This window comes from Equus caballus, chromosome X (genome assembly GCF_041296265.1).
Source record: "Equus caballus isolate H_3958 breed thoroughbred chromosome X, TB-T2T, whole genome shotgun sequence".
NCBI lineage: Eukaryota > Metazoa > Chordata > Mammalia > Perissodactyla > Equidae > Equus > Equus caballus.
In genome coordinates, this window is record NC_091715.1 from 70,237,577 (window position 1) to 70,525,934 (window position 288,358).

Here is a 288,358-nt window from a genome sequence, read left to right on the forward strand (position 1 = left end):
AGAAAAAGCATTTGACAAAATCCAGCACATATTCATGATAAAAACTCTCAGAAAAATAGGAAGAAAAGGGGAACTTCCTCAACATGATAAAGAACATCTACAAAAAACCTACAGTTAACATTCTATTTAACAGTGAAAGACAGAATACTCTTCTCTGAAGATCAGGAAAAAGGCAATGATGTCAGCTCTCATCATTCTTGTTCATATAGTGAGGGAAATTCAAGTTAGTGCAATAAGGTAAAATGGGAAATGGAAATGAAAGGCATATAGATTGGAGAGGAAGAAATAAAACTGCTCCTATTTGCCGGTGACATGATTGTCTACATAGAAAATCCCAAGTAGGGGCCCACCTGGTAGCATAGCAGTTAACTTCGTGTGCTTGCTTCAGTGGCCTGGGGTTCACCAGTTTGGATCCCAGGTGTGACCTACACACTGCTCATCAAGCCATGCTGTGGTGACATCCCACATAGAAGAACTAGAAGGACCTACAACCAGGATATACAACTATGTACTGGGGCTTTGGGGAGAAAAAATAAAGAAAGAAAGATTTAAGTCTGAAAATCCCAAATAATCACCAAAAAACCTCCTAGAACTAGGAAGTGATTTCAACAAGGTTGCAGGACACAAGAGAAACACACAGAAATCTATTGTATTTCCATATTCTAGCAATGAATACATTAACACTGAAGTTAAAAATGCAATACCAGTTATAATCACTCAAAAAAAAGAAATACCTACCTATAAATTTAGTGAAACGTGTACAGCAATTGTATGCCGAAAGGTACAAAATGCTGATGAAAGAAATCAAAGATCTAAATACATGGAGAGACATCATGTACATAGATTAGAATACTGAACATAGAAGTGATGTCAATTATTCCCAAATTGATACGTAAGTTTAACGCAATTCCCATCAAAATCTCAGCAAGATATTTTTGTATATATAGATTATTCGACAATCTATAGGCAAAGACAAAGGAAGTAGAATAGCTAAAGCAATTTTGAAAAACAAGAATAAAGTGGGAGGAATCAGTCTATCCAATTTCAAGACATTAATTAGCCATAGTAATCAAGACTGAGTGGTATAGGCAGAGATATAGACATGTAGATTAATGTAAAGAATAGAGAACACAGAAGTAAAGTCAGAGAAAATGCCCAACTTAATTGTGATAAAGATGTGAAATCAATTCAATAGAGGTAAGAAAGGTTTTTTGACAAATGATACTGGAGCAATTGGACTTCAATAAGCAAAACAAAAATGAACCTCAATCTAAGTCTCACATCTTACAAAAAAATTAACTCAAAATCAATCACATACTTAATTATAAGATGTAAATTATAAAACTTTTAGGAAAAAAATTGGAGAAAACCTTTGGGATCCATGGGCAGGTAGTGAGTTCTTAGATATGACAACAAAAACATGATCCACAAAAGGAAAAATTGATAAATTGGACCTCATCAAATTTCAAAACTTTTGCTCTGAAATACCCAAATAATAGGATGAAGAGACAAGATGCAGAATGGGAGAAAATATGTATAAACCACACATCCAGCGAGGGCTAGTATCTAGAATATATTTTAAAAAAACTTTCAAAACTCAATGGTTACAAATTCAAACAACTCAATGAGAAAATGGGCAAAGCACACAAAAAGACATTTCACTGAAGAAGATATACAGCTGTCAAACGAACAAAAAGCAAGATGTTCAACAGCAGTACCCACCAGGGAAATGCAAATTAAAATACAGTAAGATATCAGACACACATCAGAATTGCTAAAATAAAAAATAATGATAACACCAAACTTGGTAAGAAGGCAGAGAAATTGGATTATTTGTACATTGCTGGTAAGAACATAAAATGGTACAGCCACTCTTGAAAACAGTTTGGCAGTTTCATTAAAAAGTAAACACGCAACCACTATACAACCCAGAAATTGCACTCTTGGGTGTGTACTCAGAATAATGAATACTTATATTCACACAAAAGGTTTTAAACAAATTTTTATAGCAGCTTTATTTGCCAAAAACTGGAAACAATGCAGGCGTCCTTTAATGGGTGAATGGTTTGACTGTGGTAATATCCATACAATGGAATATTACTCAACAATAAAAATAATGAATTATCAATTCATACAAAAATGAAGGTGAATCTCCAGAGAATTATGTTGAGTGAAAAATGCCAATCCCCAAAGGTCACATACTGTATGATGCCATTTATACAACATTCTTGAAATAATAAAATTACAGAAATGGAGAACAGATTAGTGATCATCAGGGGTGAAAGAGTGAGTGAGAGTGACAGGGAAGTGAGTCTGGCTATAGAAGACTAACATGAGGGATGCTAATGGTGATGGAAATGTCTGCGTCTTGACTATATCAATGTCACTTTCTTGGTTGTGGTATTGTACTATTGTATTACAAGATGTTACCATTGGGGAAAACTGGCACATGTGATGTTTATGTATTACTTCTTACAATTGTATGTAAAGCTATGATTGTCTCAAAATAAAAAATTTCATTAAAAAAATAGGGCTTTACAGTGGAGAAACCTGACAAACATTGCCTAAGACAGGTGATCAAGGTCAACATCAATAGTCACAAATAATGTGATAATGTAGGGGAGGAAGACAATTCCTCTACCCTCTAGGTCCTTCTGGCTAGTCTAAGAATTAAATTGACATGAGACAGAATAACAGGAGAAAATCAAACAAAGCTCTAGAACATGTATACATAGGAGAAACCCAGGAAAGTTGAGTAACTCGCAGAATGACCAAGGCCACCACTATCATACAATTTTCAGCTAAAGGCAAAGGAGGATGTTGGGGGTAGTGGTTTGGGACTTCAAGGGGGAAGAAGGAAATTTACACGGAGATGGAAATGCAAGTGGACCAACTATAGACAATGTGATCTGAGAGACACATTGTATATTACATTACAGTTATGGTATTAACTCCTTCTTGGAATAAGCCCTTCTATTTTAAATTCTTTTAGGCAGTTATGGAGAAAGTCAAAGTTTCCTTCAGAGTCTTTTGTTCTTAAAAATAATCAAGACAAAGAGACACATTTTGGAGTGGCCAGTTCTGATCCGCTAACAATAGCATGTACTCTTGATACAATGGGATTAAAATGACACTTTACCTTTGATTATTCTCCCCCAAATCTGTAACCCTAGTCTAATGATGAGAAAAACACTAGACAAATTCTGTGAGAGAAGAATCCTACAAGATACCTGACCAGTACTCCCAAAACTGTCAAGGTCATAAAAAATAAGGGAAGTATCAAAACTGTCACCACCAAGAGCAGCCTAAGGAGACATGACAACTAAATGTAATATACCATTCTGGATGAAATCCTAGAACAGAAAAAAGACACTAGTTTAAACCTAGGAAATCTGAGGGAACTATGGACATTTGTTAATAATTATGTATCAATATTGGTTCATTAAGTTAACAAATGTACCATAGTGATGTAAACTGTTAATAATAGGGGAAACTGGGTGCAAGTATATGGTAACTCCCCATACTATCTTATCAATTTTTCTGTAAATCTAAAACTGTCCTAAGAAATAAAGTGTAACAAAAATTAGGGCTATTGGGTGAAAGGATTCTGGGAAGATGGTGGAGTAGGAGGCATCAGGAATCTGTCTCCCCACCTAAGACAATTGCACTGGCAGAAACTGTCTTAAGCATTTTGGAACTCTGGAGTGTATTAAAGATTGAAACTTTCAGGGGAAGGCTTGGAAGGTAAATTGTAGTTAATTTTGGTCAATTTCATCTCTTAGCACAGTAGCAACTACCCATCCCCCATCCCCCATCCCCAGCCACGTGGCAGGCAGCTGTACATGTGTTCCTGGAGCAGCTTACATACAGCTGCAGGAGCCAGAGAGGGCAAAAAGAATCCTATCCTCCAAGTATCAGGGATTTGTCTTCTGATCACTGATTACTGCTTTTGATCAAAGAGGTGCAGGCAAAGAGGCAGTGGTCATTGTTGTTGTACCTCCTCACATTGTTGCAAACTTCCCCCACTTCAGCTAAAGTGACTTCCAGGGGATTTAAAGGGCTGATGCCCTTTATCTCCCTCACCGCCCCCCCCCCCCCCCCCCGATTTCCCTCTTTTTCCCCTTTTGAGAGCCAGACACTAGAGATTAGGACATTCAAAAACAACTGCATAGATGGGGAAAATTAGAAAGTGACTACACATGCCCAGAGAAAGTCTCAGAGAAGACCTGAAAAGATCTTAAGTATATACCAAAGGCTGATTCTCAGCATAGAGACAGCCTACAGCAATCAAGAAAACAAAAAACAGCCAACCCTGAGGAAGGAGGAAAATATGATGTCCAGAGTTACCAGATTATTAGATTCAAATGTCCAATTCTCAAAAAAAATCACAAGGTACACAAAGAAACAGGAGTTATGGCCTATTCAAAGGAAAAATAAATAAATCAATATATACAGTCCCTGAAAAAGAATTAATGGCAGACCTACTAGACAAATATTTAAACAACTGTTTTAAAGATGTTCAATTAACTACAGGAATATGTGGAGACATTCAAGAAAACAATGTATGGACAAAATGGAAATATCAATAAAGAGATAGAAAATCTAAAAAGAATCCAAGAAGAAATTCTGGAGCTGAAATTAAATAACTAAAATGAAAACTTCACTAGAAAGGTTCAAAAGAAGATTTAAGCAGGCATAAGAAAGAGTAAGTGAGAGACAGTGTCAAAATAGCAGTGTAGGTGGACTCTGAACTCACCTCCTCCCACAGACACAACAAATTTACAACTACTCTTGGAACAATTACTCCTGAGAGAGAACTGAAAACTGGATAAAAACAACCCCCACAACAAGGGACAGTGCTGATTGAAGTGGAAGAGGCAGAAAAGAGAAAAAAAGCCACCTCGTAGCTGTGGTGCTTCACGGCTGGCCTGGAACTATCCTAAGGTATGCAGTCTTCCCTGGAGGAGTGGGGGATCTGACTGGGGTAGTGTTACCACTGTAAGCAGCTTTTGGACTCAGCACAACTGAGACAAGTGTCATAATATTTGGCTTTGCTGGCTATTAATGACAATGCGAAATACCCTCAGAAAATCTATCAGACATGAGGGAAAGAAAAGCCTGCTCTTAAAGGGCCCACACACAAATTCACCCATTTTGGAAAGGAACCTAAAATCACCATAAAGACAGGTGCACAGTCCTTTGGTGAAAAGAGACTCACTTGATAGGCTCTGGGTGCATCTCAGTGAGAGGTGAGACACCCCCCAGCGGACCACCTCCCCAGGGACTGAGACATTGGCAGCAGCCATTATTGTGACCTAGTTCAGGCATGCTAACACAGATGCTGGCAGACGCCATCAGAGTTCTTCTCCTAGCCTGTTAGCACAGGGGTCTGCCCCACCCACTAAAGCACCAATTTAATCCACTCAGCCACAGCAAGCAGCCTGCCCTGGGGACTGGCTCAACCCAACAGCAAGCCCTTGGGGAACTTGTGGGCCTGCATAGGTGGGGTACCTGGAACCTCTGCAGCTGGGCAAGAAGGTCCACCTCTATGGGGCAGGGCTTGCATGAGGGGTGGGCCTGCATTGGTGTAGTGTGTGGGGCTTCTGCAGTGGGGCAACTGAGTCAGCTTCAGGGGGTTGGGGAATGCACACTGGGCAGGACTATGTTGGTGGGGTGTGTGGCAATGTAGGTGGTGGGGCTAGTCAACTGCAGCAGATGTATGCCTCTCAAACAGTCACATAGGAGATCAGCCCCATCTTCCAAAGACTGACAAAATGGGGTGCTCCCATCCCTGGGGCCAGTCCCACTCAGCTATAATCCTGACATAGCTGATGACAGCCTTGCAGGCCAGAGGCCTACAGCAATTTTAAACCCCTGAGCCTAGCAGCCAGCCATGCTGGGGACCTACTCAACAGAAAAACTGTAACAAGAATGTGCTATTAGACCTTGCAGCCATCTGTGTTGGGGCTCCACAAACCTGATAAAGTGACTGAAGGGACATGGCAACCACATGAAGCTGAACGTTACAACCAGCTAGCCAGGTGGACAGTCTAGCCTCCCCAGGCACCTACAGCAAAAGCAACCATCCCACAACAGAAGGACACATGTAGCCCAAACAAGGGACACTACTGGAACATTTGGAACTGGTGACAAGAGGAAGCACACTGCGGGGTGTTGTAAGGCATCTCTTACATAAGGCCACCTCTCAAGATCAGGAGACATAGCTGACTTACATAACACACAGATATAAGCACAGAGACAGAGGCAAAATGGGGAGACAAGCAATATGTTCCAAGTAAGGGAACAGGACAAAATCTCAGAAAAAGAACTAAATGAAACAGAAATAAACAGTTACCTGACAAAGAGTACAAATTGAGAGTCATAAGGGGGCTGGCCCTGTGGCTGAGTGATTAAGTTTGCACATTCCACTTTGGCGACCCAGGGTTTCACTGGTTTGGATCCTGGGCATGGACATGGCACCACTCATCAGGCCATGCTGAGGTGGTGTCCCACATAGCACAACCAGAGGCACTCACAACTAGAATATGCAACTATGTACTGGGGGGCTTTGGGGAGAAGAAGAAGAAGAAGAAAAAGAAGATTGGCAACAGGTGTTAGCTCAGGTGCCAATCTTTAAAAAAACAGTCATAAGGATGCTCACTCATCTTGGGAGAAGAGTGGATGAAGTCAGTGAGAATGTCAGTAAAGAATTGGAAAATATAAAAAACAACCAAGCAGAAAAGAAGAATACAATACTGGAAATGAAAAATTCACTAGAGGGACTCAGCAGAGTAGTTGATACAGAAGAAGGGATCAGCAAGCTGGACGAAAGACTAGAGGAAATCACCCAAGCTGAACAGATAAAAGAAAAAAGAACTAAAAAGAACCAGAATAGTCTAAGGGATAGCTGGGACAACATCAAGTGCACCAGCATTTGTATTATAGGTGTCCCAGAAGGAGAAGAGGGAGACAAAGCAGCAGAGAATCTATTTGAAGAAATAATAGCTGAAAACTTTCCTAACCCAAGGAAGGAAACAGACATCCAAGTATAGGAAGCACAGAGAGTACCAACCAAGATAAACCCAAAGAGGCCCACACCAAGACACGTTATAATTAAAATGCCAAGAATTAAAGAGAAAGAGAGAATCCTAAAAGTTGCAAGAGAAAGGCAACAAGTTAAATATGAAGGAAACTCCATAAGGCTGCTACCTGACTTCTCAGCAGAAACCTTACAGGCTAGAAGGGAGTGGTACAATATATTAAAACTGCTGAAAGGAAAAAACCTACAGCCAAGAATACTCTACCAGGCAAGGTTATTATTCAGAATGGAAGGAGAGATAAAGAGTTTCCCAGACAAGCAAAAACTAAAGGAGTTGATCACCAAGAACCCAGTCTTACAAAAATGCTAAACAAACTTATTTAAGTGGAAGAGAGAAGACTACAAATAGGAATAAGAAAATTATCCAAAAAAAACCCCCCAAACAATAAAATCACTGGTAAAGGCAAATATACAGTAAAGGTAGTAGATCAACCAGCTATGAAGCTAACATGAAGGTCAAAAGACAAAAGGACTGGGGCTGGCCTGGTGGAATAGTGCTTAAGATCACATGCCCTGCTTCAGTGGCCTGGGGGTTTGCTGGTTCGGATCCTGAGTGTGAACCTACACACCACTCATCAAGCCATGTTGTGGCAGCATCCCATATACAAAATAGAGGAAGATTGCCGCAGATGTTAGCTCAGTGACAATCTTCCTCAAGCCAAAAGAGGAAGATTGGCAACAGATGTTAGCTCAGAGCCAATCTTCCTCACCAACAAAAAAAAGGCAAATGTACTAAAATGATCTAGTTCCATGAGAAGAGGGTAATGGATACACATACACAAAAAAAGAGGTCAGATATGATATCAAAAACATAAAATGTGGGAGGAGAGGAGTAAAAGAGTAGAGCTTTTAGCAAGGGGTCAAACTTAAGAGACCATCAACTTAATATAGATTGCTATATAAGCAGGTTATTATCTATGAACCTCATGGTAATCACAAACCAGAAACCTATAATGAATACACAAATAATTAAGAGAAAGGAACCCAAACATAATACTAATGAAAACCATCAAACCACAAGGGAAGAGAGCAAGAGAAGAAGAAAGGAACAGAGAAAAAGTACTAAAACACCTAGAAAAGGTAACAAAATGGTAATAAGTAAATTTTAATCAATAGCTACTTTAAATGTCAATGGGCTAAATGCTACAATTAAAGGGCATAAGATGGCCAATTGGATAAAAAAAAAAGACCTGTATATATGCTGCATACAAGAGACACACTTCAGACCTAAAGACACTCACAAACTGAAAGTGAAGGGATAGAAAAGGATACTCCATGCAAATGGCCAAGAAAAGAAAGCTGAGTTAGCAACACCTATATTGGACAAAACAGACTTTAAAACAAAAACTGTAACAAGAGACAAAGAAGCGCACTACATAATGATAAAGGGTACAATCCAACAAGAGTATATAACACTTGAAAATATCTATGTACCCAACATAGGAACACCTAAATGTACAAAGCAATTATTAACAAGCATAAAAGGAGAAATAGTAACACAATAATAGTAGGGGATTTTGACCCTCCTATTACATCAATGGATAGATCATCCAAACAGAAGATCAATAAACATTGGCCTTAAACGAAACATTAGGCCAGAGTGACTTAGTAGATATATAGAGAAATTCCATTCAAAAACTGCAGAATATACATTCTTTTCAAATGCATATGGAGCATTCTCCAGGAGAGATCACATGTTAGGCCACAAAACAAGTCTCAATAAATTTAAGAAGATTGAAATAATACCAAGCATCTTTTCTGACCACATGGTATGAAACTAGAAATCAACTACAGGAAGAAAATTGGAAAAGCCACAAATATGTGGAGACTACAAAAAATGCTGAACAATGACTGAGTCGATGAAAAAATCAAAGGAGATATCAAAAAATACCTGGAGACAATTGAAAATGAAAATATGACATGACAAAATTAATGGGATAAGCAAAAGCAGTTCTAAGAGGGAAGTTTATAGCAATGCAGGCCTAGCTCAACAAACAAGAAAAATCTCAAATAAACAATCTAACAGTGCACCTAAAGGAACTGGAAAAAGAAGAACAAACACAGCCCCAAACCAGTAGAAGGAAAGAAATAATAAAAATCACAGCAGAAATAAGTGAAATAGAGACTAAAACAAAAATAGAAAAAAAATTGAAACTAAGACCTGGTTCTTTGAAAACATGAACAAATTAGACAAACCTTTAGCTAGACTCACCAAGAAAAAAGAGAGAAGGCTCAAATCAATAAAATAAGAAATGAAAGAGGAGAAATTACAAAGGACTGCTCAGAAATACAAAAGAATATAGGAGAATACTACAAAAAGCTATATGCAAACAAATTGGATAATCTAGAAGAAATGGATAAATTCTTAGAATCATAAAACCTTCCAAAACTGTGTCAAGAAGAAATAGAGAATTTGAATAGACAAACCACCAGCAAGGAGATCAAAAAAGTAATCAAAAATCTCCCCCAAAATAAAAGTCCAGGACCAGATGGCTTCCCTGGTGAATTCTACCAAATATTCAAAAAAGACCTAATACCTATCCTTGTCAAACTCTTCCAAAAATTGAAGAGTAAGGGAAGCTTCCTAACTCATTCGGAAGCCAACATTACCCTGACACCAAAACCAGACAAGGACAACACAAAAAAAGAAAATTACGGGCTAATATCTCTGATGAACATCAATGCAAAAATCCTCAAAAAAATACTAGCAAATCGAATACAACAATACATTAAAAAGCTCATATATCATGATCAAGTGGGATTTATTCCAGGTATGCAGGAATGGTTCAACATCTGCAATTCAATCAGTGTGATACACCACATTAACAACATGAAGAATAATAATCACATGATCATCTCTATAGATGCAGAGAAAGCATTGGACAAGATACAGTATTCATTTTTGACAAAAACTCTGAATCAAATGAGTATAGAAGGAAAGTACCTCAACATAATAAATGCCATATATGACAAACCCACAGCTAATAGCATACTCAACGGAGAAAAACTGAAAGCTATCCTGCTAAGAACAGGAATCAGACAAGGATGTCCACTTTCGCCACTCTTATTTAACATAGTAGTGGAAGTTCTAGCAAGAGAAGTCAGGCAAGAAAAAGAAATAAAAGGAATCCAAACTGGAAAGGAAGAAGTGAAACTGTCATTATTTATAGATGACATGATTTTATATATAGAAAACCATAAAGAATGCACCAAATGACTTTTATAAATAACAAATGAATACAGTCAAATTGCAGGATACAAAATCAACATAGAAAAACCAGTTGCATTTCTATACACTAACAACAAAGGAGCAGAAAGAGAAATTAAAGAATACAATCTCATTTTCAATTGCAAAAAAAGAATGAAATACCTAGGAATAAACTTAATCCAAGAAGTAAAAGACTTGTACACTGAAAACTATAAAACATGGTTTAAAGAAATTGAAGAAGACACAAAGAAATGGAAATATATTCCATGCTATTGGACTGGAAGAATTACCATTGTTAAAATGTCTATACTTCCTAAAGCAATCTACAGATTGAGTGCAATACCTATGAAAGTTTCAACGATATTTTTCACAGAAATAGAACAAAGAATCCTAAAATTTATATGTAACAAAAGACCCTGAATAGCCAAAGCAATCCTGAGAAAAAAGAACAAAGCTGGAGGTATTACACTCCCTGATTTCAAAATATACTACAAAGCTATAGTAATTGAAACAGCATGCTATTGGCACAAAAACAGACACACAGATCAATGGAACAGAATTGAAAGCCCAGAAATAAAACTACCCATCTTTGGACAGGTAATCTTCAATAAGTGAGCCAAGAACATACAATGGAAAAAGGAAAGTTTCTTCAGTAACCGGTGTTGGGAAAATTGGGCAGCCACATGCAAGAATGAAAGTAGACCATTATCTTACATCATACACAAAAATTAACTCAAAATGGATTAAAGACTTGAGTATAGGACCTGAAAATGTGAAACTTCTAGATGAAAACATAGGCAGTACGCTCCTCAACATCAGTCTTAGCAGCATATTTTCAAGCACCATGTGTGACAAGGTAAGAGAAACAAAAGAGAAAATAAAGAAATGGGACTGCATCACTCTAAAAATTCTGCACAGCAAAGGAAACCATCAACAAAATGAAAAGACAACCTAACAATTGGGAGAAGATATTTGCAAACCATATATCTGATAAGGGGTTAATATCCAAAATATACAAAGTACTTATACATCTCAACAACAAGAAAACTAACAACCCAATTAAAAAATGGGCAAAAGATCTGAATGGACATTTCTCCAAAGAAGATATACACATGTCCAACAGGCACATGAAAAGATATTCAACATAACTAATTATCAGGAAAACGCAAATCAAAACTACAATGAGATATCACCTCACGCCCATCAGAATGGCTATAATTAACAAGATAAGAAATAAATGTTGGAGAGGATGTGGAGAAAAAAGAACTCTCATACACTACTGGTGGGAATGCAAACTGGTGCAGCCACTATGGAAAACAGTATGGAGATTCCTCAAAAAATTAAGAATAGAACTACCAAATGATCCAGCTATTCCACTGCTGGGCATTTATCCAAAGAACATGGAAACATGAGTGCATAAAGATACATGCACCCCCATGTTCATTGTGGCATTATTCATGATAGCCAAGATCTGTAAGCAACCTAGGTACCCACCCAGGGACTAATGGATAAAGAAGATGTGGTATATATACACAATGGAATACTACTCAGCCATAAGAAATGATAAAATCTGGCCATTTGTGATAACATGGATGGACCTTAAGGGTATTATGCTAAGCAGAATAAGTCAGAGTGAGAATGCCAAATACTGTATGATCTTGCTCATAAATAGAAGATAAAAACAACAACAAACAATCACATAGAAGGAGAGATTGGATTGGTGGTTACCAGAGGGGATGGGTGGACAGAAGAAGGCAAAAGGGGTGATTATGCACGTGTGTAGTGATATATTGTAATTAGTCTTTGGGTGGTGAGCATGATGTAATCTACACACAAATCAAAATATAATAATATACACCTGAAATTTATATAATTTTATAAACCAATGTTCCTGCAATAAAAAACATATAAACTATAAAATGTGTTGTGTTGCAAAAAAAAGAATCAGTGAACATTATGATATGACTATGGAAGTTACTGAGTCTGAGGAACAGAAAGAAAAATGATTGACGAAAAGTGAACAAAGCCTAAGGGACCTGTGGGACACCATCAAGAGGACAAACACACAGAATGTGGGAGTCCCAGATGTAGAAGATAGAGGAAAAGGGAAGAGAGAATATTTGAAGAAGTAATGGCTGAAAACGTCCCAAATTTGATGAAACACATGAATATAAAGATGCAAGAAGCTCAATGAACTCCAAAAAAGATGAACTCAAAGGGACTTACAGTGAGACACATAATCAAACTTTCAAATGCCAAAGAAAAGGGAATCTTGAAAGCAGCAAGAGAGAAGCAGCTCATCACATACGAGGGATCCTCAATAAGATTGTTAGTACATTTCTCATCAGAAACTTTGGAGGTCAGAGGCAGTGGGCTGATATATTGAAAGTGCTAAAAAAAAAAACCCCGTCAACCAATAATCCTGTGTCCAGCAAAACTGTCCTTCAAAAGTGAGGGAGAAATTAAGACATTCCCAGAAAAACAAAAGCTGAGGCAGTTCTTACCACTAGATGCCCTGTAAGAGATGCTCAAGGGTCCTCTAGACACTAGATAGTAACTTGAGGCCATATGGAGAAATAAAGATCTGAATAAAAGTAAATAGGCATCTATAAAAGTTTGTATTATTGTAATAACTGTTTGTAACTCTACTTTGTTTTCTACATGATTCAAGAGACTAATAGATTTTTTTAAAAAAAATAATTATTAGTCTAAAAGCTAGTATTATTGTAACTTTGGTTGTAGCCCCAAATTTTGTTTTCTACATAATTTAAGAGACTCATACATTTAAGAGAATTATTAGTTTACGTTTTGGAACACACAATGTGCAAAGATGTAATTTTGTGATACCGACAACAGAAAGGGGTGGAGACAGAGTTGTAAAGGAGCAGAGTTTTTAATTGAAGTTAAACTGCTATAAATTGAAATTAGAGTGTTATAACTTTAGGATGTTAAATGTAATCCCCATGTGCTGCCCGCAGCTGCAAAGGGCAAGGAATGACAGGTACCAGGTTGCTTGATTGCTTGGTTATTTAAGCAATCAAAGTTTATTGATAAAGGGAAAAAGAGTGAGGAGCAGGGATAAAGGGGAAAAACAAATCGGTACTTACAACACCCACACCACAATCAGCCGGGGAAGTCCCAAAAGTTTGTATGGCGGGTGGAAGTGCCGATTGTCTGGGTCTGAGGCAAAGCATCCTTACCTCAGCAAGACTCCCTTTTATCCTAAGATTTCTCCGGGTTCTCACTCAGGTTTTCAGACATTTGGATACTTTGAGTTATTTCTTCTTGTTCCCATGGATGGGGTGCTTCTGTCTTTCTTGTTCCCACAGATGGGATGTTTCTAAAGTCCAGTCAGGTGCCCATCAGCGTGGCCAGCCCAGATGAGAAACATGATGCAGGACATATTCTTTGTAACTTGTGCCTTAGAGTCGGGCTGAAGTGGCCATCTTTGACCCCAAGCCCAGACACATTCCTTCGTGTAGGGCCCAGGCCCAGTGTCCTTGGGAGGCGGGGAGGTCAATGAACTCTGTACACCATGGTAACCACAGAGAAAATAGCTAGAGAGCATACATAAAAAGAAATGGGGAAAGACTTTAAACATCTCACTACAAAAAATCAACTCAACACAAAAGAAGACAGTAATGCAGGAAATGAGGGACAAAAAAGGTATAAGGCATATAGAAAACAGATTGCAAAAGGACAGAAGGTCCCTCCTTACCAGTAATTATTTTAAACGTAAATGTATTAAACTCTCCAATCAAAAGACAGAGATTGAAAGAATTGCTAAAAACACATGATTCAACTTTATACTCTCTACAAGAGACTTAATTTAGATCAAAAGACACAAATACATTGAAGGTGAAAGGATGAAAAAAGATAGTCCATGCAAATTATAACCAAAAGAGAGCAGGATATCTATACTAATATCAGCCAAAATAGACTTTAAATCAAAAAAGTTTACAAGAGACAAAGATGAACATTATATGTTAACAAAGGTTCAATATAATTATATCTTATTGGTCAGGGTATAGAGAAATGAGAACTCACATACACTGCCACTGGAAGTAGAAATTGGTATAACATTTCTGGAAGGTAATTTGGTGTTATAGATCAAAGACCTTTAAAAAGTGCTTATCCTTTGAAACAGTAATTATACTTCCAGAAATTTATCCTACGAAAATGATCATGAACATATACTCAAAACATATGTTTAAAATAATGATCATCCCAGCATTATTTATTACAGTGATAAATAAAAAAATTTATTGCCAGATGGTAGGAAATTTAAAATATGACTCATGTGTAAGATGAAATACATTGCTGGCACTAAAAATCATGGTATAGCAGAATGTCTACTGACATAAAGAAGTGGTCATACTACAAAATGAAGTGATCATGCTACAAAATGCAGTATTACATGCAGTATAGCATACCGTGATAGATAATTCTTCCTATCATAAAAGCTCTGGGCACATTGTAGCTTCTTAAACAAGAGCAGAAGCCAAAAATAAATAAGTAAACATTTTAAAACTATTTTAAAATTTATAAATCGCTTACTAAATAGCTGTAGTTTGAAAAAGATAATTATAATTAAAATTGCCAAGAACTTAGAAGATGAAAACAAAACTTGTGGACTCTGGTCAAAAATAGTATTTAGTAGCCAAATGTTTTGTTACATTATAATTCAGGAAGATTTAAAAAGAACTAGAAAACAAAGCTGCAGAAATTAGAAAAATGAAAAAAGATCGAAACAAAAAATATGAGCCGGCCCGGTGGTGCAGAGGTTAAGTTTGCACTTTCCGCTGATTGGCGGCCCGGGCTTCGCCGGTTCAGATCCCAGGTGTGGACATGACACCGCTTGGCAGAAGCCATGCTGTGGTAGGCATCCCACATATAAAGTAGAGGAAGATGGGCACGGATGTTAGCTCAGGGCCAGTCTTCCTCAGCAAAGAGGAGGATTGGCAGCATATGTTAGCTCAGGGCTAATCTTCCTCAAAAAAAATAAAATTAAATTAAAAAACAAGTGAATTAGACAAAAACAGAATTGATAAACACAAATCAAATGACTTCTTTGAACAAAATAAATATATTTAAAATAGAAAAACCTCAGATAGGTGCATTTTTTTAAAGGAAAGGAATGCATTAATATACAAATTAGGAATGTGAAAGGGTATCTGAAAAAAAAGCCAGAGCCAGAGAAGTAGTTTATCATAATTATAAAACAGTGTAGACTTTGGAATCATACAGACCTGAATTTAAATCCTTGCTCTACTGTGTGACCTTAGGCACGTCTCAATCCCTGTGAGACTATTTTCTTAACTGTAAAATAAATAATAACACCCCAAAGCATCATTATTAGAATTACTTGAGATAATATATGTCAATTGCTTGGCAAAATATCTGGTACATGATAAAAACTCAACACAGAGGAGCTGCTATTATATATACGGCAGACTGCTTTTAAAATTATAAGAGAGCCGTGATTACAATTTTACACGTAATGCACTTTTTAAAATATTAATGAAAATATACATTACCAAAAATGGCACAATTATGCAAATAGTGTGAATGTTTTGTTGCTAATGTCATTGAGTTGATTCCAACTCCTAGCAACCCTCTGCACAGCAAAGTGGAACCCTGCCTAGTCTTTTTTTTTCTGCCATCCTCTTGTCTTCCTGCACTTTATCAGACAATGCTCCACTGCCAATAATAGGATTTTCCTGGCCATTTTTTTCAGAAGTGGGTGGCCAAGTCCTTCTTCCTAGTCTGTCTTAGTCTGGAAACCTTGTTGAAACCTGTCCACCATGGATGACCCTGCTGCTATTTGAAATATCTGTGGCATAGCTTTCAGCATCACAGCAACATGTTGCTGCCATGGTATGACAACAGACAGACAGGTACTGTGGTTCCCTGACCGGAAAACAAACTGGGCCATGGCGGTGGAGAGTGACAAATCTTAGCCACTAGACCGTTAGGGCTGGCATGAATATTACCACTAAGTTGATTATTGCCACTATTAAAATGGTATAACCCAGATGGTTTTAGGGTTATTTCAAAACAACAAATAATTCTCATATTTTTTGACTATTCCAGAGCATAAGGAAAGAGAGCACCTTAATTTTCTATATAGCCAGCATATCACTGATAGAAAATTTTACAAAATGCTATCAGAAAAATAAAAAAACTATAAACCAATCTCATCTATGAATACTAGTACAAAAATCCTAAATAAAACTGCTAGAGTATAAATTAGAAATTTCTTAGTTGCAAGTGGCAGACACCTCAACAAAACCTGGCTTCAGCAAAAAAGGGATCCAGGGTTGCATGCAATGAACGTAGGGGTAGGTGAGATTTCAGGCAGGACTGAAAACAAGTGTTCAGTGTCCTCAGGATCAGTTTTTCTCTTTCTCCATCTCTCAGTTCTACCTCTGCATACAGTAAAGGCAGAATAGGTAATTCAGACCAAGCTAGCCATTAAGGACAACTTAAAAAGCTGGTCAAAATATAAAGCACAATCTCTGTAAAAGTATCACAGAGCTAACAAGATAGTGAGGAATTGCTGGAATGAGATTCTGGAAAAAGACAGTAATCCTGAGAAGTGGAGGTGGCCCTGTCAATCAAGTTTACCTCTGTTCTGCTTACATTTGCCAAAGCAAAGAGGTACCCCAGAGGCTGGACTGTGCCTTTTGAGGTTAGAGGGACCAATGTTGCAGTTCAGGGCATGCTGAGGGTGAGAACTCTGGTAAACTATGGCCCATTTGTGTTGGACCTAACCAGGAAGGCAGAAACCACTTCATATATTTACGACCGGAGAAATGTATTGCAGGGAACTGGTCACATAGGTGATGGAGGACCTGAAATTCAAATGAGATGCCACAGATTAATAAAAGCGAGATGCCACAGTCACTCTTGGGTTGGAGAGACAAACATAAGAGATAATGTCAATGGAGCTTAGGGGTCACCCAGTGGAAGCTAGAAGTGTAGCAGTCCTGTGCAGCTGGAACCACAGAGAAAATGGAGCCACTTCCAGAGAGGCTGCCCGAAGTAAAGAGGAATGCCCTGGCGTCTTTCTTCCTTCTAACTATGGAGGCTTTTCCCCAAGAGGCTAGGAAGAAGGGAAAGTAAAAATACAGTTTTGGGGGTAAACACGGCCAGGAGCAGCACAGATCCCCAAAAAGCTGCATTCCAAGGATGAGAGCAAACCAGAAGTAAAACATCCCCTTCCGTTATAGCTTATTAGACCACTGCTGCATTTTAAATGCAGATGACTCAAGGCATCAGGCCACTATATTTATAGCAGAGCACAGATTAGACCATCTGGAACTATGAGAGAAGACCTAACTTTGCGACTGATAAGATGACTAGCCCAGTATCATATTTCTTTCACCACTCTTTCTCCTTACCGTATATCTGTAGAGCCATGTATTTGCTATATTGCACCTTAGATATCCACAGAAAAAAACTTCCCAGAGTTTTTAAAAATTGTGAGAAAAAACACATAACGTAGAATTTACCATCTTAATCATTTTTACGTGTATAATTCAGTAGTGTTAAGTATATTCACATTGTTGTGCAATTGATATCCAGGACTTCATCTTACAAAACTGAAATTCCATATCCATTAAATAAGAACTCTTCATTTCCCCCTTCCCCTCAGTCCCTGGTAACTACCATTTTACTTTCTGTTTCTATTAATTCCCCAGGGATTTTATGTGTACATACAAACACACACACACACTTGAATGAAGATATTAGACCACAAATGACAAGATGTTAACATTTTTTGAATCCACGTGGTGTGTATATAGAGTACATTGTATTAATCTTTCAACTTTTCCATGTTTGAAATTTTTTATAATGAAATGATGAATAAAAAGTAATTACATGATTGGGCAAGACGGAAATAGAAATAAGGTAAAACAGGACATTTTCAGGCAAACAAAAACTGAAAGATTTTACCACCAGAATACTGGACATTCTAATTCTAAAGAATGTTCTTCAAGAAGAGGGAAAATAATACCAGATGCTAGATCAGATATGCAGAAAGTAATGAAGAGCAGTGAAAATGATGTGTGCTGTTGCGAAAATAATAATGTCATCGACACTAGAGATGAGAATGATGTATTATTTGAGGGTGGCGATGACTCAATTTTTAATTCAGTGAATGCCTAAAATTAAGAAAGTTCTCTACATATACTGGTGATGAAAAATCTTCCTGCTTTAAAGGTAGTGATTTTCTGGGCTTTGAGAATAAAGATGAAAACTTTTCAATGCTAAAAATAAAAGTATAGTATGGCAGTTCTTCAAAAAATTAAAAATAATATTACTATATGATCCAATAATTCCACTTTTGGGTGTATTTCCAAAAAAATATGAAAGTAGGGTCCTGAAGAGATATTCGTACATAGCGTATATAATTCATAGCAAAATTATTCACTTTAGCTAAAAGGTGGAAGCAATCAAAGTGTCTATTGACAGATGAATGGATAAACAAAACGTGGTATATACATACTATGGAATATTATTCAGCTTAAGGCTTAAAGGAAGGAAATTGAAATTCTGACGTATACTATAACATGGATGAACCTTCAAGACATTATGCTAAGTGAAATAAGTTAGACACATAAGAACAAATATTGTATGATTCCACAAAATGAAAAGGCAACCTACAGAATGGGAGAGAATATTTGCAAACTGTCTATCTGATAAGGGGTTAATATCCAAAATATATGGGAAATTTATATAGGGACCAGCCCAGTGGCACAGTGGTTAAGTTTACATGTTCCACTTTGGCAGCCTGGGGTTTGCTGGTTTGGATCCCAGGTGCGGACCCACGTACTGATTGTCAAGCCATGCTGTGGCAGGCATCCCACATATAAAGTAGAGGAAGATGAGCATGGATGTTATCTCAGGGCCAGTCTTCCTCAGCAAAAAAGAGGAGGATTGGTGGCAGATGTTAGCTCAGGGCTAATCTTCCTCAAAATAAATAAATAATAAAAAAATTTAAAAGAAACATACAATTAATTCAATAGAAGAAGAAAATAATGATTAAAAAATGGATGAAGGACCTGAATAGACATTTTTCCAAAGAAGAAATACAAATGGCTAATAGGTATATGAAAAAGTGCTCAACATCACTAATCCGCAGAGAAATGCAAATCAAAATCACAATGAGATATCACCTCACATCTGTTAGAATGGGTAATATAAAAAGACAAAATGTAGCAAGCGTTGATGGGGATGTGGAGAAAGTAGAACCTTTGTACACTGGTGGAAATGTAAATTGGTGTAGCCATTATGGATAAGGGTATGGAGTTTCCTTAAAAAAAGAATTACCATATGACCCAGCAATCCTACTTCTGGGTAAATATACAAGGGAAATGCAAACAAGATCTCAAAGAGATATCTGCACCCCCATGTTCATTGCAGCATTATTTACAATACCCAAGACATGGAAACAATCTAAGTGTAGCATGGATAAGGAAAATGTGGTGTGTGTGTGTGTGTGTGTGTGTGTGTGTATGTATGTATATATATGTGTATATATATGTATTTATATATATATAATGGAATATTACTCATGAAAAGAAGGAAATCCTGCTATTTGTGACAACATGGATAAATCCGGAGGGCATTATGTTAAGTGAAAAAAGCCAAATACAGAAAGACAAACACTGTATAGTATCACCTATATGTGGAACCTCAAAAAAAAAAAGTTGAACTCATAGAAATGGAGAGTAGAACAGCTGAGAGATGGGGGATATGGGGAGATATTGGTCGAAGGGTACAAACATTCAGTTATAAGATGCATAAGTTCTGAGGATCCAACATACAGCATGGTGAATATAGTTAATAATATTGTATCATATACTTAAAATTTGCTGAGAGTAAGCAATTCCAAAAGTCCCATGCACCCCTATGTTCATCGCAGCATTATTTACAACAGCCGAGACGTGGAAGCAACCTAAGTGCCCATCAACTGATGACTGGATAAAGAAGATATGGTATATATATACAATGGAATACTACTCAGCCATAAAAAGGATAAAATCGTCCCATTCACAACAACATGGATGGATCTTGAGGGTATTATGTTAAGTGAAATAAGCCAGATAGGGAAAGACGAACTCTGTATGACTCCACTCATTGGTGGAAGTTAACATTTAGACAAAGAGAACTGATTGGTGGTTACCAGGGGAAAGGGGGGGTGGGGAGAGGGCACAAAGGGTGTAGGCGGGTACCTAAATCATGACTAACAATCATGTACAACTGAAATTTCACAAGGTTGTAAACTGTCATAATCTTAATAAAAAATATATTTAAAAAAAATTTGCTGAGAGTAAATCTGAAACATTCTCACCAAAAAAGAAAAGGTGACTGTGAGATGATGTGTTAATTAACTTGATTGTGGTAATCATTTTACAAATATACATATATCAAATTGTCAAATTGTACATTTTAAATATATGTAATCTTATTCATCTGTTATACCCCAATAAGGCTGGGAAAAATGGTTAAGATGGTCAATATTATGTTATATGCATTTTACCACAAATAAAAATAAATAAATAATAATAACAAAAGCAATACTTCTAGTTGTACCTCTAGTAGTGAGTAAATGAGTGATAATTTGTTATTGTTTAAACTGTACATGTTAAAAATACGTTCTATGCATGATATATTTCATGGTAATTTTCTTTTCTTTTTCTTTTCTTTTTTTTTTTTTAAAGATTGGCACCTGGGCTAACAACCGTTGCCAATCTTTTTTTTTTTTTTCCTGCTTTATCTCCCCAACCCCTCCCTGTACATAGTTGTATATCTTAGTTGCAGGTCCTTCTAATTGTGGGCTGTGGGATGCCACCTCAACGTGGCCTGACGAGTGGTGCCATGTCCGTGCCCAGGATCCGAACCCTGGGCTGCGGCAGCGGAGCGCATGAACTTAACCACTCCACCACGGAGCCGGCCCCTGGTAATTTTCAGAAAACAAATAATTTATAAAGATGCCAATTTCCCCTAATTTAGAAATTCAACAGGATCCCAACAAACATACCTACATAGTTTCTTTATTTGATTGTTTTTTGAACTAGACAACCTGATTCCTTAGTTCATGTGGAAAATTATACATATAACAAGATGCAGAAAATCTCTGAAAAAGAAAAGCAAGTGAGAGGAACTCATTTGATAGTTCTTTTTTTTTTTGGAATCTAAACCTATGTTCTTTTTTTTTTTCTGATCGGTTCTTTTAATGTGAAAGGGTGTTGGACTTTGTCAAATGTTTTTTCTGCATCAATTCAGATAATCATGGGATTTTTTTCCCCTTAATTCTCTTAATATAGATTATATTAATTTATTTTTGCATGTTGAACAATCCTTGCATTTCTGGGATGTTTATCACTTAGTCATAAGTATAATCATTTTAATATGCTACTGGATTAGCTTGCTGTTATTTCACTGAGGATTTCTGCATCTATATTCATAAGGGATATCAACCGGTTGTTTCTTGCAATGTCTGTTCTGTCTTTGGTGTTGGGGTAATGCTAGCCTCATAGAACATTCCCTCTTGTTTTTTGGAAGGGTTTGAAAAGGATTGGTGTTAATTCTGTCTTAAATGTTTGATAGAATTCACTAGGGAAGCCATCTGGTCCTGTACTTTTCTTTGTCAGCAGGTTTTTATTACAAATTCTATGTATTGTTATAGGTCTGTTCAGATATTTTAGTCTTTTAAAGTCAGTATCAGTAGTTTGTGTATTTATCTATTTCATCTATGTTATCTATTTTGTTGGCATACCATTATTGATAGTATTCCCCTATAATCCTTTTTATTTCTGAAATGTCAGTAGTAATGTCCCCATTTTCATTTCTGATTTTAGGATGTCAGCATCATGGTGGAGTAAGCTCTCCCTGTAAACTCTCCCCTCTAAGATACAATGAAAAGAGCATTCATTTTCCAACAGAGGACATCCACACAACACAAAAGATGTCTGAGAGGCCCATGCAGCCATATTTTGGAAGGTGGAGGTACTGGAGACCCTCTCCCTGAGGAAGTGTAATGAGGTAAGAGAAAGCTTCTCTTCCTCCCTGAAGGGAAGCCACCCAGGGATTGCACATGGCTTCTGAGAGGAAAGGGGGGAGGGAGTGGCAGCCCTCCATGAGAACACCATAGATCTCCAAGGTCCCTCACAGCCCAGGGGAAAGCTCCACACAGAGGTAACTAGCTGTGTGGGAATGTCTTCATGAAGCCAACACCCCAGGAAAGCAGATAGCGAAGGCAGAGCAAGAAGCCCCCTAGATCATGCAGGAGAAAGAAAGCGCCCCTCCCCACTGACACTTCAGCCCAGCACCTGGGAGCTGTCCCATTGATCCTCGTGGGCTCATAATAAGCAGCTCTTGACTCCCACACAGTGGTGACAGGTGGAAGTGGTGATCAAATCCTACCACAATGCAGAAGCACAAATCCATGCCATCTAGCAGTATGAAAAAATATTAAATCTCCAGACCAGAAGGGAAATGACAATTACCCAGAAATCAGTCCTGAAGATGCAGAAATCTATAACCTAAAGACAGAGAATTCAAAATAGCTATCACTAAAAAAATTAGTTAAAAGAGAATGCAAATAGACAGTTCAATGAATTCAGGAACTACTTCACAAAAGAGATTCAAACTGTAAAGAAGAACCAATCAGAAATATTGGAGATGAAGAACACAATGGATGAGATAAAGCAGAATATGGATTCCCTGAACAATAGAGCTGATATCATAGAGGAATGAATCAGCAATATTGAGGACAGAAATATAGAAATGCTTCAGATGGAGGAGAAGAGAAAATTAAGACTAAAAAGAAATGAAGAAAGTCTCCAAAAAATACCCTACTCAATTGGGAAATGCAACATAAGAATTATAGGTATTCAAGAGGGAGAAGAGAAGGAGAATGGAGCAGAAAGTTTGTTCAAGAAATAATAGTGGAGAACTTCCCAAACCTTGGGAATGAGATGGAAATCCATGTGAAAGAGGCAAATAGATCTCCTATGTCAATATAAAAAGACCTACTGCAAGGCATATAGTAGTGAAGCTGGAAAAAGTCAGTGACAAAGTAAAAATACTAAGGGCAGCAAGGCAGAAGAAAATAATTTACAAAGGAACCCATATCAGGCTTTCAGTGGATTTCTCTGCAGAAACCTAACAAGCTAGGAGAGAGGGGAATGACATATTCAAATCTTTGAAAGACAAAAACTTTCAGCCACAAATACTCTATCCAGTGAAAATATCCTTCAGATATGCTGGTGAAACAAAAATTTTCCCAGATAAACAAAAGCCAAGGGAGTTCATTGCCACAAGATGCCTCCCCAAAAGAAATCCTCAAGAAGGCCCTCATACTTGAAAAAAAGAAGAAGAAAGAAGTTACAAAGCCCTGAGTAAGGAGATAAATAGGCAGACAAAATCACAAAATTGTAGCTACATATCAGAAAAGGTTAGCAAATACTCAGGTAAAACATTAAAGATAAAGAGAATGAAAACATCAAAAATAAAGATAATCTTGTCATTTTAACCACAAACTCACAACACAAGATAGAATAAGATGTGATGAAAACAGCTTAGGAGGGGAAGAGGAAAGGGACTGAATCAGGCCTAGTCTAAGAAAATAAGAGGTCCTCAGAAAATGGACTATCTTGTCTACGAGATTCTGCATACAAACCTCATGGTAATCACTAAACAAAAAAGCAGAAGAGAGACACAAATAATAAATAAGGAGAAAACTAAGAAAACTAGCATAAAAAACTACCTAACAGAATTGGTAGTCTGAAACACCTGGGAGGAGAAACAAAGGAAATGCAGGAGAACTGGAAAATGAGCAATAAAATGGCAGCATTAAGTCCTCATATATCAATAATCACTCTAAATGTAAATGGATCGAATTCTCCAATAAGACACAGAGTGGTGAGATGGATTAGAGAACAAGACCTAGCAATATGCTGCCTCCAGGAAACAAATCTCAGCTCCAACAACAAATGCGGGCTCAGAGTGAAGGGATGGAAGATGATATTCTAAGCTAACGGCAAACAAAAGAAAGCAGGTATTGCCCTACTTACATCAGACATAGTGGTCTTCAAGATAAGACAGGTAAAGAGAGACAAAGAGGGACAGTATATAATGATCAAAGGGACACTCCACCAAGAAGTCATTTCTGATTTTAGTAATTTGAGTATGCTTTCATTTTTCATAGTCAGTTTACCTAAAGTTTTGTCAATTTTACTGATTCTTTTCAAAGAACACACTTTGTCTGTTGATTTTCTCTTTTTTTCTATTCTCTCTTTCATTTATCTATACTCTAATCTTTATTATTTCCTTCCTTCTGCTATTTTTACATTTAGTTTTCTCTTCTTTTTCTACTTCTCTAAAATTGTTATACATTTGAGATCTTCCTTCTTTTTTAATGTAGGCATTTACAGCTATAAATTTCCCCCTGAGCACTACTTTCACTGCATCTCATAAGTTTTGCTATGTTATTTTCATTCATCAAAGTATTTTCCAATTTCTTCTTTGACCTCTTGGTTGTTTCAGTGCTATGTTAATTTCCAAATATTTGTGAATTTCCAGTTTTACTTCTGTTACGGATTTCTAGCTTCATACTATCATGCTTAGAGAAGATATTTTGTATGATTTCAATCTTTATAAATTTATGACTTGTTTTGTAGCCTAACATGTCTATCCTGGAGAATGTTCCATGTACAGTTGGGAAGAATGTGTATTCTGGTGTTGTTTGGAGGGATGTTCTTTATGTCTTTTAGGTCTAGTTGGTCATAGTGTTGTTAAAGCCCTCTACCTCCTTCTTGATATTTTATCAGTTGTTCTATCCATTATTGAGAATAAATTAGTGAATTCTCCAACTATTTTTGTAGAACTGTTTATTTCTCCTTTCAGTTTTGTCAGTTTTTGCTTCATATTTTGGGGGCTCTATTATTTGGTGTATACAACTGGCCCTCTCTATCCACGGGTTCCACATCCATGAAATCAATTAACCACTAATCAAAAGGCCTCTGATGGTTGAGTCTATACTGAACATGTACAGACGTTTTTTCTTGTCATCATTCCCTAAACAATATAGCATAACAACTATAGCATAGTTTTTACATTGCATTTACATTGTATTAGGTATTATAAGTAATCTAGAGATGATTTAAAGTATACGGGAGGATGTGCATAGGTTATGTGCAAATACTATGCTATTTCATATAAGGGACTTGAGCATCCATAGATTTTGGGATTCATGCGGGGTCCTGGAACCAATCCTCTGCTGATACTGAGGGACAATTGCATGCATTTATCATGGTTATATCTTCTCAATACATTGATTATTTTATCAGTATATAATGACCTTTTTTGACTTTCGTAAGGATTCTTTCTTAAAGTTTACTTTGTTTTATCTTCCTAAACTGAAACTCTGTCCCTATTAAATAATAACTCCCTAGTGTCTCTTTCATCAGCTCCTGGTAACAACTATTCTACTTTCTGTCTCTATGAATTTGATTATTCTAGGTACCTTGTATAAATGAAATAATACACTATTTTTCCTTTTTTGTCTGGTTTATTTTGCTTAGCATAATATAGTCAAAGTTTACCTATTATGCAGTATGTATCAGAATTTAATTCCTTTTTAGGGCTGAATAATATTTCTCCATATGTGTATACCACATTTTGTTTATTCATCGTTCGATGGAAATTTGAGCTGTTTCCACCTTTTGGCTATTGTGAATAATGCTACTATGAACATTGGTATACAAATATCTGAATCTCTGCTTTCAATACTTTCAGATATATACCTAGAAGTGGAATTGCTAGATCATATGATCATTCTATGATTTTTTTCAGGAATTTCCATACTGTTTTCTACAGTGGCTGCACTTGTTTACATTCCCACAAGCAATGCACAAGGGTGCCAATATCTCCACATCCTCACTAACACTTGTCATTTTCAGATTTTATTTATTTATTTGTTTATTTGTTTATTTTTCAGTAAGATTAGCCATGAGCTAACATCTGCAACCAATCCTCTTCTTTTTGCTGAGGAAGACTGGCCCTGAATGAACATCCATGCCCATCTTCCTCTACTTTATATGTGGGATGCCTGCCACAGCATGGCCTAAGAAGCAGTGCATAGGTCCGTGCCCAGTATCCAAACCGTTGAACCTCGAGCTGCTGAAGTGGAATGTGCAAACTTAACCACTGCACCACCCGGCCGGCTCCTTATTATTTTTCAATAATACCTATACTAGTTGGTATGAAGTGGTATCTCATCATGTTTTGATTTGCATTTCTCTAATGATTAGTGATGTTGAGCATCTCACCCAGTTGTGACCTACGTCATTGTTTTGTTCAACATCTAATGATGTTGAGTTCATGTGTTTATTGGCCATTAGTATATATTCTTTGGAGAAATGTCTAATCAAATTATTTGCTCTACACATTTATTTTTTAGATGATATAGAAAAAAATGATAAGACCCAAACAAAAAATACAATTAATACTGACTTTCATATTTACCTATATAGTACCTTTACAGGATTCTTCACCTCTTTGCATTGTCTCAGGATACTATCTTATGTTGTTTTATTTCAGACTGCATGACTCCCCTTAGCATTTCTTGTAGTGCAAGTGTGCAAGTGACAACTCTCTTAGCTTTGGTTTATCTAGGAATGTTTTATTTTCTCCTTTGTTTTTGAAGGATAGATTTGTTGGATATAGAATTCTTGGTGGGCAGTTTTTTCCATTCCGCACTTTAAATATGTCATCCCACTGCCTTTTGGAGACCATGATTTCTGATGAGAAATGAGAGGTTAATCTTAGTGAGGATACATTGTACCTGATGAGTCTCTTCTCTCTTGCTGTTTTCAGTATTCTCTTTGTCTTTCAACAGTTTGATTATAATGTGTCTCAGTGTGGGTCTCTTTGAGTTTGTCTTACTTGGATATCTTTGAGGTTCTTGGGTGTGTAAATCCACGTCTTTCATCAAATTTGCAAGTTTATAACCATTATTTCTTCAAATATTCTTTCTTCCCTTTCACTTTCTCCTTTCCTTCTGTTAATCTTGTAATTCACATTTTAGTGTGTTTGATGATGTCCCACTGATCTCTTAGACTCTATTCATTTTTGCTCATTTTTTCTTTCTGTTCTTCACACTATATCATTTCAATTGTCCTACCTTCAAGTTTGCTGATGTTTCTCCCACCTGCTCAAACCTGCTTTGAAACTTTCTAGTGAATTTTTCATTTTAGGTATTGCACTTTTCAGCTCCAGATTTCTATTTGGTTAATTTCTAAAAATTTCTCTCTTTCTATTGATATTCTCTATTTGATGAGACATTATTCTCTTGAGTTTCTCTACTTCTTTGTCCACGGTTTCCTTTAGCTAGTTGAGCATAAATAAAACAGTTAATTTAGAATCTTTGACTAGTAAGTCCAAAGTATGTGCTTCCTCAGTGACAGTTTCTGTTAATTTCTTTTTTCCCCCTATGAATGTGACCTTCTTCGTTGTTTCTTTCCATATTTTGTAATTTTTTGTTGAATACTGGATATTTTGAATATTATAATGTGGTAGCTCTGGAAATCAGAATATTTCCCTTCTCAGGATTGGTTTTTGCTGCTTTCTGTATATTCCTTGTTGAGTGTGGTCTCTGAAATCTCTCTCCTGTTACCTTGTGGTCAGCTAGTGAGTTGACAGAGAGTTCCTCAAACTCCTGAAGTCAAAAAAAGAAATAAATAAAGAGTGATTGGAGGTGGAGCAAAATGGCAGGGTGAGCTGACCCGGGACTCTCTCCCCTCCAAAGTACAACAAAGGACTGAAAAAAACCCCTGAATTTCAGCTAATGAACCTAATGCCAGGACTCAGAGACCTACAGTATCAAAAGACAGAGGACGGAGCCCCTGCTGCCTGCCTTGGAGGAGCTGGAACCAGGTAGGAGAGAACATCGCTCCATCGTGTAGAAACTGGGATCGCTGCATGGGTCTGGGAAGGAGCGGGGGAGGGACTATGCGACCAGGGGATCATCTAGGACTCCCGCCGCCGGTACAGTGGAAACCCGCTGATGGGAGAAAGCTTCTGTGTGCAGGGACCCCATAAACCCAGGGCCCCAGGAGACCAGAGAACAGAACTGATCGAATCCAGATCAGTGCGCAAGAGAAACCGCCTACGCCCCTGCCCCGGCAAAGCACACTGGGCACCGCCATCTTGCCCGAAGGCAGAGAGTTCAGAACGTGTAGCACTTGACCCCCATCTAGTGGCAACAGGCTGTAACTGCAACCGAATTCTACCACCTTGCGAAAAAACTGTTCCTGTACCATCCAGCAATTTATAAACGCCCCAGACCAGAAGGAAAACAATAAAAACACAGAATTAAGTCCTGAGGACTTGGAATTAGGTAAACTAAATGAAAATGAGTTCAGAGCAGCTATAATAAAAAAACTCAATGAGATAGAGAGAAAGATAGAGAAACAAGCCAAGTTCTGGAGTTACTTCACAAAAGAGATTGAAATTATAAAGAAGAATCAAACCAAATTACTAGAGATGAAAAACACAATGGACAGATAAAACAGAATACAGATTACCTGAATGCCCAGGTAGACTCCATAGAAGAGCAAATTAGCATAATCGAAGATAGACAGGCTGAATGGTTCCAGACAGAGGAAGAAACAGAACTAAGGATTAAAAGGAATAAGGAAAGTATTAGAGAGATAGCGGATTCAACGAGGAGAAAGAATTTAAGGATCATAGGAATTCCCGAGAACGTGGAAAAGGAAAATGGAGCAGAAAGTGTGCTTAATGAAATTATAGAAGAGAACTTCCCAAATCTAGGGATTCAGGGAGAAATGTGTGTAGAGGAAGCTTTCAGATCTCCTAGATTTGTCAATGTAAAAAGACCTACTGCAAGGCATATAGTAGTACAAATGGCAAAAATGAATGACAAAGAGAATACTCAGGGCTGCAAGACAAAAGTGAATTACCTACAAAGGAGCTCCTATCAGACTTTCAGCGGATTTCTCTGCAGAAACCTTACAAGCTAGGAGAGAATGGAGTGACATATTCAAAGCTTTAAAAGATAAAAATCTTCAGCCAAGAATACTCTCTCCAGCAAGAATATCCTTCAGATATGAGGGAGAAATTAAATCTTTTCCAGACAAACAAAAGTTAAGGGAATTTGTAACCAAAAGTCCTCCACTACAAGAAATCCTCAAGAAGGCTCTCATACCTGAAAAAAGAAAAAAGGGAGAAAGGGGTCACAAACCACAGAGTAGGGAGACAGAAAAATAGAACCAGAATAGGATAGCAAATATTCAACTATAGTATTAGGATAAAGGTAAGGAAACTACCAAAGCAAAGACGATCTTATCACTCTAACTACAAACTCATAACACAAGTTGGAACAAGAAGTGAAAATAATAATTTAGGAGGGGAAGAGCAAAGGGACTAAATTAGTCTAGGCCAAGTAAGTAAGAGACCACCAGAGAGTAGACTATATTATACACGAGATTCTAAATACAAACTTCAGGGTAGCCACTAAACTAAAAAACAGAACAGAGACACAAAACATAAATAAGCAAAAATCTAAGAAACCCAGCATAAGAAATTGCAGTATCAAATGGATAGGATAAAGCACACAGGAAGAGAAAAGCAGGAAAGCCAGATAATGAGCAACAGATTGACAGCTTTAAGTCCACATGCATCAATAATCACTCTCAATGTAAACGGATTAAATTCTCCAATAAAAAGACTCAGAGTGGCAAAATGGATTAAAGAACAAGATCCAACAATTTGTTGCCTCCAGGAAACACACCTCGGCCCCAAGGACAAACACAGGCTCAGAGTGAAGGGGTGGAGGACAATACTTCAAGCTAATAACAAGGAAAAAAAAGCAGGTGTTGCAATTCTTATATCAGACAAAATGGATGTCAAAATAAGACAGGCAAAGAGAGACACAGAGGGACAATATATAATGATCAAAGGGACACTTCATCAAGAAGAAATAACTCTTATAAATATCTATGCACCCAACATAGGAGACCAAGGTTCATAAAGCAACTATTAACAGACCTAAAGGAAGATGTTAAAAACAACACAATAATAGTAGGGGACCTCAACACCCCACTCACATCAATGGACAGATCATCCAGACAGAAAATCAACAAAGAAATAGTGGAGCTAAATGAAAAGCTAAAACAATTGGACATAATAGACATATATAGATCACTTCATCCTAGAAAAGCAGAATACACGTTCTTCTCAAGTGAACATGGAGCATTCTCAAGGATAGACCATATGTTGGGAAACAAGGCAAACCTCTACAAATTTAAAAAAATTGAAATAATAACAAGCATCTTCTCTGATCATAATGCTATAAGGCTAGAAATTAATTACAAGAAAAAAGCTGAGAAAGACACAAAGATGTGGAGACTAAACAATACACTACTGAACAAGCAATGGATCATGGAAGAAATTAAAGAAGAAATAAAAAATACCTGGAAACCAATGAAAATGATAACATGCCATACCAACTCATATGGGATACAGCAAAAGCTGTATTAAGAGGAAAATTCATCGCAATACAGGCACATCTTAACAAACAAGAAAAATCCCAAATAAGCAATCTTAAACTACACCTAACTGAACTAGAGAAAGAAGAACAAATAAAGCCCAAAGTCAGCAGAAGGAGAGAAATAATAAAAATCAGAGCAGAAATAAATACTATTGAAACAATATAGGTGGTAGAAAGGATCAATGAAACAAACAGCTGGTTCTTTGAGAAGATAAATAAAATTGACAAACCCCTAGCCAGACTTACAGAGGAAAAAAGGGAGAAAGCTCAAACAAAATCAGAAATGAAAGAGGAGAAATAACAACAGACTCTGCAGAAATACAACGGATTATAAGAGAATACTATGAAAAACTCTATGCTAACAGAATGGATAACCTAGGGGAAATGGATAAATTCTTGGACTCCTACAATCTTCCAAAGCTCACTCAAGAAGAAGCAGACAATTTGAACAGACCAATCACAAGGAAAGAGATTGAAACAGCAATCAAAAACATCCCAAAGAATAAAACCCCAGGACCAGATGGCTTCCCTGGGGAATTCTACCAAACTTTCAGAGAGGATTTAATACCTGTCTTTTTCAAGCTATTGCAAAAAATTAGGGACGATGGAACACTTCCTAACACATTCTATGAGGCCAACATCATGCTGATACCAAAGCCTGACAAGGACACCATGAAAAAAGAGAACTACAGGCCAATATCACTGATGAACATAGATGCAAAAATTCTAAACAAAATTTTTGCGACCAGAATTCAGCAATTCATCAAAAGGATCATACATCATGATCAAGTGGGATTCATACCAGGGACACAGGGATGGTTCAACATCTGCAAATCACTCAACGTGATACACCACATCAACAAACTGGGGAATAAAAACCACATGATTATCTCAATAGATGCAGAGAAAGCATTTGACAAGATCCAACAGCCATTTATGATAAAAACTCTGAACAAAATGGGCATAGAAGGAAACTACCTCAACATAATAAAGGCCATCTATGACAAGCCCACAACCAACATCATACTCAATGGGCAAAAACTGAGTGCCATCCCCCTGAAAACAGGAATGAGACAAGGATGCCCTCTATCACCACTCTTATTTAACATAGTACTGGAGGTCCTGGCCAGAGCAATCAGGCAAGAAAAAGGAATAAAAGGAATCCAAATAGGGAGGGAAGGAGTGAAACTCTCACTGTTTGCAGACGACATGATCTTATATATAGAAAACCCCAAAGAATCCATTGGAAAACTCATAGAAGTAATCAACAACTACAGCAAAGTTGCAGGGTATAAAATCAATTTGCATAAATCAGTAGCATTTCTATATTCTAATAATGAACTAACAGACAAAGAGCTCAAGAACACAATACCATTCACAATTGCAACAAAAAGAATAAAATACCTTGGGGTAAATTTAACTAAGGAAGTGAAGGACCTATATAATGAAAATTACAAGGCCTTTCTGAGAGAATTGGATGACGACATAAGGAGATGGAAAGACATTCCATGTACATGGATTGGAAGAATAAACATAGTTAAAATGTCCGTTCTACCTAAAGCAATCTACAGATTCAATGCCATCCCAGTCAGAATCCCAATGACATTCTTTACAGAATTAGAACAAAGAATCCTAAAATTCATATGAGGCAACAAAAGACCCTGAATTGCTAAAGCAATCCTGAGAAAAAAGAACAAAACGGGAGGCATCACAATCCCTGACTTCAAAACTTACTACAAAGCTACAGTAATCAAAACAACATGGTACTGGTACAAAAACAGGTGCACAGATCAATGGAACAGAATTGAAAGCCCAGAAATAAAAACCACACATCTATGGACAGCCTATCTTCGACAAAGGAGCTGAGTGCATACAATGGAGAAAAGAAAGTCTTTTGAACAAATGGTGCTGGGAAAACTGGAAAGCCATATGTAAAAGAATGAAAATTGACCATTCTTTTTCACCATTCACCAAAATAAACTCAAAATGGATCAAAGACCTAAAGGTGAGACCTGAAACCATAAGGTTTCTAGAAGAAAACGTAGGCAGCACACTCTTTGACATCAGTATTAAAAGGACCTTTTCGGACACTAAGTCTTCTCAGAGAAGGGAAACAATAGAAAGAATAAACAAATGGGACTTCATCAGACTAAACAGCTTCTTCAAGGCAAATGAAAACAGGATTGAAACAAAAAACAACCCACTAACTGGGAAAAAATATTTTCAAGTCATATATCTGACAAAGGCTTAATATCCATAATATATAAAGAACTCTCAAACTCAACAACAAAAAAATCAAACAACCCGATCAAAAAATGGGCAGGAGACATGAACAGACATTTCTCCAAAGAAGATATATGGATGGCCAATAGGCACATGAAAAGATGCTCATCATCGCTGATCATCAGGGAAATGCAAATCAAAACTACACTCAGATATCACCTTACACCCATTAGAATGACAAAAATATCTAAATCTAATAGTAACAAATGTTGGAGAGGTTGTGGAGAGAATGGAACCCTCATACACTGCTGGTGGGAATGCAAACTAGTGCAGCCACTATGGAAAACAGTATGGAGATTCCTCAAAAAATTAAAAATAGAACTACCATATGATCCAGCCATTCCACTACTGGGTATGTATCCAAAGAGCTTGAAGTCAGCAATCCCAAAAGTCCTATGCACCCCAATGTTTATTGCAGCATTATTTACAATAGCCAAGACATGGAAGCAACCCAAGTGCCCATCAACAGATGAATGGGTAAAGAAGTTGTGGTACATATATACAATGGAATACTACTCAGCTGCAAAACAGAATAAATTCATCCCATTTGCAACAACATGGATGGACCTTGAGGGAATTATGTTAAGTGAAATAAGCCAGTTAGAGAAGGATAATCTCTGTATGACTCCACTCATATGAGGAATTTAAAAATGTGGACAAAGAGAACAGATTAGTGGCTACCAGGGGAAAGGTGGGGTGGGGGGTGGGCACAAAGGGTGAAATGGTGCACCTACAACACGAATGACAAACATTAATGTACAACTGAAATCACACAAAATTGTAACCTATCATTAACTCAATAAAAAAAAAAAAGAAAGAAAGAAAGAGGGAAAAAATCTATCTTGATTTTTGCAGACGGGTTCTGTGTTGGGGCACTCCTTCAATGCTTAGCCAGTCCGTGTACAACTTTGACTTAGTCTTTCTTCCTGCTTGCGCTAAGCCTAAATTTCAGCAGGAAGTAAAAGCTCAGGGCTTTCTCAGGTCTTTATTGAGCATGCAACCAGCCCTGGGCATGTACATGTCTCTCTATATTCCCTGTTACAGTGGGTGCTTTTTAAAGCCCTTATTTCCCAAAGTAATTCTCTCCTCAGCTTTTCCTCACATGCTTTTAGCATGCCTACTGTTTGCTGAAACTGTAATCTTTTGCCACAGACAGTAGTAACTTGTTCATTTGCCTTCAATGTTTTCCAGAAATGCCCTCCCTTTAGCCACTTTTCCAATCTGAAAGTGTTCTGAGTTAGGTGAAATAAAGGCAAGTGTGATGCATTAGTCCTTCAGAGTGCCTTCAACAGATCAAAAGAGAGAAACACAATTCCTTGAGAACAAGGTCTGCTCTGTTCCTTCTTGAACCAGATACCCATAACAAGAACACAGGTTGCCATCTTTCAGGCTGACACTGCACTGGGGAGGGTTTTGAGGCAAGGCTAAGTTAAAACTCCACAAAGTTCTCCTACCATGTTAGTGTGGACTTTTTCTTGATTCATCTCTCACTTGGTTACTGTAAACTTTTGATTATTTTCCAGAGTTCTGACAAATTTGATTCAAACAGCTTTTTTTCTCAGTTTTTGTTTGGTGTTTCTGAGAAGTAATGGGCCCTTGGAGCTTCCTACTCTTCCGTTTTCACTAACATCTGAAACTTTTAATGATTTTTGAACAATGAGTCTCCTATCTTCACTTTGCACTGGGCCATGAATATTATGTAGCCAGCCCTGCCTCTAAAAATTTTTAACCATCTCTGTAATTTTTCTGCCTCTGATACTTGTCACTCTTGAGCATTCCTATAAGTAAGCCCATGCAGGCCTCTTTCTCTGGTTCGGGGATGGCACTGAACTAAAAATCATCACAACTCTGAGAATGCATGCCCTCAGTAATGGTGTGGATAATATAAACAATATTCTCATGTCCAAGATCAATTTTTTGCAATTTCTGAGGTAGCTTTTGAAACTAAGGAATAACCCACAACTAAATTTGCTAAATCCAACTAGGATCCTGGCCATTGCCTCAAAGAATGTGGGTTTTCAGTTCACTGTTGTTGTATTAGAAATGAGCTTATAGATCAGTTTACATGGGCCTCCCTCCTTAGCAACTTCCCAGGGAACTCTTATGTAGTTAATGATCCTGGACACCTCAAATAAAATAAAGTCTCACTCTCGTTATTGTTCATGAAACCCCACACCATACATTTCTTCCTCCTCTTCCTAAAAATATGCAAAGGCTCTAATTCTTCCTAGGGTGGCTCCAGGCTTTTCCTAGTCTTAATTGTAGCCAGTAAGTACTACCACCACCGAGAACAAATTATAGTATAAGATGGGTTAATTTCTACTCCACTTTGTATCAGTTAAGATGCTTTCAACTGCAAATAGCAGAAGACAAACACAAATGGCTTAAATTATGAGGAAATTTATTATCTCACATATCAAGAACTTCTGAGATAGGATGGTTTCAAGTATTGTTAATTAAGTGATTCATAGCACCATCAAAGACCCCAAATTCTTTCCATGTTTCTACTATGTTATCTTTACTGTGTTGATTTGTCTTCTAAAACCAACTTTCATCATGATACCATAATAGTTGCTACCATAGGCATAGCATGTAGATGGCAATATTCCAAAGTAGAAAAAGGTCTTTCTCCTCAATCTTTGTAAAGATAGAGCAATTATACTCAGAAGGCACTTTTGTAAACCAATAACTGACTAAGGAAATGGAGTTGCCATGACTAGTTTAGACTAAGCAAGACTATCCCTCCCTACCACTACATCCATAGCTGAGAAGGGACCCAACCTCTCCTGAGGCATATAGCCACTGATAACATGTACAAAATAGGGGTTATGTTACCAAAGAAGAAGGTGTGTTGGAGAAGGAATGCCTTTGAGTAACTATTCTAGTGATTTAGCAGCCACCTGAAGTAATATGAAGGGAAATAGTAGACAAAGGCTTGAATCTTATCTAAGGGTACTAATATGACTATTATACAAATGGGTTGTACCAAGATTCACAAATTACTGTATGCTAGATAACCCCTGAAATGTAACTTTACATTTTAGGATGCAAATAGCATCAGCCAAGTGGTGTCCCACAGTATAAAACTTGTAAGTTTTCCGAGAGTGATGTCAGCATCATGGCAGGGTGAGTTCTCCTGGTGATCTCTCCACTCCAGCATACAATGAAAAAGACAATGATACTCCAACAGAGGACATCCACACATTGGAGGGTGGAGAGGATGGAGCCCCACCTTGGAGGAGGTGGAATGGGGTAAGCAAAAACTTCACTCCCTCCCCAAAAGACTGTGATCTGGGACTGCATGCAGCATCCAAGAGGGAAGGATGATGGGAGGGGACTCACGTTTGTGGGAACATCAAAGATCCCTTGCAGCCTAGGGGAAAGACTCTACTGAGGTGAAAGCTAATGCAGGGGTGACCTCATCAAGCCAACACCCCAGGAGAGCAGATAGTGAGAGCAGAGTGAGTAAGCCCACAAGGGCATGCAGAAAAAAGCACCCCTCCTCCCCACCCACCCAGCACTGGCTCCAGTGCCTGGGATCCCAGCAGAATGCAGAGGGCTCAGAATACATGGCTCTTGACCCCCACCCAGTGAGAATAATTGGTAACTGCAACCAAACAATACCAGGATGCGGCAGAACAAAACCACTCCCTCTAGCAGTATCAAAAATTATATTATATCTCCAGACCAGAAAGAAAAAGACAAGTACCCAGAAATCAGTCCTGAAGACAGAGAAATATGTAATCTAAATGACAGAGAATTCAAAATAGCTATCATCAAAAAACTCAAGTTAAAAGAGAATATAGAGAAAAAATTAAAGGAGTTCAGGAGCTACTTCACAAAAGAGATTGAAACTATAAAGAAGAATCAATCAGAAATATTGGAGATGAAAGACATAATTAATTAGATAAAACAAAAGCATTCCCTGAATGCTTGAGCAGACATCATAGAGGAGTGAATCAGCATAATCAAGGATAGACATATTGAAATACTCCAGATAGAGGAGGAGAGAGAACTAAGACTAAAAAGAACTGAAGAAAGTCTCTGAGAAATATCCAACTCAATTAGGAAATGCAGCATAAGAATTATACGTATTCCAGAGGGAGAAGAGGAGAATGGAGCAGAAAGCTTGTTCAAAGAAATAATAGTGGAGAACTTCCCAAACCTAGGGAAATAGATGGAAATCCATGCGGAAAACGCTACCAGACTTCCTAAATATGTCAATGTAAAAAGGCCTACTGCAAGGCATATAGCAGTGAAACTGTCAAAAGTGAATGACAAAGAAAGAATACTGAGGGCAGCAAGACAGAAGAAAATAACTTACAAAGGAATCCCTACCAGGCTTTCAGTGGATTTCTCTGCATAAACCTTACAGGCCAGGAGAGACTGGAATGACATATTCAAATCTTTGAAGGACAAAAACTTTCACCTGAGAATACTCTATCAAGAGAAAATATCCTTCAAATATGATGGAGAAATAAAAACATTCCTAGGTAACAAAATCTAAGGGAGTTCATAGCCACAAGACCCCTCCTACAAGAAATCCTCAAGAAGGCTCTCGTACCTGAAATAAAAAGGGATAAAGGGGTTACAAAGCATGGAAAAAAGAGGTAAAAAAGTAGACAAAATCACAAAATTGTAGCTATATATTAGAACAGGTTAGCAAATACTCAAGTATAACATTAAAGATAAAGGGAAGAAAAACACCAAACACAAAGAGAACCTTGTCATTTTAACCACAAACTCACAATACAAGATAGAATAAGATGTAATGAAAACAACTTAGGAGGGGAAGAGGAAAGGCACTGAATCAGTTTAGTCTAAGGAAATAAGAGGTCATCAGAAAATGGACTGTCTTATCTACGAGATTTCTGCATACAAACTTAATGGTAACCACTAAACAAAGAAGCAAAACAGAGACAAATAATAAATAAGGAGAAAACAAAGAAACACGACATAAAAAACTACATAACTTAATTGGTAGACCAAAACACCTCGGATAAGAAACAAAGGAAATGCAAGAGAACCAGAAAATGAGTGATAAAATGGAAGCATTAAGCCCTCATATATCTTTTTTTTTATTGAGTTAATGATAGGTTACAATCTTGTGAAATTTCAGTTGTACATTAATGTTTGTCGTTCGTGTTGTAGGTGCACCACCTCACCCCCCTGTGCCCACCCCCCACCCCACCTTTCCCCTGGTATCCACTAAACTGTTCTTAGTCCATAATTTTAAATTCCTCATATGAGTGGAGTCATACACAGATTATCCTTCTCTCGCTGGCTTATTTCACTTAGCATAATTCTCTCAAGGTCCATCCATGTTATTGTAAATGGAATGATTTTGTTCCGTTTTGCAGCTGAGTAGTATTCCATTGTATATATGTACCACATCTTCTTTATCCATTCGTCTGTTACTGGACACTTAGGTTGCTTCCACGTCTTGGCTATTGTAAACAGTGCTGCAATAAACATTGGGGTGCACAGGACTTTTGGGATTGCTGACTTCAAGCTCTTTGGATAAATACCCAGTACTGGGATGGCTGGATCGTATGGTAGTTCTATTTTTAGTTTTTTGAGGAATCTCCATACTGTTTTCCATAGTGGCTGCACCAGTTTGCATTCCCACCAGCAGTGTATGAGGGTTCCTTTTTCTCCACAACCTCTCCAACATTTGTTACTATTGGTTTTAGATATTTTTGTCATTCTAACGGGTGTAAGGTGACATCTTAGTGTAGTTTTGATTTGCATTTCCCTGATGATCAGCGATGATGAGCATCTTTTCATGTGCCTATTAAGCCCTCGTATATCTTTAATCACTCTAAATGTAAATGGATTGAATTCTTCAATAAAAAGACACAGAGTGGCAAGATGGATTAAAGAACAAGACCCAACAATATGCTACCCCCAGGAAACACATCTCAGCTCCAATGACAAACACAGGCTCAGAGTGAAGGGGTAAAAGATGACACTCCAAAGGAATGGCAAACAAAGGAAAACAGGTGTTGCCATACTTATATCAGACAAAGTGCCCTTCAAGATAAGACAGGTTAAGAGAGAGAAAGAGGGGCAGTATATAATGATCAAAGGGACACTCCACCAAGAAGACATAACACTTATAAATATCTAGGCACCCAACACAGGAGTACCAAAGTACATAAAGTGACCATTAACAAACCTAAAAGGAGATATTAATAACACAACAATAATAGTAGGGGACCTCAACACTCCACTCACATCAATGGATAGATCATCCAGACAGAAAATCAAGAAGGAAACAAGGGCATTAAATGAAAAGCTAGACCAGTTGGACTTAATAGACATGGATAGAACACTCCATCCAAAAACAGCAGAATACACATTCTTGTTAAGTGCACATGCAACATTCTCAAGGATAGACCATACGTTGGGAAACAAGGCAGGCCTCAATAAAATTAAGAAGATTAAAATAATAACAAGCATCTTTTCTGATCACAATGCTATGAAGCTAGAAATTAATTACAAGAATAAAGCTGAGAAAGAGACAAAGATGTGGATACTAAACAACACGCTACTTAACAACCATTGGATCAATGAAGAAATTAAAGGAGAAATAAAAAAATATCTGGAGACAAATGAAAATGAAAACATACCATACCAACTCATACAGGATGCAGCAAAAGTGGTACTAAGAGGGAAATCCATTGTGATACAGGCTTACCTTAACAAACAAGAAAAATCCCAAATAAGCAATCTCAAACTACACCTCCCTGAATTAGAAAAAGAAGAACAAACAAAGCCTAAAGTCAGCAGAAGGAGAGAAATAAAACTGAGAGCAGAAATAAATGCACTTGAAACAAAAATGGCAGTAGAAAGTATCAATGGAACAAAGAGCTGGTTCTTTGAGAAGGTAAACAAAATTGACAAACCCCCTAGCCAGACTTACAAAGAAAAAAAGAGAGAAAGCTCAGATAAATAAAATTAGAAATGAAAGAGGAGAAATAACAACAGATACCACAGAAATACAAAGGATTATAAGAGAATACCATGAAAAGCTATATGCCAATAAAGTAGACAATCTAGAAGAAATGTATCAATCCTTATACTCTTACAACCTCTGAAAGCTGAATCAATAAGAAATACATAATCGGAATAGACCAATCTCAAGTAAAGAGATTGAAAGAGTAATCAAAAGAACCCAAAAAAATAAAAGCCCAGGACAAGACAGCTTCCTTGGAGAATTCTACCAAACATTCAGAGAGGGTTTAATACCTATCCTTCTCAAGCTATTCCAAAAAACCAGGGAAGATGGAATGCTTCCTAACACATTCCACGAGGCCAAAATCACTCTGATCCCAAAGCCTGACAAGGACAACCCCAAAAAAGGAAAACTACAGGCCAATATTGCTGATGAACATAGATGCAAAATTCCTCAACAAAATATTGGCAACTCGAAAACAGCAATACATCAAAAAGATCACACATCATGATCCAACGGGATTTATACCAGGGACACAGGGATCTTTCAACATCCACTAATCAATCAATGTGATATACCACATTAACAAAATGAGGAATAAAAACCACATGACCATCTCATAGACGTAGACAAAGCATTTGACAAGATCCAACAGCCATTTATGATAAAAACTCTTAACAAAATGGGGAGAGAAGGAAATCACAACATAGTAAAGGACATATATGACAAACTCACAGCCAACATCATACTCAATGGGGAAAAACTGAGCGCCCTCCCTTTGACAACAGGAACAAGATAAGGATACCCACTATCATCACTCTTATTCAACATAGTACTGGAGGTTTTGGCCAGAGCAATTAGGCAAGAGAAAGGTGTAAAAGGAATCCAAAGATGGAGGGAAGAAGTTAAACTCTCGCTGTTTGCAGACAATATAATCTTACATATAGAAAACCATAAAGAATCCATCAGAAAACTATTAGAAATAATTAACAACTACAATAAAGTTGCAGGGTACAAAATCAACTTACAAAAGTCAGTTGCATTTCTGTACTCTAATAAGGAGCTTACAGAAAGAGAACTCAAAAATACAATTCCATTTACAATTGCAACAGAAAGAATAAAATATCTAGGAATAAATTTAACCAAGGAGGTGAAGGACTTATGCAATGAAAACTATAAGACATTATTGAAAGAAATAGATGATGACATAATGAGATGGAAAGAGATTCCATGCACAAGGATTGGAAGAATAAACATGGTTAAAAGGTCCATACTATCCAAAGCAATCTACAGACTCAATGCCATCCCAATTAGAATCCCAATGACATTGTTCACTGAAATAGACCAAAGAACAGCCAAAGCAATCCTGAGAAAAAAGAACAAAGCTGGAGGCATGACAATCCCTGACTTCAAAATATACTATAAAGATGTAGTAATCAAAACAGCATAGTACTGGCACAAAAATAGACACACAGATCAATGGAGCAGAACTGAAAGCCCAGAAATAAAACCACACACCTATGGACAGCTAATCTTTGACAAAGGTGCCAAGAACATACAATGGAGGAAAGATAGTCTCTTCAACAAATGGTGTTGGGAAAACTGGACAATCACTTGCAAAAGGATGAAAGTAGACAATTATCTAATGCCATACACAAAAATAATCTCAAAATGGATCAAAGACTTGAAGATAAGTCTTGAAACCATAAAACTCCTGGGAAATAATATAGGTAGTACACTCTTTGACATCGAACTTGAAAGGATCATTTTGAATACCATGTCTTCTCAGACAAGGGAAACAAAAGAAAAAATAAACAAGTGGGACTTCATCTGACTAAAGAGCTTCTGCAAGGCAAAAGAAACTAGGATCAAAACAAAAAGACAATCCACCAATTGGGAGGAAATATTTGCAAATCATATATCCGACAAGGGGTTAATCTCCATAATGTATAAGGAACTCACACAACTCGACAACAAAAAACAAACAGCCCAATCAAATAATGGGCATAGGATATGAATAGACATTTTTCCAAAGAAGATATATATATGGCCAATAAATACTTGAAAAGATGTTCAACATCACTAATCATCAGGGAAATGCAAATCAAAACTACACTGAAATACTATGTGACACCTGTTAAAATGGCTATAATCACTAAGACTAAAAATAACAAATGTTGGAGAGGGTGTGGAGAAAATGGATCCCTCATGCACTGCTGGTGGGAATGCAAACTGGTGCAGCCACTATGGAAAACAGTATGGAGATTCCTTAAAAAACTAAAAATAGAAATACTATGTGACCCAGCTATCCCACTACTGGGTATCTACCCAAACAACTTGAAATCAACAATCCAAAGTAACATATGCACCCCTGTGTTCATTGCGACACTATTCCCAATAGCCAAGACATGGAAACAATTCAAGTGCCCATCGACTGATGATTGGATAAAGAAGATGAGGTATATATACACAATGGAATACTACTCAGCCATAAAAAGGACAAAATCATCCCATTTGCAACAACATGGATGGACCTGGAGGGTATTATGCTAAGCGAAATAAGCCAGACTGAGAAAGACAAACACCATATGATTTCACTCATATGTGGAATATAAACAAACACATGGACAAAGAAAACAGTTCAGTGGTTACCAGAGGAAGGGGGGTGGGAGATGGGCAAAGGGGGAGAAGAGGAGCACTTATTTGGTGACAGACAAGAAATAATGTACAACTGAAATTTCACAATGATGTAAATTATTATGAACTCAATAAAAAAATCTTGTAAGTTTTCTGTGTGTATTATGAGTGATTGTGCTAGGCATTATTACCATTTATTAAATGTTTCCTGTTCTCTACTTCCCAGACACAGGCAAGATCAAACTTCCCTACCCCACCCCTTGGAGGTAAGACATAGCCACATGACTTGCTTTAGCCAATGAAAAATAGGCAAAAGTGACATGTATATCACATCTAACAGGAAACTTCAAGAGCTAGTGTATAATTTTCCCCTTCCTTTCATATTTCCATGGTGATCATAGAAACACGTGTAGTGATGAAACTTCCATCATCCTGGTTCCCTGAGTGTCTACAATGAACAAAATCTCTCGGTGAACATTTCCTTCAGTAGAGCATGAGCAAGAAATAAACTTTTGCTATACTAAGATACTGAGATTTGGGGCTTATATATTTATTACTATAGAATAATCTCACCTGTCCTGAGTAGTAACAAGGGGATGTGAGCCAACCATCTCTATCTGTTGTTAGAAGATTGACTGGATCCCAGAGATGCACTGAGGCGTTCTCTCAAATTGGAAAAAAATTCTATTGGAGAGAATAATGTCCTCTTATTTTCCTTTGCTATGCATGATGTCCACTCCTTAGTTCTAAAACTGAAAACTTCTGGCTTTCTTCCAGACAATCTACTACTTACTGAACACAAATTATGGTATGTTGATCAATCTTAGGCTTTTTGTTCAGTAGCGTACAATATTCCACTCATAGCCCACTTTCCCCAAGATTGCTATGGATTGTGGTTAAATCAGGGATGCATAGAGACTTGAAGACTTGAATATAATGTCCTAAATAAGAACTTTTAAAATATGGTCCCTTAAATGACTAATTCTTCTTGAATCTTCCTGAAAAGGTCAGGATCATATAACGCTATTTGATACTGTTCTAAATTCTATTCGTGGACGGAGCAAACCTTGCTTCTGGCTCATAGCTTACCTTTTAAAATCACTCCAATTATTGTTGATTTTCAGGTGTATGTGTGATGATAGTATTGTGGTTATGCTTTAAAAAAGGAATCTTTGAGGGTATTATGTTAAGCGAAATAAGCCAGACAGAGAAAGACGAACTCTATATGACTCCACTCATAGGTGGAAGTTAACATTTGGACAAGGAGAACTGATTGGTGGTTACCAGGGAAAAGGGGGGTTGGGGGGAGGGCACAAAGGGTGAAGTGGTGTACCCACAACATGACTAACAATAATGTACAACTGAAATCTCACAAGGTTGTAATCTATCATAATCTTAATAAAAAAAAAAAGGAATCTTTGCTTTTTAGAGATACATACCAAAATATTTATGGATGGAATTATAAAATGTATGGAATTTGCTTTAAAATAATCCAAAGGTTGAGGTAGGGTAGAGGGGTTGAGGAGGATGAGTAGAGATATAGAAGAAACAAGATTGGCCATGACTTAATAATTACTAAAGCTAGGTGATGGGGTTCATTTTGACATTCTCTCTGTTTACATATGTTTGATGGGTAGTCACCGACGTCAAAGTTTTCTAAACTCAATTCCCTGTCAGGCTTTCCCCACTTCCTCCTCCAAGACCCTCCTGGCTGGCCACATTAGAAATTGCCTCATGCCTGGCATGGTATGCACTAATTGGTTCATGGAGTACATATAAAGAATGCAACTAAATCTAGCTCTGAAGGTACTGGTGTTAATAACGAATCAAAACCCTAAAGAGCTTGAAAATGTCCCCAGTGAATGCAGCACATTCTGTTCAACCTGTGGAGACTGATCCTCCCACTAGCAAAACATCCACAGCTGTTCTCCCCTCCATAATCCCTTCTATACTTTAACCCCAAGTTATCTGCACTTATGCCACAAACTCCCAATCCTAGTAGATCTTGGAAGGGGACAGATGCCATTCATAGAATGATTGAAAAATGATAGTACTGATACTGGCTCAACAGAAGGTTGATATAAGGGAAGCTATATTGTAGAAATGAAGCCATATTGTAACTTTGAATGACCTCTAACTAGCTAACCCAGCTGGATATGCACCCTCCAGGAGATCTACTTGCTCTGTAGATTTTATGACCCCTGCTTGTGTATGTACCTCCCAGCTGCAATACAACAATAACTTTATTCTTTTGAGTTACTTAAGAATGTGATGACCCCTGCACAGAGTCTATACTGATAGCCATCATCAATGACAACTGAAAGATCTGGTGTGGCATGTCCCAGTCTGTAACACAAGAGGGTCAACATTCCCCCCTCCATAACCCACTGGCCTATATAACTGCTTTGAGATTTTGTGGCCCCCTTAAGATGGTTCTTTAGGACGCTAGTCCACCATCTTCTGATATGCTAGCTTATCGCTCAATAAAGTGTCCTTTCTCTGCCACCATCTTGCCTCTTGATGGATTTGCTTTTGTCTCACGGTGAGTAGATTGTGCCCTTTGCGTGGTAACAGTATCTGGGGATTTCAGTTAAAGATGTTGGACCGAATATTCCAGAAAACTCACAAAAATGACAGCAACGGGATATTATGAAGGTATAAATCTACTAGGATCTAGAGCAAGGGAGACAAATAACAGCAACCTAATTTGAGAAGAAGGGAACAATAAAATTGACTTTTCACACCTGAGAAATCTGAATCCCAAGCAATGGAGAAAACTGAAGAGTAATCCAATTCACCCTGAGAAATCCCCAAAGGGGTCAGGAATTGGCAGCACTTTTGAAAGTGGGAATGAAGATGGTGATAAAAACTGGAGGGCTGATTGTCTAAATCTTATCTAAAATCACTTAGATCCCTGGATCCCCACCCCACTGAGCACAGCCAGTCAACTGCTTTTCCTCCATCTTGGCTAAAGATTGGAGATTCATTCTCTGGAGAGGGCAAAACAATTTCTGGACCAGGGCACCCTGGCACAGTTGAAGTGAGGAGCACTATACTTAAAACAGTATAATTCATTTGTATGAAAGTTTACATACTCAATGTTTTGTTCCTGTTGTTTTGCTGAGGAAGATTCGCCCTGAGCTAACATCTGTTGCCAATCTTCCCCTATTTTGTATATGAGCTGCTGTCACAGCATGGCCACTGATAGACGAGTGGTGTAGGTCCGGATCCAGGAACCAAACCTGGGCTGCTGAAGCAGAGTGCACCAAACTTAACCACTAGGCCACTGGGGCTGGCCCTACCTACTCAGTATTGACACCCACCTCACCCCAGTCTCTGAGATTACTGATGGACTTACTACAGGGGAAAGATTGGAAGACTCTTTTGAGGGGAACCTGATCACTTCAACAGAAAAGACAAAAAGATAACGATGTGGGGAGTTCCTCAAAGAAATGGAGCAATCAAAATACCCTAGTGAGTAAATGAGTCTTTAAGTTCCACTCACAAGCACAGAGCTTCCAATCAGCTTTCTAGTATTCCAGCCTTAAATACAAGTAGACAACCAGGGATCAACATGCATTTGTGGAAATATGAATGTGAATAATATGAAAGAGAGAGGCCAAAATCAACAAACAGAGGAAGTGCTTTGGAGGAAACAGGCCATTCATGGAAAGGGAAACTTAAAGAAATCTAAAAACTCCATTTCTCTAACATTTCCTTAGCATATTTATTCCATAGTTGAGTCTTCCTCCTCTGGGACACACTTTATCACTTTAGCAAAATCCTGAGCCATCTCCAGATCTGGTGTGTGCTGGGGTATTCTTACCTCTACTAAACTGCTCCTATATAAGCCTTACCTTTCTAGAAGCAATTGAACTTTCTGTAAAAAATTTGCATCACAATTAAATATTTAGGAATAAAGGGCGATGACAACTATAATTTACTCTTAAATGGTTTAGTAGTAATAACAATAATGATAATAATACCATAAGGTATATGGGAATTCCCTGTACTATTATTGCAACTTTTCTATAGAAAACTTAGAAATTTTGTGTTTACTTTACATTTACAAAAAAACTCACAAACTTTACATTTTTTAAAAACAATAGGTAAAAAACATTGTGTTAGACAACGCTTGCGTACACATAGCCCTATGCAAACCCCCTTCCTTTGGGATTTCTCACAGGAAATCTTATTTACAAACTGCTCAACAAGCACAGTTTCCAGTTTTCCATTTGAAATACTACCTCTGCACCCAGTGACTCTAAAGGAAAGAATTCAACCCTCTCTCATCCCTTTCTTCCTGAGACAATGTTTCAAACACCATTACTGTTCATGCTGAGTTTATTTCAATTTCTTCGCATGATTTTTCTAACAATCTGGATGACAGAAATGGACATTTCTTGGCTCAGATCTATGGCATGTTTAGATTTAGGTGGAGTTGAGCACGACTCCATAGTTCCTTTACGGAAAAGTCCCCAAAAGGTAACCTTTATGAATACTGGACCCACGTGGCCCAATTGTTTCAGGGAGTTGTATTAAAAAGAGCTGAAGTAATTTAAAAATGTTTTCCATTTTTATCTTATGTTCCTTTCAAAATATGAAATAGAATCCAATTTACACATACCAGCAATACTTTTTATATCTTCTCTTATTTTTCGATTTTCTTACACCTCCCACCCTAACATCTCTGGGGCCTCACATTTGCAAGAATGTCTTCAAATGCTCTGTTTTTTTCTCTCCTTCTCCCCCAAATCTTTTGGTTCTTTATTATGTAAATTAGTTTAACTTCTCTCTCTTCACATAATTCCCCTTCTTTGACCACCTTTGAGATATTGGCTTCCCCAGCTCATTTTCAATTTCTGCATCACAAAAGGTTCAAGAACTTACCTGGTAGGGAATTGGTCTCGTGGTTGGAGTTGCTAAACTGGAAAGACTGCATCTCTTTACTTCCTTGGGGGAGAGAGAAGAAATTGAGAATTTCGACACTTTAATTTTTTGCCCCTTCATTTAGGCAAAAGGAGAAAAAGCATCCAGGGACTAGCCCCAAGGGCAATCCAAATAATTCCACCTGGCAGTCTTTTTCGCCTTTTTAACAGACCAAACTGGCATAAAACTTCGCCCCATATCACTTTAAGAGATGATTTATTAGGTTTTGAAATACAGAAAAATATAAAGAAGAAATAAAAGACCTATAATTGAATGCCCAGATAAACTCCCAATGGCAGTATTTTTAATAATAAAATAAATACACGCATATGGCTGGAAAATTCAAACAAAATAGAAGGGCATAAAAATAAATGTTTCCCTTCACCATCCTGCTCCTCAGTTTTCCTCCTCAAAGTTAAAGGAATTAAACAAAATTAAACAATAATCTCTTGTGTATTCTTCCAGAAACATGTTTATATATATGCTAGCATCTGTTTACTCCATAATATCGATACGGGCTCGGCAAGCCAGAGTCAAAAGAAAGATTTCTTGGACTCTCAAGGTCTGGTAGTAGTGCTCCTTTATTCAGAGAATAGTATAGGGACAGGACCCATGGGCAGTGAAGAGCTGCAATGTGTTGAGGGTTAGGGCTAAATTTATAAGACATGGGTACGTGACTTATTTTTACTAGACAAAGGAAAGATGATGTGAAAAGTCATTAAATGGTATCAGTGCACATGGGGTCTGGTTATCGTGTGGTCTATAACTTTAGATATGAATCGGGTCATATAGATGGGCATGTAGGCCAGGACGCCTTGAGCTTCTCTCCCTAGGGCAGCCTTGATCCACATCAGTATCACCTCAAAAGCTCTAGACAACAATGCAGTCTGACAATTCTTTTCCTAAATCAAGATGATAGGAGAAAACTAATGATAATGTTTAACTCTATCTGAGCCTTGTGCTCTTAGAGAGCAGAGATAGTTGAGAAACCCTCTCATCCTTTTGTGTTTTGAGAAATGGCTAACCACAAAGGGCCACACTGCCCTCATATATTCCACTCCACTCTTCCTCATAACTCAGATGAAATTTGCTGTCCACCCTTCCTCATGGCTCCCTTGTTTATCTGCCTCTATAAAACCCAGGCCCCCTTTTTTTCTTTGAGACATTCTTCCACAGAAACGAACATTCTCCCTATTGCAATAGGCTGAACAAAAGCATCTCCTTAATTGTCCAGTGCATTTTGTCTTTCACATTAACGTCAAAGAAAAATTATCTTGACACTTGTTAAGGAACAGTAAAGAAGACTTTATTCAAGGGACTACTGCAATGGGGCTTTGCGGTAGGAGGGAGAGATTGGGTTCATCCCAAAATAAAGCAAGGACAAGTGGGGATTTATAGCCAAGCAGCAGGGTGGGGGTCAGTGGGTAGAAAATTACTAAGAGGAAGCATCACGGGTAAGGGAGGATTCTGATTTGACAGGATTCTTGCTGAAGGCAGGCCAGGGTGATCAGATACCAAAGGTGAGGAATGAAGAATTCAATTGGTAAAGGGTGATCATATATTGAGTGTGGGGGATACTTGCTAAACAGATTTGGCAAGATTTTTGCTAAAATTGGGGACTGCAAAGACAGACACACAAGTCCAAAAGTTGAAGCCTAGTTGGGAAGAGGGTTCAGAGGAGCCTGACTAAAGTTTAGTCAGGGATGAAGTCTTTGTCACTAACAACTGAGGAATTCTGCTTTCTTTCTATAAGCAAAGAATACACCCTAACCCCAACATTAGGCCAAAATCTGTGTGTAACTTTTACTCTTGGCTCCTCCCAATTTCCAGCATTAAACTGCAAGAAGTGAGGTGCCAAGGAATCCTTTGGGTTTCTGACCAGGACTTCCAAATCACTAAAGATGCATCTTCAGATCTTTTAACACTGTCATTTATCCATAATAACTCTCTAAAAATGGTTACTGACCAGCAAGTCCAATATCTCTCAGCAAAGAGTAATAAAAATTATCACTATTTTTACAGGTTTTTCCTGCAATTTATTTCCCTCTATTTTTTAATATTATTCCTACAACCCCAGATCCAGTCCTTCAATATTCCCTTGTGCCATCATTTTTTCTCTCTTTATTGGCAATGACAATAAAAGTCTATGTAGCATGATAGAAAGAGTACAGGGCTTGGAGCCTAGACCAAATTCTAGTACTTCCTTAGATGCCAACATAAATGAAGAAGGAAGAATTATCCAGAAATGGAAGTTGCCAAGGTTATCTCTGATGGTAGGGGAACAACAACAAGGGGTCTCATGGCAATAGCACTCTGGTCTCATTGCTTCTATCTTTGCCTACAAACAGTCTGTTCTTGTCAGAATTACCACAGTGATCCAGCTAATGACTAGATGATGTAATTTTGCTCCTCTCCTGAAATTGCAATGACTTCCCATCTCACTGTGAATAAAACCCAAGGTCCTCGTCATCACCTGCAAGGCTGTGTGTAATCTCTCACTCCGATTCTCTGCCATCATCTCCTAGCATTCTAACTACCTCACACTCATTACAGGCACACTGGTCTTCTTGTTGTTCTTAAAACCTGTCTCAGGGATTTATATTTGTTGTTCCTCCTACCTGAACATTTTCCCCCAGATAATCACACGGCTCATTCTCTCACTTTCTTCAAATTCTTTCTCAAATGTCGCTTCCTCAAAAAGGGCTTCCTTGATGGCCCTGATGGGGTTCAGGGCAGGCCCCCCCAAGATGCGCCAGTCTGGTATGTGGATTATTTCGAGCTGAAGACAATAAAAGCTCAGACTCAGCAAGAACATTTGACCTTTCCTCCCCTAACTGACTAAAAGAAATTTAAAATAAAGACCTGTCCCCAGGGCAGGCCATCACCATAGATAACTCTGGGTTCCAGTAGACTGGGAGGATCCTTGCTAAGCTCACTCTTATCAAAGTTCTATTTACCAAACATTTGCTTTTCCATTTCCATGTGGGTTGCCTTTGTGGGGGACCGGCATTGGCCACCCCAAGATATGTCTCTTTGGCATGGGGATTATTTGGGGCTGGTTACTTTTAACAAACTGCAGACAGGAAAGGAACTCTGAGAAGCAGAGTCTACTTGCCCTTTGTTAAGAGACATTTACATTGTAAAGGAAATCTCCATCTGTAAAGGTGTCTCCCTCTGTACCAGGAAGAAGGGGGATGACCTTATCTCTAGAAACTCTTATCAATACAGAATGCAAGGACTTAAATCTGCTTTATAATCTTATTCCTATTTATTGTGCTTGTCTGGTAACCTCCTGTAACTGACTTCCCCCACCGCCAACATCCTCCTTTGTCTTTAGCTGAAGATGATATTTAGGGTGGGGGCTTCAACCATTTTGGCGAGTTGCTCAGGTTGCCTGAGCCTCTCCCATGTATACATGTTATAAAGCTTTGTTTAATTTTCTCCTGTTATTCTGTCTCATGTGAATTTAATTCATTCTCCAGCCAGAAGAACCCAGAGAGGGTAGAGGAAATGCCTTCCTCCCCTATACTTTCTTCCCCTTTGAAGCCGGAAATTACTACTCCAAACTTCCTCCTTGTCTGTAGCTGAAGATACTTAAACAGGCAGCCTCAGTCAGTTGGCTGAATTATTCAGATTCCCCTTAGTTTCTCCCATGTATACATGCTATTAAAGTTTGTTTGATTTTCTCCTGCTAACCTGCCTTTTTAATTATTTGATGAGCCATAAGAACCTTAAGGAAAGGGGGGGAATTCTCCCACTTCCCCAACAGTCCTATATAAGAGATAAATGCCCATACTATGTATCCTGCAATATATTTTATATTCTCACTGATTTATTTAGTGTTTATTTCTTCCATTGGAATGCAAGATCCATGTGGGCAGAAGATTTTATTTATTTTCGTTCTTGTTGTACTGTAGCACCTGGAACCGCAACTGGCACGTGGCAAGCAATCAATAAAAATATGTTGAGTGAGTAAATGGAATGAAGGATTAGCATTACATTGTCTCTTCTCTAAATGTACAAACTTACCTTTAAAATTCATTAGCAGTTGTCTTGTGTTTCCTGGAACAAGGGCAAGAACCCTGTGTTCTCTGGGTCCCAGTTCCCAGCTCTGAGAAAGAAGAGGCTGGATGCACCACACCTGTGCTTTTTCTTTCATCCAAAGTCCAACAGGGGTGGGGCTCACCAGGGGGAAGAGAAGGGAGCTGGAACCCTGAGTCCCAAAAGACCGGGGGCCCACTGCGATCACTGTTTTCCATGGGCACAGACCCCACACCAGGGCCAGTGGCAAAAAGAGAGCACCCACATGGGGATAGAGAGTCTGGGGGAGGGGGTGCCGAGGGACCAGAGGGTCCTTCCCTTTCTGTTTCAAGAAAACATGCAACTCCTGAGTAGCTCAGTACTTATGAAACAGCCTAGAAACAAGAAGACTCAGAAACCAAACAATGGAAATGACCAGGCAGCTAAAACAAAGCATTTCCTTATTTTTTTTCCCCTGAGTTTCTCTTAAACATCTCTGCGTGTCACTGAGCTCAGTAAATGTAGAATCCACAGGACATTTTCCCATGCTTTTCTCCCCTTCCTTCCTGTGTCACTTCCCCTCGCATACATAGGAGAAAGAGCAGCAGGGATGGACAAAAGGGGCAGCCTTGCTCAGTGCCCTTTATGTTGATTGCCAAGGTCAATGGAAACTAAACCACAAACACAGGTTTGAAGAAGGACACAACTTGGCCCTCTGCATGAGTAGGAGAAGAAAGAAAAAGCTTTTCAGAACAATTGAACTTTTGCCATTTTTTGAGACCCCAAGACCCACACCGCATCACCACAACCAGCTAGAGAAACGGGGCCAAGTTCACATGCAACTTCTGATCAGAACAACCACTAAAGCTTCAACAGTGAGTTCTGGGGTCCCAGCCCACTACTTTGAGAACCCCTGGACTCAGGAAGGGGAGCCTCACCTCTCCTTGAAGCCCTAGAAGTTGCCCAATTCTCACTGAGATGACAAGATGTGATGACTCCTGGGGGTCATCCACATCCTTGACCATGCCTGCCTGACCTGAAGAGGGGGCACCAATTGCTTCCCCAGGCTAACTTCCCAACCAGCCAGACCTGATGCCTCCAGAAATGCCCGCAGGATAGTGCCTGCAGCATAGGACTATCCCTGGGTCCCTGAGACGGGCTCTGCTGGGTTTCCACAGCCCCTGGCTTCCTTTAGCCTGGGAATAACTCCGTGGGTCCGAATCTTCTTGAGCACTTGCCTGCCTAGCTAGGCTGTGAGCTCTTAGAGGGCAGGGGCCACGCCCCGCTTGTTTACTGTCTGGTTCCCAGTAACTCGGTCACTATTTGTTGAATTACTGGTGTAGCCGGGAGAATCAGTGGTTCCTGGTGAGGTGGTCAAGTTAGAGCCCCAGCTCAAGCACTTGGTAGTCAGACATGCTTGTGATCTCTTCTCCTGTGGCGTGAGTGCGTGCGTGCGTGAGAGTGTGGTGTGTGTGTGTGTGCATGTGTGTGTGTGTGTCCTATGTTCCCCCAGGAGAACCCAGAAGCTCCCTGAGGGTGGGTTTCACAAACTGGTTTTAGTTCATGCCACAACTCTGCTCCTTAGGGGTCTGGCTCTCCTCTTCATCGTCCCTACTCCTGCCCAGGAAAGATCCCTTCTGAGAAGGTCCCCCGCTCTTCCCTGCCTCAAGCTCCTCCAATCCCAGCTCTATGTGACCTTGGACAAGTCCCTGCTTCCTTGTCTGGAAAGTGGAGAGGTTGGGCTACATGGAGGGCAGGAGCCAATCAGTGCCACAGTTGCTCATCTCCACGATGTCTCAACACTGTTGCCTCCTGAACACCTTGGGGATGGGGAGCAGGGACCTGAGAGCTACAGACCCCACTCTCCCAACACTGTGACTTGAGTTGTGGTGATGAAGATGTCTGTTGCCCATCCAGATACCTCTGGGACAAACAGCATGCTCAGCCAGACCCAAGCCTGCACCAGAAGAAACAAGGCTCAGAGACAGTAGGAAACAGATATCTGACTGTAAAGATAGTTAAGACCAGCAACCACTTACCAAGGAATGTTGTGGGTCTCCCTTTCCTGGAAATCATGGGAACATGGAAGCTGATAGGCCGCTGAGATTATCTGGTCCAGCCCCTTCATTGTATAGATAAGGAAACTGAGACCCACAGGGACGAAGTTGCCTGCCCAGGGTCACAAAGCAGCATGACAAAAGAACAGAGACCCAGACCTGCTGCCAGGGCTCTCTGGCCGGAGTAGATTCCATTTCTCCAAGCTGAGAGGCCTCCTTCAACGACAAGACAGCCCAGCTGATTCTCTGGAGTGTTTCTCTGCACAGCTGAGGACTCCCTGAGGCCCTCAGAAGGTAAATGGCTTATGAAAGGGAAGGGTGAGGCCAGAGGCCCCCGTCCTCAGGATGCCCGAGCCCAGGCTGCTCCCTGGACACTGCCTTGCCTCCTCTGAGGACAAGAAAGACCGCTATCACTCTGGAGTGTCTGACGGGTGCTCCTGCCTGGGGTCCAGGATCTCGCCTCAAAGACTCGCCTGTACTTCCAGCCCATCTACCTTCCAGAAGGCCCCTCACTCAGGTAGTCAGTCAGTCGGTCGCCCTGTGAGGAACACCTTCCAAATGGCTCTGGGTGAGGCTCAGCTGGGTTGGGTCACAGATATCCAGAGCCAAGGACCCCGCACTCAGGGAACTTCCAAGTGAAGGGGACCCTGAGGCACACGCACCCAAGAGCAGACACTTGGGAGGAGAGAAATGGACCCAGGAGGCCAGAGGAGGTGGGATTGCATGGATCTTTGACTGATGCTGGGTAGGACCTGGACTAGGAGATGGGGAGTGGGTGGAGGCTGGAGGCCTTCCCTGCCTCCTTCCGAAAGCTTTCCTTCACCTTTCTGGAGGCAGGACAGGTAGAGGTGGCAGAGTGTGGTTGTCGGGGCACACAAAATTAAGAGTCTGAAGTCCTGACGTGAGTTACCAGCCTGGCCCAGTGCCTCAGTAGCTGGGTGACCTTGAGCTCTTCATTTCACTGCTTTGAATCTCACTCTCCTCATCTCAAAATTTGGGAACTAATAATGCCTCACATAGCTCAAGGCAGAGCTCACAGGAGGTCTCAGGAAGAGCCCAGGGGTCAATGATTTCCAAGAAAATTTCCACTCCTTGTTATTTCTGCATATTGTGGGGACCCACTCGGAACCCCAGAGTTGGTATAAAGATTATCTTAAGCTGAAGACATTTGGGATTCAATAGATAACAGGGGGGAAAAATCTTCTTGCTGCTTCCCTTATCTGACTAAAAGCAGCGACTTCTGGGAAATGAGGCTGCCACGAATTCCTTCTCAGAGCAGATCCACTCCCAGAAGGCAGACCGTGAGTAAAATCTACCCCAAATCCCTTCTCTAGGGGAGTTTTGTGCCCCTGAAGGAGACAGAAAGACCACTCACAGCTGTAGAGAAAAACATCATCACAAACTTTCCTATCATCTGTTTGTTCTCCTGAAAGCCCTTTTATCGCTCCAAAAAGTCATTTGTTTTCCAGCAAGAGACTGTCTCTCCATGCCTCACCTATTGAGATGGTGTAGAAGCCCCGGATTCTGACCACCCCTTTGAGCGGTTGTCACTGAGTTCTCCCGCGTGCACATGTACATAAACTCTGCTTGGTTTTCTCCTGTAGTCTGTCTTTTATCAGTTTAATTCACAGGCTCCAGCCATGGAACTTAAGAGATGGAAGAAAAGTTATTCCCCCCTGCAATATTCAGAAAGGGGAACCCAAAGTTTAATGTGTGGACTTTATTTAGATCCTGACTCAAATAAACTGTACAAAACAAACAAACAAATGAGCAACCCTTCATGACATTGATGAGGCATTGACATTGATGAGTTTGAACACTGCCCTGGTATTTGATGATATTACGGAATTCTTGTTAATCACGTTAGGTGTTATAATGACGCTGTAGTTGTGTTAAAAAGAGAATTCTTATGTTTCACTGCTACATAGTGAAATACAGATACAACGATGTGATATCTGTTGATAAGTACATTAGGAGTTGATAATTATTGATGCCGGGTGATGTGCACAGGAGGGCTCACTATGCTATTCTACTTGTGTATAGGCTTGAAATTTTCCATAACAAAAAGTTTTCAATATGAAATAGAAAAGGGTGGATCAAGGAGGTATTTACTCCAATGTGGCTTATCTGTCCAACTTTGGAAGATTTTTCATTATAGAGAAAAACAATCACAAATTTAAGAAAATGTGTGATTTGTGAGCACCAGCAGCATGGTTGGCAGTGGCTTATGACTGGAGATAGCGATTTCGCCCCCTCGTTTCAGCCCCCTCATTAGGCAGCATCTGTGCTGCTCCTCTCAGCCTGTGGCAGCCCGTTTGGTTGCTAGGCAACGGAATCCAGAAGCCAGAAGTCCTTTTCTTAGGAGGGAAAAAGGGGGAAAGAGGGAGAGAAGCAAGGTTGGGGGAGGTAGAAAGTAGTTGCCAGGGGAAGGCTTGTCCCCGCCTGGGGGCCTGGCCCAGGGGGAGAGATGGGGCTTGGGGGTCCCTTGTTGGATTTCGGTTTCCTACAGCCCCCTCTTTCCGTGGTTTATTCCTGGGGGGCAGTTGTACTGTCAGAGCTTGAGGCCCCACAGAAGGGGTGGGGGAATGCGCGCATGTGCACCTCCTGTGAGGACCAGCGGGCCCTGTGATTAAGTAAGTTACCAGTTAGCACCCATTCACACAGTCAGCATTCTGGACAGGCCTCTCCTAGGGGACACTCCTGAACACTTATTAAGTTAAAAAATTCTAGGAGAGCAGCTCATCAAATGGAAAACCTGCACTGGTGACCACCCTGAGCTGGGGCCATCCAGGAAGGCAGGAGGGCAGGAGGCTTCTTCTTTGGGGTGGAGAAACCTGTTCCTGCTGTCCTTTGGGGAGGGGAAGCAGAAGCTGCTGGTGCTGCACAGTGGGCTGGCAGTCTCATGGACGCTGACTGTGTTGAGGAGCCCTGTGTTCTGGCATTGGTTCAGACTCAGCTGTCACTGAAAGGCTGTGTGGCCCTGAGCCTGTCTCTGACTCTCAGTTTCCAGATCTCTAGAAGCGAGGAGTTTTCTTGTATGGTCCCTTGCCTCCCTTCAGGCTCAGCTGGGCTGGGATTACAATGCACCCCCACACCGGGCAGGAATTGCTCTCACCCAGGGTGAAAGGAGCCTGGCCCACCCCACTCCCACCCACCAGGCCAGACTGGAAAAACCTACACAGCCGGTGACCTCTGTCACTGGTCATTGGACAGTAAGGCACGTTCTACAGTCACCCTGCTGTGATCATGAGCTGTGTCCTGCTGGCCTGGGAGGCTGCATTCAGAGGGACTCCCAGCAGGCAGGATCGGGGTAAGGTCAGGTAGCTGCCCCAGAGATCAGCCTTTCAAGACCTGGCATCTGAAAGAGGAAGGATATCTTTCCTCAATGAGAAAAACGTCAGGCACGCTAGCAGTCAGGAGCTGAGAGAGAGCAGGGCCCAGACAGCCTTCTTTTTCTGCAGCATCTTTGCGGCTCCTGGTTGCTAGGAGCAGGCTCTTCTGTTGCTAAGCAACTGGAGCCTGGTGGATTAAAACCAATTTCCTGAGCTCACTGGAAGGGGGAGGGAGAGAAAGTGTAATGCAGATGCCCTCGGGAAGCTCATCCCTGCCTCCAAGCTTTGTTGGGGGATGTGGGTGGAGGCTGAAGGGAAGGTGAGGTGCAGCTGGGAGCTCATCCCTAGGGAGAAGGGGGTGTAGGGGGAGGGCCATGCACCAGGTACTCATTATAAAGACCAAAAGACTAAGAGTGAGACCGGCAATTAAGACGCCACTTAGAGCACTAATGAACGCTAATGCTGCTCCTTTTTGAAACCCCAGGAAAGGCCTGCAGTCCCAGGGGTGTTTCTGTGCCACCTAACCAAGCCAGATAGGACTGGGCAGGGTTTGTCCTCCAAAGATGGGAGGATCACTGCATTTTAGGGTCTGTGGGTCCCTAAGGGTCCCGGGGTCCAACCTCTTGTTGAATGACAAGGCCCTCGACACGTGGCCCGCTGCTCTCTGCTTAGATAATAACCCCAGGATGACAGGGAACTCACTTCCTCCTGCGACAGCCCTTTCTGTATCTTACCCTTGCAGAGCGCTTTGTCCAGTTAGCCCAAGTCAGTGTCCCTGCGGCTCTTTCACTCGAGGGCCGAGGGAGCTAGTCTAATCTGCCTTGCTGTAGGACCTGTGGCCTCTCTCTTTTGTGAGCCCCATGCCCCACCTCTTGCCACTTCTCAGGGGACAGACTGGGTGGCGGCCTCACCAGGAGTTAGTGCCCTCTGATCCCCACCCCCTGCCTGGTCTTGAGCCTTCTTAGGGGGATAGCCCATAAGGATGCACAAATTTACAAAGAGTGTCCAGGACCCAGTTCCTGCCCCAGAGCCCTTTTTCTCTCACCACCCTGCTCTGGTGGGGACCTCCGGGCCCAAGGCAGGGTTTTGAGTCAGATGGAAAAAAGAAATCTATGTGGGGGGTGTTTAAAAACTTAGAGAGGCTTCCAGTTCTGGAATGGGGATGTGATGAGCCCTGTAGACCCATTTTCTAGTAAAACAACCATAACTGGTGAAATTTATTACATTTATTGAAAATTGTCTTAATGTCATCCAGCAAATGGAGCAACATTTATTCAGGAAATTCTAATAAGACTTGGCAAGAGCATCAAGAGTCTGTGGCGTTTGAACCATGATTTGTTCCCAGTCCTGCCCACCCTCAGCCTGGTCTTCAGCTTTCTTAAGGGGCAAACCACTTGGATGGGTAAGTTTACAAAGTGTGTCCAGGACCCAATCCTGCTCCAGAGTCAGGTCTTGTCCCATTGCCATATTCAGGCAGAGACCTCCTGGCCCAGGACCCTTTCAGTGCGCAGGTTTTTCTCCCTCTGGTGGGGTTTCTGTTTTAGGAAGAGCTGGTTGACATCAGAGTTGGAAGGCAATGGGCCTTCTCCCTGCTGAGCATCTGTGCCCTGATCCTGAATGTCTTCAGGCCTCAACTCCTGCTTCCTGATCAGGACTGCTCCCTGCACTTGGGCCTGTGTGAGCGTTGTCTAGCTCTGCCCGGCTGACAGACCACCTTCCCCATGCAGATACCCCTCAGTGATCAAGGGCACGTTCAGTTGGACTGAATAGACATTTTCCTTTTCTTTATAACACTCTCCATCATGCAACATGTTTTCCACATTATTTTGTTTTTCTGTTTCTCCCCACTATAAGTTCCATGAGGGTTGAGATTTTTTTCTTGTTTTGCTTATTGCCATATCTCAGTGTGTAGAATAGGCCTGACACTTAGTAGGTATTCAATAAATGCATCCTGAATAATGAATATTATCTTACATATATAGATAAGCTCTTTATACACTCATATGGCATGATAGCCAAGCTAAATTGCTGACTGAAAAGAAGCAAGGTACAGATGTATGTATCATATAGTACCTTTTGTGTGGGAGGACAAAAGGGAAATATATGAAAAAGAAACTTATTTTTGTAAATGCCCAGAATGTCATTGGGAAGATAAACCAGTAACCATGGTTGACTCAGGGCAGGAGAGTTGGGTGGCCAAAAGGACAGGCATAAGATACATACTTTTCATGGTGTACCTTTTTTTTAATTGAGTTTATGATAATTTACAATCTTGTGAAATTTCAGTTGTACATTATTGTTTGTCAGTCGTGTTGTAGGTGCACCCCTTCACCCCTTTTGTGCCTTTTTAATTTTGTACTATTAGCATGTATTACTTAAATGTTTTTGTTAAAAATTTAAAGCTTAGAAAGACTCTTAAAACCTCAAAAATAAAAGCCAACTCATTGAATCATCTTCAAGAACTTCAAGCACTAATATTTGTCTGTCAGCTTTCCAGACTCTAGTCATATGGGCCTATGTCATAGGATCCTCTAACTGCCACTCTTTTAGGCAGTCTATATGTAATTATCATTGATAACTGATAACTTGCCCGTGTCAAGTTGTTATGTTCAAACAGACAAATTCATATTATGTGCCAAACATTTTCGGCTGCATTAGTTGCAATCAGCAGGACCTCATTCTCTCATTCTCTTCTATCAAAAGCTTGCCAATCTTTTCCCTTTCTGCAACATGAGATAAGCTCTCTCATTCATTGCTCTTGGGAGCATAAATTAGTATGGTTTTTCCCAAAGGTGGTGTATCAATATGTACTATAGCTTAAAAGCATTCATCCTCATGAGCATCCACTTCTAGACAGCTTAAAGAAAATATTACAAATATGGATCATATTTTATGTATAAGGATATTTGTCATCGTGTTGTTTATAATGGGAAAATATTTGAAATCATATAAATGTCCAATAAGAGGAAAATGATATTAAAATAAATTATGGCATGGCCATGTGATAGAACATCATGCAGCCATTAAAAATATCATGTTTTGTGGGAAACTGGATTTAATCTAACCTTACTGAAAAATGTTGAAGGATGTGATTAATTATATGTACTAGATACAGTGTCAGTGGCAACAGTAGGAATTATGAAAAACAAAACATCAGAATAAGCCTGATAAAGAATTATGAAAGAACAGATGCCAGAGTAAGTGCAAAGAAGAATTATGAAAAATAGGTCTTCAGAATAAAGTCAATGTAATAACTGATGTAAATTGAATATTGGCTGAGTGTTTACCAAAAGTAGGATGATGTATAACAGCTATGGCTTTAATTCCACATAAATATAGCTGAAAATCCACTAAATTTTGCAGTCATTTGCTGGCTACCTGCATGCATTCAAGCTAGTTACTTTGTTCAATGATAAAATCTGTTAATTCTATATTTATAAACTGGTGCATTTCTTTGGGTCTTACTTTCTTTTTTACCCCTTAATAATTTAGCAATGAGGATAGGATTCCTTGCATGAGGTCTTCTTCTAGATGAATTTGTCAGAGGATTTGTGGCCACTTTTGATAGGGTGAGACTCTGACTGTTTGCTGAAAAGTTTCCTTTTAATTATTTTGCCTCAGTGGGATTGGGTTCCTGGGGAGAATTCCAAGCTCTCACAGCAAAATTTGAGTTACTATTGAGCAAAATAGGTAATACGGGTTCTTAGATCTCATCTGGTTCACCATTAGCTTCAACGGTAGAAAAATATGGGAAGCCTGGATTGTTGCCAGCAGGTCTCTCTCTTAAAAGGCTGATTTCAGTTTGCCATGTTTGGGATGGGGATACTTATGAAAACCCTGTATTTCAATGGCCAGAGAAAGGCTCTTTCAAAGTAGACAAATTGGTGTACTTACAGGGATTTCTAGAAAAACTCCATCCAACCAAATGGATTATTGGTATTTCTGAGATGAATATCTCTCAGGAAATAAATGCAAAAATGAATTGGATATCCATAAACGATGAATTAATGTACTGGAGGAAGTGATTAAGAAACTGAAAGCTCTTGCTCTTTCTCCAGGTTTGCAATCCTTCTCTACTCTTGCTCCTTCTGCTCCCTCTGTTTCCTTTTACCATTTCTTGCTTCAATCTAGGACCTCGGAGAAGGGGAGTTATGAACTCCTGGATGGATGGTTTTCAATGGCTATGGGACCCAGAGATGACTTCCTTTCGGAAGGGAGCAAATTGCCAGCCTTATTCAAATGTCCTGATGTGGGCTGCCCAAGTCTCAATTTCACCTCTGAGACTCAGAAAACCAAACATACAAAGCATCGTTAGGAAAGTGGAAATGATTAAAAGGAAACCACAAGGAGTCATTAAGAATTTCTATAAGAGACTGTGCCTTAGAATGAAGGCACTGGATTGGCAAGTGGCTGCCCTGGTAATTGCAAGAAAAAGAATAATAATAAAAAAAACGCAGTCAGGCTACTAAGTGGCAACATGGGAATGGAAATTACAATGCCTCGCAAACCTCCTTATTTTTCATCTCAACGTGAAGTAAATCAATCCTACCCCTTTGGAGCTCCAAAGAATCAAATGCCTTTTAGAAGTTATTCAGGACTACTGGGAAGACCACAAATGGTAACAGTCCCACATGTCCTTTTACCAGCTGATATTACAATCTTAAGAGCTCCTTTCCAGTGCTCCAGGAAGATCTGTAAAATTTTGCCGAGGTGCCTATGGAGTGTTTTCAATCTACAGCCTTATGCATGGGGATGTACACTGGTTGCTGTATAAACTGTTGCTTCTGGCTGACTTTGCTTGACTAATGGAATAAGCACAATGTGACTGTATTAGTTTCGTAGGGATGCTATAACAAAGTACCACAAACTGCATGGCTTAAAACAACAGAAATTTATTTTCTCATAGCTCTGGAGCATAGAAGTCTGAAATAAAGCTGTCGGCAGAGTCATGCTCTCTTTGAGACTCTGAGTAGAATTCTTCCTTGCTTCTTCCTAGCTTCTGGTGGTGGCTGTCAATCCTTGGCACCCTTAGCTTACAACTGCATCATTCCAATTTCTGCCTCTGTCCCCACATGACATTCTCTCTGTGTGTCTCTGTTTTCACAGGGTGCTGTCCTCTTCATAAAAGGACATCAGTCATATTGAATTAGAGCTCACCCTTCACTTGATAACATCTGCAAAAACCTTAATTCCAAATAAGGTCACGTTCACAGGTACCAGGGGTTAGGAGTTCTAGATACTTTTTTTGGGGACACAATTAAACCCATAATAGGGACAAAATAATAACTCTCATCATCAGGGAGTACCGTGGCTTCAGGAAGCCTACTGTTTGCCTCCTCCAACAACTCAGACTTCTTTTTGTGCCTTGGAAACTCAACACAAGGGATGATGATGGCAATCCTTGAAGTCTTTCTGCAGAAGGTGAGCTGGAAGAAACTATGATGCTGTACTCAGAAGCTGGATGAATCCCCACTGACTTTCACAGTAGTTTACTGAGGTGTTATCTAAATTACAAGAATGGACCCGAGGCAGATTAGAAAAACCCTTGGTCCTTTCCGCTTTTGTGGCAGCCTTTTTGTCTCGAACTCAAGGACAAGTTAGGGAAAAAGTAGTTGGATGGCAAGGACAGTTTCTCAGGTATTGACAGCAGCAGCAACTCAGTTTGGGGAAAATATGGAGAAAGATAAAGAAGACAAAAAGAAACTTAAGACCTCAGTGTTAGCTTCTCAGTTAGAATCATTCATAAAGGGAATCCTCCTCTGGAGCCATCAACACGTAAGAGGGAGTCCCCTAATGTAAAGTCAATATGTTACTATTATAAGAAGACAGAGCACTGGAAAAATGAATGCCAGAAGAGATTGAGGAAAATGCAGGGATGGAAACTAACTCTGAAGCTTTACAACCGCCTCAAAGAGATTATCCCACAGGAAATAACCGGCAAATGGTGCAAACTAATAAGCAAAATTAGCATAATGGGGGAACCTTGGAGCTGAGAATGGGAGAAATTTATATGTCTGTTTCTTTTCCCTGCTTTAATCTTTCCCTGACTGTTCTTGTGGATACTGGAGGCACACAGTCTGCGCTTTCTAATGACTTTTCTTGTTTTTCCTCAACCCATAAAAATATACAAGTTGTGGGTATCTATGGACAACCTTCTACCTGTTCTTTCTCCTCTGAATTTTCTGTGCAAATAAGTCATCTGTTTGAGGAATCTGCCTTTCTCTTGTCTCCTTTTGTGCCTGTTAATCTGATGGGAAGGGATCTTGTGTGTAAGCTAAGGGTTACCATATTCTGTACTCTGGGTGACGTTTTTTGGGGTGCTCAGGGTACAAAGCACTTGAGTTGGTAAATACGTTCTTCTGAAACAAAAGAGGGGACAGGAGAGAGTGACAGCATTGAAACTGGCAAACAACCATTGATGATTAAGTATCTAGGTACTAAAGTTTTTTCCTTTTTGCAATTACTGATTATAGCTTTTAGCTGTTTAACCCACCCATTATTTACTGTGCTGCTTAGGCAACATGCTATGACTCCCACCAGGCTCCTATAGATAACATCTCCCTGGAGCCTGGGTCACCATGGTAATGGGTGTGTGAGCTGTTTTTCAGGAATTAGAACTCCTTGTCCACTTCAGGCCGGTTGAGACCACCAACTCATCAACCAGGCCCATGCAGATGTCCGATAGGTGACCTTTTGACATCAAGAAGCTAAAAACTCCACCCTCAGATCATGCTAACGCCACCATTTTGTGAACATGGGTCCTGTGAAGAAGCATGAAGTCTGACTACGCTTGCGCAGATCATCAGTTACCTCACCTCTCCTCACCTATAATCACCTCTCTCCACATTTCAGACCACCTTGCCCCCCATCCCGTAAATATCCCTGAGTCCCTATTTTCGAGGAAGTGAATTTGAGGCTCATGATCTCGCTTCCTCACATGACTGCCTTGTGGTTAACCCCTCTCTCTACTGCAATCTCATCATCTCGGTGTTTGGTTTTCTGAGTGGCAGGCAAAAATAAATCTGGTTTGGTAACACTATCACCTGATGCTAGAAAAGCACTCTAAATTGTAGGAAATAGATTCATCTTTAGGAATTATGATTTAGGAATCCTAGGAACAAATGATACCTTTAATAGAAGGAGCCAATACCAGTGGTATAACTTACAACAAAAAACCATGGCCATGATCACAGTATCATCTCTCTCTAGCTCAAATACAAGAAATAGAACCTGTAAATAGAGAACAAGAATGACAGGACATAATAAAAAAGGAGCATTTGTCTTGTACATATGAAAAAGGAAGGAAAATTTGACATGAAAATTCAACTTATTATAGATTCATACATGATCTGAGAGAAATAAAGGAGTTAGTTATTCCTCTGACACCTGTTATATCCATCCATGCTACTATCTTAACCTCTATACCTATATCAATTAAATATTTTTCTGTAATAGACTTATTTTCAGCTTTCTTATCTCATCTTTAGCTGAGGAATCAAAGTTCCTCTTTCTGTTTATCTATGGAAGCTTTCAATATTTGTGGCAACCGATCTCTCAAAGATTTGCCTATTATATTCTCTAGACATTTATAAAAGAACTTGAATTTTCTCCACCTTGGAGGTCCATGCTGGTTCAATATGTGGATGATTTATTGATAACTGCTAAGACTTCACACACCTGCAAAGAAGATACTTTGGCTTTCTTAATATCTTTAGCTGCTGAAAATATAAAACTTCCCTAGATAAATTGCAGTATTGTCAAATTGAAGTCAAAAATTTGGGACACTTGATATTGGTCAACAGACAGAAGAAAGTTCCATCCCAAAGTCAGCCTATTGACAAATGAAGCAATCTATCAAGAAAAAAAATAACTCCACCAACTTTAGGAGTTGATGAGGTTTTGCAGGCAACACATCTCTGCCTTTTCGGAAAAGACTAACCATCTCACTGAAATGTCATATGATGTATCACCAGAACTTTACTGTGGTCCAAAGAAGCTAGAGAAGCCCTTTAAACCCTTAAAGTAGCTGTGGTTTCCCAACCAGTATTAGGAGTGCCCAACTTTGACAAACCATTCCACCTTTTCTCTCATGAGACTAAGGGAGCTGTTAGTGGTGCACTTTCTTAAAAATTAGGCTCTGATTATAGGTTTATTGATTACTTTTCTGTGTTATTGGATTCTTTTGTTCTAGAGGTACCAAGATGTTTACAAGCCTTAGCAGCAGCTGGTCTTTTAGTTGAAAAGCCTCAGGCTTTGAGTCTGGAACATTTAACTTACTTACATGCACCTCATGCTGTTACTGCTATTTTATAAGTTCATAAGACACAACAGTTGTTATTGTGCCACCAGACTAGCTGTGAACAAGCCTTATCGTCTAATTCTAATGTTATTATAGTAAAGTGTAACCTTTTGAACCCAGCTACCCTGTTGCCAGATCCTGACCAAATAGGTGAACATGATTCTCTCATAGGTATAGAAGAAAATACTCAACCCTAGTCTAATTTATCTGATATTCCTATTCCGAATCCTGACTTAACATTGTTCACTAATAGAACTTGTGTGAGAGACACACGGGAAATAGAACAGCATCATATACAGTAGGCAGTCCTCATGAGATTTTAGAGGCTTATCCTCTCCCAAACATAAAATCAACCTAAGACATAGAACTCAACTCTTACACAAACTTTTAAATTACCCACTGATCTTAAAGTGAATATCTATACTGATAGTAAATATGCATTGGGTGTCTGTCAGGCTGTGGGGAAAATGTGGAATAACAGAGGGAATTTTCTAACACCAGTGGGAACTAAAATGTCACATGAGAAATGTAATTGCTGACTTATTAGAGTCATCTCAACTTCTCCAACAGATTTCTGAAATTCATTGCAGAGGTCATACCAGACAACAGGGGGAAATACCTAAAGGAAATGGATTTGCACACCAAGCCACAGAAAGAGCTATCAAGGTTTGATTGGGGAAATTGAAACCCCATTACTTCTATCCAGGAACTCCTATTCACAATTTCAGAAATATGCAGCTCCACAAGATTTAGAAAATTGGAAACCAAGGGAGCTAAGAATACCACAAGAATATAGGAATTACACAATACGAGCATTCCTGTAGTTCAGTTGTTATATGCTTGGATGGCTTTTTCATGCCACCAACAAACTAATTCAAACAAAAGGAATATACCAAAACTCTAGGAATCTTACCACACTTGGAATAAGGATCAAACAATTCAGGAAATAACATAAAGGTGTGCTGCTTGTCAGAAAAATTATTTACAGAAAACACCTAAGGTAAGTCAAGGAAGCCTGCTGAGGACAATGTCACCTGGGATCTGGTAGCAAATGGACTTTATAGGCTGTCCTAGTCCTTTTGGGCTGCTATAACAGGATACCATCAACTGAGTGGCTTATGAACAACAGAAACTTATTTCTCACAGTTGTGGAGGCTGGAAAGTCCGAGATCAAGGCGCTGGTAGAGCAGTGTCAGGTAAGGGTCTACTTCCTGTTTCATAAACGGTTGTCTTCTTGCTGTGTCCTCTCATGGCAGAAGGGGCAAGAGAGCTTTCTTGGGTCTCTTTTATAATGTCACTAATTTCATTCATGAGGGCTCCACACTCATGAACTAATCACCTCCCAAAGGCCCTACTTCTAAATGCCATCACATCGGTGATTAGGTTTCAACATATGAATTTAGGGGGAACACATTCAGTCTATAGCATAGAGCTTCCACCTTCAGAAGGTAAGAGAAATTGATTAGTAATGTTATGTATGATGTCTAGATTGCCAGAAGTGTTTCTAGCTGCGAAAGCAGATGCTCAGTGTTTCAAGGACTTACTGAATTATAACATCTCAACCTTTGGAATTCCTCAATATCTGGTATCTAATAGAGAAAGTCATTTCATTTCTGCAGTAACTTAGGTGCTCTGTAAAAATCTAAAAGTACCAATAATTTACTATACTCCTTATCATCCTCAGTCTTCTGGACAAGGAGAACAAATGAACCATACTTTAAAGAATTCTTTGGCTGAATAATATCAAGCCACTGGCTTACAATGGCCCAGAGCTTCATCATTGGTTTTATTAAAAATAAGGTCAACTTCCTCTAGCAAGCATGGTATTTGTCCTTTGAGTTATTGTTCGGAAGATTTATGAATTTAGAGTTAAAGTCTAACTCCTTATCTGACAAAATGGAAAAAACTCGTGATCAAATCCAATACTTAAAGGGTTTGTTGTTTCTCTGGCCTAATTACACTGTTGTATGGCCAGATGCTAGAAAATTCCCCTGAGGAGGTATGCCATTGATATCAACCAGGAAATAGAATCTATATCAAAGTGTTCCCACCACAAACTGGACTGTCATCGCTGTTATATAAATAAGCCAAAGATGGCCCTTATGTTTACTTCTTCACAGCAGGCTTGGACCATCAGCTCAAAAGCCTACCAGTGCTAAACTCAAATTTTTACACATTCAATTTTTTAAAAATACAGAGCAACTAAGCAGACTTTCAGCCATTTAGAGCCTGCCTGTTTTACATACCTCATGAAACTGTACCCGGCATCTGCTAGACATAGATAAAACAAAACCTGTAGCTATAAAACAACTCAAGCTGATGCTGCCTATTGAAACTCTCTGACCCAGAGGCTCCCCATCTTGCTGCTGAGTGACATCACTTAGACAAATAAGCCCCCTCTCCAATTCTTCTCTCCCCTGGGAGTTCTCTTGCCTTCTTCCCCTCTTGTGGTGGCCTGGTGTGGCTCTCTCTGGAAGGTCTCCTGCTGTGAGGGACTTCCCCTCTCATGTAACCTATCCAACTGCCACCCAAATTAAGCTCGTTGTGTGCTACTGTCACCTCATGGTCATATCTAAAAATCCTGAGCTCACAACAAGTGGTGATGACGACAGGATTCCTATGACGATCAAGGAATTGACCTGGGGTCTACTCCATCAGGAGAACAATCAATGGCAAACTGATCATGCAAAGTGATCAGGACTCAAAATTTTGTCATGCCTCTAAGTCTGTTTGACATGGCATTGCTCTTTGCTGTACTTCACTCTATGTTTTTTCTGGTCTCCCCTTGTAGCTCATTAGCCTGACCAAGGGGTAGTGCCAATATTTGGGTGAACCCATGACATTAGAATTGACTTTTGTGGTCAGAGTTTCTGAGCTGCCAGAGGAAGATAAGCCCACCCACCTGGGTCCCTCACTAGACAGGTGCTAGAAGTTGTAAGACCTGTGGGTCTGAATAGGAATAGAAGAGGAATGCATGCTTCTGGACTAAAGGAGGGCTTCCCCTGCCCCCATATCAAGCTATAGTAGGAAGAGGTTCCCTTAGCCAGGCTGGTGATTTGGGGTACTCTGACATAAGAGGATGTCCTTGTCATGGGGGCTGTTATGAGAAGCAAAGGAGCCCGTAAGGCAAACATTAGGCTGAGGCTGGTCTCCCAAATGCAGTTAGGGGAGAGCTCTTGCAAGCAGCTAGTATGCCTCTGCTCTTGTGATACTCATTTATGCTGTTGCAGATATTGTCATTCTAACTCTTCCCCAGAGGGATATGAAGATCTCAAGCCTTGGGTTGAGCTAGCTAAAGCATTTCCTAAAGTGACTAAAGGCAAGGAAATTTATGCCCCTGCCCCTTCCAGGACTCCAAAGGAGGTCATTGTCCTGTTGAACAGGTGCCTGAAATCACAAGACTCATGCTAGGCAGCTTCTTCCCAGCATGCCACCCAGAAAGAAGGTAGGAGCCCAAACTTCCTGGGGAGACAAGATGGAGGTGAAGACCCTGGGGAAGAGGACTGGGGCTTCCTAGAAGAAAAGGCAGCATAGTGTCACCACAACAGTGACTGGGATAATTTACCCTTTGCTTTACTGGTGACAACTCACAAAGTAATAAAGACAGAAAAAACAAAAGAGAAGGGCCAAGAAGCAGGAGCTAGTTTTCACTTTGTTGGGGAGACACATCCCTTCTTTCACCCTGAGGCATAGTTCCTTCTCAATGACCTAGCCCAGGAACCAGATAAAAAAGGGGCTGTCTGGGTGTATAGAATATACTTGGTGAGGAGCAAGCTCCACCTAATGAGGGCTGAAACTAAATAACTGGATGCCATAGTATGAGATGGAAAAATGGCATCCCTACTAAAGGATCCTGCACAATTTATATGGAAGGTTGTAATGAATCCCAGAGGAGGCCTTGGCCTTTGGTCCAAATTTATACCTTGTTGATAGGGATTTTTACAGCTTGAAAGGCTGCCCACTCTACATTAGGCCTTATAATGGCCCAGGCCAACTATCAGTGGAAAATGTTAGTCAAGGCCAACCATCTCCTCCACCAGTTGGTGATGTTGGAGTGGGCTTATCAAGCAATACAGGGTGTGTGGCATGATGACTTGGCAAGTCCACAGGAGGCTGAGTCCACTCAGTTGTTTCTCAGGAGAGCTCCTGACAAATATTAAGTCCTCTTTACTGGCAATGATGGCTAATGTTAAGGCATTAAAGAGGACATTTATGCCCTGGATTTAATAGAAACTCATGAAAGACAAACTCAGAGTCAAGTGTTGCCTGTTAATTTTGCAAACAATACCCAACTGTACCTTAATCAAAACTACTGTCAACAGCAAGGTCGCCTTCCTCCTAAGCCAAAAAACCCCCCATTTGAGCATGAACCCTGAGAAAAACAAGAGAGGTTATACTGCATCCAAAGGGACAAGAAAGTCCCAAATTGGACGATCTCTGCTAAATCGGTGCAACAATTACAATACTTACTAGAGTTAGATTGCAACCCATTGTAGGCTTCCCCTTTGGAGGTTGCTTTAACTTCCACACCTGTTGCTTGTCTCTGCCGAGGACCTGCTCCTAAATAAGGATCTAGTGGTCATGTAAGTGCCCCCTTCTGGCAGAAAATCATCTTTTTACCACATTAACTATGGTTTAGGCTCCAAAAAATAAACAACTCTGGCTGACTCTCTGAGGGTCAACAATACTCTTTTTCCCACTTGCCTATGGGGTATTTAAATAGTCTTGCAATTGAACACCATCTTTGCAGACAGGACCTAAATGCCTGACCCATACTTGCAATAGAAACTCAGCTTTGGCATTGTATCAGTGACATCCTTCTCATTGGACTTCATCAAGACTCTGTCTCACACGTCATTACAACCATAAACGAACATTTCACTGAGAAGAAATGGGCAATTGCCCCCCGTAAGATACAAGGCCCCTCTCCTCAGTCTGTTAAAATTTGAGGCTGTATTTGGAACTTAGAAGAGGAACTATTCCAAAACCAGTAAAAGATGAGAACTCTAACCTCCCACATTGGTGAGAGGTCCAACATTTGGTAAGAATGTTTGGATTTTGGTTTTGTAGGGGAGGAAGACATTTCCTCTACTGCTGGGAGCCACCCACCAGTCAGCTAAGCCTCTACCCAAGGACAACGGTCCGGGAGAGAGATGAGGGAACGCACGGTGGACCCTCAGAAGATGGCGGTCGGCTGCTCCTGTTCCTACTCATGCTACTAATCTTAACAATATTGCTCTTGATGTTCTTTTTCTGTACGTGGGGATATCTTGGGGAAAATCTCTCCAAGCAGGGAAAAGAAGATGATGTAACCTGGCCTTCTAGGGAAGGTTCAGGGAACAACAGCCTAAAGGGAAAAAACGTTCTGACCCCCTCCTGGAAAGGCGGAAAAGGGAATTCGGACAGCCCTCAAGGAGGAAGCCTTCTAGTAATCAGCCTCAAAAGAGAACATTCCCTCCTCAGGTCCTTCTAGGAGGTAGATATTATCCTAGGCCTGTTAAGACAGGAGGTAAATGGTGACACCCACCCAGGAGCAAAGGCATGCAAAAACTACCCCTTCCTAAGACAACTCATGATCCTGATAAAGTTGCAGAAAAATATCACAATATATTGACACTGAGGAAGTGGGATTATGATGAGGGTTGGGAACCCTATAAAACAGTTAATGGTGAAAGAAAAACCCCAAGCACTGTGCCTGTGTGGCTTTCGATCAGACAGAGCGGGGGGCCTGTGTATACTTGGTCCCCTTATACTTTACAATACTTCTGCTTTTGTTATTACAGGAATAAAAATAAAATAGAGGCTTAGGGCCATTCAACCCATGGGGAACTGAATCTAGATGTTACACCCCATTTTACAATCAGTCTTAGACATCTAGACGTCTAGTAGACATATAAAAAAGGTCAATATCTATAATTAACAAAGGTTGCTTACTTCTCATAGACATACTGTGCTAATATTATAACAAGATATGCTTACGTACCCATTTTGTTTGCCAAAATTATGTACTGAGACAATTCCATGAAATCATAGATGCGTGACCTGGACCCTATATAAGTGCTTAAATGCTTCGAATAAATCAGACTTAGAAACCTCACTTCCAGTCTCACCTTGCCTTTCTTCGCCAATGCTGTCCATCCCTCAAAAAACCTGGACTCGACTGGAGCAGGACTCCGACACTCTACCTACTGTGGGTTCTTCTGGCTGGAGAACGAATTAAATTCATATGAGACAGAATAACAGGAGAAAATTAAACACAGCTTTATAACATGTATACATGCGAGAGGCTCAGGCAACCTGAGCAACTCGCCAAAATGGCTGAAGCCACCACCTTAAATATCATCCTCAGCTAAAGACAAAGTAGGATGTTGGGGGTGGAGGGGGAGTTGATCATGGGAGATTACCACACAAGTACAGTAAACAAATGCAGATTTAAGTCCTTGCCTTCGGCATTGATTAAGAGTTTCTAGAGATAAGGTCATCTGCCCCAATTCTTCCTGGTGCAGAGGGAGAAACCTTTACAGATGGAGATTTCCTTTACAATGTAAATGTCTCTTAACAAAGGGTAAGTAAATTCTACTCCTCAGAGCCTCCTTTCCCATCTGCAGTTTATTAAAAGTAACCAGCCTAAAATAATCCTCAAGCCAAAGAGACATATCTTGGGGTGGCCAATTCCAGTCCCCCACAGTGCCAACACATTCCTCACCTCCAATGCTGGTCCTTGTTTATCGAGAAATCTATAAGACTTTCACTTTTCAGTGGAGACCTGAGCAACAATAGGCACTAGATAAACTAAAGGAGGCTATTACTTTGGCAGTCCCACTAGTGCCTCAAGGACAGGACTTACAATTAGAAGTTCCAGCCACCCTCAAATTTGCTTCCTAGAGCTTCTGGACCAAAGGAACCTGTAAATGGTTGTTCATAGGCTTTTGCTGTAAGTGGCTCTCAGACTCAACACAAAGGTATTCACCAGTAGAGAGGCAACTCTTAGCGATGTACTGGGCACTTATTGAAACTGAAGCCCTTACTGGGGCAGAGCCAATTACCCCATGAATTGCAATTACTATTATGCTCCAAGTAATAGAAAAATCTCCCTGTAAAATTTAATGAGGCCTCCTCATTAAAATGGAAGTGGTATCAAAGGAATCGAGGTAAACCTGGCCCTACTGGAGTGTCACAACTGTATGAGGAAACAGTCATATACCCTGCCAGTGAGATTAATTTGTCAAAGCCCCCATAAATGCCTTCACCTCTTGCCCAACAGGGACTGTAGGGAGGACGGTCAACACTCTCAAAAAGAGACAAGCAATGGTCTGTCTTTACCAATGAAGTGAGCATGGGGTACAAGGTTGCCAGACAATGGATAGCCACAGCCTGTCACTTGTATTCAAACATTCCAATTTCCATAAGGGGGATAGATAAAGTGCCCAATGGGCCAAGCTGCATGCACTACTCATAGCAATAAAGCATGCCCTTGACAAACATTTTCGTAATGTTCTATTTTTACCAACTCCTGGTTGGTGGCTAATGGGTTAACTACTTGATCAGGACTTTGGCAAAATCATGGCTGGAAAATACAAGGTCAAGACATTTGGTGTAAAGAGATATGGGGGAAAATTGCCACATTGGCTCCCATTTTGCCCATCTTGGTGTACCATACCTCAGCTCATACCAAACAAGACACAGAGGAGGCATGATACAACACCAAAACTGATGAAATAACAAGACCAGTAAAACAGGTAAGCCTCGTAAAAGAAGGAGAGTCCCCAGAACTTTGGAACTAGCCACCCTACACCTTCTCTTGGTGTGCACACAAGAAATCAGAGCATTTGGGTATCATGGGGTTATAAAAACGGATTGTTAATAAAGGAGTTGACTCAGTAGACAGACATTTACACAAAGCCATTGGGGACTATACCAGATGCCAGAAATCTAGACACTAGAGAAATTTATGGAGGAGAAAGGTCACATCAGAACTGGAAAATCTACTTCATTGGGCAGCTTCCTGCAGCAGCAGGAGTCAATAAATATGCCTTAACAATGCTAGATACCCAGACAGACCTTCTATTGGCTTACCCATGTAAGGCTTTTCCTAATGTTATTGAGAACATTTCCTATGTTATTGTTTCCTATGTTTTACAGGAACAGCTTTTACAGTCTTTGGGAGTGCTACAAGTTACACAGTCAGATCAAGGCTCCCACTTCACTGCAAAGCAAATGCAACAATGGTCATTACAAAATAACATTGCTTGGGTTTTTCACCTACCCTTTTGTCCTACAGCAGCAGATATCATAGAAAGACATAATAGGGTTTTAAGACAAGGACTATTGAGAGAACTTGGAGGACAACAGTTCCCCGAGTGGTCAAAATACTGTTCATAGTCCTGATTACATTAAATCCAGCCCCCCTCCATGGCATAACTATGCCATATTTAAATTCACAACAAATAAGGAGCCCACCAACAGAGATGCTGCAGTCTCTGGTATTGTATATACCAGCACTGTCTACAATACAATTACCAATTTTCATGGACGTGGTAGTCCTGACATTATTGTCCACAGCAACGGAACATCCACCTGATACTTTAACCTTTCCTTTCTCCCTCATAGAAAATCCAGAACCTAGCTGTCTCCCCCTCAATCCTAATGAGGACCTGATATGGACTGCTGACTCTGGAACCCTCCTCAGCCTGCATCTACTCATCATCCAGCAATAAGTGGAGTAAACCACTCACTACTATCTGAAGAGAGAGGCATCCTCATCTGCCACCCACATACTTTGCTCCACTAAAGACACTGTAGAACAAATCTGGATCTGCTTCTGACACCCAGGAGGTGGAAATAATTGCCCCTGGGCAATACACATGGGACAATCAGATCCACCACTGCTGGCTGCAGATGATCTCTGACTTTAACCTCTACTCTGTTTTTGTGCCCCTTCCCTACTTGAGAAGTTCCTGCCCTCACCAGTGTGGACTACACCTGCTTTGGTGGATCACCTGAGCATGCCACATGCATACTATAGGGAGACACACAACTCTGGTCAGATTGGGAACAATGGAAATCACTTTGTTGGTTATTCAGATTGGTCAGTCCTACTAACATGATCACAGACATCAACACTGAGACTAGTACTCTACCTCCTAGCTCTACTACTGCTAGCAACACCCCTCCTGGCTAAGTCAGACACTATAATACTGCTGGTGACTCATAAGTGCCTTCTAAGCCTTTTGCGCCAATTTTTATTTCAAATCAAATGAAATCCACTGTTATTAACTGGCACCATTAAGCGAATAGAGCAATAAGCCACATTCTACCAAGTTTCAGTTAAGGAATGCCCAGAGACAGCATGTATCCAATATTACAACTAGGATGCTCATGATTGTGCAATTAACTTTAAAATGTTGTAATTCAGAAGCAATACCAACAAACTGGATGGGATTATAGAGATGAAATTATAGCTTTCACTGATCCCTGGGATGGTGACAAATGTAAACTCTGCTAACAATATACACCCTTTAAACTATTGGCCTCTTTTCCTATTAATTATAACGCTCTCTCTCCTCCTTCAATACAAACCCCACTTACCGAGGTGGAAAGAAATTGGCACCTTACTGTGAACCTCCTTTGTGGTGGTTAATTTTATTTGTCAACTCAGCTGGGCCACAGTGCCCAGATATTTGCTCAAACATTATTTTGGATTTTTCTGTGAAGGTGTATTTTTGGGATGAGATTGACATTTAAATCAGTGGACTTTGAGTAAGGCAGATTACCCTCCATAATGTGGATGGGCCACATCCAATCAGTTGAAGGCCCTAGTATGACAAAGACTGACCTCCTCTGAGCAAGAAAGAATTCTACCAGCAGACTGTCTTTGGGCTCGAACTGCAACTCTTCCCTGAGTCTCCAGCCTTCCATCCTACTCTATTAGATATTGGATTTGTGAAACCTCCACAATCAAGTGAGCCAATTCCTTAAAACAAATATCTCTTTACACACACATATGCACACCCTGTTGCTTCTGTTTCTTTGGAGAACCATGACTACTAATACACCTTCCCTGGATGCTAATCAATGTACGTAAGGAAGGCAATGCATGCCGCATAGTATTATCTGTGCCAAGACGTGTAGAAAATCAAGGACTACAATCAGCTTGGGAATTCTGCCATAAGCTAACCTCTCACAATACCGACTGCATGTTTTACACACCATTCAATGGAAGGGACTCTACAACAATTGCAATGCTGGCTGCTCACAGTAAACAATTACAGCTCTTGAGTGTTAAAGCAAAGACAATTTGTATAAAAAGTATATTTGATCTCATGGAGAAATCTCACCTCTCTTCGCATGGGGATTTCTCCACTCAAATAGACAACTACTTGCTTATAGCTGTTAGAAAATTTGCCGGACTCACCAAGAACACCATTAATAAGGACTTGGGAAATATCTGAGGGAAATTGCCACCCAATGTTACTCCTCCAAAGGCTCACTTAAAAACATAAACACCTCCTCTTATGGCAGATATAGATAATAGTGAGAAGCCTGGGAGCAAAGCTAATCTGGAAGGTTATCAAGGAAAAATACTCATAACTATCATAGCCCTTATTTCTGTAACTGGTCCCATGGTCATAGCTGGTATTTATAACTACCTTCTTATACTACCCATTCCATATTCCCTTTTCCTTCTGTTGATTGTAATTCTTTGCTTGGTGAGGTGTCCCAAACATTCATTCCTTAAGGGTCTGGTTCATTAGTAGTCCTGCCTGAATTGGGTGCCGTAGTTTTCCATCAACTTTAATCACAGGACATAGTAGTACAAAAAGGGCCATCCTATCCACTTGATGACTAAAATATTCATCTGCTGGGGTCACCCTTTTGGGATCATTACATGGGACACAGATATCTTCACATTGTTTGCTCATTCAGGACTATCCATATAACATTTCCTCAGACCTTCTTGTCACCAATTTTCCAATCATGTTTCTTCCAAATCCTTGACTATCTAGCTAACCCCTTGGCCACAGCCCATTAATATATAGATTTGTGGCATTTGGACCACTTCCTCATGTAACTTACTTGTTCTTTCAGGGCATGCTTGAGCCCAATCTTGTGTATACCACTTCCTTTTGATAATGGAGTGCTACTGAACATGGCCAAATTTATGGCTTGGTGGGATAGATAGCACCCAGTTCATGATGGGAAGCTCAGGTTGCATGGCAACTTGGTGGTCCATGATTAAGTATTAAGTCTCTACTAAGGCCTAGTGGAAAGCCAAAAGCTGTTTCTCAAAAGGAAAGTAGTTATTCACAGAGGATGGCAGAGTACTGCTCCAAAATCCTAAGGGCCTGCACTGTGATTCACCTTTAGGGGCCTGCCAGACTTTCCAAACAGCATCTCTTCCTATCACTAACACATCAAGCACCATCAGATTAGCTCGATCATGTGGCCCAAGTAACAAAGCCTGCATGGCAGCCTGAATCTGTTGTAGAGTCTTCTCTTGTTCTAGACACCACTCAAAACTAGTAGCTTTTCAGGTTACTTAGTGTGATAATTAATAAAGGAAACCTCAACTGAAATTTAAGTCAGGAAGGCCTCTACAAAGAGGGACCTCTCATGCCCTACCACTCATCATCAATTACCCCAAACAGGAAGAGACGGTACCTTGCATCTCCAACAGGAAGTTGCTTATTACTTTACTACTCCAACAGGAGGAAGGAAGATTTTCTTCTTGCAAAACAATAAGCCCAGCCAATGGAAAATGTTGCAGCTCAGACAATGAGGAGTTGTCACCACCCTAAACTCTTACTCTCCTCCAATGAACTTCCATCGAGAGCAGCCCATTCCAACTCCTCCTTTTTCTCTATAAAGGCAAGCTCCCCTCCTTGGTTTTCTGGAGTTGCCTGTGGTTTGCCATAGTTTGCATGTCCTGAGTTGCAATTCTTTCGCTATTCTTTAATAAACTCATTTTGCTGGTAAAATAACTGGCTATTTTATTTTAAAGTTGACATTAGTAAGTGGGTCAGAGTAGCACAGTCAAATGAAGAATATCTTGCTTTCGAATTCTAAGGAGGCTCATTAGGCATTGCTCCTCTTTTGCGGATGTGATAGGGGCCAACAACTTATCCTTTCCCTTGGAAGTGACATCTCAACACGCTCCATACCACTAGACACGTAAAAATTTCATTGAGGTAAAAATTCCCTGAATTTTTGTCAGATTCATTTCCCACTCTCTGACATATCTTACGTATACGTCTAGAGTAGTTTCTACTTCTTGCTTACCAGGTCCAAGCAGTATAATATCATCAATGTAATGAACCAGTGTGACGTCTAGTGGAAGGGAAAGGTGATCAAAGTCCCTATAGACTAAATTATGACATAGGGCTGGAGAATTAATATGCTCCTGACATAGGACAGTGAAGATGTACTGCTGGCTGTGTCAGCTGATTGTCTTTGCTAATAGATATCAAGAAAAAAGCATTTGCCAGATCAATGGCTGCATACCAGGTACCAGGGGATGTGTTAATTATTCAAGCAAAAAAACCACATCTGGAACAGTAGCTACAGTAGGAGTCACCACATGGTTAAGTTCACAATAATACACTGTCATGTTCTAAGATCCGTCTGTTTTCTGCACAGCCAAATAGGTAAGCTGAATGGGGAGGCGGTGGGAATCACCATACCTGCATCTTTCAAGTCCTTGATAGTGGCACTAATCTTTGCCATCTCTCCAGGAATGTGGTATTGCTTTCGGTTTACTATTTTCTTTGGTGGAGGCAGTTCTACTGGCTTCCAGTTGGCCTTTCCTACTGTAATAGCCTTCAATCTATAATCACGGAATCAATATGTGGATTTTGCCAGTTGCTGATTATGTCTATTCCAATTATGCATTTTGAAACTGGAGAAATAACCACAGGATGGGTTTGGTGACCCACTGGACGCACTGTGAGATGGACCTGAGCTAAAACTCCACTTATCACCTGGCATTCATAAGCCTCTACTCTGACTGGTGGACCAGAATGACATTTAGGGTCTCCCTAAGTTAGTGCAGTTCAGAGCCACTGTCCAGTAATCTCCCAAATGTTTAAATCTTTTTTCCCAATGCGTAATCACCTGGTAAATGGCCACAGATTCCTTTGAGGAAGGCTGGAAGAAAGATTAACAGTATAAATTTTGGGCAGTATAGCAGGGTTCTTCCTTAAAGGAACATGCCTCCTCTTCATTCAAAGCGTTCTGGGCCCATCAACTGGCACAAATCTGGGAATTGATCAGCAGACTGTGAGTCTCTGTTTTCATGATTCAAGATAGACGTTGTTCACTCCAACTAGAACTCTCCTGCTTATACAGATCAAGTAAGAATTCAGCAGATTGCATATCTGTTTCTCTTCTAGAGACATGATGATTGGGCAATACCAAAGGTCTCTGCAAGTTAGACTATTCTGATTACTGCTTTGGCTTCACAGTGCATTATGGCAACCAACCCCACCTTGTCTTTGGTGACTAAATTTTACCATTTGGCCCCTGAAACCCGAGGATCCAATTATTTTCATTGCATTTAAAGATCCCAGCTCAGTGGCAACAGTTCCCATTGTAATTTCTGACCTGCAGAGAAGAGCAACCACAGAGGTCTTCAAGGTTGCTGGGAGTCCCCTCACAAATTTGTGTCTCATAGTCATGGTGAAAGGCATGTTCTCCAGGGTGAGTGAGCAGATCTTAAATGATAAATCTACTCTAACATTCCAAACTCCCTAAACCTTTGGATCCTTTCCCTTGTAGTATACCAAAGCAGTTCTGGCATTTCAAATTCATTTAGTATAGGTCACTTTTTGGAACTTTTTCAGCCAACCAAACAAACAAAATGTTAGAGCCCTTTCTAACACCTTGAGCTAAAACTCTGAATCCATAATCTCTGCTTAGTGGGTGCATATCAATAAATTTGGCCTGATTAAACTTCACACTCCTTCCACCACCATTGTACTCCCTTAATATCCATTCCCACACATATTCCCCAGATTTGTGTCTGTATAAATTGGAAAAACTATGCACATGTTTTGGTGTGCAACATACTTCCTAGTGGGTCACCCTTCAAGGCCTGCTGGATCTTGACTCTAGGTATATGTCTAGAAGCAAAGAGGGGTTGTGGGGTAGGTCCCAAGGAGAGTCAGCAGTGCTTTGCAAGAAAACTACCTTAAGGGAGGCCATTACAAATTTTTCAGGCAAAGCACAGTTAACTTTCTCAGGCAGGGGTGGACAGCCTGGCAAAGAAGACAGTGGAATTTAGGAGCATGACATCCTCAACTTCATTGGAATCCTCCCATAGGTCCTCATTCCAATTTTTAGGATCTTATTCCTTCCCAATCAATGCCCTCATTCGAACAGAGCTTCTTTATCTTATTCCCCATTCCTCATCCCACACATTTTTCACCCAAGCCTTTTTCCTGGGTTCTCATTTGAAAATGTGTTACCCTATTCATGATTTTCCCATAAACTTTTGCTCTACTGGCAGAATGGAATCTTGGGTTGTAAGGTGGGACGGGAGGATATAATGTCCATCTCCCATCCCAGTCTCCAAGCACCAACTGGGGAATTTCACTACCATTGGCCAAGTGCTCAGAGGATTTGTGTCCATGACCAAGCCTTTTCCTGTCCTCTCTATGATACACTTCTGTTTTAGTAGCTCATCCAAAACACGCCCCCAGTGATCTGGTAGGGAACAAAAGCCATTTTTCTCTACCAGTAGACTATAGGTGGTCCAGTGAAATTGCATTTTACACAGAGGTCAGATTCTAAAGGGGATTAAACATTTAAGGGAAAATTACATGTAGTTAAAATCATCCTTGAAAGGCATTTGTGAAAGCTCCATATGAAAGACCTATATAATGTCTATCAATAAGGCCAGTGTTGAAAGAGATCCCTGTTTTTTCAAATGAGCACCAGATTAGGTAGCTGGCTTGTGTTTAGGGTCCTTGTTGCATGAAAAATACATATATTTAAACACTAGAAACACACTCAAGGTGGTGACATACACTATGAAAAGTACACAGGAACTGAGATCACCTAAGTGAAGAGCAGATTCAAATCTCCCCACCCTCACTCACCCTGAGACATAGAGTTACTGATTGGAATGGTAGGTGGATTTGCACCTATTATTTATATTCTTATTTCCCATGTGTGTGTGATGTGACTCCACAATCCAGAGAAGGTCACTCACTCCCAAAAGGGCACATTTAGAGACAAAATCATAAAATGCTTCTCAAACTGAACTGATTAAGAATCAACAATAAGAAGAGATTAGGAAAAAATAGCCAACCTGGAGAGACAATATTGCGACGTGAGTGTTTCCCACATTTCCATAAAGTGTACTACACGTCTTCCAAACATGATAAAAGGTACCAGGAGCCTTCCAAGTTCAATCAGGCTGATTCTGAAGTAGAAATGACTGAAATGGAACTCACTGGGGAGGGGCAGTTGTCTTGGGTTCAGCTGTAACAAGGATGAGGTAATTGTTGTGATGTCATAACACGAAGGAAGTTTGCACAGAATCTCGAAAAAGTAGGGGCCAAATCCAAGAATTCATCAGTGTTGATTAGCTCTGTGCAAGGAGGAGAATGTTGTATGTGGCAGACCTAAGCCTTGGTTCCTGTGGAGGTATATTCCACTACAGGGTGGGAACGTTTCCCAGGTTCCTTTGTGTTCTGCAGGAACTATCTGCAAAGATTAGCCAATCCCTCAGAGTCCACTTGCACCCAGCGTCATCTGATTGCCATAATAATAGCTAACATTTTTTGAGTGTTTACTGTGCGACAGGGCTAGTCACATTTTGGTTTGACTCACACACAAGAGGCTACTCCACTTTCACTACTTTAACTTCCTCTTGTGTTTAAATCTCTGTCTTCTTCATTCTTAGGGGACTGAAAGCTGAGAGTAGTTATTAAAGAAGAGCCTTTTGGGGCTTGTTCTCAGATGTATGCCCTCTGGTTCTGAAATAAAACTTCTTGGCCACTGTGGTGAATCCCTTTCGGAGTGTCTGTGCACTTCACATGACTCCTTAAATTGTCCCCCATTTTCTACTCCCCTTCTTATGGAAGTGAGATCCTGGCAGTGAATGTGGTTTATAACTGTTGTCCCAATCCTAGGCCTAAATTAATAGGCCTAAGGATGAGCACTTGACTATTTAGAAGCTCTTCCTGGCAATTTGAAATTTCAGGGCAGAAAGAGAGTGAGAAAGAAAGGGAGAAAGAGAGGGGGTGGGGAACTGATGTTTTCCTCCTGTGGCTGACCCTTAGAAAGTAAACAATAGTGCCATGGCCCTGTGTGGAAGCTATGTTTCCCCATGCCTTCTGAGGAGCAGAGGAATCTGCTCATCAGAGAGAGTGAAGCAAAAAGAAATATTATAAAGAGAAGGATGAATGATATTGTCTATTGTCTGAATTTCTGAAGAGTTTGCAGTTGCCTATTCTAATCCATTCCTGGGATCCAGTAACATTCTTGACCTTGGGTTTTGCGAGACACCTCTAACTCCTTGTAATAAATTTCCCTATTTTGCCTGAAGTAGCTTACATTGGTTTTTGTTACTTGTAACTGAAGAAACTTAGCATAGACACCTTAGTTAGGTTGATTATCATGGCTACACCCCTGGACCAATTTCCTTTAATTTGTCCTTTAGCACCATGTGCAGAACGAGGTCCAGGAATGCACTTTACCCTCCCTGCTTCAGTTCATTCTCCAGGCCCTTTCTTTCCACTGGCTGACATGCTGTAGTTCAGTTAGTCACTCTTGTCAGTACCCAAGGGGTTGAGCCAGAGCCAAGTCACAAGTTGGTGCCAGCAAAGTAGTTGCATTTATTTCCAGTCTGTAGCAGTAAATAATTTATATACGCATTTAAAGTGGGTTGGGAGGTTGTTGTGGAGAAAGTAGAAGGATGGGGAGTTCCAGAGTGAACACAGACATCAAATCAGTAGAGGAATGAAACAAATTTATTAGACAATCTGTAGGATCTCAGCCAGGGATCTTAAAGAGGATAGAGCAGAGAACTCTAGGTCAATTCTCCAAAATCAAGTTGCCATGATAGTAAAACTGCTTTCTGGTGCATAGGTTTGCTTCTGAAGCAGAGAGGGCAGATATAACAAAGGGCTAAAGAGTAAGCAACCAGACAAGACAGGAAGTCCAAGGCAGGGAAATGGGGGTGGGGGGAGAAGGTGAAGGGACAAGGTGACAGGATGGAGGAAAAATGAGGTAGAAGCACTAGAAGCAAACTGGAGCATGCTAAAAAGCACAAAGTCAGGAACCAGTTGACTCATCTGGAGGTCAGCCAAACCAGATAGGGTAGCCCCATGTTGCGTTGATATAGCTAGCAGAGCCAAGAGCTTTAAAGGCAGTGATTTGGGCTTTCCTGATTATTTCTGCAAGACCACACTGCCACCCCCATACTTATATCACCATGATTTGGATGAGCTCCTTTCTAATTGCCACTGTAGCCCTTCGACCTACATCAAATGATCCTGCATTCCATCAGAGGTCTCCATTTCTCTCCATCCCTGTTTCCAGGCAGAATATTGATAAAGACAACACAGTTGTGCTTGCAATTAATATCCATCATTACCTGGTGCAAGTTTTAGTGTAAAGAAAATGCATCTTTATTTTTGGTCATTTTATCCAGGGTAAAATGTTCCATTATAATCCATGGGAAATTCAGGAAAGAAGAGGGGGTCTATTCAGGCTCAATTTGTTGCAAGAAACTCACTAAAGTTAACTCACATAAAGTGAAGTTTATTCTAAGGCAATGAATAGAGTAACAGAGGGAAGGAGTAATACAGAACTCCAAGAACAAACACTAACAGGAATGGACCTCACCAAGATTAGAGTGCAGGATAGTTTTGGCTTCAAGGTAGCCCTAGAGAATTTTGGTAAGAGTTTAGAGTCTTCATTCTAGTAACTAAGCGACTGCTTCTTTTCATCCCACTACCATTTGATTGCCTCTAATTAGTCATTATTACTTATAAATCTCCCTGTAAATGGCCTATCATGACTTCTCCAGCCCCAACTGTACTCATGACCTTTTAGCTGTAATAATTCACTCTGTGGTTTTTGTTATTGCTGTTTTCTGTTTCATATTTGGATGTAAGAAAGGAAGCATTTGATTAGCTCAGCTAATTTTTTCAACCCAGCCCATACAGGCCAGCTTATGCCCTTGGAAAAGGTTTCTCTCGCTCCCCACCACAAAAATTTAGCTGTGGCATGGGGAGAGAGGACAAGTGGAGTCATAAGGTAGAAAATGTGGGTACTTAGCCAGCACCAGCTGTGGGCAGGGCCATTTCACTTAGAATGGGGTGTGGATAAATCTTGCGACTTAACTAACATATCCATGAAAAAAAAATTAGAGCGGTCCACAAGAGCACAAGACAGTCAAACATGACATAGGTGGCAGGAAGGAAAATGGCCGAGGCACTGGTGCCTACCACAAAGAAAACTAACATAGGGAGTCAATCTAAGACTGAGAAAAGGCCTTAGACTCAAACAGTAGAAAGGCTGTTACGGGGCTCCCGTACAGGGACATTTATTGTCCATCTACTTTGGACCAACCAGTTTATATTCATTCACTCATTTTTCTGGTCTCATATTATCCCTGAAGAATAATTATTATTAACTGAATAGTACAGATGAAGAAACTGAAGCCCAAAGAGTAACTATCTAAACTTAGGAATAAATAAATGACAGAGAAAGGATATAAGGCTAGGAAGCCCAAGATCTATTCCATAAGTTCTTATTAGGGAACAGGAAGCCCCCATTGGTGCGTATAGATAGTGGCCTTCTTTGTGGAGATAAGCCTCTAAGTAGAAAGTCATGCAAACGTCCTGGGGAGTTGGGCTAGCCTGCTGAGGCCATCAGAGATGGCATGGTTTCAAAATTGGGAAAGTCATGTAAGTCCTAGGATTAAGCCAGTTGTGTAAGGATCAGTTAGTTAGTTGTATGGGGAAACGCATGCTACTACGGAGAGGGTATGTAACAACAACTACTTTTAAAATAAGGTTCTGACCTTACCTCCATTAACTAGGCCACACAAAGGGTCCTTTGGGTGTCTATGGACGTTTAAGCAAGGCTCTGGAAATTAGCCTTTGGTGATGGTAATTTTATTGAATAATAAGAGTAGGACTGAGGGAGTAAGGCACAGGAGAGCTCATTTTGGAGTTTTACCTCCATTTTGATGAGAGAGAAACCCAGAAGACAATGCTGTGTACTCCCAGGGAAAGGCATTTCAGACACTCCTAATTCCTCTTCCACATCCCCCTCCCCGGCCCTCTCCCTCCATAGGAGAGGCTGGGGTGGGTGGGTGCGCAGTGCACAAGGACTCTGGCTCAGCTTCTGCTGCCTTCCATGCCTCCGTCCTGTGGCTGTGGTGCCACTCACTGCCCAGAGCCTTCGTTGGGGGGCAGAGTGGGCCTGGGGGCAGCAGGTGCCAACTCCAGGAGCAGCAAGCAGGCTTTCTGAGAAGTCAAGGGAAAAGAGAGGTTTGCTTACTTCCCTATTTTCTGTGAAGTGAGTGGAAAGAGCTTTGGAGATAAGGTTTGAAAGCTGGCATTCAGCTTCCCTCTGGGCCTCACTTTCCCCATCTGTAAAACAGGTATAAGAGCAGCTGCCTTCCAGGGGTGGGGGAAGAGTCGAGCACGATGAGGGCTGTGGGAACATCTGTGAGCCGTGAGTTGCCCACCTGCAGGTGAGGGTGCCCTGTTATCATTGAATGGGGCCTCTGTGTCCAGATATGCTGGAGGGATGCTCTCGTGTTCATGGAGCTGAAGGATGGAGTGTGTCTGTGCACGTGGATGGCGGGGTGGGGCGGGGGAGGGATGGGTGGGAGGACGCTCATGAGGAGGCTGGTAGCCGGAAGATCTCGGACTGACAGGAGGAAACTCTGGCCCTTGCAAGGCTGTAAGGCAGAAGGATCTGCAAGACTGGCCCCCACCCAGAAGACTCCGCCTGTGGGGGAGGAAGAGTGTATGTGGGTGTGTGTGGGAGAGGAGTGGAGGTGGTTACCCTGGCCCCTCCTTCACCTCCACTTAGGCAAGTGGCTGAAAGAAGGGGATTGGTGGAGAGTAGGGTGGAGGAATGTTGGGCCGGGAGCAAGTTGAGGAGGGCAGGTCTTAGAGTCAGTCTGGTCCATTCCTGAGGCTCCGTCTAGGTTTGGAGGAGGATTCTCAAGCTTAGGAAATCCGCTAGTTTACCTGTGTGAACTAGGGCAGCTGGTGGGGGCTGCCCTTCACCCTGTGTGGCCGGGGAGCAGGTCTGAGCGGAGAGCTTCCACCAGGGCAGTTGCCTCCGCGGAGTTCTGGGACAGCTTTTATGGGGACTGGGGCAGCGCGCGGTTGAGGGATGGGTCAGTTCTTTGGCAGAAGCAGCCTCATTGTGCTGGCCTGCGTGGAGGAGGCGGCCCCACAAGCCCAGCCCAGGGTTGGAGGTTGGAGAGGCGGGCAGAGGAGGATGGCTGCTCTAGACCGGAGCGTTTCCTGGAGGCTGATCCCGCCCCCAGCCCTCTCATCCTGGCGGGCCTCGTGCCTGGAATCACTTAGGTCCTTCGCTAACTGCGGCCCGAGCCCGCCCTTGGGGCCTTGGGGCCAGGTCTGGTAGGGAGAAGAAAGGAGGGGGCCGCCGGTGGGAAGGGGTTGTCGGCCGGCGCATCCCTCATCACCTCCAGGGCTCTGGACCCAGCGCTCGGTGGGGGCGGCGACGCTGCAGTCCCTGGTGGCGGTGGCGCAGGCAGGGCAGTGGGGGCGGGGCATTGAGGAGGAGCCGAGCCCGGGACTCACTGGCAGCTGCTGTCTATCCGCCTGGCTCCCAGGATAGTTGGCAGGGCCCTGGGCTGGGTCCTCCCGCCTTCCTTCCCGCCCGCTTCCCCTGGGCGGGAAGGGTGGTTGTCCTGGGCGGGCCTGACTTCTGTCTGAGTAGCAGGGGCAGATGGCTCTCCGTGGCGCGTCTCCCGGGTTCTCACCCCTCCCAGGCCGGGAAATGGATAGAGGGCCATGGAGGGGCAGGAACCGTCCCCTCCTCGCCCAAGGTGACCAGAGGCCAGCGGCAGGACCAGGAGCAGCAGCCAGGGCCCCGGGGCCCCTAGCCCCGTCTGCATCCTCAGACATCCCCCGAGTGTGGGGTGGGCGTGGGGACCTGGTGGAAAATGGTACCGGTTAGCACCCCATCTCTGGATCCCAGGGCCCAGTTTTGCGAGGGCAGTGTAGGGTGTGTGTGCGGTGGGAAAGGAGGGTAGCGGTCGCCCCGCCAGTCCCTAGGCCCCCATCCCCGCGGCGGGGCCACAGTCTATGGCAGGAGCGGGGGAGCGAGGAGGCGCTGGGTGGGGGCCACCGGACAGGTGCTGTCAATCCACGAGTCAGGCTGGCCCGGGCGGGAGCGTCGCCAGGCTCAGCTCTGCCCTCCTCTCCCCCCAGCTGGACGCGGGCTCTGACACTTGTTAGCTGTGAGGATACTTGTTAGCTGTAAGCCATGGGCTAATTTTATCCGGCTCGGGATCAGCAGGAAATCGACGCTGAGGAGCGCGTAGTTCTTCTGGGCGGGCTCTGGCCCAGGGGAGGCCGGGCGGTGGGGAGGGGGAAATGCTGCGGCCTCCATCCCAAAGAGGGCTCCGTGGCCCCTGTCCTGCCTCAGAGAGGACCGAATTTTGGTGTCGAGGTCTGTATGCTCCAGGTCGCCGTGGCAGGAATGGAATCTAGAACCTGTCTTTGAGGCCTTGGACCTCGTGCTGGGACACTGAGGAAGAAACGGTGTCTTGGAAATAGGTCCAGTGGAGGGCCGAGGTATAAGAATCCCCCCTCTCTAAAAGGAAGGGACGTTCTCATCTGAATCTGTCAGGCACCTCCGGAGCTAGAGAAAATCCGGATTTGAAAGGATGGAGATCAGTAATCCAAAGAGGGGAGTCCAGACAGATCACCTGTCCTGAGAGGATAGAAGCAGAGAGTGGAGACTGGAACATAAGACCGGGGAAATGATCCAGGGGAGTAAGAGGGAAGGTCCTGGACAGTTACAGAAAATGAGCTTGATGTAATGCTTGCTTCCTTCCTTCAGGGGGGCTAGCTGTTTTTAAAGGACTAGTAGATAGCAGCACCACCTCCCTTCTAGGCCTCCCTCATTCTGAGCTCCGCCAAACATCCCTGGGTTTGACCAATGGAAGGCCTAGATCCTTTCTGAGGGGATTCTTGGCTTGGGAGGTAAGCATTGCTGACAGTATTTCAGGTTCTCATAACCCTCTTCAATGGACCAATCCTAGAACTAGCCAGGTTTAAGCTAATGGGAGCTCTATACTTTTTTCCTCTCCTAATGAAAACAGCTTCATTGTTCGTTCTGATGATAAAAATGGTATGTTCCATAAAGTATTGTTTCATGAAAATAGAAATATGTGAAAAAGTGTGGATACCGTCTCTCTGCCCTCTGCTTTTTTGTAAAATAATAACCAAAAAACACCCCCCAATATATGTCTATATATCTATATAGAATTTTAGGAATATAGAGAAAAATATGAAAGGATATTAAAATTTTTAATAGAGATTACCTATGGTAGGGTGGGGGTCAGGCTGCCATGGAAGGGGGAAAGCAGGAAAACAATAGAAAGGAAAAAAACCACATTAACAAAGGCATTTATATGATCACATTTATGAATTTACATTGAAAAGATACAGATTCATAGGAACTGAAAACAGTGTATCAAGGTATAAGAATTAAGTAAAAATGTCCTCAAATCTCAACTCCCAGCAATAACCTCTAATTACATTTGGTGTGTGTTCTTCCAGATAGACACACTGTTTTACATCCTGCTTTTGCATTTTTTTAAGGAAAAATTTTATTGAAGCATATCATACATACAGAGAAATGCACAGTCATGAGTGTACAGCTCAATGATGTTTTGTAATGTTAAGTCACCTCTGTAACCAGTATCCAGATCACACATGACATTACTTACACTCCAGAAGTCCACTGTAGCCCCTTCCAGGCGTATCCAACCCCTAAGGTAACCACTATTCTGACTTCTGAAAGCACAGGTTACTTTTACTTTATATAAACTGAATCATAAGTATGTATAATTTTTTGTCTATATTCTTTTGCTTGAAGTTATATTTTTTGAAGTTCATTCATGTTGTACAGAAATAATTCTGTTTTTCCTCATTGCCATATAAAATTTCACTGTTTGACTATATCACAGTTTATTCATCCATTCTACTGTTGATGGACATTGGGGTGTTTCTAGTTTTTGGATATTATGAACGAAGCTGCCATAAACATTCTTGTACCTAGTTATACATTTTTGTTTGACATATACTTAGAAATGGAACTGCTGGGTTTATGATATGCTTTTATTTTCAGTGTTAGTAGCTATTGCCAATTTTCCAAACTGATTATACCAGTTGACACTACTGTGAGAGGTGGGTGCATTTTCCACTTGCTTCAGGTCCTTGACGATACTTAATATTTTGAGTTTTTAAAAATTCATTCTTATGGGGGTGGACTGGCATCTCCCTTTGGTTTTAATTTGCATTTTACTGATGATTTACGAAGTCAAGCACTTTTCTGTATGTTCATTGGCCATTTGGATATCATCTTTTGTGAAGTGCATTTTCAATTCTTTTGCCCACTTTTCTAATGGGTTGTCTGTCTTTTTCATACAGATTTGTAAGGGGTCTTTGTATATACTGGATGTGAATCCTATGTCAAATATATTTATTGTGAATATCTTCTCTGAATCAGTGGATTGCCTTTCCACAGTCTTAATTACTCCTTTTAAATAGACAGATGCTTGTGATTTTAATGTAGTCTTATTGATCAATCTTGTCCTTTATGGAACCAGCTTTATATGAGAGTGACTGGTGTCTATTCCCTCATCAACAGCGGGAACTATCAAACCTTTTATTTTTGCCAATTGGAAAATGATGTTTCATTGTTGCTTTAATTTGCACTTATGAGTGAAGTTGAATGTTTTATATATGTTAATTGACCATTTAAACTTTTTCCTATGAGTTGCCTGTCAAGAATTTTTCCCCATTTTTTTACTGGGTTATTTGACTTTTTCTTATTGATTTTTTTTTTTGAGGAAGATTAGCCCTAAGCTAACTGCTGCCAATCCTCCTCTTTTTGCTGAGGAAGACTGGCCCTGAGCTAACATCCATGCCCATCTTCCTTTACTTTATATGTGGGATGCCTACCACAGCATGGCTTGCCAAGCAGTGCCATGTCCGCACCCGGGATCCGAACTGGCAAACCGGGGCCACTGAAGTGGAATGTGCACACTTAACCGCTGTACCACCAGGCTGGCCCCTCTTATTGATTTTTTTAATTGTATTTTTAAAAAATTTATTTAGTTTTTTTGTGAGGAAGATTAGCCCTGAGCTAACATCTGTTGCCAATCTTCCTCTATTTTTTTGTATATGAGATGTGGCTACAACATAGCTTGATGAGCAGTGTGTAGGTCTACATCCAGGATCCAAACCCGCAAATCCCAGGCTGCTGAAGCAGAGTGCACAAACCCAATCACTATGCCACTAGGTGGCCCCTTCTTATTGATTTTTAAGAACTTACTATATATTAAGAGTACACATGCCCTATTGCTGTTCTGCACATTAATTGATGGCTATTTCCAATTTCCCACTTATTGAAATAATGCAGTGGTAAATATTCTTGAGCATACTCATAAATAAACACTCTTTTTTTTATTGCAGTAACGTTGGTTTACAACATCATATAAATTTCAGGTATACATCGTAATATATTTCGAATTCTGTGTAGCTTACGTCATGTTCATCACCCAAAGACTAATTATAGTCTATCACTACACACGTGCCTAATCACTCCTTTTGCCCTCCTCCGTCTCCCTGCTTCCCCTCTGGTAACCACCAATCCAATCTCTGTTGCTATGTGTTTGTCATTTTTATCTTCTGCTTATGACTGAGATCATATGGTATTTGACTTTCTCCTTCTGACTTATTTCACTTAGCACAATACCCTCAAACTCCCTCCATGTTGTCACAAATGGCCAGATTTCATCGTTTCTTATGGCTGAGTAGTATCCCATTGTGTATATATACTACATCTTCTATCCATTTGTCCCTTGATAGGCACCTAGGTTGCTTCCAAGTCTTGGCTATTGTGAATAATGCTGTGACGAACATAGGGGTGCATGTATCTTTATGCATTTGTGTTTTCAAGTTCTTTGGATAAATACCCAGCAGTGGAATACCTGGATCGTATGGTAGTTCTATTCTTAATTTTCTGAGGAAAGTCCATACTGCTTCACATAGTGGCTGCACCAGTTTGCACTCCCACCAGCAGTGTACGAGGGTTCCCTTCTCTCCACATCCTCTCCAACACTTCTTGTTCCCTGTCTTGTTAATTATAGCCATTCAGATCGGAGTGAGGTGAAACCTCATTGTGGTTTGGATTTGCATTTCCCTGATAGTTAATGATGTTGAACATCTCTTTATGTGCCTGTTGGCCATCTGTATATCTTCTTTGGTGAAATGTCTGTTCAGATCTTTTGCCCACTTTTTAATTGGGTTGTTAGTTTTTTTGTTGTTGAGACATATGAGTTCTTTTTATATTTTGGATATTAACCCATTATCTGATATATAGTTTGCAAACATCTCCTCCCAATTGTTAGGTTGTCTTTTCATTTTGTTGATTGTATCCTTTGCTGTGCAGAAGCTTTTTAGTTTGATGTCCCATTTGTTTACTTTTTCTACTGTTTCCCTTGCCTGGTCAGACATGGTATTTGAAAAAATGCTGCTAAGACCAATGTCAAAGAGTGTATTGCCTATATTTTCTTCTAGAAGTTTAATGGTTTCAGATCTTACATTCAAGTCTTTAATCCATTTTGAGTTGATTTTTGTATATGGTGTAAGATAATGGTCTACCTTCATTCTTTTGCATGTGGCTGTCCAGTTTTCCCAACACCATTTATTGAAGAAATTTTCCTTTCTCCATTGCATGTTCTTGGCTCCCTTGTCAAAAATTAGTTGTCTCTATACATGTAGGTTTATTCCTGGGCTCTCGATTTGTTCCATTGATACATGTGTCTGTTTTTGTGCCAGTACCATGCTGTTTGGTTACTATAGCTTTGTAGTATATTTTGAAATCAGTGAATGTGATAACTCCAGCTTTCTTCTTTTCTCTCAGAATTCCTTTGGCTATTTGGGGTCTTTTGTTGTTCCATATAAATTTTAGGATTCTTCATTCTAATTCTGTGAAAAATGTTGGAATTTTGATAGGGATGGCTTTAGGAAGTATGCACATTTTAACTATGTTAATTCTTCCAATCCAAGAGTGCAGAGTATCTTTCCATTTCTTTGTGTCTGCTTCAATTTCTTTCAACAATGTTTTATAGTTTTCAGTGTACAGATCTTTCACCTCTTTGGTTAAGTTTATTCCTAGGTATTTTGTTCTTTTTGTTGCAATTGTAAATGGGATTGTATTCTTAATTTCTCCTTCTGTTCCTTTGTTATTAGTGTATAGAAATGTAACTGATTTTTGTATGTTGATTTTGTATCCTGCAACTTGACTGTATTCATTTATTATTTCTGAAACTTTTTAGTGGATTCTTTATTGTTTTCTAGATATAAAATCATGTCATCTGCAAAGAGTGACAGTTTCACTTCTTCCTTTCCAATTTGGATCCTTTTTATTTCTTTTTCTTCTCTGACTGCTCTGGCTAAGACTTCCAATACCATGTTAAATAAGCATGGTGAAAGTAGGCATCCCTGTCTGGTTCCTGTTCTTAGGAGGATACCTTTCAGTTTTTCTCCATTGAGAATGATATTTGCTGTGGGTTTGTCATATATGGCCTTTATTATGTTGAGGTATTTTCCTTCTATACCCATTTTATTTAGAGTTTTTATCATAAATTGGTGCTGTATCTTGTCCAATGCTTTCTCTGCATCTATTAAGATGATCATGAGATTTTTATTCTTCATTTTGTTAATGTGGTGTATCATGTTGATTGATTTGCAGATGTTGAACCATCCCTGGAGTAAATCCCACTTGATCATGGTATATGAGATTTTTAATGTATTGTTGCATTCAATTTGCTAGTATTTTGTTGAGGATTTTTGCATCTATGTTCATCAGTTATATTGGCCTGTAATTTTCATTTTTTGTGTTGTCCTTGTCTGGTTTTGGTATCAGGGTAATGTTGGCTTCATAGAATGAGTTAGGAAGCTTCCCTTCCTCTTCAATTTTTGGAAGACTTTGAGCAGGATAGGTATTATGTTTTCTTTGAAGGTTTGGTAGAATTCACCAGGTAAGCCGCCTGGTCCTGGACTTTTATTTTGGGGGAGATTTTTGATTACTGTTTCGATCTCCTTACTGGTGATTGGTTTATTCAAATTCTCTATTTTTTCTTGATTCATTTTTGGGAAGTTGTGTGATTCTTTAAGAATTTATGCGTTTCTTCTAGATTGTCCAATTTGTTGTCATACAGCTTTTCATAGTATTCTCTTATAATCTTTTGTATTTCTGAGATGTCCATTGTAATTTCTCCTTTTTCATTTCTGATTTTATTTATTTGAGCCTTCTCTCTTTTTTTCTTGATGAGTCTAGCTAAAGGTTTGTCAATTTGGTTTATCTTTTTAAAGAAGCAACTGTTGGTTTTATTGATTTCTTATATTGTTTTTTTAGTTTCCATTTCACTTATTTCTGCTCTGATTTTTATTATTTCCCTCCTTCTACTGCTTTTGGGCTTTGTTTGTTCTTCTTTTCCTAATTCTTTTAGGTGTAGTTTAAGAGTACTTACTTGAGATTTTTCTTGTTTGTTGAGGTAGGCCTGTATTGCTATAAATTTCCCTCTTAGTACCACTTTGGCTGCATCCCATAAGAATTGGTATGTTATGTTTTCATTTTCATTTGTCTCCAGGTAGTTTTTTATTTCTCCTTTAACTTCTTCATTGATCCAATGGTTGTTCAGTAGCATGTTGTTTAGTCTCTACACATTTGTGACTTTCCTAGTTTTTTTCTTGTAGTTGATTTCTAGTTTCATAGCATTTTTGGTTGGAAAAGATGCTTGATATGATTTTAATCGTCTTAAATTTCTTGAGGCTTGCCTTGTTTCCCAACATATGGTCTATCTTTGAGAACAATCCATGTGCCCTTGAGAAGAATGTGTATTCTGCTGTTTTGTGATGGAATGTTCTCTATATATCTATTGAGTCTATCTGGTCCAGTGTTTCATTTAAGGCCACTGTTTCCTTGCTGACTTTCTGTCTGGATGATTTATCCATTGATGTAAGTTGGGTGTTGATGTTCCCTACTATTATTGTGTTGCTGTCAAGTTCTCCCTTTAGGTCTGTTAATAGTTGTTTATATACTTTGGTGCTCCTGTGTTAGATTCGTATATAATAATAAGTGTTATGTCTTCTTGGTGGAATGTCCCTTTTATCATTATATAATGCCCATCTTTGTCTCTCATTATCTTTTTTATTTTGAAGTCTGTTTTGCCTGATATAACTATGACTACACCTGCTTTCTTTTGCTTGCCATTTGCTTTGAGTGATATCTCCCATCCCTTCACTCTGAGCCTATGTTTGTCTTTAGAGCTGAGATGTGTTTCCTGGAGGCAGCATATGGTTGGGTCTTCTTTTTTAATCCATCCATCCACTTTGTTTCTTCTGATTGGTGAATTCAATCCATTTAAATTTACAGTGATTATTGATATATGAGGGCTTACTACTACCATTTTATCTCTTATTTTCTGGTTGTTTTATATTTCCATTTTTCTTTTCCCTTGTATTTCTGATTGCAATTTCAGTTTCATTGTTTTCTGTGATGGTTTTCTCAATTTTCTCTTTATTTGTGCTTTGTGACTCTGCTCTTATTTTTTGTATCATGGTTACCATGAGGTTTGTCTAAAAGATATCAGAGATGAGATAGTCCATTTTCACTTATCTCCATTAGCCTAAGCAGGTTACATCCCTTTTCTCTTCCCCTTCTATGTTTTTCTTGTCACAAATTATTCTTTTTTGTGTTGTGAGTTTGTGGCTAAATTGAAGTGTGTACAGTTATTTTTGATGCTTTCTTTCCCTTTATCTTTTATGTTATAATTGTTTGCTAATCTATTTTGATAGAGAGCTGCAATTTTCTGATTTTATCAGCCTATTTTTCTCCTTGCTCAAATATCTGTAATCCTTTGCCTTTTTATTTCAGGTAGGAGGGCTCCCTTCATCATTTATTGTAATACAGGTCTAGTGGTGATGATCTCCCTCAGCTTTTGTTTATCTGGGAAAGCTTTTATTTCTCCATCATATCTGTAGGATTATTTCTCTGGATAGAGTGTTCTTGGCTGATAATTTTTGTCTTTGTATTTTGAATCTATCATTCCATTCTCTTCTAGCCTGTAAGATTTCTGCTGAGAAATCTGCTGAAAGTCTCATGGAGGTTCCTTTGTAGGTTATTTTCTTCTCTCTCGCTGCCCTTAATATTTTTCCTTTGTCATTGACTTTTGACAATTTTAATTTTATATGCCTCGGAGAAGGCCTTTTTGCATTGATGGAATTAGGAGTTCTAATGACTTCATGTACTTGTATGTCCAGTTCTTTCCCCAGGTTTGGGAAGCTCTCAGCTATTATTTCTTTGAACAAGCTCTCTGCTCCTTTCTCTCTTACTTCTCCCTCTGGTATACCTATAATTCTTATGTTACTTTTCCTAATTTAGTCAGACATTTATCAAAGAATTTCTTAATTTAAAAAAAATCTTAGTTCTCTCTCTTCCACCTGAAGCATTTCTAGGTTTCTTTCTTTAAGATCACTAATTCTGGGGCCAGCCCCATGGCCAGGTGGTTGGGTTTGTGTACTCCACTTCAGCAGCCCAGGGTTTCGCCAGTTCAGATCCTGGGTGTGGACATGGCTCTGCTCATTAAGGCATGGTGAGGTGGCATCCCACATAGCACAACCAGAGGCACTCCCAACTAGAATATACAACTATGTACTGGAGGCTTTGGGGAGAAGAAGAAGAAGAAGAAAGGAAGATTGGCAACAGATGTTAGGTCAGGTGCCAATCATTAAGGAAAAAAGATCACTAATTCTCTCCTCTGTAATGTCTATTCTATTTTTTATGCTTTCTATGCTATTTTATATCTCACTAATTGTGTTCTTCATAGTCAGAATTTCTGTTTGGTTTTTTTTTAGCGCTTCAACCTTTATGGTGAAGTAGTCTTTCTGTTCATTAATTTTATTCCTGAGCTCACTGAACGATCTTTCTAAGTTTTCTTGTAACTCACTGAGTTTCTTTCTGATAGCTATTTTGAATTTCCTGTCAGTTAGATTGTAGTCTTCTGTGACTTCAGATTTGGTTTCTGAAAAGTTGTCATTTTTCTTCTGTTTTGCAGTGTTACTGTAGTTTTTCATGGTGTTTGATGAATTGATTCTCTGCCAGCACATTTGTGGCAGTAATCACCTTTTCTTATCTTGGTACAGCTTTGGTTACTTTGGTTCTGGTCATCCAAGTCTCATGTTCCTCCACAGGCTCTCCACAGGCTTGGCTGCTGCTGTCCTGTACACGACCTGTGCTTCTAATCCTGAGTTGACCTGGGGTGCTGATTGCACTGCTGCCAGTGGTTCTGGGTTCACGTGTGTCATTGTTGCTGGGGGGTGGCCCTGGAAACCTGGGAACTTGTGTACAGCCCCACTGCTGGTAGAGCTGGTGTCAGGGTTGCCACCACTGGGGGCTGTGTCACTGGTTCTGCTGTGATTTCTGTTGCTTCTGGTCACAGATTCCACCTACCATTGTTGGGGGGGCAGGCAGGGCTTGTTTTCTCTGTTCCTGCCCTGTCTGCTCATAGTTGTGCCAGTTGGCTGCTCTGTGTTTGCACAGGGTCAGGCTGCAGCTGCTCGGTGGGTCACCTTTGCACAAGCCAGGCTGCCACCTCTCAGTTGGTTGCACTTCCATGGGTGGGGCCACCACTTGGGCAAGGTGCCTTCCATGGGCTGAGCTGACGCCATTCAGCTGGGAGTGTTTGCATGGGTGGGGCCACCATGGCATGGTGGCCACTCTCGCAGTCCAGGCTACTGCTGCTCTGCAAGTCTTGTATGTGGGCCTGGTTGCCCCTGCCTCTGCTCAGAGGTATGCTGGCCACTGTGTGAGGATCTGTGACCTGAATTGCTGCCATGGGGAGGGTGTAGGGGCCACTCCCCTAGTTCCACTGCTTCCCTGGGGTCCAGTCCACCCACCTTCAGATGTATAGCTGCATGGATCTTTCAGGCATCCTGTTGTGCTCTGTAGGGAACCCTCTGTTGGTTAATGGATGTCTGTTTGGTTATAACTTAGAGGGGAGAGACAAAGGGAACAATTCCCTCTGCCATGATGCTTATGTCACCTCAAGCTACCTTTTTAATAAACTTTGATGGCTATCTATTAACAGATTATGTTGAATCTTCTCAAAATGGCATTTAATAAAATCCTCAGTCACCAAGTATTAGCTAATCTATAAGGCATCAATTCTCACTATTTCCCATTATAGTTCCTCCACTCTGACCAATTTCCATTCTTCTTTATTTTTTATTTTAGACTTCTGTTATTAAATATAGTACAATCAGCAAACCACATACATAAATATATAGCTAGATGAACTATAAGATGAACATCCTTGGAACTACCATGCAGATCAGGATACAGAATCATGTCAGCCACCTTAGAAGCCCTCCATGTACCCCCTTCCAATCACAGCAGTCTTCAACCCCTTCCATTCCCCCACCCCAACCAAGAGAAACCACTATCCTGATTTTCTACAGCAATCCTTACTTTAATTTACTATTTTATCATCCACCATCTCTTTTTTTCTTTGCAATTTGATGAATTCATTGGGTCATCTGTCCTATAGTTTTTCACAGACTGGGTTTTGCTGACTACATTCCTATAGTATAGTTTGACATGTTCTTTTGTCTTCTGTATTTCCTGTACATCAGTAGCTGGGTGTAGTCAGCTTCATCAGATTCAAGTTTAATATTTTTGGCAAGATATTTCATGGGTGGTAGTGCACTCATAATACATGTATTATTTTCTTTCTCTTTGTTTTGTTATAAGCCACTAATACTCAATGTAAAAATTTACTAAAACATGTTATTACATAATAGTGATACTCCAAAAAATGAGTTCAGTAAGTTTGTAAGATATAAGATACATAAACAAAAATCTATTGTATTTTTATATATTAGCAATGAACATTTGGACACCAAAATTAAAAATACAGTACCATTTACAACTACTCAAAAAATGAAATACTTAAGCGTAAATCTAATAAAACATGTACAGTAATTGTATGATGAAAACTACTCAATGCTCATGAAAGAAATCAAAATCTAAATAAATGTAAATAAAGACTGATACTCTGTTTATGGATTGGAAGACTCAACATAGTAAAAATTTCAGTTCTCTGCAAATTGATATACAAGTTTAGTGCAATTCCTATCATAATCCAAGCAAAATGTTTTTGCAAGCATAGACAATTCTAAAAGTTGTATGGTAAGCCAAAGGATCTAAAATAGATAAAGCAGTTTTGAGAAAGAAGAATAAAGTGGGAAGGATCAGTCTACTCAATTTCAAGACTTACTATATAGCTACAATGATAAAGACTGTGTGGTATTGGTGAAGAGATAGACTCATAGATCAATGGAACAGAACAGAGAGCTCACAAATAGATCCACACTAATATACCCAACTGAGTTTTGACCAAATCGCAAAAGCAATTCAAAGGAGGAAAGGTAGCCTTTCCAACAATAGTATGGCGCAATTGCACATCCATAGACAAAAAATGAACATCAACCTAAGTCTCATTTATGTAAAATGTAAAACTATAAAACTTTCAGAAAAAAAATAGGAGAAAATCTTTGGGACCTAGGTAAAGAGTTCTAAGACTTGACACCAAAAGCACAATCCAAAAAAGAAATATTGATAAATTAGATATCATCAAAATTAAAAATGTTTGCTCTGCGTAAAATCTATTAAGTGTATGAAAAGACAAGCTACAGAATGGTAGGAAATATTTTCAAACCACATATCCCACAAAGTACTAGAATCTAGACTACATAAAGAACTCTCAAAACTCAAAAGTAAAAAAAACCAAAACCAAAAACCCCGAACAATCCAATTAAAAAATGGGCAAGGGACTTGAAGAGACATTTCATTGAAAAGGCTATACAGATGGCAAATAAACACATGAAAATAAGTTCAAAATCATTAGCCATCAGAGAAATGCATATTAAAACTATGAGGAGATAGCACTATACATCTTCAGAATGGCTAAAATAAAAAATAGTGAGAACATCAAATACAGGCAAGGATACAGAGAAACTGGATCACTCATACATTGCTAGGAGGAATTTAAGATGGGTTGGAAAACCGTTTGGCGGTTTCTATTAAAAAAAACCAGACAAACAGGGGCTGGCCTGGTGGCACAGTGGTTAAGTCCGCACATTCTGCTTAAGCAGACCAGGGTTTGCCAGTTCAGATCCCAGGTGTGGACATGGCGCCATTTGTCAAGCCATGCTGTGGCAGGCATCCCACATATAAAGTAGAGGAAGATGGGCACGGATGTTAGCTCAGGCCAGTCTTCCTCAGCAAAAATGAGGATTGGCGGCAGATCTTAGGGCTAATTTTCCTCAAAAAAACCCAAAAACAGAAACAAAAAAACTAAACGTTCAACTACCATATGACCCAGCAAATGCCCAGGAGGGCATTTATCCCTGAAAAATGAAGACTTATGTTCACACAAAAACCTGTACATGAATGTTTATAGCAGTTCTACAGGTTTTAACACATGTATAGTTTCATGTGAAGATCACCATAATTATTTCCATCACCCCCAAAATCTCCCTCATGCGGTCCCTTTAGAGTCATGCCATACCCCCCACTATAATCCCTGGAAGCCATTGATTGATTCTCCATCACTATACTTTTATTTTTTTTCAAGAATAAATGGAATAATACAGTATGTAACTCAGAAGAGTGGAAGATTTACATTTTAATGAAATACAGTTTATCAATTTTTTCTTTTATAAGTTGTACTTTTGGTGTGGTATTTAAGATATTTTTGTATATCAGGTCACACAGATTCCCCCTCCCCCCATTTTTCCTTCTAGAAATTTATAGATTTAGATTTAACATTTAGGTGTATGGTCCATTTTGTGTTGATTTTTATATATGCGGTACAAGCTATGGATTGAAATGTATTTTTTGCATATGGATATCCAGTTGCTCCAGCACCGTTTATTGAAAGGATTCTCCTTTCTCCACTGAATTACCTTTGAAACCTTGTCATGTGTCCAAACATGTCGATTGTCCATATTCGTGTGGGTCTATTTCTAGACTCTCTATTCTATTCCATTGATCTATTTGTCTACCTTTACCCCAAAACAACACTGTCTTGATTAATGTACTTTTATAATAAATCTTGAAATCAGTTAGTGTTTTGTTCTGCAAATTTGTTCTTTTTCAAACTTGTTTTGGTTATTCTAAGTCCTTTTTATTTCCATGCGAATTCTGGAATCAGTTTGTCAATTTCTAAAAAAAAAAAAAATTTTGCTGGGATTTTGATTGCTATTTCATTGAACCCATAGATCAATTTGAAAAGAGTTGACATCTAACCTTACTGAATCCTCCAAACCATGAATACAGCATATCTCTCAATTTATTTGTCTTCCTTAATTTCCCTCAGCGATATTTTGTAGTTTTCAATGTATACGTCTTTCACATCTTTTTTCAGATTTATCTCTGGTTATTTAAAATTTCTGATGCTATTGTAAATGGCATTTTTTAAAATTTAAATTTCTAATTGTTTGTTGTTACTATATAGAAAAACAATTAATTATTGTATCCTGCAAGCTTGCTAAACTCACTTATTAGTTCTAGTAGCTTTTTCTAGATTTCATCAGATTTTCCACATAGATAATCATGTAACCTATGAATAAAGGCAGTTTTACTTCTTTTCCAACGTGGGAGCCTTCTTTTCCTTTTCCTTGCCTGGTTGCGCTGGCTAGAAGGTCCAGCACAATGTTGAATAGAAGCGGTGAAAGCAGACATTCTTGCTTCATTCTTGATCTTAGGGGAAACACATTCAGTCCTTCATTATTAAATATGATGTTTGCTCTAGGTTTTTTGTAGATGCCTTTTATCAGTTTGAGGAAGTTCCCTGCAATTCTTTGTTGAGAATTTTTTTCTGGAATGGATGTTTCTTTTCTCAAATGACTTTTTCGTGTGTCTATTGAGATGGCCATATAGTTTTTCATTTTTATTCTGTTAATATGGTGACTTTCCTTGATTGAGTTCCAAGTGTTAAGCCAACCTTGCATTCCTGGGATATGCCCCACTTGGTCATAATATGTTATCCTTTTCACATATTGTTGGATTTGATTTGCTAAAATTTCTTTTTGGAATTTTGATATCCAAGTTCATGAGGGATACTGGTTTGTAGTTTTCTTTAATGTCTTTGGTTTTGGTGTCATGGGAAATCTGCTGTCATAGAATGAGTTGGGGATTATTGTTTCATTTTAATTTTTGTTTGTTCAGAGATTTTAGTTTTCAGAGAAGTTTCAGGTTTACAGGAAAACTGAGCAGGAAGTACAGAGAGTTCCCATATACCCCTCTCTTCCCCTTCCTTACACAGTTTCCCCTATTAATATCTTGCATTAGTGTGGTACCATTATTATAATTAGACTAGCCAATATTGATACATTATTATTAATTAAAGTCTATAGTTTACATTAGGGTTCAATATTACCTCATTTAAAATTTTCCTGACATTTGTGTAGGATTGGTACTATTCTTTTCTTAAATCATTGGCAGAATTCTCCAGTGAAGCCATCTAGGCCTGGAGTTTTCCTTGTGGGAAAGTTACTAACTACAAGTTCAATTTTAAAAATTGGATATAGGGCTATTCAGTTTACCTATTTCTTCCTGATTGATTGTGGTAGGCAGAATTTTAAGATAGTCCCCAATATTCTTCTCTTTTATGTACATGCCCTGTATAAACCTTTTCCCTTAAGAATGTATGAGACTTGTGTATATGATGTGACTGTCACTCCCTTGATTAGGTTATATTATTATGGCAAAGGTGATGGAACAGTCACTCTTGTGACAATATTCTGTCTTAGCAGACTAGAGAGAGATATTCTCCTGGTGGTTTTGAAGAAATCAGGTGCCATGTTGTGAGTGGGCAACGTGGCTGGGATGTGAGGTTAGCTTCTAGGAACTAAGAGTGATCTACAGCCAATAGCCAGCAAGAAAAAGGGAACCTCAGTCTTATGACTACAAAGAAATGAATTCTGTCAATAACTGGTGAGCTTGGAAGAGGACCTCAAGCTCCAGATGAGATCAAAGTAAAACAATGAGCTTTTATTGTTTGTGTCTTTCAAGGAATTTTTCTATTTCATCTAAATTATTGAATTTATTGTCATAAAGTTGTTCATAATATTCCCCTTTTATCCTTTTAATACATGTAGAATCTTTAGTGATATCATCACTCTCATTCCCGATATTAGTAATTTGTATCTTTTCTCATTTTTCCTCATCAGTTTGGCTAAAATTTTATCAATTATATTCATGTTCTCAAAAAGAACCAGCTTTTGCTCTCATTGATTTTCTCCAGTGTTTTACTGTTTCCTGTTTCACTGATTTTCACTCTTAATTTTTATTATAATCCTTTCTTTCACTTTGGGTTTTATTTGCTCTTTCTTTGTAGTTTCTTATGGTAGAAACTGAGGTTATTGAATGGGGATCTTTATTCTTTTCTAATATAGACCTTTAGTGCCCCAAAATTTCCCCCAAGAAACACTGCTTTAGTGGCATCCCACAAATTTTGATATGTTGTATTTTTATTTTCATTCAGTATAAAATACATTCTAATTTTCCTTTTGACCTTATCTTTGGGTTACTTAGAAGTATGTTATTTAGTTGCCAAATATTTGGGGATTTTCCAGGAATCTTTTGTTGTTGATTTCTAATTTAATTCTATTGTGGTCAGAGAATACACTTTGTATGACTTAAATCTTTTAAAATTTATTGAGTCTTGTTTTGCTAATTCTGATATGTGTGTAGTGATATTTCATTGTAGCCTTAATTTGCATTTCCCTGATGGCTAGTAATGCTGAATATACTTCATGTGCTTGAGTTTTGAGTGTTATTTATATAGTCTACACAATGTTCCTTTGTTGGATTTGTGGTTTGCAAATATTTTCTCCCAATCTGTAGCTTGTCTTTTCATCTTCTCAACAGGATCTTGCACACAGCAAAAGTTTCAAATTTTGTTGAAGTACAATTTACTGTTTTTTCTTTTCTAGATCATGCTTCTTCTATGTAAAGTCTATGAGGTTTTCTTTTTTCCTAGCTTTATTGAGATATAATGGGCATACAACATTGTGTAAGTTTAAGGTATACAATGTGATGATTTGATACACTTATATATTGTGAAATCATTACCACAATAGAGTTAGTTAACACCTCCATCACCTCACATAATTACCAATTCTTTTTTGTGGTGAGAACAGTTAAAATCTTCCCTCTTAGCAATTTTCAAATTGCTAAGAATCTCCATAACATAATATGAAAATGTCTAGTTTTTAATTAAAAAATCACTCATCATACATTGTCTTCAATAAATGGTTAGGAAAACTGGATATCCACATGCAAAGGAATGAAGATGGACCCTTACCTAACATATACAAAAATTAACTCAAGATCCTGCTGTCACTTCTTCTGGATATATACCTAGATGTGGGATTGCTGGATTGTATGATAATTCTATTTTTTTCCATAGTGGCTGCACAATTTTACATTCCCACCAACAATGCCCAAGGGTTACAATTTCTCCACTTCCTCACCAACACTTGTTATTTTCTGGGTTTTTTAACAGTAACAATCCTAATGTGTGGGAGGTGGTATCTTATTGTGATTTTGATTTGCATTCCCCTAATGATTAGTGATGTTGAACATCTTTTCATGTGCTAATTGGCCATTTGTACATCAAAAACTTCTGATTATCAAAGGAAGTAATCAACAAAATGAAAAAGCAACCTACGGAATGGGAGAAAATATTTGCAAATCATATGTCTGATAGGGGGTAATAACCAGAATATATAAAGAACAACTATAACTCAACAACAAAAAAATCCAAACAACCCATTTTAAAAACGGGCAAAGGACTTGAATAGACATTTCTCCAAAGAAGATATACAAATGGCCAAACAGCGTGTGTGTGCCCTCATGTACAGTTTGAGGGAATGTGCAGCTGCTATGAAAAACAGTATGAAAGTTCCTCAAAAACTTAAAAATAGAATTATCATATGACTTGGCAATTCTGCTTCTGGGCATATATCCACAGGAATTGAAAACAGGATCTCAATGAGATATTTAAACATCTATGTGCATAACTAAGAAGTGAAAGCAACCCAAATATCCATCAACAGATGAATGGTAAACAAAATGTGGTATATACATAAAACGGAATATTATTCAGCCTTAAGAAAGAAGGAAATCCTGTCATATGCTATAATGTGGATGAAACTTGAGGACATTATGCTAAGTGAAATAAGCCAGTAGCAAAAAGACAAATATTGTATGATTCCACTTATATGAAGTATCTGAAGTGGTGAAACTCATAGAAACAGAAAGTAGAATGGTGGTTGCCAGGAGCTGGGAGAACAAGAAGTGGGCAGTTGTTGTTCAATGGGTATATAGTTTCAGTTTTTCAAGATGAAAAAGTTCTAGAGATCTGTTGCAGAACAATGTGTATATAGGTAACACTACTGAACTTCACACTTAAAATGGTTAGGATGGTAAAATTTATGTTATGTATTTTTTACCACAATAAAAATAGTCTGATACTTTCAGGTACTTCAGGTTAGTTAATACATTCTTTACTTCACATAATTACCATTTTGTTGTTGTTGTTATAGTTAGAATATTAAAGCTGTACTCCATAGCAACGTTCAAATATACAGTACAGTATTGTTAACCATAGTCACCATGCTGTACATTAGATCTTCAGGACTTAGTCATCTTACAACTGAAAGTTTGTATGCTTTGCCCAGCATCTCCCCATTTCCCTCGCCCCTCAGCCCCTGGCAACCACTATTCTACCAGCTTTCTGTGAGTTCAGTGTTTTTAGATTTCACATATGAGTAAGATAACAGTATTTGTCTTTCTTTCTCTGACTTATTTCACTTAGCATAATGCCCTCAAAGTCTATCCATGTTTTCACAAATAGCAGGATTTCCTTCTTTTTTATGGCTAAACAGTATTCGATTGTAGAGATATATCACATTTCCTTTATCTATTCATCTATTAATGAATACTTAGATTATTTCCATATCTTGGCTGTGTGAATAATGCTGCAAAGAACATGGGAATGCAGATATCTCTTCGAGATGGTGATTTCATTTCCTTCAGTTATATGCCTAGAAGTAGGATTGCTGGATCATATGGTAGTTCTATTTTTAATTCTTTGAGATACCTCCATGCTCTTTTCCATAGTGGCTGTACCCATTTACATTCCCACCACAGTGCACCAAGGTTTCCACGTCCTTGGCAGCATTTGGTATTTCTTGTCATTTTTATAGTAGTGATTCTAACAGGTATAAGATGATATCTCATTGTGGTTTTGATTTGCATTTTCCTGATGATTAGTGATATTGAGCACCTTTTCATGTACATGTTGCCCATTTATATGTTTTCTTTGGAAAAATGTCTATTCAGTTCCTCTGCCCATTTTTTAATCAGGTTGTATTTTTGCTATTGAGTTGAAGGAATTTTTTATATATTTTGGATATTAACTCCTTTTCAGATATATGATTTGCAAATATTTTTTCCTTTCCATAAGCTGACTTTTCATTTTGTTGATTGTTTCCTTTGCTGTGCAGAAGCTTTTTAGTTTGATGTAGTTCCAATTATTTATTTTTGCTTTTGTTTATTGTGTTTTGGTGTCATATCCAGGAAATCACTGCCAAAACCAATATCAAGGAGCTTTTCCCCTAAGTTTTCTTCTAGGAGCTTTACAGTTTCAGCTCTTATGTCTAAGTCTTTGATCCATTTTGAGTTAATTTTTTGTGAGTAGTATAAGATAGGGGTCCAATTTCACTTTCTGCATGTGGTTATCCAGTTTTTCAAGAATCATTTATTAAAGAGACTATCATTTCCCCACTGAGTATTTTTGGCTCCCTTGTCATATATTGGTTGAACGTATATGTGAAGGTTTATTTCTGGGCTCTTGATTCTGTTCCATTGGTTTATGTGTCTATTTTTACGCCAGTACCATACTGTTTTGATTACCATATAGCTTTGCAGTATAGTTTGAAATCAGGAATGGTGATGCCTCCAGCTTTGTTCTTCTTTCTCCGGATTACTTTGGCTATTCAGAGTCTTTTGTGGCTCCATACAAATTTTAGAATTGCTTTTTCTATTTCTGTGAAAAGTGCCATTATGAACATGGGATATCTTTCCATTTGTTTGTGTCTTCTTTAATTTCTTTCATCAAAGTCTTGTGGTTTTCAGTATATGGGTCTTTTACCTCCTTGTTAAATTCATTCCTAAGTATTTTATTGTTTTGGATCCTATTCTGAATGCAATTTTTTTCTTTATTTCTTTTCCAGATGTTTTGTTAGTGTGTAGAAACACAACTGATTTCTGTATGTTGACTTTATATCCTACAAATTTACTAATCGTTGATTAGTTCCTGCAGTTTTTTTGTGGGGTCTTTAGGATTTCTATATATAAGATCACATAATCTGTAAACAATGACAATTTTACTTCTACCTTTCCTATTTGGATGCCTTTTATTTATTTTTCTTACTTGAAAAAGAGAATGGAGAGCAAGACTGAAAATTCTAAGCTTCTAATCATGGCTTGGTCTTTCCAGTGACCAGCCCTTGTCCAGGAGCCATCCAAGAGCCCACCCAGAGTTGCCTCATTAAAACAAAAGACCCAGGAAATTACAAGGGCTTCAGGAGCCCTGTGTCAGGAACTGGAGTCAAAGGCCAAATTTTATAACAAAAAATGCTCCTAGTGCTCTTATCACCTTGGAAATCCCAAAAGTTTCAGGAGCTCTGTGCCAGGAACCAGTGGCAGAGACCACTATATGCTTTTTCTATTATCTCACAGGTGTCGAGGTAATGCTGGCCTTGTAAAATGAGTTTGTGAGTTTTCCTTTCGCCTCAATGTTTTAGAAGAGTTTGAGAAGGATTGGCATGAATTCTTCTTTAAACATTTGATAGAATTCATCAGTGAAACCATCTGGTCCTGGACTTTTCTGTGTTGGGAGGTTTTTGATTACTAATTCAATCTCACTTGTTACTGGTCTATTCAGATTTTCTATTTCTTCATAATTCAGTTTTGGTAAGTTGTATGTTTCTAGGAATTTATCCATTTCTTCCAGGTTTTCCAGTTTGTAGGCATATAATTGTCCATAGTAGCCTTTCATTGTTCTTCATATTTCTGTGGTATTAGTTGCAATGTCTCTTTTTTCATTTCTGATTTTATTTATTTGAATCTTCTATGTTCCTGAGTTAGTCTAGCTAAAGGTTTGTCAATCTTGCTTATCTTTTCAAAAATCAATTCCTAGTTTTATTAATTTTTTCTATTGTTTTTTTAAATTTCATTTATTTCTGCTCTAATCTTTGTGATTTCATTCCTTTTGCTAACTTGGACTTTGTTCTTTTTGTAGTTCCTTGAGATGTAAAGTTAGGCTTTTTATTTGAGATCTTTCTTTTATCTTAATGCAGGCATTTATCACTATAAAATTCCCTCTTAGAGCTGCTTTTGAAGTTAGGGATGTGATACCTCTAGCTTTGTTCTTCTTGCTCAGGATTGCTTTGGCTATTTGGGGTCTTTTGTTGTTCCATATACTACAAAGCTATAATAATGAAAACAGCATGGTACTGGCACAAAAACAGGCACACAGATCAATGGAACAGAATTGAGAACCCAGAAGTAAAACCACACATCTATGGGCAGCTAATCTTCAAAAAGGAGCTAAGAATATATGATGGACAAAGGAAACTCTCTTCAATAAATGATGTTGGAAAACTGGACAGCCACATGCAAAAGAATGAAAGTAGACCATTATCTTATACCATACACAAAAATTAAAATGGATTAAAGACTTGAATGCAAGGCCTGAAACCATAAAACTCCTAGAAGAAAATATAGGAAATAGATTCTTTGACATCAGTCTTAGCAGCATCTTTTTGAATACTATGTCTACCCAGGCAAGGGAAACAAAAGAAAAAATAAACAAATAGGACTATATCAGACTAAAAACTTCTATAAGGCAAAGGAAACCACAAACAAAATGAAAAGACAACCCACTGACTGGGATAAAATATTTGCAAATCATAGATGCAACAATGAGTTAATTTCCAAAATACATAAAGAACTCATACAACTCAACAACAAAAAAATCAAACAACCCAATCAAAAAATGGGCAGAGGATATGAACAGACATTTTTCCAAAGAAGACATACAGATGGCCAACAGGCACATGAAAAGATGCTCAACATCACTATTAGAGAAATGCAAATCAAAACTACAATGAGATTTCACCTCACTCCTGTCAGAATGGCTATAATTAACAAGACGAAAAATAAAAAATATTGGAGAGAATGTGGAGAAAAGAGAACCCTCCTACACTACTGATGGGAATGTAAACTGGTGTAACTGTTATGGAAAACAGTATGGAGATTTCTCAAAAAATTAGAAATAGAAATACCATATGATCCAGCTATCCCACTACTGAGTATTTATCCAAAGAGCTTGAAATCAACAATTCAAAGAGATTTATGCATCCCTATGCTCACTGCAGCATTATTTACAATAGCCAAGATGTGGAAACAACCCAAGTGCCCATCAATAGATGAATGGATAAAGAAGATGTGGTGTGTACTAGAATATACACACACACACTGGAATACTATTCAGCCATAAAAAAGACAAAATCATGCCATTTGTGACAATGTCAATGGACCTTGAGGGTATTATGCTAAGCAAAATAAGCCAGGCAGAGAAAGACAAACACCATATGATTTTGTTCATCTGTGGAAGATAAACGCATGGATAAGGAGAACCAATTAGTGGTTACCAGAGGGGAAGGGGATGGGAAGAGGGCAAAAGGGGTAAAGTGGCACAGATGTGTGGTGACAGATAAAAACTAGACTATTGGTGGGGAACATGATGTAGTCTATACAGAAACTGATATATAATAATTTACACCTGAGATTTACACAGTTATAAGCCAATATGACCTCAATAAAATAATTTTTTTTAAAAAGAACTGCTTTTGCTGCATCCCATAGGTTTTGATATGTTGTGCTTCCATTTTTTGTTGTTTTAAGATTTAAAAAATTTCTTCCTGATTTTTTCTTTGACTCATTGGTTGTTTAGTAGTGGGTTGTTTAATTTCCACATATTTATGAATTTTCCAGTTTTCTTCCTATTCTTGATTTCCAGTTTCATACCCTGTGGCCAGAAAAGATACTTTGTATGCTTTCAATCTTCTTAAATTTGCTAAGACTTGTTTTGTGACCTATCACATGAGCTATCCTGGAGAATATTCCATGTGCACTTGAGAAGAATGTGTATTCTGGTGCTGTTGGATGGAATGTTCTGTATACGTCTCTTAGGTCCATTTGGTCTTAAGTATGGCTCAAGTACAGCCTTTCCTTGTTGATTTTCTGTCCTGATGTCTATCCATTTTTGAAAGTGAGGTATTGAAGTCCCCTACTGTTACTGTATTGTTGCCTATTTCTCCCTTTAGATCTGTTAGTATTTACTTAATTAAGTGCTCTGATACTGGGTGCATATATATTTATGATTGTTATATCTTCTTGATGAATTTACCCCATTATTATGTACTTACCATATTTATCTCTTATTTTTACTGTTTTTGTCTTAACATCTATTTTGTCTGATATAAGTATAGCTACTCCTTCTCTCTTTGGTTTCTACTTCCATGGAATATCTTTTGCCATCCTTTCACCTTGAACCTACGTATGTCCATAAAATTTAAGTGTGTCTTGTAGGCAGCATATAATTTGGGTCTTGTTTTTTTAATCCATCCAGATACTCTATGCCTTTTGATTGGAGAATTCAATCCATTTACATTTAGAGTAATTATTTATAGGTAAGGACTTACTAATGCTATCTTATTAATTGTTTTCCGGCTGTTTTGTAGCTCCTTCCTTCCTCTCTTGCTGCCTTCCTTTGTGAATTGATGATTTCCTGTAGTGGTATGCTTTGGTTCCCTTCTCATTATCTTCTATGAATCTATGCTAGGTTTTTGTTTTGTGGTTACTATGAGGCTTACATAAAACAACTGTGTGTATGTATATATATATATATACTTTGTATACTTTTATATATATATATATATATAAAAGTCTATTTTATGGTGATAACAATGTAACTTTAATCATATAGAAAAACTCTACACTTCTATTCCCCCCTTTTAGGTTTTGATGTCACCATTTACATTGTTTTATTACATTATTAACATTTTATTACATTATTAACAAGCTGTTGTAGCTATAGATAATTTTAATACTTTTGTTCTTTAACCTTTATACTGGAGTGAAGTAGTTAACACATCACCATATTACAGTATTAGGGTATTCTGAATCTGACTATATGCTTACTTTTATCAATGTGTTGTATATTTTCACATGTTCCTGTTACTAATTAGCATCCCTTTGTTTGAGGTTGAAGAACTCCTTTCAGCATTTCTTGTGAGTGCAGTTTAATGGTGATGAATTCCTTCAGCTTTAATTTATTGTGGAAAGTCTTTACTTCATTTTCACTTCTGAAGGACAGTTTTGCCGTGTGAAGTATTCTTAGTCGGCAGTTTCTTTCTTTCAGCAATTTGAATATATCATCCCATTCTCTCCTGTCCTGCAAGGTCTCTGCTGAGAAATCTGCTGATAGCATCATAGGGCTTCCTTTGTATGAGAGAAAGTCTTTTTTTCTTGATTCTTTTAAAATTCTGTCTTCAATTTTATTTTTATTATTATGTGACTTGGAGAACGTAATTTTGGGTTGAAATTTTGAGGTGACCTATTGGCTTCATGAACTTGGGTGTCCAAATCTCTCCTCAGGTTTGGGAAGTCCTCAGCCACTATTTCTTTAAATATATTTTCTACCCCTTTCTCCTCTCACTCTTCTTTTGAAACTCCAATGATGCATGTATTATTTCTCATTTTGTTCACTGAAATTCTCATTTTGTACTTGTATTGTTTTCCTGATATCATTAAATTGTTTATCAGTGTTCTCTTGTAGCACTCTGAGCATCTTTCGAATACTTATTTTGAATTCTTGTGCAATTCCTAGATCTCCATTTCTTTGTGGTCAGTTACTGAAGTTTTATTATATTCCTTGGTGGAGTCATGTTTCCCTGATTCTTCTTGATTCCTGTAGTCTTGCATAGGTGCCTATAACTTTGAAGAGGCAGTTACCTCTTCCAGACTTTGTGAACTGACTTCAGTAATGGAAGCCCTTCACCTGCAGGTGGGGGCATTCTGGAGTGTGCTGCGACCCCATATCTAGTGGCGCAGAGTACCAAGTTCAGAGGCCTGTTGAGACACTAGGTCCCGGGGTGTGTGATGTCTCTTCAGCTCAGGCCACTGGGTTCCACACCATCAACAATAGTATGGTCCTTGGCAAACAGTGGGGGCAGGGGTGGCTGCAAGGGTTTTTGGGGTCCACAGCAGTGCGTCCAGGTCCAGTGGCTAGGGACCAAGGCAGGCAGCAGGGGGGTCAGAGCTGGTGGTGTGCACACACTTGGCTGCGGGGCCTAGTTCCAGGTACCTGTGTAATGGCAGAGGTTGGTTTCAGACACTCAATGTAGTGGTGGGGGCCAGCACACGCAGCCTGGGCTGGGGCCAACTACAGGCTCACTGGTAGCTGTGGGGGCCCTACCTGTCAGTGTGTTCTTCTGTGGTAGCACGCTTTCCCCCGGGCATGCATGCTGCAGTGGAGGCCAATGATGGGGATCAGGTTGGGGGCATGCAGGTGCACAGATGGAATAGTTAGCTCTGAACTTGTGCATAGTGGTGGGAATGGGGTATGTGTCTATGCTGGCATTTTGCATTCATGCAGCTGCAGAGGCCTGAGCTGGCTGCCAGTGCCATTCCTGGTCTCTGCGCAGGGTGGGGAGAGGGAGCAGGGAGGGACTCAGGTGGCTGGCATCTCTGCCCCATGGGGCAAAAGCTGATGAAATATGCAGGGAATCTGTGGCATCTGTGATGGCCATTGGTTTCGTTAGTGGCAAAATCTGCTGAGTTTGTCTACAGAGCTAGTTTTTGTGATCCACCATCACTCTTGCTTTGTGGCTGCTATTAATAGCCCCTGCTTTTCTTCCTTTTCCCTAGCTGTCTCTATAGGCCTCAGCTTTGCCAGTCTAGGTGGGGTGAAACCAAAGCAGGACCTTTGTGTTGTGCCCTGAAAAGCTGGACAAGCTGGTTGCTCACCTCACTCTTCCTTTCCTGATGAGGGGAACTCTTTCTAGTTCTCTCTTGGCACTGAACAATGCCAGTGTGGGGGATGGGATGATGCAGGAAAAATGAAGTTGTCTTCCTTCTCTTTTTATGCAATTATCCCAGCTTTTTTGTTCCACTGTGTTGCTAAAATTTCTTAAGTGGACTCTACTCTCCCAGGACTTCTTTGTTTGTGGATAGCTGTCTAATTGTTGATCTTTGTTGAAGGCTGGGGTCTCCTAATTGCCATTTTGGTCTGTTCTGTACATTATTGAAAGTAGAGTATTAAAGTCTCCTACTACTATCATGTTGCTATCTATTTCTCCCTTAAATTTTGTCAGACTTTGCTTTATATATTTAGGAGTTTTCTTTTCTTGTACTATCTTTGCCTGGTTTGTATTGTAGAGAATTGGTATGATTTCTTCCTTAAACGTTTGGTAGAATTCACCAGTAACCCATGTGGGCCTGGTGCTTTCTGTTTTGGATGGTTATTAATTATTGATTCAACTTCTCTAATAGATATATGTCTATTCAAATTGTCTATTCATGTTTGAGTCTTGGCAGATAGTGTCTTTCAAGGAACTGGCTGACTAGTGGCTTATCAATTTTGTGGGTCTCTTCAAAGCACCAACTTTTGCCTCTGTTGATTTTCTCAGTTGATTTCCTGTTCTCAATTTTATTGATTTTGCTCTAATTTTGGCATTATTTCTTTTCTTCTGCTTACTTTGGACTTAATTTGCTTTTCTTTTTCTAGTTTCCTAAGGTGAAAGTTTAGATTATTGGTGTTAATCTTGCTTCTTTTCTAGATATGTATTCAATGCTATAAATTTCCTTCTAAGCACTGCTTTCACTGTACCCTACAAATTTTGATAAGTTGTGTTTTCATTTTCATTTTGTTCAAAATACTTAAAAATTTCTCTTGAGATTTTTTTCTTTAACTCGTTATTTAGAAGTGTGTTTTTAATCTCTGAGTATTCTGCTATTTTCAGCTATCTTTCTGTTATTGATTTCTAGTTTAATTCCATTGTGGTCTGAGAGCAGATATTATATGGTTTCTATTCTTTTAGGTTTGTTAGGTGTGTTTCATGGCTCAGAATGTGCTCTACCCTAGTAGAGTTCCATGTGAGCTTGAGAAAAATGCTTATTCTGCTATTGTTGGATGAAGTAGTCTATAGATATCAATTAGATCCATTTATTGATAGTATTGTTGAATTCAGCTATGCCCTTACTGATTTTGTGCATGCTGGATCTTCCCATTAATGAATAGAGAAGTGTTAATGCTTCCAAGTGAGTTCATCTATTTCTTCTTGTGGTTCTATCAGTTTTTGCCTCATGTATTTTGATTCTCTGTTGTTAGGCACATACACATTAAGGATTCTTATGTCTACTTGGAGACCTGACTCCTTTATCATTTGTAATGCCCATCTTCAGCCCTCATAGTGTTCCTTGATCTGAAGTCTGCTTTGCCTGAAATTAAATAGCTAGACTAGCTTTTTTTGCTGAGTGTTATTGTGACATATATCTGTCCACCCCTTTAGTTTAGATACATTAATTTTTAAATTTACCTGTGCCTTTATATTTTAAATGGGTTTCTTTTAGATAACATATAATTGGGTCTTATTTTTTGATCTACGTTGACTATCTTTTAATTGGTATATTTAGATCATTGACATGATGATTGAAGTGATTACTGCTATAGCTGTATTAATATCTACCATATTAGTTGCTGTTTTCTATTTGTTGCCCTTGTTCTTTGTTTCTATTTTTGTCTTCCACTCTTTGCACTCTTTTTCTGCCTTCAGTGGTTTTAACTGAGCATTTTATGTGATTCTGTTTTCTCTCTTTCCTTAGCATGTCAATTATTCTTTTTTAAAAAAAGTTTTTAGTGGTTTTTCTATAGTTTGCAATATACATTTACAACTAATCCAAGTTCACATTCAAATAATACTATACCACTTTTTGGGTAGTGCAAGTATCTTATAACAAAGTATTCCTAGTTCCTCCCTCCTGTCCCTTGTATCATTGCTGTCATTTATTTTACTTATGCATAAGGTATAATCATTGAATATATTGTTACTATTATTTTGAACAAACATATATATTAGATCAATTAAGAATAAGAAAAATAAAAGTTTTTGTTATATCATCATTTATTCCTTCTCCAACAATCTTCCTTTGTTTTTGTAAATCCAAGTTTCTGACCTATATCATTTTCCTTCTTTCTGAAGAACTTCTTTTGACATTTCTTTCAAGGATGGTCAACTGGCAACAAATTCCCTCAATTTTTATTTATCTGAGAAAGTATTTCTCTTTCACTTTTGAGGGATAATTTCACTGGATACAGATTTCTAGGCTGGTGTGGTTTTTTTCTCTCAATACTGTAAATATTTCACCACATTCTCTTCTTGCTTGCATAGTTTCTGAAGAGAAATCTGATGGAATTCTGATCCTTGCCCCTCTCTAGGTAAGGTTTTTTTTCCCCTGGCTTATTTCAAGACTCTTTTCTTTATCTTTGATTTCCTGCAATTTGAATGCGATATGCCTAGGTATTGATTTTTTGACATTTATCTTGTTTGCTGTCCTCTGAGATTTCTGGATCTTTGGTCCAGTGTCTAACATTAATTTTATGAAATTCTCAGTTATCATTGCTTCAGATATTTCTTCTGTTCCTTTCTCTCTTTCTTCTCCTTCTGGTATTCCTATTATGCATATGTTACACCTTTGGTAATTGTTGCCTCACTGTTCTTAGATATCCTTTCTGGGTTTTTTTTTTTAGTCTTTTTTTGTTTTGTTTACAGTTTTAGAAATTTTTACTGATGTATCCTCAAGTTCACTATCTCCTCAGCCATGTCCAGTCTACTACTGAGCTCATCAAATGCATTATTTTTTAAAACAGCTTTGTTGAGGCGTAATTGATATACAAAAAACTGCACATATTCCATGTATTCAATTTGATGAGTTTGAACATATGCACACACCCATGAAATCATTATCATAAGGTAATAGACATATACATCACCTCCAAACATTTCCTCGTGCCTCTGTGTTTTGTTTTGTTTATGGTAAGAACACTTAACATGAGATCTACCCTCTTAAATTTTTAAATGAACAATACAGTATTGTTAACTATAGACACTATGTTTTACAGCAGATCTCTAGAACTTATCCATCTTGCATAACTGAAACTTTATGCCCATTTAACAACAACTCCTTCTTTACCCCTCTTCAAGCCCCTAGAAACCACCATCCTCTTCTCTGCTTCCATGAGTTTGACTATTTTATGTACGTCATATAAGTGGAATCATGCAGTATTTGTATTTCTGTAACTGACTTACTTCACCTAGGTAATATCCTCCAGGTTTATCCATGTTGTCACAAATGAAAAACTTTCCTTCTTTTTAAAGGCTGAATAATATTCCATTTTATATATAATATTCTATATAAAATGGAATATATACATCTCTCTCAAGGTTTCTTTATTTATTCATCTATGGACATTTGGTTTGTCTTCTCAAATGCATGCTTCATTTCTGTTACACTGTTTTTTATCTCTAGAATTTCTTTTGATTCTTTCTTAGATTTTCCATCTCTATGCATACATTACCCACCTGTTCTTTCATGCTGTCTACTTTATCTATTAGAGCCCTTAACATGTTAATCATAGTTACTTTAAATTCCTCATCTGATAATTCCAAGATCCTTGCCATATCAGAGTCTGGTTCTGATGCTTGCTCTGTCCGGCTTCTCTTCAAACTGTTTTCTGCCTTTTAATATGTCCTTATAATTTTTTGTTGAAAACCAGACATGATGTACCAGGTAAAAGGAACTGGGGTAAACTGGCCTTTATTGATGTGGTAGTAAGGTTTGGGGGAAAGGGAAGCATTCTGTGGACCTATGATTAGGTCTCAGTCTTTTAGTGAACTTGTACTCCTGGGTGGTGACCTTCACAAGTGCTTCTCAGTTTTTTCTGGGTAAGGAAGGTCAGAGTGTGCTGGAGTTGGGTATTTCCCTTACCCCAGGTTGAGTAGACTCTGGTAAAACCCCAGGAGGTTACACTCTGGTAAAATAGTTTGGAAGGTAGGCCTCATTGTGAAGAACAGACTTCTCTGGACATATATCAAAATGGCTCCTTTTCCCATTCCCTTGTCAGAAGCACAAGGAGTTTTTTCTCTGATCTTCATTGTAAGAACCTGGTAGGGCTCCTGGAGGTAAAAATCACAAAAGTCTTGGGGCACCTCTATGATTAGGTCCCCTGGAGTTTTTAACTCTCAAACTTTTCCACACTGAGCCTCCAGAAATTCATCAATTACAGTTTAGGTTTTCCTACCCCAGTACTGCTTCCCATGGAAGTTTCTGCTTTGGGTTTCTGTTCTGGTAAACGTAATTCTCTGTATCTGCCTATTTCCAATTTGGGGGGCATCAGTTTGCCCTGTACCCTCAATTCTATGATGGATCTATGAAGAGTTGTTGATTTTTAATTTGTTCAGCTTTTTACTTGTTAGAATGGAGTGATGATTTCCAAGCCCCTTACATGCTATACCAGAAAGTGGAAGTCTTTCCTTAATTTTTAAATGTTAGTTTTGCTGGATACAGAATTCTTGGTTGAAAGTTTTTTTTTCTTTCAGCACTTAAAATATGTCATCTCACTGCCTTCCGGCCTCCATGGTTTCTGGTGAGAAATTGGCTGGTAATCTTATTGAGGATCCCTATACATGTTCAGTCACTTTTCTCTTGCTGCCTTTTCATTTATTTATTTATTTTGGCTTTGGATACTTTGAATATAATATGTCTAAGTGTGGATTTCTTTAAGTTTATCATATTTGGAGTTAGTTGAGCTTCTTGAATATATAGATTCATGTCTTTCTTCAAATTTAGGAAGTTTATGGTCATTATTTTTAAAAATATTCTGTCTTGGGGCCAGCCCTGTGGCCAAGTGGTTAAGTTCACATGCTGCACTTCAGCAGCCCAGGGTTCGGATCCTGGGTGCGGACATGGCACTGTTCATTAGTCCATGTTGAGGGGGCATCCCATATGCCATAACTAGAAGGACCCACAACTAAAATATACAACTATGTACTGGAGGGATTTGGGGAGAAAAAAGCAGGAAAAAAAATATTCTGTCTCCTTTCTCTCTCTTCTCCTTCTGGGAATCCCATTATATGCATATTAGTACTTTTGATGTTATCCCACAGGTTTCTTTGGCTCTATTCATTTTTCTTCATTCTTCTCTCTTTATACTCCCCAGACTAAATAATCTCAACTGACCTATCATCAAGTTCACTAATCCTTTCTTCTGCCTGCTTAAATCTGCTGTTGAACCCCTCTAGTGAATTTTTTTAATCTCAATGATTGTACTTTTTAGCTCTGAAATTTCTATTTGGTTCCTTTTTATAATTTCTCTCTCTCTTTATTGATATTTTCTGTTTGTTTAGACATCATTCTCCTGTTTTCCTTCAGTTCTTTGCTTATGGTTCCCTTTATCTCTTTGAGCATATTAAGACTATAGATTTAAAGTCCTTGTCTAGAAAGTCCAATGCCTGGGTTTCTTTATGGACAATTTCTATCAGTTTCTTTTTTTCCTGTGAATGGACCATATTTTCTTTCTTTGCATGTCTCATATTTTTTTATTGAAAATTAGACATTTTGAATATTATAATGTGACAACTTTGGAGACCAGATTCTCCTTCCTCCCCAGGGTTTGTTTCTGCTGCCTATTATGGGTTGTTGTTTGCTTATTTAGTGACTTTTCTAAACTATCTTTATGAAGTCTGTATTCTTTGTTGTGTGTGGTTACTGAAGTCTGTGTTCTGTTAGCTTAATGGTCACCTGGTGTTTTGACGGAGTTACCTTAAATGACTGGAGCCAAGAAATGCAAAAAAGAAGAAAAACAAGAAAGAAAAAATACTCTTTTAATCTCTGTTAATTCTGTGATGGAGCACTCCTTCAGTGCTTAACTAGGTCCTTTACAACTCTGCCTTAGCTTTCACTTCCTACATGTGTCAAATCTGAAGACCAGCCACAGGCAAAAGCTTAGGGTATTTTCAGGCCTTTTCAAGCATGTGTTCTGCCCTTGTTATGCACATGGGTTTCTTGATTCCTCAGTATACAGAGAAGCTTTTAAAAGCCCTTATTCCCACACATATCTCCTGCCCAGCCTCTCCCTTCCCAGGCTTCTAAGTCTGTCTATTGCTTATCTCAAGTGTTGTCCCTTGCCCCAGGCTCCTGTGGCCAATACCTATGTCTTTAGAGGCTTTTGGCCTCCCTGGAAGCCACCTGAGCCTTGTGAACACTCTGAGTCAAGCAAAACAAGGAGAAACATTTGTGCCAGTTCTGGAGGGAGCCTCCAGGCAGGTTGAGACCTATAACAGGATTCTTTAAGAGTAAGGCCTGTATTGCTCCCTCTAGCACTAGCAACTTGTACCAGTTGTGCTAGCTACTGTCCTCACAGCTGTTGCTGATCTGGGGTGTGGGGGATGGTATGTGAATGATTTAAAACGCTATAGTACTCTCTTACTACAAAGCAACATCTTTCTTCACCAAATCTTGGCATTGTAAGTCCCCTTGTTGTTGCACATTTTTGACTAGATTCCAGAGTTTTTCCAAAGCTGACTCTCAAATTTCTTTACAGGAGGGTTGTATGCCTGGAGTTCCCTATTCCATCATTTTCAGTGACTGATACTAATTTTTAAAACACTATACTCACCAAAAGAAACAGTTATGAGCACTACATGCAGCCTAAGGGCTGAAGTGGCTCCAGAATTTCCAAATAGGTAGTTTTCAAGGGTGGCAGAAGGGACTGGTTGGATGAGGGGACTAGATAACTTTTCTTCACACTGTATTTTCAAAGCACATTGCATAAATTTGAGAAAAAAACAGTTGTCAGTATCATGGATGTGTAAGAAATCATGGAAATTTTGGGGCAAAGTGTTAAAACCTTCTCAAGCCCCTTTTGGAGCTGCTGAAGTAGCAAGTGATTCTTTGATTGGGAAGCTCCTTCTGGGACTATATGACAGGATGGGAAGATGAGCTTGGTCAACCACCAACAGTCCCTTCTTGAGAGGGACCTGAGCGTCAAGCAGACTGGTCTGAATTTTGGGTTAGGCCCAGGATTTTTTTGTGTGTGAATTTTTATTTTTTTCGGATGTACATCATATTTCGAATTCTGTATACATTACATCATGTTCACCACCCGAACACTAATTATAGTGCATCCCCTCACATGTGACCCTAGTCACCCCTTTTGCCCTCCCCCCTCCCCCCTTCCCCAACGGTAACCACCAGTCCAATCTCCAATGCTATGGGGTTTTTTGGGTCATTTTTATCTTCTACTTATGAGTGAGATCATATGGTATTTGCCTTTCTCCCTCTGACTTATTTCACTCAGCATAATACCCTCAAGGTCCATCCATGTTGTCACAAATGGCCGGATTTTGTCATTTCTTATGGCTGAGTAGTAGTCCATCGTGTATAAATACCACATTTTCTTTATCCATTCGTCCCTTGATGGGCACCTAGGTTGCTTCCACATCTTGGCTATTGTGTATAATGCCGCAATGAACATAGTGGTGCAAGTATCTTTATGCCTTTGTGTTTTCAAGTCCTTTGGATAAATACCCAGCAGTGAAATAGCTGGATCATATGGTAGATCTATCCTTAATTTTCTGAGGATACTCCAAACTGCTTTCCATAGTGGCTGCATCAGTTTGCACTGCCACCAGCAGTGAACAAGGGTTCCCTTCTCTCCACACCCTCTCCAACATTTGTTGTTTCCTGTCTTGTTAATTATAGCCATTCTGACCGGAGTGAGGTGATACCTCATTGTAGTTTTGATTTGCATTTCCCTGATAGCTAATGATGTTGAGCATCTTTTCATATGCCTGTTGGCCATATGTATATCTTCTTTGGAGAAATCTCTGTTCAGATCTTTTACCCATTTTCTAATTGGACTGTTGGGTTTTTTTTTGTTGTTGAGCTGTATGAGTTCTTTGTATATTTTGGATATTAACCCCTTATCTGATATGTGGTTTGTAAATATCTTCTCCCAATTGTTAGGTTGACTTTTCGTTTTGTTGATGGTTTCCTTTGCTGTGCAGAAACTTTTTAGCTTGATGTAGTCCCATTTGTTCATTTTTGCTTTTGTTTCCCTTGCCCGGTCAGACATGGGACTCGAAAATATGCTGGTCAGACCAATGTCATAGCACCTACTGCCTATGTTTTCTTCTAGAAGTCTCATGGTTTCGGGTCTTACATTCAAGTCTTTAATCCATTTTGAGTTGATTTTTGTGCATGGCGTAAGGGAATGGTCTACCTTCATTCTTTTGCATGTGGCTGTCCAGTTTTCCCAACATCATTTATTGAAGAGACTCTCCTTTCTCCATCGTATGCTCTTGGCTCCCTTGTCGAATATTAGCTGTCCATAAACGTGTGGGTTTACTTCTGGGCTCTCAATTTTGTTCCATTGTTCTGTGTGTCTGTTTTTGTGCCAGTACCATGCTGTTTTGGTTACTATGGCTTTGTAGTATAATTTGAAATCAGGGAGTGTGATACCTCCAGCTTTGTTCTTTTTTCTCAGGAATCCTTTGGCTATTCGGGGTCTTTTGTTGTTCCATATAAATTTTAGGATTCTTTGTTCTACTTCTGTAAAAAATGTTGTTTGAACTTTGATAGGGATTGCGTTGAATCTACTGATTGCTTTAGGAAGTATGGACATTTTAACAATGTTAATTCTTCCAATCCAAGAGCATGGAATATCTTTCCATTTCTTTGTGTCTTCTTCGATTTCTTTCAACAATGTTTTATAGTTTTCGGTGTACAGATCTTTCACCTCTTTGGTTAAGTTTATTCCTAGGTATTTCATTCTTTTTGTTGCAATTGTAAATGGGATTGTATTCTTAATTTCTCTTTCTGCTTACTTCATTGTTAGTGTATAGAAACACAACCGATTTTTGTACATTGATTTTGTATCCCGCAACTTGACTGTATTCCTTTATTATTTCTATAAGTTTTTTAGTGGACTCTTTAGGGTTTTCTAGATATAAAATCATGTCATCTGCAAAGAGTGACAGTTTCCCTTCTTTTCCAATGTGGATCCCTTTTATTTCTTTTTCTTGCCTGATTGCTCTGGCTAGGACTTCCAATACCATGTTAAACAAGAGTGGTGACAGTGGGCATCCTTGTCTGGTTCCTGTTCTTAGAGGGATAGCTTTCAGTTTTTCTCCATTGAGAATGATATTTGCTGTGGGTTTGTCATATATGGCCTTTATTATGTTGAGGTATTTTCCTTCTATACCCATTTTATTTAGAGTTTTTATCATAAATGGATGCTGTATCTTGTCAAATGCTTTCTCTGCATCTATTGAGATGATCATGTGATTTTTATTCTTCATTTTGTTGATGTGGTGTATCACGTTGATAGATTTGCGGATGTTGAACCATCCCTGCATCCCCGGAATGAAACCCACTTGATCATGATGTATAATCTTTTTAATGTATTGTTGTATTCAATTTGCTAGAATTTTGTTGAGGATTTTTGCATCTATGTTCATCAGTTATATTGGCCTGTAATTTTCTTTTTTTGTGTTGTCCTTGTCTGGTTTTGGTATCAGGATAATGTTTGCTTCGTAGAAGGAGTTAGGAAGCCTCTGCTCCTCTTCAATTTTTTGGAAGAGTTTGAGAAGGATAGGTGTTAAGTCTTCTTTGAATATTTGGTAGAATTCACCAGGGAAGCCATCTGGTCCTGGACTTTTATTTTTTGGGAGGTTTTTAATTGCTGTTTCGATCTCCTTACTGGTGATCAGTCTATTCAAATTTTCTATATCTTCTTGGTCCAGTTTTGGAAGGTTGTATGTTTCTAAGAATTTATCCATTTCCTCTAGATTATGCAATTTGTTGGCATATAGCTTTTCATAGTATTCTCTTATTATCTTTTGTATTTCTGAGGTGTCCGTTGTAATCTCTCCTCTTTCATTTATGATTTTATTTATTTGAGCCTTCTCTCTTTTTTTCTTGGTGAGTCTAGCTAAGGGTTTGTCAATTTCTTTTTATCTTTTCGAAGAACCAGCTCTTGGTTTCATTAATTTTATCTATTGTTTTTTAGTCTCTATTTGATTTATTTCTGCTCTGATTTTTATTATTTCCTTCCTTCTGCTGATTTTGGGCTTTGTTTGTTGTTCTTTTTCCAGTACCTTTAGGTGCACTTTTAGATTGTGTATTTGGGATTTTTCTTCTTTGTTGAGGTAGGCCTGAATTACTATAAACTTCCCTCGTAGAACCGCTTTTGCTGTATCCCACAGATTTTGTAGGCCCAGGATTTACTGAGCCTTTTTCTACCATTCTGCTCTTGGGCTGAAGAAGATATATAGCCTGGTAAAGGCCAGAGCTATAAAGACTTCTCAGGTTCATCCCCACTCCAGCCCCCTGGAGTCTCTGAGGCTTGTTGAGAACCACTGTGCTTTGGAACTGGGTGCTCTGAATGGATGCCAATCCAGACCAAAAGGAACTCTCTATCTATACATGTTTATACCTATGGCCACCAGAGGGCAGCTGAACTTTGGAGACTATTCCTGCCCCCTTCAAGGCTACCTCTCAATGGCGGGTTCCAAATTTCTTCCCATAACTTTGCCTTGGAGCCTAAAGTGCACCACAGGAAAGTGGGAAGCTTTTCAAATCACCTGAATAGACATAGACTTCAAGTTACCCCTCAGGCCAGGAGAATATCCAAGTCTGGCTGTTGTGATTTAGAGTCTTAGAATGTCAGCACTGGGAGACCCTTGGAGATTACCTGGGCCAGGGTTTGGGTTTTTTTCTGTTTTTGTTTTTTTGTGTTTTTTCTTTCTTCAAATTAAAGGTGCGACTCCTTTGGATAAAGGGTAGTGGTGATGGTTGACAGTGGGAGGCCCTGGACTCAACCCTGGCCTGAAGAGACGCCTCAGAATTCTAGAGCAGTGTTGTCCAACTTTCAGTCCTACCCAGAGCATCTATATCATTTTTACTACATCCACCAGCCAATGTGCTAATATTTATTTAATATTTTTCTTTAAATTGACTTACTTTTTTTCTTAAATAAATTCAGCCTCATCCTATGTATTATCATAGATTTAATGTCCTAGGCATGTTTCTTCTGATTCATGTTAAAATACATCCACAGCTATTGAAATTTGTTTCTGGTAACACCTAAAATTGTCTCATGTCCTTATATTACACTTTGGGAAATGACACCCGATGGCACCAAATAGCACAGTTGGGAAAGTACTGGTCCTAGTTTATTCTATTGTCAGATAAAGACCCTAAGAGACCCAGAAAGGATAAAAGACTCACCCAAGGTCACTCGGCGACAGGCAGAGCTGGAACTTAAACCCAAGTCTACTGACTCTGAATCCTTTGTTCTTTTCACTGTACCAGACTCCAAGGGAATTAGGAAGCCTCTCCACCATCCAGACTCTTGTATAGGAAGAAAGGAAAGAAGGAAGAAAGGGATGGAGAAGAAAACAGCTATTTGCTTACTGAATTGGGACTGGTACAGAAGCTGTGGCTCAGGAGGGCCAATGCAAGTGTGGTGTATAATGATTTCCCATGTCTCTCTTAGCCAAGTACTGGTGAGGTCCCATCTTCCAAAGCCGGGTCTTATTTGCTCATACATGCAACATAAAATTATAGGGCACCTATTATGTGCCTGAGAATACAGAAAGGAGCTCACATTCCTGCGGGTGAAACAGTTCAGTAAACAGCTGATTAGAGTGCTGGCATGGGGAGCTACAGTGTGCTACAAGAGCACAGAGGAAGGCTTGATAGGAGTGCGGAGGAGAAGAGTGGCACAAGCTCTGTCCTACACAAGTTCAGCAGCCCTAGTCCAAAGTCTCAATTTCCTATTCTCTTAACCATGGGGACTGATAGGTGTTAAATACTCTTCAAAGTCTGGAGTTTGCAACACACTGTCAGATAAAGGCCATGACCATGGAATCCTTTACTTTTTTTTTTTTACCACTGACATTTGTCACCAACGTCCTTTCCTTTCCCCTGCTCCTACATCTCATATGCAAACACAGAACCCACCCTCCAAATGGGAATGGACAAATGGAATGTGGCCAGAAACTCAACTCCAAGAGTACTGAGCTCTGGGCTGTGGCTCTTCCCAACCTCCTCCCCTGCCCAGACTTGTTCAGCACTTCATAAAGGAAGTGTTGGAAATGGGTCTGTAACTGATTAGTATCATCTGATTCCGTTAGCTCTATTTGGCTTTCCCTAGTTGGATGAGAAGCTGGGGATTCACCCCCACCCCCTTCACAGATGTGGCGCTTCCCCAGAAATAGAGTCATAGGGATTTTGTTGCTGATTGGCTGGCAGGGCCCAGAGGGCTACTTTTATCACCATCTCTACTCCCCCCCAATACCCCCTTCCCCCAAATCTCAAAGCCCTTAAAACTAGATCTTCTAATAGGAAGAGGGCCTGAAGTATTGTTTCTTTCACAAGTACCCCATGGGTTGGACTCCTCCCAGCCAGGGAAGTGATTTTTTTTTTTTTTTTTTGAGGAAGATCAGCCCTGAGCTAACATCTGCTGCCAATCCTCCTCTTTTTGCTGAGGAAGACTGGCCCTGAGCTAACGTCAGTGCCCATCTTCCTCTACTTTATATTTGGGATGGCTGCCACAGCATGGCTTGCCAAGCGGTGCCATGTCCGCACCCGGGATCCGAACCAGAGAACCCCGGGCCGCCGAAGTGGAATGTGCGGACTTAACCACTGCGCCACCGGGCCAGCCCCAAGGGACGTTTTCACCCTAAGGGAGCTCCATTGATGTGGGTACCAGGCTTGGCCCCCCTGCTAAAACTGGGGCTCCTGAGGCAATGAGTAGGGAGAGGGATAGAATAGTCACAGCACCAGGTTCATCTTCAACTGTCTCTCTCCACCTCTCCCTTCAGGACCTTTCTCTCTGTTTATAACTTTCTCTCTGGTTTCTTCTCACTCCATTTACATCCCCAGGGCCCTCAAGTTCCCCCATCCTCACCAATCTGATAGATTCATTTGTGGTGGAAAAATTTCTGGATGGAGATAAGAAAACCTGGGTTCAAGTCTTGGCTTTTTCACTTACTAGTTGAGTAACTTGGAACAAAATAATTTCACCCCTCTGAGCCTCAATTTCCCCTTTGCAAAATGGGCATGATAATCCCTAGCCTGACCACCTCAGAAAATTGCTGTACAGATCACAGGAGATATTGGACATAAAATTGCTTTGTGAATAGCCAATCACAATGCACATGTCAAAGGTGAAGGAGTCACTTCTCTTTGGGGACTGGTATATTGAAAGCGCATAACTTGAAGGAAGCAGCCACGAATATAGCATTTCAAATATCAGGGCAAGATGAGGATAGAGGGTGGAGGCTTGGGTCACTGTTGATTTTCTCATCATTCACTTGACAACCAATTATTAAACATGTACTATGTGTTAGGCACTCTTCTAGATACTGAAGATCTCTGCTCTCATGGAGCTGACATTCTACAAGCATGGCAGGGACCTAAGAAAAATAGCCCCTGTCGCTCCAGCCTAGAAAACTGAAACCAAGGTCTAGTTTTGAGCCTCAGAGTTATGGAACAGCTTTAAGTGACTTGATTTAATCCTTCCCTTACAAAATCTTTCAGCATTAATTCAACAATATTAACCATTTGCTGAGGCCCTGTGCAGATCCAAAGTAATATATGTCATGTATTCAACAAGTATTTAATCCAACAAATGTTTATTGAGTGCCTACTATGTGCTTGTCACTCTGTAAGTGTGGGAATAGTGAATGGAGGAGGGTGTACGGAATTAAACAAAGTGGATTTTCTGTCCTTGAAGAGATCCTAGACTAGTAAGGGAAGTAATTACAAAGAGATAGACCCCAAGACACAAAGCCGGAGTTGCTCTAAGAAATAGTTTAACCCAGTATTGGGTGAAAATAGATGCCCAATAAAAGTGAACTATTATAATTGAGGGCAAAGTGCTATGAGAATTCTGAGGAAACATTTATATGGCCTAGGATATGAAGAAAGCTTCATCAAAGAGGTAACATTTGAGGACTTTGAAGATAGAATAGATTTTTACTAAGTAAAAATGGAGATAAATTACTCACCAGATTGGTCACAAATAAAAGGATGATAGTTCCAAAAGGATAAATAAATGTTCAATAAACATATGAAAAGGTACTTGACCTTTTTAATCAGGGAAATGAAATTAAAACCACAATGTCATTTACACCAGAATAAATTAAATAAAAAAGATATACAGCACCAACCGTTGTCAAGGATGTGGAGCAACCACTAGTGAGAGTGCACATTGAAATAATCACTTCAGAAGACTGTTTGGCAGCATCTACTAAAATGTAAGGATATGCATGCCTTATGACCTAGTGGTTCCACTTCCTAAGTATACATCTAACAGAAATGCGTACATATGTGCAAGAAAAGACATGTTCATAGCAGCATTTGTATACAAACGTTCATAGCAGCTTTACTCATAATAGCCCCAAAGTAGAAACAACCCAGATGCCCATCAACTGGTAAATACAACACAAATATACTGGAATACTACCCAGCATAGCATGGCTGAATCTCAAAAGCATTATGCTGTGAAAGATGCCCTACTCAAAAGGCTACATAGTGTATCATGCCATTATCCCATTTATATGAATCTCTAGAAAAGACACAACTAATCCATGGTGGTTCTCTTGAGGATGAGGTGGGGGAGGGATTACCTGGGAAGGACCACGAAGGTAGTTTCTAGGGGTTTGGGTTATAGAGGTATATGCACTTGTCAAAACTCAGCAAATGTCCCCTTAAGATTGATGTGTTTCACTGCACGTAAATTTTACCTCAAAAGAAAAAAGAACCTGCACAAACACTGAACTCTAGTTAATAACATACATGCAGAAGCACTGGGGGAGAGATGTGTACTGATGCCTTCAATTTACTTTGACATGATTAAAAATTAAAATGGATTGATAGATCAATGGAGAGTTGGATAGATGGACAGATATTGATAAAGCAAATATAGTAAGATGTTAATGGTAGAATCCAGTGGTGGGTATACAGGTGTTCATGGTAAAATTCTTTCAATTTTGGGGGAGGGGTAAGTTGAGAAAAAGGAGACAAGGGCATTTGGGGGTGGTGAGGTAGAGAAGAGCTCTATGCTGATGTGCCTTAAATCTCGTTGTAGGAAGTGGCCCAGGAACCAACTGGAGAGTTGAACAGGGCCCCGATAATGAGGGGCCCAATGTGGTATCTCAGGAGTTTGGATTTTACCCCTTAGGCAGTAAGGAATTATCTCAGTTTTTAGGCAGTTGAATGACATAATAGGATGTAGTGTGGCATGGAGAAATGTCCCATGGTTAGGAACCAAGAGACAAGGGTTTGGGTCCCACTCATAGCATGACCTTGGGCAAGTGGGTTAACATCTCCAGGTCTCAGAAAGTTTTAACAAAATACAGTCCTCCTTTGTCCTCTCCTCCATCCAAAAAGAGGCCCTGGGAAAACTGAATTTAATCAGGCACAGAAGGAACTCTGTAAATATGTACTGAAGGAGAAAGATAAAATGCCTCTTCTTTGTCCTTCCTCTCCACTCAACTCCCTTGCCCCTGCCTCTTGCACCCTTGCCCCTGCTCCATTTGAACGATTTCTTCCTGCCCTTTAGCTGGCTTTCTTTATCTGCAGGGTCAGCAAGTTGGACTTGAAACTTGGCCCCTGGGCCAGAGTATATCAGTCACTCTCCTCTAACTCAGCTGCTGATACGTGATTCTGGTCCTAAGCCTCCCATCATTGTTTCGTCCTTCTGTCTCCTACTCTCTAGAAACTTCCTGTGCAAGGGCCTTGGGGTTCCTAAAGGCCCTAGGTCTGTGGCTGTCTTGGAGTCTGAGAAGTCACCCTCAAAGAGGTGGAACAGGCAATGTCTGAGAATGCAGGCACACAACATCTACTCCTATCATTCCCTCTGCTACCCTGAACCCCACCCCACCCCAACCCCAAGTCTCCCTCACCTTGCCCTCCTGTAGTCTTTTTGGCAGTTAGTGTCTCTACTACTGACCTGGTGCTAGGGCAGTTATCTTTCTGGATGTATATGACTTACCTTTTCAGCCAAACCACGAATTCTTAGAAGGCAAAATGAGAGGGGCAGGCAAAGGATATTATACACCTAGAGCACTTCCTAAATTGAACAAAACAAAACAAAAAACCTACCAAATGTAATACCCCAAAGCCTTTACTGAAAGAATCCTCTCCATGTGGTGAGGAACTCCCAGATCTCATCATGTCTCTGACACTTCACTTTACCCCCAAAGTTTCTCAGTGATTATTCTCCTTTAACAGTCTGACCCAAGAATGGGCAGAACCGTATGCCCCATAGAACAGATGAGATTAAGCTGAAATGTTCAACAAGACACTAATAAAGGGAAGGAGATTTTAAAAAATGGAAATGAACACCAACAGCACCACAGAGCTAGATAATGTGGCTTCAAAGATACAGCCTGCTCTTCAGGGCTAGCAAGTCCCAGTGTATAACAGTTGCTCAATAAATATTTGTTAAGTGAATGAATATCTATCCACAGTGGAAGTCAGACACTATTCCTGCCCTCAAGGAGCTTGGGTTCTAGTGAGGAGACATGTTAAATGAGCAAATTTAAGATAATTTTATAAGTGCTATGATAGAAAAGTGTAGTGGTTAAAATCATAGATTCTGGAGCCAGACTGCCACACTGTGAATCATAGGTCCTTGAGAAAATGATTAATCTTTCTCTGTGTCAATTGTAAAATGATGCCCCTACCTTATATGTATATATGTACATCATATTGCCTTCTACAAGGATTTGAGGTAATTAGAAAGAAAAGCTTAGATAATTTAGATGTCATCTTAATGAAATCCTTCCCTCTTTAGGCTTCAGTTTTTCCATCTGTAAAATGGGGAGATTTGACTTTGTGGAATGTCCCTTCCAGCTCTGACCTTCTGTGTTCTAGATTTGGTAATTGAACAAATGCCAAAGAACATACCAGGTTGTTTTCTTCTTTTTCCAATGAAAGCAATCTTCAAACTATCTTGCTGTTAACATTTATTAAACACTTACTACATGCTAACATTTATTGAGTACCTACTTACATGCTAGGTGCTATGCTAGGTGCTTTCCATATTTTATCTGCAATCTGCACAACAAACGTGAAGGATGAGCCTCATCTCTATTGTTTATGGGCTTTGTTACATCAAGTAGCTAAATTTATTTATTTATACATTTAGAGCACCTTCTTTGTCTCAGGTATTGTGTTAAATGCTCAGGATACAAAAAGAGGTAATGCTCACTCTCTGTTCAAGGAGGTCACAGTCTACGAGAGGAAACCGAGGTGGAACAAGGGCAAGGCCCATCCTTGCACTCCATTGTAACCATACACTTGAGACACCTCTGTTCCAGCCTTATAACAGTTCCACTTCTCAGGATAGGGAATTTTTTTAGCCAAGGTCTAGCACAATGTTTAGCACATAGTAGGCTCTCAATAAATGAATTAAAGAAAAGAATAAATTAATAAAAGGCCTATAAAAACCACTCCATTTCTCCCTTGGATATGATCAAGAAACCAATTCATTTCACCGTTTCTCTCACTTCAAGCATTACTGTTCTGTGCTAGCCCTCAGAGGGTTAAGTATTTCCTATCTTATTCTTTTCTATAATGCTCCTGCTGCTTCTGTCATCTTTTCCCCGTTATGCCTGCTCTAATAATAGACCAACTATTGAGCAGAATTGCTTCCTTAGCATTCAGGAAGCAGGCTCCATGCATATGGCCAATTGATTTGCTTTTAATGCACCTATTATTATGAATAGCCTGCTGGCTCAAGCCGAAATCAGGCTACGTACAGTATCTTTTCCCTTCCATGCCTCCACTTTGACCATCAGGTGTCAACATTCAAATTAGTTTCCCAGTAATATGGGTTCCCATCAGGACTCTTTCCTGATTATGGTCAAGAAAACCTGTCTTCTCTGCCTTTGGACTTCTTTTGCCACTACAAGAACATCCTGGCTCCCTTTCACAATCAATCCCACTTAACTCTTGGATCCAAGGCAATGCTGTGTCATCAGAACTCTTAAGTTACCCTCATAGAAATGAATAAAGAAAAGTGACTGAAGGAGGGAAAGATTATGAACTCACCTTCTTGAGAAAGCTCTCAATACATCATCCATTCTCAAGCAGTTAGGATGATTTAGGCACAGGGCAGCGGAATGATGCGAATGACCCACTGAGTTCCACTCTAGCCAGAAAACGCTACTGGAGAATGGGAGAGGCCCCAAGCAAGGAAGTACGCTTGGCCTAAAATAGAGAACATCGGGGACAGAAGGGCTTTCAGTGGTCATCTGGTCCAGTGAGTCCCAAGCACTAATCTGCAGAACCATGACAGCCTGTGACATTTTCATCAGTCTGCTGACACATGAGAAAAATTAGTGCCAACTGACCTTTCTTGAGAAACACTTTCCTCAGTAAAAGACCATGTCCTTTCTACATTTTCTATATTTCGGTGTTAAAATACAATTTAATTAACAATATGATAGTGATGATACATGTCCTCAAGTGGCAACATTAAAAATTGACATCCTTATGTTGGTCCCCAAAGTTTTGGGAGAAATTTTAGACAAATTATACTTGGCTTTGAGATCCCAATTTTGGGTTATTATTGTTTTGGTCTAGTGGTTTCAAAACCTGGCAGTGGATCAGTGTTACTAGGAGGCTTGTTATAACTATATATTCCTGGCTTCCACCCCCGATATTCTTATTCAGCAAATGTGGAGTGGGACCCAGGAGTCAGTACTTTTACAAAATTCTTTAGGTGATTCTGATGTGCAACCAGGATAGGGATCCACTGCTCTGCTTTACCAACTAGTATGAGTAATCAAGGGCATAAATATTTATTTATTTATGGGCGTATTTCTGTCAGGGACAGAAGGAAAGCACATTCTTTCTTGCAGTATAAACCAGAGACCTTCACTGGGGTTTCCCTAGATCCACAGTCAGACAAGTAAAATAATTTAAAGGGCTTACAGGGGCCACACCTCACTTATTTGTCATGAGCATGAGCCAAGCTGAACAAATCTATACATGGTAGGTGCTCTCTAAAGATTTGCTGCTATCGATGATGTTTGTTGACCAAATCTGATTTAGAAATCTGTAGAGAAAATTTCATTCGTCTCCAGATCCTAGCCCTTTTTCTACACCTCACTCTCAACATTCTCTCATCCTTTACATCCTTCCCTTCTCTTTTTCTCAATCTCAAAATGTCTTCACCAAGTCGAATGGAGTCCAATTCAATAAATGGTAGTTGTAATTATTAGTATTTTCCACTAGAATGTAAATTTCATGAGGACAAGGACCATTGTATGTTCGTCCCCAGTGCCTGACATTGTGACCGGCACACAATAATTGCTTAATAACTATTTGTGAAATGAATGACTGAATGATATGACAAAAGCAAGAGGCATGCCTCTCCACTTCAAGACTAACCCCGCTATCTGCTTTGTTGAATCCACTCTGGAGATTTCAGTAAAGGCATAAAATCTCAACTGGAGAATTGTGAGGAGAATGGGCGATGAGGGCTGAGAGACCAACAGATGCCCATAAGTTATGAAATGGTGGGTAATCCAGTGTGTCTGGAGCCTGGTAAGAATGGGAGAAAAGGGAGGGGAGAAAATGAGAGAGGTACTAGACAGATTGAATATGAGCACCTGAGAAACAGGCACCATGTCTTTTTGTGTCCTTGGTATTTAGTAAAGAGCCTGGCATGTAAAGGGTCTTAGTAAATACATGCTGAATGAATGAGGCTCATCCCAAACCATAAAGGACTTTTTATGCCTGGCTGAGGAATTTAAGCTGAAGGATCAAATGGAGAATCATTGAAAGTGTTTAAACCAGAGAAGTGTCATGATTAAATTGTATTTGAGAGCTGTAACTAACAGAATTGTGTGGAAGGAGAAGAAACAGGAAGCCACAGGTACCTCAGACCCGATTTGGCTCCTAATTCTCAATCTCCATTAACCCTCTCACCAGCCTTATCTTCACTCAAGCAAGAAATGTCACCATCATTTTTGCATCTTTTTCCCCCACTACCCAAATCTATCAACTTCACCATAAGAATGGTTCCATCACAGAGCCATCCCCTTGTCTTCATCCCCATAGTCAAGCCCTATTTCACATCATCAACAATTTTTTTCACTTGCTTCATTGCTTTTTTTTCCCTTGCCTCTTATCTTTCCAAGCCATAGTAACTTTCTACACTGCTGCCAAAGTTTTCTTTCTAAAATGCAGATCTGATGTTAGTCTCCTACTCAAAAATCATCCGTGGCTCCCTTGTATATACAAAATAAAGCGTAAACGTCTCATTTAATAAGTCTGTGAAGTAGGTATTAACTCCATTTTGCAGATAAAGAAACTGCAGCTCAGAAAGGGAAAACAACTTGCTTAGGATCACACAACTATGCAACAGTAGATTCAAGATTAGAATCCAGGTCTCCTGATGCCAGTGCTCTCGCCATTATAAAGTACCTTCTAAAGAGGGGGAAAATGGTAGGTACTACATGTATTGCTAGAATGGTGGGATGGTGGTTATGCAATCCTGTCTCCTGAGTGAGGCACATACTTTGAAGCTCACACAAAGGAACAAATTGCACTGTTCTAAATTTTAATGGCTTTGTAAACTCAAACAACTGACTTAACCTCTTAGAGCCTGTTTCCTCACCTTATAAGACAAGGACAAATCATCCCAACCTTATGGGCTTGTTATGAAGATTATATGAGATCATGCATGTAAAGGACTAGCATAGCGCTAGGTTCACAGGAGATTCTCAGTGGGTGTCATCACCTACCCTTACCCCCACTCCAGCGATCTAAAAATCCATTTAGTGAGGAAAATAGAATTTAGACAGCAGGAGTCTGAGATGGGGTGCAAGACTCCAGGGACTATCCCTAGTTCTGGGGTTGGAAATAATCCTTTTCAGGACCTTAATCAGGTTCCCTGCAAATGGAAACCAAGGCTAATGCTCCCCTGGGGCAACAGTTGGTCATGGGGATGGTGAGACCCCTGACTAAAAAGCAAATCTTTAGCCCCAGTGCCCATAATATCCATGATTTGTCACTTTTCTTGGCTGAAGCATTGTGGATTTTTATTAAAATGCAAATGTTCCCTGGGAGAGACAGCATACATATTAAGTTTCGGCCTGATTAGCTTTTCACTTACCTCTTTCTATGAGTAGAGTCGTCCCATGCTTCTGTGTTTTGTCCCTCTCAGGCAGGGACATCCCTCCCCCGGACCCCCCACCCCCAGCCTGTTAGAATCCTTCTCAACATTCAAGGCCATCACCTCCTTCAGAAGCCTACTTGTGATAGCTCAGCCAGATCCTGCCTTCCCTCCTCTGTCCCTCTCCCCAGGAGCTCCTGGCCCTAGAGTCTTGCGGTGAAGCTCAGGGAGCAAGAGGCTTTGCTGTATGGAGACCTGCCTTGAATTCCAGCTTGTACTTGACTTGTCCCATGACCTTAGGCTAATAAACGCCTTGACTTCGTTGAGCCTCAGGTTTCCTGCTTGGTAAAAGCAGGTGATAATAATATTTAGCTCAGAGCAATAAGGGACAGTGCTCTGTTCGCTTGAGCAATGCCTGCTCTGTTGACTGATTTGTGAATTTGGCCGATTCCTCCCCTGGCACGGCAAACTCCTCGAGATACATCTATCCTACCGCCCAGCTCAGCCCGCCCTCAAGTACTTAATGACTCTATGTTTGTGGGCATCTGGCGCAGCCCTGAGCTGCATTTTCACCGGCCATTCAGTCTTTTCACTCAGCAAGAAGGTTAATGAGATGCTGCGTAGAAAGGGCTTGGCGCTTGCCTGCCAGCTCGTGGGGAGCGGAGTAGCTTGGTAACCACACCGCGACCTCATGATTAGTGCATTAGACGCGCGGGCCCTTAGGGGAGGCAGAGCTTCCCGGGATCGCCGGGCCGACCCCGAGGGCTGGGTACAGCTGCTCACTCTGGCTGGGAGCCGGGCCGCCCGCAGGGCAGATCACCTCTCCCGCCCCCCAGGACCCGCACGCTCTCTGGGGAACAAACTCTCCCTTACCCTCGCGGGGCTGGGGCCTTAGTCTGGGACATTCAGCGGGACTCCAATGTCTCTATGCCGGAGGTGGGCGGAAAAGGGCAGTGGGTGCCGGGAAGACCTCCCTCCGCCAGCGGCTCGGCCCAGTCCTGAGCGCCTGAAAAGCGGCGGCCGAGTCCCGAGGGACCAACCCAGCCGGGATGTCCGGGGCCCGGCGGCCCTTGACCAAACTGGCGACTCGACCTGGCCCCGACTCCTAGTCCCCCAATGCGGGACAGAGAGCCGGGAGGAGCCTTAGCTGAGCTCCGGCTCCCACCCCGCCTGGGCCCGGCCCCCTCCGGTGCCACTGCGCCTCCCTCCCTCTTCCTGGCCCGGCCCCCGGCCCAGACCCGGCCCTCTACGGCTCCTCTGGGCTCCAGGTTGGCGCAAACAAAGCCCTGATTGACTGCCCGGAGGGGCGGGACTCGCTGCCGGGCCGCCTCCTCCCCTCCGCGCCCCGCCAGGGATTTGCCGGGAAGGGGAAGGGGGCGGGGGAGGGGAGATACTGAGGGGGCGTTGTGCGTAGGCTGTGGGGCACTGAGCCCCAGTACTCGAAAAGATTGTGCCCACTCTGTGTCCGAAGTCTGGGCTGTCCCCTCCAGGTCGTCCCCTTCCAGCCCAAGGCGGGACATAGGGACTCCCAATGAAGGGTAGGGTGGGGTCTCTCACTGGCCAGCTCTCATCCTGGGGTCCCCGGGGCCGCAAGTTCCAGGCTGCTTGTGAGGCAGGGGGGAGTGAAAGCAAAGCGCAGGCTGGGTCTTCCCTGAGTATTCTGGGTTGATCAATACTCGTTTGGAGCTTGCGGAGAGGAGAGGGCAGGGGAAAAGGATAGTTTGTGCTCTCGTTTTTGCATTTTAACTCCCCTTCTACTGGGCATCTGGACAAGGAGGACAGGATTCAGTAGTTTGAAAAGGGAGTTGAGGGAGGCAGCGACGGCTAGAGTAGGTAGGCGAGTATGAGGAGGAGGAAGGGCTGGGGAGAAGAGGGAGGCTGTAGCGGCCGCCTGTTGAGGGAGGAAGAAGTGGGGGGGGAGTGGAGGAGGAGGGGGAGGAGAGAGATGACATGGGGAGAGGAGGTGGGGTGGACGGGGGAGGAGAGGGAGAGGGCTCGAGGGACCGTCTGTCGCGGGACAAGCTGGCCAGCTGGGGCGCAGAGCCGGGAGGAGGAGGCAGCGGCGGCAGTAGCGCTTGGAGCAGCAGCAGCAGCAGCAGCAGCAGCAGAAACAAGTACCAGCCACACAGCGGCTCCTCCGGCCCGAGCAGCCACAGTCCCCCGACCGCGATGGCGCTGCAAAGCCCGGCGAGCGAGGAAGCTAAGGGGCCCTGGTGGGAGGCAGACCAGGAACAGCAGGAGCGGGTGGGTAACCCCGAGCCAGAGCCGGAGCCAGAGCCCGAGCCCGTGCCAGTGCCCCCACCCGAGCCCCAGCCAGAGCCCCAGCCGGAGCCCCAGCCCCTACCGGACCCTGCACCCCTGCCGGAGCTGGAGTTTGAGCCCGAGCCGGAGCATGAACACGAGCCCACGCCCACCGTGGAGACCTGCGGCACGGCGCGCAGCTTCCAGCCTCCCGAAGGTGGCTTTGGCTGGATGGTGGTCTTCGCTGCCACCTGGTGCAACGGCTCCATCTTCGGCATCCAGAACTCCTTCGGGATCCTCTACTCCATGCTGCTGCAGGAGGAAAGAGAGAAAAATCGCCAAGTGGAGTTCCAAGCAGGTGAGTGGCCCAGTGCGCCCCACCTGGCATTCTAGGCAAGGATGTCCGCTCCCGCTGCCGCTGACTCCATATCTCCTGGTCCAGGCGCCCCTCCAGCGCGCCACTCCAGCTCCTTCCCCTTGCTCCTTGCCCATGGCGCTGGTAAGGCGCGGGTTGCGGGGCTCTGAGCAGCCTTGGCTGTGGAGATTAGGCGAGAGACGTCCCGGGGGTAGGACCTGGGACATTCATTGATCACAGGCAAGGAATGAACTTTTTTGCCCTGGGGCAAATCCAGACGCACCTTTTGGGTTTGTTTAAAGTACTCTGACCTTGTGTATGGGGCGGATATATTTGAAGAATGTTTGTGTTTTTGTTTTTGTTTGGAGGCGGGGGCGAAGTCATGGAGAGAGAAGAGAGTTGGGAGGCTGGGAAGGCTTTGAGAGAAACACCGTACTGCAGATCTCCGCAGGAGCCCCTGTTGCTGTGCGGGGAGCAGAGGGGTTTTCTGTTAGAAAGACTTTAGGAATCCTGGTGAGTCTGAGCGAAGAGTCAAACACATGGCAGGCGTGTGTGTCCGCAGGAGAGAGAGGAAAGGAATGAGGGAGTGCGAGTATGGTTGTGGGCGCGTCTCTTTGCCCGCCGTGGTTACGGCCCAGCCGGGCCCGGCAGCTCTCTGCCACTCTTAGGGAGCGAGTGGATCTCCGTACCCTCTGAGTTGAACCCCAAAGCAGGCAGGGAGGGGGGCTCCTGTCGGAGAGGCGTGAGGCAGCTGACAGGCTGGGCCTTGCAGCTTACTCCGCGCCGCCTCCAACCTCAGCCATGCCCACCCTGGCCCCCCGCGCGTCTCCGCTATCTGCGGGGTGCATAGTTCGGCCTTGGCCGGAATGCTGGCCTCCACCCTTCCCGCTTTCGTGTAGGGCTGACTTGGTCTTTTTCCCTGAGAAGAGCAGGGCTGGGGGACACAGCCCTGGCTCTCCAGGCCCGCAGCCGCAGGACCGCAGGCTCGCGCGCTCCTCGCAGTGAGCCCGCCCATGGGCTTGGAGAGTCAGAGGAGCCATTCCGCTTTCTCAGCAAGCCACCGGCGAAGCCCCTCAGCAGTTCTGATGAGGAGTCTCGGGAGGGAGCCAAGGGACTTGGGATGCGTTCTCCCTCGAGGCTCACTCCCTCTTGTGGCTCCTCAGGACAGCTCCACTCGCGACCTGCCTTAAGTTCGCGGCTCAGAATACGTGGCTTTTCAGAGTGTTGCCCTGGGGCTGAAGGGTTCCCTCCTCTCGCCACCCCTAGCACGTACTTCTGCTGTTCTCTGAGGGGTCTGGGGATTATTCGGTGAACATAGAAATCTGGAATTCTGGGGCGTCCACCTGTGGATTCCCTAGACCCTTGGAGAGCCTCTCCTACCTCTTTCAACCAAGGACTCTTTTTTTTTTTTTTTTTAGTTTGAAGCTTCGCTGGGCTGCCTTTGAAGAAGGGGTTTTGGGGCTCTTGGTGCCTCTGACCTTGTGACCCATTGGCGCCGAAATGTGCGGGCCCCACTTTAAAGTTCGAGTGTGCATCAGTGGCTGTCTCAGGACTGCCCGGGCCACATTGACACCTGAGTGAAGGTGGTCCCTGGACTGTGTGGAACAACTTTTGGGGGGAAGGTCATTGCCACACATACCCCTGGGACTACCTTTTCCCTGCTCTCATGCAATTCAGGGGCTCTTGGGTAGGCAGCCAGGGTAAAGCCTCTGGCTGTTGCCTAGGTTACCTCGCAGGGCACCTGTTGAGCTTTGCCCTGTGGTTGAAGGCAGGCTGTTGGCCTTTCAGGCCAGTGGCAAAGTCTGGGCGAAACTTCAAGGGGGGTAGTGGAGGATGGGCTGAAGCTAGGCCCTGGCATTTGTGTGGTGTAAGCAGGCCTAGAGCTGGGGCCTTAAGGGTGTGTAATAAAACTTGGAAAAACCACTATTTTACCAGGAAGAGGTTCACTGCTGGGGAACAAACTTCAAAGTAGGTGATCATAGGGGACTCAGAGGGAGGGCTGGCTGGGACTTTCCGGTCAAGACCTCACAGTGCAGCTGGGAAGGGGGGTATGGTGGGCTGTGCAGAGGTGTGGCTGATTTGTACTCTGACAAGGATTAAGTCCATTGAGGGGCTGGCGTTAATGGTTTAAATTATGATGAGTATAGGTCAGGAAGGGACAGAAAGGAATTTGGTATGTCCCCAGGGTCTCAGAATACTTTGACTTGTGTCTTTGCTGTGGTGCATCTTGAATTCATGAAAGTTATATTTGATACTGGAGGCTCTCAGGAACACCTCAGTTTTTATTTGGAAAAATTCAGGAACACCCACCACATTCCTGAACTCCTAGAAAATCTCATTCTCAGCACTACCTTTCTTGAGCCCCCCAGCATTCCCAAGCAACCATTCAGATCCTGAGATTCCAAATGTTTCTCTGCCTCCACACACTTTCTGTAATTTACCCCAAAGTTCCCAGACCTGTGCTGCAGCGCTGGTGTCTCAAAGGGACAAAAGAAACTAGTAGAAGCTTGCTAAAACCTTTATCAGCCAGTATTTGCCCAATAGCCATTCTGGGGAACAGGGAACATACACCTTCATAGTCAAGGAGGTTGGTGCATTGTCCATTTTTATTAATGTGGTGCATTGTCCATTTCTACTAAAATATGGCATGACTTCTATGTCTGAAAATCTGTGAATCTAATCTTTGGAGGCACCACACAACCCAAATTCTCTTTGGCTAGGCCTAATATCTTCACAGCCCTAAAGCTGCACTGATTGGCTTAATGGGTCTAAGGTTCTGCAGATGGTTGGGACTGTCGTGAGAGAGCCCCAGAAAAAGGCTGTTTTAATCTTTGAGGGCTAAGTCCACATTAGAGGGGTCTCTGGACATTGGAAAAAGCCGTGGAGAGAAGAAGGGAAGTACAATTCAGGCCATTCTAGAGCATGCAATGTAAAGTCTTTATGGACTCTGTGATGTGTACAGCTCTGTGGTGGCCCTAGCAGTATATCTTGTCCTTTGTCTTTACCCGTTTTGAAAGGGAAGCCAACTTTCTCTGGGTCTTAGGCCTGGAAGGACTGGCAGGCAAAAGGTTCCTGAGATGGGGGCAAGTGACCAAAGTCTGATTTAGAGAAAAAAAGATAAGTTCAGGAGAAAAATATTTTTGCAAAACTCGTAGGAAATTTGGGAGTCCCCCAACCCAGACCAAGCAACAGACTGGACAGGGGCAACCAGGCAATTTGGTGGAAAGTATAGCATGGCTTCCTGGGATGAGAAGGGAGCCTTTTGAAGGAAAGAGGAGCAAGGTGTCATTGCTTCCAGGCCCCAGCTCATTATTGGAACCCTAGTGAGTTGGAGCTGGTATAGGGTTGGGATTGGGAGTTCAGGGGACACGGCGGAAGAAGCCAGAGTGGTTAACATTGGCTCCAAGCTTATGTCTTTTTGAATGTGCTCCAGAGTAAACCCACTACCCTGCACTTTCCACCTTGACTGCCAGTCTAGCACTGAACCATAAAATATCATGGAGGCATCTTTTATTGGGCAGTTTATAAGCATGGCCCTTGTAGGCTCCCAAATGGAGGGAGTGGGGCTAGGGCTGTCACCACCCAAGGAAAGGGGCAGTGGTCAGGAAGGTTTATGACTGGGCACAAGATAGTTCAGGCTCATGTGCCACTCTGATGGAGACAGAATTTTCTAGGCATGGAAAAAATGGTACCCTCAGCCTCTGGACAAACAAAGAGTCCCAAGGATGGGTGGGGTCAGGGGCAGATAAGGCTTTCTCTGCCTCATCTTAGGGGCTTTCATTGTTTGGTTCAGTATCTCACTGGGCTGACCACTAAATCGCTGACTTTGGGAACCAGTTATCTTTTGAGCAAATCTGCCAATGTCCTGCCTTTGACTGCAGGCTTTTGCCTACTGTCCAGAGAAGCTAGATTAAGTTGGTTCAGAGCCTGCTATGGAGCTTTGGACCACAGGGCCATTGGCCAGGCATCTTTCAAGTCACTCCTCTGCCTCTTCTGCAACAAAACTGGGTCCCAAACTGAGACCTTGACTCATATAGGAAGGAATGAAGAGGAGAGGTTGGGGTATTTGGAGGACAACCAGAAGGATGCTTGTTTGAGCTGGAGTAGCTGGTTGAGGCCGGATCCCTGGCTCACTGTCCAGTGCCCTCAAATGCTCATTCTAAGTCTAAATCTGGCCCCCAAGGGGCTGGTGATCTCAATAATACTAGCTAGGCAGTGGCTAGGACTTAGAAAACTTGTGCCCCTGACTTTCTCTGTGACTTTGAGCAGGCACTTTACCTCTCTGTACCTCAATTTACCTATCTGTAAAATGAAAGGGTGTGACTAGGTGGACTTTCTAGCTCCATAGATAGATGGCCATTCTATCTTTCTAGAATTATATGATATTTTATTCTTCACTATTCACCTGGCATAAATTTTGACTTATTCAGACAAATGGAAATTTGTTAATCTGCCTGAAGGAGGGTGTGGACAGATTGGGGGGAGATTGGGAAAGTAATGAAAAGCCATATAGATATCATTTTCCCATGTCATGTGTATTTAGACTATGGGGCTGCTCATATATACCGATGTGAGTGAAAAGACCCACTCCTTTTTACTCAGTATGTAAAGGCAACTCTGAATGTACAGCTGCTTCTCTCAGAATGCCCTGCTCAGCATAGAAATGGGCCTCCAAGAGAATTCCCTCAATTTAGCCTGCTGCAGGCTAGCAGAGTGGGTCTGTATGCTGCTGTTTCCCAGCATTTGAGCCTGTTCTTAAAAAGCGTTAAACTTCAAGGATTCCTTTAAGCTTCAGTTTGGACCCCTCTCCTGAAACTTAATTTCCCATAGCTCATTCTCATTTCTCAGAAATGCATGGTTAGTGTGACCTTGGTTTGCTGTTACTTCAGGATAAAAGAGTAAAACGTAATGCAATACAGTGTTTTCCTTCAGGGGACTTCAGAAAGAGCATCTTTATAGCTGGCTCAAGGCTGCTGCCTGGGTCCCATTGTGGGGGGAAAGGGAAGGCTGCTGCTTGTGATCCTAGAGAAAGCCCTATTGGGTATCCGCAATCCCTGGTCAACTTCAGCTTCACTCAGGGCTTAGCTGAGTGTGGCTACTGAGGTAGCAGGCAGAGAACTCTCTCTCCTTTTCCCTGAATTTATACTGCTTGTCACTGGAAGTATTTTCTCCAGACAAGCAGCTGGACCATCAACATTTGCAGAAATCTGTAAAGGATGCCATCTCAACGTCTTGAGCGGACCAGTTTCCCAGGAGGGTGTGCTCCTTTTCCTACCAGCATCTTTTTGTTTTGTTGCATTTTGAAAAGAAAGAAATCATTTACTCTTTTTAGATTGTGCGAAAGATGGAGTGGGATTGCCTGTCTTGAAGGAACTGTCTCACCTGGGATTTAATGAGCAAACCTTAGAGAAAAGGCTTTATTCATAAAACACACACACACACACCCCATACACCTCAAGCCATGGATTTATGGATATTCTATCCGAAAAAAGTCTTTTCCCATCTGTTATAGAATCAGGTTTAACCTAACAGAGGCTTCTGTAGGGGTTATGGGGGACTAGCGCAAAGGACCCGGACTGGGAAACTTGTTAGGTGAGAGTGATGGAGAGAATATGGGCAGCCTGGGTTTGTACCTCTTGGCTTGGACCCCTTTGCAACTCCCTAACGGTGAGGCTTGGAAACATTTGTTGCAAGTTTGTTTCTGCCTCTACCCTTTGCTTATCCTGGATCCTTTTCAGTACTCAAAGGCTACTGGGAAGGGGATTTAGGACGCTCTAACCCTCTCCCATTTTAGGGGTGACAGAGGACTAAGCCGAGGGGCATTTAATCACCTGCCTTGAAAGTGGGTGCTGTGGTTACTAACATGGAGTCATTTGGCACCTACTTGTGGGTGGGGTATTTGGCCTGTTTGGGTGGCTTGAGGAAGTACATGCCTCTTCACTCTGGTAGTCTTGTCTTTCTCTATCCTCTACTTTGCTCCAGTTTCTGGGGTTGGTAGGAGAAGAAGGGACAAAATTGGCTGTCCCAACCACATATTTTCTTGGCTCCTCCTATTTTCATAGTGCATTTGTATCGCCTTTGCTAGATATGCCACCCCCTTTCCTTCCAGTATTGTTCTCTATCTTCTGTCTTTCCCTTGCTCAGTTAGAGAAACTGCTGGAGTTTTGGATGTTGTACAGGCCCAACCCCAGCCTGGATCTCAGGCCCACTCCTACACATCCTATAGAGGCCTCTCTTTCTTTTTCCCCTTTCTCCCCTCTCTTACTCTCCACTTTCTGGGGGAAGAGTGACCTTTTAGAGAGCACTCAAGAGTGTGGAAGCCATCACCTCTGGATTTTTGCAGTCAGATAGCTGCTATGAAACCCTTTTTGTCATTTCCACATTTCCTCTTTTCATAGCCCCAGGACCCCAGCCAAGGAGAGAGTATTGTAGCAGGTCTTACCCAACAGTATTCAACAAATGTCCTGTTCAGTTGCACCCCTTTCTCTTCGAATCCTCACTATTGTTGTTCCCCATCTCTTGGACCAACTGAACCTCCAGAGATTTCAGATTGGTTTTCAGTACCTTCAGGGGTTCTAGATAGAACAGAAGTCTTCAGTCTATTTTGAGCTCCTATCATCTCTATTCTTGCCAAAATATACTGCAGAATTTATTGTAGAGGAGTTGGAGAAGGGAGGAGACAGACACCCAAGTCCTAACTAGAGTCAAAAGTGCCTTTACTGAGGGTGGAGAGGGAGGAAGTGAAGCTCCCAGGTTAGTTGCTTCCCTGCTTCTATGCAGCTGAAGGGAAAAGAAGAAGGGAAATGTCGCTAAACAATTTGCCCCCACACAATCTCTTTGCCCAAATTATTATGTGGATCTGCCCACCTACCCTCTTACCCAGGCTGGAAGAATATGGACATGCATCCGTGCATCCAGACCTGTGTGTATGTGTGTATAGCTGGGTGTGTGACGTCTGTCTGGGCCAATTAGCACAGTTGCTTAGAACATGATGCCATAGGTCACAGGTTCAGTCACTTGTTCAGGTCACTGACCTTCTCACAAAGAAAAGAAATTTCTTCTGTTCCCCACCCATGCCCCTCATGTGTGGTTGCCACTAATCCCAGGGGGACCGGGCAGAAGTATGGAGATGACTCCCTATGAGCCCTCCTTGCTACTGGGGAAAAGACTCAAAGCACACAGCCTAGTGATGGCTTCTCTGCTGCATTCCACAGTGTGATTTTGACTTCTTCGACCTCTTTGATTTACTCGTATAGGACTATGAAGGATCACATGACATTGTGTATGTGAAAGATCTTTTTTAGCTCCTTGCTTCTGTCAAGTGTAATAATAATAATAATAATAATAATAATATTTATTTAGCATTTAGCAATTAACTCTGTGCCAGGAATCATATTAAGCACTTTACACGTGCCAACTCATTTTAATTCTCAACAACCCTCTGAGTCAGGTACCATTATTTCCTCCATTTTGCAGATGAAGAGACAGAGGCACAGAAGTTTAGTAACTTGCTTAAACTCATATAGCAAATAATGGCAGAGCCAAGATTTGAGCCCAGACAGTCCGAGTTCAGAACTCTTGCTTTTAGATATCACCCAATACCTAGTAAACACTGAAAGACTGGGTCGGGGCAGCTACCAAGGGGGATTGCTGCAGAGTTTTTCATTCCTGTAGCCTCAAGGCATCCTTATGACTAAGGGATAAAAGGAGACGACCAAGAAAGGGTTTAGTCAAAAATCTCTGACAGTCTTGTGATACCCGACATACCCCTCTAACCACCTATCTTACTTCACCCAGAGTTATGATCCTTGGGTTCAAAAAGGGCCAGAGAAACAGTCTCTTTTTAGTTGTTTAGCACTGAACAAGTCACAGAATCTTTCAAGTCTTCAGAATTCTCATCTGCACAATGGGATTAACAGTATTTACTTTTATAGGACTATGAAGGGTCAAATGAGATTGTGTATGTAAAAGATCTTTGTAAATTGTGAAGAGGTTGTGTTGTTATTATACAATAACCTTTTCCAGCCCCTAGAAATTGGGTTGCTATACCTTTCTCCAAATGTTTCTGGAAGAGGAAGCAACCCCTCATCCCTGTCTCCCACCTCCTCACTCCAGTTTTCCCCATCTCCCCTCTGTATTCTTCTGCAATTTGACCTGGGTGTCCTGTAGCTAAGGACCGGCTGTGTTTTTTCATTCCTTAATTCTCTAAGAGCCTAGGGAGAGGAGGGGCCAGATCCCAGGTCATATACATTCAAGGAAACAAGGCATGTTGGAATATTTACAGCTCTTGGCAGGAGCTCACAAAACTCCTTATGAGGTAAGGACTGAATTTTTGAGTAAAAATTGCTAGGGATTGGGGCAGATGGTGGGTGGAGTTAGGGTGTCACTTCCTCCCAAGAGTTTCTCACAAAGCCTCTGTGCTCCTGCAGGTAGTGAAAAAGAAGGAAAGGGATATTTAGCATCAGAAGCTCTGAGCCAAGGGACATTAAACATAGAAGGGGCTTTGCTCCTTTGTATCCAGTTTTGGAGTGGGCCAATTTCCTTGTGTTCTATACAGGATAGCCCCAGAGAACAGAGGCTGCAGAAGGCCAGGGGCCTGGAGGAGGACTGCAATAGTGGTTTTGAGCAAGCTTTTCAGTGACCACTTAGGGAGCCTCCGTTAAGATCAACCAGGAACCAAATAAGTATGGAAATGTTTCTCTTTCTTGTTGCAAACAACAAAACAAAATCTCCAAGCCCTTCTTTGAGACTAAGATTTCAAATATGCTACGACTTACCATCTTGGTTTTCAGTTATTTAAATGTCTGAGTTGGAAGGCATTTCAGAGACCACCTAATCCTACCCCATCTGGTTCTCATTTTACAGGTAGAGAACCGAGATCTGGAAAGATGTGAGTTCAATCAGCATTAGGTGCAGATGATTGTAGTGGAGGTTGGTTTGTAAGAGAGGTGCAAAGGGTGGGGCTTCTGGCACCCTGGGAGTTCCCCTATTCAATCACGGGCGTACTGCCCCCTTCATCTCTCACTGAACTTTTCCAAAGTCAATCCTTAGGCACTACTTTGTGGAAAGAGATTTATTATGATTTAATAAGTGTAATTTTACTTAATGAGACAAAATTCAAGAGGTACAACACTGAAAAGTCTCTCTCCCACTCCTGTCTCCCAGTAACCCTGTTCCCCTCCCTAGAGGCCACCAGTGTTATCTGGGGTATCCTTCCAGAGATATTCTGTATATGTACAAGCAATCTTGTATGTGCGTGTGTGTGTGTATACACCCTATTTTTTAAAACGCATATGGTAGCCTATAATTCATATTATCCTCCACCTTACCTTTTATACTTCCAAATATGTCTTGGATATTATAACACATTAAGCCCATAAGGTCCTTGCCCTTTTTTATACCTGCACAGTATTCTGTTATGTGGATATATCATAATTTATTTAATCAATACTTTGCTAATAGGCATTCAAGCTGTTACCAATCTTTGAATATGGGCTTTGGAATTAAACAGCACTAGATTCAATTACTTACCACATGGCTGGCCTTGACAAAGGTTTTAACTTCTTGAAGTCTGAGTTTTCTCATGTGTAAAATAGGGATAATAATATCATCTGTCATTAATGATGTGGAGATTAAATGAGATGAGGCATATAAAATATCTAGCATATAGCCTAGCACATACTAAGTGTTCAATAAATGTTAGTTCTCTCCCTGCTCACAAGCCCTCCCCATATCCTCCACCTCCAATTCAATTAATGTCAGTTCAATTCAAGTCAATAGGTGTTTATTATGTGCTAGGCTGGACTTTGGATGAGCCAGAGGAGGAGAAGTGTCCCTCAAGAAATTTATAATTCCTTTGATAAGATATAACATACCAAACAACCACAGATCACTGCTAAGTAGTAAAAATATGTGTGTGTATATATACATATATAATTAAATGCGATTTTTGTGTAGTGATGTGGAAAAGGAGAGATGAGGGCGGTCGTCAGAGGAATCAAGGAAGGTTCGCTGGTAGAGTCGTAACTTGAAATGGGATTTAGCTAAGTGGAGAGGAGCCTGTGAGTTGGGCAGTGGCAGAATGAGGGCTGAGAACTGGACAGTTCGGTTGTTGCTCAGACTCTGGGTCTTTGCCCTCTGGGAGTCCAGTGAGTCACTGTTCCTCATTAGGCCCTGACCCAGCAGGTGGGGTGGAGTGGAGGAGCAGGAGGAGAAGAAAATAGTGAGGACATTTGGAGAGAAGGGCACGGGGCGGGGGGATGTCTGGGCATGGGGCCACAGAATGAGGTGCCTGCAAATGGCTTGTGGCATAGCCCGCCCAGCCTACACCACCTGCTCTTCCATGTCAGCAGCCCAGGCTCTTTTTCTAAGAGGTCCGAGGGGAGGGATAAAGAGCAGAAGTGGCAGCAGCTCTCAGCCTCTCATCCTGAGTCCCAAACAAGCTTTCAGATGCTCTGAGCCCCAGGAGAGGGGAAGAAGATTGAGTGGTAATAATCCCCTCTGTGTGTGGCACATGGTAGTTTACATCTTAGTTGATGTTTATCCCTGCAACAGAGACAGTTATGAAATAAAATACTCAGTTGAATCTCATCATATGTCAACATCTTTGATCACGACAAGTGCTATATTGAAGGGTTCTGGAAAATGAAAAGTGTGATTTGTATTAGTTAGGGAAAAGTTCATGGCAGGGAAGGGCTGTGCAGAGATTCATGTTCCCATTTTGTAGTTGCAGAAAACAGAGAGCAGACTGAGGGCAAGTGAGTGGCCTAACGTCATACACTTAATATTCAGCGGGACTGAGACTGGAACCCACATCTCCCAGTTCTGTGTTCCATGGGGGCAGAGATGTAGGAGCTCCCTGAGAGCTGGAATAGAGTTTTCCCTAAGCTTGATAGCAGCCTGAGGTTTAAATGTGTGGATAAGAAGCAGTGTGGTATGATGAAAAACAGACAAACAGTTGGGAGTCAAAAAGTTAAGGGAGATGGAAATGAGGGTCATGGAAGGAAGGATATGGGCATAGCTAAGGCCTGCTGGCTGGGATCAAGAAAGAGCACTGGATTAGGAGTCAGGATACTTAGGCTCTGCTTCTGGTTCTACTACTGTCTTTGTGACTCTGACAAGTCCCTTCTCCTTTCTGGGCCTCAGTTTCTTCACTTATGGAGTGAGAAAGCTAGACATCTCAGAGATTTAGAGGTGCTTAGAACCAATGGTTTCTATAAACTAAAAAAGCCTTGGATACTTCCTGGCAAGGGATTGGGGGTGACGGGGAATGGTGAGGTAGTGAGTATAAGAGGATAACTTCTTCACTGAAAATGGAAAAAAGATCCTCCCAGATTTGAGAAAAGATAAGTTTTGGAAAGGGTAGCTATCTTGTGGTCTCTATCCTGTTTCTTTGGAGAATTCCATCCAAGACGGGCAAAGAGAGAACATGTGTGCACAAGTGAGCAAGTACCTTAATGTGAAACCGAGATTTGGTGGGACAGATTATAATATGCTGAGTCAACATACCCGGAAATGTCTCCGAATATTCTCGACTTTAAGATCACTTTTCCAAGATATTGGCTTTATTTTTAAAAATGGATTTGTGTCTTATGGGCAAAGTATCGTTGAGAGTCCTCCTCTCATTGAGCCCTCTTGAATGAGCACTGACTCTGGAGCCAAACTGCCTGGGTAAGTCCTGGCTCCACCATTTACTAGCTGCGTGTCTTTAGGCAAGGCACATAACCTCTCTGTGCTGCTATTTCCTCATTTTTAAGAGGAGGTTAGCAAGAGTACTTCCCACGTAGGGTTGTTAAGTGAATTATATATAGCTTAGAACAGTGTCTGGCACATGGTAAGCGCTGTATAAGCATTAGCTGCTCTTATTATCTCCCTAGTAAGCCAGTGTAACCCCAAGTGAGCCTAAGGGAACTTAGAATTACTCAATCATGAGTTCTGGGGGTAAGGATGCCTTGCCAAGGCACCATCTGGACTGCTCTGATGCTGGTCATGCCCAGGACTAGATTAAGACCTTTAGAGGCCCTAAGCACTGTTTTTCTGACTGCCAAATTCTGAAACAATTCATTAAATCTATACTTCTCTCATTTGGAGTGGCCCTGTTTCACTGGTATCCTAAACTCATACTTAGTCCACCTGTTGGGTATCCTGCACTGGCCATGTCAGCCCATAAGCTCCTCCCTAGGTTCTGGAGGGAACCAATGACTGTGGGTGGTCTACACATCCACATACAATAGTTTTAAACCCAAACAGCTCCACCTACAACAAGGTGCTCTGCATCCCACCTCCTAGAAGTTTATCCTGCCAAGCCTCATGATCTTCTTGCTGGTTGGGACCTCCCTCCTGTTACTTGGAAAGAGGGTTTATCTCCTGGGTCCAGGAGAAGGGGAGGACAAATGTCTAGAAGGCCCAATAGAGGCCCCCCTGTGTGCGGTTGTGGGGAAGCACTAAACATTAGCAAGTTAGAATTCTGACTGGGATGCCTGACCATGGTCATAGTAGAAAAAGGGAATGGTGAGGATCTCCTCCCTCCAGATGACCAGGAGACCATCCTCCCTCCTCTGAGCCCTGACTTCTCCAATTACTTCAAATCAGTGATCCTGAACTCTTGGAGTCACTAGCATTATCTCCATCACTCTTGACCAGGTTCTAACCATCCAAATGGTGAACAACAGGACAGTTGTGTGTTCCAAGAGCCACAGTGTTTTTTGCCTTGACCTAGATTTTGCCTATGGAAAGATTAGCCAACAGCAAGTTTTCCTTAGATCTGCTGGCCAACCAGCTGGAGGGACCTGGTGGCCAGAGTAAGGGAGGTTAGCAGGATCCCAGACAGATTCACTTGCTGCCTTGACCTGGGGTGGCACTACTCACATTCAAACCTAGCCATGCCTGTGCTACCTACCCTCCTCACAGAATGTCTCAAACACAGAAGGCTCAGGCGGAACCGGTCAGACCAGATGTTGGGAGCCTGTGGCTTTTAGGAAGATAAAGACAAGCAGCTAGAGGAGAGAATAGGGAGGGAACAAACTTATTGTTCCAGCTTCTAACCCTAGGAAGCCCCCAACAAGGGCTCCAGGATATCACTAATGAACATTTGCTCAAGGAGGCCGTGGGTCATCTATATCCCATGAGTGGACATGGCTAGTGTCTCTAGGCAGGACCAGCAACATACAAGCCACTCTCCAGACAAGGACTCAACAGCTCTGGCTCTTGGGCCCTCTTCTTTTTCATGGAATTTGTTTCAGCAGTGATAGAAAAGATGGCCTTGGAATGGGAAGTCACAAAGAAGACTGAAGTTCAAGTTTCCTTTGCTTCATTTCTCCCTGTGCAGTGTGGTATACGGTGTCACAGGATCTGACATCAGATATACAAGTGTTAGAGTACTGACTTTGACATTTACCTAATCTGCAACCTTGGCCAAGCCACTTGGCCTCTCTGAGCCTCACTTTCCCTATCTGTAAAATGGGAGGAGGGAGTAATAATCTCTATCTCACAGACTTGTGATGAATTTCAAATGAGAGGATGGATGTGACAGTCCTTTTAAAACTGCTTTGAGCCTTACATATCAATTATCATTATGGCTGCCAGGTACATAAGTTTATCTGTAGATTTGCACATGTGCTTATGCATGTGTAGCTGGATTGAGACATCGCCAATGATGCACATATGTATAATGAACCACTGTGTGTACAAAACTATACACATAATCTGACCTCAAACCTGAACTCATGACATAGACAACTAAAAGCATACACCAATAGGCACATACATACACATTTATCTACATGGATAGCTTCTTTCTCTTTATCTCACGCATATACCCACACACAGACAGATGTGTGTGTATCTATGTGTGTATGTGCATGCATATGTACACATGTGTACAGCCCCATAGCTGTACAGGTGAGCATACCATAATCTCCAGCTTCTCCCCACACTATTCAGTTTTCTAACGGTCTGAAAAAGCCCCTGTTTGTAAATTCCCCCACTTCATGCTAATAATGTCCCTTTTGCCCTTCCTGGGACCTCTTCCCTGCTTCCATCTTGTTTGCAGATTAACACAGCTGCTGCCAAGATTCAAGCTGCAGTATGTGGTATCCACATGTCTGGAGAACATGGATCCTTGTCTAGTTGCTCTGTGAATAGCACTACAACTATATTCTGCACAATATATTTATAGTCATGTTTGCAAAGAGCTGACAGCATTTTCAGATTTTTTTCAAAACACAGTTAATTCAGCCATGAAAATAGTCAATGGCCCACATGCCTGAAGCTAAAAGAAATTAGGCAGCAGGACGATTGAAAATTAGTCACAGAGCCTAAATGAGGTTGAATCTCTGTCTCTCTGTCTGTACTTTTGCCACTCATTTTTATTCCAAGGATCTCTGAGCCTGGCGGAGGGAGTGTGGCATGTAGTGTATTTGCTTCAGAGAGCCTGGGGTCTTCAGAGCCTAATGTTTTGGGAGGAAGAGGAAGAAAAGGAGAAAAGAAGTTAGAGTGTCGAGGATTATAACCAGGAAGAACATGGCTGGGGAATTAAAGCGGGTGAGACCAAAAGGAGCAGGGTTAATGCCTACTTTGAGGTTAACTAGAATGGCAAAGTGCCCCATCCTCCCCTTAATCACTAGGATGTTAGCCAGTAAACTGTTTTACTTATATGCAAGGTTGGAACACTAAAAAGAATCCCTAGTGACAGAATTGAAGAGTTAAACATACTTAAAGAGCAAGATTGTTTCCCAAGAGGAGAGCAGGCCCGGGCCTGATGTGATGGGCCCCATCCCAGGAGGCCCAGCCGTGGCCCAGGGTGAGGAGAGGTTTAGATAGGGCTATCAGATAATTTATTATCCAAACTGAGATACTTTTGAGAGTAAAAGGGGACACTATTAATATTATGCTGGGACAACAGGCATAAACTGAGATTATCCCAGGAAGACCAAAATGTATTTTCATTCTAGATTTAGCCATATTGCTCCAGATTGCCAAGAAAGGGAAAACTGTAAGGGCTCCTCACAAGATGGCTTGAAAAATGCGTGTGTGTGTGTGTGTTGGGCTTGGGTAGTGGAGAACAGGGCAAGGAGATTCAAGCTTGAGACTAGGCATTGTTCGCTCTGAATATGAATTCCTTTTCTTTTTGTTGTCCATAAATACATAATGGAATGCCTTTCTAAGTATGTTTATTTCCTGGTCAGTTTCAGAAGAGGAGAAACTGTGTGTGTATTTGTGTGTATGCAGTTTTGTGCACTGTATGTTTGTGCTTGTGTCAAAGTTTTGAAAGTATGTATGACTGTGAATGGAAATATGAGTATATGCAACTATGCGTAACTATGGGCATATATGTGTATACGGACACATGAGTGTATGAATGTGGATGTGGTGAGGATAAATGAGGGGGTGTCTGTGTGTATGTGTGTGCGCACATGAGCATGTGTGGGGCAGAATCAGGCCTGACCCCCTGGTTCATTGCAAGCACATAGATGACCACCTTATTTTACATGTGAGGAAACTGAGGCATGTGTAATGAGACCTACTTTTACTATTTGCTTGTCAGTAATTAAGGGTAGACTAGCAGCAGTCACAATAATTCCAACTGGGAGCCAACTGCCAATCCATGCATTGGAATGAAAGCCCAGCTATTTCTTTAAGGTTTCTGAAAACAAAGGGTGCTTGGCAAGTGTGGGAAGAAGCTACTTGAGAGTGAGCTTAAGGTTCCTGTGACTGGCCTGTGACAAGGCCTAGATTTGAGCACAAGGGGAAGATTTGACAGATGGTCAGTTCCCCTAGGCCTGCCTCCCTGAAGGACCCTGTGAAGTAATGGAAACTTTCCAGCGCTTTGAACATCGTTCAGCCCACTCCCACCAGCCGCCCCCCCTCCCCCCACACACACAACCTACAGATGAAGTTTGTCTTGGAGACAAACCTGGATAGTAAAGATCCACTAGAGACCTTAACAGGATGCAGGCCGGACGTGAGCTGAAAGTGTCCCCAGACTGAGCAGTGAGAGAGAGGAAAGGCTCTCCTTCCCCCAATCCCTGACCTTTCTGCTCCTGCCCTCATCACTTTGGGCTCTGGGACAAGGGAGATGGCTAGAGAGACCCTAGGAGTGTTAGGGTTGGCTGTTGAAATGGGAATTTGTGCCCCCGGGAGAAGGGTGGGTGACTACCTCATGAGCCTTGGCCTGGTCTATCTGTGGTTTAGGAGTTAACTGTACAAGCAAGCCATGCATTAGCCCAGTGCCAATGAAGCCAAAACAACAAAGCATGGTCTAGTCCTCATCTGAACAAATTCAGCTTGCTCGAGCCTCTATTTTAGGCTATATCCATTTGCCTGACCAGTCACACGAAGGATGAGGCAAAAGAGTATGGGGTGCTGCAGCACAACTCTTGAGAAAACAGTCCAGGTCTCATGTCCTAGTGATATACCAATTCAGCTTCAGCCAATACTCATTGAGCATTTACTATGTGCTAGCACCATGCTAGACTTTTACAGGTATTAGTAACTGCATGGAACCCTCACAACAGCCCTGTGAAATAGGATTAGTCCCATTAAGACACTCCAAGAGGTAAAGTCGCTTGCCCAGAGTAAAACAGCTAGTAATGGGGGAATCAGAATTAAACCACAACTCTGCTTGATTAATGGTACTAAAGCCATTTACACTTAAAACAAATTATGGCGAGCTCACTGCATGCTAGGCACTATGCTAAGATTTTTCCGAGGATTATCTCACTTAATCCTCAAAATAGTCCTATGGGGGGTACTCCTCTCTTTTTTACAGATAAGGGTATTGAGGAACAGAAATATTAGGTAACTTATCAAGGTCAAGTGCTAGTATAGCACTAGTATAGCCTGTTGATTCCCAAGCCTAGGGTGTCTCTTCCTTGCTCCTCTGTGGATATCAGATTCCCCATCTAAATGATTCCTAAACCCCTTCCAGCTCTGGCATTCTAGAGGTCAGCAACTCTATGGCAACCCTTCCCCATGAACTCGAGCAGCCTTGACTCACTTGGCTGTGGTGCCCTGTCTTGCTTCCCTTCCTACTAGGGTCACTCCCTATGTAGCTCAGAGGAAGAATGGATGAGTGGCCCCCAATCAGCTCAGTCTGAGTTGGCCTGGGGCTCTGACTCAGCTCCCCCCACTCCTGGCCCCAGTTCCCAGGTGAGGTGCTTTCTGTAACAACCACCAGAAGCTGCTCTGGACTCTAGGCCTGGGCCCTGTAACTCTTTCACTCTGTGAAAAACAGGAAATATCTCCTTAAGTTGGCAAATGAGAAAATCCTGCAAAAGGGGCCCAGGGAAGCTGCCTCCATGCCTTATGTGATTGTGCGCACATCTGTGTTGATGTTTCTCTGGGTGAATGGTACAGCCAGGAGTTGCTGACATAGGTCAATCTTGATTCTGAATTATCCACAGCCTTCCTTGGTGGGCTGAGATGAATATTTCCTTCCCTGCCCACTCTGTCAGACCTTTTCCTCTTGGAAGCTGCTGATGAATTTTCCATCCCTTTCTGAACCTCGAGCAGAAGAAGGCAGTTTGGCTCACAGAGTGATATTAATGAAGGTCTGGTACCTAGTGGCGATAGTGTTGATCTACCCCATCAGAGAACTACCCAGATGTGCCCAGTGGCCAGGGTCTGGGATGAGCCAAGTTGCTTTTGGAGGCAACATCTGGGGAGGGGAGTTTCCCTAGGAGGGCCCTGAGCAGCACTTGGGAAATTACTATGGCGGGGGGAACTGTGGTTCAGATGCCTCCCCATTATCCTTCACCTTCCCTCGTCTTGATACTCTCTGTCTTCCTTCTCTATATGGCCTCCCTCTTCAAACCTTGCTATCCTAGCACCACATCCTGCCTACCACTCCTCCACTCTTGTTATTTGGTACAGGGGAAAGAGCACTCCACAAGGAATCAGAATACATGGTTCTGCCACTATCTGCAAATTTCACTATCTCCGTGTGTAACCTTGGGCAAGGTACTTTACTGTCCTGAACCTCAGTTCCCTCATTTGTAAAACAGGCATAAGCCAGACTTTTTTAAGGTTTGACTCAGGATTTAAATGAAAAAAAAAAAGTATGCAAAAACATCTAGGACATTTCTGCTGCTCATTTTGAGGATCAAATGAGAGAATAAACTGGAAATACTTGGTGAGCTCAAAAGTACTATTCACACAGGAGGAGTTGCTATTCGCAGTACTCCCTGTTCCCTGACTGCCTTTCCATACACACAATAATTTAAATATACCTGGCCTTGTTAATGTCCTGTCCCCCTTCAGTGTCTGTTCTGAAGACTAAGTAGTCATCCGCTTCTGGATTCTCTATGTCTGTGGTGGAGAATCACAAGGTTCCCACATGGTCCTCTTTCTTCTCCTGGGACAAACTTAGCTGGGCTTTTCTGCACAGAAAGATTTTCTCATCTCACCTACAGGAACAGTGGCAATCTCAAGTCAATGCAAACCAGTAGGAGAGATCTATTTGGGAAGATGTGGCCTGTTTCAGGATGTTATTATTAGCGCATTATTGCAGATGAGGAAACTGAAGTTCAGGGAAGTAAAGTACACATAAATAATAAGTGGCAGGTTCTAAGGTGTGTGTGTGTGTGTGTGTGTGTGTGTGTGTGTCTGTGTGTGTGTTGAGGTGGGTAGGGAGTTCATCTGGAAGGACATGAGGTGTGAGAAGTCTAGATTAGCTATTAAGATAACCATCAGTCTCCAGGAATCAAATAAAACCAAGCAGCAAGCCTAATAAAAATTAGGCAGTGCACCAAGAAGATGCAGACTGTGCACCACCTTTCCATCTCTTTCTCTATTTGTCTTGGGTTCCTGCAAAAAGACTCACTTTATTTCACTATGTATAGTACTCTTTGCTAGGTGCTGTGATTGGAGGGTCAGGAAGAGATAGAGGACTAAGTCTCATGTCTCACGTCTGTATGAACAGACGTACAGCTGAGTACAGTGATTTATAAGGAGAGACGTAGTGATCCCAGCACCTAACAGAATGCATTATATATAGTAAATGCTTGATAAATGTGTATTGAAAGAAATGAGGGCCCAAGGTGGGAGAACATGGACATGTTTGGGGAAAGGTTAACGCACTGTAGATAAGAAGACCCAAGTGGTTCGTGCCTCTCACTCCAGGCATGCTAGCCAAAGCCAGGATACACTGCTAACTTCTTAGGCCTTATTTGCCATGCTGCTTTAAAGGTGTGATGTGTTTGGATTTGTTTTCCAAATCATTGTTCTTAACAACCAAGGTCAGAGTTTTTGGCTTTTCCTTTGACTGCTGACCATGCCTTTCTGCCTAAGAAATTCCATAGGAAGTCCCTAAGCTTCGCTTTGCTCCCGGACACCTGGCAAATGACTCTCCCATTTCCTTTCCCTATCTATGGACTCTGATTTTAGTTGCCGGGGCCAAGATTTTTTTCCCTCTCCTCCTTCCCCTGGAACTAATCAGGTTTCTGAATTCCAGAGTAGAGCCACACTGTCACCCATCCTCTGGCTGAGTCTGGAATTCCCAAAGCATGGTCTGCCTTGTTTGCACTCCAGGTGCAGTTGGACAGGGTAAATTTCCCTGACATCTGCCCTGCCTTCCCTGGGTAGCCTGGCCTCCCCACCCCCAGTTTCCAGACTCAACCTAAATCAGTTCCATGCCTTCTTCCCCTCTCATGAGAAAATCTGGCAGGGAGGACAGGCTTCTCTCTTGCCAGCTCACGGATGCCTTTGGATGGAGCAAACAGATTGCATCCCAGGTGCGCATGGGTTCTGATACATAATTATCCAGGGATTGGTAACTTAAACTTGCCTACCTCTCATACAAAGACCAGTGTATTGGTGAGGTAAACTTGCAACAGAATCCAGACGGAGGAACTTAATTTTGAGAATTCTAAGACATTGTTACAGATACAGTTCTCCCAAAGCCCTTGGATTCAGCCTCCTGCTTCCAGTCATGCCAAAGTGATGAAGGTCTCTATTTTCTTACTGTCAGAAGTTCAGATTTTGGCCTGGGGCTCGGGTGAAGATGAGAATGACAAAATGACAGAGTTACCTAACTGTTTGCAACAGAGAATGCATTCCTCCCCACCCGGTCCTGCCCCAACATGTAATTGAATACCTCTCCCTTTGCCACCCCTCAATAAGCTTTTGCCCTTCTCTTCCTAAATAAGGTTATTAAGTTATTGACTTACTTATTCAAATAAAAGATCCAATGTTCAAGAGACCATAGGTATGTCATTTGGGTCCGAACATGTGGTCAATTTCAATCTTTATGAGTTTTCAGAGAGGCCCACAGCACTCCCTTTGTGAAATGCCTAGACCTGAGTCATGTGAAGGTAGTTGCATGATAAAGGCTTTTTGGATGGTGACATTGATAATCGTGATAAAGTACTTGGTCTAAACTTGACTTAGATTCGTAGAAGGTCGGTGCTAGAAGGTCCTCAGTGGTCATCTAGTCTAGTGGTTCCTGACCCTGGCTGACCATCAAAATGATTATCTAGGAAGTGTGTTAAAAATACAGCTTCTCTAGGGCCCATGATAAACCTACTGAATCAGAGTTTCTGAGGTGGGACCCCAAAGTCTATATTTTAAATAATCTCTTCAGGTGACTCTGATAATAAGGCAGATTTGGGAACAGCTTGCTTGAATCCTTTGATTTTCTTCTTAGATGAGGAAACTGAGGCACAGAGGGGTAGTGGCCTGCAGCAAAGTAGCCAGAGAAAAAAGTAAGGGCAGAGTCCTTCTGCCTTCGTTCTCACCATCCCCTCTTTGGGTAGAACACCCACATTATCTCCCCTCATCCTGCCATTACTTATGTTTTCATGTCTCCAGAACTGTAAGTGCTTTGATAGTGGGACATGTCAGATCCATCTCTGAGGCTTCCAAGTCCTTGAGCTTGATCCTTGAAGCCAGGCTTCCAACTTGCTAGGCAAGTACACATTCTTAGCTCCTGTACCTCCATTTTTTCCGAGGATAAAGGGTTGGGGCAGGAGCCACAGTGCCCCCATTCCTTTAAAAAGCAGAGCCAGCTGCAAAGTTTCAAGTGCATGTGCTGCCAGAGATCTGTCCAGAGCTATCTGGGAGCTGGGAGCCCAGTTCTTGTGCTGAGGGAGCCGGAGTGTCTACTGGCAGCCGGTTACCTGAAGCTCGGGCTGGGGCTGAGTGTCTGTTTGTTTATCTTGGATAATTTTGGGCTTATTCCCATCACACTATCGCCAGCGGCAACTTTAAGTGCAAGGATAATGACACGCTTTGAAAAATGCCTCAAACGTCAATTACCCAGTATTGAGACAACCCCCGGGAGCTGCTCCTTCATGTCCACATCTTAAGCTGTGCTTATCACTCTCACAGCACTGTGTTTCACTCTGTCTAAGTCTGCAGGGCTGCCCACAGCTTTGGCCTGCTGTTCTTCAGGGCCAGGGTAGGAAGTAGAATGGAAAGATGACTGGTGAGAGGCAAGGCAGGGCTGACCTGTAGTTTGCATTTTTGTGCATTGGGATGTGCATTGGTGCCAAGCTGGGTAGGTGAGTATGGTGGAAGGAGCACTGACTGTCATGAGACCTGGGTTCTAGCCTCACTATTGCTACATACACTTGCTATGTGACTGTGAAGTAGGTCCTCACCTCTCCAAGCCTCAGTTTCCCCACCCGCACAATGAGGAGGTTGGATTCAGAGCCTTTCAGTTCTGACTGAATGGCGCTAATTCAAGAGCCAAGCTGTAGAGTCACAGAGGGGTCACCTAATGGGGGATGCCCATTCCCTGACCTCATGGTACCCTACTCATCCCACATCTTGAGTTTACTCTTGGAAAGATGTGTTATTACCCCAGGCTCAAGATATGACCTCCAAAGCAGTTTGTGTAACATGTTCATGCCCTACTGTGCTGGCTTCAGTGGGCCTCAGCTGCACGATATCTTAGTGCAGCCTGGCTTCACTGCACCCTGGATATTTCAGCTTCTTGAAGGCAGCCAGGTGCAACAGAAAACTACTTTTCCTACTGGATGTGAGTGTCTGAGGATATAGCTAACTCTGCTTTTCAGGATCCCCTGCCCACTTCTCTCTTGCCTGCTCTGCAACATCTATAGGGCTTTTTAGCACGTTGACTCCCTCAGTTACACACCCCTCTAACTAGGTCACCTGCTGGCACTGGCTCAGTGCCCGCAGCCTGTGGTTTCTCTGACTGTTAGGCCTTGATTCATCTTGTTGTGGAGAACTCTTCTGCTTGGCAGTTTTACTCTGGGGATTTCTCCTCTGCCTAACTCTCCTCCTCCCAACAACCCTCCTCTCTCTTCCTCCTCCCCATCCCTCACCCTAATCCCCTAGGGATAATGGGATTGTCTTTGTGTTGAAACAGGGCACTATGGTCTACCAGGAAGATCCACCCTTCCTCCACCACCAGTGACAGCAACAAGGGCTAGCTTGGGGAACTTTAATATCTCCTGAGGCCATGACTATATAGTTCTATATAATCTAAGCAAAACTCATGTGCTTGCTATGCAAGCAAGCATCAAGACAAGTCCTCTAACCACCTCCTTCCAACTAAATTGCTTTCCTTATGTCCTTCCTACTGAGAAATTATGGACCCCTCATTGTATGCCCCAGGGCCTAGCACAAGGCCTAGTTGATATATAATGGACACTCAATAAATATTTGTTGAATGAATAATGACTGAACAAATGAAGACTAAACAGACCTAAAAGTCAAAGGAAATAGTGCTAGCGGAGTCAGGAGACCTAGATCAGACACTAACTCATCTTTTAACCTTGGGTAAATCCCTTCCTCTCTCTGGGTCTAAATCTCTCTCTCAGTAGAATTGGGTTCTGAGCTCAATGGTCCATTAGGGGTCTTCCGTTTCTGGCACTTTATGACTCTGTGATCTGAACTCCTGTACCAAACACTCCCCACCCCAAGAAGTGAAAGAAACCTCCATCTGGTCATCAGATAGTATCTGGTTTATGCTGATGGGAAAAAATAACTAAACTCTGGATTTTAGACCAAGTCAATTTTAGAGAAGCCACTGCCTCCTACCCTGACAATGGGGATTGCTGATTGGGTCTCACTTCCGTGACTTAAAGGTACAACATTCAAGGTTCCCCACTGCTTGGCCCCCCTACCCTGACTTTGATGGTCCATGAGAAGTATGCTGCACAAATGGTGTCCCCAGGGCTCCAGTCATGGTTGGGGTCAGCAGGTTCCTGGAGATCTGGGAGTCTTGCTCATGGCAGAACAAAATCCTTGTCCCCTTTGCAAGCACGTAGGTCTTGATGTTGAAAGTCTCATCCAGCCATAAAAATAAATACAGGGCTACCTACCTGGGATTAAAGGAAACCAGGTAAAAAACCAGAAAAAGTAGAAAGAATTTCTCTTAGTTAGCCTTTGCTTCCTTGTTCCTCTGGATTGGGTTTCCACAGGGGTCTGTGGGTAAAGCACATGAATTTTTAAGACTCTTTTTCTTAAGGATAACCTTCAAGAGGCCTTCCAATCCTGGAAATCTATGATTCTCTGATTCCAAATATGTAACCAGTAGAAAGGTGGTTTGTTTTGTACGTGTTCTTTGAGTGTGGTGAATCGGGCTGGGGTTGGGGTTAGGCAGTGGATATGTGGGCATATGACAAGTTTCAGATGGGAGGTAGAGGCTGCTGTTTGAGGAAAGACAAAGCATATTTATCAGACAAAGAATGTATGCAGCCTAAAAAGTGTAATCAATGAAAAGCTGGTCACCCATACCTCCCACCCTCCCTCATACATAAAGTTGAGCTCCATGATCAAACATCAGATTTAGGCTAGATAATCTCAGAGGTATGTTCCAGTTCTGCCGATATTCTCTGACTCCAAGAGATTATTCAGACTTGCAAGGCACTTTTCCAATGATACCCCTGTGGTTACGTTCAATGTTTTATGCCGGGCAAGGAGCAAATGACCATGTCATGTAGCTAGACCTTGATAGGCTTGGCCATAAAGTGACATGGAAGGTTGGTGGTTAGTGATGAGGGGTGAGCTATGAGGCAGGGAGAACTCTGGAGCCTCAGGGCCAAGTAGCTCAAGAGGGGATTATAAAGGAAGTGTGTAGATGTGTTTCAGGGGGAATTTCTCATAGTGATGTGCCTATTTGCATTGAAATGTCATCCCCCAGGAGGGCCCCCACTTGTCATGGGACAAATGTCTCATAGGAAAATGTGACAATTAAATGTCCCACACTGATCAAATGCCTTTGGTGTACTTGAGCCTCCTTAGTGTTATAAAATAGGTAGGAATGAGCCTGGATTCAAATATGTCGTGCTTTGTCAGAAAGAGCATTACCATTAGTAAGGGGCTTGGAGGATCCCATAGATGGGAGAAGGGCCCAAGGAGGCCCTCTGTTTCAAGAAGGGAAAAATTCAATGTCCCTGTTGACTGTCAGAGCACAATTTGAGCTAAATAACTAGTAGCAGCTTGGTCCTTTACCACCTTAGATCATGGTAAAATAACAAGAATAGAGTTGGCAAGCCCCTCAGGTGCCCTCCAGACTGGACATGCCTTGAGGCCGGACCAGCCAGTTCCCACTGCCTTTCCAACTGCCAGCTTGCTCTCCTCCCTGAAGCATTACCAGCACTGCTCTCAGCAGAGTGGATTTGAGAACTGGCCTGGACAGGGGCAAGCTTTCTCGTTTGTCCTGCCAGAGGCAGTCTTATCAGCTCCTTTTCTAGGAAAAAGGAGCAGGTATATGCCTATAGACCAGGTACCATTTTGAATTAGGGAGCAAGCAATGACCAAGACAGAAGGGGAGAGGCCTAGAGCATGTGGGGACCTCAAAGTTTATGTAGTAGAGTGTTTTTCAAAATGTGTATTACAACATATTAGTGGATCATGAAATTAATTTAGAAGGTCACACTATGCATTTTAAAAAATACAATGCATTAGAAAATGTCAGAATTTGTCACACAGAGTAGGGGTAATTACTGTTTTGTGAAATTTGCTTAGGGTACATATAAATATCACATGTATAGTTTTGAATATATATTAGTTGTATGTACACTTTACATCATGACACAAATGTGACATATACACATATATGTATGTGTTATATATATTTTTGTACATGTATATATCATATATAAATATACACAGGTCTTTCATTAATGATCACATGACATAGTTTCAGTTGTCCTCAGTCTACAATCCACTCTCCTCTGGACATATTCCAGTTGGTTTTAAAGTGTGTGGTCCTGGAACCACAGCAGCCCTCCAGGTGTAGTCTGGCCAGAGCAGAGGAAAGCACAACTATCTCCTCCTTTATTCTGACCAGTACATTTTGGACAACTCAGTTCAAGATTTCCAATAAGGCAGGACATCACAACTTTGATACTTATTGAACTTATTGTTGCCTAAAACCCCTAGGTATCTCTTACATATGTCTCTACTAAGCCATAGCTCAATTCTACAGTTTTGCAGGTTGCTTTTTAATCAAAGTATAATAACTGGCATTTATCTCTGTTACAGTTTACCTTTCACCTTGACTCACCCTTTTTTAATCTACTTACACATCCCAGCCGGGACCATCTTCATGCATATTTAAATCTGGTTTCATTGGCTCAGAGAGAGCTACATATAAACCCCACATAGCTCTTGCTCAGCAGGTCATATTTATTTTTTCCAGACTATTCCTTTTACTGCTTATCTATCCTTTCTCTGTCCGACTACCATGATGCGCCCACTGAAGCCAAGCTGCTGTCCTCACTGTTTTCCTCCCTGTACCCTAGACATGCTTCTGCCTCAGGACTTTTGGCTACACTAAGCCCTCATCTTATGACACCCTCCTTGCTCTCATCCACCTTTCATGACCCAACTTAAGTCATTACATCTTCTGTGATGCTTTATTCAACAGCTCTAAATCACATTGATCTATCCTCTGAATTTCTAAATTTCTATTGCATTTCCTATATATTGCTTCATACTTAATATTATATAAGAATATATATGTATGTTTGTGTATGTGTGTGTGTATATATAAATTAATACCTTATTGCCTGTATTGGAGGTGTATGACTGAGTCATAGAAGTGGACACTCCAAAGCCAGACTGCCTGGGTTCAAATCCACTTCTACAATTTACTAGTTGTGTGTCCTTGTGCAAATTACTTAATCTCTGTGTGTGTGTCTCAGTTTCCTCAAAATCAGGATAATAATTGTATGCATTGCTTGGCGGTTTAAGTGAATTGGTATATTAACTATCATTATGATTATATACTATATGCTTCCACATATTTTATCTCATTTGATCTGAAGGGAGGTTAGAGCAGGGATTGTCATCTCCACTTTACAGATGAGTAACTAGAGCCCGAGAGGTTAAGTGATCTGTTGAAGTTCATAGAACAAGTGAGCTGTTTTAGGATTATTGGGGGATTAACTATAAAGTAGTGTAGAAAATGCTAAGGGTCATGAGAAAGCGGAGCAAAAGGCCCCAGGGAATTTAAAAGTTCTTCTGGCTGGGGGAGTAGGGAAGCCTTGCTAATGGTGATGAGGAAGCAAAGAGGAAGGGGTAGGATAGGATTGGCCTTAATAAGAGTCTGTCGGGCCATCCCAGGCAGAGGCGGGCCAAGTGAGGTGAGAGGTAGTGGAGGAGGTGAGGTGTTACTCTTCCTACATTATACTTCTAGTATAAAGAACCTGGGTCAGGAGGAGAATGAACCTGAAGAAGAGACACCAGAGTATGGCAGCCATATGGGGAGCAGGCAGGGGTAGTTCTGTGGCATGGATAGGAGTGTACTGTGTGGGAACGGGAGGGGAAGAGGCTGCAGTGGGAAACCAAGGTTTTGGACCAGTGTTCCAAAATAGCTACTCACAAAATCCATGAATATTTGGCTGCTGCATTGAGCTCTTACAATCCTTGATTGATTAGCCCTGGCAACTTTATCAGATGAGCCAACTGGCCTCTTGTGAAAGGTACAGACTATCTGCTCACTCCTATGTTAAGCTGTAGGGTACTGAGAAGAAAGAGGAAGCAAGGTCTCTTTCCCAAGGAGCTTCCGGTCTAAGTAATTGACTTATGTGTGAGTTGTGGTTGTTGCATAGTGAAGTTGTTATTCAATGGATTGTGGTCTGCAATTCACGAGTAGCACTGTGAGGGAGAGGCACGAAAAGGATGAAGAAACTGCTAGGAGGCGTGAGGGCACTGGCTGGGAAAAGAGGTGCAGACAAAGGAGGTTAGGAGTTAGATTGTAGGTGGGAGAAGACACTTTACTCTCTTCCCAACTAGGCAGCTAGCCATCCTTAGAATCCAATGTGTGGGGGCTGGCCCCGTGGCTGAGTGGTTAAGTTCACGTGCTCTGCTTCGGCGGCCCAGGGTTTCACCAGTTTGAATCCTGGGCATGGACATGGCACCGCTCATCAGGCCACGCTGAGGTGGCATCCCACATGCCACAACTAGAAGGACCCACAACTAAAAATACACAACTATGTACCAGGGGGCTTTAGGGAGAAAAAGGAAAAATAAAATCTTAAAAAAAAAAAAAAGAATCCAATGTGTGGGCTGAGAGTCTTGGCCAGGCTTGAGCTTGGACAACAGTGACTTGAAATATGAGTTACCATGTATACTTCTACCTCGGTTCCCTAGACCTTTGTTGACCCAGTGGGGAGATGATAGAAGTGAAGAGAATGCAGCTGAAGTGATTTCAGCTCTTTGGGGTGCTGCTGCAGACACATTTGAACTGTTATTATTATGGCACGGGAAAGCTAGATGTCAAATTAAGCTTATAATCGCTACTACAATTACTACTACTATGAATAATAATATTAGTAAACGTGTGTGTGGTGCCACCAATGGAAGCCTGCTTGGGCACTGTCCCTGCCTAAAGGGGGCTCACAATTGAGGAGGACCTGAGGTCAGTTTCCATGCCTTCCAGTTTGGGCTCTGAGTAGGCAGTTCCCTGGGACCAGCCCTTCCCAGTGGGCTGGGTTAGCAGTACTCTTTTGCGCCCCTTGCAAGCCAAGCCTTGACCATGCAGTAGCAGCAAAGCCCCGGGCTCCCTTGTCCTGTTTGGTAAATTCATAGAATGTTGAAGAAGTTGGAAGGACCCTCAGAGGCCGTGAAGGCCAACTCCATTGTACTGGTGGAGATATTGGGGGCTCAGAGAGAGACAGGGACTTGACCAGGGTCACATAGTAAAGCAGTGGCAGAACAGGGCCCTGACCTAGGTCTCCCGGCTCACACAGGCCAGTGTGCCCTTTCCAAGCATCCACCTCTAACTCCTTTCTATCTCTCTGCCTCCATCAACTCCCAGTCCCTTGACCTGTCATCTAAGCTGGCATCAGACTGAGACTATGGGCTTCCTCCAGAGCAGTGGCTCAACTCTAGCAACCCATCAAAATCCCTTGGGGAGCTTTAAAAACTACTGATGTACTGGCCCTACCCCAGACCAGTTGAATCAGCATTTCTGGGGGGTAGGTAGAATTTTTAAAAGCTCCCTAGGTGAATCTAATGTGCACTCAAGATAAAAAAAACCACTGCTCTAGAGAAAACAAACCTCACCTCTGTGAGACCCGAGGGACAGACTCCTAATGAAACAGGCATCCCAGCCACTGCTCCATTGACACTGGACCACCCAGCACCTCAGCAAGCCGCTGAACCCTGCTATGTAGAGGGCCCAGGAGTCTGAGTTTCAGCATCACTGCTGCTGCCTTGAGCCCCATTGACCCTCTTATTATCACCTTCCCCCTCATCCTAGGTCAGAAGTATTTTATTTACAGCCTTCTTACTCTTTCTTTATCTATCGCAAAGGCCTCTGAAGAGACTTCCTACCTCTAGTGGGAAGTCCACAAACAATTTGCCCCGGTTTCTGACTTTTCTTGGAGGCCCCCCAACACAAGGCACGTTTCTTCTCTGACTCCCTCCAAGGGGCTCGTGTTATCTAGAACCACCCTCCAGCCCCCTTCCCATCTGTTTGCAGTTCTCACACTTAGAACCTGCTTCTTAAGCACCAGATCTTTAGGGAGAGTCAGCACAGAGCAAGGATGAGGGAGACACTGGGCACTGGGACCCCCAGACCTCCGATGCCTGTTCAGCTCTTTGCCTACTGTCCTGCTGGCTCTGAGCCCACAGTTATGTGTAAGCTTGACTTGCCTGTGGACGAGAAGGTAGAGATGTATGTCTTTTCTCACATCACCAAGAGGTCTTTCTTTTTTCAGAAAACTGAGATTTATTGAAATATTCCACCATTAAAACTAAACATTAGTAATACTAAATAAACAAAACATCCTCTTCAACATACTGCATACACCTATCTTCAAATAATCAGGCTGGAAGGGATTATCGATAATTGCTTGGCAACATAGGCACTTTGCTGTGTCGCGATCTTTTGATGGCCTCCCTTGTTCAGATTTCTGCCCCCTCCTCTACCTCTTTCGACCTATAACTCGGTGCCCAGGAATGTGCTTGTTCAATCTCCTGGACTGGTGTTCTGTGGGCTTTTTAAATGTAGAATCAAAGCCAGAGCAATAAAGAAATCCCTTCGGGCCAGTGTTGCGGGAGAACAGCTTATTCTGTTCACTGCAGTGGGTGCTGGGTGGACTGGGATACCAAGAAAGCCCCGCTGGGCTGCAATCCCTGCCTCACCAGAGCCCTACCTGGATCCCCTCAAGCCAGTTACAGCCCTCTCCTCTGGCCTCTACCTGTAACTGAGCCCTCATCCTGATTTTAATCCAGGTTTTCCCCTGCCTCCTATCAAAGCCAGAAGCTGAGAGTTATCCTGAGAAAGAGACACTGAGGCAATGGCCCCCCAGGGGCTGGAGCTGAGTTGAAGGCATGGCAGTCAGCAGACAAAAGTGCAGATTAGTGGTGGCCTCCAGTAGAAGCAGCTTGCAGAGAGGGCTATATCCCTGCCAGCCCCTGGGGTTCTGGAAGAGGTAAAACTCACTGAAGGGCAAAGTTTGGGTTCCCCCTCACCGGGCTTCTGGTTCATAGTGCGTTTAGGGGCTCTGCCCCTTAGAGCTGTGTGACTATAGGCAAGTATCTTGCATGGATCCTCAGTTTTCTTATCCATCAAGCAGGTACACTAGTACCAATCAGTACAGGTGTGTGAAGTAATGCAGGTTAGGTATATTGGGGGGTGTAGGGGGTCAACAAAATTTTAGTTTTCTAAACTTTCCCTATCCTGTTTCTAGTAGTCACACCCAATGTTGGAAGAAAACAGTTGTATGTGACACTGTCTCCAACTCTCACCCCACCTCCTTGGCCATTCTCTGTTTTGCTCTGTGTTCTCCAGACCCAGGTCATTTGGAGGCTACAGAAAGGAAGAATAAGAGGTGTCTGGAGCAAGAAAGGGTCTGTACATTCAGGGTACCTGTAAGGGCTACTGGAATTGACTGGCTTTGATTGACAACTAGCATGAGTGGTAGGAACGTGTTAGCCCACGACAGAGGGCAGGGCCATAGAAAGAAAGAGCTATGGCTCAAGGTGGATCTGATTTCAATGTTTCAGGCAGAGGCTCTCTGGTCCCTGTCCTTTTCTATTCTTCCTCTCTAGAGACTCAAGGCCCCAGCTGAGCCTGTGAGTATGGGGAAAGCAGCTGCAGCTGGGCAAAGAAGGGGTACAGTAGAAGGTAAGTGTGGAGTTCTAAGGCACCCAAGAGAGTGTGCCTTGCATACTTCCAACTACAAGAAGCATAATTGACCAAGGGCAGCTGCTGTGATCTGAAATCCATCCCAGCGTTTGCACGGAGGCACCTGCTACACAGTAGATACTAAGGTAGGCCCATTCCTGGGAGACACAAAACTCCTCTGACTGCTGACTGACCTTGGCTTCACAAATTCGTGATGACCTTGCCAAATACTCCCTTAGTGTAGGGCAAATGAAGACCCTTCCACCCAACCTTCCTTCCTTCTCTCTTTTGTTCGGGGTCAGACTTATGTTGCAGTCTCAGGGGTCTCCTAGGCTTCTCAGGCTCCCTCCCTATTTGCTCTCATTTCCTTTACTATATCCTTGCATGTTTAATCTTATTTTATTGTCTGATTCTTGGAGGCCCCAGACGAATACGAGTTCTGAGCAATGCGAAATCAAATGTATTGGCCTGGAGTCCGGACGTCTACCCAGGGTCCTGTGTAATGAGAAGGCATGGGCCACCCTTAGAAAACAGTCAGTGGGTTTCTAAACATTCAAGAAGAATCCCTGGGGTTTGGAGAGACTTTGTGAGTGATCCAAATTTATTGCCTTGCTTTACTCCAAATCAATATCTCAGATGAATAAGTTTTCCTTCCTTTTTTTTCAATGTTCCAACTCAGTGTCTTATATGCCTTCTTATGGAGGAAGATTTTGCCTTTTTTTGATTGAGAGTGACATAACATTATATTAGTTTCATGTGTACAATGTAATGATTTGATATATGTATATATTGCAAAATGATCACCGAAGTATGTCCAGTTAATATCCATCACCATATATAGTTACAATTTTTTCTTATGATAACTTTCAAGATCTACTCTCCTAGCTACTTTCCTTTTTTTGTGTGCATATATGGTAACATCATATGCATTTTAGGTGTACATTATTATATTTCCCCTCTGTGTAGACTACATCATGTTCCCCACCAAAATTCTAGTTGCCATCTGTCACCGTATACGTGTGCCCCTTTACCCCTTTTGCCCTCCCCCACCCCTCTTCTCCCCTGGTAACCACCAATCTGTTCTCTGTATCCATGTGTTTGTTTGTTTATCTTATACATATAAGTGAAGTCATACAGTATTTTTCTTTCTCCATCTGACTTATTCCACATAGCATAATACCCTCAAGGTCCATCCATGTTGTCACAAATGGCAAGATTTCATCTTTTTATGGCTGAGAATTATTCCATTGTATATGTGGTGTATGTGTAAATATATAAATATAAGTACATATATAAATATATATACACATACACCACATGGATATACACTATGTATATATATACACCACATCTTCTTTAACCATTCATCCGTCAGTGGGCACTTAAGTTATTTCCAAGTCTTGGCTATTGTGAATAAATGCTGCAAGGAAAATAGGGGTGCATATATCTTTTCAAATTAGTGTTTTTGTCTTCTTTGGATGAATATCCAAAAGTAGAATAGCTGGATTATGTGGTAGTCCTATTTTTAAGTTTTTGAGGAATCTCCATATTGTTTTCCACAGTGGCTGCACCAATTTACCTTCCCACCAGCAGTGTACAAGGGTTCCCTTTTCTTCACATTCTCTCTGACACTTGTTATTTCTTGTATTTTTAATAATAGCCATTCTGACGAGTGTAAGGTGACATCTCATTGTGGTTTTGATTTACATTTCCCTAATAATTAGTGATGTTGAATGTCTTTTCATGTGTCTGTTGGCCATCTGTGTATCTTCTTTGTAAAAATGTCTGTTCAGATCCTCTGCATTTTTTAATTGGGTTGTTTGGTGTTTTGCTATTGAGTTGTATGAGTTCTTTATATATTTTGGATATTAACCCCTTATTGAATATATTATTTGCAAGTATCTTCTCCCAGTAGATAGGCTGTCTTTTCATTTTGTTGATGGTTTCCTTTGCTGTGCAGAAGCTTTTTAGTTTGATGTAGTCCCAGTTATTTATTTTTGCTTTTGTTTCCCTTGCCTATGTCAAAGAGCGTACTGCGTATGTTTTCTTCTAGGAGTTTTATGGCTTCAGGTCTTACATTCAAGTCTTTAATCTATTTTGAGTTAGTTTTATGTATCGTGTAAGATAGTGATCTACTTTCATTCTTTTGCATACAGCTGTCCAGTTTTCCTAACACCATTTATTGAAGAGACTTTCCTTTCTTCATTGTATGTTCTTGACTCCTTTGTCAAAAATTAGCTATCTATAGATGTGTGGTTTTATTTCTGGGCTTTCAATTCTGTTCCATTCATCTGTGTGTCTGTTTTTGTGCCAGTACCATGCTGTTTTGGTTACTATAGATTTGTAGCATATTTTGAAATCAAGGAGTGTGATACCTCCAGCTTTGTTCTTTTTTCTCAGGATTCCTTTGGCTATTTGCGGTCTTTTGTTGTTCCATATAAATTTTAGGATTCTTTGTTCTAGCTCCGTGAAAAATGACATTGGGATTTTGATATGGATTGCATTGAATCTGTAGATTGCTTTAGCTAATATGAACATTTTAACTATGTTAATTCTTCCAACCCATGAGCACATACTATCTTTCCATCTGTTGTCTTCTTTGATTTCTTTTAACAATGTCTTACAGTTTTCAGTGTACAGGTCTTTCACCTCCTTGGTTAAGTTTATTCCTAGGTATTTTATTCTTTTTTTTTTTTGAGGAAGATTAGCCCTAAGCTAACTACTGCCAGTCCTCCTCTTTTTGCTGAGGAAACCTGGCCCTGAGCTAACATCCATGCCCATCTTCCTCTACTTTATATGTGGGACGCCTACCACAGCATGGCTTGCCAAGCAGTGCCATGTCCGCACCTGGGATCCGAACCCGGCGAACTCTGGGCCACTGAGAAGCGGAACGTGCGAGCTTAACCGCTGTGCCACCTGGCAGGCCCCGATATTTTATTCTTTTTGTTGCAATTGTAAATGGATTGTATTCATGATATCTCTTTATGTCTCCTAGCTCCTTTAAAATTTGCAATACAGTATTATTAACTATAGTCACCATGCTATATATTACATCCCCATGACTTAGTCATTTTACAATTGGAAATTTGTACCTTTTGACCCCCTTCATCCATTTTGCCCACTTCCCACCCTCTACCTCAGGCAACCACCAATCTGTTCTCTGTATCCATGAGCTCAGTTTTATTGTTTGTATGTTTGTTTTTCTAGATCCCACATATAAGCGAGATCATACGACATTTGTCTTTCTCTTTCTGACTTATTTCACTTAGCATAATGCCCTTGAGGTCCATCCATGGTTTTGCGAATGGCAAGATTTCACAGGAAAATCTTTCTTCAGTCTAGCTATAGTATTGCCTAAGAAGCATTCATTTCATCTTGATCTCCATTTTGCATTGGGAGTCAGGAAAATCTAGCTCCAGGTTTGCCACTGACAAACCGTGTCATGTTGGACAAGCCCCTACACTCTCTATGACCTTACCTTTCTGGGCCTCAGCTCTTATTTTTTGTGACAACCACTTTTTCTCTGTTTCCTCCATCTTTTCTTATCCAAATCATGGTTTTCAAGTTCTTCTAAAGGACAGCAATGTGTTGGAAAAGGAGTATCTGCCTCTGTGTGTGTGTGCGTGAGAGAGAGAGAGAGTGAAAAAGAGAGAGGGAGAGAGGGAGAGGAAGAAAGAGAGAGAAAGAGAGAGAGAGAGTGAGCAAGTGAGACATCCCCTCCATGCAGCTTGTTTCCAGCTTTGCTTGGCGGTTCCTTCACACGCAGTGCTAGGCAACACACATGGTGACCTAGTTTTGCAAGAAGGCTCTTTTTGGATTTACAATCTTCTTTACCTTGCTCCTTAGCCTGATATGGGTCCTCTACTAAATGGCAGATACAGAGGTATGGAATGGAGGGTCCACAGCTCTGGTATCATTACCAAATTAAAGAAATTATAGGTTAAACGGCATTCTAGCTCTTAGCTTTATGTTGCTGAAAACCACCCCAGAGATTTGAAACTTAATCATTTTCAACTCCTCCTCGGGGAGATTCAGTCTTAATCTCGTGTCCAGCCCCCTCTGGAGAGGCCAGGATGCTTTGTTCCAAGTTCCTGATAGAGATCTCTAAATCTAACCCTGTCTCCTGCAGCGGCCTTCACTCTCTCCTACCCTCAGTAGAGTATCTCTTCCTGAGCCCTTCAGCCCAGGCCAGGCCAGCTCCTTTCATAGCTGTTCCTTCCCCTGAACTCCCTCTTCCTGTCTCCTCTTCCCCCTAGTAGCGGAAACCCCACCTTTGTTGACCCAGTATCGTTGAAGAGGGTCCGGAGCTGCCCCTCTGAGTTTGGGTGGAGCCCCTTGCAGGCATCCAGAGAATGATTGGGAAAGAAGGCCATTTGTGCTTTCTGGTTCCCAGACTCCTTTGGGGGCTTGAGGTTCTCTTCATTTGAAGTGGTACTTGTACTGCGGTACTTGTTTCCTGGGTAGTCTCCTGACTATCAGTGTTTCATCCAGAGCTTTTGGTTCCAATTTGGTGTTCTTGTCCCAGCATGTCACAACTTTGCTACTGAACCTACTGCAGATCTGTAGAGAATGGGCTTCTCCAGAAGAGGGGGGAAGGTTCATAGACCTGGAAAACCATGACCAAAGAGAAAAAGGACTGAGCAGAGGACAGAGAAATAGCTGTGTTAGGACTAATGTAGCAGAAATTCATTAGAGGTTCAAGATACCTGTGAAGAAACTGAAGAGAAAATCCCATCAAAATAAAAGCCTTTCAGAAACACCACCCACAGACCAAACACGGGGATCTGGCCTGTGACTTCCAAAATACTTGAGCCACCACTTCTGCTTCTGTCTTGGGAAATCATGTGCAGGTCCCTTCACTTCTTCATGGCTCAATTTTCTCACCCATCAAATGAAGGGACAGGATTCTATCATCTTTTAGGACAGATAGCAAGATCGTAGCTAGCCTGGGAAAGAGGAGATCTGTACAGCTCCAGAGAATATTCAGAACCCCTCAGGGACCGCAGCAGAAGGAGAGGATGGATGAGGAGAAAGTAAGTGAGAAAAAAATCAGTGGAGGTTCCAGTATCACGACAAGCACCCCATCACACCAGTGCAGCCCTACTTTTATGATTTACACAATGTGCTTCAGTGTAAGATTGCGATTAGAAAAGAAAAGGGGTTCCATGGATTTAGAAAGATTTTTAACTTCTAGTTGAGAGTCTGGAAAATTAAGCATTTAGCTTTTGTAACTTCTGTAATGGTGACAGCAATAGAGAAGAGAGTTGAAATGAATACTGAGTTAGCACAACAGCATCTGCTGCAATTAAGTTTTTTGCTCTAAATCTAATTACTTTTTTTTTACAACTTAGGAAGGTGTAATTGATGTACAATAAACTGCATATGTTTAAAGTGTATAATTTGGTAAATTTTGGTAAATGGATACACCCTTGAAATCATTACAATAACCTAGGTAATGAACATATCACCCCCAAATTATCTTTATGCCCTTATGCAGTACATCTCTCCTTCCACCACCAACCCTAAGCCACCACTGACCTGTTTTCTATCACTATAGATTAGCTGGCATCTTTTAGAATTTTATATAAATGGAATCATACAGAACGTACTTTTTGTCTAGAGATTCGTTAACTAAGCATAATTATTTTGAGATTCAAAATAATGTGTGTATCCATATTTTGTTCATTTTTATTGCTAAGTAGTATTCCATTGTACGGATATAACACAGTTTGGTTATTAACACAGTTGGTTGGTGGGTATTTTGGTTGCTTCCAGTTTTGGACTATTATAAATAAAGCTGTTATGAGCATTTACGTACAAGTCATTCATAAGTACTTTTTAATTTAACTGATGACTTCCATTTTCAAACTGTTTTTAGCAGAAACTGACATGGCAAAAGTTGCATTTGTGTTTCTCTTTTGTACCCAAGGCTATTTTTCGCAGTTTTTGTTGTTGATGTTTTACATTCTTTTGATGTTATTACACATTGTTGAACCTAGAGTAGCACTTCCCCAAGCACGGGGAATGGGTTTCTGAAAATCCATTTAGGAAGAATTTCAGTTGAAAAACTTAAGACTTTTTGTATAAAAAGTTGTCTTGGGGAGAAATGAGAGGTAAAGCACTTGTTAAGTATTTTATATTTACTAAAAGAAACCAATAAATATAGTACCAAATAAAGACAGTGTTAATTTCTTTTTAAATCCACTGGCCTAGACAAAGGGTAGAGTCTTCAGCCAGCTAGGACAGACTAGAAGTCCATGAGTGGAACAGGGGACATAATCCTAAGATAGTCTCAGACCTACCGCTCCACCATTGAGCCAGTGGCAACACGGAGGAATCTGGCTTCTAGGGCTGGGCTGGCCTATGGCCAGCAAACAGTTGTTGTTTCAGGAAAGGGGTTTAGAGAGAGAGTGCATGGTGTGCATCTGTTAATAGAGCGAGATAGGAGATCTATCTCATGTCTTCCTTGTAGGCCTCCCCAAAGAAATAACCACGCTTCTATTTCATTCTTATTTTATTTTAGTTTATATTTCCTCAATAAAATTAAAAATGGCCCCATGGGACTATTTGGAAACCAAGGGTAACTCTCAAGCAAAGAGTGTGGCTTGAGGAGATTTTGCCCCAGTGTGGGAAGGGGCAGCATGGAGTGGGGAATCCAAGCACAAAAACTTTGCCCTGGACTCTGGAGTCCCTGCATGTGTCCTTGAGAATGAATTACCGTAGAGAAAGACAAGAGCAGAACCCTTCAGAAAGCATTGACTCATCAGCTGCTGCAACCTCACAAGTTCTTGCTACCCTTGTCCACCCTTCAGACTCTTCCCCTGGGGCTCTAGGCCACTCAGACTGGCTTGAATAGTATTTTGCTATGCTGGCCTGCCTGGGAGGCTGGGGGTGATGTTCAGCCCATTCTGTAGGTTGGAGACAATGTTTGTACACCAGAGAAGTCCCCACTGGCAGGCAGGAAAGGGCTGGAGAGTGTTGGAGAGAGGCCTAGTGAGGAGCACACTGAAGTTTTCTTCTTCAGCTAGCCCCTATATTGGGGTGACAGTTCCAGAGAGGTGGGATGCATTCTTCTTGGCTTACTGGAAGTCTCTGGGCAACGAACAAAGCAGCTGAGAGGCCGTGTGAGGGGGGCAGGATAAAGATGAGGAGGGGACTGAAAGGGAGGTGGTGGAGGATATCTGGACCAGGAGCCCCTGGGGCTTCCCAGGCGGCTGACTGATCTGCTTACAAACATTAGAACTTCCCCTCTCCGGCCCTCCCAGACCCCAGGGAATGCAGACTGCTTTGCTCTCTTAGATCAGGAAGCACATAATATCCTTATCTGGTGGGAGAGGGCTGGTCAATACCACCACCAAGGAGAGATGAGAAGGGAACCAGGTGAACTGCAAACCCAGCAGGCAACACCACTTGGAGAAGCCTAGAAAGAAGGGTACAGGCTCCATCCAAAGCCCCAGGGTTCCAGGAGTCCGGATGGGCGGTGGATGCAGACTCCATACTCTCTCACCAATGCTTCAAAGCCCTGGTGCTAGTGTGAACTTTTTTACTTTCATTGTCTTTATGAGCTTTTTCTAGACCTGGCTCCTAAAAAGCTATGAAAGCCAAACAGCCGCTCAGGCGACAGCGTTTTCCACCCCCTTCCGTGACTTCCCACTAACCATTCCTCTCACCTGGATCTATTTTATCTGAGGTCTGCTGCAGACCTATGCTTCTTCTAGGACTCTCACTCTCTGTGCCTCTCCTCACCACAGAGAAGCTGATCTTTTGTGCCTGGTGAAAACAAAGTTGCCCTTCCTTAAATTACTTTACCAAGCTCCACCCCTGCCACAGCCACTCTGAGCACCAGTTGAGTGACATTGGAGCACAATAAAACACTCACCTGGTAAGAGGGGTCTAGGAGTTCTGGAACTTGTGGTTTGGGTTGAGAACATAATATTGTCTTGATCTAAGTTAGGGTTGCCATGAGTTTAGCATGGTCCAGTAGCCCAAGGCTTTGTCACAATACTCAATATTTAGTGATATGGCCTTAGAGAGGTTTTAGACTTTTTTTAACCCAGGTTCTAGTTTTCTGACCCAATTCTGCCAACTCAGACCACTTTACAGCCGTGGAACCAATCAAGCCAGACATTTTCCTGGCAAAACAGTTGGGTTTTGTTCAATTTGACAGACCTTTCCTGAGCACCTGCATTATTGTGGGGGAACAGGCACTCCTAAAGTGGAGAAGAGTAGAAGAAACAGGGTTCTGGCTGGTGGTTAAGGGACCTGGGCTCCAGATCTGACAGGACCACTCACTATGTGACTTCAGACAAGTGACTTCTCTTCAGCTTCTTCACGAGTAGAATTAAATGTTTGGATTCCATCAGCAGTCCCCAAATTTTTCACTCTTTAAAATATTTTCCCTCCTGGCCATGTATTTTGCAAAATTTTGTTTACCAATAAATTTAATGATTACATGATAATTCATATCCTCAGCTTATTAGCCTAAGTCATAACTGCCAGTCAGAACTTCTGACCAGTAAAGATAGTGACTGTTATAGCCAAAAGTAAAGAAACTTTTCAATTTAGTGAGCATGTGCTACATGCCGCCTTATCCTCCATCAACCAAGAATTTTTTGAGGGTTTTGGATTCATTCAAAGACTTCTCTCCTTCCCTCCACTTACTCTTTACTACCTTCTACTACTCTCAGTGAGAAGCTGCTAGAGTAGACAGTCACTAAGCTCCCATCAGCCCTGTGGGCTCCCCAGGGAATAATCCCTGCTCCCTTTGCCTGCTCCACCCCTACTTGCTGCCTCCAAACCAGGCTCCCCAATTTCTGTGACACTGCCATACCAGCCTTCCAAGCTGTAGCTCTCTTGTGGAGTAGCAGGCCTTCTTCTCTAGGTTGTTTCTGCCCAGTTATAAGGGCTCTGTGAAGTATGGGCAGGAACTCAGAAACTCCTTTAAGATAGGCTAGAGGGACCAGGGCAAGGATGCTCATTACAGTTTAGCCAAGCCTGAACTCCAAGACCCTTTTGGTCTGCCTGCTACTGTTCAGTGGACTGTTTAGGTTGTTAATAAAGGGTATGCTCCCAACGAGTTCCTATCTCCCCCAAAATAATATGCTTTCCTGAGATGTGAAGATACAGAGAATATTGGAAAATATGAAGTACATTTTGGATTTGAAAGCGGAACACTCACAGGACAGATGCCAGGTTGAGGGGAGAATGTTTGGCTTGGGGACAGTCCCCACCCTTCCCAGACTGCACTAGGTCACCATATATCCAGGTAGCTCTCAGCCAGAGAGGTCTAAGCCCCTCTAAGGGCTTACCCCTCTTCTCCACCTTCCTGCCCTTCTCTATCTCTCTGTCCCTTCTCCCATTCAGGCTTAGCTTCATTTAAAGAAAGCTAAGCTGGAAGGTGGTAAGGGCCCTTGGAGAAAATCTTTCCAGAATCCTTCATGATATAGACAGAGAAACAAAGACCCAGAAGAGTAAGGGACTTGACTTAGGCCACACAGCAGATTAGTGGTGGAGCTGGGAACTGGAGTCTAGGGCTAAGGGTGAAAAGAAAGCTTCTAAAACAAAGAGGATATCCTAAGTGTGTGGAGGGGCATGCAGAAAGCAGGTCAAGACGCATAACCTGGACTTTGTGGCCACCTCTACAGTTGGTTTGCAGTTTACCTGGTAGGCTTCTGGCACTGGCACCAAAGAATCTCTCAGAAGCAGAAATGCCACTTCTGAGTAATTCTTTTGGAGCTTGAAGACTACACATTTAATTTTCCAAAAATAAAATCCCAGTATAGGCAAGACACTGTGAGGACAAGGCTCAGGGCATGCCCTGAAGGAGGCAGCTCAGAGAAGACACTTGAGAAAGCCCCCAGTGACAGCCTTTGCAGACTGCAGTAGTCCCCCCCTTATCCGCAGGGGATACATTCCAAGACCCCCAGTGGATGTCTGAAACCATGAATAGGACCAAACTCTATATATACTATATGTTTTCCTATACATGCATACCTATGATAAAGTTTACTTTATAAATTAGGCACAGTAAGAGGTTAACAACAATGATAATAAAGCTGGCTTTGGGGCCATTATTAAGTAAAACAAGGATTATCTGAACACAGGCACTGCCATACTGTGACACTGGATCTGAAAACTGAGAGGGCTACTAAGTGACTAAACGGTAGGTAGTGAATACGATGTGGATACACAGGACAAAGGGATGATTCACGTTCTGGGCGGGACAGAGCGGGTTGGTGCAAGATTTCATCATGCTACTCAGAACGGTGTGCAATTTAAAACTTATGAATTGTTTATTTCTGGAATTTTCCATTTAATATTTTCAGACTGCAGTTGACTGCGGGTAACTGAAACCGCGGAAATTGAAACCACAACTAAGGAGGGACTACTGTACACAGTTTACAAAAGCCTAACTGGTATTCTTGCCTCCTCCCATATAGTCTACAGACCGATTGTTGTTAGGGCATGCTCCATAAAATGGAAATCTTAGTTTGTCAGTCCCCAGCCCAGAAAACACTCATGAATTCCTATTGACCTGGTGAGATTATATCCAAACTCCCGAGCATGCCATTCAAGTTCCCAGGCTACTTTCCCAGGCCCATCTTCTTCCACATAACACCTACCTGAACCACCCATACATTCCTTCTTCATTCACACCATACCATTCATATTTCAAGCCTCCAAACCATCGTTTATGCTGTACCATCAGCATGAAATACCTTTCTTTACTTTGTGATTTTTTTATTATCCTTTAGGGCTCAACTCAAAGATCACCTTCTGTTCTGTTAAGCTTTTTTTTTTAATAACAGTTTTATTGAGACAAAATTCATATGCTGTACAATTGACCCATTTAAAGTGCACAATTCAATGGTTTTTAGTATATTCACAGAACTGTGCAACCATCACCACAATCAATTTTAGAACATTGTCACCTCCCCAAAAAAACACCTATACCCTTTAGCTATGACCCCTCAATTTCCTCATTCCACCATCCCAGCCCTAGGCAACACTAATCTACTTTCTGTCTACACGTCTTTGCATGTTCTGGACATTTCATATAAATGGAATCATATAATATGTGGCCTTTTTGACTGGCTTTTTTCAACTAGCATAATATTTTCAAGGTTCTTCTATGTTGTAGCATGTATTAGTAATTTATTCCTTTTTATGGCTGAATAATATTCCATTGTATGGATATACCATAGTTTTTTTATCCATTCATCAGTTCATGCACATTTGAGTTGTTTCCACTTTTAGGTTATTACGAATAATGCTGCTATGAGCATTCATGTTCTTTTTTGGGGAATTTTTGTTCTTTTGGTGAGGAAGAGTCTCCCTGAGCTAACATCCATTGCCAATTGTCCTCTTTTTTTTTTTTTTTGGCTTGAGGAAGATTAGCCCTGAGCTAACATCTGTGCCAGTCTTCCCTATTTTGTATGTGGGATGCCTCCACAGCATGGCTGATGAGTGAAGTAGGTCTACGCTCAGGATCCGAACGCATGAACCGGCACCACTGAAGCAGAGCATACAGAACTTTTAACCACTTGGGCATGGCGCTGGCCCCCATGTTCATTTTTTTTGTAGATATATGTTTTTATTTGTCTTGAGTACATACCTAGGAGTAGGCTTGTTGGATTATATGGTAACTCTATGTATAACATTTTAAGGAACTGCCAAAATGTTTTCCAAAGCAACTGAACCATTCTACATCCCCACCAGCAATGCGTGAAGATTTCAATTTCTCCACGTACTCATCAATATTTGTTATTTTCCTTTTTAATTATCATTATAGCTATCTTAGTGACTGTGAAGTGGTATCTCATTTTGATTTTGATTTGCAGTTCCCTAATGGTGCTGGGCATCTTTTCATATGCTTCTTGGCTATTCATATATCTTCTTTGGAGAAATCTCTATTTAAATATTTTGTCTGATTTTTTAAAAAAAAGTTTTAGGTTCACAGGAAAACTGAGTGGAAGGTACAGAGATTGCTCATATAGTCCCTGCTCCCACACAGCTTCTCTAGCTATTAACACCCCACACCAGAGTGATACAATTATTACAATCAATGAACCTACATTGACACAGTTTACATTAGGTCCACTCTTGGTGTCATACATTCTATGAGCTCTGACAAATGTCAAACTCCCCCATTATAGTATCCCTCATGATAGAATCATACCGAATAGTTTCAGGGTCCTAAAAATCCTCTGTTGCTCTGCCTGTTCCTTTCTCCCATTCCTGAGCCCCTGGCAACCACTGATCCTTTTACTAACTCCATAGTTTTGCCTTTTCCAGACTATCATATAGTTGGAATTATATGGTATGTAGCCTTTTCAAATTGGCTTCTTTCACTTAGAAATATGCATTTAAGTTTCCTCCATGTCTTTTCATGTCTTGATAGCTCATTTCTTTTTAGTGCTGAATAATAATCCATTGTCTGGATGTACCACAGTTTATTTATCCATTTATCTACTGAAGGACATCTTGGTTGCTTCCAAGGTTAGGCAATTATGAATAAAGCTGCTACAAACAATTGTGTGCAGATTTTTGTGAAGACATAGGTCTCTCAACTCATTTGGTTAAATACCAAGGAGTGTAATTGCTGGATCGGATGGTAAGAGTATGTTTAGTTTTATAGGAAACTGCCCAACTGTCTTCCAAAGTGGCTGTACCATTTTGCATTCCTCCAGCAGTGAATGAATGTTCCTGTTGCTCCATATCCTTACCAGCATTTGGTGGTATCATTGTTTTGGATTTTGACCATTTTTATAGGGGTGTAGTGGTATCTTATTGCTTTCATTTGCAATTCCTTAATGACACATGATGTGAAACATCTTTTCATATGCTTATTTGCCATCTGTATGTCTTTGGTGAGATGTCTGTTAAGATATTTTGCCCATTTTTTAATTGGGTTGTTCATTTTCTTATTGTTGAGTTTTAAGTGTTCTTTGTATATTTTGGGAAACAAACAGTTCTTTATCAGATATGGCCTCTACAAATATTTTCTCCCAGTCTATGGCTTATATTCTCATTCTCTTGACAGTGTCTTTCTCAGAGCAAAAGTTTTTAATTTTGCTGAAGTATAGTTTGTCAATTCTTTCTTTTATGGATCATATCTAAAAAGTCATCACCATACCCAAGGTCATTTAGATTTTCTCCTATATTATTTTTTAGATGTTTTAGAGTTTTGCATTTTAAATTTAGGTCTATGAGTAGGTCATTTAGGTAAATGAGTTAATAATTTTTGTGAAGGATGTAAGGTCTGTGTCTAGACATTTTTCTTTTTGCATAGGAATGTCCATCATTCTAGTGCCATTTGTTGAAAATATTATCTTCGCTCCATCATATTGCCTTTGCTTCTTTGTCAAAGATCAGTTGACTATATTTATTTGGGTCTATTTTGGGGCCCTCTATTCTGTTTTATTGATCTATTTGTCTATTCTTTCACCAATACCACACTGCTTTGATTACTGTAGCTTTATGGTAAGTCTTGAAGTCAAATAGTGTCAGTCCTCTGACTTTGTTCTTCTCCATCAATATTGTTTTTAGAAGAGAGAGAAAACAATTTTATTATTGAATAAGCATTAAACCAGATTGATGTGCATTACAGGCAATCCACTAAGAGACTGAAAAGACAGAAAGAAATCTCACCCTTTTATATAGCCAAGCAGATACAACCTGTTATATACATGTTCTCAAGATAAACAGTAACTAATCCTCAAGTAAGAGGACTTGACAGCACTGTTTGTCACATATAAATTCTTCCTAAATTTATTTGGTAGTTGGGGTATTCTTCTTCAATATTGTGTTAGCTATTTTGGGTCTTTTGCCCTCCATATAAACTTCAGAATCTGTTTATCGATATCAACAAAATAACTTGCTAGGATTTTAATTGGAATTGCATTGACAAGCTGAAAAGACCTGACATGTTGACAATATTAAGTCTTACTATCCATGAACATGGAATATCTATCCTTTCATTTAGTTCTCTTTTTAATTTCTTTCATCAGAGTGTTGTAGTTTTTATCATATAGATCTTGCACATGTTTTGTTAGATTTGTACTTAAGTATTTCATTTTTAGGGGTGCTAACATAAATGGTATTGTGTTTTTTAGTTTCTAATTCCACTTCTTCATTGTTGGTATGTAGAAAAGTGATTGACTGTTGTATATTAACCTTGTATCCTGCAAGCTTGCTTGCACTTATTAGTTCCAGGAATTTTTTTTGTCAATTCTTTCAAATTTTCTACATTGACAATCATGTCATCTGAGAGCAAAGACAGTTTTATTTCTTCCTTCTCAATCAGTATATTTCTTTTCTTGTCTTATTGTGTTAGCTAGGACTTCCAGTATGATGTAAACGAGTGGTGAGAGGGGATATCCTTCCCTTGTTCCTGATCTTAGTGAGAAAGCTTCTAGTTTCTCATCATTAAGTATGATGATAGCTTTAGGTTTTTTGTAGATGTTCTTTATCAAGTTGAGGAAGTTCTCTTCTACTCATAGTTTGCTCAGAGTTTTTATCAGTAATGGGTGTTGGATTTTGTCAAATTCTTTTTCTGCTCTTATTGATATGCTCATTTGATTTTAGTTCTTTGGTCTGTTGATTCAATTGATTACGTTAATTGTTTTTTGAATATTGAACCAGCCTTGCATACCTGCAATAAATCCCACTTGGTCATGGTGTATAAATCTTTTTATATATTGTTGGATTCTATTTGCTAATATTTTGTTAAGGATGTTTGCACATATGTTCATGAGAGATAGTCATCTGTAGTTTTCTTGTAGTGTCTTTGTCTAATTTTAGTATTAGGGTAATACTAGCCTCATAGAATGAGTCAGAAACTATTCCCTCTGCTTCTATCTTCTGGAAGAGATTGTGGAGAGTTAGTATAATTTCTTCCTTAATTGTTTGGTAGAATTCACCAGTGAACCCAACTGGGCTTGGTGCTTTCTGTTTTGGAATGTTGTTCATTATTGATTCAACTTCTTTAATAGGTAAAGTCCTATTTGGATTGTCAGTTTCTTCTGGTGTGAGTTTGGGCAGATTCTGTCTTTCAATGAATTGGTCCATTTCATCTAGGTTATCATATTTGTGGCATAAAGTTGTCCATAATATTCCTTTATTATCCTTTTTTTTTAAAGATTGGAACCTGAGCTAACAACTATTGCCAACATTTTTTTTTCTGTTTTTTCTCCCCAAATCCCCCCAGTACATAGTTGTATATCTTAGCTGTGGGTCCTTCTAGTTGTGGCATGTGGGACACCGCCTCAGCATGGCTTGATGAGGGGTGCCATGTCCGTGCCAGGAGCTGAACCAGCAAACCCTGGGCTGCCAAAGTGGAGCGCATGAACTTAACCACTCGGCCATGGGGCTGGCCCCTCCTTTATTATCCTTTTAATGTTTATGAAATCTGCAGTGACATCCCTCTCTTTCATTTCTGATACCAGTAATTCATGTCATCTTTCTTTTTTTCTTAGTCAGCCTGTCTAGAGGCTTATCAATTTTGTGGATCTTTCCAAAGAACTAGCTTTTCATTTTGTTGATTTTCTCAATTGATTTCCTATTTTCGATTTCATTGATTTCTACTCTAATCTTTATTATTTCTTTTCTTCTGCTTACTTGGATTTAATTTGCTTTTCTTTTTCTAGCATCCTAGGTGATAGCTTAGAGTACTGATTTTAGATCTTTCTTCTTTTCTAACATGCATTCAATGCTATAAATTTCCCTCTGAGCATTGCTTTCACTGCATCCCACAAATTTTGATGTTGTATTTTCATTTTTATTTAGTTCAAAATACGTTAAAATTTCTCTTGAGATTTCTTCTTCAACCCATATGTTATTTAGAAGTGTGTTATTTGATCTCCATGTATTTTGGTATTTTCCATCTATCTTTTTTATTGATTTCTAGTTTAATTCCATTGTTTTCTGAGGACAGAGATTGTATAATTTCTATTCTTCTGGATTTGTTAAGGTGTGTTTTGTGGCCCAGAATATGATCTATCTTGGTGAATGCTCCTGTGAACTGGAGAAGAATGTCTATTCTGCTGTTGTTGGATGAAGTAGTCTATAGATGTCAATTAGAGCCATTTTATTGATGATATTCTTCAGTTCAACTATGCTCTTACTGCTTTTCTGCCTGCTGGATCTGTCTATTTCTGTTACAGGGGTGTTAAAATGTCCAGCCATAATAGTGGATTCATCCATTTCTCCTTGCACTTCTATCAGTTTTTGCCTCACATATTTTGGTGCTCTGTTGTTATGCATATACACATTAAAGATTTCCATGTCTTCTTGGAGAATTGACCCCTTTCCCATTATGTAGTGCTCCTCTTTATCTCTGATAACACTTCTTGCTCTGAAGTCAGGTCTGTCTGAAATTAATATAGTGACTCCAGCTTTTTTTGATTAGTGTTAGCATGGTATATCTTTCTCCATCCCTTTACTTTTGATCTGTATGTGTGTTTATATTAAGAATGAGTTTCTTGTAGACAACACATAGTTGGGTCTTATTTTTTGATCCACTCTGACAATGTCTGTCATTTAATTGATATATTTAGACCATTGACATTTAAAGTGATTATTGATATAGTTGGATTAATATTTACATTTGTCCCTATTTTCTATTTGTTTCACTTGTTCTTTGTTTCAGTTTTTGTTTACTATTCTTTTTCTGCCTTTTGTGGTTTTAAATGAGCTTTTTATTTTTTTTTTCAGTTTTATTTTATTTATTTTATTTTTTATTTTCTCTCTCTGCAAAGCCCCAGTACATAGTTGTATATCCTAGTTGTAGTGACAGATTTGTTTGATTGTTTGTTTGTTTTCGGGGAAGATTAGCCCTGAGCTAACATCTGCCACCAATCCTCCTCTTTCTTGCTAAGGAAGACTGGCCCTGAGCTAACATCCGTGCCCCTCTTCCTCTACCTTATATGTGAGATGCCTGCCACAGCATGGCTGGACAAGTGGTGTGTAGGTCTGCACCCAGGATCCGAACTGGTGAACCATGGGCCGCTGAAGCAGATGTGCGAACTTAACTGCTGTGCCACCAGGCTGGCCCTAAATGAGCTTTGTATGTGATTCTATTTTCTCTCTTTTCATAGCATATCAATTAAACTTCATTTTTTCCCCTTTTTTTAGTGGTGCCCCTAGAGTTTGCAATATACCTTTACAACTAATCCAAGTCTACTTTTAAATAACACTACACAGCCTCATGGATAGTGCAAGTACCTTATGAAAACAAAATAATCCTAATTTCTCCCTCCTGTCTCTTGTATCACTGCTATCATCTATTTCACTTATATACTTTATGTATACAAAAAGTACATATAATTGAATGCATTGTTGCTATTATTATTTTGAGCAAAAAGTGATGTTAGATTAATTAAAAATAATAAAAATAAAAGATTTAATTTTACTTTTACTTATTTCTTGTCCAATGCTCTTACTTTCTTTATGTAGATCAGAAGTTTCTGACCTATATCATTTTTCTTCTCTTTGAAGAACTTGTATTAAAACATTTCTTGCATGGCATGTACACTAGCAACAAATTCCTTCAATTTTTGTTTGTGTGAGAAGGTCTTTATTTCTCCTTTACTTTTGGAATATAATTTCCCAGGGTACACAATTCTAGATTGGTGATTTTTTCTCTCAACATTTTAAATATTTCACCCCACTCTCTTCTAGTTTACTTGATTTCTGAGGAGAAGTCAGATTTAATTCTTATCTTTACTCCTCTATAGGTAAGATAATTTCTTTCAAGATTTTTCTTTATCTTTGATTTTCTTCAGTTTGAATATGATATGCCTAGGTGTAGTTTCGGGGTGTGTATTCTGCTTGGTGTTCTCTGAGTTTCCTGGATATGTGATTTGGTTTCTGACATTAATTTAGGGAAATTCTCAGTCATTATTGCTTCAAATATTTCTTCTGTTCCTTTCTATCTTTTCCTTCCAGTATTCCCATTATGCATATGTCACGCCTTTTGTAGTTGCCCCACAGTTCTTGGATATTCTGTTCCTTTTGTTTCAGTCTTTTTTTCTTTGCTTTTCCACTTTGGAATTTTCCATCAACATATCCTCAAGCTCACTGACTTTCTTCAACCATGTCCAGTCTACTAAGGAGCCTATCAAAGGCATTCTTCATTTCTGTTACAATATTTTTGATCTCTAGTATTTCTTTTTGATTCTTTCTTTGAATTCCCATCTATCTGCTTACATTGCCTATATATTCTTGCATGTTGTCTACTTTATCCATTAGAGCCCTTACCATATTAATCACAGATGTTTTAAATTCCTAGTCTGATAATTCCAACAACTCAACTATATCTGGTCTGGTTCTGATGCTCACACTGTCTCTTCCAACTGTTTTTAGTTTTTTAGTATGCCTTGTAATTTTTTCTTGAAAGCCAGACATGATGTACTAGATAAAATGAACTTGAGTAAATAGGCCTTTAATGATGTGGTGATCTACTGTGGGAGAGGAGAGAGTATTCTATAGTCTTACGAATAGGCCTCAGTCTTTTAGTGAGCCTGTGCTTCTGGGCTATGAACTTCACAAGTGCTTCCCAGTTCTTTTCCCTCCTTAGGTGGGACATGATTCCTAGAGGGAGCTGAGTTGGGTATTTCTCTTCCCCTGGGTCAGTTAGGCTCTGATAAAACTCCAACAGTCTAGGCTCTGGTAAAATAGTTTCTCTTGAGGGCAGTTCTTGTTAAGAACAGAATGCTCTGGTATATTTCAAAATGGCTACATTTCCCCTCCTCCTGCCAGAAGCATGAAAGGATTTTTCTCTAGTCTTCACTGTGTGAATCTGGTAGAGCTCCTGAGGTAAAACTCACAAAAGTGTTGGGCCTCCCATTTGATAGGGCCTGCTGGAGTTTTTAAGTCTCACACTTGTCCACACTGAACCTCCAGTAATGTGTCAGTTACAGTTTAGGTTTTCCTTCCCTAGTGCTTGTTCCTGTGAAGGTTTCTGCTCCAGTAAGTTGTGATTCTCTGTATTCAACTGTCTGTCTCTATAATATTTGGTATAGTGATTTGCCCTGTGACCTCACTTCTCTGATGGGTCTAAGAGTTGTTGATTTTTTAGTTTGTTCAGCTTTTTATTTGTTGTTAGGATGAAGTGACAACTTCCAAGCTCTTTACATGCTAGACCTGAAATCCTTTGCCCATTTTTAAATGGAGTTATTTGTCTTTTTATTGTTGAGTTGTAAGTGTTATTTATATATTCTGGCTACTCATCCTTCTTCAGATAAATGATTTCAAATATTTTCTCCCTTTCTGTGGGTTGTCTTTTCATTTTCTTGCTGGTGTCCTTTAAAGCACAAAAATTTTTAATATTTTATTGTGGTAAAATATACATAACATAAAATTTACCATTTTAACCATTTTTAAGTGTACATTTCAGTGTTATTAAGTACATTCACATTGTTGTGTAATCATCACCACCACCCAAATCCAGAACTTTTTCATATTCCCAAACTGAAACTCTGTACCTATTAAACAATAATTCTCCATTCCCTCCTCCTGAACCCGTGGAAACCAACATTCTACTTTCTATCTCCATGAATTTCACTACTCCTTGTACCTCATATAGGTGAAATCATACAATATTTGTTCTTTTGTAGCTGGTTTGTTTCACTTAGCATAAGCAACAAGATTTATCCATGTTGTAGCATGTGTCAGAATGTCCTTCCTTTCTAAGGTTGAATAATAGTCCATTGTATGTATATACCACATTTTGTTTATCCATACATCCATTGATGGACGTTTGGATTGTTTCCACCTTTTGGCTATTTTGAATAATGCTGCTATGAACATGAGTATAAAAATGTATTTTTAAATTCCTGTTTTCAATTCTTTTAGGAATATAACCCTAAAAAGGTTCTTAATTTTCATGAAGTCCAATTTATCTATTGTTTTCTTTTGTTGCTTGTACTTTTGTTATTATATCTAAGAAACCATTGCCTAATCTAAGGTCACGAAGATTTATTTCTATACTCTCTTCTAAGAGTTTTATAGTTTTAGTTCTTAGATTTAGATATTCACTTTTTTAAGGTAATTTTTGCATATGGTGTGATGTAGGTGTCCAACTTCATTCTTTTGCATATAGATATCCAATAACTCATCACCGTTTGTTAAAAAGACTGTTTTGTCCACTTGAATTATCTGGGCACTCTGTTTTTTATTGAAATAACATTGTGTATAGCATTATATAAATTTCAGGTGTACATCATTGTATTTTGACTCCTGTGTGGACTAGATTGTGTTCACCACCAAAAGTCTAGTTTCCGTCCATCACTGTACAAATGTGCCCCTTTACCTATTTTGCCCTCCCCCACTTTCCTTGGTAACCACCAATCTGTTCTCTATATCTATGTGTTTGTTTGTCATCCACATATGAGTGAAATCATACTGTATGTGTTTTTCTCCATCTGACTTATTTCACTTAGCATAATACCCTCAAGGTCCATCCATGTTGTCACAAATGACAAGATTTCATCTCTTTTATGGCTGAGTAGTATTCCATTGTATATATATACCACATCTTCTTTATCCAATCATCAGTTGATGGGCAGGTGGGTTGATACCATGTCTTGGCTGTTGTGAATAATACTGCAATGAAATAGGGGTGCTTATATCTTTTCAAATTAGTGTTTTGTGTTCTTTGGATAAATATCTAGAAGTGGAATTGTTGGATCATATGGTAGTTCTATTTTTAATTTTTTGAGGAATCTCCATATTGTTTTCCATAGTAGCTGCACCAATTTACATTCCCACCAGCAGTGTACAACGGTTCCCTTTTCTCCACATTCTCTCCAATGCTTGTTATTTCTTGTCTTTTTAATAATAGCCATTCTGATGGGCATGAGGTGATACTTCATTGTGGTTTTGATTTGCATTTCTCTAATAATTAGTGATGTTCAACATCTTTTCATGTGCCTGTTGTCCATCCACGTATCTTCTGTGGAAAAATGTCTGTTCAGATCCTCTGCCTATATGGTTTCTGTCTTTCATTTTATTGATATCGTGTATTACATTAGTTGATTCTCAGATGTTGAGTCAACCTTGCATTCCTGGAATAAAGCTCACTTAGTCACAGCATATAATCTTTTTTTTATGTGTTATCATATTCAATTTGCTAGTGTTTTGTTGAGGATTTTTATATCAGTATTCATAGAAATACTGGCTTGTAGTTTTTTTCACTTGTGATGTCTTTGGCTGATTTTGGTATCAGGGTAATAGTGGCCTCATAGAATGAGTTGGGAAACGTTCCCTCCTGTTTTGAGAGAGTTTGTGAAGACTGGCATTAATTCTTTTTTAACTGTTTGGTACAATTCACCAATAAAGGCATTTGGGTTATTTCGGGGTGGGGGGTGGGAGAGGAGTGTTTAAATTACTAATTCAATCTCTTGTTATGTCTCTATTGAGGTTTTCTGTTCCTTCTTGCTAACTTCAATTCTGTTAGTTTATGGCTTTATAGCGATTTGTCCATTTCATTTAAGTTATTTAATTTAGTGGCATACAATTTTTCATAGTAGTTCCTTATGCTTCTTTTGTTTCTGTGAGGTTGTAGTGATATCTCCTCTTTATTTTTAATTTTACTAATTTGAGTCCTTTCTCTTTTTTTTCTTGCCCAATCTAGTTAAAGTTTTGTCAATTTTGTAGGTCTTTTCAAGAACCAACTTGTGGTTTCATTGATTTTCTCCCTTGTTTTTTAGTCTATATTTTATTTCTGTTCTAGTCTTAATTATTGCCTTCCTTCTGCATGCTTTGGGTTTAGTCTGCTCTTCTTTTTCTAGTTTCTTTAGCTAGAAAGTTAGTTTAGTGATTCGAGATCTTATTTTTAAATTTTTTTTTTTAGGTAAAATTCACATACAAAAACATTCACCCTTTTTTAAAGTGTATAATAGGGTGTTTTTAGTGTATTTCCAATGTTTTCCAATCATTACCACTATCTAATTCCAGAACATTTTCATCACTCTGAAAATGTTGTACCTACTAGCAGTCTCTCCCCTGGTTCTCCACCCCCCAACCCTTGGTGACCAGTAATCTACTTTCTGTCTCTATGGATTTGCCTAATTTGGACATATCATAGAAAAGATTTTCGGTTGACACTTTTTTCATTCATTACTTTGAATATGTGATCCCACTGCCTTCTGGTCTCTATTATTTTGGTAGAAGTCAGCTATTAATCTTCTTAGAATTTTTCTTGTCCATGGTGAGTCATTTTTCTCTTGCTGCTTTCAGGATTTCCCTTTGTTTTTGGCTTTCAAAATTTTGACTGTGGTGGGTCAGGGGTGTCTCCTTGTGTTTATCCTACTTGTTATTTGTAGAGCTTCTTAGCTGTGTAGATTAATGTTTTCTTCAAATTTGAGGAGTTTTTATTATTTTTGAATATTTTCTCTGTCCCTTCATCCCTTTCTTCTCTTTCTGGAATCTCATTGCCTGTGTATTGGCGTGTTTAATGGTGTCCCATGTTTCTCTGAGGCACTGTTCATTTTTCTTCATTCTATGTTCTCAGTCTTTTTCAATTTGCATAATAGGTATTGATCTACCGTCAAGGTTACTGATTTTTTCTTCTGCCACCTCAAATCTACTGTTGAGCTCCTCATTGAATTTTTTTATTTCATTTATTGTACTTTTCAACTCCAGAGTTTCCACTTGGTTCTTTTTAAAGATTTCTCTTTATTGATATTCTGTAGGTGATGAGACATTGTCATCATGCATTCTTTTAATTCTTTAAGTATGATTTCCTTTAGTTCTTTGACCATATTTGTAACAGCGGCTTTATCTTCGTAAGTCCAACATCTGGCCCCTCAAGACATGTTTCTTTGCATGTTTAATAATTTTTTTGTTGAAAACTGGACATTTCAGATAACATATTGTAGTACCTCTGGAGACTGTTACTGACTTTCCTGGACTAGTTTGGTGAAGTCTATTCCCTGCAGCATATAGCCTCCGTTGATGGCCTCTTGCTATTCAGAAGTTGCAGCTTTGGGCATGTACAGAGAATCACCACCACCAGTGATTACTGTGGCTTTAGTTGGGCTCTCTTGTTTCTTTCACTGAGGTCTCCGTTTAGCTTCTGGCTGATCTATCTCTAGTGATATCACACCCAGCTATTAGCCTCCACTAATTGCTTCTTAATTCCAGTATTGTTTTTTAACGATGCCTTCAGGCATAAATTGTTCCACAATCTGATCCAATTGAAGTTGCACTCCATTGCAGGGTCAGGGTGTTATCAGTCTTTGAAGATTGCTCAGACCCTAGAATGGTTCTTCTTAGTTATTTCCCTGGTTTTCTCTGTTAAACTTCTTGCTGGTGGACCATTCCACAGTTGCTACTAGAATCACTGAGCTCTCAGTCCCCTCTTAATTGCTCACCACCAAGAGCTTCGTTGTTTCTGACAATACCCTTAGGCAAGAACTTCTCCATTCTCTTTTCCAAATAAAGCTAGTCCCTTTAGGGAGAGCTAAGGAGCTCTCCATTCTTAAAAGCCTGTCTTTCCTCTGGGCAAAATTTCTGCTTCACTGTGCTTGAGCTGGAAGTGGAGAGAGCAGCCCACATCTCCCAAGTGACACTGCTGCTCTATGAGCAGGATGCTTGGCTAGATGGTATTTATTGCTTTTCTCAACTTGTCTTTCCCAGCACGGAACCTCCACTCTATGAGTGAGCTGGGGCAGAAGTTATGCGAGACTTAATATTCTTGGCCTGTCATGCCTGGAGCAGAGCTTCCACCATACCAGCAGAAGTTGGTTGTAGAATGGCTTCCCAACCTCTTGGTCCTACCTGTCTGGAATAAAGCTTCTGCAACACAGAATGTGTGTGTGTGGCGGGGGGTGGCGGTGAGAGATTCCAGCATCCTATCCTTCCAGGGATCAAACTGTAGCCTGGTACTAGGAGCTGGGGAAAGACAGAACCCCTTGTTATTGGCCACACCCACCCAGAATAGAACCTTCATAATACTGAACTTGGGGAGGTGGCAAGGATGGAAGCAAGTCATGGCTCAAATGCCATAGAAGATGGCTGTTCTTACCAAATTTTATTAGAATTTCTTTTGTGTGTGCGTGTGAGGAAAACTGGCCCTGAGCTAACATCTATTGCCAATCGTCCTCATTTTTTTGCTTGAGGAAGATTAGCCCTGAGCTAACATCTGTGACAATCTTCATCTATTTTATGTGGGATGCCACCATAGTGTGGATTGATGAGTGGTGCTAGGTCCACGCCTGGGATCCAAACCTGCAAATCCCAGGCTGCTGAAGCAGAGTATGTGAACATGACCACAATGCAACCAGGCTGGCGCCTGTTAGAATTTCTTCAATAAATGTTGCTCCATTTGCTGGATGACATTAGGACAATTTTTAATAAATTTCACCAGTTATGGTTGTTTTACTAGAAAATGGGTCTACAGTGCTCATCACATCCCAATTCCAGAACTGGAACACTCTCTGAGTTTTTAAACACCCCCCACATAGCCTTCTTTTTTCCATCTGACTCAAGACCCTGCCTTGGACCCAGAGGTCCCCACCAGAGCAAGGTGGTGAGAGAAAAAAGGACTTTGGGGTAGGAACTGGGTCCTGGACACTGTTTGTAAATTTGTCCCTACTTATGGGCTATCCCCTAAGGAGGCTCAAGACCAGGCAGGGGGTGGGGATCAGAGGGCACTAACTCCTGGTGAGGCCCCCACCCAGTCTGTCCCCTGAGAAGTGGCAAGAGGTGGGGCATGGGGCTCACAAAAGAGAGAGGCCACAGGTCCTACGGCAAGGCAGATTAGACTAGCTCCCTCGGCCCTCGAGGGAAAGAGCCGCAGGGACACTGACTTGGGCTAACTGGACAAAGTGCTCTCCAAGGGTAAGATACAGAAAGGGCTGTCGCAGGAGGAAGTGAGTTCCCTGTCATCCTGGGGTTATTATCTAAGCAGAGAGCAGCGGGCCACGTGTCGAGGGCCTTGTCATTCAGCAAGAGGTTGGACCCCAGGACCCTTAGGGACCCATAGACCCTAAAATGCAGTGATCCTCCCATCTTTGGAGGACAAACCCTGCCCAGTCCTGTCTGGCCTGGTTAGGTGGCACAGAAACACCCCTGGGACTGCAGGCCTTTCCTGGGGTTTCAAAAAGGAGCAGCATTAGCGTTCATTAGTGCTCTAATTGGCGTCTTAATTGCCAGTCTCACTCTTAGTCTTTTGGTCTTTATAATGAGTACCTGGTGCATGGCCCTCCCCCTACACCCCCTTCTCCCTAGGGATGAGCTCCCAGCTGCACCTCACCTTCCCTTCAGCCTCCACCCACATCCCCCAACAAAGCTTGGAGGCAGGGATGAGCTTCCCGAGGGCATCTGCATTGCACTTTCTCTCCCTCCCCCTTCCAGTGAGCTCAGGAAATTGGTTTTAATCCACCAGGCTCCAGTTGCTTAGCAACAGAAGAGCCTGCTCCTAGCAACCAGGAGCCGCAAAGATGCTGCAGAAAAAGAAGGCTGTCTGGGCCCTGCTCTCTCTCAGCTCCTGACTGCTAGCGTGCCTGACGTTTTTCTCATTGAGGAAAGATATCCTTCCTCTTTCAGATGCCAGGTCTTGAAAGGCTGATCTCTGGGGCAGCTACCTGACCTTACCCCGATCCTGCCTGCTGGGAGTCCCTCTGAATGCAGCCTCCCAGGCCAGCAGGACACAGCTCATGATCACAGCAGAGTGGCTGTAGAACGTGCCTTACTGTCCAATGACCAGTGACAGAGGTCACCGGCTGTGTAGGTTTTTCCAGTCTGGCCTGGTGGGTGGGAGTGGGGTGGGCCAGGCTCCTTTCACCCTGGGTGAGAGCAATTCCTGCCCGGTGTGGGGGTGCATTGTAATCCCAGCCCAGCTGAGCCTGAAGGGAGGCAAGGGACCATACAAGAAAACTCCCCGCTTCTAGAGATCTGGAAACAGAGTCAGAGACAGGCTCAGGGCCACACAGCCTTTCAGTGACAGCTGAGTCTGAACCAATGCCAGAACACAGGGCTCCTCAACACAGTCAGCGTCCATGAGACTGCCAGCCCACTGTGCAGCACCAGCAGCTTCTGCTTCCCCTCCCCAAAGGACAGCAGGGACAGGTTTCTCCACCCCAGAGAAGAAGCCTCCTGCCCTCCTGCCTTCCTGGATGGCCCCAGCTCAGGGTGGTCACCAGTGCAGGTTTTCCATTTGATGAGCTGCTCTCCTAGAATTTTTTAACTTAATAAGTGTTCAGGAGTGTCCCCTAGGAGAGGCCTGTCCAGAATGCTGACTGTGTGAATGGGTGCTAACTGGTAACTTACTTAATCACAGGGCCTGCTGGTCCTCACAGGAGGTGCACATGTGCGCATTCCCCCACCCCTTCTGTGGGGCCTCAAGCTCTGACAGTAGGACTGCCCCCCCGGAATAAACCACGGAAAGAGGGGGCTGTAGGAAACCGGAATCCAACAAGGGACCCCCAAGCCCCATCTCTCCCCCTGGGCCGGGCCCCCAGGCAGGGACAAGCCTTCCCCTGGCAACTACTTTCTACCTCCCCCAACCTTGCTTCTCTCCCTCTTTCCCCCTTTTTCCCTCCTAAGAAAAGGACTTCTGGCTTCTGGATTCCATTGCCTAGCAACCAAACGGGCTGCCACAGGCTGAGAGGAGCAGCACAGATGCTGCCTAATGAGGGGACTGAAACGAGGGGGCGAAATCGCTATCTCCAGTCATAAGCCACTGCCAACCATGCTGCTGGTGCTCACAAATCACACATTTTCTTAAATTTGTGATTGTTTTTCTCTATAACGAAAAATCTTCCAAAGTTGGACAGATAAGCCACATTGGAGTAAACACCTCCTTGATCCACCCTTTTCTATTTCATATTGAAAACTTTTTGTTACGGAAAATCTCAAGCCTATACACAAGTAGAATAGCATAGTGAGCCCTCCTGTGCACATCACCCGGCATCAACAATTATCAACTCCTAATGTACTTATCAACAGATATCACATCGTTGTATCTGTATTTCACTATGTAGCTCTGAAACACAAGAATTCTCTTTTTAACACAACTACAGCGTCATTATAACACCTAACGTGATTAACAAGAATTCCGTAATATCATCAAATACCAGGGCAGTGTTCAAAGTCATCAATGTCAATACCTCATCAATGTCATGAAGGGTTGCTCATTTGTTTGTTTGTTTTTACAGTTTATTTGAGTCAGGGTCTAAATAAAGTCCACACATTAACCTTTGGGTTCCCTTTTCTGAATATTGCAGGGGAGGATAACTATTCTTCCATCTCTTAAGTTCCATGGCTGGAGCCTGTGAATTAAATTGATAAAAGACAGACTAACAGGAGAAAACCAAGCAGAGTTTATGTACGTGTGCACGCGGGAGAACTCAGTGACAACCGCTCAAAGGGGTGGTCAGAATCCGGGGCTTCTACGCCGTCTCAATAGGTGAGGCGTGGAGAGACAGTCTCTTGCTGGAAAACAAATGACTTTTTGGAGCGATAAATGGGCTTTCAGGAGAACAAACAGATGATAGGAAAGTTTGTGATGATGTTTTTCTCTGCAGCTGTGAGTGGTCTTTCTGTCTCCTTCAGGGCCACAAAACTCCCCTAGAGAAGGGATTTGGGGTAGATTTTACTCACGGTCTGCCTTCTGGGAGTGGATCTGCCCTGAGAAGGAATTCGTGGCAGCCTCATTTCCCAGAAGTTGCTGCTTTTAGTCAGATAAGGGAAGCAGCAAGAAGATTCTTCCCCCCTGCTATCTGTTGAATCCCAAATGTCTTCAGCTTAAGATAATCTTTATACCAACTCTGGAGTTCCTAGTGGGTCCCCACAATATGCAGAAATAACAAGGAATGGACATTTTCTTGGAAACCATTGACCCCTGGGCTCTTCCTGAGACCTCCTGTGAGCTCTGCCTTGAGCTATATGAGGCATTATTAGTTCCCAAATTTTGAGATGAGGAGAGTGAGATTCAAAGCAGTGAAATGAAGAGCTCAAGGTCACCCAGCTACTGAGGCACTGGGCCAGGCTGGTAACTCACGTCAGGACTTCAGACTCTTAATTTTGTGTGCCCCGACAACCACACTCTGCCACCTCCACCTGTCCTGCCTCCAGAAAGGTGAAGGAAAGCTTTCGGAAGGAGGCAGGGAAGGCCTCCAGCCTCCACCCACTCCCCATCTCCTAGTCCAGGTCCTACCCAGCATCAGTCAAAGATCCATGCAATCCCACCTCCTCTGGCCTCCTGGGTCCATTTCTCTCCTCCCAAGTGTCTGCTCTTGGGTGCGTGTGCCTCAGGGTCCCCTTCACCTGGAAGCTCCCTGAGCGTGGGGTCCTTGGCTCTGGATATCTGTGACCCAACCCAGATGAGCCTCACCCAGAGCCATTTGGAAGGTGTTCCTCACAGGGGGACCGACTGACTGACTACCTGAGTGAGGGGCCTTCTGGAGGGTGGATGCTGGAAGTACAGGCGAGTCTTTGAGACGAGATCCTGGACCCCAGGCAGGAGCACCCGTCAGACACTCCAGAGTGATAGTGGTCTTTCTTGTCCTCAGAGGAGGCAAGGCAGTGTCCAGGGAGCAGCCTGGGCTCGGGCATCCTGAGGACAGGGGCCTCTGGACTCACCCTTCCCTTTCATAAGCCATTTACCTTCTGAGGGCCTCAGGGAGTCCTCATCTGTGCAGAGAAACACTCCAGAGAATCAGCCGGGCTGTCTTGTCGTTGAAGGAGGCCTCTCAGCTTGGAGAAATGGAATCTACTCTGGCCAGAGAGCCCTGGCAGCAGGTCTGGGTCTCTGTTCTTTTGTCATGCTGCTTTGTGACCCTGGGCAGGCAACTTCGTCCCTGTGGGTCTCAGTTTCCTTATCTATACAATGAAGGGGCTGGACCAGATAATCTCAGCGGCCTATCAGCTTCCATGTTCCCATGATTTCCAGGAAAGGGAGACCCACAACATTCCTTGGTAAGTGGTTGCTGGTCTTAACTATCTTTACAGTCAGATATCTGTTTCCTACTGTCTCTGAGCCTTGTTTCTTCTGGTGCAGGCTTGGGTCTGGATAAGCATGCTGTTTGTCCCAGAAGTATCTGGATGGGAAACAGACATCTTCATCACCACAACTCAAGTCACAGTGTTGGGAGAGTGGGGTCTGTAGCTCTCAGGTCCCTGCTCCCCATCCCCAAGGTGTTCAGGAGGCAACAGTGTTGAGACATCGTGGAGATGAGCAACTGTGGCACTGATTGGCTCCTGCCCTCCGTGTAGCCCAACCTCTCCACTTTCCAGACAAGGAAGCAGGGACTTGTCCAAGGTCACATAGAGCTGGGATTGGAGGAGCTTGAGGCAGGGAAGAGCGGGGGACCTTCTCAGGAGGGATCTTTCCTGGGCAGGAGTAGGGACGATGAAGAGGAGAGCCAGACCCCTAAGGGGCAGAGTTGTGGCATGAACTAAAACCAGTTTGTGAAACCCACCCTCAGGGAGCTTCTGGGTTCTCCTGGGGGAACATAGGACACACGCACACACATGCACACACACACACACCACACTCTCACGCACGCACGCACTCACGCCACAGGAGAAGAGATCACAAGCATGTCTGACTACCAAGTGCTTGAGCTGGGGCTCTAACTTGACCACCTCACCAGGAACCACTGATTCTCCCGGCTACACCAGTAATTCAACAAATAGTGACCGAGTTACTGGGAACCAGACAGTAAACAAGCGGGGCGTGGCCCCTGCCCTCTAAGAGCTCACAGCCTAGCTAGGCAGGCAAGTGCTCAAGAAGATTCGGACCCACGGAGTTATTCCCAGGCTAAAGGAAGCCAGGGGCTGTGGAAACCCAGCAGAGCCCGTCTCAGGGACCCAGAGACAGTCCTATGCTGCAGGCACTATCCTGCGCCCATTTCTGGAGGCATCAGGTCTGGCTGGTTGGGAAGTTAGCCTGGGGGAGCAATTGGTGCCCCCTCTTCAGGTCAGGCAGGCATGGTCAAGGATGTGGATGACCCCCAGGAGTCATCACATCTTGTCATCTCAGTGAGAATTGGGCAACTTCTAGGGCTTCAAGGAGAGGCGAGGCTCCCCTTCCTGAGTCCAGGGGTTCTCAAAGTAGTGGGCTGGGACCCCAGAACTCACTGTTGAATCTTTAGTGGTTGTTCTGATCAGAAGTTGCATGTGAACTTGGCCCCGTTTCTCTAGCTGGTTGTGGTGATGCGAAGTGTGGGTCTTGGGGTCTCAAAAAATGGCAAAAGTTCAATTGTTCTGAAAAGCTTTTTCTTTCTTCTCCTACTCATGCAGAGGGCCAAGTTGTGTCCTTCTTCAAACCTGTGTTTGTGGTTTAGTTTCCATTGACCTTGGCAATCAACATAAAGGGCACTGAGCAAGGCTGCCCCTTTTGTCCATCCCTGCTGCTCTTTCTCCTATGTATGCGAGGGGAAGTGACACAGGAAGGAAGGGGAGAAAAGCATGGGAAAATGTCCTGTGGATTCTACATTTACTGAGCTCAGTGACACGCAGAGATGTTTAAGAGAAACTCAGGGGAAAAAAAATAAGGAAATGCTTTGTTTTAGCTGCCTGGTCATTTCCATTGTTTGGTTTCTGAGTCTTCTTGTTTCTAGGCTGTTTCATAAGTACTGAGCTACTGAGGAGTTGTATGTTTTCTTGAAACAGAAAGGGAAGGGCCCTCTGGTCCCTTGGCACCCCCTCCCCCAGACTCTCTATCCCCATGTGGGTGCTCTCTGTTTGCCACTGGCTCTGGTATGGGGCCTGTGCCCATGGACAACTGATCGCAGTGGGCCCCCAGTGTTGGGGCCCGGGGTTCCATCTCCCTTTTCTCCCCCGTGGTGAGCCCCACCCCTGTTAGACTTTGGACGAAGGAAAAAGCACAGGTGTGGTGCATCCAGCCCCTTCTTTCTCAGAGTTGGGAACTGGGACTCAGAGAACACAGGGCTCTTGTCCTAGTTCCAGGGTTCAGAAATCTGGAAACCTCTATTTTACTCAGTTGCTAGTAATTTAAAGCAGGGCTTATGGCAGGGTTATATTCTGGAATAGAATGCACAATCCTGAGGAATGTCTAAGAAACAATTATCAACTTCAATGTAATTCTGAGCCTGCCCCTTGCACCCTTTCTACTCCATTTCACAGACAGACAAACTGAGTTCCAGAGAAGGGAGGTCATTTGCTCAAAGTTCCACAGCAATCAATCGTAGAACTGAAACTCAGGCTTCTTAATAATGGGTAACCTTTACAAATAGAATGACTGGTTAATGTTGTCCCATTCTAATTATTGAAATTAAAATTCCCTCTCCAAATTGGCATAGTTTGGATGATAAATTTTGTGCTCCCCCTATTTACATGCCATTCATTTCACTTCATATGCATTATTTTATATAGTCCTTACAATAACCTTACAATGTGACTATTATTGCCCTCATTTTACAGGGTAGGAAAATTAATTTGAAGGGATTCAGTTACTTGCCTGAAGGTGTATAGAAGGTAAATGATGAAGCTAGAGCTGAGCACTCAACTTTCAGACTATCCTTTAGTGTCTCCGGACCAAACGCTCGCCACAGAGGCCTGAGCTGTGTGCAGAACAGCTGCTTAGCTTCCATTTGTGCCCTTTTGGAGATGGTATTTACCTGGGCTGGGCAAACAACACAGACAGCAAGCAGCTCAGGGTGGGAGGGGGCACAGGGCCACTATCCCCAGGCTTGGTGGTAAAGAAACTTTTTAGTGGCAGCTGATGACAATAGCACAAGCCAGTTGAGTAGGGAGGTTGTAGAGGGTGGAGCTGTAGCCCCTTGGGCAAGTAGGGCAAGAGGCAAGAACCCAATGCTGATGCCGCAGAGTCTAGTAGGCCCCATCTCTGCTCCAGCTCCCTTTGGTTTCAGTTCCCAGGAAAAGCAGCTTTGTAAAACTGCCTCCCCCTTGATAAACATCACTTCCTAGCCAGAGGAGACTGCTGAGGATTACTGGAGACACCTGCTTCCCACCCTGCCCTCTCATGTTCCCCTGCTGCAGCCTGGCAGTGCAGACTGTGAAAGTTCATCCTAAACAGAGCCAGTGCTCTCCTACTAAACCCCAAACTCCAAACCCATAATTAGTCTTTTATGTACAATATTTATTTCTGAAGGAGTTTGTCTTGGCATGGAGGCCACCCCCTCCAAAAAGCACATGTCTCAACAAATAGCTCCTGCTCCTTTTCACCTTGGTGCTTGCTAGCCTGTTCACCCCGACCCCACCCTGGCCCTTGGGGAATGCCACCCACCTAGAAGAATGGAACAGGCTGCAATGGGAGCCGGCCAGCCTGGCTTTTACTGATCCCTGATGCTCCACCAAACTCACCAGGCGGGGATCCTTAGCCAGAGCCCAGAACAACCCCTGGCCCACTGTGTGGAAAGAGCCCCTGGGGTCTTCCAAGCACTCTAGCCTTGGACCTGAGGGTAGGGCCTCAGCCACTCTTTGAAGTATTCCCCGAAATCCTGTCCATCCTCCACAGGGTGGGAAGGTCCCGGGAATATCTTTGACATCCTGTGTCCGAGCAGTATCCGGGATGCAGGTATATGCTTGAAACCTTAGAGTCCTTCTCAGCTCTCTCCTCCCCCCTCTCCAGAAAGAGTATTGTCTCTTTTTAATATCTTAAGTCTTTGTGTACTAGAAAAACATAATGTGTTACTTTAGGTTCTGGCACTAACAGATCAGTGACTTTGGGCAATACTCTTTAATCTCTCTGGGCCTCAGTTTCTTCATGCGTAAAATGAGGAGGTTGGTTTAGATGATCACTAAGTGTTGTTATTCCAAACTCTTGTATAGGTTTCAGTATTAAGTCCACTCCCATTGGCAGATCCCCAGTCCAGGCTCCCTCCTACTCTCTCTAGAAAACTCTGACACCAGCCTCCTCAGTGGTGGCTTCCAATCCTGCCTCCACACCCTTATGGACACAATGACCACAGTTATGTTTTTGACATTCCACTTGAATAATGTGTGGGCTCTCCAGTACCTAAAGATCTGGGTTCTTTTCCTGACCCTGTCATTCAAAGCTCTCCACACTTAGAGTTGGAGAAAGGCTCACAACACATCCATTTTGTGAGGTTCTCTGGATATTTTTAAATGAAGAAATGCCAAAATATGCTATCAGAAGTTGTGGTACTTTTGAAATACCTTTAACAACTAAACATTTTAACACACATTATGCAAATACAATGCAATATATGCCATTCACAAGATAATTACAGGATTAATAAGGTCTACACTGGAGACCTTTTCTGAATGACATCTCCAGCCAAATGGTCCTTCTGACCTCCTCCTGCTCTCCTCACTCCCCACAATGGACCCTGACAATGGACAATACTAGTTGAACCAATCCAGAGCTTCCCAAACTTGGCAGTGCAGTTTAATTACCTAGGTACTGCAGATGCGGCCAGCCAAGCATGGTCCCCAGGCTGGCACTTGGGATCACTGGACATGCTACCTTTATATGTATGTTAGCCTCCTGCTTGGATTGGTCAGAACTTTGGCTTGCATTGCTCCATAGCCACCTCAGCCCCTGGTGCCAGGCCAAAATCCTGACAGGTTCTTAGTCAGTGCTGGTTTCATGGCTGAAGACCACGGTGGAAATGTGTTTACAACTCTGCCTGTGTTCCTACCCTCTCCTCGCCTTCTTCAGGAATACCAAAGAGCCTCTACAAAAAGACACTCCAAGCCTTCAAGACCCTGACATTACCTTCCCTCTACCTCTACCCAAATTATATGATTTTTCAAACCTCTCTCATCCTATCCTGCAGACCCCTGACCTTCTCTTCAGCCACCTCACTTTTGTATCAGCTTCCTTTGTCTTTGCCCTGAGGGCTCCACAGACCCAATTAAAAGGGGACAGGGAGTATGCTGGGTTTCTTTTATCTGATTTTCTTTGGACCCACACTGCTTTCTTTGCTGCCTTGTGGGCACGCACATAGGTATTCAAGTAAAACAAGCCCAGACTTGAGAATTAAGAACTTCGAGGAATTTCTCTGCTCCTGGTACAGCCGGGAGCCTGGGCTAAGCTGTTTGCCTTCTCTCACCTAGGTTACTTCATCTGTAGAGCAGGTATCACAGAATAATGAAAGACGAAACTCTGACCCTGCTGGAAGACAGCATGTTTACCAGATCTCTGGCATTCCAAGCGCATGGTGACCACAGGGTGCCTGGAGTGTAGTACCAATGGGTGGGAAGTTATGCCAGTGACAATGTGAGACACAGTTGGAAGTAAGGGAAAGAACACTAGACTCAGGGTCAGAAGGCCTAATTTTGGTACTAGCTTGCTTTGTGTCCTTGGGCAAGCCCCTCAAGCTCTCTGGCTCCATTTCCTTCCTTTGCAAAATACGGTACATATAGCATGGTAGCTAAGAGCAAGGGCTTTAAAGTCACGGATCTGGATTGGAGTCCCAGCTCTACCACTGACTAGCTGTATGACCTAGTCTAGTCACCAAATCCCTCTTGGCCTGTTTACTTACTTGAGAGAAGGTAAATGGGGACACTAATAGTATTTACTTTATGAGGTTGTTATGAGGATTAAATGAAATGACAAAGCTAACATATATAAGGAATTTAACATAGTGTCTGTCACATAGTAAGTGCTATTTAGGTGTCAGCTATTACTACTACTACTATTATGAAGAAAAGGAAGACATGGGGGAGGACATTTGCTGGCCTATCTATTTTACGCAGTTGCTATGAGCATCTAATGAGACAAGTGCTGGAAAAGGGTTTTGGAAGATAAAAGGACTCTACAAAGGTGGGATTGAGACTAAAAGACAAAGGTGTTGGGACCTTCCCGCTCATTGCCAAGAGGTTTATCTTGAGTCTATGGGGTCTGGCTTGCTCAGTGCTGACATGAGTGGCTATTGCCTTCCCCTCCGATCCACCCATACTTGCCATCATGATGATTTGCTCTTCCTGTCAGATTGAATTGGAAGAGGGGATTTGCAACCTTAACCTCCATCCCTTTGCCAACTCTACCACTCCTACCCCTCCTGCAGAGGGACCTCTCAGATAAGTAGCCAGTGCCCAGACAAGGCCCAGACAGCACTTTGATTTGCTCTACTGAGGGTGTGACTCCTAGCTGCCAGTGTTCAGTCTTCCTGTTGCTGCATTTCAGGTTTTGGGGCGTGCTGGAGCCCATGGGGTGCCATGAGGACTCACTGCTCTGAGCAATCATTAACTTCTGCACGCCAAGACACACTAGTGCATAATGGTCATTCAACAAACCTGGGCCAGCTAAAGGAGGGGTGTATGTGTGTGAGTTGTGAGGTCCCGTTCAGTAGCGGCTTGAGAGGAGTGACTGTCCTCATCTGCTCTCCCCAGGACAATATTATTTTCTACATACCAGGTCTGTTATATTACTTTACTTAACCTTCACAAAACAAACATTTAGTTAGTACCTTTTTAATATCCATTTCCCAGATGAGGAAACTGAGGCTTAGAGATGTGAAGTAAGTTGCTCAAAGTCAAATAGCAAGTAAGTAGAAGATCTTGTTCTTAACCCCATGTCTGTCTGCCTTCAGAGCCTGTACTCTTAACCTATACGCTATAGAAAGACTAACCCATCCCAGAAGTTTCCCATAGTGGTACAGGTCCCACCCTAGTTCCAGGATGGCCAAGCTGAGGCTTAAGGAAATTTCTCAGTTGGGAAGCAGGTTGCCAACCACTATGATATCCTCTGGCCTGCAGGGACTTTTGATTTCCTTCTTCTGCTCATTCCTTCATTTTCCCCATCTCTCTCAGAAAACACTTAACAGAAATTCCTGGAAAAGGTATTTTTAGATTGAAAAATGAACTCTGCCCATGCTTTCCCAGTCTCTCCCTCCGCTATCTTTTTCCTACCTCCACCCCTCTGCTCTGACAAGGAACCCAAGGGTGCTAGGGATTGTCAGCAGATTGCTGCTCAGAGGCAGGAACGTTCCCTAATCTCAAGAGTGAGACTTCCTCTGGCTTTGGTACTTTGTGAAGCCATAGCAGGAGGCCCCTAATTGTGGAGCCAACACTAGTGTTTATCTCAGCTCTGAAGATGAAAGCCTTATTGATCCTGGCAGCCAGTCTTCCCTAGATTGGTTACTTTGTCATCCGTCCCAGGCCAACCACCCAAGGTTTCCTCCCTAATGCTGGACTATAAGTGTGGGGAGAGCTGCTTTTGGAGACAGAGTGATTGCCTGTCTCCTTGAGGGGCCTAGTGGAAGGAGCTACCCAAACTGAGTACCTCCGTAGCTCAAAAGGGGCTCATCATTTCAGCATTTGTTTCTTGTTCTGGGTCTGCAAAGGCCCTGATGCTTCCTGAAAGCAGAGCTTAGAAAATTAGCCATCTAGGGGCTGGCCCCCTGGCCGGGTGGTTAAGTTCGCATGCTCTCCTTCAGTGGCCCAGGGTTTCACTGGTTCAGATCCTGGGCACAGGCCTAGCACCACTCATCAAGCCATGCTGAGGCAGCATCCCACATGCCACAACTAGAAGGACCCACAACTAAAAATATACAGCTATGTACCAGGGGCTTTGGGGAGAAGCAGGAAAAATAAAATATTTTTAAAAAAAAGAAAAAGAAAATTAGCAATCTGATCCTTGCTGCTCTTCCCTGGTGGTTGGCCAGATCATTGGAGGCTTGATAGGCATCATGGTACAGTGGAAGAGGCACTGGATTAGGAGTCCAAAGATAGGGGTTTTAGTCCTGGCTCAGCAATGGACCTGCTGTGACTCCTTGAGTAGTTTGTTCCTCTCTCAGCCTCAATTTCTCCATCTATGATTTTTTAAAGCTTTATTGAGGAACAATTAACATACAATAAATCACATATGTTTCAAGTGTATGTTGTGGTATTGGCATAAAGATAGACATATAGGTCAATGGAACAGGATAGAGAGTCCAGAAATGGGCCCACACATATATGGCTAGTTGATTTTCAACAAAACGTGTCGAAACAACTCCATAGGGAAAGAATAATATTTTCCAGTGGTGCTAGGTCAACGGGATATCCACATGGAAAAGAGTGAAGTTGAATTGCTACCTCACACCATAGTCTAAAATTAACTCAAAACGAATCATAGACCTAAATGTAAGAACTAAAACTATAAAACTTCTAGAAACCATAGGAGAAAATCATAGTGACCTTAGGTTAGGCAAAGATTTCTTAAATGGAACTCAAAGAGCACAAAGTCTAAAAAATACATAAATTGGACTTCATCAAAATTTAAAAATTTACTCTTCAAATACACTTTTAAGAGAATTAAAATACAAGCTGCAGACTAGGAGAAAATATTTGCCAATCATATATCTGATAAAGGAGGACTCATATCCAGAATGTGTGTGTGTGCTCTCAAAACTCAAAAATAAGAAAATAAAGAACCTGATTGCAAACAGCCAAAAGATTTGAACTGACACTTCACCAAAGAAGAAAAATGGATGGTAAACAAATACATGAAAAGATGGTCAGTATCATTAGTCACTAGGGAAATGCCAGTTAAAACCCAGTGAAATGCCACTACACACCTATTAAAACATCTAAAATTTTAAAAACTGACCATCCAACTCTTAGGATTTGGAACAACTGGAACTCTCAGCTCCAGTTGCACAGATGCTGGGAATGTAAAGTGGTACAATCACTTTGGAAAACAGTTTGAAAGTTCTCCAAATGATTAGAGTTACAATGACCCACAATCCCAAAAAAATGAAAGCGTATGTCCACATCAAGACTTGTACATGGGGCCAGCCCCATGGCCTAGTGGTTAAGTTTGGCGTGCTCTGCTTTGGTAGCCCGGGTTCATGGGTTCAGATCTCAGGCATGGACCTACACCACTTGTCAGCCATGCTGTGACAGTGACCCCCATAAAAAACAGAGGAAGATTGGCACAGATGTTAGCTTAGGGCTAATCTTCCTCAAGCTAAAAAAAAACCACCTCACAAGACTTGTACACAAATGTTCATAGCAACTATATTTGTAATAGTAAAAAACTAGAAACAACAACTCAAGTGTCCATCAATATGTAAGTGGATAAACACATTGTGGTACATCCATACCAAGAAATGGTACTCAACAATAAAAAGGAATTAACTATTGATATATGCAGCAACCTGGATATATCACAAAACAATTGTAGTGAGTGAAAGAAGCCAGACTAAAAACTAACTACTTTTTATTCCGTTTATACAAAATTCCAGAAAATGCAAACTAATCTGTGTAGTGACAGAAAGAAAAGCAAAGGTTGCCTGTGGATAGTGAGATGACTTTTGGGGATCATAGATATGCTCGGTATCTTGACTATGGTGATGGTTTCACAATGTATACATATATCAAAACTTATTATGTTCTGGGCCAGCCTCAGTGGCCTAGAGGTTAAGTTTGGCATGTTCTGTTTGGTGGCTCAGGTTTGGTTCCTGGGTGCAGACCTACACCATTCATCTGTCAGGGGCCATGCTGTGGTGGCAGCTCACATACAAAAAGAGGAAGATTGGCAGCGGATGTTAGCTCAGGGCGAATCTTCCTCAGCAAAACAAAGCAAACAAACAAAAAACTTATTATGCTCTGCATTTTAAATATAGGCTGTTTGTTATATGTCAACTATAGCTCAATAAAACTAAAAATACAGTAACATTTTCCTACTTTTTAAAAGAGCTGCATATTTTTACAATTGAAAAATTAGAAAACACAGAGAAGCAAGGCAAAAAAAAAATCTTGACAATTCCAATCAATTGGAAACAAATATTTGAGAATCAGCTTGCCGAATTCTTCCAAAAAAAACTTTGCTGGGATTTTGATTGAGATCACATAGTATCTATAGGACAATTTGGGGAGAATTGATATCCTAACAATATTGAGTCTTCTGGATAGACAAGCATGTTGTCTGTGAATAGAGATAGTTTTACTTATTTCTAATCGTATGTCTTCTACTTCTTCTTGTCTTATTGTACTGGTGAGAACCTCCAGTGCATGTTAAATACAAGTAGCAAGAACAGATATCCTTGCCTTGTTCTTAATTTTAGGGTGGAAGATTTTATTAAGTATTTTATTCACTATTAAGTATGATGTTAGCTATGTTTTCCATAGTTGCCCTTTATCAGGCTAAGAAAGTCCCTTTCTATTACTAGTTTGCTGAGAGTTTGTATCCTGAATGGATATTGAATTTCGTCAAATGCTTTTCCTGAATTATTGAGATAATTATATGGGATTTTAAAGATTTGTAGTCTTGCTATAATCACATACTGCATTGACTAATTTTTGGATGTTGAACTAACCTTGAATTTCTGGGATAAATACTACCTGGTCATGATGTTTTACCCTTTTTATATATTGTTGCCTTCAATTTTCTAAAATGTTGTTACAGGTTTTGCAACTGTGTTCATGAGAGATACTCATCTGTAGGTTTTTTTTCTTGTGATGTCTTTATCTGATTTTGGTAATAGGGCAATACTGGACTCATAGAATGAGTTGGAAAGTGTTCCCTCCTCCTCTATTGTTTGTAACAGTTTGTGTAGGATTGGTGTTATTTCTTCCTTAAATGTTTGAATTCATCAGTACAGCCATCATAGTTACTCCCTCTATGATTCTTGAGGATCCTTTCATTTTTAATATTCTACAGTCCTAATAAGGCCCTTGCCATCAATCTTTCTGTTTTAGATGTGTGTCTCTCTCCTTCTGTCTCATTTCTTATCTGTCCGTCTCTGCCTCCTGCCTCTTTCCCATACCCTCTATCAGATGAGTGTCTGATAATCTGAGTCTGTAGGTGCTGGACAGACCCTCAGAGAAAACTGAAGAAACTGTTTCAATTTGTAGTTCTTTCAAGCACTGATGAATTTTGGTTGAAGAGCCACCTGTAATATACCTTAGCTCCTCCAGTAGGTAACTGTCTTTGTCCTAAGCCAGTGGTTTCCAAATCAGTGGGCCATACCCATAGGCCATTAAGTAGAGCCCGGTCAGCCCTGAAGGACTGGGGCAGAAGTTAGAAGGACTGCATTTTCAGACTTGACATGGATACTTCTAAGCGTGAATCTCTCTAGCCCTCAGTCTGACTGTCCGTAAAATTAGGAACTGGATCCCTAGATCTTCTGAGTCCAAAAATGGAAGTAAATAAACAATAGCAGCACAGAGAAGGAGGCCAAATAACCTAATAAGGGGGTAATAAGACAATTTATGTTTTCCTTGATTATTTGACTTTACAATTTTGACATTCAAAAGTAGGTAGCCTATTAAAGTTGGCACGTTTTGAGACAAAGTGTGGAAGGTTAAATATGGGATTTGTTTAGATGTTGAATGCTTGGAAGAGAATGTTTTCCAGTATTGCTGTGCCAACCCAGAAAAACACCACCACATTCTAATGAAGGAAAAAAAAAAAAAACTGGCAGGATCAAATGCCAGGACAAGTATGAAAATACTTTTGGAATTTTTAAATAAAAGCTTGCTACGAATCTGGAGTAGAGTTCTAGACACAATGGATAGATGGTGAGCAGCTGCCAAAGTAAATGGGCTTAGAGAGGATAAGAGCTGGAAGAAAGAGCTTCTCAACATAGTGTTCATCAGAAAATGTAAAAAGGTTTGGAATCAGTGTCCCTGAACAAGAACATTTAATCTGATTACTGGAAAAATAACTACCCAGCACTTAACTCTGGGCCCTACACAAGGCTAGAGAAATAGTTAATAAATGAAGCTCAGCTGGAGGTCACTCTCCAGTCAGACACAGAGAGAATGGAGGTTAGGGCTCCTGCCATCTCAGAGTCCAAGGAAGACCAGTGTGTTATATTTCTACCCTCTGGAGTTCCCCGGCTAACTCCTGAAGTGCCTCCACTTGCCTCCTTTTAAATGTGTTCCACCAATGCTTTCAGTCATTTCACTAAGGTGTGCTGACCACCTGGCCAGATGTGCCAGCATACCATCAGCATAGTCCTTAGCTGCCTGCTACCTACCCCACAGGGCACCCATGCCCTAACTATGCCATTTTGACCACCCCCCACTTATCCCAACTAAGTTAGCCTCTTTACTTGGTTCTGAAGACTCTGAAGAGGGCTGGAGATGGGGCAGAAACAGGGGAATATTTCTGGAACAGAGACTCCAATTCCTAGTGCCATTTTCTCCACTGAGTATAGGGTACAGCAGTTGGATAGCTAAGCCTCAGAACATGGCCTCCTAATCCTATTTGCTATTCTTTCATCATACTGTGTACCTTGTCAGGAAGCAGGGGCTCTTGAAGAGAGCCATCTCTGCCCCCATGTCACTCCCCCTCACCTATCTCTCATCTACCCCTTCCCCAGCTTTGCCCCTTCTTTGGCTTTGCTCCATCATCCCCTCATTTGAGATTTTGTTAGTTCCCACAACAACAGGAATTTGTGGAACCCTGTAATTTATTTGGAGAGTTTGGCTCTTGGAGTATCCTTTCTCCCTTTTTCAACTCAGAAAGAGAGCTCAGAGAGGTTGGCTTTTGGCAGCCAAGGAATGAGGAATCTGGTCTCGCATTTAAGTTCTTTTCTGAGCAATCTCCCTGTACTTCAAAGACATTAGCCTGTGAGCCTGGGTAAGGAGCCAGGGCACTAATTGGGCACTTGAATGAAAAGACTTTGAGCATAAGGAATCTTGAGAGCCAATAGGCCCAGGATGGAGCTGGAAAGGCCAAGGTTCTGCTCTTGTACTGCCCAGGCCCAAGAGAAGCCCAGCTGGCTATGGGTGCTTAGAGGAGGAAAGGAAGGAGTGCCTGCTGAATTTAGACATTACATTCACTTCAGGTACAGGCCTCTTGGGGCTAACTCTCTGGGAGTACCTAACTGAGGGTAGTGGTTGAGGCAGAAGAGAATTCTGGGAATTATAGGATGAGAGCTGTGGATGGCGGGTTTTTACATAGTTCATCCTCAGAGTCGTAGGGCTTTGTTGGACAGAAAGTTTATTAGTCAGAAATTAGTCACTTGCTTAGCACTTAGTGCAGCTTAGGTTGAAAATAATGCTCTCTGCCTGATGGAAAGTTGTAGGGGGCCACCTCTGATTTTGCCAAGTCTGTTTAGAAAGATGTACCTCTACATCTCCTGTTAAACTCTACTTTTCACCCTTTCCAACTCTCCCACATCTCAGCTGCTTCATTGAAATCTCTTTCTCTTTCTCATATGAGAGCAAAGGTAACATGGAGAACAACAAAAAAACTCCCTAACTTTGAGTCCAAGAACTGTCAAGCATTCTAGAAAATCTCTACCCATGCCTGTATTTTCAAAAAAAGGAAACTGATTGCAAGAAAGGTAAAGGGTAACCAGTAGCGCTCATTTATCATCATCATGGTTGTAATTATCACCATTATTGTTATGACTATTGGTTCTTTTTTTAATATAGTCATCCCTTGACTATTTTTCTCTTACTAAATTTCCTCTGATAACCTTTCCTGCTAACAATCCTTTAAATACTTCCTCGTATATCATGCTATTCTTCTTCAGTCATTAATATAGCTGTTAGATTGCCTTTCTTTCCCTTAATATAGCAAATTTTCTTTCACTTGGAATGTCTGACTTCTCGAAAAATCTTTAAATAGAAAATTTTACTCTGGTCTTGAACCATGGAATTTATAAATTTTATTGCCCTATTTTAAAAAAATGTGTTCCCTATTCTGCTGTGAGATCCTTGAAGGCAAGGACCATATCTCACTCTTTTAGCATCCTCAATGGCTGTAGGATAGCCATGTGTCTGGGCCAGAGAGGATGTTAAATAACTGTTGAATAAATGAATATTATATATGGATGGCTTCATTTAAAAATATACATTTAGCATTAAAAACAATGTCAAGCTACTTTTCTCTATTCCTCCCATGAAGTATGGCTAAAAGCACTGGACATTATAAATAAAACAAATATAAGAAGGTTGAAATGTAGAGAGAAAATGGTCAATGGGCTAGAGACCTCAGAACTCAAAGAACAACACAGCAGTGAATTACCTGAGTTTTCTTTTTGCCTCTTATACCTTAGACCTGGAGTTGAAGAAGCTGGCAACCCAGAAATGCCAACAGGAACAGACAAAACGAGCCCTAAGAAAAGCCTGATTTCTCTAGCCAAAAGACCAGGAAAGGGGCAGCCTAGCAAGACAGAAAACTTTTAGACAATAACTGCTCTACTCCAGCTAAACGCCATGGGAAGAAAATGCATCCCATCTGACCTTTACTGGCAAAGGCCTAGACTTCTGCACTCACCCGGCTGTAACAAGGTACCCCAACCTGCTCCCTGTTCCCATGCAGGGAGGTAGTGTCAGAGTAAAAATGAATAGGGAGCCAGGAATTTCATCCACTCTCAGCAGTAACAAGGCCTACTCTTCCTCCACGGTGTCAGTGAAGACCATGCAGGGAGCCTGGACTTTCACCCCTGCCAGACTGTAACCTCCAACTCTCCTCTCGTTCCTGGAGAGGTGTCAAGGTAGTGAAGGCCAAGTAGGAAACTATGACTTTCAACACTGCTCAGTATAGTATCAATTGAAGAAATGTGGGAAATAGTAATGAGGGACCCCTACTCCTCCAAGCCAGGAAGGTATCAGAGGAAGCCCAGTGGGGATATTGAACACTAACCCCTGCTCAGCAGTAACAAGGCACCCATCTGCCCCAGGGTACCAATGGAGGCTAAGCAGGGAACCTGGACTTCCACCCCCATCTCTTCTACCCCACCTAGCAATAATGAGGTGTTGCCTCGCTGGCACAGTGTCATAGTAAGCCTGCTAAAACACAAGATTTAAATAAGATTCAGAGTCTCATAACACAATGTCCAAAATGTCCAGGACACAATAGAAAATCACTTGTCACACCAAAGACTAGGAAAATCTCAACTTCAATGAGAAAAAATAATCAATTCACACCAACACCAAGATGACACAAATGTTGGAATTATTTGACAAGGATTTTAAAGCAGCCATCATAAAAATGCTTCAATGAGCAATTACAATCATACTTGAAATAAATGAAAAATCACTAAGTCTCAGAAAATAAATAGAAGATATAAAGAAGAAACAAATGGAAATTTTAGAACCAAAAAATACAACAACTGAAATGATAATAATAAAACAAAAACATCACTGGACGGGCTCCATGAAAGAATAGAGAGGACAGAGGAAAGAATCAGTGAACTTGAAGGCAGAACAATAGAAATTATCCAATCTGAAGAACAGAGAGAAAATAAATTGAAAAAAAAAAATGAACAGAACCTCAGGAAACTGTGGGGCTCTAACAAAACATGTAACATTCCTGTCATCAGAGGAGTCTTGTATGGAAAGGAGAAAGAAAGTGGGGCTGAAAAAGTGCTCAAAGAAATAATGGCTGAAAAGTTCCCAAATATGGCAAAAGATAAACTTGCGGTATCAAGAAGCTGAGTGAACCCCAAAGAGGATGAACTCAAATTAATCTATGCCAAACACATCGGAGTCAAATTTCTGAAATGTAAACACACACACACACACACAATAATCTTGAAAACAGTGAGAGAGAAATGACACTTTAACTTAGGGGAAAACATTCAAATGACAGTGGATTTCTCACCAGAAACCATGGAGGGCAGAAGGAAGAAGTGGCACAACACTTTTCAAGTGCTGACAATAAAGAACTGCCAACCCAGAATTGCATATCCATGAAAATATCCTTCAAGAACGAAGGAGGAGAGGGCCTTTTAAAGGAGGAAGGGGCCAGCCCCGTGGCCAAGTGGTTAAATTCACGCACTCTGCTTGGGTGGCCCAGGGTTTCATCTACTCACATCTTGGGCATGGACCTAGCACTGCTCATCAGGCCAAGCTGAGGCAGCATCCCACATAGCAGAACTAGAAGGACCTGCAATTAGAATATACAGCTATGTACTGGGGAACTTTGGGAAGAAGAAGAAGAAAAAAAAGATTGGCAACAGATGTTAGCTCAGGTGCAAATCTTAAAAAAAAAGAAAAAAAGAATGAAGGGGGAAATCGAGACATTCTCAGATGAAGAATAACTAAGAGTATTTGTCACCAGCAGACCTAGCCTAAAAGAATGGCCAAAGAAAGTTCTCCTTTTTTTTTTTTTTTTTGAGGAAAATTAGCCCTGAGCTAACATCTGCCACCAATCCTCCTCTTTTTGCTGAGGAAGACTGGCCCTGAGCTAACATCCGTGCCCATCCACCTCTACTTTATATGTGGGACACCTGCCACAGCATGGCTTGATAAGCAGTGCCGTGTCTGCACCTGGGATCCAAACAGGCGAACCCCAGGCCACCGAAGCAGCACATGCGAACTTAACCACTGCGCCACTGGGCCAGTCCCCAAAGAAAGTTCTCTAGACAGAAAGTAAACAATAAAAGAAGGAATCTTGGAACATCAAGAAGGAAGAAAGAATAACGAAAAGAGTAAAATTATGAGTAAATACAATAGACTTTCCTTCTTCTCTTGTGTTTTCTAAATTATGTTTAACAGTTGAAGCAAAAATTATAATGATTCCTGATGTGGTTATCAATGTACACAAAAGAAATATTTAAGATAATTATATGAGGGAGGGTGAAGGGACATAAGGGAGATTAGATTTTTACATTCTAGTCAAACTAGTGAAATGTTAACATCAGTAAACCATGGTAAGTTATATATATATAAGGTAATAGCTAGGCAACCACTAAAAAACGTATACATAGGGATACACTCAAAAGCACTATTAATCAAAATGGAATTCTAAAAACTGTTAAAGGAAGCTACAGGCAGGCAGAAAAAAGGAAATAGAAGAAGGGAAAATAGAGGAAACAAATAGAAAAACAAAAATAAAATGACCCTAGCATATCAGTGATTATGTCCATTGTAAATGGTCTAAATAAAGCAATTAAGAGATTAGCAGATCGGATAGAAAAATAAAAAACATGCCCCAACTATATGCTGTCTACAAGAAAGTCACTTCAAATATATATCTCCAGGAATTACGCTGGGTGAAAAAAGCCAGTTTCAAAAGGTCACATACTGTATGACTCCATTTATATAACTTTCTTGAAATAATGTTATAGAGATGGAAAACAAATCAGTGGTTGCCAGGAGTTAGGGATGGTGGGGGAGTGGAGTGAGTGTGACCATGAAGATCTTTGTGGTGATGGAATAGTTCTGTATCTTGATTGAGATGATGGTTACACGAATCTACACATGTGATAAAATGATATCGAACTGTACACATACATTGTACCAATGTCACTTTCCTGGTTTTGAAATTGTAGTATAGTTACATAAGATGTAACCATTGGGGGAAACTGGGGGAAGGGTTCCTGGGACCTCTCTGGATTATCTTGACTATTTCTTGTGAATCTCTAATTATTTCAAAATTTAAAAGTTTAAAAAAAAAACCAAACAGATTAACTTTGAAAATCTGTATTAAAAAAACCCTACAGCTAACTTCATACTTAATGGTGGGAAACTTGCATCTTTCTCACTAAGATCAGGCACAAGGCGAGGATGTCCCCTCTCATCACTCCTTTTCAACATCATACTTTAGCTAAGTTCTAGCTAATGTAGTAATACAACAGAAGGAAATAACGGGTATACGGATTGGGAAGGAAGATATAAAACTGTCTTTGTTCACAGATGATATGATCATCTATGTATAAAATCTGAAAGAACTGACAAAAAACCTCCTGGAACAAATAAACAATTATAGCAAGTTTGCAGGATACAAGGTTAATATGCCAAAGTCAATTGCTTTCCTATATAGCAGAAATGAACAAGTGGAATTTGAAGTTAAAAAATGAATACCATTCACATTAGCACCCCCAAAAATGAAATACTTAGGTATAAATCTAACAAAATATGTACAAAATCTATATGAGGAAAACTACAAAACTCTGATAAATGAAATCAAAGACCTAAATAAATGGAGAGATATTCCATGTTCATGTATAGGAAGACAATATTGTCAGGATGTCAGTTCTTCCCGATTTGATAAATAGATTCAATGCAATTCCAATAAAAATCCCAGCAAGTTATTTTGTAGATATCAACAAACTGATTCTAGAATTTACATGGAGAGGCAAAAGACCCCAAATAGCCAACCCCCTATTGGAGGAGATGAACAAAGTTGGAGACTGTCACTACCTGACTTCAAGACTTACTATAAAGCTACAATATTCAAGACAGTGTGATAGTGATGAAAGAATAGACAGACAGAGCTCAGAAATAGATCCACATAAATGTAGCCAACTGATCTTTGACAAAGAAGCAAAGTCAATACAATGGAGCAAAGATAGTCTTTTCAACAAATGGTGCTGGAACAACCGGACATCATCATGCAAAAAAATTAATCTAGACACAGACCTTACACCCTTCTTACAGACCTAAATATAAAACACAAAACTATAAAACTCCTAGAAAATAACTTAGATGACCTTGGGTATAGTGATGACTTTTTGATAAGGCAGATTTCATTAAAATTAAAAACTTCTGCTCTGCGAAAGACAATGTCAAAAAAATGAGATTAGCCACAGACTGGAAGAAAATATTTGCAAAAGACGTATCTGATAAAGGACTGTTATCCAAAATATACAAAGAACTCTTACAACTCAACAATAAGAAAATGAACAACCCAGTTATAAAATCTGGGTATTTATCCAAAGAACTTGAAATCAATGATCCAAAGAGATTTATGCACCTCTATGTTCATTGCAGCACAATTCACAATAGCCAGGATGTGCAAACAACCCAAGTGCCCTTCTACAGATGAATAGATAAAGAAGATGTGGTATATGTATACAACAAAATACTACTCAGCCATAAAAAGGACAAAATTGTCCCATTTGCAACAACATCGGTGAGGGTGTGATGTTAAGCGAAATAAGCCAGAGACAGAAGGACACATACTGCATGATTTCCCTCATATGTGGAAGAAAACAAATACATGGATAAAGAGAACAGATTAGTGGTTACCAGAGGGGAAGGGGGTTGTGGGGTGGGCAAAAGGGACAAAGGGGTACATACGTATGGTTATGGATAAAAATTAGACTACTGGGGGTGAGCACGATGAAGTGTATTCAGGAATTGATAAACAATAATGTACACCCGAAATTATACAGTTATAAACCATTATAATCCCAATAAAAAAAATCGGCCAAAGACCTTAACACACACCTTATCAAAGAAAATATACAGATGACAAATAAGCATATGAAAAGATGCTCAACATCATATATTATCAGGGAAACGTAAATGAAAACAACAAGATACCACTACATATCTATTAGAATGGCCAAAATCCGGAACACCAACAACACTAAATGCTGACAAGCACATGGAACAACAAGAACTCTCACTCGTGGCTGGTGGGAATGCAGAATGGCACAGTCACCTTGGAAGATAGTTTGGCAGTTTCTTACAAAACTAAACATATGATTTAGCAATAGTGCTCTCTGGTATTTAACCAAGTGAGTCGAAAACGTATTCTACACAGTAATTTGCATATGGATGTTTATAGCAGCTTTATTCATAATTGCCAAAATGTGGAAGCAACCAAGATGTCCTTCAATAGGTGAGTTCATAAATAAACTGTGGAACATCCAGACAACAAAATAGAGTAGTCCCCCCTTGTCTGTGGGGTATACCTTCCAGGACCCCCAGTGGATGCCTGAAACTGCGGATAGTGCCAAACCATATATATACTGTGTTTTTTCCTATACATACATATCTATGATAAAGCCTAATTTCTACATTAGGCACAGTAAGAGATTAAGAATAACAAAGAATAAAATAGAACAATTACAATAAAAATTACTGTAAATCTTAGCAACCGCAGCATATGATTTTTTCTCTTTCCTTAAGTCCTAAACTTTCACCTTTTTACTTAAAGGAAGCACTTTACAGCCTTTCTTTGGCATATTCTAGTTGCCAGCATCACTACCCTTACACTTTGGGGCCGTTATTAAGTAAAATAAGGGTGACTTGAACACAAACACTGTGATACCACAACGGTCGATCTGATAACCAAGATGGCTACTAAGTGGTAGCATATCCAGCAGGGATATGCTGGACAAAGGGATGATTCACGTCTAGGGCAGGACAGAGCAGGACAGCACTAGATTTCATTATGCTACTCAGAATGGCGTGCACTTTAAAACTTATGAATTATTTATTTCTGGAATTTTCCATTTAATATTTTCAGACCACATTTGACTGCAGGTAACTGAAACCGCAGAAAATGAAACCGTGGATAAGGCAGGACTACTGTATTATTCAGCACTAAAAAGAAATGAGCTCTCAAGCCACGAAAAGACATGGGGAAACCTTAAATGTATGTTAGTAAGTGAAAGAAGCCAACCTGAAAGTCTATACACTGTATAATTCCGAATATATAACATTCTGAAAAAGACAAAACTATGGAGACAGTATAAAGATCAGTGGTTGCCAGGGATTAGGCGGGATGAACAGACAGAGCACAGAGGAGTTTCAGGGCAGTGTAACTGCTCTGTATGACACCATAATGATGGATACATGTCATTAACAAAAAATGCTATATCAAATATAATTTAAACTTTCTTTGACTGTACAAAAGATACGTTCAAGCCCAGTCATCAGTTTTCATTGTATTGTAGATATTCAGAAGGGCCAAATAATGGTGAGTCCTAGTTTACAAAATGTCAGGAAGATGATTTACCGAATTTGTGTCTTTTTCTTCTTCGATGATATACTTGAACTATTTTCTTTGAAAATTTGGCCAGAATAAAAATACATACATCATAAATGAGGTCTCCCACTGGCACTTCCTGCTTCCCTGCCCCCTCTCCTCTTTTTATAAAATCAAATTTATTGAGGTATAATTTACAAATGGTAATATTCACCCTTTTTGTACACACAGTTCTATGAATTTTAACAAAAGAATACCATCGCTAGAGTTAAGGATTAGCAGACATTTGGTCCTGTCCAAAATGTCCATGGGCATATTTGCTTCATGCCAAATGGTTTTGGACAGGACCAAATATCAAGGATCTTTTGGCATGGACCCGATGTTTCCATGGACATTTTAGACAGGACCAAATACGACCACATATCAAGGACTTTTTGGCGTGAACCAAATGTCTGATGGACATTTTGGACAGGACCAGATGTCCTGCAAGGCGGTTAAGATATATAACAATTCATCACTCCGAACATTTCCCTGGTACTCCTCTATAATAGATCCTCTCCCCCCACCCTTTCTCCTGGCACCCACTGATCTGTTTGTCCCCATAGTTTTGCCTTTTCCAGAATTTCATATAAATGGAATCATTTGTGTCTGGCATCTTTCACTGAGCATAATGCCTTTGAGAATTGTCCAAATTGTTGCCTGTATCAATAGTTCATTCCTGTTTATTGCACAGTTGTATTCCATTGTATTAATGTATACCCATTTGTTTATCCATTCACCAGTTGAAGTATATTTTGAGTTCTTGCCAGCTTTTGGCAGTCATATAAAAAAAGCTGTTATAAACATCTAGGTACAGGTTTTCACGTGAACATAAGTTTTCATTTATCTTGGGTAACTACCTAGGAGTGGGATTTCAGGGTCACATGGTAATTGTGTTTAACTTTGTAAAAAGCTGCCAAACAGTTTACCAAAGTAGGTACGCCATTTTGCATTCCCACCAGCAGTGTATGAGATTTCCAGTTCCTCTACATCCTCACCAGTACGAAGTATTGTCATTTTTTAAAAGCCTTTTTAGTGGGTGTGTAAAGGTATCTCATTGTGGTTTTACTACGCATTTCTTGAATGATTAATGATATTGAACATCTTTTCATGTGCTTAATTGCCATTCATATCATGTGTTTGTGTGTGTGTGTGTGTGTGTGTGTGTGAAATGTCTTTCCAAATCTCTTGCCCATGTTTTAAACTGGATTGTTTGCTTTCTTCTTATTGAGTTGTGGAAGTCAACTCACACTTGTATTCTGGGTACCAGTCTTTTATCCGATGCGTGTGTGGTAAATTTCTTTCCCAGTCTGTGGCTTGCCTTTTCATTTTCATAACCGTATTTTTTGAAGAGCAGAAGTTTTAAATTTTTGTTAAGTCTAATGTATCAATATTTTCTTCTGTGGATCATACTTTTTGTAAATATCTATGAAATCTTTGCCTCACTAAAGATCAGAAAGATTTTCTCCTATACTTTCTTCTAGAAGCTTTCTAGTTTTAAGTTTTACATTTAAGTCTATGATCCATTTGCTTTAATTTTTGTATATGGTGTGACTATTGGCATTTACAAAGCTCTCTTATACATATTATTACATCTGATCATCATTAAAAAAACTTTGAGGAAAGCACATCAGGAATTTGAATCCCCATTGTACAGATGAGAAGACTGAGGATTAAAGAAGTGGTGCTGTGTGACTTGCTCAAGGTCTCACAGCTGATAAGAGGTAAAATTGCAAGGTAAGAGGTAAAATTATTAGGACAGGTCAGGTCTCCTGCTGTTCCAGGACAGTATGTTTGGAGCCAGGCAGCTAGGGCTCAAGAAGGTACCCCAGCAAAGCAAAGATTCCCAGTGGGGATCTGAGCAGAGACGCAGACGGTGGACTAGCCTTGACCTCACTCAGACTGCACTCTTCTGGCCCACTTGGGGATCTACAATTGAAGAGATCCAGAAGCTGGCCTGGCACCCTGCTCAGTTGACACTCAATGAAGGCATTTTGATGATGATGATGATGAAGATTTGGGCCGTGTTCAGAGGAGAGCTCTGAAAGTAATTACAGAGTTAGAAATTAATGCTAAGAAGAAAAGTTAAGGGAACTAAGATTATTTAGCGTGGAAAAAAAGAACCCAAGATAAAACTTGATAACAGCCTTCAAGCAAAAAAACTTGGGCTTTCTTTCTGAGGGCCGAACAAGGGGAAATGGGCTGGAAAAATCTAAGTAAAAGGGCAAATTTCTTCCTCCCTGGTGAGGATTGTTACAGACACTTAAGAGCCTTTAGAAACAGAACAAACTCCTCTTATTTGAGTTTAGAGTCAGGGATTTGCCAAACACGGACTCTGATAAAGGATTTCAGAATGAGGGTTACATGACCCTCTTAAACAGTGTCCTGAGAAATCTTTGAGTAGCTCCTGAACCTACGCTGTGTCCTCGTACAATTTTAGGAGGCCTTTGTCTGTGGCATTCTTTGCTCCTTTGTCTTAGCATCTTCACAGGACTGTTCCAATGACCAAGACAAGACTTATCTTAGCTCCTGAAGGCTCCCATGCTCCTTGGCTCTGAAGCCAAGTAGCCCAGTGCCTAAGGATATAAATCCAGCTTAGCATCCCTGGAAGGGCCTGAAATATTGGCTAGTCCAAATCTGACCCCACTGCTCAAATCTCCCATTCTATCTATATCCAGCCTCTGCTATGATAGGAGGCTTCATGTACCCCAGTAGAAGATAGAATACAATGAAGTTCGGACTAGGAATAAGGAGAGTTGGGTTTGAGTCCCAGATCTGCCACTACCTTGCTGTGTGATCATTGATAAGTCCCTTCACATTTTTCTGGACCTGTTTCTTTATCAGTAAAATGGTAGTGGAGGAATCTCTTTGTTTTAGTTTGTGTTGGTTTAACTGCTGCAACAAATGGCCCTCAAAAGTTCAGTGGCTTAAAAGACAAGAAGTTTCTTTATTTCTTATGTAACATTCAGGGCAGCGGTTCCAGATTGGAGAGGGAGGGGAAACTTCACTCCATGTACTTATTCAGGTACCGAGACAGAACTGATGGCAGTCCTGCCAGTCTTAATGCACAACTTCCAAGGTCACTCTGCAGTTGTAGCCCACAGGGAAGCAGAAACCTCATGGGAGCTTTTTCATGGCCCAGGCCTAGAAGTGGTGCGTATCACTTTTACCCACATTCTAGTGGTCAGAATTCGGTCATATGATCATACCAAGCAACCAAAGAGGCTGAGAAAAGTAATGTAGCTGTATGGTAGCTAGTTGGAAGGCTCCATCATAGACTTAATGATCTCCAAATGCCCCCTGCCTCAGCTCTGATGTTCTGGGGGTGTTTATAAACTAGACTCCTGGTTCTCACGTTGCCTTTGAAAATTGCCTAACCTCTCTGACCATTGGGGGCTAGCAGGTTGGCAGTGCAGGCCAATGCAATGTCCCTTGTGAAACGCCAGAGAAAAAGAAATGAAATACTAGCCGTACCAGCAGGTACCACATTAAGCTAAGGTGTCTTTGTGCTTCTTTTCTCTGCAGCATGGGTAGGAGCCCTCTCAATGGGCATGATCTTCTTCTGTTCTCCCATTGTGAGTATATTCACTGATCGTTTGGGCTGCCGAATCACAGCAACTGCGGGGGCTGCTGTCGCTTTCGTCGGCCTCCATACCAGCTCCTTCACCAGGTAAGACTAGGAGTTGCTGGCCATTTGTCCAAGGCTGAGGGTTAACTTCTTTCTGGGCTTCAAGTAGGGACACTTCTCATTGCAGAATTCCCTGTGGCCCTTTCCATGGAGGGTACTCAAAGACCCTGCTCCCGGGAATCATTGTGCAATAGGACTCACCTAGGTAATGTCCCCAGGACACATTGGTAGGAAAGAGCCCCCCAGAAGACCCAAGAGTTCCGAAGTGGTGGGAGGAGCCTAAGCCTGGGTGTTCATACAGCTGGGCCCAAGTCCAGTTTTGGCCACTGAATGGCTATAGAACAACTGATGAGTACCATTCCCCTCTCTGGGCCTCAATTTCTGTATCTGTATCATGAGGGGATTAGACCAGATGGTCTTTTCAGGTCTCTTCCAGCTCTGCCCTATTCCCCTTCAATGTGCCACACATCTCATGACCTCACCTGCCTCCCGGGAATGAGTTTCTGGAGTGAGCCCATGTGAACAACTACCATTTCAGGGTTCCTAAGGGAATCTTATATTGAGAAAAAGGTCAGCTGAGCCCAAGGCTGTTTAGCATTTTGGGCCTCTTTCCAGGTATTTCTGGCTGCTGATGTATAGATGATTTGGGACAGATAAAGATTCATGTCTTGGGCATGAGAAGTGATGTTTAGCAGCATCATTCACTGAGGCATAGACCCAGCACCCAGTTAGGCCTGAACTCTGGTCCTGTTGGTCCCCCTGGCAGAACTTGGTAATGTCAGGCAAGGAGCAGGCTACAGTTCATTTTCTGCTTTCTTTCTGCCATCCTTGCAGAAGCATGTCTGTAGGGGAGGGGAGAAGTAAAAACCCTCCATCACAGCCTGAGGAATATGGGATTCCTAAGGAACTCTATTGACTTTCTGCCAAAGACACTTTGGAAGTTATGGTACACCCTACTTCCAAACTGCCTGGGCTGGTGTAGGAGAATGCCGTCCTGGAGACACAGCTAACTTGTCAGAGCCTTGCTTTCTGAGTTTGCCTCCCCAGAGAAGAACCATGGTTATGCTCTCTAGGCCTAAGTTTCCACTTGAGAGGAGCTTGTTAACTGCGTTCTGCCACAACTGTGCCCTGTGAGGGTGATCCAGCTTTCTTTATGATTTGAGCATTTCCAGCTACCCAGCCTATCCTCCAGCAGAGCTTGAATCTGGCCTGCAATGGTTTCTTGGCTCGATCCTATCCAACTAGAACAGAGGAGGGGAAAACCATGTCCTGCCTGTAATCTGCTCAGCCCTCCCAGGGCAAGAGTTTGCAACCCTTTTAGGACCCCTCTGGTGGTCAGCCTCATTTGCCTTCAGCAAGCTGGTGCCTGCCTCCTTGTGGGAATGAGCTAGGCCTCAGAAGTGGCTCCAGTCTCAGCAGTACACAGCAGAGGCCTGTTTTTTAAGGTTGAGCAGAGCAAAGTGTAAACAAATTAGCAACATACGGATCCCATTTCCCTTCCAATCCACATGAGCTCAGTTACAGGAGGGGAAGGAGCTCAGATGTGTTTTCTTCTGGCACTCTCCTTTAGGCACATTGGAGTAGGCGTTCTGTTCTCCAGCCTCAAAGCCCTTCACTCACCCCCTTTGCTCTTTCTGTAAGAACATCTTCAGAGCCAAAAAACTTTCTGGATGGCTTCACGTCCAGTGGAAAAATGGTTCTACTTGTGGCTAGAGCTCCAAGTCATCCTTCCTGTTGTCTGAATCAGGGCTCTTAGTTCCTTTGGATGGCGTGAGGTAGGGCAGAGTGCAGACAGAGCTAGGGAGGCCTTGGCAAGCCTACTCAGGGGCTTCCTGCCTTGGGGCCCAGCTAGAAATTGATCCACCACACTGAGCTGAATCCCATGCTTTGCCCTCACCAGCCCCCTCCCCGAAGGTCTCCCTTAGATCTTTCTAACTCCTCTCTCTTAGACAAGGTCCCCAGCCCAAGCCAATCCCGAAAGGTACCTAGAATATAATGGAAGTAGGCCCCAAGGAATCTGACAGAAGAGGAGCAATTGGCTTAGCTATGTGTTCCAAGTGGAGGCAGCCCTTTTGAAACCAAAGCCCTTGCTCGTATCCAGTGAATGCAAGCAGATGGAAAGAAATGGTGGCGATAGCTGTCTTGGAATCATGAGTGCTAGGCCACATCATCTCTGCAGCATAGGCCCAGTCCTTTAGTATGAGGACTGGGTCTATCTGTGGGGAGGAACCTCTTGACCATGGAGAGTATTAGGTAATTAAGTGGTCAGATAAGAACTATTGCAAAATATGTGGAGGCTTCAAAAAGAAAACAAAATTCTTCACTAGGTTGTACCAATACCGTCTGAGGGCAGATGGCTGGCCAACCTGACCTTCCCATGGCCTTTTCCCTTCTGACACTTTGCCTTCTGTTACAGAGGTTTATGGCCACAGCAGGCCCTAAGAGTTGTAAGCCAGAACTTGTCTTACTTCACCAGGCCCACAACTTCTTTGAGGCTCCATTTCCTGTCAAGCAGCCAGACTACTCTGGAGAACTAATCCATATTATAATTCATATTATAATCCATATTATGTCCAGCAACAGGAGTTTGGCTCTAGAAGTTAAAGGGACTCTTTACCTCAGGATTCCCGTGGAGATCATCTAGGGCCTGAAGTAAAGGGTCTTGGGTTATCCAGACTTTGGGCAGGGTTGGGGAAGGGGTGTCTTTCGGAAGTACACCAGGCATTCTCTGAAATATTGAGGACCCTGAGCATGGAGAAAGACACTGAAAAGTCCTGTGAAGGGTCTCATTCTTCCGTGATCTTGGCTCCTTACAGACGTTTGTTGTAACTTGCGATAAAGCTTTGGCTACCAGCCTATCCATGGTGTCTAGGTGAGCAGTAGGTGAAACTGCTCTCTCTGAGGCATTGACTTACTCCTTATAGCCCCTCAACCAGCCCTTGCATAGGCTGGTTCTGGCTTTCTTTTGAACAATCCCCTCTGATGGGGTGCTGTGATTCAAACCAGAGTCACACAGACCTAGAGTCAAGTCCAAGCTTTGCTGATCCCCAATTTTGCTACCTTGGGTACCTTACTTCCCTGAGCCTCTGTCTCCCCATCTGCAAAATGGGGATCAGAAGATCCTGCACCTTGCCTGTTCTGAGGGTCAGTGGTAAGTGGGGCTGTGGGTTAAGGGTAGGAGGATGCAGGTCTCAGGAGGGTGAAGGGAGAAGAGCAGATGGATTGCTGGTCAGGCTGCTGAGGATAGCTCTTGGTGTCTCTCCCACAGCTCACTAAGCCTGCGTTACTTCACCTATGGGATTCTCTTTGGTTGTGGCTGTTCCTTCGCCTTTCAGCCATCTCTCGTCATCCTGGGCCACTACTTCCAACGCCGCCTGGGTCTGGCCAATGGTGTGGTGTCTGCTGGGAGTAGCATCTTCTCCATATCCTTCCCCCTCCTCATCAAAACACTGGGGGCTAAGATCAAGCTTGCCCAAACCTTCCAGGTGCTGAGTACCTTCATGTTTATTCTTACACTACTTTCACTCACCTACCGGCCCCTCCTGCCCAGCTCCCAGGACACCCCAAGCAAAAGAGGTGTCCGCACCCTGTGCCAACGCTTTCTGGCTCAGCTCAGGAAGTACTTCAACATGCGAGTGTTCCGGCAACGTACCTACCGCATCTGGGCCTTCGGGATTGCTGCTGCTGCCCTTGGCTACTTCGTTCCCTATGTACACCTGGTGAGGAATACCAGGGTGGGCCTACCCTACCTAGCCCCAAGAAGCTGCCCTTAACCTTCCTGAAGTCCAGAGGGTAGGGGCGGAGGACATTGAAAGGGCAGAGCTGGGACCTTTGGAAAAAGAGACAAAACAGTAGTTGGAGAGACCCAGAGTGGGAAAGGGCAAAGGCTCAGGGAAGACCTCAATGGGAGACGGGGAGAGTTCCTTAGGGGAAGGCCCATGCCTGTGGTTTCCCCCTCTGATAAATCTAGATGGATTTTCAGGAGAAGATATGCATCATTGGGCTGCAGGAGACTGGCCCAGATGACCTAAGGATAGGGTTTTCTAAGAGTATGTTCTATGGAATGCTGGTCTTTGAGGCCAAATGATTTTATTTAGGAAATAACATGTACTAGATCTCTCTAGCTTCATAATATGTAGCAATATTTTAAAGTTACCAAAAGATCCTGTAGTAAAGAAACCCATTTATCTTTGTTGAACCAGCATCCACCTAATTTACATGGCCATAGAACCGTCAGGTGTAGCCTAGCTGTTATCTTCCACAGACCTTGTGGTTCTTAAAAAACGCTTTTGGAAGTGTTAGCTGGACGTTGGTGGATCCTTCTCCCCTGGTGACCTGCCGTTGCCCCAGGCTGTCAGTTCTGGATCAGGGAATGGGGAGATTATAGGGTAACCCTTGGATTTTCTCAGTTGTTAAGGCTGTATTCTGTCCTGCCAGAGCTTAGAAGGGGCTTGGAGATACCCATTCCCCTCAGCTGTTGCTCAGAAGCCCAGAATCCGGAGAGCCATGGGACATGCAGCCTTTTAAGCTGTTAGAAGCAGTCAGGGAGCTTGTCCTGGAGCTAGGGCTACAGGGGAGAGGGCTGCAGGGGAGGGAGCTCTTGCTGTGGTCCAGGGAAGTAAGCAGCAGAGGGTTCTGGGTATGCCAACAACTAACCAGTCAGCTCCTCTTCTTCCTCTTGTCCTGGGGGCCTGGTGCTATGCTTTTCAGATGAAGTATGTGGAAGAAGAGTTCTTGGAAATCAAGCAGACCTGGGTGCTCTTGGTGTGTATTGGGGCTACCTCAGGCCTCGGGCGCCTCGTATCGGGCCGTATCAGTGACTCCATTCCTGGACTTAAGAAGATCTACTTGCAGGTGAGTTTGATCATTCTGTCCACTATGGGGAGGAACAGCCTTCCACAGATGCTAGGTTATCCCCAGCCTTTGGACTAGAACGGTAGGGTGTGTCACTGATATGCCCTGAGCCCCAGCTCTGACACAAGCAACATGGGAAAGCCAATCAAATTCTCTGAGCCTCAGTTTCCCTTGCTTTGAAATGAAGACAATCATCCTGTTCTGCCTTCTTCATCAAGGTGGAGGGAGGATCCAGTGAGAGTAGTGTAAATGGAACCTCTAACAACACTTTCAAAGAAAGTGTTTATTAATAATGGCTCTCCCATCTGAAAGAGGGAAACTGAGGCCAGGAGTTAGATGCTGCTCCCATTGAGGACTGATCTCACTGCTACCCTGTAATCTCTCGGAGGGTGTTGGGCATCTATAGTATTTTGTGGCCCAATGTGTCTCTCCTCCAGGTCCATCAGCTCTTATACTTCAAGAGCTACTTGGTATCAAGCACTGGCTCTCAAATGCCATCCTCTTGATGGACACCAAAAAAAGTGCCAGAAAGGGCCAGGCTTCACTTCCCCTCTTTAGGCCTCACTTTTCTCCTTTGTGCAATGAGAATAATTCTTGCCCTTCCTATCTTACTTCACAGATGAGGATCAAAAGAAATATAGGTGTGACTAGGCTTTGGGAAGTAGAAGATGTTATAGCCATCAAAGGTTTTTATCCTTCTGACAGTGACAATGGTAGCCTCATATTGTGGGCAGAAGCCATATGGATGCTCAAGAGGCCATTGTCTGTGTGAACTGGGCTCGGGTCTGGTTTGAATACGTACTACTGCTCAAGCTGTCTGTCTTTGTCTACCTGGCAGCAATATTGCCTTTCTTACCTGGCTCATGCTTTTTGCTCCTGCATCTGGGTTTACCAGAAGGTGAAGGTGCCCAAGTGTGAAACCCTGTGGAGAAGCGACAGCAGCCCCAGAAAATATGTGGTCACAAATAATCCATCAGGAAGGTGGTTGAGTTCTGACTTTCCTAGGGAAGCCCTAAAACCAATGTGCCCTGACTACAGTCATAGCAGGAATTTCTGTCTTCTGACAGCACCAAATGTTTTCCTAAATACCATCACATGTCTTGGACAAAGATATGATTAAGATTTCCTGTTGTGTTTAACTCTGTGTTAGATTTGCAAGAGCTGGTGGATCTTCTTTGTCAGAGCTAGGGGTGACCTTATGGTCTATCCAGTCCAAGTTCTCATTACACTGATGGAAAAACTGAGAGAAAGACTCACACAGACAGTAGTGGCACAGCTGAACTGCTATGTAGCACTCTTCTCATATTCCACTTTACCCTAAGTGATGGATGGCAGAGCCACATCCCAGAGATGATGAGTGACTTGATCAAGGTCAAACCAAAGGCCTATGACTGAGACAAACCAATTACAAAATTTTGAATTCCTGTGCAAATATTGGCAAGTGCCTTATTCGGGTGGCTTTTTGCATAGGCGTATGTGTGGCTTCCCCAGCCTCTTCCACATGCCACCCCTGTGGGTCTTCCCTGTCAGTGTCGGTAGCTCCAAGATGCCAAAGGATGCTGGAAATCTGGGTAAGCTAGCATTGGGCCAAGGCGTTATCTTGAGGAGAGGCAGCATCCCCTGCCTAGCTATATAGCTCATTTCTCACCACAGTCCCTAGGAGGGAGGTAGGGCCCAAACAGCTCTTGCTTTCTATTGTGCACAGGGAGTTCCCAGGGAGGTGAAGGCATTAGCTAGTTAGAAGTAGAACTAGGCTTAGGGCCTGGTGCTTTGGCTGGCCACTTCCCCTACCCACCCACCACTCTCTCCCCTTTTCCACTCTTACTTGCCACTTAGAATAATATAAAACAACCTTAGAATGTTATAGCTGAAACATATCTTCATCAACTTGTCATCCAACTCCCTCATTTTACAAATTGAGGAACCGAGGCCCAGAGAGGGAAAGTAACTTGTCCAAACTCATTCTTCAGGTAAGTGTCTCAGGCCAAGAGCACAAGACAATGGATGAACTCCTTTCTCTTAAGCTACTCAAGATACTCCATCACAGGAATTTGCCTTCCTTTCTCCGTGGGTCAGATGTAGGAGTACAGGCCTGGGAGAGGAAAGGAGTGTACACAGCTACAGGTTCTGAAGAGACATCCACTAGATGCTGTGCTACTTACTATTGCTGAAAAGAGGAACATGTGTCTAGTGTTAAGCCCCTGGACAGTCTCCTGAAAAGAAAATGGTGACAACCTGAAGAATAGCCTCACTTTGGGCCAGTTCTTGAGACCTGATTCTCAGTTCCAAGAGGGATTTTTAATTTCTTAACCTTAGCAAGGCCTCATGGAGGATATTAAGAGGCAACTAGATACAATATGTAGTAATTAGAGCCAATTGAAATTAGTTAATGGGGTCCTTTGCATCATATATGTATAATGGTATTAACTCTTAATTGCCATACCATTATGGCTTGGTTGATAGGTGGGTCTAGTTTTATTTTATAGGTGTGCATGAATCTCCTAGAGGAGAAGCTGGGATATCTGGGTTCTTATTCCTAAATTCTGCCTAGCTACCCCAAAACAGCCTGGGCAAAGTTCAAAAGTCCCCCAACAAAGAGATTTCCTCAGGCATAGCCAGGACATTTCTTATCCTCTGCAAAAACCAACCAATTAACCTAACAAGCCCACTGACAGCAACAACGCAGAAAATCTTTAGGGCTTGAAACAGCCTTGTCCCTCCTACCCCTTCTATGTGGCGATGTGGTGACTTATCCTCACCATGTGGTGACTTACCCTCCCTGGGTAAGTCAGTCTGCCTGTGTAAATTATGGAAAATCTTGGGTCCTCTCAAGGCCTTGGTAAACAGATTGGATCTTATCCATGACCCCGGGATGACCTGGCTCTGGTGGCTCCATTGGGTGGGGGGAGGGAGTTCGTTTCTCTGCCTACAGCCCAGGGCTTCAGTCTGGGTCACTGACATAGGTTGCAAATGACCTTAATCAAAAGACCAGCTATGTTTCCAGTGGTCCTTCTCTCTTTTGAGATGGAAAAAGCAGCCTCTGGAAAGGCAGTTTCTTTGTTTTGGAGTCATTTTGCTCAGCCCAAAGAAAGCCCAGCGGCTAGTCAGTGCCCCTGGGCTGGCTTCATGCTCCCTAGACACCCTCCTAGTGTCTTGGTTCTACTTAAAGGCCCCTTTGTTGCTTTCTCAGGGTTCCCAGGCATGCCTAAAGGCTCCCCAGAGCCTGAGATATCTGAGATGGGTAGTGTCCCATGTCCTAAAGCATAAGGAACCTGGGTGAACCTCCCAATGGTCTCCTTCATGCCAAGGTGTTTTCTAAAAGTGGTCACTGGCATCTCCTCACAAAAATGGTCACTGGCATCTCCATTGCAGGAAGCTGTGCCTTCCGTTCATGCCCCCATCTAATCATCATTCAAGTCATCCTCACTTCCTCCCCTCCCTCTTCCCATGCCTTTCTTGGATCTGGGAATAACAGCATAGTCTGATCCCAGACCCTGATGCCTGGGGCAGCCAAACACAGGATCAGAAAGCAGAAACAGCAATTCCCTTTATCTCAGAGTCTACTGAAAAGACATCTTGAGGACAGGGGCCATGTTCCCTCCTTGTTTTTAAATCTTGACAGAATCAGTTAAATAGGGGCTCTCTTAAAAACTTTGAATCCTTCAGAGAAGGACTTAGAAGGGGCCTAAGTAACTATTTAGTCCAACCGCTCTCTCTGTTGACACCCCTCTGCCCCATTTTATAGATGGTAGAAATGAAGCCCTGAGAAAGGAGATGTGATTTGTTATGTGGTCCTGGCTGGCAAGCACAACATGACCTTAGGCCCTTGCTCCTCTAGGTCATCTCGTTCCTGCTCCTGGGCCTGATGTCCATGATGATTCCCCTGTGCCGGGGCTTTGGGGGCCTCATCGTTGTCTGCCTCTTCCTGGGCCTGTGTGATGGCTTCTTCATCACCATCATGGCTCCCATCGCATTTGAGCTGGTGGGCCCAATGCAGGCCTCGCAGGCCATTGGCTACCTCCTGGGCATGATGGCCCTGCCGATGATTGCCGGGCCTCCCATTGCAGGTGAGGATAATGTTACAGGGAGGGCATGAGTGGGGAGGTCCTGTCTTCCCTGGGCCCTAGCTCTTCTGAGCACCTCTGCTTGAAGTCCCTTTTCCTCTTATTCTCTATTTAAGCAGCTTTGTCAGAGTGCATGAAACCCCCCACCACTATTGGTAGAAGAGACTAAGCACAATATACATGCATGGATTCATTTTGAGGAATGGGCTTTCCATGGCTGTATATCTGTTTCAGTGAGGTTTTATTGTAAACAAGATGGCTGATTCTAGGAGGGTAGAGAGAGAAATGGGTTTGGATTTCTGGAGCATTCTGTTGATCCAGTATTCTCTCTCTTTCTTCACAGGCAAGTAATTATTTGCAAGGTAGTTGGCAGGAAGAGAAGAGAAAGTGGGCCCCCGTTTTATTAAGACTTAGAGACACCCCTCTCCTCCTCTACTGACTTCCGAACTGAACCTGCAGAAGAGATTGATTAAGGTCACATCCTAGGACTGGGCCAGTGAGGCTCACTTCCAGCAGGGAGCAAATTGTTGGCTTGCCATCTTTTAGCACTCCTGGTTTCTCTCTCCACTCTTCAAGAAGGGCATTGATGGTACCCCAGGGAACACAGGAAACAAGGAAAACCAATGAAAAGAGAACTTCATTTCCTTTAGGTTGTATTGCAAATATTGATTCATGGGCTAGCCTTTCCTAGGCTGGCCAAGTAGGCTAACAACAAATGTTCCTTGAACACCAATTCTGTGCAAGGTGTTGTGAGGACACTGGTCATGCTGTGTGACAGTGGCGAAAGCTTCCACTCAGGCCCTTGTGCAACAGCCACACTGCCCACTGGGGGAGGGGAACCTCTACCCAGCCCCTTATCCCAAAGGTGGATCCCGGAATCCACATCTCTTTCCAATTTGCTTACCTCCTAAGCAGCCTGAGGACCTACTTGCCTTTCCTCAGTAATGTTTCTGGGCTCATCCTCCCTATAAGGTGCCCCACATTAGCTTCTGGAGGTGAGCAGAGGAAGCCTTGAGTCCCAGGCCAAATACATCCATGGTATTGGCAACTTAGAGGAACCCAGAGGGGCCAACCATATCTGTAACTGGAAGGAAGGATACACATACAGCCCCCTTTAGGACAAGCAGGAATTTCAGAGAAAGTACTTCAGAGAAAGGGAAAATAGGAGCTAGGCTAAATTGTTCCACAAGAACACTCTATCCCAAGTTGGGGGTGGGAGGATAGACTGCTGTGAACCAAGACAAGGCTTGGCCATCTTCTGTGGAATTCTTTTAAACTAGCTTCCCTCCTAACTCCATAACTAGAAGAGACTGAAAGTTAGCTGAAGCTTCATGAAAGTAAAAAATGGAGAACTTTAAAAGATTCACTAGCTTCTTTCATAAAGAACATTAGCTTCAAAGGCCTGCAGCCCCAGTATCTCAGAGAGGAGCTGTCTGCCTTTGTAATAGATGTTTTATTTCTTCCATCTGGGAGTGTTTAAATTGAGCGTGCTCCTGGATCAAGGCAGTGCAGGCCAAGATTCTCTGGATAGGCATTGTGGATAGACAGCCCCTAGAAGGGGCTGAGAGTACCTTTGGGCAGTAGGGCAAAGCTGAGCTTGACTTGTCTCTCTTAACTGTTTCAGGCCTTCTCCGCAACTGTTTTGGGGACTACCATGTGGCCTTCTACTTTGCTGGTGTGCCCCCCATCATTGGAGCTGTAATCCTCTTCTTCGTCCCTCTGATGCATCAAAGGATGTTCAAGAAAGAGCAGAGGGATTCCAGCAAGGATAAGATGTTGGCCCCTGACCCAGACCCCAATGGGGAGCTCCTGCCAGGCTCCCCCACCCCTGAGGAACCAATCTAATGCCTCTTCCTTGCTATTGTGTGCTCCTCCTCCTCAACCCTTTCCCTTCACCCTGCCCTGCTCAGCATTTATATTTTTGCCACCAGCACACTTGTTCCCAAACCTGCACACACAGCATTTCAGCCACTTGACCATCTCCCCTGGAGCCAAAGCTCCAGGTGTTCCAAACTCATTAACCAAATTCTCCCTATGAATGCCTTTAAACTTGCCAGGGTCCTTCTCCTCCCAGGACTTAGAAGAGCTTTGGAATCACTCACTGGCCTTTGGAACCTCTCCATATACTTTCTGACCCCTGGGGGAGATGGGGGATGGGACCTCCTGGCCCCAGCTTGTTAGTGCCCCACTAAAAGCAACTGCCAAAGGTGCTACTGTATCCCCAGGAGCCTGGTAGGAAGACCCAAGCCTCTGTGTGCTGAGGAGTTCCTTGCCGTCTGTCCTTGGGAGCCCTTGAAGGGGAGGCAGGGGTGGAAGGGCAGAGAGGTAAAATGAGACAAGGAGCTTTGTTTAGCCTCAGAGTCTCTGAGGGCTGTGACTTCCCAAAAGCTGTGGGTGCCATCATTTTACAAGTATACAGAGAGTCTCCCCATCACACTGTTGGTTAACAGTCTGCTTCCTTCTTTCCTTGCCCCCTTTTTTTCCTCTACTGCCTCCTCTCCCTTCTCTGTCCCCTCTATTTCTTTTTATGACTGTCATAGACACATGGGTGCTTGAAGAAAGGAGGGACCCAGAACTTGGGCCAATCAGCCTCACCTTTGCCCAGCCCACCCATAACACTAGCACTCATCTCATTCATCTCAGGTTGAGCCACACTCACATCTCACTTTTTGGCTCAAGCTGCTATAATCATAGACTGGAAGAAAATACCACATAGGGATCACGGGGCCTTAAACACCATAAAGCTCCACTCACTGATTTTTACAGATTTCCCAGCCTAATACATTAACCTGAAGGCCCTCCCAGCTCCCCATCCTTGTATCTACCTGTCAAAATGTGAAGAAATTTCCTTCATCTCAGCAGGCAGAGGAGGACTGATGACATGGGGATGGCATGGTGGAGGGAGAAGCAATAGTTATTGACCTGGCAAAGGACCAACTCCTCCATCTCTCATGAGTCATGGCAGGTCAATATTTCCACCTGGGCCAGGCCAGGAAAGGGACAGTTTTAGAAAAAATCCCATTCCCAACCTGGATCCCAAAAAAGGTAGAGGCAGCAGCTGCCCATAGGATTGGACAATTTCTTTTAGGAAGAAGCCATCCTAGCCTTTACCACCCAATGTGCCCCCCATGCTGGGCATCCTGGGCCACTCTGCTTAGCGGGCATTAAAGGTGCCAGGAAAACTAAACTCTGGACCATCTTCATCCCTCAGAAATAGGTGCCAGATGCTTCCCTATGCCAAGGCTCTGGGCAACACTCTTACTGAAGAGCATTCCCAGCCAGGCTGTATCCAGCTAGCACAACTCACCTCATTAGGAGCTCAGCCTCTCTCCTCACTTTTCCTCTTTGTGTCTCTTTCTCCATATTCTGGGCCTTTGTCTGCTCTGTTCCTGTTACCCTAACCTTTCATCATCTTCTTGCCAGGCATCCTTGGCTGTCACTTGGAGCTAACAGTGCCACCCCAAGCCAGGACCATCCCGGGACCAGGAGGATGAGGTTGCCCCTGAGGGGCTCCAAAGAAGACAGTGGTCGCTACACATGAGTTTTTCCATTACAAATAGGCAGCTGGGGCATGGTTGGCCTCTGATGGCCTCACTCAAGGCTAATGTCCTGAGCCCCCTCCATTGGTCCCAGTCTAGCTCTTATCAATTCCCCAAAGGAAAACCCACTGGTTCTTGGCTCTGTGGGTAGGAAGGGGCCTAATTACTATCCTGTCAGCTCAAAGAGCAATGGAACAGGAGAAGCTGGGCCCCAGGAGCCTTGTAACTTTGAGGAAAGACCATTGAAAATGTTAGAGTAACAAAGCTCCTGCTTCCATTTTCCCCTGCCTCACCCCCACCAAGTCATCGGAGGGCAGTTCTGCAGGGCCTCCTTTGTTGCTCACCATGTGGATAGCTCTTAAGAATCAGGCTGCCACCCACTTCTCTCCAGATGAAGGAAAGACATTCACAAGTCCCAAATCTGCCCTATCAGGTGTCACATAACATGGTGGAATGTCAGTTTATTTCTTCCACACATGTGCACGTGCATGTGCGGGCTTGTGTGCTTTTGGAGAGAAGATTGGTTGGCGAAAGCAGCACAGTATTAATATTTAGGGTAGGATGCAGGTTCTTATCACCACAGTTAAATCTAGGAGAATGAACAAAATTTGGGAGCTTGAGATCTGGGACATTTGAATCCTCAAAAGGTTTGGAACAAAATAAATAGATCTAAAAAATCTAGCTTTGGTATGTATGTTCCCCACAAGTGTGAAATAGTCTTAACCTGGTTAACAGCAGGAAGTTTGGCCTCAGAACTGAAATCTCATTTTAAATCAAATCTCTGCCAGGGTCTATACTCTCTGTGAGAGCAGAAATTGGAAAAGGAGCCATATAGGGGTTTGGAGTTGGGTCACTATTCAGGATTGGATTTATTAGAGAGCTCTGAAGTGGAAAAGTGGTTCCTTCACAAAATGAGAACATGGTTAGTGGCTGAGTCAGAGTGGAGGACCCAGCAAAGCCACTACCTTGCTACAAACATGCCATGTTGAAAATTGGCACAAAGACCTTAGCAATAATACAATTCAAACACCTTTTCCTCTCCCTTGTTATTGATGGGGGACCCTGAAGGGACTGGTATAGCTGAGTTACACAGCCAGGCAGTGACAGAGCTTGGAATTGAGGGTGATGAGAAGAGAGACCTCCAACAATGACAAAGCTGGGAGTAACTTTAGAGTTTGCCTTGTCCATGCTCTGCATTGAATTTAAGTGGGGAAACTGAGGCCTAGAGATTGTAAGGGACTGCAGCAGTTTCACACAGTTCATGTGACAGAGCAGGCTGAGACTTGAACTCAGGTAATTGACTTCCAGTCCAGTCCATCATTTTACAGATGAGGAAACCAACGCAAGGAGGGGAAAATGACTTGCCCGCTTCATTCAACAACTATATGGTGAACCTATTTCCAAAAGGGTGTCAGCAGGATCAGCTCCAAGCAAAAATGAAATCTGAGCAAAGTCTGACTTTTAGCATATCCCATCTTTTCACAATTACCTTACTCCCAACCAACACATACTTTTGGTATTCTCTCTTCCTAAGCATTCCAGACCTTCATGCAGCTTTGGCCTTGGAAAGCTGGTCCCCGCTACTGCCCTTCCACCCTCAGCAACCGAAGAGATACAAATAAAGTCCATCTCCCTATGGCCATATACTGGGCAGGCGAGGGGCAAAGAGAGGCGATGGGTTTTCTTTGAGAGAGGATGGTTTACCACCCAGCTCCTGGCTATTGTCGTTTCTTCCCTGACTCAGTGCAGACATCCTCAGGCTGCTAGTCTCCTCATCTCCTCCCACTGAGACTAATTACTCTATCTTGCTGCGTGGCCCCAGGCTCTCCCACCCAGGGTCTGCTGCTCCCTCAGTACCTCCCCCAGTAGCCCCAAGGCCCCAGTCTTGTTTGATCACTCAGGATCATTAGATTTCAAAGCTGTGGAAACCCGCAATTTTTATGAGCATATGCTCTCCTCCAGGGCCTTTTGATGTCTGAAGAGGGAGCCAGCAGCTCCCTGCCACTTCTCCAGGGCAGCAGAGCAGGCCAGCTGACAGGGATTACAGGTGCCCCCAGCAGATCCCTGGTGTCTGACAGCTGGTGCCTAGATAGGGTGGGTGCTGGTTTGAACCAGAGCCCTTGAAGCAAGTTCTGAAATTCTAATAAGCTGAAACGTAGAGGAAACTCCAGAGGCACAAGGAAAGGGCTTAGATACCCAACTCCAGCAGAGGTTGAGGAGGCTAATTCTTGCCTTTCAGCTCTCTCTAGTGGTCACCAGAAGCAGAGTTCCATGCCTGGTTTTCAAGTCGTTTCAGCAATATTTTCTAGGGACCCACTCTGTGTCAGGCACTCTGCTAGAACCCGAGGATTTCAGGAATGAAAGGAACAGAGTTGAGAAAACACAAGAAGGAATTTGTACTATCTTCTTTCCAAGAACCCTTTTCCTCTTCTGGACACCAGCGGCCCAGAGTTTACCGACCTCAGAGCCCTTGGGGCAAGATAAGGGCCACCGAGCCCCCTCTGGGACGGAGGCCGCAGCATTTCCCCCTCCCCACCGCCCGGCGCCTGGCCTCCCCCGGGCCAGAGCCGCCCGGAAGAACTACGCGCTCCTCAGCGTCAATTTCCTGCTGATCCCGAGCCGGATAAAATTAGCCCATTGCTCACAGCTAACAAGTGTCAGAACCCCCGTCCAGCTGGGGGGAGGGCAGAGCTGAGCCTGGCGACGCTCCCGCCCGGGCCAGCCTGACTCGTGGATTGACAGCACCTGTCCGGTGGCCCCCACCCAGCGCCTCCTCGCTCCCCCGCTCCTGCCATAGACTGTGGCCCCGCCGCGGGGATGGGGGCCTAGGGACTGGCGGGGCGACCGCTACCCTCCTTTCCCACCGCACACACACCCTACACTGCCCTCGCAAAACTGGGCCCTGGGATCCGGAGATGGGGTGCTAACCGGTACCATTTTCCACCAGGTCCCCACGCCCACCCCACACTCGGGGGATGTCTGAGGATGCAGACGGGGCTAGGGGCCCCGGGGCCCTGGCTGCTGCTCCTGGTCCTGCCGCTGGCCTCTGGTCACCTTGGGCGAGGAGGGGACGGTTCCTGCCCCTCCATGGCCCTCTATCCATTTCCCGGCCTGGGAGGGGTGAGAACCCGGGAGACGCGCCACGGAGAGCCATCTGCCCCTGCTACTCAGACAGAAGTCAGGCCCGCCCAGGACAACCACCCTTCCCGCCCAGGGGAAGCGGGCGGGAAGGAAGGCGGGAGGACCCAGCCCAGGGCCCTGCCAACTATCCTGGGAGCCAGGCGGATAGACAGCAGCTGCCAGTGAGTCCCGGGCTCGGCTCCTCCTCAATGCCCCGCCCCCACTGCCCTGCCTGCGCCACCGCCACCAGGGACTGCAGCGTCGCCGCCCCCACCGAGCGCTGGGTCCAGAGCCCTGGAGGTGATGAGGGATGCGCCGGCCGACAACCCCTTCCCACCGGCGGCCCCCTCCTTTCTTCTCCCTACCAGACCTGGCCCCAAGGCCCCAAGGGCGGGCTCGGGCCGCAGTTAGCGAAGGACCTAAGTGATTCCAGGCACGAGGCCCGCCAGGATGAGAGGGCTGGGGGCGGGATCAGCCTCCAGGAAACGCTCCGGTCTAGAGCAGCCATCCTCCTCTGCCCGCCTCTCCAACCTCCAACCCTGGGCTGGGCTTGTGGGGCCGCCTCCTCCACGCAGGCCAGCACAATGAGGCTGCTTCTGCCAAAGAACTGACCCATCCCTCAACCGCGCGCTGCCCCAGTCCCCATAAAAGCTGTCCCAGAACTCCGCCGAGGCAACTGCCCTGGTGGAAGCTCTCCACTCAGACCTGCTCCCCGGCCACACAGGGTGAAGGGCAGCCCCCACCAGCTGCCCTAGTTCACACAGGTAAACTAGCGGATTTCCTAAGCTTGAGAATCCTCCTCCAAACCTAGACGGAGCCTCAGGAATGGACCAGACTGACTCTAAGACCTGCCCTCCTCAACTTGCTCCCGGCCCAACATTCCTCCACCCTACTCTCCACCAATCCCCTTCTTTCAGCCACTTGCCTAAGTGGAGGTGAAGGAGGGGCCAGGGTAACCACCTCCACTCCTCTCCCACACACACCCACATACACTCTTCCTCCCCCACAGGCGGAGTCTTCTGGGTGGGGGCCAGTCTTGCAGATCCTTCTGCCTTACAGCCTTGCAAGGGCCAGAGTTTCCTCCTGTCAGTCCGAGATCTTCCGGCTACCAGCCTCCTCATGAGCGTCCTCCCACCCATCCCTCCCCCGCCCCACCCCGCCATCCACGTGCACAGACACACTCCATCCTTCAGCTCCATGAACACGAGAGCATTCCCTCCAGCATATCTGGACACAGAGGCCCCATTCAATGATAACAGGGCACCCTCACCTGCAGGTGGGCAACTCACGGCTCACAGATGTTCCCACAGCCCTCATCGTGCTCGACTCTTCCCCCACCCCTGGAAGGCAGCTGCTCTTATACCTGTTTTACAGATGGGGAAAGTGAGGCCCAGAGGGAAGCTGAATGCCAGCTTTCAAACCTTATCTCCAAAGCTCTTTCCACTCACTTCACAGAAAATAGGGAAGTAAGCAAACCTCTCTTTTCCCTTGACTTCTCAGAAAGCCTGCTTGCTGCTCCTGGAGTTGGCACCTGCTGCCCCCAGGCCCACTCTGCCCCCCAACGAAGGCTCTGGGCAGTGAGTGGCACCACAGCCACAGGACGGAGGCATGGAAGGCAGCAGAAGCTGAGCCAGAGTCCTTGTGCACTGCGCACCCACCCACCCCAGCCTCTCCTATGGAGGGAGAGGGCCGGGGAGGGGGATGTGGAAGAGGAATTAGGAGTGTCTGAAATGCCTTTCCCTGGGAGTACACAGCATTGTCTTCTGGGTTTCTCTCTCATCAAAATGGAGGTAAAACTCCAAAATGAGCTCTCCTGTGCCTTACTCCCTCAGTCCTACTCTTATTATTCAATAAAATTACCATCACCAAAGGCTAATTTCCAGAGCCTTGATTAAATGTCCATAGACACCCAAAGGACCCTTTGTGTAGTCTGGTCATTGGAGGGGAGCGAGAGGGTAGGGAACAGTTCCTGGGACACCCCGATTTCATGGGAAATGATTCATGTGTCTAAGTAGTCAACACGGCTAGCTCAGGGGCTCCCTCTCTCCTTACTTCCAGCGCTTTGCCAAGCTACAGAGGGGGGGAAAGTAGCAAATATCATGCAATTAAGGTTAAAGAGCTCCCCAGGCAGCACCTGCGGAAAGGAAAAGTCGAAAACATGACTAAACTCCTGCCCATACACCTCAGTGAGGTGATCTTGTCCTATATATGCCGCTCAGCAACTGTGGCCATTACTCTTCTCCTTATCTCCCCTGCTCCTAGTTGAGAGATTCCCTATATCTGCAGGGGAGTTTGGTGTTATCTAGCAGCCCCCACCCCTCAGTACCACATTGTTTGGTGGGCTTTAAATTCTCAGATCCCAATAAGTCCTAGCCTAAGGCTTTCCTTAAGGGTGAATAGCTTCAAGCATCCAAGCCAGGTCCCTCCAAGATTAGGACTCACCTGTCAAGCACAATGGCTGGGCCTGGCAAACAGGGAGAGCCAAGTTTCAGGGAAAGTCAAGTTCTAGGCAAAGTTAGCTCCAGTTCAGTAGCTCTGTAACTAGTTATAACTAGTGAACTCCAGGGGCACTTTAAACATTATATTGACAGGGCACAGGGGCTATCAACAAACTTGCCTTAATTCCCTTTCTCTAGCCAAGTGAATTCTTTCTTCACAATCGTTAGTCAACACAGTTAAGGGCTGTCCTACTAGGAGGAAATCAAAGACCCAAAGAAGGTCAGAGTTGAAATTGAGAGCCTCCAATCAAGTAATTTTCATACTGCACTCTGTGACTCTCTGAGGGATTCACAGAGATGCCTCAAAGTCCCCTAAAATTTCTGGGAGTGATTTTTTCTAATTCTCTCATGAAAAATGGCTAAAAAATGCTGGATATTATATGTAAAACAAACCTAAGAAGACTCTGAAAGGTAGAGAGAAGAAGGCAGACCAGCTAGGGACTTCAGAATCTGAGGAGTGGGTCACCTGAGGTGAGTGCACTAGGTTTCCTTTTTGCCTTATAGATCTCAGACTTGGTGCTAGGGAAGCCAGAAACCCAGCCATGCCAGTGGGCACTGACATAAAGAAAAGCCCAAGAAAATCTTTTTCTCTCTAGCCAAAGAATCAGGAAAGGAACATCCTAGAAAGACAGAAAACTTTTACATAATGACCCTCTTAACTCTAATCAAACACCATGGAAAAAACTGTGGCCCCACCCCAACCCCAGCCAGCAAAGGCAAAGTGGAGAGCCTAGATTTTCACCTTCATCATGCTGTAACAAAGTGCCTCCTCTCCCCTGTCACTATGGTGGTGTCACAGAAAGTCAAGTATGGAGCCCAGAATTTCATCCCAGCCAGGCAGAAATACATGGGGAACAGTGATGAGACATCCCTGTCCCTTGCAGCCGTGGTGGTATCAGAGGAAGCCTAGTGGAGTACCTGAACTCCTACCCTCACAAAGCAGTAATGAGGAGCCCCTCACCAGCTAGGTGTCAACAGAGGTCCAGTGGGGGACCTGGACGTCTACCTTGACTTGACAGTAATGAGACAGTGCATCCTTTCTCTCACTGGCATGCTGTCAGAGGAGGCCTGCTAAAACAGAAGATTTCAAAAAGACCCACAGTTCCATTACATAATACTAAAAATGTCCAGGTTTAAATCAAAAATCATTTTTCACACCAGCATGTCATACCAGAACCAAGAAAATATCAACGTGAATTTAAAAAAAAATGATGTCAATAATGAGATGGCACAGATGTTAGCATTATTGGACAAAGAACTTAAAGAGGTCATCATAAAAATGCTTCAATGAGGGGGGCTTGCCCCATGGCTGAGTGGTTAAGTTCCCACACTCCGCTTCGGTGGCCCAGAGTTTTGCCAGTTCAGATCTTGGGCACGGACATGGCACCGCTCATCAAGCCATGCTGAGGCAGTGTCCCACATGCCACAACTAGAAGAACCCACAACTAAAAATACACAACTATGTACCGAGGGGCTTTGGAGGCAAAAAGGAAAAATAAAATCTTTTTTAAAAAAAAGCTTCAATGAGTATTTATGAACATACTTGAAATAATTCAAAAATTGGAAAATCTCAGCAAATGAATAGAAGATATAAAGAGAAACCAAATGGAAGTTTTAGAACTGAAAAATACAATAACTGAAATAAAAAAACTCAGTGGATAGGCTCCACAGCAGAATGAAGAAGACAGAGGAAAGAAACAGTGAACTTGAAGAAAGACCAATATAAATTATCTAGTCTGAACAAAAGAAAGAAAACAGAATGGAAAGACATGAACAGAGCCTCAGGGAACTGTGGGACTACAACAAAAGATTTAATATTCATGTCATCAGAGTCCAGAAGGAGAGGAGAAATAAGGTGGGGCTGAAAAAGTATTCAAAGAAATAATGGCTAACTCCCCAAATTTGGCAAAAGACATATTCCTACAGGTTCAGGAAACTGAGCAAACCCCAAACAGGATGAACTCAAAGAAATCTATGCTAAGACACATCAAATTTGAAAACTAAACACTAACAAAAAAAGATCTTGAAAGCAGTGAGAGAGAAATGATACCTTAATTATAGGGAAAAAACAATTAGAATGGCAGTGGATTCCTCATCAGAAACCATGAAGGAGAGAAGGAAGAAGGCATAAATTTTGCAAATACTGAATGAAAGAAAAGAACTGTCAACCCAGAATTATATATCCAGTGAAAATATCCTTGAGGAATAAAGAGGAAATCAAGATGTTCTCAGATGATGGAAAACTAAGAGAATTTGTTGCCAGAAGACCTACTCTAAAATAATGGCTAAAGGAAGTTCTCCCAACGGAAAAGATGTAACAAAAGAAATCCTGGAACATCAGGAAGGAAGAAAGTACAATGAAAAGAGTAAAAATATGAGTAATTACGACAGGTTTTCCTTAACTCTTGAGTGTTCTAATTTATGTTCAACAGTTGAAGCAAAAATTATAGCAATGTTTGATGTGGCTCTCAATGTACAGGGAAGAATTATTTAAGACAATGTTATAAATGGAGGAGAGTGAAGAGACAAAAAAGGAGGTAAGGTTTCTATACTTCACTGAAACTGGTAAAATAGTAACACCAATAGACTGTGATAAGTTATGTACATATAATATAATACTTAGATAAACCACTAAAGAAGCTATGCAAAGAGATACTCTCAAAAACATTATAGATAAATCAAATAGAATTCTAAAAAAGTTAAAAATAACCCACAGGAAGGCAGGAATAAAAGCCAGAAATGAAGAGAAGGGAACAAACAGAAAACAAACAATAAAATGTCAGACTTGAGTCCTAACATATCAATAATTACTTTAAATGTAAATGATGTAAATACATCAATTACAGAGAGTAGCAGAGTGGATTAAAAAAATGACACAACTATATGTTGTTTATAAGAAATTCACCTCAAATATATAATGATAGGTAGGTTGAAAGTAAAAGGATGAGAAAAGATATGCCATATATATATTAATAAAAAGAAAGTGAGAGTGGCTGTATTAATTTTTGATATAGTAGACTTCAGAGTAAAGAAAATTACCAGAAAGAAAAAAGGACAAAACACGATGATAAAAGGGTTAGCCTACCAGCAATCCTAAACGATGCTGTAAAACAGTTGAAGCAAAAACTGAGAAAACAAAGGAGAAATAGACAATTTTACAATATAGTTGGAGACTTCAAAACTATATCTCAAAACCCGGTAGAAAAACTAGACAGAAAAATGAGTAAGGACACAGAAGAACTAAAAACACCATCAACCAGGAAGATCTCACCAACATTTAAAGAACACTCTACCTAATGACAGCAGAATACATATTCTTTTCAAGCAGCCATGGAACATATACCAAGATAGAACATATCCTGAGCCATAAAACCAACTTCAACAAATTGAAAATAATTGAAATCATACATAATGCGTTTTCTCAGGATAATGGAATCAAATTAGAAATCGAAATCAGAAAGACAACAGAAAAATCTCTAAACAAGTTGAAATTTAACAACACATCTCTTAACAATGCATAGATCAAAGAGGAAGTCTCAAAGGAAATTTTAAAAACATGGGGGCCAGCCCAGTGGTGTAGTGGTTAAGTTCACACGCTCCACTTCAGCGGCCTGGGGTTCACAGCTTCCGATCCTGGGTGTGGATGTGGCACCGCTCATCAAGCCATGCTGTGGCAGCATCCCACATAAAATAGAGGAAGATTGGCACAGGTGTTAGCTCAGCAACAATCTTCCTCAAACAAAAAGAGGAAGATTGGCAACAGATGTTAGCTCAGGGCCAATCTTCCTCACACAAAAAAAATAGGTAAATAAATAAATAAAAATAAAAAACATAGACAACTGAATGAAAATTAAAATATATCCAAATATGTAAGACAGAGCTAAAGGAGTACTGAGAGGGAAGTTTATAACACTAAATGCTTATATTATAAATTAGGAATGGTCTTAAATCAATAATCTAAGTTCCTACCTTAAGGAACTAGAAAAAGAAGAGCAAAATAAACTCAAAGCAAGCAGAAAGAAACAATAAAAGGCAGAAATCAATGAAGTTGAAAATAGGAAAACAATAAAGAAAATCAATGAAACAAAAAGTGAGTTCTTTGGGGCCGGCCCTGTGGTGGAGTGGTTAAATTTGTCATGCTCTGCTTCAGCGGCCCAGGTTTGCAGGTTTGGATCCCAGGTGCAGACCTACACCATTCATCAGCCATGCTATGGCTGTAACCCACATGTAAACTGGGGGAACATTGGCATAGATGTTAGCTCAGGGCTAATCCTCCTCAGCAAAAGAAAAAAATAAGTTAGCTCTTTGAAAAAAATTAATAATATTTATAAACCTCCAGAAAGACTGAATAAAAAGAGAAAAGATCCAAATCACCAATATCTGGAATGAAACAAGGGATATTATTACAGATTCTGCAGCCATTAAAAAGATAAAGAACACTATGAACAAGTTTACACTCATAAGTTAAATATCTAAAAGAGTTGGACAAATTCCTCAAAACACACAAACTACAAGAACTCAATCAAGAAGCAATTGATTACCTGAATAGTTCTATAGCCACTAAAGAAATTGAATTTGCAATTTAAACCCCCCACCCCCCCAAAGAAAGGCCTATACAGATTCTTTGGAAAATTTTACCAAACATCCAAAGAGTTAACAGCAATCTTACACAATCTCTTCCAGAAAACTTAAGATGAAAAAACACTTCCTAACTGACTTTCTGAGGCCAGCATTACTCTGATATTACAACGAAAGACAATACAATAAAAGAAAACTATTGACCAATATTCCTTATAAATATAGATGTAAAATTCCTCAACAAAATATCAGCAAACCAAATCCAATAATGTATAAAAAGAATTATGCCACATGCCCAAATGGGATTTACTCCAGATATGTAAGGCTGTTTCAATATTTGAAAATCAATCAATGTAATGTACCATATCAACAAGTTAAAGATGAAAAATCATATGATACTATCTATTGGTGCAGAAAAAGCATTTGACAAAATTCAACACTCATTTAAGATTACAAACTCTCAGCCAGTTAGGAATGGAGAACTACTTTAATTTGATAACGAGCATCTACAGCAACTACAGCTAATGTCATGCTTTACGGGGAAATACTCTTTGTTTTCCTGCTAAGATCAGGAAGATGGTAAGGATGCCCAGTCTTGCCACTCTTATGTAACATAGCACTAGAAATTCTAGCCAGTGCAATAAGGCAAGGACAAGAAATAAAATGTATACAAATTGGAAAGGAAGAAATAAAACTCTCTCTACTTATAGATGACAGAATTGTCTACATAGAAAATCCCAAGGAATCTACAAAAACCTTACAGTACTAATAAGTGAGTTCAGCAACATTGCAGTGTACAAGATCAACACACAGAAATCAATCACATTTCTATAAATTATCAATGAACATGCAGAAACTGAAGTTGAAAACACAGTAACATTTACAATCATTACACAGAAAATGAAATACTTAGGTATACACTTAACAAAACATGTACTGGATCAGTATGCTGAAAATTTCAAAATGCTGATAAAAGAAATCAAGGAAGATCTAAATAAATGGAAAGACATACCGTGCTCATGGATTGGAAGACTCAACATAGTAAAGCTGTCTATTTTCCCCAAAGTAGTATAGAGTTTTAACTCAATTTCTATCAAAAAAAAGATTCTCTCTGTAAATATGCACAAGATTATTCTAAAATTTATATGGAAAGGTAAAGAAATTAGAATAGCTTAAACAATTTTGAAAAAGAAGAAGAAACTGAGAGGAAATACTCCATCTGATTTTAAGACTTATATAGCTATAGTAATCAAGACTGTGGTATTGGTAGAAGGATAGATATATAGAACAATGGAACACAACAGAGAACCTTGACATAGTCCCATGCAAATTAGATCAACTGACTTTTGACAAAGGTGTAAAAACAGTTTAACGGAGAAATCATAATCTTTTTAACAAATGGTACTGGAGCAATTGGATATCCAGAGGCAAAAAACAAAACAAAATGAAACAACACTCCAACCTAAATCTCATGACTTATACAAACATAAACTCAAATGGATCATACATGTAAATGTAAAACTATAACACTTTTTAGAAGAAAACCTAGGAGAAAATCTTCAGGACCTAGGGCTTGGAGAAGAGTTTCTTAGACATGACACCAAAAGCATAATTCATAGGAAAAAAACAGATAAACTGGACTTCAACTAAAGTAAAAACTTTTGCTCTGCAAAAGACTCTGTCAAGAGGATGAAAAGACAAGCTACACACTGGGAGAAAACATTTACAAACTACATCTCTAACAAAGGACTCATATCTAGAATATACTAATAAAACTCAACAGAAACAAACAAACAATCCAATTTGAAAATAGGCAAAAGTTATGAAGAGACGTTTCACCAAAGAGGTCACATGTATGGCAGATAATCACATGAGAAGACGTTCAACATTATTTGTATTAGGGAAGTGCAAACTAAGATCACAATGAGATATCGTTATATATTTACTAGAATAGTTAAAATAATAAATGACGACAATACCAAATACCGGCAAGGATGTGAAGAAACTGGATCTCTCATACATTGCTGTAGGAACGTAAACATTACAGCCACTCTAGAAAATAAGTTGGCAATTTCTTACAAAGCTAATCATACATTTACCGTGAGACCCAGCAATTGCACTTCTGGGCATTTATCCCTGGGAAGTGAAAAGTTACATCCACATAAAGCCTCTACATGCTTGTTCATAGCATTATTTGTAATAGCCAAAATCTGGAAGCAACTAAAATGTCCTACGATAGATGAGTAAACAAACTGCAGTACATCCATACAACGAAATACGACCCAGCAATAAAAAGGAACAAACCACTGATAGATGAAACAACTTTGATGGATCTCAAGGGTATTATGTTGAATGACCAAAAATCAATCTTAAAAGGTCACATACTGTATGATTCCACTTATATAACATTCTCAGAATGACAAAATTGTGGAGTTGGAGAAGAGACTAGTGATTGCCAAGGGTTAGAGGTAGAAGCAGGTGTGAGTGTGAATATAAATTCATGAGGAGAGATCTTTGAGGTGATGGAATAGTTCTATCTTGATAGTTGTGGTGACTCTATGAATCTACATACATGATAAAGTGGCATAGAACTACATACACACTGTAGCAATATTAATTTCCTGGTTTTGATATTGTACTATAGTAACCTAAGGTGTGAACAATGGGGGAAACTGGATGAGGGGTATATAGTATCTCTCTCTACTAGTTTTCCATTTTCCTGTGAATTTATAATTATTTCAAAATAAAAAGTTAAAAAATTGAATTAGCTGGAAAAAAAATAGTCCAAATCCCTCATTTTACAGATAGGGAAACTGAGATGCCAGAAGGGCAGGTGACTGGCCCAATGTTTCACAACTGTTAGTGCAGCACTGAGACCTTGCAACTTTTATTACTGTCCTGAGATCTAACCTTCTTTGGGGCTCTCAAAACTCATTAACTTTCACCACTGTACTTTCTGGCGTCAACTTGTCCACACTTCCATCATATTCTCTTATACCAAAGTTCTTGTAGTTCTTGCTGGTCAGATTTCCCTTAAGAGTCTTCCCCCGCTACTGGCTTTTCCCCCTATAGATGGCTTAACATTTTTTAGCAGCCATACACTTAAATATATATTGCTAAGGTGGATTTTCTAACCTTCACTCCTAACTCTTTACACTAAACCTTAAGAACTGGCTGAGACACGTTCAAGATTTCTAAGAATCTTCTTGCCTATTTCATGATCTCCTCTGTTGAGAAATGGTCCACTCATTAGCTAGGCCTCGCAGTTCACGTCTACTACCAAACGCTATGTGGTGCCACCTACTGAAACAGGTGGATATTCCATGAATCTAAAGTGCCTGTAAAATATCCAAGTTGAGATGTCCAGCAAACAACTGGGGGAAAGAAAGTGTCTAAAGCTCCAGGGAGAGGTCAGGCCTAGAGACAGATTTATGAGTCATCGGTGTATGGAGAATAGTTAAAACCATGGGAAAATTTCTTTTGTAATAAGAAGATAAACAATTCTTACATAAAGGAACAATACCACAGGGGTGAGTAAAGTCAAACAGTGTTAACTAGAGAAGAAAGAAGGGTCTAATAGTGCTTTTTTCTCTGAGCTGTGATCTCTGATGGTTGAAGCCTTCAACTGTCCAAAGCATGTTGAGGAAAGCAGCAGGACTTCGTGTGGTGGATGGGGTATGCAAGGAGGGGTTCCTTCTGGATCAATTGTCTCAGTGGTTTTTCTGCAGGCTATCTCTGACCTAGGAGCAGCTTCACTCCTTTTAGAACAAAGGAAAATCTCAGTTCCACTCAGACCTGGAGATGCTGATCACAAACAGAAGGTTGCTAGATATAGTGTCTAAGGAGTGGCTAAAGGATACATGAGGGCTGCTATTCCTGGTGAAGAGAATCCTCAAATTATAGGAGGGGAAACAGGAGAAATTCTAGGTAAGATTCTGGGAGTAGCTGGTTTCTGAAAAAAGCTTTCCCTGGACCTAAGATCCACACTTTTCACATTCCTTTTCCTTCTCAATCTTTTCCAACTGCATCAAAGATTTCTTTTTTTTTAGCACCACTCAGCATGTGTGGAAGTTTTTAAAGAACCATCGTAAGATGCTTCTTTTGTCACTTATCCTATTTTACCAACAGATTTTTTTTTAATTTTGTGTGTGTGTGTGCGCGCACCTGGTATATCTAATTATTTGCCTATCTGGCTCCTATTGTAGCCTCTAGTGCCTAGATGCTGAGTAAAAAAAAAAAAAGTTGCCATCACAACAAATCTTCAGCCATTGATTTGTTACTTCACAGACAATTAGGTATAACCCTAATTTACCTGGTAAAGCAGGGACCTGCTGCATGGGCTGTTCGGTTTTTTTCTACTGTCTCAAAGGTCCCATCTTATTCTAGAACAACTGTTTCTGTCTCCTTGCCTGTCTCCTTCACACACACCTAGTAGGCTTCCTTGGGCATCCAAAGAACATTGGGCAGATGCATTCATCTTTCTAGAAACTGGTTTCCCAGACCACATGCTCAGTGTTTTTTAAATGTCTCAAAATCAGATGTACAAACTTCACAGCCATTGGAGGTTGGCTCAGCCTCCTCTCCCACACTGGGCAATGCTACTTTCCTATCTTATTAATATCTCAATAGAATGTCTCTGCCATTAAAGTGCTAGGAATTTACCTATGTAATCTCTAAGCTTCTCAAGAAAGTAGGCATCATTATCCCCACTTTGCAGAAAGGAAAATTGAGACTCAGAGAAGATAAGCGTGATCCAAAACCACACAGCTACTAAGAGGCATATGAATCTACATCTGACTGGCTCTTAAACATATGCTCTCCTCACTGCACTTTTAGGTCCCTCTCCCATGGGCCAAATCACCTCTCCCATGAGCCATTTGCTCAATAGGCTCATTGTTGTTCATCACTGTTAAGGCCTTGGACCCTTATATTGCCTCAGAAAAAATTCTAATAATTCACTTGGATCTCCAGGTGAATAGATTCTTTTGAAGGAGCAAATATAGAGGGAAGTTCAGAGGGAAAAAGCCACCAGGAGTTAACTTTCCTAGGCAAGTGTCTTACACAGGACTAGAGCCATATCAAACGTGCTGTTTGCAGAGCCCTTTGTAATAGCATCTTAGGCAAGGTTAGAATCAGTAGTTCTTTCCACACCCATTGAAGTAGGACCTCTTCCCAAAACTTGTTGCTTAGCCTAAGACACCTCTGCAAATGAGTCAGGCTCCAGGTGCAGCCCAGAAAAATCCCTGGACTTTGCTGGGGTGCAGAGGGAATGTGACTATGAAGTCACCATCAGACCCATTCCAACAGTTAGTGGTGGCATGGCAGAGAGATGAAGTAGGACTGCAACATGGACCTACCTGCTCGACTTGGGGAGCAATGTATGCCACCATAACAAGCAGAAAAGGAACCAATTTCCATGCAGCTCGGCCCGATTCTTATGCTGTAGCCTGGAACTGCCTTTCTTTTAACACCATTTCCTTTGGCCCTTTGCTCCTATATCTGAAACCCAGAAGATGAACTAGGAACTTGAACATGGAGGTTGGGCCCCTATCCGCATGGTTAGGTTAGGGTCCCCTATCCCGTCAATAACCGGAAGCACTTACTCTGGAACCTCCAATCTTTCAGCTACCAATTCTCTCTCAGGATGGTTTGAATGTAGACGTGCCTAGATGCAGGCAGCTGAACTAGGTGACTGTCAATCATAAAATGCCAGGGCATTTAGCTAATCCATAAATGTTAAATTACTAGATTCATCTGAGTTTGTTGAATTTAGTCTACCCATCAGTAAAATCACTGATAAGTAGTCACCAAGAGTCATCCAATGAAGAGGATTTGAGTAATCAGCTCTTTAAAAAATTAAAAACTCAGCTGTCCCTTTGGTTTATTGTATGGGTAACGCTGCCCCCTATGGGTATTAGCAAAGAAAAACAGAGCAATCCTGGCCCAGTTATCAGTGAGAAGCTTGTTCCATTTTATTTGTGGCAGTGGGTCCCATTACCTGAGGATTTCTCTGTGATGGCAGAAAAGGATCATTCAAATAAGATTAGAGTAAAATAACATAAAAACCGCATTGCTGTTTACATGAATCCCACAAACCGATTTTCTTAGGAAAACAAGGAAACCTAGAAAGAGAAGTCAAAAGCTTAGAGCACTGCAGAGCCATTCCAGGGTGCTGTGGATCCAGCTGCCCTGAACTTCCACTTGGGGAAGGAAAGGTGCAAGGAATGGAAAGTCTCATGTGATGTCACGGAACATGCAGCGGCCCTAGAGTCACATCTGTCTTCTAGCCTTGTTATGCCACTTAGTAGTTATTAAGTCAGAACGACTCACTCTCATAATCAAGACTCCAACAGCTTCTCCTATCAGAATAACATCCTGTCTATCTCCTTTCCCTGGGCGATAAAACCTTCATGAACTGGCCCCTGACTCATCTCTTACTGCTTCCTCCTTCCAAATAATGAGCCAAGCTCATTTCCTGGGGCTGGAATGTTCTGCTTCCTATTCATTCAGATCTCAGCTTGTGTCACCTCCTCAGAAAGGTCTTCTCCAACCACCCTACTCTATCTCAGTCACAATCACATCACACCATTTTATTTTCTCCCCACCATTTTAGTACTGTTTTAATTTGTATTTACAAATGTATTATCTGCCTCTCCCCACTAGAATGCAAACTCCATGAAGGCAAGGCCTTTGTCTTATTCACCACAGTATTCCCTACACCTGGAATGGTGCTTGGGATGTAGATTCCAATAAAAAGGTGTTTTGTTTTTTTTTAAGAAGACTGGCCCTGAGCTAACATCTGTGCCCAACTTCCTCTACTTTATATGTGGGCCGCCTGCCACAGCATGGCTTGAGAAACGGTGCGTAGGTCCACACCCGGGATCCGAACCAGCAAACTCCGGGCCGCCGAAGTAGAATGTGCGAACTTAACCACTGCATCACCGGGCCGGCCCCAGTAAAAAGTTTTTGGATGATCAATACTAGGAATGGGACCTGGAGCATGTCACTTAACTTCTGATTCTATTTCAGTTATAAAATGCGAATATCCAATTGCCCCCTCCCCCCCATTGTTATGAGTATCAAATAATAGGACAAATGTGAAAAAGCCTAGCCCAGTGGCCAATCAACAAGTTGGTATTCAGTACATCTACTGGTCTATTCATCAATCCGTAACCATCTCTCCTCCTCCCCTTCCCTTTCAGGGCCACGCTGGCGGTTCTTATTAACCTTTCAGTGAAATCAAAGCGTGTATACAGTGCTGGTGACTGGAGGGTGGGTGCTGTAAATCGTAGCATGCTTACTAGTAGGTCCCACAGTACCTCTTTCGAACAGTTGTGGGTAGATATTTCAGTCATCGACAAGATGTCAGTCAGGAATCTAGCCTACTCAAGTTTCTAGGCTCAGATTTATAAACCAACATTTTAAACAGGAAATAAGGCCTAGGCCAGACCTAGTTAATATATGCTGGACAGTTAACCTATAAAGTATTCAAAATCAAATGTACCTGTAGTGTGAACTGAAGAGAACACCTTGGAGTAGGATGGAGAGAAAGAACAAGAAGGGTTTCTCCAGCTTTTTTTTCCCCAGGTGATTTTGACCTCAGACTTAAAAAAAAAAAAATAACAGAAAGGGCCTAGTCAGTGCCCATGTCTGTACAAGGGCTGTTAGATAATACGTACAGTAAAATGAAACTTGGAATGTATTTCTGTTTAGCAGATCAGGCTGGATGATTTTTCAGTTCAAAAATGTACATCATACTGGTCTCCAAATGTGGAGACGAGGGATTAAGTCAGATGCTGGAGAAGACAGCATTCACTATCAGGGGAAAATTTCCTTTTCCTTAGAGCAACAGGGCAGAATTTGGGCTTAGTTGCCGAGTTAGTCTATCCTTTTTAGGAACAATCTTGTACTTTCATGCTAACGGAGCCTCAGACACTGTTCCATTCTTTTCCTCCTCCAGGAAAGGGCAGGGCCAAGACAAAACAGAATGATTCTTCCTGAGTTTTCCCCTTTAATCTAGAGGTGCCATACCCAAGATTCTGCAAAAAGCAGGGTGATGTGCTCCTCTGGCCACTTCCAAATAAGTAGTCAGATTCTCGTGCTGGAGATAGGTTTGAGTCACTCATGCTAGAAACCAGCATCCACCCTCTACTACTAAATAGGTTTTCAGATTCTTAAATAAGAAGGCCACAGAAAATGTTAACGTTACATTCACACAGAAAAGACAAGTAAAGCCAAGCCAAATGAATCAGCTTTTTCCAAAACGTCAACTCCAAAGGCTCTTTCTTCATAGGAGTTAATATTTCACTCTGTGCTGCCAAACAAAATAAAAAAACTTTCAACAGTGGCATCAGAGACTTGGCGTTGGGAAACACTTGCATTCACTGGGGCTGAAGTCTGATCCGGTAGCCTCTATTCTCATGTTGTCAACTTCCCTCCTTCCACCCCAAGAAATTCATTTAAACATATATATTACCACTTACTACAAAGTACAAACAAACTGTAAATCCAGGTTAGCTGTTTCTAATAAATGCCAGGAATATTCAAATACGGTGACTTCAGATGACAGAGCAACTGCTTGGAAATTATTTATTTGTGTTATTGTAACATAACTGAATTAAGGGAATCCATATAAAATTTTGGGCGCTTGCTGCAATAAATAAATGTAACCATCACTCTTGACTGGCTGCCGCATAGTGCAGCGGTTGTGATGGGCTTCCCTAACTTGTAACCACGGGCCCTCAATCAACTAAGGTCTTTTGCTAATTCTTCACGGTTAGATTTCAAGCTTTGGTAGGGAGTGTATTCTTTTAACCTCAAAAGGAGATGAGAAAGATGGTATTTTTGTAAGCTTGGATAGACACTCTAGGCCACAGCTTTGACGCACAATTAAACGAATGATGCCTATTTAGTTCTAGGGTACTAGGTGTACAGATAAGGTGTGCAGATCTATGGGTGAACTTTTAAAGCACATCGCCATTTGCATCCTGCCCACTTTAATCACTCTCACCCATATTGTTCTAGAACTGCACTGTGCAATATGGTAGCCACTAGCCACTTGCTGCTATTGAGCATTTGGAATGCGCCTTGTCCAAAATGAGACACACTCTAAGTGTGAAATATCGGATTTTGAAGACTCAATATGAAAAAAAAGATGAAAATATTTAATAATTTTTATATTGATTACATGTTAAAATCACATTATTAACATTAATTTCACCTGTATCTTTCTGCCTTTTGTAATGTGGCTGCCAGAAAATTTTTAATTACATATGTGACTTGCATTATTTTTCTACTGGACAGTGCTAATCTAGAACATTTGGTACAGACAGGGGACCAAGTGTGAATTTTTTTTAAAGTAGGTACATCACCAACACTGCCCATTGAGAAACTCAGCAACATTTCAGAGGCTTCAGGTCCCCATCTTGCCAAAAACAAGGGGAAGACAAACCTCAGGCCAGCATAATGCCTCGAACTAGTGGGAGAACAGTACACATTTATCCATTAGCTAAGGAAACAAACTCTAAATTCAAATGAACACTCGTTCACCCAATTACTCCTCACTGCCTCCTTCAAACATCATTTGAATGGGAATGAATAATTCTAAATATGTGCATCTTTTAGGGTTTTTGTGAGACTTTGCATCTCCCCACCGTAATGCTGTTCCCTGTGAGTAGGGATTCTCTTTCTCTCTGGGCTTCAAACATTAAATGAGGCATGATTATCTTTTCCAAGTACTCACCTCAGCAGCCATTCACTTATTCTAAATACTACTGCACCTAGTATTTGAAATGCCTTGTTTGTGATTGCCTTTAAAGTGCATAGTCCATTCTTCTGAATATGATTAAGGGTGGCAAATCTCCATCCACTGAGAAAAAGATTTCTTGGAAACAGCCAAGATTCATCAAGAGTGGCAAATAATGGTAAACAAACTGAATAGGGCTGCTTCTGTCAGTTCCTCACAAAATTCTTTCTGAAAGCAATTTTAAACAAGTTCCAAGTATCTTCGAAGCAATGACATTCTTGGAATGCCTATGGCTGCCCAAGGCAACTTTAAAGGGCATTTACTTGGGATGTCAATAAGCTGGCTGGCATACTAAAAAAATAAGCCGCATTTTTTTCTAGTCATTTCATATTTCAAATCAAGTCACACTTGGGCCAAAAAGCACATGTAATAACAGGTCAAGGTGACCATTAACATTAAAGTTTCCCAAAACTTATGCCAGCCTCCTTCCAAACTTTTGGAAATGAAACACCTTGATATGCATAGTGTTAAAGTGTATTACTTGGTAATGCCCAAAGGGATTTACTGAATTTATTAAATATGACCTTTAATCCTCCTCAGATTTGCCCTTTAAATTTTCCTTGGCAAACTAGCCAAAACTGTTGTTTATTCTAAGAAATCATGCCTCATAAGTAATCTAGTCTAGGGGCTGGGGTAAATACTTAAAAAACAAATTAGTGGCCATTTAGCAGGATTAAGAGCACAATGAAAACAAGCCCTGGAATCAGCAATCTGGCTTTCCCACTTAACCATGTGACCTTCAGCAAATCGCCAAATGCTTGTATCTCAGCTGCATCACCTGTAAAACAGGGTGCTAACAATACACCTCAGTCACTGTGAGGATTAAATAATTTATAGAATGCTTAATATAACCCCTGACAGCAATCAGAAAGTTAGTTATTTTTAATATAGTTACTAGTAATCCATTTGCAAGGTCTTAGATTTAAATATTACCTGAACCCAAAGACTTCAAAGAAACTGAACACTAGCTTTTATTTCCTGTTTTTTAAAATGACCATTAAGACTATAGTTTATAATCCGCCCTGATTTACCAGATCCTCTGTTCTAGGTAATGGGCCTTTTCACTGAATTTCCCTCAACATGCCTGTGCATTGGCTTACTTTTTTGTCTAGAATGCAAACTTTTCAGGGGTGTTCTTGAGTTTCAAAGAATAGAATCATGAATGACACTAAGTAAAACTCTGGGAAGGTCATGAGGCAAAGAGTCGACCACACCAAAATTATCCCGAGGAACTGAGCTCCTATGCCAGTGATAGGGCTCTCCAGGCACCAGAGGAAATTAAACCGCAATAAAATTCACCCCTGGCTAAACGAATAACAATACCAATGGGAAGTCTCATCCAGGTAACAGAATGTGATGACCTACTGAGAAACAAGGACATCTTAGTGGCTTAGGCAACATGGGTAAGAGGTTGGAGGTAGGGATGGAAGACGAATGCTGCATAAGCACACATGCACACCTAGACAAGCTTTTGTATTTATAGAGGTCAAGCAAGGGGAGTGGTCAAGGCAATGGCGAACATACAAGAAATAGCAAAGATGCAGCTACTCAAAATGTCATTTACATAAATCTTTCTAGGATTCTTGTATCAGAATATACTTTATAATCTTTTACCATTTGAAGATTGAGTCATTCAACTACGCAACACAGAACAAAAGTTATATCTCATAAACCAGTACCTGCCCACACTCACAGCAGTGAGGGGAATCAGAATCAAGGTGGCACTGTAATTCCACTTGATTCTAAAAATCAAGTCTATTTGACATCGGTTTGAAGCAACAGAACCTTTATCAGATTTCCCCTATTAAAGAAAAACCCAAGGAGAGATGATCAAGCACAAATGATCACTTCATGCATTTTATTGATAGTCTATATTTTAAATCTGCAGTATGACATCTTACATAGGGAAAAAGCTTCTTCCTAAAAGATAACTATTAATAATCAAACCAGCTTTAATATGACTGACCTTTCAAGGTCTTGTTTTGCATTAAACAAGTTAATTTTTAGCAGGTGTAAAGCACTGTACAAAAAAAAGGAAACTGGGTACATTCTCAAAATTTAATACAGGGCTTCCCAACCAGGAGTCTGCCAGACAGATATTGGAGATGGGTGTTATGTTCAGGTTTAAATAGAAAGAAAATGAGAAACCAGATAAAGCAAGCCAACCAAATTCACTTCACTTTGTGCTCCTTTCCGCTTTTTTGAAAGTCTCTCCCAGAGGTCAGGAAGCCCTGGTATAACAATCACGGTAGCCTTTACAGAACATACATTTCTGTGCTTCATGTTCAAAGACATCAAGGCAGCCTTTGTTACCGTTCCCCCTCCAAATCCCTTCAGGTTCTCATAGGCTTCAGAAGGCTTTCCAAGATCGCTGCCCAGTTCTTTATATGAATCCAAGTAAACACCTAGACCAAAGTAGCTCTCTTCCTTGGAGAAGATAAAACAGGCACAGATACATAACCAGGCCAATTGCGTACCTACTCAACTTGATACCTAATCACATGGCCCTACATCTTTCAAAGCAGCACCAGGGACAAATGGAGCTATCAAGAAGTAAAACCCAAAGACCAGACAGTTAAAACACATACAAATCAATCAGTTAAAAGAATGTTAGCAGAGGGGCACTAAACAGAGTTAAGGCTGGACAGCTGGTTCAACCATACCTTGGTATTGGAATAAATCTGCAAGATGACGAACTGATAAGAGGAACCCTGAAATAACTAGGCACAGTGGTATGATGGGGTTCACTTTCACTGAATGTCTTCAAGATATCTAAAACTCAATCCAAGTGACCATAAAGCAGCTTGTGAGTCTTTAGTGAACAAATCCTAATCAACAGATATTTAACTGTAATTTTATTTGAGTGTTGGAGGGTGTGCCTATTTCCTTCCAATTTGAATTAAAATACCCATATAGACATGAAAATAATCATAAAACTGATACAAACTGTTGTTATCCCTTGGGAGTTCCAATACCTCTATTCCACGCTGTATTTTAGATACAAAATGGAGTTACTTAAATCAAGTGAGATTACTCACTTGTTGGGAATATTACATAACATTTTAGAAACGTTCCAGTTATGAACTCAATTTCAGAATGCAAAAATTTTTAAAAGGCAGGTACTGAACCCATAGCTGTTTCTTAGTTGCTTATTAAAAATCTGATTTAAAAATAAGTGAAGTACTAGTTCCCCAGACCTTGCACTTTAACTTCCCAAATGAAGCATGTTATATTGACTTACAGTTTCAAATTGTTTTTTAGAAGCACACAATTTACTAGCTAATGAATTACAACACTGTTACTGAATTATTAGACATACTGAATAATTATACTATGCTTGGGGGAAAAAATGCCTGACACTTTAACATGTGCCTTATCAATCTCTTGTATTACTAAGGTACAGAATACTTTAAAAAGTAGCAATCAGCATAGTCTTATAAGACAAGAAAAGAATAAAAGTGCCCTGCAAATGTGGCTTCTATGTACTTAATATTGGTAATACATTTAACAGGGAAACCAGTAAGATAAAACTTAAAAATTCAAATAAGGCAGATTACAAATATTTTTTGTTCACAAAAGAACAGAAAAAAGGGGCGAGGGGGATAAAAATATCCTCCATGTTTAAAAGTATCAACAACCACCACAAGGTGCCACTGTATTCTACCAAGCTGTAGAAATGGCCTTTTAAGAGGCATTTTGCAACATTCACCTCCCTATCACATGGGTATTTTGGGAACTGAGTGAAAGTCATGGCTGATGCTTGACCCATTTCATGTTGTGGACATCTAGAGGGCAGGTGGTTAAATACAAAGCACATTAAGTGATAACCCTTCATAGATATAATTTGTGACACTAACACTAAGAGCGAATACTTGGCACGGAAAGGACATGTTTTCCCAGGGAAAAAAAAAATTACTTGAGGTAACTATTATAGCCAACCAGTTTCCTAATCTTAAAGTTTGGATGAACTCCAATGACCATGTTTTTAAGAGATTATATATATAATCCTGGTGCTAAATGTTTGTTGTTGTTACTGTTAACTGTACAATTGATCATTACCTACACTCCAACACTAATGTGAACACTTTTCTCAATTCCCACCTCCATTAACCATTACCACCACTGAGGTATAACTAATGTGTTGTTTTTAGAGCAAATATTCCAAATTAACAACATGGCTCATCTTCTAGTGTTGCTACAGATAAAGTCTGCAAACTTTAAATCTAACTTCTTCAATTTTGTTTTTAGTACTAATAAATCTCAATCTAGTCAGCTGCTTGGAGTTAAACAACATACCGCCTCAAACGTTTCAGACTAGTAAGTAAGTTTTTTTAAATATCTGAAATATTCAAGGAAATTCCGTTTTAGTACTTTCCCCTATGCTTTGAACAATGTAATCTCCCAACATTGTTTTTTATTGTTCCTATTACTGCATGAAGTTCAAACTAGGTCTTCAAGACAGAACCTTTCTGTAATAAGAAAAAAAAGTGCAAAGATACAAAATGAAATGTAAAGTCTTTTGCAAGAAAATGCTCCCTCAAGGGAACAAGTGTTTGGATGCTGGTGGGAAAAATGGTTTTTGTTCTCCATCGTACATCTGACACCTAGAAATGACCTTGTCTTCAATGTCCACAACACTAGTAAGTATATATCAGTCATGGACCTTGCAAAATACAAAAAAATTAAGTAGCAAATTCCACGAAAATATGTGAACCCATTCTACATAATCCAATGGTAATTAATGAGTGCAATTGAAAAAGGTGTCCACATGCACATGTCCAATATGTGCATTCTACTAAAGGCTAAAAACTTAAAATTCTATTTCCAGTGTTTATGAATAGCTTCAATATCTACATTCATAATCAGCATTCTGCATGAGTTACCTCTTTAATACTTCACAAATGAGTAATACATCTTGGGAGGTTAGGAAGGTATTCGTTGTCAATAACTTTCTTTTATGCTTAGAACGTGCTGCAGTTGTTTTTAAACTATTTAAAATGAACACCCCTATAATAGGGACATTTTATACCAAGAGGAAAATGGGTTTGTTTTTAGCCAATCAGGACTACCCTGCAGATCTGAAAACTGTAGATTATACCCTTAGTAAAGGAGACAAGGAGGCTCACAAATATAAAGGGAATTCTGACTTTTACATGGACAATTTTTTAAAAAGATAAAATGTATTACATAAGCGCCATAAACAGTAAAATTTGCTTATATTAAAAAAAAAATAAGTGAAGCTTTGTTTGGACATTATTTCCTTGCAAGAGCAGTACATATCCTTAGTAAACAACTACCATATTTACAAGTTAATTTCCTTGATACTTAGGTAGGATTGAAAGCCAGAGGAAAACATGAAAGAATGAGCTTTGAAATAATCTTTACAGCTAAGTTGATAACAGTTAAGGTAGCCAGATAATTCCTAAAGCAGACTTGTTCATTTTGTAGAGGATCTGACTATGCCTGGGTAGTTAGCTCACTTCGTTAAAGGCCAAAGATGTGTTCAATTCCTCTTTGGGCCCATTAGCTTTTCCCAGGAAAATAAACAGTCCCCCACAGTCAGACTAATCCTAACCCCAACCGGCCTCAAAAGACAAACTGGGCGAGGGTACTGGGGTTCTTCACAAACCTATTCTTACTACTAAGGAAACAACATAAAGTGCATGTCCCATAGATCGTGAGCCAGCAGTCTCATCTTCAAATATGGGCAACACACTTACAATTTGAATCTCAAATAACCCAACACAACTCACGTTCAACAAAGGACAAAAAACCCTTAATTTTTCAACTGATCTTTAAATGTGAGATGTTAGGTTTGTGTTAGAGAGATAGTAATGAAATATTAACAAGTGTGCACTGGTACCTTAAATGACTAATCTCGAAAACAATGCAAATTCGAGACTTTCCTATTAGTACACACATCTGTACCAACCTCAATTCTTATGCTAGAAGTGGTTTATAGTCTCTTTCCTCTGCCTTTTTTTTTTGAGGAGCAGACTTGTAAAAACATCACTTGATGTAACTTGTGCTAGGTAGTAGTGGTTTGTTTTTCTTAAACCAAAGCTCTGCCAGATTTGCCAATCTACCTCATCTGCTCAAGTAGAACACCGTGTCAAGGATCTCATCGTACGAAACCAGTTCATGTCTGGATGATCACTGTCTTCGCGGAAAGTTTAAATTCTTCAGAGCAGTTTTCTTTACTCCTCCATCTTTCATTTCCTGCCTAAATCCAAGTTAAAATACACAATTCCCGTTGGTCTTCACTGCAGTTCAGTTCTGCACTCTGTCCTTTCTTTTGCACGTCACAGTAGCTGTTCACATACATTAAATATTATAGATATGTTCTGCTCTTGACACCTACACACTTACAAAAGCAGCTTTGTACTTTGTTTGGTGTGTTTTTTACTATGTTGGCTCACAAAAAGCAGTTTTTCATTTCTAAGCATGGTACTTTACAATTTTTAATGCATTAATACAACAGTGCATTGGAAAAGTACTGAGCCTCTACAAAATAGCTTTACATTTTTAAACAAATGAATGTGATTTTTTCACTTACACAAGCATAGGCTTTTTTTTTTTTAATATTTCCACAAGATAAATATCTCAATTAAACTATAAGCTCACTCTACAGTGTGCCACAGTGATGGGCTTAGGAGACAGTTATACACTTAGAAGATCCTAACCTTAGTGTTATTTACACTGACATGTCCAATATCACCTCGTCTGAAAGGTGAACGAATGATATTCAGCATGAAGCTGAATTTGTGCCAACTAATAACTGGGAATGGTAGAGCTTTAAGCAATCACTTCAGAAATATGTACTGTAACTTAGTCTAAACTGGGAATTTCCTTCGCCCGTCTCTCCTACAGCGTGGGAAACTTTAAAGATCAACATGAAACAGATAAGAGCCATCGCTAAGGCAGATCTTTTAAGATAACAAAGGAGAAACTGACAAGTGTATATGATAACTTATCAGTAATATCAATTACTGGTACTAAAATCAGATTTTTATGTCCTAAAACATTGCTTTTGAAATATTTCCTTTTATTCTGGAACAGAAATTGGAGAAAGGACAGTGATTCATTCAGAAAGCAATGACTCAACTCAGGTTGCTACTTTACATTTAAGCACCACTCAAAAAGTGGACATAAAGCAAGTGATTCCTGTTTGCCCATCACTATATCAGCTACATAGCTGAGAGTTCAGACCTTAATTACACAACGCTTTCTCTGTTACCAGAAGCTAAGACTGCTCTGCGACAAATAGGACAAGTAGAATTCTCGGATAGCCACCGATCGATGCAGTGGACATGGTACTCATGGGAGCAAGGGAGCTTACGAAGTTTGTTTCCTTCCGTATATTCTGTAATGCAAACACTACAGGTTTTTAATGCATCGTTTTCACCAAAACTTCTCATTGCCAAGTTGTCAATCTGTTCTTTGGTGAGTCCTCTAGGTTGGTCATCATCATCCTCATTTAAGAGGAAAAACTGAGCCAGACTAAGGAAGGGCAAAGAGCCACTTTCATCAAATGTTACTGGGGCCCTGTGTCGACCCTCTCGCCTGGCACCTGCTGAGCCTGATGATGAGCTTCCTTCATTACTGCCTTCAAACACCTCTGAGCTAGTCTCTGAACTTTCACCACTGGAACTGGAACTAGGACTGGAACTGGAACTAGAATTGGAACTGGAACTGGAACCAGAACTGCTACCACCACCAGAACCCCCTCTTCCGTTCCGTGACTCTGCCCTTTCCATATTTCGACTTGAGACTGAGCCACCAGGCTCTGAATCACTATCACTGTACATAAAGTAGCTTAACTCACCAAAACCCGTCATTATCTGCCTTAACATGGTCTGAATTGCAACAGATGTAGTCTCACTTAAACCAGTATTTAAGATTCTACGAATCGGAATTCTGATGGTACTGACATAGGTTCTCACGCCTGCCCGCTCAGAGCGTGAAAACGTACGCCTAAAACCTCCTCGTTCACTTTCATAAGTGACGGTGTTGTTCGGCGTCTGAGATCTTGACCGAGTTCTGCTAGCTATGCTATCTCTCTGCCGATATTCTCCAGGACGAACTCTTCTTACTTGAAGATCAAGGACTATGGTTGGAGGTCTCTGTCCTGATCCTGTAGATTCACCACTGCCAGCTGTGTCTGAGGAACCCGTTCCTTGTGAGGCATTTCTTGTTCCAGAAGCTGCAAAAAGACCTCTACTTAGCAAGTCAGGTCCACTTATTTGCTGTCTCAATGTCACATGGTGCCGGGTTCTAGAACTTCCCTCAGTCTCATTTACCAAAGGATGCTCAAAAGTCTGAGATGAGATACTATGATGAGATCTTCGTGGAATTTCACTCATTGGATGGAGAGGTGACCTACTTCTTTCAGCTCTCGCTCGGGTTCTCCGATGGTCTGGGCTCCTGCTTCTCGCCCTTCTCTGACCTCTGGTAGGTGCTACTTCTGTTAATGCTTCAGTTGAATTTCGTTCTGATCTAGATGGCCTTGCAGGTGCTGATTCAGATTGTGCATTTTCTACTTGCCTTTGGCTGTTGTTGTCCATATTTTCTCCACTAGAACGCCTTGCAGATGGCTCATTTTCGTTCTCTGGATTTTGGCTCCCATTATTACGGTTAACATTGATCTCTAAACTGAATCTGAAATCACCACTGTTTGGATTAGTCCGGCTCACTGCCCTCCAAGATTGGTTTCCTCTTTGCCCACTTCTTGTTGTATTTCCAGTTTGTCTGACAGAGTTAAGCCAGTCTATTATAGAGTCACCATTAGACACATCATCTGAAGAGTCTCCACCTGTTTTAAAAAAAAAAGGGAGGGGAGAGGAAGAAAAAGGAACTACTAAAATTAGGACAATCACATAGTAGTGCTCTGAAACTTTGTACTAGAAAAAATTAACAAGGACTCAATAGATTTCACATTTATGGATTTTTTTAACTATACTGCATAAATTTGCAAGTGAAGGCAGGAAAGTTTCAACTTCACTGTGAAAGAGCAAGCTCATCTTAGAGAAATTTAGAGAATTTTTTTAAAGGGAATCTGGAGGAAGTCTATTTCCAGTACTTTATCATATACAGAAGACTAGCGTACGACTGTGGACTGTCACAAGACGACATTTTCTCAGCCCACTGTCAAAACACTAATGTAAGCAAACAAGGTAAACACCAATTAAGGTACAAGGCTAGTATTTTAGTTCAAATTACATTTCTGTCAAATTTTCATTAGTCTACAACATTTCTTCTAGTCTCTTGACTTAAATGCCTTTGATTATACACGATGTTTTAAAATATAAGACTGCTAAAGCCAACTGCAAAAATGTAAACAAAGTTTACAGGTTTAAAAGTATTTGAATACTTCTTCATGTTACCAAGATTTTAAATTAACAAGAAACTGGAGATCAAACCAAATGAATAGTCTGAATCTAGCATAGTACATATAATGACTCGTTCAAGAACCAAACTGTTGTCACAGCCTCTTAGATTAGAGCGTCAGATTCCCCACTCCACATTGGGAGAGAAACACCAGACGTGAGGTAAGAGCAGGATTTCTCAACAGTGGCACTATTAACATTTTGAGCCAGGTAATTCTTTGCTGTGGGGGCTGCACATTTTAGGATGTTAGGATGTTTACCAGCATCCCTGATCTCCACTCACTAGATGCCAGTGGCAAACCCCCAGTTGTGACAGCCAAAAATGTCTCCAGACATTGCCAATGTGACCTAGGGGGCAAAATTATACCCCGTTGAGAACCACCAGGTTAAAGAATACAGCATTTCTTTCTGCTGGTGAGGAACTCACATGTTTATAAAGAAGGAATAATTCATTAAGTAGGAGGAAATTTCAATGGAGATGGAAAATCAAGAAAAAAAAATCACATTTAAATAGGCCATTTCTCACTATGTCCTAATTAACACAAACAAACCAAAGGTGAAACAGGAAAAGACCATGTTGACATTCTCATCAAATATCAAGAAAATGCCAGTTCTCTTTTTATGAGCAGTTACTTAGCACTAAATTAATTTGTGCCATTTCTGGTAATCTTTGGCTGACATTTACTGTTATGAAGTTCCTTATCCATTCCATCCTCTACCCACTCCCCAAAGCAAAATATACCTCTATTTTCATCTGAATTTTGTGGTGGAGGGCCCTCTTTAATTTGTTGTAGTCTTCTCAGCAACTCTTCCTCAGTACTTTCACCTGAAAATAGTTTAAAAATGTTTGCCAAATCACAAATAAAAACCAATGACTCTTACCCATCCGAGATGAAAACCAAGGAGTGAGTAGAAACCTAGGTAAAATTCACTTCTTCAGGAGCATGACATTACAGCTTACATTTATACAAGTTTCTTTCCACTTTACTAAATGCTTTTTCATACGATATCTCATTCTTTAAAACCGCAACTCTGAGAGGTAGATATTATTAGCTGCATTTTAAAAAAAGGAAACTGAAACTAAATGAGAGACTTACGTGCTAATAAGTGGCAGGACCAGAATGCCAACTTAGGCATTCTGATTCAAGTCTGGTACTGTTGGCTCAAAATGCGCTCCCTCTCATTAGAGTCATGCCAACTGACACCTTACCTTTTAAAATTTAAGCAATCGCTCAAAGCTTAGTAGAATTAAACAGAAATATGGAAGAAAGGGGAATAACGATTTTTAACTGGGATCAAATGGACCTAATCAGGCAAAAGAGAATAACCTAGAACAAAGTTCTAAATAACTGACAATTTTACCCAAGGCTAGCTCTGGAGGACTATGATTGGGACATATTCAGGGAATCAGGTGACAAAACAGAATAAGTCTATCCTAGATACTAAAGTTCCCAATAGCTCTTCCACACGCAGACTCATGTCTAGTAAGTTAAATAAAGCTAACAACAAAAAGATCACTTAGTTCCACTCTTTTCGATTCAGCTCACTATAAATTCACAAAATAATTCATAACTAAAAAAACCTGATATAGGATAATTCCAAATATGAGTGAACAGAATCAGGTAACAAGCACAGCAGTAAATGTCATTCTATACCCCTTGTAGTAAAATCATACTTCATAATGGCTAAAGAAACATTTTTAAAACAGGTTAATTTTTAGAAGACCAGCAATTTACATATATAAAGCCTTAAACTACACAACGCATACCTGGGGTGCCTAGCAAATTGTTATCCCTCATAAGCCTATAATCTTCTTCACTCAGGTTATTTACAAATTGATAGAAAGCTTCTTCCCGATCCAATCGGTCCATCTGACTTCTGCGCTGTGCTGCAGACTGATCACCACTTCCTTTATCGTTAGAATCTGAGCTTTCCATCTTGATGAACAAGTGGAAAATTATCTAAAAGGAGAAAGGAGATCAACTTTGAAAACAGAAATCAGTATGTATGCTACAGAACAGTTTTAATTATGTGAAAATCCAGAATGCAGGTTGAGACATGGATTTTAAGACCTCAAACGAATAAAATTTCATAACAGAAAAACTCCTGAAAAGCACTGTTATACAGGAAAAGACTAGGTCAGGGGTTGGCAAACTATGGCCCACGGGCCAAATTTAGCCCTGGTGCCTAGTTTTTTTCTCCTTGAGATCTAAGATTGGTTTTCCACTTTTAAAGGGTTTTAAAAAAAAGAGAGACTATTTTGTGATGTGTGAAAATTACATGAAATTCCAATTTCAGTGTTCATCAAGTTTTATTGGAATACAGTCATATACACTCAGTTACACATTATCTATGGCTACTTTTGTGCTTTAGTGGCAGAGCTGAGTAGTTGTGACAGAGATCAGATGTGGCACTCTCACTGCTTTGCACCGGTGATCTGTGCACTATAAGTTGCAGTGATGCAATTATAACTTGACAGCATTTCAAGTGCCAAGCATACTGTGACATTTTTTCAAATTACCAGTGCACTCATCATGTCAAATGAAGAGAAAGTGGACTTCAAATGTCACCCTTAAAGGCACAGTCGAGTATGGATTGTTATCAGACTAGACGGCAAAGACTGTGTTTATTATGCAATGACACTACAACTGTGCTAAAGTAATAAAATATACATCGATATTATCAGACTAAGCACTCACAAAATATTCCCAATTCACAAGAAAGCTACAGTCCAAAGAATTAGAAAGTTCACAACAAAATATCTCATCACAAGATATTTTTTTCACAAAAATAAAAAACGCTTCAATCAAAGTTAAGTTTCCAAACAGCTCATTTGTCAGCTAAGCAAGGAAAGCTGTTTATGAATGGTGAGTTAGTTAAACTGTTTGATTGCAGACGCAAAAGAAACGTGTCCAGAGAAAATAAACTTAAGATTATTAGCCTTTATTGCTCAAAAAGTTGAGGATACCGGGACATGTCAATAATCAATTGAAAAGCAAGGCAGCAAATGATTTTGATGGTTTTCCTTGGCTCTTGATGAGTTGACAAATGCAACTGAGACTATTCAGTTGTTGTTTATTCAAGGAGTCATATGTTGATTATTCAAGTTTGAACTAACTACAGAAGTAGCCTCTAGGAATAGTCTGCATGGAACAACTATAGGTGATAAGAGTTTCAAAGAAGTTGAGAAAACTCTAATTCAGCACAACCTGAAGTGGAATCTGCTAAGATGTGTTACAACTGAAATGCTGGTAAAAATGTGTGTTGAGTAGAAAAAGACCTAGTCGGGAACATTTACAAAGCTTGTGAAAACGTACAGTGTTTAAAATCTATGGTTACTCATTGTATTATTCATCCGCAAGCAGTATGCAGAAAATATCTGATCTATCATATTACTGAACCAGCAGTATCAATGGTGACCTTCACTACTGTGGACTTAACTATCATCAGTTCTGTGAATTTTTGTCAGAAGCAGAAGCTAAATATCCTGATTTGCTCTACCACTTGCTCATTTTGATGGCTTAGCATTGGTAAAGTTTTATTGTGATTGTTGTACCCAGGTGCAAAACTGAAATTTCTTCTGAATGAGAGCCACCCTCAATTACTATTACCAAACAATGAATGGATCAGGAAATTAGCTTTTGCTGCACACTTCATATCTCTTAAAGAATTCAACCTAAAATTACAAGGCAAAACACTGCTTATATGCAAAACTTACACTGCAGCAGTCATTTCAACAACAACTAACATGAGAATCACAATGCCAAGTTGCTTTATACACTTCTTGTGCTATCAAAGAAATGAGAGCTCCATTCCCATAGAAATTTGTAGGAGATATATTTTCTGAGCATAAATTACAGTTCCAGAAGTATTTTTTAGAACTCAACGTAAGTACAAAGGAAATTCCCTTATTTCAAAATCCATTTAGCTGTTCAACTGAGGAGCTTCCACCTAACCTTCAACTGGAAGCAATAACTCTGCAGTGTAATGGTACGCTAACAAGTAAATATCAAGAGAAGAATCTAACAGAATCCCTTATTATATGTCTTCTAAGGTATGAATATGCTTCATTAAAATTATATGCTTGTGGACTGATTAGACAGCAATACGCGTATGTGTGAAAAGACATTTTCAAAGGTGAAATATGGAAAATCTCATTTCAAGTCAGTAACACTAGATGAACATCTGCAAATCGTTTTGATAAGAAATACGCTTAGCCTCAATTAAGCAAAATGTTATCCCCCCCAAAAGAATGCCATTCTTCTCATTAGCATACTTACATTATCAAACATTGTACTCAATTATTATTACTACATTTTGAGTTTTATCAACAAAAACTTCGTGGAAATTTGGCTTCTCTCTTTTTATATAAATAAGTACATAATATCCCCAATTTTGCTTTTTGATCAGCAAAGCAAAAATAATATTTACTATTTGGCCTTTACATAAAAGGTTTGCCAACCCCTGCTCTAGATAGCACATAAAACTAGCCAAAAATTCTTACTTATTATTCATTACTTGTACAGACATAGGAAATTACTATATTGGCAGATTTCCTAATACTCTCAAATTAACCATTCTAACGAAAAACAATAGTAGTAAATAAGAGAAGACTCCAAACAAAAAATTTCATTCTCTAATTCTTTTCCTTCCAACCCCAGATGGACCCTATTTAAGTTCGCATTGACAAAATAAAAGTTAATTCCATGAACACATGAAAATCTGATTTGTGGAAGAGGTATAAACTATATTGGTATTAAGATTTAATCCCACACACAACATGTGAAGTTATTTGGATGTTCACAAGTCAAAACTAAAGAGAAAAACAAAAACATACCCTCTTTCGGACATAAAAAAGAAAGAAGCCTCTCTACCTGTCTGCTGAACCTAAACAAATGTTAGTTTAGACATGGGCACATCTGGATCTCCTTTCTTTTATTTACATCATTATTTAAACAAATAAGAGGAGCACATCAAGGAAGGGGAAGGAGACCTCGATAGTTCTGGAAAGAGTTTCCTAATCTCATAACCAAGATTCCTTAACTTTGGTAAAACCAAACTAGAGAAATTTCTGAAAGATGGTGTTTTTATAATAACTTGAAACTTTAAGACTAGAAATCGACAGCTTAAATAAAATACTCATAAAAGTTACACGGGCCAAGTAATGAAAAAAACAAACAAAAGGAAGCCAAATTTTTCCAAATGTAGCCAAGTAATACAATTTGGTATTAGTAATAGCAAGCAGCTAATTTTAAAAAAATACAGAAAAGCACACAGGAAAAAGAAACTTTGGCCACAATTCCTCAAACCAAAGACAACCACTAGTAACATTTGACTAATATTTTAAACGATAATAACAGTTAAGCTAATAAAGCTAACATTATGAACATTAATAAAGTTAAGACAAAGTCTACTTGTGAAGGATCAGTAAATATTTCTGAAAATAATTTGGGGGCCGGCCCGGTGGCCCAGTGGTTAAGGTCACACATTCCGCTTCTCGGCGGCCCGGGGTTCGCCGGTTCGGATCCCGGGTGTGGACATGGCACTGCTTGGCAAGCCATGCTGTGGTAGGCATTCCATATATAAAGCAGAGGAAGAAGGGTACAGATGTTAGCTCAGGGCCAGGCTTCCTCAGCAAAAAGAAGAGGACTGGCAGTAGTTAGCTCAGGGCTAATCTTCCTCAAAAAACAAAAAATACAACTTTGTAGGCTTGACAGCCTTTAAAAATATAAATCTTTCAAGGAAGGCAAAAACATCTGATAAGCTCTGACGTTTAAGGACATGAACCAAAGATAACAGAAAACTCACATACCAAGGACTGTTACAAGAATGGCACAAAGTCTTAAGAATAGCACCAGGGAGGTTAAAGCTCATAAGGAATAGAAATTCGCAAAAATACGGGGAAGATTATTTTTTTAAGTCTTTGAAAAACAGAATCTGAAACAAGAAAGGGGTCTTGTACTGAATGTGTGGGGTTGGCATATTAACAGAAAATGGAAGGTAGAGGCACTCAACTTCTATTTTGTTTCTATTTTATTCAACAAGGAGGATAATCACCTTCCAACTGCAAATAGTGGAAAAAACAAACTTCTCAAAGAGAGAATCAAGAGCCAAAACTGCAAAACTTCTAATAATAATCTTTGAGAAATCTAGACAACAGGAGATATGCAAGAATACTAGACTCAAAAATGATCTAACCTTCAGGGCCGGCCCCATGACCGAGTGGTTAAGATCATGCGCTCTGCTTTGGTGGCCCAGGGTTTTGCCAGTTCAGATCCTGGGCACGGATATAGCACTGCTCACCAAGCCATGCTGAGGGAGTGTCTCACAGCCAGAAGGACCTACAACTAGAATATACAACTGTGTACTGGGGGGCTTTGGGGGGAAGATAGAAGAAGAAGAAGAAAAAAAGAAGACTGGCAAGAGCTCAGGTGCCAATCTTAAAAAAAAAAATCTTCAAAAAAAGTGAAGTCTATAAACTATATAGCACAGAAAAATCTGACAATAAACCTAGGGGAAAATATCAGATATATTGCATACATGTAGAAGAAAATATGTTCACCAGAAGTGGGGTTCCCTGCCAAATCAGCCTCATTTGCTTTATATAGGTATGGTTGTCAGCCCTGGTTTGCTCATTACAATCACCTGGGGGAGCTTTCCCTGGGATTGGCCAGACAGTGATAGTTTAAAAATTCCACGGGTAATTCTGTAGTGTAGTCAGGGTTAAGAACCTCTTTGATAGGGACATCAGGATAATACTGCTTGTATGTTCATCTTAGTTTCTGTACAGAACCTGAGAAGGTTTCTCATCCTATCGTTATGAAGAAATGTGGCCTAGAGCAGTGCTTCTCAAACTTCAGTGTACAAATGAATCACCTGGAAATCTTGCTAAAATACAGATCCAGATTCAGCAGGTTGGGGGTGAGGCCTAAGAGCCTACATTTTGAATAAGCCTCCAAGTGATGCTGATGCCGCTGATCTTAGAATCACAGCTTGAGTAGCAAGGAGCTTGATGACAATACAGTTGAATAGATTTACCGTTGTCAAACACCACCCTCAAAGGTTACGGAGCAATGTTAACTTGCAAACAGCCCTGTCTTTAGAATTTTAAAAAGGACCATGTCAAAGACACGCTAAGCAAATCTATAGACAACTCAAAGCTGGGAGTTAGTAATGAAGATGTATATGATAAATAATACTCTGAATTCTCAGTGGACTGTGAGGATGAGCTGAAATCAACAAAAATGATGGTAAATTTGCTACCTTGAACACCTTATTAAGGGTTATCAAACTAAAATAACCCAAAGTAGGAGTACAGAGTAGGGGAAAAACCTGTCTTGAAAGTTCACATGAAGAAGACCTCAAGTTTTTAGCAAACAAAAGCTCAATGAAAAGCCTGTTTGGGGGGCCAGCCCCGTGGCCGAGTGGTTAAGTTCACGTGCTTCCCTTCGGCGGCCCAGGGTTTCACCGGGTCAGATCCTGGGAGCAAACATGGCACCGCTTGTCAGGTCATGCTGAGGCGGGGTCCCACATAGCACAACCAGAGGCACTCACGACTAGAATATCCAGCTATATACTGGGGGGCTTTGGGGAGAAGAATAAAAAAAGGAGATTGGCAACAGTTGTTAGCTCAGGTGCCAATCTTTAAAAAAAAAAAAAAAAAAGGCCTGTTCGACCCGCCTACTAAGGAACCTATCAGAATCACACGTTGCTTTCATAGACCAGTGTTCAAATTAACAGTCCCACTGCAACCTGCTGTTCAGACTGTATGTGGAGTTTTTTAAACATTTTAAATACCACCAAATGGACACTGTTGTGTTTCAAACACAACAAAGTATCTAGAGTGAACAAGATGGTGAGAAGCCAGGGAACATCACAAAAGAAATAACTGAATCACCTGGAGCTGTCCAGCCTGAAGACAAGACTAAATATGGGCTACAGGGTCAAACCAGGGCCAAAAGTGAAGAAGGCCAAGTGAAAGGGCCAAAATGTGAAGAAACATGTGAAGCAGACAATTCTTCCTTTTAATGCAACAGTTTAACGAGTAAAATTGTCCAAAAGTGGAGATGTAGCCAGCCTCTTGAAGCAAGCAAACTACCCATCTTGAGAAATATTCAAGCAGAGGCTGGATATTAAAAAGGGGATTCCTTATTACGTGGGAGTTTGAACAGACTGATTTCAAAGGACCTTTTGGACCAACATGTCAGGAAGGATGGATAAGTCTCTTGGTTTTCTATTCCGGGCGTAGGGTCATATTAAGCTACATATTTCAGTGACACAATTTTGTTGTAACATTTTCAAGACCAATCCACTTATGTTGCCTCATCCTCGCCCTCCAACACACCTTGTGCTTTTACTACCTTCACAATTCTACTAATGCTGTTCCCTCCTCAGGCCCTTCTCAGTCTCTCCCCATTTCACTCACTCTTCAAGGTTCAATGAAATCTTACTTCCTAAGTTTTTACTGACTATCTCAGCTAGCAATTTTTTCATCCACCTCTGCTCACAGCATTTGTCTGTGCCACTAGAGTGGCACTTCCTGCCTTACATGGTCTTATATTTTTGAAATATTAATTTTATTAATCTATCTTATTTACCCAAGATAACCAAAATATTTCAACATGTTAACAACATAAAAAAATCAGTGAGATGTTTTACACTTTTTTAAATAGTAAGTCACCAAAATTTAGTGTGTATTTCACCCTTATAGCACATCTCAAGTTGGATGCTTTCAATGGTTAAGAGTGAAATGTAGTCCTACCAGAACAACAAAGTTGTGTTTAATGGAAAAATATTTTACACTGCTTCAGTTTTAAAATTAAAGAAAATTAAAAGTTCAATTCCACAGCTACACTAGCAACATACCAAGTGTCCAGAAGCCACGTGGGCTTAGCGGCCACCATATCAGCAGCTTTAAAGAATTTCTAAGGTAGAGAAATTCCACATATGGAAAGAGCTTCAAAGTGTTCCCAATACATTGTCCATGCTCTATAAACCCACTATTTATCCATTCCCCTTTATGTTTTTCAAAAGTAAAATAAAATAAGGTTGAATACTCTACCAATACACATGGGATAGATGATTCTTTCCTATGTTCACCAATCTTCAAGATTCACTCTTGCCCTTTTATAATTTTTATCATTTCCTAGATGGGGACTAGAGACAAAACGTTATACATCTATTCAAAACCCTCCCAACACTGTGATTTTAGAGATTATTGAATGCTAAACAGCACATGCCTTATGAGCTTATAGTTTATTCCATGCAAGAGGGATTTTCATTTTGGTTTTATTTTTCAATTCAAAATTTTAACGAGACACACTCACAAAGCAACATGTAAACAAATCCAAATCACTATTACTTCCATGATACCAGGCTGTTCTCCTTTCCCCCTACCCTCGCATACACACGCCAGAGAAAATCAAGGAAAATATTTTCCCCACATGACATCCCTGCAACACACTTATTTTTTATTTCAAAATTGCAACCAAACTGGCAAGGCTTCATTAAACAGAATACACGATACTGTTGCTAAGGAATAGGTGTCCATTAAAGAAGCAGTTTGTTTCTTGTAGTTGATTAGGGGACACAGAGAGAAAAATCTGATTTGCTTCCCTACTTTTGCCCAAAGCCTCCATTCTTTCTGCCTTATTCTGCATTTCCCCTGGGCTGGGAGTGGGGTCAAGAGATTTCGGCACTGGCAAGACACCTCTATCCTCCAGAGACATTAAGGGGTGAGCTGTGGCTGTGACACCTGCAGAGGTCCCCTGGACTAGAAGTAATTACATTTTGAAAGAAAAGGAAATTCTGAATGTAAGCAATGCCCTCAAATGCTTTGCAAAATAATCTTACTCACACATACCCAATGAGCTTGGTCTCATTTTAAGCAGTCCCTTCTCTACCTAAGTGGCATAAAATGAAAAAATATAATAAATCTAAACTAAAGTTCAGCCCCTGGTAGATGTAACGTCACTACTGTTTGGTAAGTGAAAATGAACCTTTTAAAGGTAAAGCATGCCAAAAAGCTCAGGAGTCCACATGATCAAATATAGATCTCGCTCCATTTTGGTATGAAAATATTAGTGAAGAATTATGTTAGCAAAATGGCTCTCTAGATTCTACTCTACGGTGAACAACGTTGTGGTACACTTCCAGTTTAACCAGTAAGAGGAAAAGAGAACCTCCATACAGCCCTGGACTCCTATCATCATAGAAGAGAGGCTCTGAAATTTATTTATTTAGTTATGTTACTCTCAGTTATAATATTCATGGGCATAAATCAGAAATTTTGCATTGAGCACACGATTAGCACTAGCCACTTTTAAATTGAAATATTCCTATGAAATGCTTACCACTCAAACAACTTAAGAGACCACGACTGTTCCTAAACCACTTGAATCTCTCTCTTCCCAGTTATAAGCAATGCCCACTACCCCGTATTTATGCAGCCCTTTACCTATATTTCATTTAATCCTCGCAACAATCCTATGAAGTAGGAATCACCACCTCTATTTTACAGATAAGAAACAGAAGCACAGAGAAAGGAAGTGATTTCCCAAAGGCCATGTGGCTAGTAAGTGAGAAAAGCCAGTAATTAAACCCAGGTCCCTTGATTCCAAATCCAGTCAACTTTTCACTAAATAGACAACTGCCTCCAAATATATACCAAGACTACAGACTTTAAAATACAGTCCTTCAATTTCAATAGGCACGCCTGAAGTATTTAACCTCACTACGAGCTCTTTCATACCATGTTCTCTCCTGGTATGAAAACTTCCAAAATGACAAAACACCTTTTGTAAGCAGTACGAACCCAGCAGGACTTATTTTTAAATAAGTCAACTTTTAGTATTTTTGTTTTAAATACAGTTGTCCCTTGGATAAGCAGATATTTTATTAACCTTATTTCTTTCAGAGTACTGTGTGCCAATATATCCAAATCCATTTCTGGAAACAAGCAGCCAAATTAGAAATTTTGCCCAGTCGTTTCAAAAACTACTGGTTTGGTCAATGAATGTGTGACTGTGTCAGGAAAATTTAATTCTGGGGAGGAAAAGCCAGCAAGAAAACCAAACCTGAGATTTCTGTAATTAAGAAATTTAAAACAGATTCTTACTCGCCTTGAGAATTTTAAAGCATTGTTAGTGATCTCCTTTTCTCCTATAGTCATTATCATATATTAATATAAATTATGCAGATTACTATGGTTCTGACCACTGCTAAAAGTATTTAATTCTAATACATGTACACTAATCTTTAAAAAGTGTAATCTTGTTATGATATTAGGGCAAAAAGTCACTTAAAACATATTGTTTGGTACTAATGGGTCAGGAGACCTGGTGCTAAGTATAAGCACACATGTAATATATTCAGTGGACACACTGCATCATACATAGTACCCAATTAAGGAGACTTAAGGCACCAAAATATATTGTTAACAAAACAACACTTTACAAAAAAATTCTGAAATTCAAATGTTTGCATGAGTATCAATTTAAAAATAAGCCACGTCTACTAAGTTTGGAAGAAATAAACTTTTTAAAAACAAAAAGGTATGGTGGGAGTGAGGAATCAAGGTAACCTAATAACCAACAACTAAAGACTCTTGAGCATTTTCACCTTTCACGTGTGCTCATACAAGCTCCAAACTTAACAGTGCTCTGAAGCAGAAAATGCCAATTAAAAAACAATCATAGGTATCAACATAAAAATGTGTCATACTGAAAAACGAAGAGCATCACTGTTTGCAACAGAGCATCATTAAGAACCTCATAGACGGCCGGCCCCGTGGCCGAATGGTTAAGTTCTCACGCTCCGCTGTGGCGGCCCAGGGTTTCGCCAGTTCAGATCCTGGGTGCAGACATGGCACCGCTCATCAGGCCATGCTGACGCAGAGTCCCACATGCCACAACTAGAAGGACCCACAACTAAAAATACACAGCTATGTATCAGTGGGCTTTGGGGAGAAAAATGAAAAATGAAATCTTAAAAAAAAAGAACCTTATAGAGTAGATGAGAATTAATAACATGCAATTCTTGTCAATAAAGAAAATGTTAGCTCAGTAATATCACCAAAATGAAAAATATTTAATGCTGTTAAAAAAAGTCAAATCGCAAAGAACTGCTGAATTTGAGGTCAGGAGGTAAAGTACCATTGTATATGCAGTTATCAAGTGTTGAGAATTCTTCATATATTAAATGTTTAATTAAAGTTGTATGACATTTGTAACAGATAACTAAAAGGTTGATAACTACCAGATAGTTTTTATTCTATGAGCAGCAGGGTGGAATTCAGCTCTGTGAAAAGGAAAAAATAGGAGATAGTGGGGGTTCTAGTGTTGGCTGTAACATTATCTAGCTATGTAAATTTGGCCAATTCATCCAAGCTCTTATGCCTCAGGATCTCCATCAATAGTAGAGTATCGGATCAAACTATCTACAAGGTACCTTCCAGTTCTATAAATCTGTGACTATGAATAACATATAACCCAGGTCACATTACAGTACTAAGTCAGAAAAATAAAACTTATGAAACAACAGGAATAACTAGGATATAAATTTAGAAGCTGTGCTTTTCCCACTGCCATTTCACCCATGCACCTGTCTCCCCCATTTTGTGCCCATCTTTCTTTTTGCAAAGAAATGTAAAGTATTCCTCTTTAAAAAAACAGGGCAAGGCTGATGTTCCACTACCTTTATTTACTGCATGATATCTCTCATCACGCAAATTGTTGATTATTTCCAATACTGGGCTGTCAGAGCATGCTACCAAGGCCTCCACCGCTGCTGATACCACTATAAGCAGTACAAGGTTATCGAATATTATCTGCATCGCAATGGTAGCGCAGCCTTGCTTATATTCTTCTATCTTTACCACTTGAAAAAGATAGCAGAAAAAAAACCAAAAGGATTCAGAAAGGTCCCTCATGTGTCTTATCTCTTGGCAGGAAGTCTACTGACTTGCAGCTCACAAACAATTCTGACGACTACACCCTCTGAAACAGTTAAATTGAAAGAGTAATAAGAACGTCAACAATCAAAGGACAGAGACCAAGACAAATGCTGCCAATTCACAGGATCAAGTTAATGAAAAAAGGAAACCACTGTCGATGGGGCTCACTCAAGTACTTCAGACAGTGAATTTAATCTTCGATTACCCATTTCATGTTCTTTTATTATCAGGCCACGCCACTAAATTAGAATTTGGTCTTATCCACACGAACTCAATTCTAACTTGCTTCTCATTATTCCCAAGTAGTCAAAAAACGACTCAGAAACCCAAAAGGTTCATATGTCTATTTAAAAAAAAAGTTATTAATGTAAAATCACTGATTACTGGCAATTCTGGTGTTAATCAGTAAATAAAGCACTATTTTTAAGGACATAAGTTTTCCATCAAAAATTAACTTTTTATAAAAGAGTGAAGCCAATTTCTAAAATTAAAATCACTTGACCAAAAAAGAAAATATTATCTATACTAATGACTGTTCTATTATTTGAGGAAAACAATTTTGTGTTACAGAATCAAACATGCTGACAACGGTGCTTTCTGAACGAGTGTTCCTACATAGAAATGATGACAGAAGTGACCATATATCCCCACTTTGCCCAGAAGAGTAGTAGTCTACACCTGTTGTCCTGTAGTAATTACTAATATGGCCCTTTTTAACTCTCAAAAGTGTCCAAGTTTGGATAAATTATATGGTTACCTTAGATGTAAGTGACACTAATGGGAACTTTGGTCAACAAAAAAATGAACATTGTCAATAAGAGTTAACTCGTTTCTTCCTACAGTCAAGTGGAAAGCAAGAGGAAAGAGCTGTTTTCCATTCCAGAAAAAATTAAAAACATTAAACACAAATATCATTAAACACAGGTTAAAAAATTAAACAGAACCTATACTTCTGAAATTATTTCAAGAGGTCCATGAATCTACATAATTACCATGCACTGTCTACAGATATCTGTCTCACACATATGTAGATGCTGTTATGACTAACGAAATTAAAAATCGCGGATTGGAGCACTAAAATATGAGAAAATCTACAACGAAAAATATAAACTAAGTATTTCAGGAGCAAAATCACAAGTTCATAAATACATTCTCAAATTCTTCAAAATTGCCAAGACTTCTATGTCTAAAAAATACCTCAATTGACGAAAGAAAAACTGAACTGCTTGATTATCTGGGAAACTTCCATGTTCAAGGTTGAGAAAAAAACGATGGAAAAAACCAGACACAGAAGTATTACTGCTTTCTTAAACTGGTTATCAAAATGTCAAGGGATTATATAAACTGGATATTTTTTTAAATCAATGGGCCATAAGGTTTTGGAAAGCTTCGTGTTACAAAGAAATGTTAAGGAACCGGACTTACAAAAGAAAAACCTGTCCCAGCCCTAGGCAGTGGCCCCAAATTCTAGCACCTCATTGGTCTGCGTTTGACAGAGGACTTTTCACTTTCTAATTCGTTATCCACTCTATGGTACATCAAGGGAAGAGGATGCTGGTGAGTGATTTGCTCTATCACAATCCACTAGGGCTGTGGAAAAAGTAGTAGACATATTATAATTCCATAAATGCAGACGCTCCAATTGACTTGGATTATTTAAGGCCTCACTACATGGTCACTGACCTCAAAGAATATATCCCACCAGCCTAACATTTCTAGATATCATTTCATTATTAAGCTATTTCTCAAAAGCATTTCTGATTTTAAATTAAGTTTATCAAATTATATCACAACCAGTAACAGCTGAAGAAGGAACCATGACAGACAAAAAAAGGGGAGGGGGGTAATTGCTAAAGAAGTCTCACCTGCTTCATAAAGCAGCTTTCCTTTAAGTTAACAAAAGTTTCTGATGCAACAAAACCTATAGATTTTTTAACTCCATCTTTCATTTTCTTTGCATTTCCGATCTAACAGGAGAGCAATTAAGTCTAGAGGCATAAAAGTGTAGTGACTTCAGCATCAGACAGACCTGGGTTAAAATGGGGGCTCTACCACTTATTAGCTATTTAATTGAGGACAAACTACTCAACCCTTTCTCTGTAAGAGAGTTAACATCTTCATGAAGCTTTGCTGTGAGGATTACAAGAGCAGGCATGTGAAGCACAGGATCCAGCACATAAGCATTCAATACAAGTTAGTTACCAATTTAGGCTAACTACCCATCCCACTTTGCCTGGGACAATCCAGGTGTGTACCTATTCTCCACGCATAATTATTAATACGGTCCCTTTTGCTCTTAAAAGCATCCCGGCTAGGGCAGTGAATTATGTGGTTACCTTAACAATGATGATGATGAGGAAAGGAGTGAATATCAATTAGAGTTATATATCAATTATGATTGATTGGATCTTGAAGGAAAAAAATCAAACACCACACAAAAAAATCTAAGACTATATTCCTGTAAGATATTCTACTGATATTTCACTCAGTTATTCAATGAACATTTAACAGCTGTTTATTTATACCCATCCCATTCCAAAATGATTTAAGGCAGCAAATTTCTATCTTGTTCTGTTTTATACAGGTACTGGTAAACTTCAGACATTATTTTAAAAGAGGAAAATTCACAGATAAAGAACTAGTGAGTTCCAGCTGTTCAGAAACACTACTGTTTAAACTGCCAGTGAAAAATACCCATTCTCATCAGGAAGATTGCCCAATACCAACTAACATATATCAAATAAGCCCATCCAATTATAGGGCCTGCAAAACGAATAAATATTTTTAAACATGCATTCTACACATAAATCATCAGGAGACGCAACAAAAAATAAATTACCTGACTGTTATGACATAGTATTGTAATACAATAAACTGGATTTTAGTTTTCTTCACTCTCTGCTCTAGAAAAAAAAAGAATCCATTATTCTTTCTCTTTTATAAGATAGACATTTTCTTTGAAACAAACACATCCTACAAAAATACACATCCTATATATTTTAGTTACACACACACACACACACACACCCCATAACCCAACCTAATTCAATATTGTATCAGGATGTTCGGGGAGATTGAGAAGGTCAAAGGGAACCAGGAATCTTAGATGTTAGATGTAAGATTTCCTTTAAAGGCTGAGAGCCAATCTACTTTTTAACATAAGCCTGCTTAAAATAGGCTTTTCTTTATCCAACCAGTAATTATTTTCAGATTCTGATAGTTTCTTTTAAGGACTTATTTGGCACATTACATTGGCCTAAGGCAGGAGCTTAATTTATGAAAGATCATCAGGACATCTTAGGCTAAAGAATGAAACATTTTTCAGTAAGAGAAGTGTCCTAAAATCGTATTTTAAGAAGTGTTTAGATTGGTCTTCCTGGGTACTTTATTTTTACAATTCAGAAAACTGATGTTGGGGGGGCTATAACTGAGCCCGCCTGCTCTCAAGTCACCCAGGACGGACAGAATATATCTGATGAGGTGATGAGTAGTTATTTTGTCTTTAGTTACAAAGAGTCAAAGAAATGATTAGTAGTAGTACGTTTATTTCTTCCTCCCTTCAATCATCCAAAGCCACCGCAGTTAATTCTGATTCAGGAAATGCGGGCTCCTTATTTCCAGAAAAAAATTATTGTGGGGCTTTGCAAATGGTAGATGACAACCTGATATAAACGCTTCCTCTTGCCCCAAAACTAAAGAATGACCTAAATAACAAGCCTGCTAGGCCTCAGATTCCCGGACTAACCTGTGGAATAAGTATGGTGAAACTGTCTAGGGAAGGAACGTGGCTGTCTCCTCCATCTTGAAATTAATCAGCATAAGGGAAAAAGGGACTGAGTATTCAGGAAGCAGAAGCCCAACCGGTTAATACTAGTTACTAAAGCTACGGCGTACGTGGCAGGTACCGCCCGCAGAAGCGGAGACCCTTAGGCTTTTTTTCTGAGGGGGGAAGGGTTGGGTCGTTGGCCGATTGAACGGAAATTAACTTGAAAATCATTTGGCCCAATTCCCATCCTTACCCAAGAAAAACAACAAACATGCAACGGCTTTTCCCTCCCTTTTGCTGGGGGAGGGGGGGGGGGTCCTTGCAGTGATATCTGGCAAAGGATACGCCAGGGTTATTCAAGCAAGGGAGTAAACCACATTTGCCTCAGATCCTCAGGGAAGATGTCATCGTGGCCCCAGGGGGCGCCTAATTGATAGTGCCCTGCAGAAGGGCTGAAAATGGGGTTTTGCAAATCCTGGGAAATCTAAAGGCCCAAGAGTTCCTAGCATCTAACTTAGAGCAGCCTGATTTTCTTCCCTCTTTTCCCAAACCCAAGCCCGCCATGTAAAAGCAGGGGAACGAGGGAAGCCTCCAGAGAACGGGGAGAAAAACCTGAGACGATCAAAGATTCTCACGCCTGAGGCCAAGACTCGAAAATCGCCTCCCCCAAATTCTTAAGGCTCTGGAGGGCCCCAGCTGCGGCTCGCGCGGCCACGGAAAGGAAGTACTACCCACCTCCTTCCCCTTCTTCAAAGAGCCTGTCGACTATACACCCAACTAAAATGGCAGCGGCGACTACGCCACGGAGTCCCCCGCAGCAACCGGCGCCTCGGGTCCGGAGGCGGCGCTGAGCCTCCGCCACGACGCGCCACTCGGGCCATTTTGAGAGAACGCGGCAGCCGTGGCTCCGCTGTCTTCCTCTCGCTCTCCATCCATTTCTCAGAGGATTCCCAAGGCTTCACTTACTCGGTTTTAGTGTCGGGATCCGACTCGGTCGGTTCGGCCGCCGCCGCCTGGGCTCCTGCACGCCTCCCCTGCTGCCACTTTCAAGCCCGCCTCCGATGAGTCGCTGGTTGAGACCCGCCTCTAGCCCAGCGCCTGCTCGGAGACGTTGCTCAGGCAGCCATTATCTTCCCCATTGTTACCAAGCAGCGACAGGAAACGACTGCCCACAACAGGAAGTGATGATGCCGCGTCCCGGCCCCGCAGCCCCACTCCCAGCCTATTAGCCAATCCCAGGCGATTCCTCGAAAAGGCTCGGCGGGAGGAGGAGGGGGACAGCCGACGACGCGTCAGGCGGGCGGCGGTCTGGAAAAGGAAAGCTGCTGGGACGCCCACCATGTGACAGGCCCCACCCTCCTTCGCCATTTTGAATTGTGGCGAGAAATTCGCGTTCTGAGAATTGTGGGAACCTTAGCTTTCCCATTTTGAAAGTGAAGGACGTCACTGTCTGCCTGCTTGAAGCCTCTTTTAGAGAGTGAGAAATGCGATATTGCTCTAACCTGACATCCAGTCACACAAGTAATCCAGACCAATTCATACAGCATCCTACCTTTTATTCAACCTATATTTATTAAGCGCCAACTGTATGTCAAGCGCTCTTGTAGATGTTAGGGGTACAGCGGAAATTAAAACAGACCAAAATCCCAGTTCTCGTGGATCTTTACATTCTACTTGGGGGAGAAACTATTTACTATATATATACAATATTACTATATATAGAGAGATACATATATATTACATATTTTATGTATATATATAATTTGCAATTATATGTATATAATTTGCGGTAAATGGGAGACAAAGCGGGGGTAAGGGGCGGTGGGAGACTGCCCAGTGAGGGCAAACGGGAATTGCAATTTTAAAGCGGTCAGAGATGGGCTAAGACGGTAACTCTGAAATACTTGGAAAGCGGCAGTGATTGTGGGAAAATCTGATAACGCTGGAATTTGTGAAAGGGCGGTTAAGGAAGGGCTTTCTTAGATGGTAAGGCCTGAAGGAAGCTAGGGAAGGAGCCACACACCATCCAACTCCCGTGTTCACAGTTAAAGAAAAACAGCCTGACCCAAGTTTTTAGGGTGTTTCTGTGTTTCTTTTTCCGGTTTTCTGTGTTTTCAGGTAACACTCCACCTACACTGGCTTTCTTACTGTTCTTCCAACAAACCAAACTTGTTCCCACCTCTACAGCTTTACATAGACTGGAATACTTTACTTCCATATTTTTGCTCTCATCATCCAAGCCGCTTCTCAATTACCATCTCCCCACAGAGGACTTACCTAACCACCCTGTCTAAAATAACGTCTTCCTCATCCCCTTACCTGCTTAATTTTCTTTAAAGCACTTAATCTGAAAGTATATTTGTTTACCCTACTCCTTAAGAGCAGTAAACCTCTTTGCTTTGTTCACTGTTATATCCCCAGCAAGCTCACAATAGGCCGTCAAATATTTTTTGAGAGAACCTCCCCTCGGCATCATGGCTGTTTCATCAGCCTGGATACAAGCAATTTCTCTCCAGGCAGTTCTAACAGTATCCTTCATACTTCTCTGCTCAGCTTCCAAGCAGGCTTGATGGTATCATTTTGGACAGTGTGTGTATATGGTTAGGTGCTGTGTCTCTACGTAGTTTTTCTTATGTGTACTAATCATGCACTAGAACTTTTACTTAGAAAGTGTAAAATGAATTCTTCAGTGGCCTGCAACTGCTATGAAGCCTAATATTGAGCTTATGGCAATGTTCGCCGCTCATTGACATATTCTTGAGGCAAACATGGCTTAATGTAAAATGTAAAATGGGTAAAAGAAGTTAGAAGAAAATGTAAGTGAATATGTCTATAGCTTTAGGAATATGGAAGGACTTTCTAAACATGACACAAAATCCATAAAAGGAAGTACTGTTAAATACGACTTCATAAATAAAAGTAAAGCTTCTGAATGTCAAAACACAAGGTTAGCAAAATTAAAAGACAAATGACAAACTGAAAAAAATTTCAACATGACATACGACAGCTAAGGGGTAATAGTAGTTTATAATAAAATTAAAAGACAAATGACAAATTGGCAAAAATGCTACATATATGGTAAACATATAAGGCTAATATCACTAGTGTATAATGAACTATTATAAATTGATCTTTAAAAAGATAAATACCCCAATTTAAAAATGTGCAAAGGACATGAGTAGGCAATTAAAAAAAACATTTGGCTGATAAGCATATGATAATATATTCAACCTCATTAATAATCAGAAATGAAAATAAAAAGTGATTTCTCTTTTTTGCCTCTCAGAGTGTCAAAGACTAAAAATTTGATAATATTAAGTGTCGGTGAAGATGGTATGAACTGGGCTCGCTTGTATTCTACTGATACAAATTCATATAACATTTTTTAGGCACTTTAGCAATGCATGTCAAAAGCCTCAATATATCCATACTGTTTGACCAAGAAGTCTACATACAGAAATTTATTTTAAGGAGAAGTGGACACATTCGTAAAGATGTATGTAATGAATGTGCAACGATGTTAGTTATAGTGAGGTTTATAATATTGAAATACTGAAAAATCAGAAAATATGACTATTCAATAATAATTGGTTAAATACAGTACATCTACATAGTGGACTCCTAGATAGCCACTAAAAATGAGTTGCTAGATCTGGAAATACGTTCAGGTTACATTTTTAATTAAAAAAAAGCAATTTACAAAGTAGCATATGTGATTCTATTTTTATATTAAAAAGATATATGTTGGAGGCCAGCCCCATGCCCAAGTGGTTAAGTTCGCATGCCCACTTTGGCAGCCCAGGGTTTCACTGGTTTGGATCCTGGGCGCAGACATGGCACCACTCATCAGGCCATGCTGAGGCAGTGTCCCACATGCCGCAACTGGAAGGACCCACAACTAAAATATACAGCTGTGTACTGGGGGGATTTTGGGAGAAAAAGCAAAAAAAAAAAATTGGCAGCAGCTGTTAACTCAGGTGCCAATCTTTAAAAAAAAGAAAAGAAAATAAAAAAATAAAAAGATATTTGTAAATAATGCATGAAAAAAGTTTAGATGAGTATACATGCAAATAAAATATGAATGAATTATTGATAATTTTAACTTTCTTTTTTACCTCTTTCTGTATTGTCTGGAATATTTTACAACGTGCATGTAAAGAAAGAGTATCTCCCCATTCACTTATTCCTTCCACGCTTCATTCAAGTATACCCTTTCTTTCTCCCCCCCCCCCCTTCCTTTACTTCTTTCTTTCTCTCTTCTATGTATTCTACTTTTATAAGCAAGGAGCTGCTTACTTCCGATATCTAGGAAGTGAATTCTTCTCAAAACAATTTGTTCCATGATGGCATTCAATGCCACCGTAGAAGCCAAGGAAACAACCACTGAATAGTTCTCATTCAGTTTCCATTCAGCCTAATTGAACTTCCTTCCCACGCACTTTTTACATATGTGTGACATTCAAATGATTTTTACCACTTCCTGGTGAAATGTCCCTTAACAGGAAAAAAATCAAGGAATTTCCTTCTGTTCATTTATTCGACAAAATGTATTGATCATCTACTATATGCTGGTCTCTGGGAATATATCAGTAGACCACAGACAAGAAGACTCTGCCCTTGTAGCAAGACAGACATCGAACAAATACTTATAAATGTAATGAACATTACAAAGGAGACGTGGGTACAATGGGAGAGGTATATAACAGGAACATTTAACCTAGAGAAGTTGATGTTTTTAACTGAGACCTGAGTTGAAAGAAGAATAATGGTTAAATAGGGAAGGAAGATGAGGGAAGAGCTGTAGGAGAGGGAATAACCTGTACAAATTCCCTCGGGAGAGAAAATGAAGCCTGGGAAGCTGAAAGAATAGCTCATTTTCTCTATAAAATCATTCTATTTTATTTTCTTCATAGAATTCATCACATTGGAATTTATCTTGCCTAATGTTTTATGTTGTTTGTTGATTGAATTTCTATGTTTATAGTTTGTCAGTCTTCCCATTGGCCCGGCCCCCCCATGTTAAGGTCCATAGGAACCGAGGCTTTGCCCCTGTATGTTCCACTGTATTTTCCAAGCCTAAAATACCTAATAGACACTCAATCGATATTTCTTGAGTGAATCAATGAATTAGCCTGTAGTTCGTAGAGATTTTGGATCTTATCCTAAGAGCAATGGGAAGTTGTTGAAGAGTTTTTAAAAGAGATCATTTAAAAATGATCTGATAAAGGTTTTTTTTCTTTTAGGATGTTTATGGCTGCTATGTGCTCAAGACTGCGTTTTCTTTATAGTAGATATACTTACTGTTTTAAGATTCCAAACTTCTTTAAGAAACTCAACTGGTTTTGTTTCAAAAAAAGACACCCACAAAATTTCTATTTATTTAGTTTAGATACTGCCTCTAATGTCTAAGGAGCTCTTTTGATCTTTTGAATAAGAATCACTGGCCAAAATCAATTTAACCAGAAAACCAGTCTGCCTCTTAGTGCTTCCATTTTGCCTCAGTTCAATCCTTTCGGAATTCACAATAATATTCAAGGTATGAATGAATTCTAAATGTTTTCTCCAGTTTGCCCTGAGGAAGGTGATAGCAGGATGGGAAGAGACAAGTGAGAGGTACTCAGTAATTCATTCATTTATTCATTCAATTAAGTCATTCATTCAACAATATTTATTGTGTGCCATGGCACTGTGCTAGGTCTGGGGGCTACAGATATAAAAGATATGGTCGCTGTCCTGAGGAAGTTCACAATCCAGAATAGAGGCATCCTGGGAGGATGTAGTTTCATCTACAGTCATTTGGTAAAGATTTGTGGAAGCTAAAACTGATGCGTTTGTTCCATTGTAGGGGATCAGGCAACATTTTTCAGGAAGTTACCCACATGTCTATTTATAGAATTTTAGAGATCTTAAAAATAAATGAAAGATTAAGGGATGAAGTACACAAAGAGCCAAGCTTTTTTATTCTTTACCATCTGTGGAAGGTATTTTTAACCTAAAAGCCTTAAGAATGGCGTCCCATTTGCCTTAGGGTAGTAGAAAAGATTACAATTGCTTTCATTCTGAGCAGCACAATGCCATGTTTGTAGTAGCATTGTTATTGAAACCTAGTCGCTCTAGAACTCAGTTTATCTCTTTGGAAAAGGTACATAGTGATGCAATTGTTCCTCCCACAAATGCCCAGTAAGTTAATTAACTGGGGTTCTTCTCTAGTAAAATATACTCTAGAAATAGGAAGCATTGTTGCAAATATTCAAACATGGTAGAAATAAAATATATATGGATGCCTGGTTAATTACATTAGTAGTAGAGAAACTCAGTAGATTTACTGTCATGCCTTTCTTCCAGCTGTTACAGCAGCAGTGAAATGCATCTCTTTACATTCTACCCTTACTGGGAATATAAAAATAACCTGCCTGGTGGAGCAACATCAAGCACCTTATGTATCCAAACATGAAGGCTTCTGATGCTCTGGTTTAGAAAGCACAGGGCAGTTTTCCAACTCATGCCAAAACAACCGGAAAGTAATCTTCCTGTAACAAATTAAGTGCAGTATAGCAGGGAGAAGATAGAAGCCTTGGATTTAGAGAAGAAATACCCATCTTATCTCTAATTACTATCTATTTTAATAAATAGCTTCTTTGTCATTTAGTTGTTTAAACCGTAAGGAATAAAATGTTTAAAGTATACTGGGTTGACTACGCACTGTCTCTGGCATCAAACAACTTTATATCAAGATTCTCTTTGGAGACAGGATGACTCTGTCCCTGCTTCTTATCTCCGTTCTCTCAGTCACCATAAAAGCCTCAAGCCCATCTGGTCCCCTCACCCACCTAAACTCTCATCTCCATAGAGGTCAGCTATAAATCCACTTCGATCTCCACCAGCACTGTTTCCCACCCTCTCAACACTTTGCATTGAACCCTCTGGGACCCTGCATTCAATACTAACATACTCCCCTGCTTTCTTAGTCTGTTTGTAGAAAGGTCTCTCCTTAGCACTTTGACTGAAAAGTGCCAGCTTCCAAAAGACCTTCCTTCCCCTAAGATGCCCAGAGAAAAAAAAAGTGCAGACTTTATTTCCCTGCAAAGCCTTTATGTCTCAAACCCAGAAGGAGAGATTTCGGGAAGGGCACTTAATTAAAATACAGATTCCTAGGCTTCACCCTAGGATTCCGATTCAGACGTTTTAGAGTAGAACTCAGGAATCTTCATTTTATTTTATTATTATTATTATTATTATTATTATTATTATTATTATTATTATTTTGGTGAGGAAGATTGGCCCTGAGCTAACATCTGTTGCCAATCTCCCTCTTTTTGCTTAAGGAAGATTGTTGCTGAGCTAACATCTGTGCCAATCTTCCTCTATTTTGTATGTGGGATGCCACCTCAGCGTGGTTTGATGAGCAGTGTGTAGATTCATGCCCGGGATCCGAACCCGTGAGCCCAGGCCTCCAAATTGGAATGTGCGAACTTAACCACTACACCACTGGGATGGCCCCCCAGGAATCTTCATTTTAAATAAACTCTTCAGAAGATTCAGATGCAGATTATTTGTAGAGAAGTGTTTGGAAGATTGACTTTAGTTAAAGCAATAACAGTTACCCTCCATTGTGTCCCTACTATGTGCCAAGAACATTATGCATGTTAACTCATTTAACACTCACCAAAAGAAACCTTGAAAGATGTTGAGCATTTTAAAGTTAAGGAAAATGAAACTCAAAGCAGCAAAACCAAATTTGAAGGAGATCACACAACTAGTAAATAGTGGAGATCCGTTTGCACTCTAAGTGCGTGCTGCTTTTAACAACCTAGATCTCCTAGCTCCTAAACCAGGGCTCAAGTGAATAATACATTTAAAAAATATTATCTTAAAGATGATTGAAAAGGTAGAAAACGTGGCTGTGCTGGGAATTTTATTCCTCAGAAGTTTTATATATTTTACAAACTAAAGATCTTGAATGGGCATGGTCTTTTCAAATATAAGTTCTGTCTCCCGCTTCCTTTCTACCCCTCCTTCCTCTCTCTTTATCGCAGAAATCAGCTAAAGTCACATTTCTTTGGCTAGGTTAATTTCTTTTTTTTCTTTTCGGCAGGACAAAAGCACTTAGAAATACATAGAAAAAGGATGAAGTCTCTGACTTCAGGAAAGCTTGGGCAGTGCTCACCTGTTTTAAGCACTCAAGATAATCCTGTTGTGAGAAAATGGCTATCAATCTTCCATAGCTCTGTATTTCAAGGAGAAGTAGAATGCTGTTTAAAAATATGCCATACTACCTACGTATATAAGTAGATAATAAAAGTAATATATATTGTGTACTTAAAATGTGCCAGGCTCTGTGCTCACACTAAGCAGCCCTCTTATTTAAGGCTCACGATCAACCTGTGATGTAGGTATTATTATACCTTATTAAAGCCGGGAAAATTAAAGTTTAAAGTAATTCTATCAAGCAATAGAGCTAGTAAGTGGAGGAACCAGGGATACAAACCAAGTCTGTATGACTTTAGAATTCAGGTCAGATGCTTAATCCCTCTATCAAACCTCCACAAACCAACCCTTCAGAAAAACAGCACCCTTTAGACAGAAGAACGGCAAGTGGTTTATTAAAGAGACACACTCATACGATTCAGAATAGGGAGTGGAAGAGAGTAATTTTGTTTTGGATGCTTTTGTTTTCTCCATGGAACTCTGGGCCAGCAGACGCATCCATTTCTCAAATGTGGAGTGCCCACCCCCCTTATAGCCGTTTCATGCTGAGTGGTAGCTGACCTGCACTAGTTTGAGCACTGAGTAGAGAAGAGGAAATACCTTGAGCTCCTTTTCACTCAGTGCACTATATTCTCTATCATGATCTCTCCGTTACTCCCATACTGGAAGGCACACTTACACTTTCAAAGGAAGGATTATTGCTTGAATATGCATGATTATGAATGCCTACAAACCCTTCTTCTTGACAGAGGTGAGCCTATTTCTTGAACAGCAAAGAGTAAGGAAGCTTCATTTCTCTGATTCTGGATGCTGGAATCTTGGGTTACTGTTTCATTTTTTACGAAAATCTCTTACAAAAAGATACACAGTAACACAAATATCATCATATTAAGTCACATAACTTGATTTCCCACCCTTTTCTTTGGGCCAGAACTTGATTCAACAAGAAGCCTAAAGTGATAAATAGAACATTAGACTTAGGCAGCAGTGTAGCTGGACTGGTCACTTTCCATTATTGCAAAGTTGAAATTGTATAGTTTGACTGACTCATGCTGCCAGTTGAGTAAATGCTGTGAAAGCCAACACAAGATGAAGGGAAGAACCTGAGACACCAAAGTAGTAGTTGAAATTAGCTCTGACTCTGAGCATAGCTGCCAGATAGACAAAGCTTATTTTGGTTGTCTCTTCCACATTCCTCTCCCAGCTAGACTTCCAAGCATCTACCGAGGAATCTCATTGTCAGTGTTTACCCAACTTTAGTTATTCCTAACCATATTCAAAAGTTTTGTTATATCCCCTTGCTGTCAGTAATTTTTTCCTTTAAATTGATTCACCTTTTAAAATGTAAATCTATTTATTTAAAAGGATATTTTGCGTCACCATTATAAACTTAAAACCAGTATCACTTGCCATAAATGGAGGATAATAAGAAAAATCACTACACGATTAGTAAAATACAGAATGTTCATCTGAATGTCACCTAAGATCATGCTGTCTAAGATAAGCAAGGGAAACCTTTATGAATTGGTCTTTCTGGCCTGGAAACCAGTGCTATTCCGAGATTACTGCTTTATGTTTCTTCATTCCCTTCCAGATTAAGCCAGTTCTATAGTTTTTCCTCTTAGGGCTCAAGCCTCCTTGGTGGTCTATACCAAAGTGATAATTAGCTCAAATTGAATAAACCAATTTCCAGATTTGGAGAAAGGATTGCAAGAGAGTCTCTCCAGATAATACATTAGTATTTATATATGTATGTATAAATAAGGGTTTATATATACAAATAATATGTATATATATGTACATATATATGTATTATATACATATAAGGGTTTTAACTCTTGCCTTCTTGAGGTAATTGTTGCCTCTTTTCCTGAAACCAATGATCTCCAAACCTCCAAATTACTGGTGCAAGAGCCTACCCTGGCAGTCTGATTCAGTAGGACTGAGGTGGGGGTCCAGATATCTGTACTTAAAAACAAACAAACAAACTTCCCCAAGTAATTTGAATGTGAAACCTGTGTGGGAATTTTGGTACAACCAAAAGAGAGGTCTTTTGGGGGAGCCATAGTAGATTGGTGGGAAAGATGTTTTTAGGTGGGAGTGTTTGATGGCATTTGTCAAATCACACTGTAGGCAGTTACTACAGGCAAGGTTAATTCT

At 41.3% G+C, this 288,358-nt stretch overlaps 2 protein-coding genes and 1 long non-coding RNA gene across 7 annotated transcripts; 1 reads left to right on the top strand and 2 right to left on the bottom strand.

Annotated features, from left to right (window-relative positions):
• Positions 1-27,633: 27,633 nt before the first annotated feature.
• Positions 27,634-134,293, bottom strand: LOC138921869 (uncharacterized). Its single transcript, XR_011434817.1, has 4 exons — positions 133,109-134,293; positions 130,036-130,194; positions 47,660-47,722; positions 27,634-28,038 (listed from the first exon to the last, which is right to left on the bottom strand). It is a non-coding gene; the product is annotated as an uncharacterized lncRNA (long non-coding RNA).
• A 195-nt stretch (positions 134,294-134,488) lies between these two features.
• SLC16A2 (solute carrier family 16 member 2) lies at positions 134,489-233,555 on the top strand. 2 transcript variants are annotated; one of them, XM_001504975.5, is made up of 6 exons: positions 134,489-135,707; positions 219,326-219,470; positions 222,697-223,147; positions 224,139-224,282; positions 228,121-228,349; positions 229,971-233,555. In XM_001504975.5, the coding sequence occupies exons 1-6, from the start codon at positions 135,059-135,061 to the stop codon at positions 230,189-230,191; spliced, it is 1,839 nt and encodes a 612-aa protein (XP_001505025.3). In that variant the 5' UTR covers positions 134,489-135,058; the 3' UTR covers positions 230,192-233,555. The 2 variants fall into 2 exon arrangements, with proteins under 2 accessions (XP_001505025.3, XP_014584469.2); XM_014728983.3 differs by having other exon boundaries at positions 134,565-135,707; positions 222,979-223,147.
• Positions 233,556-253,716: 20,161 nt separating this feature from the next.
• On the bottom strand, positions 253,717-279,300 carry RLIM (ring finger protein, LIM domain interacting). Of its 4 annotated transcripts, none has more exons than XM_014728981.3 (5): positions 278,957-279,300; positions 277,064-277,127; positions 263,041-263,233; positions 262,015-262,098; positions 253,717-260,698 (listed from the first exon to the last, which is right to left on the bottom strand). In XM_014728981.3, exons 3-5 carry the CDS (start codon positions 263,207-263,209, stop codon positions 259,101-259,103), a joined length of 1,851 nt encoding a protein of 616 aa, XP_014584467.1. In that variant the 5' UTR covers positions 263,210-263,233; positions 277,064-277,127; positions 278,957-279,300; the 3' UTR covers positions 253,717-259,100.
• Positions 279,301-288,358: the final 9,058 nt, after the last annotated feature.

What these genes read in the sequence shown, in the direction of transcription:
- SLC16A2 (XM_001504975.5), top strand. Translation starts at nt 135,059, where the DNA reads ATGGGGAGAGGAGGTGGGGTGGACGGGGGAGGAGAGGGAGAGGGCTCG. An exon ending in TTAAGAAGATCTACTTGCAG is followed by an intron (nt 224,283 to 228,120) that starts GTGAGTTTGATC and finishes TTGCTCCTCTAG; the next exon opens with GTCATCTCGTTCCTGCTCCT. An exon ending in TGCCGGGCCTCCCATTGCAG is followed by an intron (nt 228,350 to 229,970) that starts GTGAGGATAATG and finishes TAACTGTTTCAG; the next exon opens with GCCTTCTCCGCAACTGTTTT.
- RLIM (XM_014728981.3), bottom strand. Translation starts at nt 263,209, where the DNA reads ATGGAAAGCTCAGATTCTAACGATAAAGGAAGTGGTGATCAGTCTGCA. An exon ending in CAATTTGCTAGGCACCCCAG is followed by an intron (nt 262,099 to 263,040) that starts GTATGCGTTGTG and finishes AACTATTTTCAG; the next exon opens with GTGAAAGTACTGAGGAAGAG. An exon ending in AAATTCAGATGAAAATAGAG is followed by an intron (nt 260,699 to 262,014) that starts GTATATTTTGCT and finishes TTTTTAAAACAG; the next exon opens with GTGGAGACTCTTCAGATGAT.